Genomic DNA, 243,793 nt, shown 5'->3' with positions numbered 1-243,793 from the left:
AGCAGACACGATGCACAAAATGGTATATTTGTAGGTTGTGTAGTAACCCAACTTACAATATTGTTCCTTCGAGAAAATGTGTTCTTAGCACCAAAGAGACCTTTTGGGAAACAATACTCGAAATGATCCAAAATATATGGAGTGAATTTCATATATTTATCTTTCAAAGTATACTTAACATAATTCCATCTTTATTGGGCCCTTCAGGAAGTATTAGAATCCTCTAGTTTGAGAATCAGGCTGTGCCTGGTGGCTCACCTCTGTAATCCCAGCACTTAGGGAGACCGAGGTGGGCGGATCACTTGAGGTCGGGAGATGGGTTTGCAGTGAGCCAAGATAGTGCTACTGCACTCCAGCCTGGGCAGCAGAGCGAGAGCTTGTCTAATAATAGTAAAAAAAAAAATCAATCAAATGTGAACATAGACTGTCATTAAAATCAACCCAATAATCCCATAGACTGTTTATTATTTTTTAAATAAACTTAGAAATTATGTTTTCTAGTCTTAAGGTTGAAATTTACCTTTGTTTTATCTGAGTTCCTTCCTCAGGAAAGGACCCCCAGGGCCTCTCAAAAAGTATCAAAAAACTGAAACTCACCAGATCACCACATTCCAGACAATGAGATGCCAAGCCCCTCAGGCATCCCCATAGCTTCCTTCCCCCTTCTGAAAAGAGGAAAGTTCCTCCTTTCCCACACATTGTTGCATTGCTTCCCTGCAACTGTATAAACCCTTAATTTTAGTTGGTCAGGGCAATGGAGTGAGTCTGAGCTCCAATCTCCCTGCGTGCAGCACCCTGCTAAAACCTTCTTCCTTGGTAATAATGGTGTCTCAGTGATTGGTTTTCTGTGAGGGGGGCAGCAGGACCTAGACCAAAACCCTGTGCTCTGGTGACATTCTGTTGCAGATATTTAGAAGGATGGTTAACAGAGTTTACCTGTTAATTTGTCTGTTCTGCCATCCTCACAAAAGGTGGTATTGCCAGCTGCACATAAACATTTGATTCATCCACCGCCCCCCCTCGCCAGCCATGATGACACCGGAAAACTGAGGGCACAGGTGAGCCGCAGAGCGCATCTGGTCTCCACGTCCCGCGCTCATCCTGCTCCACAGCAGGAACCTCGTTTAACACACATGCACTGCGTGCCCATGTGGGTGCCAGGCTGCGGCTGTGTCCTGGGCAGGCAAAGGGACCTAGGGAAGATGCAGGTCCAGTGGGGTGGGAAAGGGGGGGTGGGGCAGAAAACCAGGATTCTCACGGCCCTGCAGTGTGGAGTAAGAGGGAGCTCATTACACATCTTGTCAAGGGAACAAAGGATCCCCGCCAGACCCCTCCTGTGCACCCCCCAGACGCCTTGAAGACCTGACCGGGCCCGTCGCCGGCCTCCAGCCACAGGCGTCGCTGTGCGCTCGCTCGGGCCCGGGAGCCACGTTCCGCGGGGAGCAGGCGCTGGCGCAGAGCAGGGGTTTCAGTTTCTGGCGCGAACTTCCGCCGTTCCGAAGTTGCACGGCGAATTGGCGCTATGTCTGGGGACAGCAGCGGCCGCGGGACCGAGGGCCGGGGTCGGGGCCGCGACCCGCACCGGGATCGGACCTGCTCCCGCTCCCGCTCGCGGTCCCCACTGTCGCCCAGGTCCCGCCGCGGCTCCGCGCCGGAGCGCAGGGAAGCCCCAGAGCGCCCGAGCCTGGAGGACACAGAGCCGTCGGATTCCGGGGACGAGATGATGGACCCGGCCAGCTTGGAGGCGGAGGCCGACCAAGGCCTGTGCCGCCAGATCCGCCATCAGTACCGGGCGCTCATCAACTCTGTCCAACGTAAGGCGGTGCCTCCGGGCGGCTCGGGCCGGGCCGTCGTCCCCGCCCTGCGCCGGGCGCGGTGGGGAGGGCACCGGAGGCAGGTGCCAGGCGCAGGCCCCGCGCGGCGCGAGTAGAGACGCGCCGGATGCCAGCCGTTCGCCGCGCGCAGCTCCTTAATTTATTGACAAAGTGCTTCCACAGCTGTTCTGTGGCTGGAGCCGTGCGACCTTGGCGGGGGGCGCGCGGGTACCCGAGTGGCGGGCTGGAAAAGCTGGAGGCCAGAGCCGTTCGCGGACTCTCCTGAGCCCAGCCAGCCAGTGGGGAGAGGCAAGACGCGGACTCCGCGTGCTTTGATTGCGCCCGGCGGTCCTCGGAGTGGGCTCCTGGCCCCGCAGCGGCAGCGGCACGCGAGAGCTGTCAAATGCACGTTCTCGGACCCCACCCGGACCCACGGAATCCGAATCTCTGGGTGGGCCCGCCCAACTATGGCGTGGCCCTCCAGGTGATGGTGTGTGTTGCTTGCAAAGTTTGAGAACCACTCGGTTATGGAGCACTCAGAGGATGCAGCCGGAGTCCAGCCCTTTGTGTTAAGGTTAGAGGGAGCCAGTGTTTCGTTTTAAAATTCATGCTGCATATAGGATAGGGTCGCCTTTTTCCTTTTCCGGGCCATTTTGGTTAAAAACATAAAGATGTTGGAAGTAATTACTCAGGGCGCAGGGGCCGGGCCTTGGCTTTGCTGTTGTAGGTGATAACCTTGTCAACTGCTTATTAGTGAATGCGTAACAAGTTTCCCAAAGTTTGTATTTTTTAAAATAGAAAACCGGGAGGACATACTGAATGCTGGTGACAAATTAACAGAGGTCCTTGAAGAGGCTAACACTCTGTTTAATGAAGGTAATTTGTTATTTTACGTTCTCTCGTGTTTTATGATACTTTTCATTAGTGTTATATAAGCGCCAAATTATTGACATCAGGTAATTCTCATATTTGTAATAGTGCTTTCCCAGTTTGGGAACCGTTTCATTATAGCAATAATGCCATTTTTATTATGCGCTTACTATATAATAAGGGCTTTACGTGAAAATTTGGGGGTAGGTCCCGCAGTCTGTATTAAGCCCCCAGTTGATTCTGTTGCCTTTTCAAGTTTGAGAACGTTGCATGTGTTATCTTTTTTCTTTTTCTGTATTTACTGCCGTAGCCCTAGTATACACTGGTTGAGTGGATGAATTACAGAACTGAGCTAGCCTCTGACATCCTGTTTCTTTTCCTGTCCCACCCTCAGTCTTGCCTTCCTCAGCTCCCTGCTATTGGTCCACCTGTAGCGCAGTGGAGGTGGCAAGGCCTGCAAGTGTACCTGCTGGTCTCCAGTCTGCGGTGTGTTGTGTGTGAGTGAGTGAGAGAGATCCCAGAGCACTGAACTCTAGGCCGTGGATGCTTTAAAAAATAACCTTAGTTTGAATTGAAAGCAGCGGCAGTGGTATTGATAGCAGCCGTCTGTCTGCTTGGTAACAGGGGTACTCCCTGATGTGGGTTCATGGTCATAGAGCCACAGGACTGCTACCCAGACCACTGTCCCCTCCAGCCCTCTCTGGCAGGTCTGTGGGAACCATAGGGGAGAATGCAGCCAAATTTTTTTTTTTGGAGATTTAAGATGGAGTCGTTTTTTTTTTTTTTTTTTTTGAGACGGAGTCTCGCTGTGTCGCCCAGGCTGGGGTGCAGTGGCGCGATCTCGGCTCACTGCAAGCTCCGCCTCCTGGGTTCACGCCATTCTCCTGCCTCAGCCTCCGAGTAGCTGGGACTACAGGCGCCCGCCACCACGCCCGGCTAGTTTTTTGTATTTTTAGTAGAGACGGGGTTTCACCATGTTAGCCAGGGATGGTCTCGATGTCCTGACCTCGTGATCCACCCTCCTCGGCCTCCCAAAGTGCTGGGATTACAGGCTTGAGCCACCGCGCCCGGCCTAAGATGGAGTCTTACTCTGTCTCCCAGGTAGAGTGCAGTAGCACAATCTCGGCTCTCTGTAACCTCTACCTCCCAGGTTCAAGCGATTCTCCTACCTCAGCCTCCTGAGTAGCTGGGATTACAGGTGTGCTCCATCACATCCAGCTAATTTTTGTATTTTTAGTAGAGAGGGGGTTTCGCCACGTTGGCCAGGCTGGTCTTGATCTCCTGACCTCAGGTAATCCACCTGCCTCCGCCTCCCACAGTGCTGGGATTACAGGCATGAGCCACCGCAGTCGGCCGGTTCCTCATATTATTATTATTATTTTTTTTTGAGATGGAGTCTTGCTCTGTCGCCCGAGCTGGAGTGCAGTGGCCGAATCTCAGCTCACTGCAAGCTCCACCTCCCAGGTTTACGCCATTCTCCTGCCTCAGCCTCCCGTGTAGCTAGGACTACAGGCGCCCGCCACCTCGCCCGGCTAGTTTTTCGCCACCTCGCCCAGCTAGTTTTTTGTATTTTTTAGTAGAGACGGGGTTTCACTGTGTTAGCCAGGATGGTCTCGATCTTCCGACCTCGTGATCCGCCCGTCTCGGCCTCCCAAAGTGCTGGGATTACAGGCGTGAGCCACCGTGCCTGGCCATGACTAGTTTTTTAAATGTCTCCTTTTTCACTTTATATATGCTCTCCAATTTCTGTTTCTTCTTTGACCAAAGCCTCCTTACCATTTCCCATCTTAGTCTACTGCATTTGCTAAACTTCATCAAAACCTTCAGGAACCGGGTCTTTCTCCTTCACCTGTTTAAATCCCTCCACTACCCTCTTAAGCTTGGTCTTCCCTTCATAGCCTGGACTCTCAGTCTCCTCGCTGTTAGTCTTGCTTGACTCAATCACTCCCTTGATATTTACTATGCATCTAGTCAGTTCTTTATCCCCACATCATTTCCTCCTCAGCTATTTCCAGTATTTAAAGCAACATTTTAGGGCAAAATTATTCAGTCAATGGAGCCTTAGTTTGCTCACCAAACAATAGACGCTTGGCATTCATGGATTTGATGGTCTCAGTTTGTAACATAAATAAATAAATGAAAGGAGAAGGGAATGGGGCAGGCAGGCACAGGATACTCAGGAGATGAAGGGTCAACAAAAGGCAACAGTGGGGCTGAGGGGTTGCTTAATCAGACCCTGCAGGCAACAGGGAGTATGAAAAGTAGTCTGGGAACACCTAAATCTGTCGCCCAGGCTGGAGTGCAGTGGCATGATTTTGGTTCACTGCAACCTCCGCCCCCCACGTTTAAGCGATTCTCCAGCTTCAGCAGCCGAGTAGCTGGGATTACAGGTGTGCACCACCATGCCCAGCTAATTTTTGATTCTTTAGAGACGGAGTTTCACCGCATTGCCCAGGCTGGTCTCAAACTTTGGAGCTCAAAGTGATCGCCTGCCTCGGCTTCCTAAAGTGCAGGGATTACAGGTGTGAGCCGCTGCGCCCGGCCTGTTTCTCCATTAATTTAAATCTTTTTTTCCATAGCTTTTGTTAAATCCCATGTACTCTGTCAAGCCTTTCTTGAGCATCCATCCTCAGGGGTCCCTACTTGCTGCCTGTAGACTGTTCATTTGGGTGGCTTTGCTGGGGTTGCCTGTGAAGCCATACAGAGGCATGAGCCTCCTGATGCCAGCCTAGCACATGCCATGATTTTGGTTAGCAACGTTAGCAACTTACCTATTGCTGTTCACAAACCACCATGCCAAGCACAGGGCCCTGCATGTAGTGGGAATTTGATTGTCCTTACATCGGCACACATGATCATCGTGATTAGGATGGGTTATTGAGTCAGAGGGAAAAGTGAGTATTAGACATGACAGGGGTTTTGCTCAACTGGGGTTATTTAAGAGATTGTGATTCAGCTAACAGGAGTAGGAGAACTAGAGAGAAAGCTGGCTTTTAGGAAGACTGGTCAGCTTTCATTAGAGATTGTGGTGAGTTGGGCAGGGGAGCAAGTTTTAGAAGGAGATGGGTCGGTTGCCTATTGAGATTTTCTTTTTTTTGTTTGTCTAGTGGGAAATCCTGGTAAGTAGTTGGAAATGTAGGGAAAATATCTATGGATAACGTGTATTTTGTAATGTGAATATTTTCTTTTCTTTTTTGCATAGTGTCCCGAGCAAGAGAAGCAGTCCTAGATGCCCACTTTCTTGTTTTGGCTTCCGATTTGGGCAAAGAGAAAGCAAAGCAGCTGCGCTCAGACCTGAGTTCCTTTGACATGTTAAGATATGTTGAAACTCTAGTAAGTTCAAAGCTACAGACTGAATAAGAAATGTTCTGTTATATGTTATATAATTATTTACTTTGCTTATATCCATATGCAGATGATTTCACTTCATTCTTTTTTGGTCTCAGATTCCTCTAGAGAGATCTTACCAAATTAAACAGATGAAAGGAGAGCTATGTGGTGGAATTTTGGATGGGGGCTTGGAGTGAAAATCTCATAGCGTTCTGTCTTAAGATGCTGGGTGCTGGGGTCATTTGCCAATAGCCGTTTTTCCTCTGTTCACTGGTGTTCTAGATCCTTCTCAGTGACCGGGGACCTTTTTCTTGGGCTGGACAGAAGCACACTCTGTGACGGCAGAGCTCAGCTGGAATTGAGTTAGGCCTGGCGAGAGGGCATGTTTTGGTCTATCTTTGAGAATATTTCAAAACCATATGAATATGATTGGGTTTTGCTTTTTTTTTTTTTTTTTTTTTCCTTTGAGACAGAGTCTCACTCTGTCGCCCAGGCTAGAGTGCAGTGGCGCGATCTCGGCTCACTGTTAAGCACTGCCTCCTGGGTTCACGCCATTCTCCTGCCTCAGCCTTCCGAGTAGCTGGGACTACAGGCGCCCGCCACCACGCCCAGCTAATTTTTTTGTATTTTTAGCAGAGACGGGGTTTCACCATGTTAGCCAGGATGGTCTGGATCTCCTGACCTTGTGATCTGCCCGGCTCGGCCTCCCAAAGTGCTGGGATTACAGGCATGAGCCATCCAGCCCAGCCAGGTTTAGGTTTTTTTGGTTTTATGTTTTATTCACCTTTCTTTGTCTCTTGACAAGTTTGAATAGTGGTTACCTGCAATTCTGAAACTGTTCCTTGATGAATTTACCAAAAAAAGAAAAAGCACACAGAGACTGACCTTGTAGCTCACTTTGTTGTCTTTTTAAAAAATTCTATTCTGGCCAGGCGCAGTGGCTCACGCCTGTAATCCCAGCACTTTGGGAGGCTGAGGCGGGTGGATCACCTGAGGTCAGGAGTTTGAGACCAGCCTGGCAAACATGGTGAAACCCCGTCTCTACTAAAAATACAAAAATTAGCTGGGTGTGGTGGCGGGCACCTGTAATCCCAGCTACTTGGGAGGCTAAGGCAGGAGAGGCAGAAGTTGCAGTGAGCTGAGATCACACCACTGCACTCTAGCCTGGGCTACAGAGTGAGACTCCGTCTCAAAATCAATTAATCAGTCAGTGTATCAATCTGAGCCAACCTCTGTCCTAGCACAGATAGCTGCACCTCAGTATGAACATTGTATTTCTAACTGGATGTTTATGTTAAATGGTTATTAAAATAATTTAGTACTATGAGATCTGACCAGATAAAGTACTTTTTTTGTAAAGGCATGAGGCACGAGATTATTTTCAGTTTGTTTTTCAAACCTTTTCCTTTTTTTTTTTTTTTTTAACTTTTTTTTATTGTGAAGCATAATACACTTAGGAAAATGCACTCTAATATACATCAATAAAGTAACCATATATTGGGTATTTCTTTAAAAATTACTTTATCAGGTTAAGCTCTGTACTTTACTTTTTTTGTTTTTTTATTTTTTGAGACGGAGTCTTGCTCTTGTTGCCCAGGCTGGAGTGCAATGGTGTGATCTCGGCTCACCACAACCTCCACCTCCTGGGTTCAAGTGATTCTCCTGCCTCAGCCTCCCAAGTAGCTGGGATTACAGGCATCTGCCACCATGCCTGGATAATTTTTGTATTTTTTGTAGAGATGAGGTTTTACCATGTTGGCCAGGCTGGCCTCGAACTCCTGACTTCGTGATCCACCTGCCTTGGCCACCCAAAGTGTTGGGATTACAGGCGTGAGCCACTGTGCCCGGCCAAGCTCCATATTTTAAATTCTAAATAAATAAATTTAGAATTTATTTATTCTAAAATAAATTCTAGAAGTCTTAAAGCATTAAATATAAAACCTTAAATTAATATTTGTCAAGTCTCTGGGCGGAGAAGACTTTCTTATGTATAACATCAAATATAGACACTGTAAGGGAAGATTGGTGGATCTCTCTGTCAGTTAAACAGACCAAAACTGCCACATCCACCTACAAGGGTGCCGTGGTAGGACAGGCGGCAAGGGAACAGAGAAGAGCAGGCTCTTGTAGTCGTTCTTTAAAGTCTGGTTGCCTTTAATAGGGTTAAGCTCCCCGAGGGTCTTGTGATTATTGTTTATATATGATATTGCCATTATAACTGCATAACTTCTAGGCATTTTACAGTGTAATGTAATAAAAATGGACTTTCATAAGAGTAAATTCAATATAACACATTTTCTGTAAGACAGTTTGAGATGAAAGAATTATTTGACTTCCGTCTACTCTTCCCAGGAAGGGAATTTTAAGATGAGCCATTCTCTCAGTAATGCCGGGCCACTGCTCTCTGGATATACTGCGATACAAGCTGAATAGAGATTTGTAGGACGTTTGCAAAAAATTAAAATCTGAACACCAGCCGAACTTGCTGGTGCTGTCGTGAAGCTTTTGATTTGGGATTTAATTTTATATTTGTATGCTAGTGCAGCTTTACTAATACATGAACTATTGGCGATACAGAAATTCCCAGGGGGCTGAGTTCCGGCGTACCTAAATCACTCTGCCTGCCAGTGGGCTAGAGTAGGGTTTCTCAGCACTGACACTATTGATTGACATTTGGAGCTGGGCATGTCTTTGTTTTGGGGGCCGGTACTGTGCATTGTATGATATTCAGCAGCTTCCGTGGCCTCTACCCAGTAGATGCCAGTAGCATATCAGTTGTGACACCCAAAAATATCTCCAGGTATTGCCAAAAGACCCCTGTGGGCAAGTATACCCAGGTTGAGAACCACTAGTCTAAATCATTTCACTTTCTCACCCAAAGGTTTTAAGTACATTGAGGAATATTTTCTGCCAAAAAGAAGGTAGCTTTGAAAAGAGGACTTTAACTGTAAAATTATCTTTACAATGAGAAATTTAGCCAGCATATTAAGACAGTGAAAGCAGGCTTTGCGTCTGGCCTCTTAAAGGTTGAGTGATGCAGATTATTGGATGTGGACAATGATTGCATGTGGCTTAACTGGGTTTTTTGTTTTCCTTCATTTTTGTAGCTCACACATATGGGTGTAAATCCGCTAGAAGCTGAAGAACTTATCCGTGATGAAGATAGTCCTGATTTTGAATTCATCGTCTATGACTCCTGGAAAATATCAGGCAAAACAGCAGAAAACACCTTTAATAAAACCCATACATTCCACTTTCTGTAAGATTATTTTAAAAATCCAACAGACCAGCTATTTGTGAACCTTAAATTGTTTTTTGTTGTAGGGACAAAGATTATTTGGTATTGTAGAGGTGACAGTCATGATGCCGTTGTTTGGAGACTTGAAACTTTGATATAAAAGTTCATAAACACTACTCCGGGCATGGTGGCTCACGCCTTTAATCCCGGCACTTTGGGAGGTGGATACAGGTAGATCATCTGAGCTCAGGAATTCAAGATCAGCCTGGGCAACATGGCGAGAACCCATCTCTACCAAAAATACAAAAAATTAGCCCGCTGTGGTGGCCCATGCCTGTGGTCCTGGCTACTTGGGAGGCTGAGGTGGGAGGATCACTTGAGCCTGGGAGGCAGAGATTGCAGTGAGCTGAGATGGTGCCACTGCACTCTGGCCTGGGTGACAGAGTGAGACCCTGTCTCAAAAAAAAGAAAAGTCCATAAACTCTAGATGTGGGTGGAACCTTAAAGGATCTCTCATTCTGCTTTAGCAGAAAAGGCCAGAACCTCTTTACCAGTGTTCTCTCCTGGCTCCTTTGCTTCTAGCTCATGAGGCTCTGGGTTTATCATCTTTAAAATCCTTACCATATAGGAGGATGATACCTCCTACTGAGGGTATCTTACAAGTCTCCTAATGTCTAAAATGACATGTATTATAATACCCTGTTGGATGACCACTGACTTGTATTTGAAGATTACTTGTCACTGCCACATAAACTGCCCTGTTCATTTTTTTTTTTTTTTTTTTTTTTTTTTTTTTTTTGAGACGGAGTCTCACGCTGTTGCCCAGGCTAGAGTGCAGTGGCGTGATCTCGGCTCACTGCAAGCTCCGCCTCCTGGGTTCACGCCATTCTCCTGCCTCAGCCTCCTGAGTAGCTGGGACTACAGGCGCCCGCCACCGCGCCCGGCTAATTTTTTGTATTTTTAGTAGAGACGGGGTTTCACTGTGGTTTCGATCTCCTGACCTTGTGATCCGCCCACCTCGGCCTCCCAAAGTGCTGGGATTACAGGCTTGAGCCACCGCGCCCGGCCTTTTTTTTTTTTTTTTTTTTGAGACGGAGTCTCGCTCTGTCGCCCAGGCTGGAGTGCAGTGGCCCGATCTCGGCTCACTGCAAGCTCCGCCTCCCGGGTTCACGCCATTCTCCTGCCTCAGCCTCCCGAGTAGCTGGGACTACAGGCGCCCACAACCGCGCCCGGCTAATTTTTTGTATTTTTAGTAGAGACGGGGTTTCACCGTGGTCTCGATCTCCTGACCTTGTGATCCGCCCGCCTCGGCCTCCCAAAGTGCTGGGATTACAGGCGTGAGCCACCGCGCCCGGCTGCCCTGTTCATTTTTTAGATAGAACTCTGATTTTAAAAAAAGATTTCTTCATATTCGAATGAAGTTGGCTTCTGTCTTAACTTCCTGGCATGGTCCTATGGAACAGCTCTTACTGGCTCTTCTCTAAGAGGACCTTCAAGTATATTGGTTTTGTTGCCCAGTAGATACTTTCTCTAGGGGTAGCCATCTGAGTTGTTCAGTCCTCCTTTAAGTGGTATAGCTCCTGGGCATTTGTCTTTTCTAATTTGTCTTTTTAAAAACCTTTGAGATTGGTAATGGCTCGGGTAGAAGGCCTTGGAGATGCCAAAGTAGTAGTGTGGTGTGGGATCTGGCATCTATTTTTAGTAAGACTTCAGGTAACTCAGGTGCCCAGAGCCATTTGTGTATGTTCTATTTAATAGGATACCGACGAAACTTCTTTATCTTAACGATAAAGTCTAAATCTTTGTTTTTTGCTATCGTACTAAACTCATAAATCCTAGGTTATAAAGATAAAGCCTTAAACTTTATCTCATCATCCAGCCCAATTTCCAGCCACAATGAAGTACTTAAAACTGTGTCTTTGTACTTGCTGTTCTCTTGGCCTCCAATTCCTTTTCATCTTTCCCATTCGGTAAAGTTTGTTTATCCAGCAGGCCCCATCTTGGAAGCCTCCAGCAACTTCTCCAGACAGAGATGTTAGCAGTGTAGGATCAGATTTCCCAACCACGTCACTCCCATGTCTGGGTAGATATTTCTGCCCAGGTGTTCTCACAGCACTTGAGCAGTACTCTCTAAGCACCCAGGATCTACCATGTTACTTTTTTAAAATTTGATTAATTTATTTTTTGATACTGCTCCTTGTGGAGCAGGAGTGTGCCCAGAGTAACCCACCATGTGATGCTGAAATGGATCTGTGTGTATAACATAGCTGTCCATCTACATCGTATACTTCCGTCTCCTCAAGTGTAGGGACCACATGAGCCTTATTCTTGGGGCTTTGATCTCTACATGATGCAGACTTACATCTATTACTGCAGCCCAAGTCTGCATGAGGGCAGAATCCAGAAGGAAAAGGAGTCCCATGGCTGTGACTTGCCCTGTTACTCTAAGACAGATGTGTTCGTAGTCCTGGGCTGGGAGCCTCTGCCTTGGCCTCCCCAGATCAAAGGCTTCTGACCCCACTGGAGCTTCCCCACATGCCTACTCATCCTTCCCCTGCTCTTTTAGAAGTTGGCTTTGCAAAACAGATAATAGGTTGGGTGGTGGGAAGAGGTCACAGGCACATTCACTGGCCTACTGTACAGGGCAGTATGAAGGTGTCTGAGGAGGTATCAGTGGTTGAGTAAAGCTCCTAGGAGTTATTTTAGAAATACAAAGAAGGCAGAAAGGCTGTCACAAACCTTACTAAGAGTCTTAGTCTGATGTCAGCTTGTATATCACTAATGTCTGGTCTGAATTTGACTATATCATGCAAACTACTTTTAGTAAAATTAGTTTGTTTAACAAACAACAGGCAAAAAAATACATGAAAGCATATTTTTCATCAGGTTGGGTTCCATATACGGAGAGTGCCCTGTGCCAAAGCCACGAGTCGACCGTCCAAGAAAAGTTCCTATGATACAAGAGGAGAGGGCAATGCCTGCCCAGGTTTGTTTTAAAATGTTGCTTTTTAAAAAACACCTAAAAGTTAAAATAGCCATTAAAATAATGTGCATGCAATTTGGCCATTTTTTCTAAGCGTGCAGGTCTGGAGCCAGGTTTTGTCACTTAAATAATCGTTTTATTTAAGCCTTTAAGCATTTTATCGGACTGACTGCTTGTCTTTAACTCATTTCTCTGGTTTTGATTGGCTCTCCTAAGCCAGGGTCAGCCTCACCACTGTCAACACTTAGGGCTGGATAATTTTTGGTTTGGGGAACTGTCCTGTGCATTGTAGGATGTTTAGCAGCATCCCTGGCCTCTACCTGCTATATGCTCATAGCCCACCTCAACCCCCGAGCTGTGACAACCAAAAATATCTACATATAACAACAAATGTCCCTTGGGGGTGTGGGGGGGAAGTCACACCCACTGGAGAACCACTGTTTCTAAACTGCCCTTTTGTATTTTGCTATTTTATGTTCAACCTGAAAATGGTTAATTTGGTAATGTTACTCTTCTATTAAGAAACTGATAGAAAAATGTTACTGAGGCCAGGCACAGTGGCTCACTCCTATAATCCCAGCACTTTGGAAGGCTGAGGCGGGCAGATCACAGGGTCAAGAGTTCGAGACCATCCTAGCCAATATGGTGAAACCCCATCTCTACTAAAAATACAGAAATTAACCAGGCGTGGTGGTGGGCGCCTGTAGTCCCAGCTACTTGGGAGGCTGAGGCAGGAGAATCACTTGAACCCAGGAGGCAGAAGTTGCAGTGAGCCGAGATCGCGCCACTGCACTCCAGCCTGGGCAACAGAGCGAGAGTCTGTCTCAAAACAAAAAACAAAACAAAACAAAAAAAAGGTTGGCCGGGTGCGGTGGCTCACCCCTGTAATCCCAACACTGGGAGGCCAAGTCGGGTGGATCACCTGAGGTCAGGAGTTCAAGACCAGCCTGGCCAACATGGTGAAACCCCGTTTCTACTAAAAAATACAAAAGATGAGCCGGATGTGGTGGCAGGTGCCTATAATCCCAGCTACTCGGGAGGCTAAGGCAGGAGAATCACTTGAACCTGGGAGGTGGAGGTTGCAGTGAGCCAAGATGGCGCCATTGCACACCAGCCTGGGCCACAGAGCAACACTCCATCTCAAAAAAAAAAGTTACTGAAACTAGAAAATCTGTATTTTTTTAAACCATATGTATGTTTTTTTTCTTTTTGAGACAGAGTCTTGCTCTGTCACCCAAGCTGGAGTGCAATGGCACAATCTCATCTCACTGCAACCTCTGCCTCCCGGGTTCCAGTGATTCTCCTGCCTCAGCCTCCCAAGTAGCTGGGATTACAGGCATGCACCACCATGCCTGGTTAATTTTTGTATTTTTTAGTAGAGATGGGGTTTCACCGTATTGGCCAGGCTGGTCTCGAACTCCTGACCTTGTGATCCATCCACCTCAGCCTCCCTCAGTGCTGAGATTACAGGTATGAGCCACTGTGCCCTGCCTAAACCATAAATTTTAAGATGGGGATATAAACTGCTAGTAATCCCCAACAGACGACATTTAGGCTGGGCACAGTGGCTCGTGCCTGTTACCTAGGTGCTTCGGGAGGCTGAGGCAGGAGGATCACTTGAGGTCATAAGTTTGAGACCACCCTGAGCAACATAGCAAGACCTCATATCTAAAAAAAATTTTTTTTAATTAGCACGGTGTCCTAGACAAGGTAGCATGAGTTAAAAAAAAAAAAAAAAAAGTAACCAGATGTGGTGGTGCACGCTTCTAGTCCCAGCTACTCAAGAAGCTGAGGTGGTAGGATCCCTTGAGCACAGGAGTCTGAGGTTACAGTGAGCCAAGATCATGCAACTGCACTCTAACCTGGGTGGCAAAGCAAGACCCTGTCTCAAAAAAAAAAAAAAGTTTGAGTATGCAAGAGTGAAGAAAAGGTTGTTAATAGGCCAGTAAGTAGGTCTGTCAGCTTGATAATGACTTTTTTCAGTTAAGAAGAATGGAAGAATCTCATCAAGAAGCAACAGAGAAAGAAGTAGAAAGAATTTTGGGATTGTTGCAGACATATTTTCAAGAAGATCGTAAGTGTAACACCATTCAAAGTGGAGCAATTTGTATTTATCTGTTCAGTGAGGTTACTTGTATTTTAAAGGCAGTTTCAGCTGTATGTAATGTTTGAATAAATGCATATTCATTTAATGAGGATTCTTCTCCCCTTTAGAAATTTCATGTGAAAAGTTTGAAGTTAACTTTTTCATTTTTATCTTTAAAAGATTTTTTTGTTACAAAATGAAATATGCATTCAAGTGAGAAATGTCAAAAGTACCCGTTCCACCTCCCCTCATTATAAAATGTAATGTGTATATTTTCAGATTATTTTATCAGTTTTATACACGCCTACCTAAATAGTTTGTTTTGGCCGGGCATGGTGGCTCATGCCTGTAATCCCAGCACTTCGGGAGGCTGAGGCAGGCGGATCACCTGAGGTCGGGAGTTCGATACCTGCCTGACCAACATGGAGAAACCCTGTCTCTCTAAAAAATACAAAATTAGCCCGGTGTGGTGGTGTGTGCCTGTAATCCTAGCTACTCGGGAGAGTGAGGCAGGAGAATCGCTTGAACCCGGGAGGTGGAGGTTGCATGAGCTGAGATCGTGCCATTGCACTCTAGCCTGGGCAACAAGAATGAAACTCTGTCTCAAAAAAAGTTTGTTTTTTTTCTTTTTTTCCAAGCTAATCATTATATGCACATTCTTCTGCTATGCGACTTTTCCAGTGGACATTCTTCCATATTATTTCATATAGATCTCCATTATTTTGTTGACCAATTCCCATTATATGGCTGTGCTGTAAATGTATTTAACAGACCCTCCATAATGGTTTTTGTTTTTTTTTAGAAGTCGTCTATCGCTCTGCCGCCCGGGCTGGAGTGCAGTAGCGCAATCTCAGCTCACTGCAACCTCTGCCTCCTGGGTTCATACCATTCTCCTGCCTCAGCCTCCCAAGTAGCTGGGACTACAGGGGCCCGCCACCACGCATGGCTAATTTTTTTGTATTTTTAGTAGAGCCTGGGTTTCACCGTGTTAGCCAGGATGGTCTCGATCTCCTGACCTTGTGATCCACCCGCCTTGGCCTCCCATAGTGCTGGGATTACAGGCGTGAGCCACTGTGCCTGGCCAAGTTCCCTTTTTTTTTTTTTTTTTGAGACAGAGTCTCACTCTGTCACCCAGGCTGGAGTGCAGTGGCACCATCTCAGCTCACTGCAACCTCCACCTCCCAGGTTCAAGCAATTCTCCTGCCTCAGCCTCCCGAGTAGCTGGGATTACAGGTGCGCGCCACGTCTGGCTAATTTTTTTCAGTATTTTTAGTTAGAGACAGGGTTTCGCCATGTTGGCTAAGCTGGTCTTGAACTCCTGACCTCAGGTGATCTGCCAGCATCAGCCTCCCAAAGCGCTGGGATTACAGGCGTGAGCGCCATGCCCAGCTGGATGAATAAGTTCTTTATAGCATTTTACTCTTGTATAAATTGCTGAAGTAAAAAATCTTAGCATGTAATTTTGTGTTCTTGCACTCATGTTGCTGTAGGACTGCTTCTTAGAGGTGGTTTCCAGGTCAGTGAGCATACATGTTTTTAGTAGAGATGCCAGATTGGCCTCCAGAAGGGTTGGATTGATTTGCACTCCTGCAGCAGGATGAGTGCACACCCTTTCTTTGTCTCTGGCTAATGCTAGAGTATACTGATATTAACGATAAACAAAAATCAAATCTTTTTTCTCTTTTTGTCTATAGCTGATACCCCAATGTCCTTCTTTGACTTTGTGGTTGATCCTCATTCTTTCCCCCGTACAGTGGAAAACATCTTTCATGTTTCCTTCATTATACGGGTAAGATTAAAGATTATTTTTCTAATTGCTTTTATATGCTTTTAAAAGGATACATAAGAAAAGCTGTAGAAGGGAGCTGGCAAAGGTATCTGTATACACTAGCCAGTATATGTTTCAGACGCATTGTAGCAAAACGTTAATTGGCATATTAGGTAGAAGAAGCTAGCTAAAATTTTATGTGCTTGCTTTTATGTTTTAGACATTATGTAGAGAAAGAATTGGAAAAATTTGAATATGGAACTGTAGATTAGGTAACAGTATGGTATAAATGTTAAATTTCCTGAATATGATAGTTGTCATGTTGTATAAGAGAATATCCTTGTTCTCAAGAAATACACACTGAAAGATTAGGGAAAAGCAGCAGGCCGCCTATCATTCTCACTTCATTCATAAATAATAGTATGTAGAGTGATAAAGTAAACGTGGTAACTAACACTTTAATGACTGATGAATATGGATAAAGGATATATGGCATGTATTTATAGTAGTTTTATAGCCCTTTAAGTCTGAAATTTTTTCAAAATCGGTTTTAAAACTCTACTCAGAAATGTACCATGGAAATTTACTTTAGACTGTCTTTAATCTTACTTCAGGTTACATTCCCACATGTAAGATGAATTTGATTTTAACCTTAGAGAAAAGCTTATGTCGACCAAAGTATTTTCTCAGAAATAATAAAAAAGGCATATTTTGCCAGTGGTTCCAGTGACAGAATTATGCAGAATAAAATGTGGAGTATTCCAAAATATATATAAATCAGTTAAAGAGACAAGATGAGTTTCACTTAAGAGATTCTCAGGGTGGAGGCTGTGTCTGGGTGAAAGAGCTGATTAGAAACCCAAAAGATACCCTGTGTAAACAAAAGATATTAGGGAAGTCTTATCTATATCATCACATTATTGCTATGGTATAATTTGATTTTCTGAGATACTGAATTTTCTGAGTAATTTTTTTCATCTAGTGGTTATAGGTTTGAGTCTTAAATGTTTGTCTTCTCCTAAAATCATGTTTTCGTTTTAGGATGGTTTTGCAAGAATAAGACTTGACCAAGACCGACTGCCAATAATAGGTAAATGATACTATGTTTGGAAAAATTAGTTTTAGAGAAAATATATTTGTTAGTAGAATTTAAGTATTTTACTAAATGTAAATGAATTTTCAATGTAGATTAACGTTACAATATTGTATCTTGCTCAACTACCTGAAGACACTGAAAACATGGCCAGCGTCTAAAATTTGATGGATTCATCTATATCATTGATTCAATATCTGCTGTAAATATTAACAAAGAAATGATATAATTTCCCTCAGATCTTAATTTAGAAACGACTGCAGTCATTTTTGTAGTATCCCTCTTTCTAATCACGTTTTGTCAGATGCCAGCACCTTCTTTTCTCCTTGAGGTTCTATGAATCTTTCATTCTTACCTGAGTAATTTCACTCTCCATTACTCATGTCCTCCTAAGGCATCCTGTGGAGAGAATATTTCCATCGCACTTACTTGCTACTTTCGATGTTCTCAGTGTCCTATTGGACTCACTAGGGCTTAGCTCTGTGGTTGACACATAGATATGCAGATTTTCAAATGTCTCGAATGTGTTACTCTACTACATGTTTTTTTAAATGGAAACAGATGGGATGACTGACTACTGTAATAATACTGCAGCAGCTCCATAATGCATGAAATCCTAAATAGTGTGTAATATTATAAGTATCTTTTCAATACAGGTTTCATTGCTATTATACATCAGTTTCCGTTTAGATTACCTGTTCCGATTTAATAACCTTTGATAAATTTGAAAAATTTGTCTTTCAAACAGAGCCTGTTAGTATTAATGAAGAAAATGAGGGATTTGAACATAACACACAAGTTAGGAATCAAGGAATTATAGCTTTGAGTTACCGTGACTGGGAGGTAAAGCTCTGCCTGTTGCCCCTGCATAGTTCTGACTCTGACTTCACTTTCTGTAAACCCAATGCCTAAATGTTCATTATTGTCTGCCAGGAGATTGTGAAGACCTTTGAGATTTCAGAGCCTGTGATTACTCCAAGTCAGAGGCAGCAGAAGCTAAGTGCTTGATGCTAGCTGAAGGTAATGTTTTCAATGGGATGGCTACACAGTTTTATTAAAAGTTTATTTGGCAATCCAAAGTATCCTTTTTCCCCATTCCAGTGAAATTTGGATTTTTGCCTCCCTGTAGTGCCCTATTCTTAGAACTGTGTAACAGGTGAGAAAGGCATAGTGGTTCTACGTTCCCTTCTCTGGATTGATTAAATTTGTGCTGTTAAGATTTGCAGCTGAGGCTGGGCACCGTGGCTCATGCCTGTAATCCCAGCACTTTGGGAGGCTGAGGCAGGCGGATCACGAGGTCAAGAGTTCGAGACCAGCCTGACCAACATGGTGAAACCCCATCTCTACTAAAAATACAAAAATTAGCTAGGCGTGGTGGTGCACGCCTGTAATCCCAGCTACTTGGGAGGCTGAGGCAGGAGAATCGCTTGAGCCTGGGAGGCGGAGGTTGCAGTGGCCGAGATCACGCCACTACACTCCGGTCTAGGAGACAGAGCAAGGCTCCATCTCAAAAAAAAAAAAAAAGATTTGCAGCTGAAAGAAACAGTGCAGGATTGTTCTTGGTTTGGTGGGTTTTGTTTTTGTTTTTAATAAAATATAGGGAAGGGGTCTCACTATGTTGCCCAGGCTGGTCTCAAACTCCTGGGCTCAAGGGATGCTCCCATCTCAGCCTCCCAAACTGCTGAGATTATAGGTATGAGCCACTGTACCCAGCTGCTTCTTTTCCCCCCAACAAACTGGTAAATTAGATAAGTGAAATATTGAATCCTTCCATCCATGTTGTTGTTCACTGTACCATTAGATTTGCTTATTTTATAAGTACAAAGCAGAAAAAGAGGATTAGGATACAATTACCTTAGAATAATGTTGGTAAATTGGCATTTCTAAAGTTTGTATTAGGCTATGAAAGAATTCTTCATTTTTATCAAGGGTAACATTTCTAGAAAGAAATCTTAATAATGATCTGGCATTTTGTAGTGCACACAGTTGTGGGTGGGAAGACCTAGATTCCATTGGCTATGCCCCTTACTTTATTTATTTTTGTCCCTTACTTTAAAACCTTGGGCAAATCATTTAATCTCACTCAACTTCATTTTTTTTTTTTTTTTGAGACAGAGTCTTGCTCTGTCACCCAGGCTGGAGTGCAGTGGCACGATCTCAGCTCACTGCAACCTCTGCCTCCCGGGTTCAAGCAATTCTCCTGCCTCAGCCTCCCGAGTAGCTAGGATATAGGCACCTGCCACCATGCCCAGCTAAATTTTGTATTTTTAGTACAGACGGGGTTTCACCATGTTGGTCAGGCTGGTCTCAAACTCCTGACCTCGTGATCTGCCCGCCTTGGTTTCCCAAAGTGCTGGGATTACAGATGTGAGCCACCATGCCTGGCTTCAACTTCATTTTTTTTTAATCTATAAATACATCTATAAAATGGGAAGATTTTCAAGCTAGATCATTGCTAAGGATTTTTTTTCCAGCTCAAATTTTGTGATTTTGAGCATTAAAATAAGCTTTTTCGTACTTAATGTAAACACTTAATATGTGCTTCAATTAATTGAAATACTTTTGTTCCAAGTTGTAAAAATATTTTAAATGAAAGAAGGGAATAGACCGGGCGTGGTGGCTCACGCCTGTAATCCCAGTACTTTGGGAGGCCAGGGCGGGCGGATCATGAGGTCAGGAGATTGAGACCATCCTGGCTAACACAGTGAAACCCAGGCTTTACTAAAAATACAAAAAAGTTAGCCTGGCGTGGTGGCGGGCGCCTGTAGTCCCAGCTACTCAGGAGGCTGAGGCAGGAGAATGGGGTGAACCCGGGAGGCGGAGCTTGCAGTGAGCTGAGATCACGCCACTGCACTCTAGCCTGGGCAACAGAGCAAGACTCCATCTCAAAAAAAAGAAAAAAAGAAGGGAATAAATATAAGATATATAATGTGGATTACCCTGGGCCCTACTCACTGAAGAGGGCTAATTGTTAGATTTCATTTATGTATATTATATGAACTTTTGGTTTATCATTTATAAACTGTTAACCAGCTATTCTTCCCCTTTTTAGGACTCAAATGGATAGCGAAGTCCAAAACGGAAAGCGGCATGTATTGTATATATTGTATGATTCAACATTTTTAAAGGCAGATTGTTTTTAGTAAAATGTAGCTTTTGATAGTTAATAAATTTGTCATGGTTGTCTTTGATTAAAGGAAACTCACCACCATATTCACAAATAATTGTAGTTGCTCTTTATTTTCTAATTATTGGAGAGTGTCTCCTTTGTCTAATCCTCTCCCAGTGAAAGTTTTACTTAGGTTATTAATGTCCTGTGGACCATTATGATTCTTTTTAGTTCTTTTTTGCCACAAAGCTAGCTAGTCAACAAATAGGTTGTATCATATGAAACTGTTGTTTTTATAGGTAAAATACAGTCAAATACAAGCAATTTCCTATGATTCAGCCTCTGATATACACACAAGAAACTATTAAATCCTCTGGCAAGCCAGGCTGGACTACTTTCCCCAGCAACACCAGCCCTGGTTCCATCTTACCAGCATGCTACTCCATGCTTCTCATCTCGGCTGTGCTTTGAAGTCTAGTCAGTTTCTTCTCCCAGTGCCCACTTTGCTATTTCATGTTTTCTCACTGCTTCCCTCTGGCATCAGGGGTAGAGGCGTCTTTTCTGTGGAAGACTCTGGGCTCCAGCGCTTCCTGCCTCCTAGGGGAGTCTGCTGTCTCAGTCATCCCCTTGACCTGTATCTGGAGTCTTCCCTTCACCTAAGCTCATCTCTCATTTAAAAAACATTACCATGACCCTCTTCAAGCTGCTATCCTATCACCTTTTTAATGAGAGTCACTTGTCTCCCCTCACGTCAGTCCGTAGCAGTGTGGCACCTCCTTCCCCGCTAATCAAGTCTGTTTTATGCTAGATTTCCTAATTCCTTTCCAAATTGTTAACTCCGGTGGATACATGTGTGTGCATTTGACACTTGGAGATCTATGCCTTGAAACTGTGTATCCTTGATGTCTGTTGCTTTCCCTGGTTCCCCTTTCATAGTCACTGTCATCATTTATGCTGACATTTACACCATGAATAGTCTGAAAACTTTGATGCCTAAACTTCTTGAAAATGTTACAGATACATGCAATCAATTGCTCACTGGACAGCATGTGGGTTATTTTAGATATGTACAAAACAGCCCTTCAAATCTTCTCCCTATGAGACCTATACTGGCGCTTTTACAACTATTTTCTCAGATGAAAGCTAAGATTGCCCCCACCCTCCAAGCCCTTACCTTAACCAGTCACTAATCCCCATCTGGTCTCTTCTCTCAGTTTGCCCAGGTTACTACCACAAACTCCAATCTGTTATCGCCTACTTCCTGTCCTTCAGGTCTCTTCTGCTTCTTCAGAACCGCTTGTCATATATTACTCGGATTTCCCACTGCCTTGAAGATTGAAAAAAATCTGAACTCTTTAGTGATATTCAAAACCTTGCATGCTCAGGTTCTTTGCCTACATTGCCAGGCGTGCTTCGTCAGGACTCAACTCTAGCATTTATTTTTTTGTTAAACAACTTTATTGAAATATAATTTGCACTGGGCGCGGTGGCTCACGCCTGTAATCTCAGCACCTTGGGAGGCCGAGGCAGGCGGATCACCTGAAGTTGGGAGTTCAAGACCAGTCCGTCTCTAAAAATACAAAATTAGCTGGGCGTGGTGGTGCATGCCTGTAATCCCAGTGACTTGGGAGGCTGAGGCAGGAGAATCGCTTGAACTGGGGAGGCGGGGGTTGTGGTGAACTGAGATTGTGCCATTGCGTTCCAGCCTGGGCAACAAGAGCGAAACTCTGTCTTAAAAAAAAAAAAAAGAAAAATTCATATGCCTACAATTTCTATGTAAACTGTATAAATCATTTTTATCTATTCATAGGGCTTAGCAACCATTACCACAATCTAATTTTTGAACATTTTTGTTCCCCTCACCCTGAACCCACTCTACCTCACCTCCTATCCTGACCTCTTACCCCTAAGCAGCCACTAACATACTCTCTGTAAATCTGCCTGTTCTAGACATTGCACATAAATGGAATGATTTCCAAGTTCTTGTCTAAAGTTGCCCCCTTCATCTTTCATTTTTCTGGTTTCTACTTGTTTCAAACTTTCCTAATTTGAGAAACTTAAAAGTGGTTACATTTTGTAAACTAAGGCTATGTTGCTTTTCATTTTGTACCTTTCTGTAACTATTGAATTTTCTTTTTTTTTTGGAGACAGAGACTCACTCTGTCGCCCAGGCTGGAGTGCAGTGGCCCAGTCTCGGCTCCTTGCAAGCTCTGTCTCCCGTGTTCACGCCATTCTCCTGCCTCAGCCTCCCAAGCGGCTGGGACTACAGGCACCCGCCACCACACCTGGCTAATTTTTTTGTATTGTTAGTAGAGACAGTGTTAGCCAGGATGGTCTTGATCTCCTGACCTTGTGATCCACCCGCCTCGGCCTCCCAAAGTGCTGGGGTTACAGGTGTGAGCCACTGCACCCGGCCAACTATTGAATTTTCTAAACTGTACTTTTTACTTTTTAAAGTTATCAACAGTGGCCAGCGCAATGGCTCACACCTGTAATCCAGCACTTTGGGAGGTTGAGGTGGGTGGATCACTTGAGGTCAGGGGTTCAAGACCAGCCTGGCCCACATGGTGAAATCCTTTCTCTATTAAAAAATACAAAATTAGCCGGGCATGGTGGCGGGCACCTGTAATCCCAGCTACTTAGGAGGCTGAGGCAGGAGAATTGCTTGAACCCAGGAGGTGGAGGTTGCACTGAGCCGAGATTGGGCCACTGCACACCAGCCTGGGCAACATAGACTCCATTTCAAAAAAATAAAATAATCAACAGTGGTTATTATGAGCTACTTTTTCTTTAAATTTCTGAACTGAAAAAAAAAAGTTATATTTTGTTTTTTGAGATAGAGTTTCGCTCTTGTCTCCTAGGCTGGAGTGCAATGGCGTGATCTTGGCTTACTGCAACCTCTGCCTCCCGGGTTCAAGGGGTTTTCCTGCCTTAGCCTCCTAAGTAGCTGGGATTACAGGCGCCTGCCACCACTCCTGGCTAATTTTTGTATTTTTAGTAGAGACAAGGTTTCACCATATTGGCCAGGCTGGTCTCAAACTCCTGACCTCAGGTGATCCACCTGCTTCGGCCTCCCAAAGTGCGGGGATTATAGGTGTGAGCCAACACACCCGGCCATGTTATCTTTTAAAAATAAAACTCAGCCGGGCGCGGTGGCTCAAGCCTGTAATCCCAGCACTTTGGGAGGCCGAGACGGGCGGATCACGAGGTCAGAAGATCAAGACCATCTGGCTAACACGGTGAAACCCCGTCTCTACTAAAAAATACAAAAAACTAGCCGGGCGTGGTGGCGGGGGCCTGTAGTCCCAGCTACTCGGGAGGCTGAGGCAGGAGAAGGGCGTAAACCCGGGAGGCGGAGCTTGCAGTGAGCTGAGATCGGGCCACTGCACTCCAGCCTGGGCGACACAGTGAGACTCCGTCTCAAAAAAAAAAAAAATAAAAAAATAAAAAATAAAACTCGGCCAGGCGCAGTGGTTTACGCCTGTGATCTCAGCACTTTGGGAGGCTGAGGCGGGCAGATAACGAAGTCAGGAGATAGAGACCATCCTGGCTAACATGGTGAAACCCCGTCCCTACTAAAAATACAAAAAATTAGCCTGGCGTGGTGGCGGGTGCCTGTAGTCCCAGCTACTCAGGAGGTTGAGGCAGGAGAATGGCGTGAACCCGGGAGGCGGACCTTGCAGTGAGCTGAGATTGGGCCACTGCACTCCAGCCTGGGTGACAGCCAGAATCCGTCTCAAAAAAAATAAATAAAACTCATCACCTTCCCAAAGCCTTTCTTTTCCTCCAGGGTTTTGTTAATAGCACCATGTTCTTACATCAGTTGTCCTGTCTGTGCTCATCTCATGTATTCACACATCTTTTCCATGGATGTCCCCAAGGGCTGGGGAGGAGCCTTATTTCTGTGCTGACAGTGGTAGAAATCAGGATGGAACTATGGCCATGCCTTCCTCCTGTCTATGCTGCCTAAGCAGTTATCATCCAAGGTCCATTCTCAGTTCCCCATAAATTGCTGCCCTACTCTAGTCCATATTTTCAATGAAACACTTTATACTGCATAACCAGACGTGCTATTTTTTTTCTTCAGTGTTTTCTTCCCCACATGAGTTGATGAGTTGTAAACCCCTTGAAGTACAGAGGGGCTACATGCTAGAGTCATTGCTCCCTGAAAGAGTTAGGGCTTAGGCTTAGGAATATGGCATTTTGTTAAATTTTAGGTGGATTGGAGAGCATAAGACACTGTTTCTGCATAATTCTAACAGGCTTGTACACCCTCTGCTATATTTACTCCTACAGAGAGGGAGCCATGCCTGTTTGGTCAAGATCAACTCAGAGGCTGTGAAATTGTAGGTTTCTGGATTTCTAGAAAAGTGTTGGGATTAGTAGTGTTAAAAGAATGATGACAAGCACAGCGAAGGATGAAGGTGTGTAAGATAAGACTTTTCAGAGTCGGCGGCGGAGATTTAAAAGTGGCTACCTTTTTTTTTTCTTTTTTTTTTTTTGTTAGAGCCTTGCTCTGTCCCCCAGGGTGAAGTGCAGTGGCCAGATCTCAGCTCACTGTAACCTCTGCCTCCTGTGTTCAACCGATTGTCCTGCCTTGGATTCCCGAGTAGCTGGGATTACAGGCGCAAGCCACCACACCCGTCTAATTTTTTTGTATTTTTAGTAGAGATGGGGTTTTACCTTGTTGGCCAGGCTGGTCTTGAACTCCTGACCTTAAGTGATAACGCTTGCCTCAGCCTCTCAAAGTGCTGGGATTATAGGTGCGCCCAGCCCAAAGTTTTTTGATAGGAGTCTGTTTTCCCTCTCCTTGGATTTAAGCTGGTCTTGGTGACTTATGTGACCAGTAGAATACAGAAGCGATGTTCTGGGACTTGGGAGGCTAAGTCATAAGAAGCCTTCTAGCTTCCAACAGGCCTCTTGGAATACACAGTCGTAGAGTCGTGAGTCACTGAATAATAAGTCCAACTACTGCGTGGCACTGAGACTACATGGAGAGCTGCAAATGAGAGAAGGGCCAGGGAGGCCCAGCTTTCTAGCCTTCCCTGATAAGGGCATGTAGAGAAGCCATCTTGGACCCTCCAGATGAGCCCAGTCATCACCTGAATATCCCCAGGCAGCTCTGGTGGTGCCTCATGGGACAGAGGCAGTTGAGCTCTGTCAGATTTCCTGACATAGAATTGTGAGATAAAGTGGTGGTTGCTTTAAGTCACTAAGTTTTAGAGTTGTTACACAGCCAGCTGAAACACTTGGAATTACTGTGCTTGTGGCTTTACTTTTTATTTTTGCCAGTTTGATGCACTTAAAGAAAACCAGGGAGTATATGATTTTATTGCATTAATGACTATAAAAGTATGCTAGTCTAAAAAATATAAAATAATTTAAACCTTATTTTTTTCTAGTTGACTTCTCAAAAATGGTGGCATACTCAAGAGCTCCCTTCAGAGTGGTTTCTGAATTTTACCCTCTTTTTTTGATTTCTCCATCAGAATCATCACTTTTCTAAGTGATTTCTGGTAAGGTTGCAAAATTGGATAAGCTGTGACGCATTCAAACTTTCACATTCTTTTTCCACTTGAGATTTTAGGAAAGATGGAATGGGGCTGGAGCACTTCTGAGCATATCTTTGCTCTGTGAGTTCTCCCTTAGATCATTCGGTCTTGATGTCCTTTCATCTGTTCCTTTGTCCATGTCACCTTGTGCTTATTGGTTTCAGTTTTATGTGTTTTCTGGATAGTTTCATGCTTTCCATCCTTTTCCAGTGTTAGTATTTTAGGGGAAAGTATTTCACTGGGAATTCTTTGAGGGAACAGTCAGTATTTGTGGTCCCTGAGGCCTCTGGCTCGTTCAGCCTGGTATGTGTGTTTCTTTATGTGACTCAGTTTCCTCTCAGGCACTAGAGAGTCCCATTTTTTTAGCATCTTCTGTTTTCTTACTTTGTGGTCTCTTTTCCTCTTCCTCTATTTTAGTTTCCCATTTTGGAACCATATTGTATTTCCATGCTTCTCCCATTGTCATTTCTTGATACTATTGATAGTAGTATGCCTCTGCTTTAGCAAACAGGAAGTCAAAAGACAAGGCCTTAAGTTTATGAAGTGTTTCATTCTCCTGCTGAAACTTGTGGACTAACAGTTTCCTCACTTCTGAAGAATGGACACCACCTAGACCGGGCGTGGTGGCTCACGCCTGTAATCCCAGCACTTTGGGATGCCGAGGCGGGTGGATCCTGAGGTCAGGAGTTTGAGACCAGCCTGGCCAATATGGTGAAACCCTGTCTCTACTAAAAATACAAAAATTAGCCGGGCATGGTGGTGCACACCTCTAGTCCCAGCTGCTTGGGAAGCTGAGGCAGGAGAATCGCTTGAACCTGAGAGGTGGAGGTTGCAGTGAGCCAAGATCACGCCACTGCACTCTGGCCTGGGTGACAGAGCAAGACTACGTCTCCAAAAAAAAAAAAAAAAAAAAAAAGAATGGACACCACCTAAACCCTTACAAAGGGGAAGTATTAGAACATTTTAAGTTGGATGTCCTTTATTCTATTTCCATGGTACAGATCTCAAACTCCTACACCATGTCCCAGTTAGGGACACGTTTTTTTCTTAGATGGAGTCTTGCAGTGGTATGATCTCGGCTCACTGCACCTTCGCCTCCTGGGTTCAAGCGATTCTCCTGCCTCAGCCTCCTGAGTAGCTGGGACTACAGATATGTGCTACCATGCCCAGCTAATTTTTGTAATTTTTAGTAGAGACAAGGTTTCACTATGTTGGCCAGGATGGTCTCGAACTCCTGACCTCAAGTGATCCACCCACCTCAGCCTCCCAAAGTGCTGGGATTGCAGGTGTGAGCCACCGCGCCCAGCCCAGTTAGGGATAGTTAACCTTGTTTCATGTCTTCCTCTTCATACCTTCTACCCTCTCCTCCCGCAGTGTTCCCTCCTACCTGAGGACTTTGCCTTAGCTTTCCCTGAGGAATCAGAAGCAGTTCCTCAGGAGTTCCTCCCTCCCTGCTGCCAGAACCACCACATTGCCTCTGTCCCAACTCTGCCTTCCTGCCTTTACAGAGGAAACACTGCCCCTACGCCTTTCCAATGCCAAGCCTTCCACCTGTGCTTGTTGAGCTTCGAGACTCAATTTTGCAATTATCAGATTCCCTTTCCTCAAAATCTCCCTGCTGCTGGATCACTCCCTTCCACAGAAAAAGAGGCTTCAGTATATGTAGAAACCTCCGGTTTTTACCCGCCTTTTTTACTCCTCTTCACAAGATAATTTGAGGAGTTACCTGTGATCCCTCTCCATTTTCTCACCTCACCTTTTCTCCTCCATCCACTTTTGCTGGGTTTTCATCCGCCACCCCTCTCCCCCGACTACGTCACTGACTGCTCTTGTCTAGGTCATCAGTGTTTTTGTTGTTGTTGTTTTGAGATAGAGTTTTGCTCTGTCACCAGGCTGGAGTGCAGTGGTGCGATCTCGGCTCACTGCAACCTCTGCCTCCCAGGTTCAAGCGATTCCCCTGCTTTAGCTTCCTGAGTAGCTGGAACTCCTAGGGTCTTATGTAGACCACTTTTCGATTTCAGCTTAAAAGTCACTCCCTCAGACCTTCCACAAACTCAGAGAAAACCTCATCCTCCCATGACATTTATGGCAATTAATGCTGTTTGTCTAATATCAATGCTCCTCACTAGACTAAGCACCCCTTTGAGGGTGCAGGGGGTGGCTATTCTCTGTTCAGTGCTGTCCAGCCAGCACCACTGGTGCTCACTGAACCAAATGCTGAACTAAACAGGCAGAGGGCACTTTCTCTCCAAACACTTGGGCCCTTTCTACCTCAGGGATAAGTTTTTTATGATGATGATGATGATGATTGGCTCCAAACTTCAAGGTAAATGTATTTCCTCACTTTAATCTTCTTTACTAGTGGGGAATAGGAACCTACTGCAATCTGAGGGCCTTGAGTATTTTTAGCCCAGGCCAATCTAGAAGATCAAAAAGATAAATTATACTAGGATTTGGAGAAAGGTTTCAGGAAACATGCTGTAGTATGAATTATATTAGGGAGTTGATTTGGGATACCATTTCCATATATAGCAGAAGGCATTTCTCTCTGCCAACAGGCAGGACTCTATGGTATGTTTAACTTCTGTCTTTGCCTGAAGGAAGGAAGGAATGCACTCTGATAAAAGAATAAACAAAGAGCCATATTTTGTTTGAGGTTGAAACTGTCAGAAGTACCTTTATTTTAACACTGGACAGGGAAGACCATATTGCTATTTCAAATATCACAAACTACTGTTTTTGTATATTATTGCTAGGACAAAGAACTTAGCTTTGATGAGAAAAGTTTTCAAAGTTGGTAAGTACAAGAAAACAAGCAAAAGTTGGTATGTACATTTTAAGTGCAGTTATGTGCAAAGTTATTAGTAAGCAATATAATTTATAAGCTGTCATTAATTTCCAACAACAGCTATCTAACATCTTTCATGATTCTTGTCAAAGGTTTACATTTTAAACTGGTAATAAAACTGGATGACAAAATTTTAAAAAATTTAATGCAGAAAAATATAGCTGAGAAATGTGTTACTTAGGATAGAGCACAGTCCTGTTTAAGCATCCTGGAGACCTCTTCTTAATCTGATTAGTTAGCAAATAGGTTCTATGTTTAACAACCTGGGTTATAAATATTTTGTTTTCTTTGGCTTCTCTTAGCAAAATAAGGGAAAGTTTTTTTTGTTTTTGTTTTTTTTTGAGACGGAGTCTCGCTCTGTCGCCCAGGCTGGAGTGCAGTGGCTGGATCTCAGCTCACTGCAAGCTCCGCCTCCCGGGTTTACGCCATTCTCCTGCCTCAGCCTCCCGAGTAGCTGGGACTACAGGCGCCCGCCACCTCGCCCGGCTAGTTTTTTGTATTTTTTTTAGTAGAGACGGGGTTTCACCGTCTTAGCCAGGATGGTCTCGATCTCCTGACCTCGTGATCCACCCGTCTCGGCCTCCCAAAGTGCTGGGATTACAGGCTTGAGCCACCGCGCCCGGCCAATAAGGGAAAGATTTTGTAAGATAGAACTAGAAAAAAAACAAAAGACTGTTTGTCTGGTAAGTATTAATAAAGCTAATTTCTTAAAAAGACAGACTCATAATACTGTTTTATATTTTTCTTTTCTAAGAGCTTCTTATATTGTTTCCATAGCAACATTTATTGAGTTTACTATACACTAGGCATTACACTATGAATGTAAATTGATTATTTTACTTAGCCTTCCAAACAATCTTGTGAGATAGGTCTTTATTATCCCCTAATCTTAGCAAAGGGACCGAGGCTATTAGAGGTTTCATGACTTGTCAAAGGCCCCAGGAGTAGTTTCAGAGTCAAGATATGTGCCTACATGACTCCAGAGCTCATCATTTTCATCCTTGGGCTACACTCATTCCCAGATAGCTGAATATTCTCTTGCCCAAAATAGCAGGAAAATAATACCTACTGTTCCTCTGCACTCAGCCTCAACCATTCTGAGTCTGTCACCAAAGACTCATATTCTGTTTGTTGATCTTTCGCTAGTCCCCTGTTCCACTTCCTCATAGCACCTTGAGTCACTGCCTCATGCTGCTCTGGCACCTTTGGCTTCCACCACTGCCCTATCAATTGCCAGCTTTACATACATCTTTGCTCCTCTCTCTCCAACTCTGTGTCTGCTCTCCCATGTTCTAATCACTCATTCTCTATTCTGCAAAGCACTGTTTTCCAGACATTAAAGTTTCTGACCCTTTCAGACTTTCAGTTACCTACTGTTGATCCTTCAGGATGCCTTGAGCTGATTTCTAAGGCAACCAGAAGCAGTCACAAGGTTTTCTGTGTGTCATCACTATCATAGACTGACACTACTGTGAGGCATTATGTGAAGACATAGTATGGTTGACAGGGAATGGGCTTTTCTCAGTGTAAGCTGGGCTGAATGGTCAGAGAGAGAAGCTAAAAGGGGCTGTGTTTCAACAGACACAGGCATCCCATCTCAGTGCAGAGAAAACAACGTAAAAGGCAATGAGAGCATCTGATTTGCTTTTCTTCGGCAAATATATTGAGTATTCTCCATGCAAATGGAATCAGTGTAAACCCTTGGAAAGGATCCTGTATGCATACTCACAGTAGTTGGAGAAGGCTGGGTGAGTGGGCAGTCGACTCAGTCATGTGGCCTCATCATCACTTAGCTGGGGTGTCACTCAGCTAAATACTAATGCTGTGGAGGTTTTAGCTTTAACACACTTTAATATATTTTTAGTCACATATTATTTATGTTCATAACTGGTCATTAAAGATAGGAAGCTGGCCGGGCATGGTGGCTCATGCCTGTAATCCCAGCACTTTGGGAGGCTGAGGCAGGTGGATCACGAGGTCAGGAGTTCGAGACCAGCCTGGGCAATATGGTGAAACCCCATCTCTACTAATAAATACAAAAATTAGCTGGGCATGGTGGTGCGTGGATATTAACAAGGCTGTATCCTGCTACCTTGCTCTAATTGGCCATTAGTTCCAGGAAGCTTTTTTTGTGTTTCTTTGGGATTTTCCATATAGACAATCATATAATCTGTAAACAAAGACAGTTTAGTTCCTTCCTAATCTATATACCTTTGTTTCCTTTTCTAGTCTTAGTACATTCGCTAGGACTTCTGCAAGACATTGAATAGAAATGGTGAGAGAGGACATCCTTGCCTTGTTCCTGATTCAGATCAGGAGATGTAAGATCATTTTTCAGGAGAAACCACCTAGTTTCTTACCATTAAGTATGATGTTAGCTGTTAAGACTTTAGTAGATATTCTTAAGTTGAGGCAGTTCTCCTGAATTTTAGTTTGCTGAATATTTATCATGAATGGGTATTGAATTTTGTCAAATGCTGTTTCCATATCTATTGATATGATCATATGACTTTCTTTCTGATTTGAGGTGATGGGCTGCATTAATTGCTTTTCTAATATCGAACCAGTCTTGCATACCTGGAGTAAATCCTACTTGGTGGTGGTGTCTAATTCTTCCTATACATTGTCAGATTTGGTTTTGGAATTAGAATAATGTTGGCCTCACAGAATGAGTCAGAAAGTATCCCCTTTGCTTCTACTTTCTGGAAGAGACTATAGAAAACTGGTATAATTTCTTCCACAAATGTTAAGTAGAATCTACTAGTGAACCCATCTGTGCTTGGTGATTCTGTTTTCAGTCATTAATTATTTATTAAATGTCTTTAATAGATATAGACCTATTCAGATGATCTTTTTCTTCTTTGGTGAGTTTTGGCAGATTCTTTTAAGGAATCCATCAATTTTCTCTAGGTGGTCATATTTGTGGGCACAGAGTTTTAATTATATCCCCCTTTATTACTCATGGATAATAGATAATAAAGGTCCATGGATCAGTAGTGATGGTCCCTCTTTCACTTCTGATACTGGTAACTAGTCTTTTCTCTTTCCTTAACCTTACTAGAGGTTTATCAATTTTATTTCACAGAACCAGCTTTTGGGTTCACTGATTTTCTGCACCGATTTCCCCTATTTAATTTCTTTGATTTCTACTCCAATTATCATTATTTTTTTCTGCTTATTTGGGATTTGGTCTTTTTCTAGTCTTCAAAGGTAGAATCTTGATTTTAGATCTCCTTTTTAAAGAATGCATTCACTGCTATAAATTTCCCTCTAAACGCTGCTTTTGCTAAATCCCACAAATTTTAAGTTGTGGTTTCATTTTCATTTAGTTCAATATATTTCTTTTTTTCTTTTTCTTTTTTCTTTTTTTGTGATGAAGTCTCGCTCTTGTACCCCAGGCTGGAGTACAATGGCGTGATCTCCGCTCACTGCAACCTCCGCCTCCCAGGTTCAAGAGATTCTTTTGCCTCAGCCTCCCAAGTAGCTGGGATTACAGGTGGCTGCCATCATGCCTGGCTAATTTTTGTATTTTTAGTAGAGACGGGGTTTCATCATGTTGGCCAGGCTGGTCTTGAACTCCTGACCTTAGGTCATCTGACCACCTCAGCCTCCCAAAATATGGGGATTATAGGCGTGAGCCCCCACGCCCAGCCTAGTTCAATGTATTTCAAAATCTCTCCTGAGACTTATTCTTTCACACAAGCATTATTTATAAGTGTGTTGTTTAATCTCCAAGTATGTTGGAATTTTCCAGCTGTCGTTTTTTTTTTTTTCTTTTTTGAGACAGGGTCTTGCTAAGTTGCCCAGGCTGGGCACAAGTGATTCTCTGCCTCACTCTTCCAAGTAGGTGGAATTATAGGCAAACACCACTGTGCACGGCTAATGTTATTAATTTCTAGTTCAATTCAATCATTGTGGTCTGAAAGCAGACACTGCAGGTTTTCTAGTCTTTAAAACGTGTTGAGCTGATTTTTTTATGGTCCAGAATGTGGTCTACTTTGGTGAACGTTGAGAGTTTGAGAAGAAACTTTCAGCAGAAGAATTCTACTGATGTCAACTAGATCTACTTGATTGATGATGTTATTTGATTCAACTATGTTTTTACTGATTTTCTTCCTGGTAGATGCATCAATTACTGACAGAGGGGTGTTGAAGTCTCCTACTATAATAGTGGATTCATCTATTTCTCCTTGTAGTTTTACGAGTTTTTGCCTGATGTAGTTTACCACTCTGTTGGATGGTGTACCCACATAAAGGATTGTTATGCCTTCTTAGAGAATAGACCTCTTTATCTTATATAATGCCCTTCTTTATTTCTAATTTTCTTTGCTGTGAAGTCTTTTTTTCTGAAATTAATATCGCTATTCTATGTTTCTTTTAATTAGTGCTAGCATGGTATAACCTTCCTCATTTATTTACTTATTTTGAAACAGGGTCTCTGTTGGCCACACTGGCCGTCAGAGGCGTGATCATGGCTCACAGCAAGCTAAACCTCCTGTGCTCAAGTGGTCCTCCCATGTCAGCCTCCCAAGTAGCTGGGACTACAGGCACATACCACCAGGCCCAGCTAAAAACATTCCTTTTTTTTGTAGAGACAGGGTCTTGCTATATTGCCAGGGTCTTGAACCCCTGGCCTCAAGCAATCCTCCTCCTTGGCCTCCCAAAGTGCTGAGATTATAGGCATAAGCCACCATGTCTGGCCCATCCTTCTACTTTTAATCGAAATGTGTCTTTAAATTTAAGGTGGTTTTCTTGTACACAACATATAGCTGGGTCTTATTTTGCTTATTCATGCTGACAGTCTGTTTTTTAAATGGTGTCTTGAGATCACTGACATTTAAAGTGATTATTGATATAGTTGGATTAATATTTGCCACGTTACTTTTTTTTTTATTTTTTGAGACACAGGCTCATTCTGTTGCCCAGGCTGGAGTGCAGTGGTGCAATCTCGGCTCACTGCAACCTCCGCCTCCTGGGTTCAAGCGATTCTCCTGCCTCAGCCTCCCAAGTAGCTGGGATTACAGGTGTGCACCACCATGCCCGGCTAATTTTTGTATTTTTAGTAGAGACGAGGTTTCACCATGTTAGCCAGGCTAGTCTTGAACTTCTGGCCTCAAGTGATCCACCCACTTTTGCAGATCAGAGTGGCGGGAGAAAGGTAGGGAAAGGAGCAGGTCTTCTTTAAGGCCAGAAGGCTCTGCATAGCTTCGGGGAGAAAGCTGAAGGCAGCTGTTCTCTAACCCTGAGGCAGAGGGCAAGGAGTATGTGCAAGGGAGAGAAGGGGAAGTTATCTTGATCAGGCTTGTGTGTTTGATGTTGTCCAGGAACTGACCTTTGAATATTGGCACAACGTTCCCAGAAAGGGGAACAATAAATGTTAATTACCCACAGATTGTGTTTGCTTCAGGATTTTGGCATTGTACCTGCACTGAATAAAAGCAAGCAGCTCCAGCTTCTCGGGGCTGCACTCTGGCCACTTGAGCCGGGCAGTCCACTAGCTGCTCTTACACTGCATGCCTGTGTCTGAGTACTCATTTCATCTGTTGGTCAGCCAGGGTCTGCGGGACAGACCTGGCATACATTAGTTTCCCAAAGTGTTGATATTACAGGCTTGAGCCACCGTGCCTGGCCCAGTTACTATTTTCTTTTTTCTGCTCTTGTTCTTGTTTTTTTTTTTTTTTCTTTTTTTCTGTTCTACTCTTTCCACTCTTTTTCAGCTTTTATTTTTTATTATTTTATTTAATTTTATTTTTTTGAGACAGAGTCTCACTCCGTTGCCCAGGCTGGAGTGCAGTGACATGATCTCGGTTCACTGAAACCTCTGTCTCCTGGGTTCAAGTGATTTCTCATGTCTCAGCCTCCCAAGTAGCTGGGATTACAGACGTGTGCTATCATGCCTGGCTAAATTTTTTCATTTTTAGAAGAGATGGGGTTTCACCATGTTGGCCAAGCTGGTCTTGAACTCCTGACCTAAGGTGATCCGCCTGCCTCGGCTTCCTAAAGTGCTAGGATTACAGATGTGAGCCACTGTGCCTGGCCTGCCTCTTCGGGTTTTAAGTTAAGCATTGAATATGATTTGAGTTTTTCTCCTCATTTAGTCTATCAAATGTTTTTGCTTTTTAATTTAAAATTTATTTTCATTTATTTTTTAACTTTTTATTTCCATAGTTTAAATGGTTGCCCTTGAGTTTGCAAAATAAATTTTTTTTTTTTTTTGAGACGGAGTCTTGCTCTGTCACCCAGGCTGGAGTGCAGTGGCGCGATCTCAGCTCACTGCAAGCTCCGCCTCCTGGGTTCACACCATTCTCCTGCCTCAGCCTCCCGAGCAGCTGGGATTACAGGCGCCCACCACACGCCCGGCTAAGTTTTTGCATTTTTAGTAGAGATGGGGTTTCACCACTCTGGCCAGGCTTGTCTCGAACTCCTGGCCTCAGGTGATCTGCCTGCCTCGGCCTCCCAAAGTGCTGGGATTACAGGTGTGAGCCACCATGCCTGGCCCATATACAAGTTGTTATTATTATTTGTGGTCAACTGCTGTTAGATCAATTAAGGTTAAAAACATTTTTACCTCCACTTATTCCTTCTCTAATGCTCTTCCTTTCTTTATGCAGATCTGAATTTCTGAGCCACATTATTTGCCATCTTTTTTTTGGGGACAGTCTCACTCTGTTGCCCAGGCTGGAGTGCAGTGGCACCATCTCTGTTCACTGCAACCTCTAACTCCCAGGTTCAAGTGATTCTTGCCTCAGCCTCCCAAGTAGCTGGGATTACAGGTGTGTGCTACCACCATGCCCCGCTAATTTTTTGCATTTTTAGTAGAGACAGGGTTTCATCATGTTGGCCAGGCTGGTCTCAAAGTCCTGAGCTCAGGTAATCCACCTGCCTCAGCCTCCCAAAGTGCTAGGATTACAGGCGTGAGCCACTGCGCCTGGCCTATTTGCCTTCTCTCTGAAGAATTTCTTCAACATTTCTTAGAAAGCAGGTCTACTGGCAACAAATTCCCTCCATTTTTGTCTGAGATAGTCTTCCCTTTCACTTTTTAAGGATAATTTCTCTGGATATAGAATTCTAGGCTGTTTTTTGTTCTTTCAATATTTTTTAAATACTTCACTCTCCTCTCTCCTGGCTTCCATGGTTTCTGAAGAGAGGTGTGATGTAATTCTTATTGTTGCTCCTCTATAGGAAAGGTCTTTTTTTTCCTCTGGTTTCTTTCAAGATTTTGTGTCTTTGATTTCTGCTGGCTTGTATATGATACACCTGTGTAGACTTTTTGGCATTTATGCCTGCTTGGTGTATTCTGTACTGTTGTAGTTTTAAAATTCAAATTAAGTAGGGCTTGGCGCGGTAGCTCACGCCTGTAATCCCAGCACTTTGGGAGGCGGAGGCAGGCAGATCACCTGAGGTCAGGAGTTTGAGACCAGCCTGACCAACATGGAGAAAGCCCATCTCTACCAAAAATACAAAATTAGCTGGGTGTGGTGGCACATGCCTGTAATCCCAGCTACTTGGGAAGCTGAGGCAGAAGAATCACTTGAACCCTGGAGCCCAGATTGCACTATTGCACTGCAGCCTGGGCAACAAGAGTGAAACTCTGTCTCAAAAAATAAATAAATAAATAAATAAAATTCAAATTTATTTAAATAAAACAAAAAAATTTAGTTCCCCAGTCACACTAGCTACATTTTAGGTGCTCAACAGCCACATGTGGCTAGTATCTATTACACTGGATGGCCAGGTCCAGACAGTTGAGGAAAGGAGATCAATCTAGGGCTCCTGACAGTGAGTGGCCTGCAGAGAAAAGCACCTCCTGGACTCTGCTGGCACCTGAGGCACCCTGCTGCTCCCGTTCACCTCCCTGCCTCTGCTCATACAACCCAATCCTGCTTCCTGAAGTGTCCCTCCTCTCTGTCCTCAGATTATCGTTATTTTACCCTTTTTTCTCTGCCTTAACTTAGGTCCCACCTACTTACAAACCTTTAGAAGGAAAGGAGAATGTGTTTTACTTTATTATGTTTAAGAAACATGATCTGAGCCTGTCCTCACCATGCAAAGATCCTTCACATCACCAGGGCCTAGTGCCGAGCCTCACACTTGTGCTTTGTAGACTCAATATTACATCTGAGAACATAAAAAATGTTAATGGGGGCCGGGCGCAGTGGCTCACGCCTGTAATCCCAACAGGACTGGGAGGCCGAGGTGGGGGTATCATGAGGTCAGGAGTTCGAGACCAGCCTGGCCAACACAGTGAAACCCTCTCTACTAAAAATACAAAAATCAGCTGGGCGTGGTGGGGCATGCGCCTGTAATCCAAGCTACCCAGGAGGCTGAGACAAGAGAATTGCTCAAATTTGGGAGGCGGAGGTTGCCACTGCACTCCACCCTGGGTGATGAGGGTGAAAGTCCATCTCAAAAAAAAAAAAAGTTAATGGAACTGAAAAATTTTTCCATCACCATTTTATTCTGTCAAGTAAGAATATGAAAAGCAGACAACTGTCTATTGCTAGCATCTCACGACATTCTAATGGTGTCCTCCGTTTTCCCCCAAAAGGGGGGAAACTACATGAAGCTAATTTTTTTTTTTTTCATGGAAGACAAAAAAGTTGCCTCTGACCTTCAGCAAAGCAGACATTTAGGAACTCACACAGCTCCAAATCTAGTATCTGTTTATCTCTTTTCCATTTCAATTTCTTTTATCTTTATTACCTTTTCTCACTCCAAATGTCCGTTACTAGTTGTTTAACCTTGGGTAAGTTAATTAGCCTCTCTGATCTACATTTCTTGTGAAATTACTACAAGGATTAAAGGAGTTAACACATATGCTGGCTGGGCACAGTGGCACGGTGGCTCACGCCTGTAATTCCAGCGCTTTTGACGGCCAAAGCAGGCTGAGCTCCCATGCTCAGGAGTTTGAGACTTGCCTGGGCAACATGATGAAACCCAGTCTCTATTAAAAATGCAAAAACTAGCCAGGCATGGTGGTGTGCACTTGTAATCTCAGCTACTCAGTAGGCTGAGGTGGGATGATCACTTGAGCCTAGGAGGTTGAGACTGAAGTAAGCTTTGCTTGTGGCACCACACTCTAGCCTGGGTGACAGTGAGACTGCCTCAAAAAGAAAAGACAAGCCAGGCGCGGTGGCTCATGACTGTAATCCCAGCACTTTGGAAGGGTGAGACGGGAGGATCACCTGAGGTCAGGAGTTTGAGACCAGCCTGGCCAACATGGTGAAACCCCATCTCTACTAAAAATAAAAAATTAACTGGGTGTGGTGGTTCACGCCTGTAATCCCGGTTGCTCGGGAGGCTGAGTCATGAGAACTGCTTGAACCCAAGAGGCAGAGGTTGCAGTGAGCCAAGCAAGATCATGCCACTGCACTCCGGCCTGGGCAAGAGTCAGACTCTGTCTCAAAAAAAAAAAAAGAAAAAAAAAAAAAGAAAGAAAAAGAAAAACAACAAATATGCCTAGGACTTTGGACATTCTCATTATTTTTCAAGGCTGGCATGTCTTGAAGTGCCCTGGCAGAGGTTAGTGTAGGACTTAGCATAAGGTTGAGGCTTTAAAGGGACGGAAGTGAAGTGGGACAGGAATATTAAGACCAAAAAGCCTCCCGGTCCACCTTCTGTCCAGAGCATATTCTGCTCTCTTTCTGATGCATTTCACAGGCTTTGCTTTTGTTCAAAATGAGAGCTGGTCTGGGAAAGGGCTGGGAATAGTCAAATCTGCCATAAAGAACAAAATGGATGAAGCTTGACTTAAGAACATGAATACTGAGACATAGCATGCAGCTTTCAAGTCTAAGAAGTTAGAGGAACCCCTGAGAAACTGCTGGATATTACATGGCCACTCCTTAGGTACCATCCGATTGAGGGAGGCACAAGTGATGCTTGGCAGTATTAACAAGTCACCAGGCCACCAAGAAACCTCCTCCAGCTAGGTACATATCCAACACAGGCCCTTCGGGTCAAGAATGTCGAAACTCACCTCAACAGTTTATTTCTATTTCTCTGGGTTTCATGATTTCACTTTTTAAAACATACCACTTTAAAAAAATATTGCATAATCAGCTTTATTGTTGACCGGGAAAACTATGAGGACAGACGGGCTTAAATTATCTGTGCACACAGAGGGAAAGATAAGGCATATTACCTTGCTGGAACTCATTTTTATATTTTGCCCTAGACTGTCATTCCTTAAGAAATATTCCTTAAAATAGTGGTTGCAAAATGCAGGCCCATGGGCTGGATTCAGCCTATAAAATTGTTTTGTTTGGCCTGTAGAGTAAAAAAAAAAAAAAATCTGTATTTCCAGCATCTCTTATCAAAAGTTTTATGTCGCACTGGACTTAGTGGCACCAGACAGCAACTAGCTTTGATAGTTGTTTCCTTTAAAAAGCCGTTAAGTGTTCTTTAATTTGGGAACCCTTGCCATTCACGGAATACCTGCTTGTGTTCTTGTATTCATGGGCACTGGAGTGCGTGCCAGCTGGTCTGGAAGCAGTTCCAGCAAGTCACCTACACGGTGGCCAGGGGCGGCCTGAGAGGGCAACTTTCAATCCGGACCCGCCGGAAATCACTTCGGGATAATCACAACCTCCGGTCCTCAGTTTCCTTATGGTGGCCAGGGGCGGCCTGAGAGGGTAACTTTCAATCCGGACCCGCTGGAAATGACTTTGGGATAATCACAACCTCCTGTCCTCAGTTTCCTTACCTGTGAAATGGGGCTGATAGCGCATAGCTGTGGGAAGCACTGGCCCAAACGCAGGGCTTGGGGGCACGACCACGATCCCAGCCCTCGAGTCCCCGCGCCAGGCCTCGCTCTCCACCCCTCCCGCCGCGGGCCCCCGCGCTTCGCGGAGGTCGGCCCCGGGCGCCGAGAGGCGTGGTCGGCCCAAGCGGACCCTCGCGGCGGCCATGGCGTCGGTGGTGGAATACAAGGGCCTCAGAGCCGGCTACCACTGCGGCTACTGCGACTCCAAGGAGGGCAAAGCGTCCTGCGGTGAGTGTTCTCGACGCCGGAGGTAGCGCTGCCGCTTCGCGCCCAACCCCTGGCGCGCCCAACCCCTGGCGCGCCCGCCGCGCCCGGACAGGCCCTCGGCGAGGGCAAGAGCGGACTCGCGCCCGGACTCCCGCTTCCCTTCCCCTCTCAACTCTCCCCATACTGTTTCCCTTCCCGCTCCGTCTCTCCGCCTCACCCGCACTGACGACGGCGGCCCCTTACGGAGAAGGAACGGAAATAATGGAAAGCTGCCCTCGGTCAAGATGGCGCGGCCGGCGTCAGCTCCAAGAGGCGCCGGGCCGACCGGGCCTGCGGGCGCCCGAGTGGCTTCGCGTGAGCCTCGGGGGCTCCCGGGCGGCGCGCTGCATTGTGGGGTGGCGGTGGCGGCGGCGGCTGCGACGCTGAGCCGGGCGCCTGAGCGTTCGCGGGGCCGAGGCCATGGCTTTCTGGGCTGGGGGTTCGCCCAGCATCGTGGACTATTTCCCCAGCGAGGACTTCTACCGCTGCGGCTACTGCAAGAACGAGTCGGGCAGCCGCTCCAATGGTGAGCGAGCCGGGCCGGCGGGCGTGGGAAGCCGGGCGCCCGGGTCTCGGGATCCCGGGGTCCCCCAGCGAGGACGCGAGGGGGCCGGAGCCCCTGGGCGGCCCCAGTGCCACGGCCGAGACGAAGGGGGGCACCCTCGGGAGGGCTGCGGCGCCAGCTTAACGGGGCAGCTTCGCGGTGCCTGTTCTGCAGGAAAGTCCCCACCAGTGCCCAGACCCTCGAAATCGTTGTGGTCTCCCCAGAGTCGGGAGACGGACACCCGTCTGGGGTAGATTGTGTGAGGTGAAGGACGGCGCGCAGTGCCAGGGAATGCCCCAGAGCCGTAGTTAATGGCCGGGGCGGATCGGTGGGTGCTGCAGTGGGAGCGTCCCGGGAGCGAGGAGGAGACGCGGTGCAGAAGGAGCTGTGGGTGTGCACACAGGTGCCGGTCTTGTGTGAATCAGACGTCCCTGGACGAATGTACAGGATGAGCCCCTTGCATCTCTGGGTTTAAAAAAAAAAAAGACAAGAAACTGGTGACCGCGGTCGCTACCGGTGAGAGATTGTCCTGATCTGTTTGAAATTTTTACCATTTGCTTATGTGCCGCGTGTTTCCTCCACCCACCCCGACGACAGCAAAGCCAGCCCACAAGTTTGTTTGGTTTTTCCATCGTGATTCAGATTTCTTGGGGGGAGATTCGTTGTTGGTAAACAAAACATCGTGTTTATTTCCTCTCTTGCCATGCATTGGCCAATATAGAATGTCCAATCTATTATTTTAGTAGAACAGTCTAGCTTTGTGGAAAACGAGATTTGCATGAAAACACACAGGCATTTTCCATGAAAAAGGTATAAGTGGGGAATAATTTGGTCGATAACGGTGTGTGCATTTACTCCTTCATTAAAAGTGTTTATTAAGTGCTTCTTGTGGGCAGCGGTCTTGTGTAGACAGTTATGCAATCATTAGAAGTGAGGATTATGAAGACTAAATGGAAAAATGCTTCCAGTTTGGAGTTAAACGGAGGAAATCAACAGGATGCAAATGACTTATGCGACATGATTACAGTTCTGAAAGGAAGAAGGCCCGGAAGCACACCAAATAGTGACAGTGGTAATACGGCCTTAGAGTAATATGGATTTCTACTTTCTTTTTTTCAGAATTTTTGTATTTTGGCTATAATATTTATAAAATCAATAAGTTACATTAAACGTGCCTAAAATTAATGTTTTAATAGGTCATTACTTATTTTTTCCCAGTAATCGTGGTAAAAGGAAATTGGCTAACATAAATGTCTTGTGTTTCACATTTTGTCGAAGAAACCTGCCTGCAGCCTTTCCATCAAGAGAAAATAATAATCGATTTCTAGTATCTCGATTTTAATTTTAATACTGTTTATTATGGGGCATCTACTTACTTGGTAGGTGAGTTTTATTTTTTTATTTACAGATGATGAAATTGAGGCTCATTGGGTAACTCCTTAGTGTCAGTGAGTGCCTGCCAGGTTTCCGGATATTTCTGTTGGACTCCAGTGTCATGCTTTTCCCACTATATCCTGCTCTATCAAGCCTGTCTCTATCTTTACATATCTCTGATGTGATTTACTGTTTACAAAAGGGAAAAATCCATTTATTTATTTATGTATTTATTTATTTTGAGACGGAGTTTCACTTTTGTTGCCCAGCCTGGAGTACAGTGGCGTGATCTAGGCTCACCGCGACCGCTGCCTCCCAGGTTAAAGGGATTCTCCTGCCTCAGCCTCCCGAGTAGCTGTGATTACAGGTGTCTGCCACCACGCCCAGCTACTTTTTTTGTATTTTTAGTGGAGACGGGTTTCACCATATTGGCCAGGCTTGGTCTTGATCTCCTGACCTCAGGTGATCCACCCACCTCGGCCTCCCAAAGTGCTGGGATTACAGACATGAGCCACCGTAAGCGGCCCATTTCTTTTTTAACTTTAGTTTTTTTTTTTTGTTTGTTTGTTTTTTAAAGAGACAGGGTTTCGCTCCTTCGCTCAGGCTGGAGTGCAGTGGTGCGTTCATGGCTTACTGCAGCCTCAAATCTCGAATTCCTGGCCTCAAGCCTTCTCCCACCTCAGCCTCCCAAGTAGCTGGGAGCATAGGCACAGGCCACAAAGCCTGATTAATTATTATCATTATTTATTTTTTGTGGAAAAGGAGACTTGCTGTGTTGCCCAGGCTGGTCTTGAACTCCTGACCTCAAGTGATCTTCCACGTTGGCCTTCCAAAGTGTTGGGATTATAGGCTTGAGCCACCATCTCATGAAGCCTTAACTTTAGTTCTGATATGCCTTTAAATGTTTCCTCATAGACTTCGTTTTTTTCCGTGGTTGTGTAATTATTCCATCATGTCGACAACATCATAGTCCCTGTAATCATCTTCCTGTTCCTTGGCATTTGAGCTACTTTTAGTTCTTACACTTAGGAGGAATATTGTTACATGCTTTTCTCCAATTTTTAATGTTCAAGACTATACCATAAATATATACCTATATATAAATCAGGAGAACTAATAAGTACAAAACATTCTGTTAAGTTTTCTGAAGAGACCAGTATGTTAAATCATTGGGGATATTATTAAACTTTGAAGGTCTGATGCAGTCGAATTGCAGTGAGGACCTAAATTTATGATGTCATAGAGACTATTGACTAATTCTCAAATAAATATAATGACTTTGATGTGTTTTATTGAATTAAAGTATATATAATGTCATTTTTTATTTGTGCTGTATGTATGCCAAACTAACAGATGTGAAGTATGTACAAACTTTTCATTTATCCAATATGACAATTTGAGTGTTTTGGAATTTTAACCTAAACACTCTTTTTCTTTTTTTTTTTTTTTTTTGTTTTTTTTTTTTTTGAGACGGAGTCTCGCTCTGTCGCCCAGGCTGGAGTGCAGTGGCCAGATCTCAGCTCACTGCAAGCTCCGCCTCCCGGGTTCACGCCATTCTCCTGCCTCAGCCTCCCAAGTAGCTGGGACTATAGGCACCCGCCACCTCGCCCGGCTAGTGTTTTGTACTTTTTAGTAGAGACGGGGTTTCACCGAATTAACCAGGATGGTCTCGATCTCCTGACCTCGTGATCCGCCTGTCTCGGCCTCCCAAAGTGCTGGGATTACAGGCTTGAGCCACCGTGCCCGGCCTTTCTTTTTTTTTTTTTGAGACGGAATCTTACTCCGTCGCCAGGGCTGGAGTGCAGTGGCGTGATCTCGGCTCACTGCAATCTCGGCTCACTGCAATCTCCACCTCCCAGGTTCATGTGATTCTCCTGCCTCAGCCTCCTGAGTAGCTGGGATTACAGGCACCTGCCACTATACCCAGCTAAATTTTTGTATTTTTAGTAGAGACGGGATTTCACCATGTTGGCCAGGCTGGTCTCGAACTCCTGACCTCGTGATTTGCCTGCCTCGGCCTCCCAAAGTGCTGGGATTACTGCCATGAGCCACCATGCCCAGCCAAACACTCCTATTTTTAAAAATCACACTTTGAATTTAAAAAAGAAAAATGTTACCGTGCCGTAATTAACACACTACTTATTTTTTCAGGCATGTGGGCACATTCCATGACAGTACAGGATTATCAGGATCTCATAGACCGAGGATGGCGAAGGTAAAGCTTCCAGATGCAAAGAGACTTCCTACGGTTACTCAGGTTCTTGAAAAATACAGCATGCCTTTAAATGCTTTCCTGTTGTTGGAAAGAGGTTTAAGAAAATTTTTATTATATTCTTTGTGTAGTGATTTTTTTTCTCTTTTAAAAAACTTTATTAGAAAAATGTCAAATATCTATAAAAGCAGAGAGTGCATTAGAATGCACCTCAGGTACCTATCACTAAGCTTCAGCAGTTATTAACATTCTGCCAATAATGTTTGATTCTCCTGCTCATCCTTTTAATAATTTAACAGCAAATTGCATCAGTAGGTTATTATGACATTTTTCCTATCAATAGATTGGCAATAAGTATGTGTCTCTAAGAGAGGTCTTTTTTTCTTTTTAACTTATCCACAATGCTATATCTCACCTTACAAAATTAATAAAAATTCTTCGATGTTACCTGTTACCTACTTTTTATTAAATTTTCTAGATTGTCTCAAAAATGTCTTCTTTAACAGTTAGTTTATTTGAATAAGGATTTCCTTAAAGTCCGCACATGGCCTGTTTTGAGTAGTTATTTTTATGTGGATGATTTTTAAGTAACTCTCAGGTAAAGTTCCTTGTGTAAATATAAGTAATAGTAAATACAATATGCTAATACTCGCCAAAGACGTGGGATTGGGAGCACCAGCTGAAACATCACAACTTTCCTTCAACTTAATAATGAGATTCAAAAGGTAGACTTAGGTCAGATTTTAAAGGGCTTTGTATGCCATGATAAGGAACTTTTCTTTTTTAGAGATGAGGTCTCACTCTGTTGCCCAGGCTAGAGTACAGTGGCATCATCATAGCTCACTGTAACCCCGAATTCCCACACTCAAGTGATCCTCTTACCTCAGCCTCTGCACTTTCTAGGACTACTGGTGTGCATCACAACACCTGGCTAATTTTTCAGTTTTTTGTAAGATCTTGCTTTGTTGTCCATGCTGGTCTCGACCACCTGGTTGCAAGTGTTCTTCCAGCTTAGCTTTTCAAAGTGTTGGGATTATAGGTATGAACGTATAATGCCTGGCCAGAACTTTTAAAAGGTAGAAGGCAGTCATAGAAGAATTTTATGGTAAGAGAAATGTGATGGAATTTGTTTTAGAAAAGATTGTTCAAATGGCTGAGAGGTATTTGAGGGGGTGGTCAGAGAGGCAGGAAGATGAGTTCAGAGGTTATTGCGCTATCTAGATGTGCGATGATGAGGACTGTCACCTTAGTGGCAATGGTGATAGAGAAGAGGGGACAATTAAAGATAGGGTTTAAAGTGGGGGAAAGCTTGCTGGCAGGATATAGAGGTGAATTCCAGGGAGGAGTCTAAAATGAGTCCCAGCTTTCTGACTTGAGAACAGAATGAACAGTTCCGTTACTACCATAGACCTGGAATGCATGGAAAGAACCGGCTTGGTTTTGGGTACTCTGTGCTGGTGCATGTGGAATACCCAAATGTGGTTGTTATAGGCAGCACATATATGAGTCCCACAGCATCGTGGGCATTTCTCTCATTCCCCTCGTGGTATTGAGGATTGGTGGCAGGTAAAGGCAGAGCAGGAGTGGCAGATGCTGGTGAGAGGGTAACTGAGATGATTGACCTTGGGGGACTCAAGTAAAGCTTTAGGAAATAAAAGGCAGAGTTCTAAAGTTTGGTACATGCACTTTGAAGATTATTTGGCTTATGAATAGTACTTAAACCTACATACATTTCTACAATATTGATTAGATTTTTTACACTTAATTTAATGCTCCTGTGCTAGGCTGTTTTGGTACAAGTGAAAAATATATGACATTAACAAACTATTTTTATAATTTTAGAAGTGGAAAATATGTGTACAAACCTGTCATGAATCAAACATGTTGTCCTCAGTACACAATAAGGTAAGAATTTTAATTAGCCGAAAGAGGATTTATAATGTGAAGATTGTGTATAATTTTTTAGTATTCTCTTGTGCTTTTTTAATGTTTATTTCCGCTCTAGGTAGATGTCCTTTAAAAGGAAGAGTAAATGAGTTATGTCTTCTCTTCATACTGATGCTGTATTTATGTGCTGATCAGTAGTTTTTAGTAATATTCTTTGATTGGTTCAGATGTAAATATGATGTGAAAAAAATACCCTCTTAATTTAGCAGTCTTGTCAATGAATGCCAGGAAATACTGGGAAAATGTTGGTAAATATTCACATTTCTTTTGGATGTTAAATATTATAGGACTTAGCTTAGGATTTTCTACATTCTGGTATATTGCTTGACACAGTGCTTGTGTTCAAGCAGTACTGCAGGCTCCTATGAATTACTTGGTAGGCTCATGTTCCCATGTTGTGGGATTCGGGAGGACGAGAGAGACCCGGGGTTAAAACAGGAGAATCTTTATTGAGTACACTCAGGCCCATCTGACTCAATGTCCAAAAGACTGGGCCCGGAACAAAGACTTTTATACACACTTCACAAAAAGGGGTGGGCTAGCTTGAAGCAAGCTTACAGTGGCGTGAAAGCAGGGATACAGAGGCAGGACAAACTCAGGATTACACATGACCATTGCCAAGCAACCCAGATGTCCGTGATCTAGGTTTGCCTGGCCTTATCCCATAATCTTCACTGTGGTGCCCAGGCAGCTGTAGTTCAGGCCTACTCAGGCTTCTCATGACATTTGTTGTACTTCTCAGATAAAACAGAATACTTGAAGTCACTGGTTACAGAGAACAGGAATTTATAAACTCATTCCATAAAACAAAGGAAAATTTGTTTTTTCTTCTTCCTATGTCGAGTGCTGGGAGAAGCTCCAGAGCACATTAGATAATATTATCAAGGCTTTTTCTGGGTCTGGGCTGTGCGTGTTGCTGCCTCTGGGACAAGTCAACCTAATACAGGAAAGCTTATTTATCTTTCTTTTTACTTTTATTTTTCTTTAATTTCCCGCCTCACTCACTTATAAGTGGGAGCTAAACCTTGGGTACTTGGACATAAAGATGGCAAAGGTAGAAGCTGGAGACTGCTAGAGGAGGAGGGAGGGCACGAGCTAAAGATTGAAAAACCAACTTGGGTATGACGATCAGTACCTGGGTGGTGGGATCATCCATATTGCAAACCTTAGCATCATGCAATATATGCAGGTTACCAACCTGTACCTATACCCCCTGAATCTAAAATAAAAGTTGAAAAAAAATTAATTGGAAGGGAGAGGGCTTAAATTTAATCTGCCACCTGCACTTAGAGTTCAGTTTTTTTTTTTTTTTTTTTTTTTTTTTTGTGAGATGGAGTCTTGCACTGTCGCCTGGGCTAGAGTGCAATGGCGTCATCTTGGCTCACTGCAACCTCTGCCTCCTGGGTTCAAGTGATTCTCCTGCCTCAGCCTCCCGAGTAGCTAGGATTACAGGTGCCTGCCGCCACGCCCGGCTAATGTTTCATATTTTTAGTAGAGATGGAGTTTCACTATGTTGGCCAGGCTGGTCTTGAACTCCTGACCTCATGATCCACCCGCCTCAGCCTCCCAAAGTGCTGGTATTACAGGCGTGAGCCACTGCTCCCAGCCCAGAGTCCAGTTTTCTTAAATGGGAAACTTAAACCAAAGTCTGTTTTCCTACAGAGTCTTTGTTGGATTTTTTCATAATCTTTTGGATTTTCCATGTATCTTCTTACCTCACCCTAACAATCTTCTCTCTTATTCTGTTTATAAGGTCATCATCACATTTTTCTTCTTTTTTCTTTTTTTTTGAGACAGGGTCTTGCTCAGGCTGGAATGCAGTAGCACAACGGTGGCTCACTGCAGCCTGCCTGCCAGGCTCAAGTGATCCTCCCACCTCAGCCTCCCAAGTAGCTAGGACTGTACATACCACCAGGCCTGGCAAATTAAATTTTTTTTTTCTTTTTTTTAGTAGAGAAGGGGTCTTGCCATGTTTCCTAGGCTGATCTCACCATGTTTCCTAGGCTGATCTCCAACTCCGAGGCTCAAAGGAGCCTTCTGCCTCAGCCTTGCAAAGTGCTGGGATTATAGGTGTGAGCTACTGCACCTGAACCTTTTTTTTGATAGAAAATGTGAAAAGTGCATTAACATTTTGAGGTATGTATTTGCCTCCAATTTCAATGTGTATATATACTCATAAAATTAAAAGACAGTTTTACTTTGAGAAATGAAAAATTAAAAAAGCAGTTTTTTATCCATTACTTTTTTGTTTGGTTCTCAAAGCTGTCTCCCTTGGTTGCTCTTGTTTTTGGGTTGCAAACCATTCTGAGAATTTGGTGAGAGCCAGCCTCCTGCCCAAAGGCATGTAGACAAAAATATGTAACATTTTGCATATCCTCCCCACCGAGACTGAGTCTTGCTCTGCCGCCCAGGCTGGAGTGCAGTGGTGTGATCTTAGCTCACTGCGGTGTCCACCTCCTGCAGCAATGCTCCTGCCTTAGCCACCCGAGTAGCTGGGACTACAGGTGCTCGCCACTAGGCCTGGTTAGTTTTTGTATTTTTAGTAGAGACGGGGTTTCACCATGTTGGCCAGGCTAGTCTCAAACTCGTGATCTACCCACCTCAAAGTGCTGGGATTACAGGCGTGAGCCACCACGCCCAGCACATTTTGCCTGTTAATTTTAGGATGATCGCAGACTCCCAAAGGTTCACTGATCCTTGATTAGGAGCCTTCTCTCTTTTTTTTTTTTTTGAGATGGAGTCTTGCTCTGTTGCCCAGGCTGGAGTGCAGTGGCTGGTGCTATCTCAGCTCGCTGCAACTTCTGCCTCCCAGGTTCAAGCGATTCTCCTGCCTCAGCCTTCAGATTAGCTGGGATTACAGGCGTGCACCACCACACCCGGCTAATTTTTTTGTTATTTTTAGTAGAGATGGGTTTCGCCATGTTGGCTAAGCTGGTCTCAAACTCCTGACCTCAGGTGATCTGCCTGCCTCAGCCCCCCAAAGTGCTGGTGTGTCCGGAGTTGCATCCTTCTGTTGGGTTCTTGGTCTTGCTGACTTCAAGAATGAAGCCACAGACCTTCGCAGTGAGTGTTACAACTCTTAAAGGTGGCGCAGACTCAAAAGAGTGAGCAGCAGCGAGATTTGTTGTGAAGCGCGAAAGAACAAAGCTTCCACAGCGTGGAAGGGGACCCGAATGGGTTTCTGCTGCTGGCTAGGGTGGCCAGCTTTTATTTCCTTATTTGTCCCTGCCCATGTCCTGCTGATTGGTCCATTTTACAGAGTGCTGATTGGTCCATTTTTCAAACCTCTAGCTAGGCCCAGAGCGCAGATTGGTGCGTTTTACAATCCTCTAGCTAGCTGCAGAGTGTCGATTGGGGCATTTTACAATCCTAGCTACAGTGGGCCGATTGGTGCATTTTACAATCCTCTTGTGAGACAGAAAAGTTCTTCAAGTCCCCACCCGACCCAGAAGTCCAGCTGGCTTCACATCTCACTGGGATTACAGGCATGAGCCACCACACTCGGCCAGGAGCCTTCTCTTTTACCTAACTGGCTGTTGGATTGGTAGAGGACGAGAAAAATGGGGTCTGGTTTGCTGACACCGTGTCATTACACAAAGAATAGAATGACAGAGTATCTTGTGCTGTCCTCTTTCAGCTTTCGTGGTTATAAAGAGAAGGTATCTTCTAAGGCAGAAGTCATTTGTCTTCAATTAGCAAATTATTGGATTATGGACAGGATTCTATTCATAAGTTTGAAGTTGATTGGCTTAATCTATGATCAGAAAAGGGTGATTTGGAATGGTTAGAGAAAAAAGAATCTAAATTGTGTTTGGTGCCTCTTACATGGAAAGCACTGTTCTAAGTATGTTGCCTTTATAAAAGGGGATTCAATTAGCATTGCGAAACAAAGTAGTTATGTGATTTTTGCAATTTACCTGGCATCAAATGTTTCCTGAATTGTTTCTCTTTGTAATTTCATTATACATCATCTTCTTTTTGTTTTTTGTTTTTTGAGACAGAATCTTGCTTAGTCGCCCAGGCTGGAGTGCAGTGGCATGATCTCTGCTCACTGCAACCTCTGCCTCCCAGGTTCAAGTGATTCTTCTGCCTCAGCCTCCCGAGTAGCTGGGACTACAGGCGCATGTCACCACGCCCGGCTAATTTTTGTATTTTTAGTGGAGACAGGGTTTCACCATATTGGCCAGGCTGGTCTGGAACTCCTGACCTCAGGATCCGCCTGCCTCAGCCTCCCAAAGTGCTGGGATTACCGGCGTGAGCCACCAGGCCCAGCCACATCATCTTATGGAGTCATTTTCCATATTTAGTCTTCTGGTTATTTTTACCTTGTATATAACAGTAGTTACAGTGAGAGCTTAGATAAAGGAGAGGGGCTTATAGCTAACAGCTTAGCTTCTTGTTAGTCAGAAGTTAGAGACTCTCTAGTATGTGTGTATAAATGAGGATGAACTTTTCTGGCTATGATTTTTTTTTTTAAGTTTTTTATTTTTATCAGAACTACACATGCTCATAAATTGTCAAGTTGCAATAAAGCTTGTTTTATAAAAAGCAGTCCCCCAGACCCCCCTTTCCTATTTCCTTTTCCCCCTTGGCAGTCATCTTGAAACATTTTAACATTCTTTTGGTTTTTCATCTCCCTGTCTTTAAGCAACATGCTTATATAATTGTAACACTTGCTTTTTTTTTCTTTTTCTGTTTGTTTTCTCCATTATTTCCAGGCCTCTCTCTGTGGAAGATAAGGATTTAGTTTTCTCTTATTCCTGTTTCCCTGCCACATTCAAACTCCTTTTTGTCCCCATCCCCAGCTTTCCATTTAGAAGTTGTGTAATTTTGGGCAGATGTATTCACATCCATTGTAACTGTAAATATGCTTCACAACTGAGTCATGGCGGGTACTACGATTACTTTTCCTGCACAAGTTTTTGTTCTCCTTGGAGTTACTAATTATCTTTTTGTTTGCATAGTCTATATAACTAGGACCAGATTATCTTGAAAATAAACCCCAGTTATGTAAGTTTCTTCTTAGTATGTTTAAACGCACCAAGTGCTATGATCACTTTTATCTACTTGAGAAAAGTCCCTTGTGGAGCCTTCTGACCTGCTTGATCTGAACAGGGTACCCCGACACCTGAAGCATCATGGTCAGCCTGGGCTTTTTTTTTTTTTTCTTTTTTTTGAGACCGAGTTTTGCTCTTGTCCAGGCTGGAGTGTACTGGCGCAATCTCAGTTCACTGCAATCTCTGCCTCCTGGGCTTAAGCGATTCTCCTGCCGCAGCCTCCTGAGTAGCTGGAATTACAGGTGCCCACCACTATGCCTGGCTAATTTTTGTATTTTTAGTAGAGATGGGGTTTCATCATGTTGACCAGGCTGGTCTAGAACTCCTGACCTCATGTGATCCACCCATCTCGGCCTCCCAAAGTGCAGGGATTATAGGTGTGAGCCACCATGCACAGCCTGGGCTATTCTTTTTACTGTCATCTTGGGGATTTTTTTTTTTTTTTTTTTTGAGATGGAGTCTCGCTCTGTGGCCCAGGCTGGAGTGCAGTGGTGCGATCTTGGCTCACTGCACCCTCCGCCTCCCAGATTCAAGTGATTCTCCTGCCTTAGCCTCCCTGGTAGCTGGGACTATAGGCGTATGCCACCATGCCTGGCTAATTTTTTGTATTTTTAGTAGAGACAGGGTTTCACCGTGTTGGCCAGGATGGTCTCAATCTCCTGACCTCGTGATCCACCCGCCTCAGCCTCCCCAAAGTGCTGGGATTACAAGCGTGAGCCACCGTGCCCGGCCTGGGGATTCTTTTTAGCACCTGAGTTGGAAACCCTTCTTTCTTGGATTATTCCCTTGTTTTAGTGAAGCACATCTTCTAATAGAGAAAGTGCATAAGGGGTACATTTTTGAATTCTTGTGTGTCTGCAAACTTTGATTCACTGCTCAAACTTAACTTTAGTTTGGGAGGATACCACTGCTGAGAAGTGCAGTGGTATTCTGATTCTCATACCTTTATCTGAGACGTATTCTTTCTCTTTGGAAGCATTCCTTTTTGTTGTTGTTGTTTGTTTTTTGTTTTTTGAGATGGAGTCTCGCTCTGTTGCCCAGGCTGGAGTGCAGTGGTATGATCTCTGCTCACTACAAGCTCCGCCTCTTGGGTTCACACCATTCTCCTGCCTCAGCCTCCCGAGTAGCTGGGACTACAGGCGCCCGCCACCACACCCAGCTAATTTTTTGTATTTTTAGTAGAGACGAGTTTCACCGTGTTAGCCAAGATGGTCTCTATCTCCTGACCTTGTGATCTGCCCACCTCAGCCTCCCAAAGTGCTGGGATTACAGGCGTGAGCCACTCTGCCCAGCTGAAGCTTTTCTTTTCTTTTCTTTTTCTTTTTTTCGAGACGGAGTCTCACTCTGTTGCTTAGCCTCTCTTTGGAAGCTTTTCTATCCTCTGTTCTTACATTTCATAGTCAGTTTGGCTGTGTGTCTGTTTTAATCCATCACAGATGAACTGGAGGGGCCCTTCTTATCTGGGGCTCGTCCCATCTTATCCTTTAGTTCAGGGAAATTTTCTTAAATTTTTTGTTCTATCTCTTTTTTTTTTTTTTTTTTTTTTTGAGACGGAGTCTTGCTCTGTCGCCCAAGCTGGAGTGCAGTGGCGCGATCCTGGCTCACTGCAAGCTCCGCCTCCCGGGTTCACGCCATTCTCCTGCCCCAGCCTCCCGAGTAGCTGGGACCACAGGCGCCCGCCACCTCGCCCGGCTCATTCTTTGTATTTTTAGTAGAGACAGGGTTTCACCGTGGTCTCGATCTCCTGACCTTGTGATTCGCCTGCCTCAGCCTCCCAAAGTGCTGGGATTACAGGCGTGAGCCACCGCGCCCGGCCTGTTCTATCTTTTCACCTCCATTTTCTCCTTTTTAAAATGCCTTTATTTAGCTTTTGGACCTTTTAAACTGGTCTCTGACTTTACCTTTTGTCTTCAGTTTTTCATCTTTTTTTGCAGAATCTTCTGGGAGGTTTCTTCAACTTTAAGTTTTCAGGTCTTCCACTTAATTTTTACATTTCTCCTGTCATATTTTTACTTCTGGAGGTCTTTTTGTTCTCTGACTCTTGTTTGTTTGTTTAATAACACCTTGTTATTTTATGGCTCTGGTGGCTTAATAAACGAGATCTTTCTAAGGATTTTTTTAAAAGGTTCTCTTCTTTCTGCCATGGTCTGTGTCCTCCAAATGACTCTCTCCAGTTTGTTTGGTACCTATCTTTTCAGTGGAGGCTCTCCTCGAGTGTCTGGTGATTAGGACTTTTTCAGGATTCCATTGGAAATTCCATGTCCCTGGTGGGTTTTGTTTATTGTGGGTCTTGGGTATTTCTCGGCCTTGTGTACTGTGGGTGATCTGGCGGGGCTGTTCTGTTGGGGAATCCCTGATGTTAGTATTTTTAGGTCTGATCACGTTCTGGAGAGAAAGTGTTACATAACCTGCTGCTGTTCTGGAGCTGGATTGGTGATCTCAACATGTACTGTGTACACTTTCATTTAAGCCGTTTTCAGTAGTACCCCTGCTTTCAGCTGTGGCTTGCATCCATCCTGTAAGAGGCTCTTTGTTACTCTTTCCTGAAAGTTTGCAGTTTTCTGCTGCGTTGAGTAGGGGTCGTCTAGTCATCTGCGGATGGGAGAGGGCATCTGGTGTCTATCCTAACTGCTTCGAAAACGAGACTTTGAAGGGATCTTTCTATTTTTAGACATACTTTCACTCATATTTCCAGAGCTATGAGGTGTCACCAATCCCTTATACTTTTAAGGGTAATATAGAGAAACTTGGCTTTTTGTTTTGTTTTTTTCCACTGTTGACCTAGGATTCAACTTTCTATGGTCTGTTAAAGCAGCATTGCTTTGTACATCTGTTTTCAAGCTTCTAACACTTCTCTCCTTCTCTTTTTTCTAGTGTTTTATGTCTTTCTCTTTTTTTGGGGGGAAAAAAAAAAACTCTTGCTGGGAGCCCAGGTGGCTCATGCATGTAATCCCAGCACTTTGGGAGGCCGAGGCAGATGGATCACGAGGTCAGGAGTTCAAGACCAGCCTGACCAACATGGCGAAACCGTGTCTCTACTAAAAATACAAAAATTAGCCAGGTGTGATGGCGCACGCCTGTCATCCCAGCTACTTAGGAGGCTGAGGCAGGAGAATCACTTGAACCTGGGAGGTGGAGGTTGCAGTGAGCCAAGATACCGCGACTGTACTCCAGTCTGGGCGACAGAGTGAGGCTCTACCTCAAAAGAAAAAAAAAATCTCTTAACTCTAGTCTTAGTGTGATGTGGGCTGGGATTAGAGGCTACATTAAGCCCCATCTTTAACCAGAAATCTCGGGCATGAGATGATCTCATTGTACTAGGTGATATCCAGAACTGATTTCATTTCTTCAAGGTTTGAGTTCACTTTTTAAATATTTATTTTGCTTTCCTAGGTGCCGACCTTTACAGTTTCAGCCTTCAAAATCTCACAAGAAGGTTTTGAAAAAAATGTTGAAATTTCTGGCTAAAGGGGAGGTTCCCAAAGGAAGTTGTGAGGGTAAGATGGGCTGGGTCTAAAAACGATTTACTGTCTGTCTTTGCAACAGTCCCACTTTCAGTCATCTTAGATAGAGGAAGGGTCATTAATACAGTCATGTACTACTATGATGACAGCAACTACTGTTAGCACTGCTATTACTGTTACCATCGGCCCCCAAGTCAAGGTACAGGGAATATACCAGAAGAGTTTAGCTTGGAAAGAGTATTGAGGATTATGTTAAAGATGTGATTTCTTGGAGTTCATCAACCAGAATGCTTTGATGACTCATCTTTCTTGATCCTAATACTATCCTTATCAAGTAAATAGAAAGTGCCATTGTCTCTCAAGAAGCAAGTGCTTACGTGTAGCTTGTACAAGATTCCCCTATTCCTTTTAATGCTGAATAAAGATCAGCTTTTCTGTTTGAATAAGGCTTTACTTCAGTAAATTATACTGTTTGAAATCCTCTTATCTGTGTGATCAGTTTTGAATTGTGAGTGACTTTGCTAAAAGATAATAGCATTTATTTAACTTTAGTTACACATGATTTGCTTTTTTTTCTTAGTCTTTTTACCAGTTTTGGTTTTATTTATTTAAATTTTCATAGTGGGTCCGGGCGTGGTGGCTCACGCCTGTAATCCCAGCACTTTGGGAGGCTGAGGCAGGCGGATCACGAGGTCAGGAGAGCGAGACCATCCTGGCTAAGATGGTGAAACCCTGTCTCTACTAAAAATACAACAAATTAGCCGGGCGTGGTGGCAGGTGCCTGTAGTCCCAGCTACTTGGGAGGCTGAGGCAGGAGAATCGCTAGAACTCAGGAGGCAGAGGTTGCAGTGAGCCAAGATTGCGCCACTGCACTCCAGCGTGGGCAACAGAGCGAGACTCCGTCTTAAAAAAAAAAAAAAAAATAGCCAAGCTTGGTGGTGCACTCTTGTAGTCCCAGCTACTCAGGAGGCTGAGGGACAAGAATCAGGGAGGTCAAGGCTGCAGTGAGCCAAGATTGTGCTCCAGCCTAGGTGACAGCAAGACTCTGTCTCCACCAAAAAAAAAAATGGGAATTAGGTTCTGAGTTGGAAAAATGAACATGAAGACATGGAGATGAGCACTGAAGATGCTGTCCATTTGTAAATTGGTGGTTGCCTTTTTTGTTTTTGGAGACGGGAGTCTTGCCCTGTCACCCAGGCTGGAGTGCAATGGCTCAATCTCGACTCACTGCAACACTCCACCTCCCGGGTTCAAGGCATTCTCCTGTCTCCGCCTCCCGAGTAGCTGGGACCACAGGCGTCTGCCACCACGTCTGGCTAATTTTTTTGTATTTTTAGTAGAGACGAGGTTTCACTGTGTTGGCCAGGCTGGTCTCAAACTCCTGACCTCATGAACTGCCTGCCTTGGCCTCACAAAGTGCTGGGATTACAGGCGTGAGCCACCACGTCTGGCCGCCTCTCTTTCTTATGTAGTGTTTATATTTGGTTCTTTATTTGACTTGTTATAGGCTTCTGAATTATCTGTGCCTGGAACTTATCTTAGGAGTGATGAGCTCATTTGGGTAAAGGAATAAACAACTTATGACAAAAATATACCAAAATGCGATAACTAAAAAAAAGATAAAAGTCTGTTTCTTTTGGAGCCAGGTGCGGTGGCTCATGCCTGTAGTCCCAGCACTTTGAGAGGCCAAGGCAGGCGGATCACGAGGTCAGGAGATTGAGACCATCCTGGCTTACACGGTGAAACCCTGTCTCTTCTAAAAATACAAAGAGTTAGCCGGGCTTGGCCGGGTGCGGTGGCTCAAGCCTGTAATCCCAGCACTTTGGGAGGCCGAGGTGGGTGGATCACAAGGTCAGGAGATCAAGACCATCCTGGCTAACACGGTGAAACCCCATCTGTACTAAAAATGCAAAAAATTAGCGGGGCGTCGTGGCGGGCGCCTGTGGTCCCAGCTGCTCGGGATGCTGATGTAGGAGAATGGCGTGAATCTTGGAGGTGGAGCTTGCAGTGAGCCGAGGTCGCGCCCCTGCACTCCAGCCTGGATGACAGAGGGAGACTCCGTCTCAAAAAAAGAAAAAATTAGCCAGGCATGATGGCGTGCGTCTGTAGTCCCAGCTACTGGGGAGGGTGATTCAGGAGAATGGCGTGAACCCGGGAGGCGGAGGATGAAACTGCACTCCATCCTGGGCGACAGAGCAAGATTCTGTCTCAAAAAACAAACAAAAAAAGTCTGTTTCTTTCCTCACATAACAGTTCAGTGTGGGTTTTCTAGGTTGGCATACAACTCTGCTCCCCACCAGCCATTCTGGGCTTTTCTTTAACATGTGATTTCCCAGCTTGCTCTGGTTTTTACTAATCCAGCCATTGGGGGAAGGGTAGAAGTTCAGGGTTACAAGTTTCCTTTAAAACTAGTGAGGCACAGTCGGATGTATCAGTTGTGTTATGTTCCATTGACAGGAGCTGGTCACCCCCACCATTGGCAGGGGAATGGCAGTACATTCCCCTGCTAGGGTGCCACAGTTTGTTTTTTTTCATTTATTGTAGAGATAGTGTCTCACTATGTTGCCCAGGCAGGTCTTAAAGTCCTGGCCTCAAGCAGTCCTCCTGTATTGGCCTCCCAAAGAGCTGGGATTACAGGTGTGAACCACCATGCCCAGCTGTGCTAGTCTTAAGTGCACCTCTCTTATTTTGGAGGATGAGAATGGATTTGGTGGACAGATAGTAATTCTGCTACAGTGGATAATAGGGACATTGTGTTTCTGTTTTTACCTTAACTGTGTCAACCCAACTGATGGATTTTTAATTTCTTCTTATTTGTAGATGAGCCCATGGACTCCACAATGGATGATGCTGTTGCGGGTGACTTTGCATTGATAAATAAATTGGATATACAGTGTGATCTTAAGACGCTCAGTGATGACGTCAAAGAGAGTTTACAGAGTGAAGGAAAAAATTCAAAGAAAGAAGAACCGCATGAATTACTTCAGTCACAAGATTCCGTAGGAGAGAAGTTGGGCTCTGGTGAACCATCACATTCAGTTAAAGTTCACACAGTTCCTAAGCCAGGTAGTAAAGATTTTTGATAACAAGTCCTATTCACTGCTTTGCTTTTTGCTGAGTCATTTTAAACCCTGGGTCTTTCCATCAGCCAAAAGGATGACTTAGTCATGCAATCTGTAAAACAGAAGCCTGCTTTATTTATTGTTGCCAGAATTAGAGGGACAAATCATGCCTTTTATAAACTGCTGTGCTTAAAAAGCCTGAAACAATAGCCTTATCCCTAAATACAGATAATTTCAAAGAGTTCCATTTCTTTTTACTACTTTAGGGCCTTACAGGGTTGAGAATCAAATTTTTCTCAGTGAAAAGGAGTGATAAACATTCTTATTTTGGGATTAAGTGAGACAACATTAATTATAGGTATTATGTCCAAAATACATTATAAAATTCTTCAGTTTATCATTAAATTTTTTAATGTAATTTTAGTATATTTTAGTTTTAAAAAGTCCACATTTTGATGTTTAACTTTGCCTTTAATCAGGTAAGATTTTTTTTTATGTTATTACTTATACAAGAATTAGGCTTCAAAAGTTTATCCAGTATTAAATGAGTGTAATATGTGTGTATGACTCTTCCAAAATTATTTCATAAAATGTGAAGTTGAATGGTTATTAGTTTATTAGATGGTGTCAGTTTTTGAATTAGTTCTTATATTTATGCAAAATGATCCAAGGGAAAGATTTTTAGTACTATTTTAGTTTTCCTTGTCTAAACTATGTTACACATGTTAAAGTAGAGAAAATTCTCCATTTGCAATTTTATTGAATAGTTTTTTACATAAGGTTTTCATGTTAAGTTGATTTTGGTCTGAGATTTCATCCTAATTAATACTAACAGTTCAATAAAATATTTATTTTTTAATTTGAGAGAGGGTCTTGCTCTGCCGCCTAGACTGGAGTGAAGTGGCGTCATCATAGCTCACTGCAGCCTTGAGCTCCTGGGGCCAAGTGATCCTCTTGCCTTAGGTTCCTGAGTAGGTAGGAATACAGGAGCTTGTCACCATGCCTAGCTATTTTAAAGTTTTTTGTAGAGACAGGGTCTCACTGTATTACCCAGGCTCGTCTCCAACCCTTCACCTCAAGTTATCCTCCAACCCTGGCCTCCCAAAGTGCTGAGATTACAGGCGTGAGCCACTGTGCCCAGCCTCCAGTGAAATATTTTGAATAATTTAGACAGTTTGTTTCAGCTATTTCTCTCGTGCGTGTAGGGTCAATTCTTTTATTATTTTTTAATAAAATTACTTACAGTTTGTCAAATTTTAAAAATCTTCATTATTCAAACATAGATGAGCATAGATTGAATAGTGTAATCGACTTCCATGTACTCTACCTATATTTGAAACAATTACTGACTCATGTCATAGCCACTCTTGTTTCGTCTAGTTCCCCCTTCCAAAATTATATGGAAGCAAATCCCAGACATTGTGCTATCCTGTATTTCAGAATACATTTCTAAAAGATAAGAACTTTAAAAAAACATATTCACAATACCATTATTATACTTGAATAAAATTTCTTAATGGCATTGAATAGTGTTCAAATTCCAAGTTTTAAACATTTATTTGTGCCAGGATCCAGATAATGTCCACGTATTGTGATTGTTGATATATTCAAAAAATCTCTTGGCGAGGCATGGTGGCCTACACCTGTAATCCCAGCACTGTGGGAGACCGACGCAGGTAGATTGCTTGAGCCCAGGAGTTCGAGACCAGCCTGGACAATATGGTGAAACCTGTCTGTGCTAGAAATACAAAATATTAGCCAGGTGTTACGGCGCATGCCTGTAGTCCCAGCTACTTGGGAGGCTGAGGTGGGAGGATCACCTGAGCTTGGAAAGTCGAGGCTGCGGTGAGCTGAGATTACGCCTCTGCACTCCAGTCTGGGTGATGAGAATGAGACCCTGTCTCAAAAAAACTACAGTAAAGATCTCTTTTGTTTTAGAGGTTCCGCTTCCATCATTCCTCAGCTGGGTTGTTTGTCTTGGGTTGTTTGTTCCACTTTCTGTATCTGACAGGTTACGTTTGCGGTTTAACATGTTCCTCTGCCTGCTTCTAAATTGATGGTTAGATATAGAGCCTTGATCGGATTCTGTGCTAAATTTTCTTTTATTTTTTTGCGGCGGGGCAGGGGGGCAAGTCTTAATCAGATTTGAGTTTGAGTTATTTGAGGATGGGTGAGATTACTTCATGGGTGTCAGAGTGGTCTTTCAGGAGACGTGTAATGTCTGGGTGCTTCTCTTTTCGGTAGTGCTAATAGTCATGGATGGTCCATGCTTAAATTCATTCATTTCTTCATTTCCAGGCTGGCTGGACTGCTTCCGTAAAGAGAGTCTTCCCCTCATCTGTTTGTTTCTCGTAAAAACCCATAGCAAAGGCAGGATACATTGTTTTTTTGAAAGAGTCTCACTCTGTTGCCTAGGCTGGAGTGCAGTGGTGCGGTTTTGGCTCACTGCAACCTCCGCCTCCCGGGTTCAAGCGATTCTCCTGCCTCAGCCTCCGGAGTAGCTAGGATTATAGGTGCGTGTCACCACACCCAGCTAATCTTTTGTATTTTTAGTAGAGACGGGGTTTAGCCATGTTGGCCAGGCTGGTCTTGAACTCCTGACCTCAGGTGATCCACCTGCCTTGCAAAGTACTGGGATTACAAGAGTGAGCCACTGCACCCGGCTGGCAGGATACATTCTTGATTCCTTCTTTTTATTTACCATTTTTCAAAATAACGTCTAACAGTGACCAGTTAGTTTTCTTTTTGGTATCATTGGGATCTCATGGATCTGAACATACTGCTGTTGCAATCTGTTGCTCCTCTGAGAGCTTCTTTAAGTTGACTTTTGAGTCCTTTCGACATAATCCTGGTAGTCTTTGACAGCTTCCTTGCTATTTGGCATGATATTATGCTCCTGGGTCATCTTGTACAGGCATTTCGAGAGGTTGTGGTTCCTTTTAGTGGGAAATGGTATTTGGAGATCACACACTAGATTAGGAGTGCACATTATTGCTGCTGGCTTGGTCATTGTTTTCTAGGTTTTGTTGGTAAACAGACCTATGAGGTTATGAGTTCATACTGATACTTCCAATTCAAATTCAGGACTATAGCATTCTAATCTTTTATGAGACGGAGTCTTGCTCTATTGCCCAGGCTGGAGTGCAGTAGCGCCATCTTCGCTCACCACAAGCTCCACCTCCTGGGTTCATGCCATTCTCCTGCCTCAGCCTCCCAAGTAGCTGGGACTACAGTGGTGCCTGCCACCACGCCCGGCTAATTTTTTGTATTTTTAGTAGAGACGGGGTTTCACTGTGTTAGCCAGGATAATCTCGACCTCCTGACCTCGTGATCCACCTGCCTTGGCCTCCCAAAGTGCTGGGATTACAGATGTGAGCCGCTGTGCCTGGCTGCATTTTAATCTTTTTCTTTATTTTTATTTTTTTGACACAGAGTCTCGCTCTGTTGCCCAGGCTGGAGTGCAATGGCGTGATCTCGGCTCACTGCAACCTCTGCCTCCCGGGTTTGAGTGATTCTCCTACCTCAGCCTCCTGAATAGCTGGGAGTACAGGTGTGTACCACCGCACCTGGCTAATTTTTGTACTTTTAGGTACTTTTAGTAGAGATGGAGTTTTGCCATGTTGGTCAGGCTGGTCTCGAATTCCTGGCCTCAAGTAATCCACCTGCCTCAGGTTCCCAAAGTGCTGGGATTATAGGCATGAGCCACCGTGCCTGGCCATACATTTTTATCTTTTTCTTTCTTTTTTTTTTTTTTTTTGATGTTTGTAATTTCTTCTACACTGAGAAACCTAGTTCTCGAGAACGCTGAGGATGGTAGAATTAGATTAGAATATCTCACATTAACCTTTTGCTTTTTCCCATATTACACAGTTTTTGAATAACAACCTTACTTCTAGCAGTATGGTTAGTGAAACATTAAAAACTGTTTTTGCAGGGTTTTTTTTTTCCTCCTTAAGATATCTTTCACTAAAAATCTGAGACTATTTTAAAATCCTTGGATTTTAGCCAGGCTCAGTGGCTCATACCTACAATCCCAGCACTTTGGGAGGCCGAGACAGGCGGATCACCTGAGGTCAGGAGTTTGAGACCAGCCTGGCCAGCATGGTGAAACCCCATCTCCACTAAAAATACAAAAATTAGCTGGGGGTGGAGGTGCATGTCTTCAATCCCAGCTCCTCAGGAGGCCGAGGCAGAATTGCTTGAAACCAGTGGGGCAGAGGTTGTAGTGAGCTGAGATCTCAACACTGCACTCCAGCCTGGGCGACAGAGTGAGGCTCCATCTCGAACAAACAAACAAATAAACAAACACAACACCCTGGATTGTTTTTTTTTTTGGAACCTGCAATAGCAAACCTGCATTTCCTTTTTAATTTTTTGCTGTTGTTGAGACAGGGTCTTTTTCTGTCTCCCAGGCTGGAGTGTGGTGACACGATCAGGATTCACTGTAGCCTTGACCTCCTGGGCTCAAGCAATTTTCTCACCTCAGCCACTGGAATACTTGGGACTACCAGTGCACGACGCTACACCTGGCTAATTTTTTGTACTTTTAGTAGAAATGAAGTTTTGCCATGTTCAGGCTGGTGTTGAACTCCTGGACTCAAGTGATCTGCCTGCATCAGCCTCCCAAAGTGTTGGGATTACGGGCGTGAGCCACCACACCTGGCCTAAAAAAGTTGATTTGTAGAGATGAGGTCTTGCTATGTTGCCCAGGCTGGTCTGGAACTCCTGTGCTTAAGGAGTCCTCTCACCTTGGCCTTCCAAAGTGCTGGAATTTACAGACATGAGCCATTGTGGCTAGCTTGCATTTCCATTTTAATTTAAAAAATATTACAAGTCTGTTCCCTTGGACTTAATTAGAAATTATATAGGTCTCCTAAACTCTATTCAAATCACCTGGGACTAATCTGGAATTCTTGAGTTGCTTTGAACCTCTGTGGGTGCAGGGTTGGTATAGTGTACCGATTTTACACTGATGATCTATTTCCATTCTGTTGAAGGAATTTAGTGACCTGGGGGATCTGTATCCCCTAATATGCTGAAATCCTACTTTTTTTTTTGGAGACAGAGTCTTGCTCTGTTGCCTAGGCTGGAGTGCAGTGGTGTGATCTCGGTTCACTGCAGCCTTCACCTCCTGGGTTTGAGCAATTCTCCTGCCTCAGGTTCCCAAGTAGCTGGGACTACAGGTGCACACCAACCCTCTCGGCTAATTTTTTGTATTTTTAGTAGAGACAGGGTTTCACCATGTTGGCCAGATTGGTCTCAAACCCCTGACCTCAGGTCATCCGCCTGTCTCGGCCTTCCAAATGCTGGGATTACAGGCGTGAGCCACTGAGCCCTGCCTGAAATCCTACTTTGCATTGCAGTAACATAGTATATAAATGTAGAGCAAAACAATCATGAGAAGGCTTACCTAGTCCAGTGACTTAGTGTAAAGATGATACAGGTAGTCCTTCATAAAAATACTGAAAATGTGTGTTTCTTAGATCATATTAGTTTTACATTTGCTTATAATTTTATAACTTCTGTAGGGAATATAATTTTCTTTTTTTTTTTTTTTTGAGACGGAGTCTCGCTCTGCCGCCCAGACTGGAGTGCAATGGCCGGATCTCAGCTCACTGCAAGCTCCGCCTCCCGGGTTCACGCCATTCTCCTGCCTCAGCCTCCCGAGTAGTTGGGACTACAGGCGCCCGCCACCGCGCCCGGCTAGTTTTTTGTATTTTTTAGTAGAGACGGGGTTTCACCGTGTTAGCCAGGATGGTCTCGATCTCCTGACCTCGTGATCTGCCCGTCTCGGCCTCCCAAAGTGCTGGGATTACAGGCTTGAGCCACCGCGCCCGGCCGGGAATATAATTTTCAGTATAGGAAATGGAAGGTTTTGAAAATTACTATCTATGGAATTTTATATAGGTAAAACATTATTCTAGATGTTGGTAATACAAATACTAGCTAATAATAGTTAGCCCTAAATGAATGGTAGTTGATTTTTTATGAGCTGCACAGGTATTAACTCATTTAATCCTCACAGGAATGCTGTAGGTAGGATTGGTTTTTGTTTTTCTTGTACAGACAGGGAAACTTGCTCAAGGTCATGTAGCGAAGTGACAGAGCCTGGTCCATGACCTCAGGCAGCTTGTGTCGGAGTGTGTGTGCTCAGAGCAAATTTGAGAAAAGACACAGGTTGTGGTCCAAGAAAAGTAATTCTGTTAGGCAGTAGAGTAATAGTTACAGAAATGTTCTTTTGTTACCTGGTTCAGACTTACATAACTTAGGCTTATTCAAAGTCGTTTTTTAAAAAAGTAAACTTTGTTTTTAGTTAGAAAACGTTAATGAAGTTGTGATATAGTCTGAACTGTTTGTGAACTCACTACTTTCTCATCAGATTGGTTTTCATTTGGTGAGCTTATGGTCTCAGGCAAATCCTTTAACTACTCTAGGTTTTGATTTTCTTCTCTCTAAAAACTGAATTTGTTGGTTTTATAAACCTTTTTGTTGACTTTCATATGGTTCGTGAATACCCTGTTTTGGGTTTTTTTTTTTCTTTTTGTTTTGAGACGGAGTCTTGCTCTGTCACCTAGGCTGGAGTGCTGTGGCGCAATCTGAGCTCACTGCAACCTCCGCCTGTTAGGTTCAAGCAATTCTCCTGCCTCAGCCTCCCAAGTGGCTGGGACTACAGGCGTGCGCCACCATGCCTGGCTAATTTTTTTTTTATGTTTAGTAGAGACGGGATTTCACTGTGTTAGCCAGGATGATCTCGATCTCCTGACCTTGTGATATGCCTGCCTCGGCCTTCCAAAGTGCTGGGATTACAGGTATGAGCCACCACGCCTGGCTGTTTTGGGATCTTAAACAGCTTATTTCTTTAATATCTTCTAAAAAATTACTAGCGTAATGTTCATTGTTGGAAAATTCAGCCAGGCGCAGTAGCTCACGCTTGTAATCCCAGCACTTTGGGAGGCCAAGGCAGGCAGATCACGAGGTCAGGAGTTCGAGACCAGCCTGACCAGCATGGTGAAATTCCGTCTCTACTAAAAATACAAAAAATTAACCAGGCATGGTGGCGCGCACATGTAGTCCCAGCTACTCAGGAGGCTGAGGCGGGAGAATTGCTTGAACCCGGTAGGTGGAGGTTGCAGTGAGCTGCAATCGTGCCACTGCACACCAGCCCGGGTGACAGAGTGAGACTCCGTCTCAAAAAAAACAACAACAAAATTTGGAGAAAAGCTAACACTACAAAAAAGGGACATTCTCTGTCTGTTTCTGAAACAAAGTAAAATGACTGTCACCATGGTGTCGTCTTTCCAGGTTTGTTTCTAAGTATTTTTATTTAGTTTATAATAGTAAAAAGTTTTTTATTTTAAAGGGTTGTCAGTTTGATATTTGGTCTTTTAATTAGAACAAAACTCTAATTGACTACAACTGAACTAATGAGACCCAAATACCTGCAGTGTTTGGATAAAGACACAGATACCTTTAGCTAAGCAAGGATTCCTTCTTTGTTTTTTGAGACAGAGTCTCACTCTGTCACCCAGGCTGGAGTGCAGTGGTGCCATTTCAGCTCAGCACAACCTCTGCCTCCCCGGTTCAAGCAATTCTAATGTCTCAGCCTCCTGAGTAGCTGGGATTACAGGTGTGTGCTACCACACCTGGCTAATTTTTGTATTTTTAGTAGAAATGGGGTTTCACCACGGTGACCAGGCTGGTCTTGAACTTCCAACCTCAGGTGATCTGCCTGCCTTAGCCTCCCAAAGTGCTAGAATTACAGGTATGTGAGGATTCTTTTAATTTATAAAAACCTGTCAGAGTTTGTGCTGGGATCAGTATTCCTTTACACCTGGTTCCTAAGTATTTATGTTACCAGTGCTTTCAGAGAAATGTCCCTCAGAAATGTTGGGCAGAGATATCAGTTTCCTTTTAATGCAGAAGGTACTTTGATTTGATTGGATAAATGTTTTTTTTTTTTTTTTTAAAGATTTTCAGGCTGGGCGTGGCGGCTCATGCCTGTAATCCCAGCACTTAGGGAGGCCAAGGCGGGTGGATCACAAGGTCAGGAGCTCGAGACCAGTCTGGCCAACATGGTGAAACCCCATCTCTTCTAAAAATACAAAAATTAGCCAGGCACAATGGCACACACCTGTAGTCCCAGCTACTCGGGAGGTTGAGGCAGGAGAATCGCTTGAACCAGGGAGGCGGAGGTTGCAGTGAGCCGAGATCACGCCATTGCACTCCAGCCTGAGTGACAGAGCAAGACTCTGTCTCAAAAAAAAGATAAAAAAGATTTTCAGCGGTAAGAGCCGCCTTGGAAAGTTTCTGTGCTATTTATTTTTTCTAGCAACTCTCACTTCTAAGGTAGAATTTTAGATCCACTTATAGCTCTGTATCGGGATCCTCTGAAACATCTACCCCAAAGCTAGCCTAACCATTGGAACTCTTTGGACTTACTCGGTAGAATCTTTGAGACATGTGAAAATACTTTTCTAGAACCAAATGTGATTGGTCTAATATTTTAAAATTCTTTTTAGGCAAAGGGGCTGATTTGAGTAAGCCTCCATGTCGAAAAGCAAAAGAAATCCGGAAAGAAAGGAAAAGGTTAAAACTCATGCAGCAGAACCCAGCTGGAGAACTTGAGGGTTTCCAGGCTCAAGGTCACCCACCATCTTTGTTTCCACCAAAGGCTAAATCCAACCAGCCCAAATCACTCGAAGATTTAATTTTTGAATCTTTACCAGAGAATGCATCACACAAGTTAGAGGTACTTTGAAGGACTTTTGTTGTTTGTTTTATTATGATTTTTTTTTTATTTGGGCATATCATTTATTTTTGTTTGAAGTTCTAACCAGTTGATGTTTTGCTAGGTAAAGAATGAGAATTTAAAAGAAATTAAAGAGAATTGGGAAGAAGTAACATTTGAATTTACTAAGTTAACTGTTATTTGAGAGAAACTCCCTTTTTTAAAAAAGACTTTTTGAGAATACTTCAGATAGTTGGCCGCTAAACTTGTGAAAACTGTCAATTTTAGCATGCTACCTTGATTGAAATTTAGTAGTTAAAATGAAAGAAATACTCTTTAAAATTGTGTTTTTAGCAGTTTTGGTTTAGATAGTGAAAGAAAATGGATTACACAAGGCAAATCACTATTTTCTCCATTATAATCCGATCTTGGTAAAGACAGCAAATGGTGTCATATACATAAGCTAGCAGTTAGGAATTATCTAAATAGGGCTCAAATGTACTGCTGAAATCCTCTCTCATTAGTACCCAAAGCAATTTGGGCATAATATGAATCCTTTTAGAGCCAGATTCCTCCTTTTTTTTCCAAATTTTTTTACATTTCTTGATCAGATCAAGATTTCTCAGTATTAGTTTCTCATATATAAAATTCAAAAACCAGGACTGGATGTGGTGGCTCACACCTGTAATTCTAGCACTTTGGTAGGCCGAGGTGGGGGGATCGCTTGAGGTCTGGTGTTTGAGATCAGCTTGGCCAACACAGTGAAACCCTGTCTCTTCTGAAATAGAAAAATTAGCCGGGCGTGGTGGTGTGTACCTGTAATCCCAGCTCCTAGGGAGGCTGAGACACGAGAATTGCTTGAACCCAGCAGCTGGAGGTTGTAGTGAACTGAGATCACGCCACTGTACTCCAGCCTGGGAGACAGAGCAAACGTTTGTCTCAAAAACATTAGCCATAACGATTTTTATCTTATTCTCATATGTGATTAGTAACTGGTCAGCCTTTGAATTTTATGGCTTACTGTCGTCTAAAAATACCACTAAAGTCCTGATAATAAAAATTAACTTTCATGCATTCTAAGCCTTAATTCAATATATGTATTATCAGACGTAGGATTTAGCCTTTTTTATTTGAGACAGAGTTTCACTCTTGTTGCCTAGGCTGGAGTGCAATGGCGCGATCTTGGCTCACTGCAACCTCCGCCTCCCGGATTCAAGCAGTTCTCCTGTCTCAGCCTTCTGAGTAGCTGGGATTACAGGTACCCACCACTACGCCCGGCTAATTTTTGGTATTTTTAGTAGAGACAGGGTTTCATCATGTCGGCCAGGCTGGTCACGATCTCCTGACTTCAGGTGATACGCCCACCTCTGCCTCCCAAAGTGCTGGGATTACAGGTGTGAGCTACCTTGCCCCGCCAGATTTTAGCTTTTATAACTCCTTGGCTACTCTGATTTGGATACAGATTTTTTTTCCTTCCAAAATTGTAAACAGAGTTGAATACACTACTTAAAATATTTTACAAGGTGTCTTTTATCTTTTGATCATAAATAGTAATGTATTCAGGGGGCCAAGCAGGCTTAACAACAGTTCTCCAGTGGTTACTTTTACTTTTTGAATGTAATGATACTCAGGATGTATAGAGATCTTTTACCACTGGGTGTCGCTGTTTCTTCACAGAATTACCCCTCACGGCACGCATGTCAAGTTTCCAGTTGTTTTCGTTGCATTGCATTTGACTGTTTTACTGTTCTGTTTTGCTAATACATTTTAAGTGGCTAGTAAATAATGTTAAAGTAAATGTTAACCATTACTGCATGCAATTACTGTTTTAAACTTATCCTTATTTTACAAGGTTACTTGAGCAATATGGTGACATTGTAAGATTTGAATGAAGGAAATGTGACTTCAGAGTCATGGTTGTTAACTGTGCTATGAAGTATGAAAGCTTTATGAGGCCTTTTAAGCTTAAACAGTAGAGTTTTAAGTTGAGGGTTAGCAATGATGAATGAGTGTCCAAAAAATGTATTCATATTTTTAGTCTTTCTTAGAGTTACTGGTAGTTGTGCACAACTAGAGGTTATTTATTTATGTGTGTGTTGTGTGTGTACGAGTGCTGGAAATACTCTGCCAGTTTACAATAGAGGCAGGCTTAATAATTCAGTCATGAAAGCTGAGGCTTAGAGTGTAGAGGGCATCCTCCTCTATCTTAATGAGTCTGTAAGTTACAAAAATAACTTTTTTCTTCATTTACTAACTGGTTGGTTTTTAATATTAAAATATTTAGTTGCCTTAATGATTGTTAAAACTTGGTTTCTTGGATGGGAGTTACTGTTAATGCATATTCCACTGAATGAATAAATGAATGAATTAGTGAACTTGTTTTTTTAACTGCTTCTGAAGGTGAGGGTGGTGAGATCATCTCCACCAAGTTCGCAGTTCAAAGCCACACTTCTGGAGTCTTACCAGGTCTATAAACGTTACCAGATGGTTATTCACAAGAACTCACCTGATACGCCAACCGAGAGCCAGGTCAGCAGGCCAAGTGTAATTTTCCTGTGCAAACAGAGCTTTCCTTCCACTTAATATCATTTAATGAAATCTTGGTTTATTTGTGCTACATTTTATTTGTGTTCAATTTGCAGCATATCTGCAAATACCTAAGGCTGAATTAATGGACATTCTGAAAGTGCAAATTTTACCTAGTGCCATGTTAAGTACCAGCCATGTGTAATTTCAGAGTGGAAAGTAATATGTAAAATTCTTTAAAATCACTATTTTAGATACATTTATCTAAAAGATAGTAATAGAGCTCTAAATTAAAATACCTATGAGGAAAATGCAGGAAACTTTATATTTTTATGGTAGATACATACTTTGCCTAAAATGATTTTAATTCTTTATTCGTATTTGAAAGACGTATGTAGAAAGAATTGATCCCAGCTAAATTATTATTTATTAATGTGCTACCCTTGCACAATTGAGTGGGACTAAAAAAGGCAGATAGTAGAACATTTTAATAGAAGAACTCATATGCTAATAATTTTGTAAGTTAAATGACCCAAGAAAAATCTGTAAAGGAAAAAAGCTTAAAACACTTAGTATAGAGATAGCAAAAGTAGTGATCATGACCACGATTAACAACAATATTGACTCTAGTTTATGCAGAAAACTACAATAAGTGGATAGAGAAAAAAAAAAAGAAGAACAAATTGTTGGCTCTTATGATTTTGAGATTTTCATAAGTTTTAGTACAGAGTTAGCACTTCAGTCTCTGCGCCAGTCCGCCCAGTCTAGGGTTTCTTTTCATGACAAATTCCAGTTGGAGCTTTGGTGTGGATTTGCGGAGATCTTACTCTAGCCTCACCTTCAGAAGCATATGATCAGTTAGAGATGTTTCAATAGCATTTGCTTGTATTTTCCTTGCTCTGAAGGTGAGGTTAGTACCTGCCTCCTTTGAGGACCCAGAGTTCAAGTCGTCTTTCAGCCAGTCCTTTTCTTTGTATGTCAAGTATCAAGTGGCCATACACCAGGATCTACCTGATGAATGTGGGAAGACTGAGGTATTGTTTGTTAACTGTTGTTTTCTGTGTTGATAAGGTTGTCTGGGAAGAAGTATAATATATGCTGTTTTCTTACTTGTCAGGTGGAGCTGATGACCCTTTCAGTGTGTATTACTGAACTTCCACGAACACTCACATGAGTCATACATGTGAGCATTTTAAATCCTTAGAAAAAAGGATTGCAAATGCAGGATGTGTTCTCAGTGTCTTCTCTAGGAACCTGAATGTAGTGGTTTATATGGTCAGTCATCCACCCTAGGTTAACAGTCATTTACTGAATACCCATTGTGTGCCAGACTGTGTGCCACAGAACAAAAGGAGGAGTCTCTGTCTTCAAGAAATTGATAATCAAATGGGAAAGACAGACCAATGAGCAAAAATATCTTAACAAGTGAATTAGAAAGAAATACCTACACCTAACCTACTGAACATCATAGCTTAGCCTCGCCTGCTTTAAACATGCTCAGAACACTTATAATGGCCTTTAGTTAAGCAGAATCATCTAACACAAAGCCTATTTTTAAATAAAATGTTGAATATCTCATGTGATTTATTAAATACTGTACTGAAAGTGAAAAACAGAATGGTTTTGCATCATTGTAAAGTTGAAAAAGCATAAGTCCGACCATTATAAGTTGGGGACCTTCTGTTAGATGTAATATGATTTAACAGGCATTTATTGAGGGCCTGTCTTTCCCAGGCTTGGGATATTGAAATGAATGAGATGGCATCATTGTCACAGTAGAACCATGATATGTTGGAAGACAGAGGCCGACAGATACAGAAGACTTAGAGTTTTGATTTTTTGACTGCTTTTGTTTTTTTAATGACATAATGTGTAAGCTAAAAAGAGAGGGTTAATAGGATGGGAGTTAATGCTGCATGTTCCCTGAGAAAGGGCTCACTTCCCAGATCCCCCAGAGTCTTCTGGTTAAAGTGTCATCTGCAGACCTGCAGCATCAGCAGCTCCTGGAACACAGACTCGCAGTCCTGTTCATTCAGCATCTACGGTGTTTTTTTTTTTTTTTTTTTTTTTTTGAGATGGAGACTTGCTGTGTCGCTAGGCTCAAGTGCAGTGGCGCGATCTCTGTTCACTGCAACCTCCACCACCCAGGTTCAAGCGATTCTCCTGCCTCAGCCTCCCGAGTAGCTGGGACTACAGGCGCGTGCCACCACGGCCGGCTAATTTTTATAGTTTTAGTAGAGATTGAGTTTCACCATATTGACTAGGTTGATCTCGATTTCTTGACTTTGTGATCTGCTGCCTTGGCCTCCCAGAGTGCTGGGATTACAGGCGTGAGCCACTGCGTCTGGCCAGAATCTACATCTTAAACTAAGTTTCCAAAGGATTTATATGCACATTTCAGTTTTGAGAAGCTGTGTCCTAGGTTCCCTATCGATCCATGTCACTGTAGGTGATAGCATTTGCGGATAGTAAGGATTCTATTCTGCTAGGCTTAAGAAGCTTCCTTTGGTATTCTCGGGGAGTCTTACTCCTTTCTGAACTTTCCTCCTTCCTACTGCTTTGGAGATGATGCCTTTGTACCTCTCTGCTTAGCAGGTAGGAATAGCTGGGATGAAATGTTTCTGTGGCCCAGTATGTTTATTCAAGACTTCCCTAGGGACTTCTCCTAGTAGGCTTCAGGCTTCTGGGAAGTCCCTTTATGTACACTTGGAGCAGCACTAAAGGCATTTACACTTAGAGCAGCACTAAAGGCATTCATAGTCTGAATTGGGGTGGTAGACAGGTATGTAATTCCAGTGCCTTTAGAATTAGCCACTGGATTAGTAGGGACAGCCAGCTTAGTGTGAGACTGGAAGTTACAGAGGTTTTTCTGAGGGAAGTGACGTCTGAGCCAAGTCTGGAAAGATGAGTAGGTGTTTGCCAGGACAAAAAGGGAGAAGCGTGTTCTGGGCACCAGGACTAACAAATGCAGAGGTGTGGATGGTGAAATTATACGCCATTTTGAGGAACTACTATTAATACTTAGTTTAGTGTGGCCAAAACATAGAGTACATGTTAGGAGGTAATAAGGGATGAGGCTTTTTTTTTTTTTTTTTGAGACATTCTTGCTCTGTCTCCCAGGCTGGAGTGCAGTGGCGTGATCTTGGCTCACTGCAGCCTCAGCTCACTGAAACTTCTGCCTCCCGGGTTCAAGCAGTTCTTCTGCCTCAGACCCCTGAGTCTTTGGGATTACAGGTGTGCGCCACTACACCTATCTAATTTTTATATTTTTTTGTTTTTGTTTTTTTTTTTTGAGACGGAGTCTGGCTCTGTCGCCCAGGCTGGAGTGCAGTGGCGCGATCTCGGCTCACTGCAAGCTCCGCCTCCCGGGTTCACGCCATTCTCCTGCCTCAGCCTCCCGAGTAGCTGGGACTACAGGCGCCCACAACCGCGCCCGGCTAATTTTTTGTATTTTTAGTAGAGACAGGGTTTCACCGTGGTCTCGATCTCCTGACCTTGTGATCCGCCCGCCTCGGCCTCCCAAAGTGCTGGGATTACAGGCGTGAGCCACCGCGCCCGGCAAATTTTTATATTTTTAGTAGAGACAGGGTTTCATCATGTTGGCCAGGCTGGTCTTGAACTCCTGACCTCAGGTGATCCACCGACCTTGGCCTCCCAAAGTGCTGGGATTACAGGTGTGAGCCACTGTACCTGACCAAGGGATGAGGCTTTGGGAGGTTTAGGTAGGAGCCAGATGTTTAAAAAAATAATATTTTAGAAATAGTTAAGCTGCCACATACCTACCATCAGTGTTCAGCTAGCCTTAACATGCTGCCATTCTTGTTTCATCTCTCTCTCCATACTTTTTTGTTGTTATTTTGCTGTGCTATTTTATACCAAATCTCAGACATATTGTTTTATATGTAAGTCCTTAAGTGTGTATCTTAACTGACTAAAAATGTAGGAGGAGCAGATAACGTGCCTCCTAATGTAATCTAGTAAGAAGTATAAACCACCACCTATGGAATGTTCTTGCTAAAGAAATTGAATCTGGATCTATCCAAGCTTCTAGATTCTACTGACGAGTTCACAGAAAATATGAGGGGTAAAGGAATATGTTAAAATGACACTTGGGCACTTGTATAAGATCAATTACCTAGTTTCTTTAAATAAATTAATAAAGAAAAAGGGAACTCTATTCTTAGATTAAAAGTTATTAATATAGACATTAAAAAATATATAACACAGTACCATTATTACACCCAGCAAAATGTATATTATTTAATGCTTTGTACATGTTTGATTTGTTTTTTTCTTTTTTTTGGGTGGGGGAGACAGTCTTGCTCTGTCGCCCAGGCAGGAGTGCATGGCGCCATATTGGCTTACTGCAACTTCGCCTTCCAGGTTCAAGTGATTCTCATACCTTAGCCACCGGAGTAGCTGGGACTACAGGCATGTGCCACCATGCCTGACTAATTTTTGTATTTTTAGTGGCAATGGGATTTCGCCACATTGGCCAGACTGGTCTCAAATCCTGTAATCCTAAGGTGCTGGGATTACAGATGTGAGCCACTGCTCCTGGCTGATATACTATATTTTGTTTTCCACTCATCCATTGATGGACATTTTGTTTTTTTTTTTTTTTTTTTTTTTGAGCCGGAGTTTCTCTTCTGTCAACCAGGCTGGAGTGCGATGGCGTGATCTTGGCTCACTGCCACCTCCGTGTCTCAAGTAGCTGGGATTACAGGCGCCCGCCATCATGCCCAGCTAATTTGTTTTTTTGTGTTTTTAGTAGAGATGGGGTTTCACCATGTTGGCCAGGCTGGTCTCAAACTCCTGACCTTAGGTGATCCGCCTCAGCCTCCCGAAGTGCCAGGATTACAGACGTAAGCCACTGTGCCCAGCCTTGGGTGGTTTTTATTGTTTGACTTTTTTTTTTTTTTTTTTTTTGATACGGAGTCTCGCTCTGTTGCCCAGGCTGGAGTGCAGTGGCCGGATCTCTGCTCACTGCAAGCTCCGCCTCCCAGGTTTACGCCATTCTCCTGCCTCAGCCTCCCGAGTAGCTGGGACTACAGGCGCCCGCCACCTCGCCCGGCTAGTTTTTTTGTATTTTTTAGTAGAGACGGGGTTTCACCGTGTTAGTCAGGATGGTATCGATCTCCTGACCTCGTGATCCGCCCGCCTCGGCCTCCCAAAGTGCTGGGATTACAGGCTTGAGCCACCGCGCCCGGCCTATTGTTTGACTTTTATAGAAAATTCTGTTATGAACATTTCATGTTCCTATTTTTATGTGGATGTGTATTTTCTTGGGTGTATACCTACACGAGGAATTACTGGGTCATGTGGTAACTGTGTTTTCCTTTTGAGGAACCGCCAGACTTGTTTTTCAGAGAGCGAAATCATTTACCATTCCCACCAGAAGTGGATAAAGGCTCCACTTTCTCCCTCCATGTGCTCACCAGCACTTGTGTCTATTTTTTCTTAAAATTGATTGTTACTCATAGTGCGTGTAACGTGGTGTCTCATTATGGTTTTGATTTGCATTTCCCTTCCTGTGCTTTTTGGCCTTTTGCATTTCTTCTTTGGAGAATTGCGTATTCTAACCCTTTGCTCATTTTTTAATTGGGTTGTCTTTGTTACTGAGTTGTAGGAGTTCATTATATGTATTCTGGGTACAAGTCTCTTATGTATGTGATTAGACTCTTGCATTCTGTGAATTATCTATATTCCTAGGAACATTTCCTGGTAAAAATCTATTTTGTCTGCTCTTAGTAGAGCCACTCCATGTTGCGATTCCTGTTTGCATGATACATGTTTTTCCTCCTACCTTCAGTCTGTTTGTGTCTTTGAATCTAAAGTGTGCCTCTTTTAGACACCATGTAATTGACCTGGGTTTTTGTTTTCGGTTTTTTAAAGTCCAGAGGGAGAACAGTCTCCCTTTTCATTGAAGTGTTCAGTCAGTTCACATTTAATGTTTTGATTGAACTAGTTGAATTTATACCTTCCATTTTACTTCCATTTCCATTTCCCTGATATGTCTGTTTTTTTTTTTTTCCCTCTGTTCCTTTTTTTTTTTGAGATGGAGTTTTGCTCTTGTTGCCCAGGCTGGGGTGCAATGGCGTGATCTCGGCTCACCACTACGTCCGCCTTCCGGGTTCAAGCGATTCTCCTGCCTCAGCCTCCCTAGTAACTTCTCCTGCCTCAGCCTCCCTAGTAACTGGGATTATAGGCATGTGCCACCACGTCCGGCTAATTTTGTATTTTTAGCAGAGACGAGTTTCTCCATATTAGTCAGGCTGGTCTCAAACTCAGGTGATCTGCCTGCCTTGGCCTCACAAAGTGCTGGAATTACAGGCATGAGCCACTGCGTCTGACCTTCCTCCGTTCTTTTACTGCTTTCTTTTGCATTAGATATTTTCTGGTGTACTAAATGAATATTTTCTAATGTAACATTTTTATTCCTTGAGTGATTTTTTTCACTATGTATTTTTAAAATATCAGTGGCTACTCTAGTATTTAAGATAGAGATCTTAATTTACACAATTGACTTCAGATTTATACGAACTTAATTCCAGAGAGATGTAAAAAATGCTAGTTCTGTATCGTTTTAGTCCCTCTTTCCCTTTTTTGTGCCATTATTGTTATACGTATTACATGTATCTGTTACAAATTCAATAATTATAGTTACAATTATTCCTTTATGTAATTGTGTCTTTTATAAGAAGAAAAGGAATAAAAACAAGTAGTTATTTATAATTTCTTACATTAACCAGTTTATTTACTATTTCTGGTTCTCATTTGTTCTATGGATTCAAATTACCTTCTAGTATAGTTGTGTTCCTGTCTACTTAATGAAGTTACTGTCAAATATATTACTTTTCTCTATGTTATTGTCCCAATAGTACAATTATCTACATATCGTTTTTACGATTTTTTTTTTTTTTTTGAGACGAAGTCTCGCTCTGTCTCTGAGGCTGGAGTGCAGTGGCGTGATCTTGGCTCACTGCCTCCTGGGTTTAAGTGATTCTCCTGCCTCAGCCTCCTGAGTAGCTGGGACTACACCTACCTGTGTGCCACCATGTCTGGCTAATTTTTTGTATTTTTAGTAGAGATGGGGTTACACTATGTTAGCCAGGATGGTCTTGATTTCCTGACATCGTGTTCTGTCCGCCTCGGCCTCCCAAAGTGCTGGGATTACAGGCATAAGCCACCACGCCCGGCCTACAATTGCTTTTTAAGTCAGTGAAGAGAAGAAAGGAGAGTATGCATTTATATATGAGAAGCCTCTGATGTCGCTCCCTAGAGGGCTCAGCCTGGGCCATATGCACAGTCATCCTGGATGTCAGTGGTCTTAGTAGTGTTCTTTTTGTCTCTCCCTGACCCTTTTAAAATGTTTACCACTGAGGCTGGGCCCGATGGCTCATGCCAGTAATCCCATCACTTTAGGAGGCCAAGGCAGTTGGATCACCTGAGGTCAGGAGCTTGAGACCAGCCTGGCCAACATGGCGAAACCCTCTGGAGGGTCCTACTACTAAAAATACAAAAATTAGCTGGGCATGGTGGAGGGCGCCTATAATCCAGCTACTCAGAAGGCTGAGGCAGGAGAATTACTCTAACCCAGGAGGCAGAGGTTGTAGTGAGCCGAAATGGCACCATTGCACTCCGGCCTGGGCGAGGGCGACAAGAGGGAGACTCTGTCAAAAAAAAAAAAAAAAAAGGTGTTTGTCACTGTTTGTGTGACACCCAGCTTTTAGTTTCCACTGATTGCTGACTGAGTGCTCTGTTGATTTCAGTGGTCTCCTGGGGCATGGTCTTCTAGGGCATGGTCTTCTAGGGCATAAATTGCTCCACAGTCTGCATTAATTAAATTTGGGCCCATTTGCTCCGGCAGTTTTTGAGTCCAGTTTTTGAGGTTTGTTCTGACCCCAAGAGGGCTCTTCTTAGTTGCATCTTTTCCTGGTTCCCTTTACTTGTTAAGCTTGTTGCTTAAATGGAACTACTGGCTGCCTCTGAATTGCTAACCACCAGAATCTGTTGTTTTCAGGTGTTCTTAGCTTTGAACTTCCCCGTATCTCTTTTCCAAATAAAGAGCTCTGAGGAACCCCCTTTCACCAACAACTCCTCCCTTCTCCCCCAAATCTTTCTGCCACTCTTGTGTTCTCTTTGAATGACACCTCTGGTCCAGGTAAGATAATTAAATTTGGGGCTCATTAACAGGGATTAACCTGCCAGCTGCCCTAGCGATAGTTCTATATAAGGAGATGGTCACTGCTGCAGATGAGGTTCTTCACCTGCCGTGTTTTCATCCCGCAAATTCTTCCTCCACTCGGCAAACCCTTGGCTTCCAGATAGAGAGTGCACTATCTGTGGGACTGACTGCTCTAATGCGGAAAGAGAAGTCAAAAAAGTTCTTTGAGAAGTTTGTGTTCTACTGACTTGCTTTAAGGGACTCTGTATAGTATCACACTGTGGTGTAGTTTGGTTAATATAAGAGGGGAAACTAATTATGTTCAAGAAAATACATGTTTTGCTTTTTTTGTTGGAAAACATTTAAAGTAAACAACAGTTAATATGCCTATTTGAAGATTTCAGGTAACCAACCACATCAGTGCATTAAGTCCATTTTGACTCTGTAAAATAATAATTTAAATACTTTGAAAAATAGGTTATTTTTTGAGAAATTTGATGAGAAGATAAATATAGATTGCCTGGCTATTCTAAGCAATTCTTTTTAGTAACATTAATACAGGCGCTATTAAAAAATAATTTTTAGGCAGCTAGAAAGGGTAAAAGTTCTCAGTGGAGTTTTCCTTTAATAAAAAGCAGCCGTAAACCATTTCTTCTCTAACAGAAAGCACTGAGGAGTCAGGCATAGATATGCAAACTAGGAGCTTTTATATGTAAATGCAGACAGCTGTACCTGGAAACCAGGTACATTCAGTATGGCCTCTCCTGCCCTCTTTTCCCTGTTGCCACCGTGTGCGGGCATCGTGATAACCTCCATGTAAAATCACATGTACGGGTATCATGGCCACCACCTGGTGGAGGCCACATTTGCATAATAAAAGACTAGGGTGGGAGGGTCAGTCTTCGAGGGCTATATAAATGGCATACCTGATCAACCCAATCCCCTGAGCCCCATGTAAATCAGTCACCACCTCCTCAAGCCTCGTTACAAAACCGATTGCATTCTGCCACAAACTGGAGACCCTTTTTGGGCGACCCACTTTCTCATCTTCAGGAAACCTTTTTTCTCTCTCTTTGTCTGCTAAACTTTCTGCTCCTAAACCCACTCCTCATGTGTGTCCGTGTCCTGAATTCTTTCTCGACCGTGACGGAGAACCAGGGTGTATACCTCAGACAATGGAGCCATTTCAACATCTTTAGAAAAGTAGTGTATAATTGCAAATAGTGAAATAATACAGGACTTTGTCAATCCAGTACGTGTGTTTCCATGACTCTTTTCAATCATTCAGGTAGATACCAGATTTTCAGAAAATAATGTAATATAAATTGGAGTAATATGTGACCTGTCTCGTTTATAATACAATATAAAACTAACTTTCAAGAATCTTTATTTTTCAGGATACCAGTAATTCTATGTGATAGAAACATGAGATTTTAGCTGAAATTTTATTGATGTTATTCTGTAGAAAATACTGTTGTCTAATATGTGCCATTGGTTTCCTAGAATAACTAGAGTTGACCTGTCATCTCTTCTTTACTGTCTCAAAAACAGGCTAGTCATAAACCCAGTAATCTCATCACACTTCTGCATTCACTGACTAATTGTTTTCCAAATTTTATTATCAACACTATCAAACATAAAGGAAAATTGAAAGAATGGTTTACTGATTAGTATAATCAGTATAATTAGTATAATCAGTATAATTAGTATAATGACCTGTACACCCCTCACCTAGTTTCAACAGTTGTTAGTTTTCCTTTGCTTTATCTTTTTTTGTGTGTGAGTCATTTTAAATCCATTATATATCATGACATTTTACTTCTAAATTCTTTAGCATGCATCTTCGATAAATGAGATGTGCTTCTACAAGACACAGTATAATTATAACGCCTGAGAAACTTAATGATAATTTGTAAATATCATCTAGTATTTAGTGCTTATTTTACATTTTCCCATTTTAAAAGATTTAGTGTTTAATCAAAGTTTATTACATTTTGTGATATCATCTTAGATTCCTTTATTCTAGGACAGCTTCTTAATTTTTTTCTATAATATTGACTTCTTTTCCTTAACTTTCTACTTTGAAACTTGGAGTTTTTGAACAGAAATTGAAAGAATATAATTAACACCCAGACTCCATTCACCAGTGTTCACAAGTTGTTAATAACTTTGTCAGGTTTGCTTTATCTTTCTCTCTTGAACCATTTGAAAGTAAGTTGTGCATGTTATGACATTTCGCCTGGATGTGCTCAGCATGCATCTCCTAAGAATAAGTATATTCTCTTATATAACCATAATATTTATTCTTTAAAACCTGTAGAAATTCTATAACATCACAGTCCACATTCAGATGCTCCAAGTGTACCAGAAATACCTTTAAATTTTTTTTTTTTTTTTTTTTAAGAAACAAGGTCTTGCTTGGTCACCCAGGCTGGAGTACAGTAGCACAGTCATAGTTCACTGCAGCCTTAAACTTTTGGGCTGAAGTGATCCTTCTGCCTCAGCCTCCCTTCTGAGTAGCTAGGACTACAGGAGTGGACCACCATGCCAGGCTAATTTTTAATTTTCTTTTTTTTTTTGTAGGGGTAGAGTCTTGCTGTATTGCTCAGGCTGGTCTCGAACTCCTGGCCTCAAGCAATTTTTCTGCCTCAGCTTCTCAAAGTGTTGGGATTACAGGCATAAGCTATTGTGCCTGGCCCCAAAATAGAATATAGCTTTTATAGATGAATGAAAATAGGATCCAGTCATGGTTCACACATTTTACATGAACTGTATTGTGTTTATGGTATGTTTATGAGTATTATGTTTCTGTAATCTTTTTTGATTTTTTCATTTAATGACTTTGACATTTAACCCAATTATCTTTAGAATGTTCTGTATTCACATTTCGCTTGTTATCTAGTAATCAGATTCTGTCGCCTAGGCTGGAGTGCAGTGGCGTGATCTCAGCTCACTGCAAGCTCCGCCTCCTGAGTTCATGCCATTCTCCTGCCACAGCCTCCCGAGTAGGTGGGACTACAGGCACCTGCCACCACGCCCGGCTAATTTTTTTGTATTTTTTTTAGTAGAGACGGGATTTCACCGTGTTAGCCAGGATGGTCTCGATCTCCTGATCTCGTGATCCACCCACCTCAGCCTCCCAAAGTACTGGGATTACAGGCGTGAGCCACCGTGCCCAGCCTAGTAATCAGATTCTTAAGGGTTTTTAAAAGCTTGCATGTTTTTAGGTGTAGGTGATGTGTACTTAAAAAAAAAAGCTTTTTATTGAAATGTAATGCATATACAGAAAAGTATGCATAGGTGTTCAGACAGATGAAATTTCACAGATTAAACTCATGTGTAACTACCTCTTAGATTAAGAAATTGCTACTCAGCAGGCTAAAGCGGGAGAATAGCTTGAACCTGAGACGCGGAGGTTGCCATGAGCTGAGATGATGCCACTAAACTCCAGACTGGGTGACAGAATGATACTCTGTCCTCCAAAAAAAAAAAAAAAAGAAAAGGAAATTGATTATTACTAACTCCTCAGAAGCCCCTGTTTGTTCTTTTCCATCATACCAGTATTCTCTTGACTTATAAAACTACAGATTAATTGTGCCCGTTTTATACTTAATGTAAGTAGAATCCCACTCTTTTGAGTGTGGTGGTGTTTGACCAACATTATGGTAGTGTGAGTCATCTGTATTATTTTACCTGTTGTAGTAGATTGTTCACTTTCATCGCTGTGTAGTGTTTTATGTATGACTAATCCAGAATTTATCCCTTTCTACTGTTGGTGGGAATTTTAGTAGTTCCTGGTGTGAGGCTACTGTGAAAAGTGCTGCATAAGTGTATTCTTAGACATATCTTTTAGTAAACGTATGGACACATTTCTATTTGATGTATGCCAAATAGAAATGCTGTGTCATAGAGTGTGCAGATGTTCAGCTTTTTCCCTATTGTCAGTTTCCTCTAGGGGTTGTGCCAGTCTTACTGTTTTACTGTATCATATCAAGCAGCATGTAATGTCGGTTGTCCTTCATTTGTGATGAGGGACATTTAAGTCTATTGTCACTTGGTTTGCTTAATCAGCTCTCTTTATTATTATTTTACTTATTTATTTATTTATTTTTTGAGACGGAGTCTTTGCTCTGTTACCCAGGCTGGAGTGCCGTGGCGCGATCTCGGCTCATTCCGAGATCAACAGTAACAAACTCTGCCTCCCAGGTTCACGCCATTCTCCTGTCTCAGCCTCCTGAGTAGCTGGGACTACAGGCGCCTGCCACCATGCCCGGCTAATTTTTTGTATTTTTAGCAGAGACGGGTTTCACTGTGTTAGCCAGGATGGTCTCGATCTCCTGACCTCATGATCCGCCCGCCTTGGCCTCCCAAAGTGCTGGGATTACAGGCGTGAGCCACGACGCCCAGCCTCTTTATTATTCTTATATTTTTCTCTTTGTAATTAGATCTTCTCATTTTAAGGGCATGTTGTACCCTTACTATGATAATATTTCTGAGGTAGGAGGAATAACCTCTTTCCCAATAACCTGTTATCCATTTGTTTTAGCATCCTTTGATGATCTTTGCCTGAGTAGTTATTATGGAGAGGTGGGAGAGGTAGCAAAATGGTGATTTGTCTAATTGTATTATTGGTTCTACACTTACTAGCTGAAATTTTGTTTCTCTGTAATGAAGAAATTTCTCTCTGTATTCACAGCTCCCTACCTCCCACCATCTTTTTTCCTTTGGATAGCATTGTAGGCTCATGGCCTTATATGAAGTGCTATAATCCATTGCCATCTATTTTATTTTCTTCTTCTTCTTTGTCTTCATCTTCGTCTTCTTCGTCGTCTTCTTTGTCTCCCCCATCTCCTCCTCCCCCTCCTCCCCCTCCTCCCCCTCCACCGCCTCCTCCTCCTCCTCCTCCTCCTCCTCCTCCTTTGCCCAGGCTGGAGTGCAGGTGGCATGATCATAACTCACTGTAACTTCAAACTCCTGGACTCAAGCAGTCTTCTCACCTCAACCTCCTAGGTAGCTAGGACTACAGGTGCACGTCACCACACCCAGCTAATTTTTAAATATTTTTGTAGAGGGGGGTCTTGCTGTGTTGTCCAGGCTGGTCTCCTGGCCTCACATGATCCTCCTGCCTCAACCTGCTAAAATACTGGGATTATAGGTGTGAGCCATTGTGCCCAGCCTATAATGCTTTTTAAATTAGTTGAGGGAACTTCCTATGAGAGATGGAAATAGGAGGCGATATCTATTTCTGAGGGATGCTTATTTTGAGGATCGTTATCTATATATTCAGATGTATGTATATTCACTTGTTTAGACGATGAGTGTGGAAAGGAAAGGTGGTGATGAGTCCATTCTGACCCCATGGAGACTTGAAAGGAGACTGTGGAACCTGTGCCACTGTCTCACTCTGCCACCAGGTGGTGGTGTAGATCGAGAACCCTTTGCTCTTTCCTCCTGGCTCAGCTCTCTGTGTACTTTGTGTGTTCACAGCCCAAGAAGTTTGAATAAAGGCTTCTTTTTCTGTCATTTATTGTAATTTTCATTGAGGCATTAAAAGGATAATTACAAGTGATTCTTTGCTTGTTAAAGGATTTAAATATTTTCTGGACTTTAATCTTGAGAAGTTTTCATCTTCATTTTTTTCCCTCTTAATGGTTTACATTTTTGTATACGAAAGTAATAACTTATATTTAGAAAATTTTTCAGTGTGTTAGAGAATTGACATTCTCCAATTATGCAAAGACCAGACAATCATATATAGGCATACACAGTAAGTTCTCACTTAATGTCATTAATACTTTTTGGAAACTGTGGTCATAGGTGAAATGACATACAAGGAGACCAATGTTACCCTAGACCAACTGATGTAAACAGGAGTTAAGTTCCTACAGCATATTTCTGGTCACAAAACATCACCAGACTTCTAAATAAAAACCAAAGCCTTTCTAATATTAAACATTGAAATAAATGTGAGCTATACATACATTTAAGAAAGGTTAATAAACATAAGTAAGATAATTACCCAATGATTTCAGTTCAGGTGGCAGGGAGCTGCAGCCTATTCTGGAAGCTCAGGGCGCAGATTGGACACTCACCCTGAATAGGAGTCTGTTCCACCACAGGGCATATTCAGGCACACACCCACACTAACACTGGGACCAGGTAGACATGCCAGTGAACCTAATGTGCACACCTGTGAGATGTGGGAGGAAACTGGAAGACCCAGACCTAACCCACGCAGACGTGGGGGGAATTGCAAGCTCCATACAGACTGTAGCCCTGGCCAGGAGGCGGGGTTTTTTTTTTTTTTTTTTTTTAAATCATCAATGTATTTTTGTTTCTTGTTTTTTATTTTTTGTAGAAGCAGGATCTTGCTATGTTGCCCGAGCTGGTCTCAAACTCGTTGAAGTTATAACGAAATGATGTTGAGCAAAGCAGTGCCACCTGAGAACCTGCTGGTGCTATAGGTTGAGTATAGCTTATGTGAAAATCTGAAATCCAAAAATGCTCCAAGATTGGATACTTGTTGAGTGCCAACATGACAGTCAAAGGAAATGCCCATTGGAGCTTTTAGATTTCAGATTTTTGGATTAGGGATACTGAACCTGTATTTTATAAATATTTAACTCTAGCATATAATTAACAGAATTAGAATGAGAGTAAGATCCGAACATTTTGAAACGTTTTAATATTTATTTAATATTTATTTATTTATTTAGAGGCAGTCTTTACCTCTGTTGCCGAGGCTGAAGTTCAGTGGTGCAATCTTGGTTTGCTGCGACAACCACCTCCCAGGTTCAAGGGAATCTCATGCCTCAGCCTCCCAAGTAGCTGGGTCTCCACGCGCGTGACTCCATGCCCGGCTAATTTTTGTATTTTTAGTAGGGACAGGGTTTCACCATGTCGGCCAGTCTGGTCAGGAACTCTGGCCTCAGGTGATCCATCTGCCTGCCTTGGCCTTCCAAAATGCTGGGATTCCAGGTGTGAGCCCCTGCACCCGGCCACATTTTGAAATGCTTTAGGCAATTTTTTTTTTTTTTTTTTGAGACAGAATCTCACTCTTGTCACCCAGGCTGGAGTTCAGTGGTGTGATCTTGGCTCACTGCAAGCTCTGCCTGCTGCGTTCATGCCATTTTCCTGTCTCAGCCTCCCGAGTAGCTGGGATTACAGGTGCCCACCACCATGCCGGGCTAATTTTTTGTATTTTTTTGTAGAGACAGGGTTTCACCATTCTTGATCTGACCTCGTGATCTGCCTGCCTCAGCCTCCCAAAGTGCTGGGAGTACAGGCGTGAGCCACCGCACCTGGCCTCTTTTTTTTTTTTTTTTGAGACAGAGTCTCACTCTGTTGCCCAGGCTGGAATGTTGTGGCGCCATGTGGGCTCATGACAACCTCTGCCTCCCAGGTTCAAGCAATTCTCGTGCCTCAGTCTCCCAAGTAACTGGGATTACAGGCGTGCGCCACCACACCTGGCTGATATTGTATTTTTAGTAGAGGCAGGGTTTCACCATGTTGGCCAGGCTAGTCTTAAACTCCGGATCTCAGGTGATCCACCTGCCTCGGCCTCCCAAAGTGCTGGGATTACAGGCATGAGCCACCGTGCCTGGCCTGAAGCTTATTTTTTAAAGCCAGGCTAACTTACTTGAATAAAGTAGAGAGCTTAGGCAATTATTTGTATAATTCGATCAAGGAAGCCAGTTTCTTTAAGCAGCTCCTAAGTCAGGGCACACTTGTGCATTGTAGTCTGTCCCAAAGTCTGTGACAAGACATTTGTTACTAATAGTAGTTAAATGACCAAAGCTTTTCAATCATTTACTATTGGAGAGAGACACTGTTACATCCCAAGCATGTTCCTTTTTGGGGAGATCCAAAGGGATGGAGTTAAAACTAGCACTGGAAATATTCATCTTTCTTTCCTTCTCTTTCTTCTCTCCCTTCCACTCCCCTCTTTTCCCTTCCTCCCTCCTTTTCATTGTTTGACACAGGCTCTTGCTCTGTCACCCAGGCTGGAGTGCGGTGTCATCATAGCTCACTGCAGCCTTCAACTCCAGGGTACAAGCAGTCTCTCCTGCCTTGGTCCCCTGAGTAGCTGGCACTACAGGCATATGCCACCACACCTGGCCCTTTTTTTTTGAGAGGAGGCCTTGCCTTGCTATGTTGCCCAGCCTGGTCTTGAACTCCTGGCCTCAAATGATCCTCCCAAAGTGCTGAGATTACATGTATGAGCTACTGTGCCAAGCCAACATTTAACTCAAAGTTCCTTTTGGTCAGTAACTTCCTAAAACTTGTCTCAGATCACAAAATCATACCATCATACAACATTGGAGATGAAAGGATTTTAGGATTATATAGATGAATGTCTCATATTTAAAGAATTAATTAATTTGCCTAAGGTAACATGAGTAGTTAGTGGCAGAGCAATGTCTGAAATTGCAATGCTTTGGGTTTTTTTGTTTGTTTGTTTGTTTTTGAGATGGGGTCTCACTCTGTCACTCAGACTGGAGTGCAGTGGTGCCCTGTTGGCTCACTGCAACCTTTGCCTCTCAGGCTCAAGCAATTCTTCTGCCTCAGACTCCCCAGTAGCTGGGATTACAGGTGTTTGCCACTACTGCTGGCTATTTTTTTTTTTTTTTGACACGGAGTCTCGCTCTGTCGCCCAGGCTGGAATGCAGTGGCGCAATCTGGGCTCACTGCAAGCTCTGCCTCCGGGTTTGTACCATTCTTCTGCCTCAGCCTCCTGAGTAGCTGGGACTACAGGCACCCGCCACCACACCCGGCTAATTTTTTATATTTTTAGTAGATATGAGGTTTCACCATTCACAGGATGGTCTTGATCTCCTGACCTTGTGATCCACCCGCCTTGGCCTCCCAAAGTGCTGGAATTACAGGCGTGAGCTACCTCACCTGGCCCCGCCCAGCTAATTTTTGTAGTTTTAGTAGAGATGGGGTTTCACCATGTTGGCCAGGCTGGTCTCCAACTCCTGACCTCAAGTGATCTACCCGCCTTGGCCTCCCAAAGTGCTGGGATTACAGTCGTGAACCACCGCGCCCCAGTCTACAGTGCTTTTTATACTAGACATGATGTTGCCATTGGAAAAAGTTAAAGTGGGCCTCAGTTAAAATATGGAGTGACTGACATCAGTGAGTGAATTGTTCATTGTAAGCAAATTTTCCAGGCATTGGAAGCGTTTTTATTGCTGAGATATTATGTACTCTAATCATTTAAAATGACAATGTTCCCAGAACGTATTGTGTTCTTCCTCACCTTCTCAAACAGAATGCTGAGCAGGACTTGCCTGTTGATAATGGCTCTCGTATTTTCCTAGGAATATTCTTCTGCTCTTGTTGTATTTCCGCGTGCCATGGGCCACTGCTTTTCTCTCTAAAGTTACTCTGTTGTCCCCTTTATCCTTTCTCTTTCTTGCTGACAATTCTTGTGTTAGTTTGTCTAGTATTAGCATTTCTTCCCTTTCTAATTTGTAATTTCTTAATATGTTCGTTAAAATATTGAGCACCTGCTATACGTCAAGTACTGTCGAGGCATTTGGTAACTCTTTAATCAGTGAGTAGATCAGATAAAGATCTCTTGCTCTCATGGAGCTTGCATTCTGGGGGTTTGGTTGGGGGAAAATGGTCAGAGATAGTTATTAAACAATAAGCATAATACATCAGTAAATTATATAGTAGGTTAGCAGGCGGTGTTATGGGAAAAATAGAGCAGGTATAAAGGAGGGTTGGAAGTATTGGTTATTGGCTTGGAAACTAGATCACCAAGTTTATTGTTAGTAAAGTTACAGTCAAGAGGAAAGTGGGAAGAGGAGCTTGTGGGACTCTTCTGTAAGTTGGGAATATAAACATTAGGAAGTGCCTTTTTTGAGTCCTCATTTTCACCTTTATTGTTTTTTTCTGGGTTTTGTCTTTGATTTGAATGTCCGAAGTTCTGGAGTAGCTTGATAATTGACCTCTGCTTAAGGTTTAGCTTTATATAACAATAATTATTACAATTAATTTGAACATACTTACAATGTTTTCTGAAATTTGAGGATTAAGCCCGTGAAATGGGACGTTAGCTGTCAAATGGAATGCTTGGCATGAAATGGATGCTGGTTCTTGATTAACCTTCTGCCTGAGAACAAATGTGCCCAGTGATAGACTGTTTGGATTGAACGGTGTGAAGGTGATATCAGTACTACCAAACAGTGCTTGCTATGTTCACAGTTCCATAATTTTGGGTCAGGATATTGTTGACATGAAGGCTGAGTAGCATCCAGGGTGAAAATGTGAACTCTAACTAGTCATTTCTGCCTTAACTCTTAACTCCTCTACTTACTACCTGTGTGGCTTTCAGCAAGTTCCCAATTGCTCAGCTCTCTTCACTTCAGGTTCCTCATTTGTAAACATGGGAAGGACCTACAACACAGTTTGTTGTGATAATTACATGAGGTTATACTTGTAAAGGTGTTTGGCCAAATGATCATCGACTGAACTTTGTTACTAGGTCTGGATGATGTTATTAGGAACTATCAGAGACACTGAGGTCAAGGGCAAGTAAGTGATCCTTCTGGTTACCCAGTCAGCATTTGCACATGAAATTATATTTTTCTTGGTTGTTTTTTCTTTTTAATTCAAATATTTGTCTGAATTAAAAGGACATATATTTTAAATTTTAATATTAAAATCAGTCTAGTCAAAGAAAAAAGTAATATTCAAAACCACTCAGTTTGATTTATCAACATATAATTTTAATCTTTGAGAATTTTTAATATTTTAATTTATCCTTTTATACCACATAAAACCTGTAGGCCAGGCGTGGTGGCTCACGCCTATAATCCTAGCTCTTTGGGAGGCCGAGGTGGGCAGATTGCCTGAGCTCAGGAGTTGGAGACCATCCTGGGCAACGTGGTGAAACCTCGTCTCTACTAAAATACAAAAGAAATTAGCTGGGCGTGGCGACATGTGCCTGTTGTCCCAGCTACTCAGGAGGCTGAGGCAGGAGAATTGCTTGAACCTAGGAGGTGGAGGTTGCAGTGAGCCGAGATCGCTCCATTGCACTCCAGCCTGGGCGACAGAGTGAGACTCCTTAAAAAACAAAACAAAACAAAAAAACCTGTAAAGAATTTTTAATATGTTGATTCATCTATTATACCACATAAAACCTGTAAAAGATATCATTTGGGAAAAGATTTATTTATGATTTTCTTTCCTTTTTTTTTTTTTTTTTTTTTTAAGAGACAGGATCTCACTATGTTGCCCAGGCTGAAGTGCAGTTGGTTATTTGTAAGTGTTATGATCACTGTGCACTATATCCTTGAATCCCTGGGCTCAAGTGATTCTCCTGCCTCAGCTTCCCGAGTAGCTAGGACTACAGTCACGCTATGGTGCCTAGTTTCTATTAATATATGTGTATTTCTTAATTGCTTTACCTAGAACTGGAGACAAAAGAACTATAGGTGTCCTGTTTTTTTATTCTAGTGGTAGAGCTTCTTGTTCATACAGGAGCAGATCTCTTGTTTTGATAAATTAGCTATATTGGGGTACTGTAATCCATAGCATTACTTTGTGCTTGTTACACTGACGTATAAAAATACTATATGCAAGAGTCTGAAGAAATACACAATGCCCAGCAGAGTGTCTGGAATGGAGTAGAAGCCCAGTGAACATGTTTTGAATGAATGAGCAGCTGAGTTGACTACTTTTAAAAAACAGCTGGAGAGAGAATTCAGTTGTTGCCAAATTGAAAGCTACTTGGGAAGAAAATAGTGTTCTTGAAACTTGTGACATGAAGCAAAAAGGAAAATTCAAATGATGTCATAAGCTTTTGACAGTTGTTCTACTATAATAAGTAAAAGCTGCTTTTAATTTCCTGAGTGAGAGTGTTGAGCAATTTACGTACAACGAGTTAAGCACATTTTAGTGAGTGCAAAGCTCATGTGATAGGAACAACTTTGCTGTGAGTGCTATTTGTCTTTCGCTTTTGTATTTTAGGTCTGTTTTTCCCATTAAAACTGAAGAGCATCAAGTTTTATGACCTTCTGGTAATCACTTGACAAGTGAACAATAGTACCTTTTGATGGCTAGTCTAAACAAGGAAAGTTTGTATTTTCACTGTGGTCATTCATTTTATATGCCAAATAATTTTAGGTAACTGCCTGTATCATTAAAAAGCAGTTGATTTTCATCTAGTCAGTAGTAGTTAATTATAAAAGTAAAACATGTATTACATATGGTTATTTATCCAGAGTATAATTCTGCCTTAAGAATATGTAAAAATAGGGAATATATTTGTATAGGTCTCTAAATATTTTTTTATATATATTATATGTATATATGTTTGTTGGCTTTTATGTGACTTTTTTTCCAGAAATAGCTCAAAAATTTATAATGGCTTTCATATTACTTTTTCCTGGAGTGTGGAAGAATGCGATTCTTCTATTCAAGCAGTCATATAATCATTTAATTTGGGGCATGTTCCATTCACTGTGCTAGATACTAGGGATGCATAGATGAATAAGACATGTTTAGTTCTTGCACATTTTAGCCAACAAATAAAATCTAAAATAATAAGTGTCTTGTCTTTTCTTTTTTTTGAGGCAGGGTCTCCCTGTATTGCCCAGGTTGGAGTGCAGTGGCGCGATCTTGGCTCACTGCAAACTCCGCCTCCTGGGTTCACGCGATTCTCTGCCTCAGCCTCCCCAGCAGCTGGGACTACAGGTGCCCGCCACAACGCCCAGCTAATTTTTTTGTATTTTTGGTAGAGACGGGGTTTCACCGTGTTAACCAGGATGGTCTCGATCTCCTGACCTTGTGATCCGCCCGCCTCGGCCTCCCAAAGTGCTGGGATTACAGGCGTGAGCCACCGCGCCCAGCCTATACGTGCCTTTTCATAGCATTGCATTGATGTTAAAATGTTAAAAATTATTAGAAATACATGTACCTGACAAGATGTGGGCATATTCAAACTTGCTTTAAATCAATTGGTCTGGTAGGTTATGCAAGCAGTACGTGTAACCATTATCAATATGTTTATGTTAATATAGTCATTCTTAATAATCAAATAGCTAATACCATATTCCATTTTTATTACTTTGACCAGATGGCATTAAAAACAAATATTGTCTTTATTGTGGTTTCCTGCTAATTTTGATTTCTTGGTTTTGTGGTATTTTCTGTTTATCCCTAATTTATGTTATTTGGATTTTTGGAAGACACCCAATTTTTGAAGGTTAAATTGAATGATTTTGCCTAGCTTAGTGTAGTTTCAGTGATACCTGGTTTTGTTCTCCATATTTCTTGGTATGTATTCCTTGCTCCTTACAAATGGTATGTGCTGGAAGTTTTTCTGCAGGAAGCTAGTGCTTGGAGGACATGGATGTTCCCAAGAAGGTCTAACAAGAAGGGGACAGGTTTTTACTTCAGCATTACTGGGTCTTCCTTATGGTGACTGCTTCTCTCTGTTTATAGAGTCTCTCCATGACCAGATGACTTAATTCTATAGCGTATCCAGAGGCTGTGAAGAGACATGGGAGAAAGAAACGATTATGAATATTCATTTACTCATTGATGAATTACTCCCATTCACAAATGAATGGATGCATTTATTCATTGAATTCACGAGTAATTGAATGCATGTAGACATTTAAGTAGCAAATATTTGAGTCTCTACTTTGTGCCAGGCATTGTTTTGGACTGAAGATGTAGCATAGGGAACAAGATAAAGTTCTTGCCCTCAGGGAGACTATGTGCTAGAGAGGAAGATAAATAATAAGTATGCAATATAGTGCCAGAGTAATGTGTGCTAGATATGTGAAGGGATAGAGTGAGGGACAGTGTGGTGGAAGATGAGAATAGATAAGGATATCAGGAAGAGGCTCAGGTAAGGGAAGCTCTTCGACAGACACCTCTATAGAGAGCATGCACTTTGTGCATGGCTGAGGGAAGTACATTTTAGGTAGATGGGAGAGTACCTGATGTTTTCAAAAAACATCTGGGACCCTGACGAGGCAGGAACACAAGTCATGGTGGCATCTGTCTTCTTGATGATTTCTGTTGCTTGTGAAAGTTTTTTTAAAAAAATCCCTACCTATGCTTTTTGCCGTTTGTTAGCTGAATTTTTCAGTATCGTAAAATTGTGTATTTTGTTGTAGACTTAATCTTTTCTTGTTACCTAAACAACTATTTGTCACCTTATTTTAGTGTTATTTTAGTTAAGCTGAGACTCTTCTTGTTGGTATCTCTGGATTTTATTGCTTTCTTGTTGAGTTCTGATTAATGGTATTGTTAAGTCCTTGGTATAATGAAGGGGAACCATAGATTGGAAAAGGTTTTGAGGTTCTGATGGTAATGTAACAGTTTTGGAGCTCAGTATGTAAAAGAGGTGGACTAGATAATTGCTAAGATACATCTTAGCTGTCAAATTGTGTGCTTTCACTGATTTTAGGAAAAATCCCCAGGTGGAACTATACAGTTTTTTCTTCTTTTTATATTCTTTTTTAAAATTAATTTTTAAGTTTATAGTGTAGTAAAGTGCATAAATCTTAGGTGTATAGCTTGTTGATTTTTTTTTTTTTTTTTTTTTTTTTTTTTGAGGCACAGTCTCGCTCTGTCGCCCAGGCTGGAGCACAGTGGCGCGATCTCAGCTCACTGCAACCTCTGCCTCCTGAGTTCAGGCAGTTCTCGTACTTAAGCCTCCCAGGAAGCTGGGATTCCAGGCGTGTACTACCATGCCCGGCTAATTTTTGTATTTTTAGTGGAGACAGGATTTTGCCGTGTTGACCAGGCTGGTCTCGAACTCCTGGCCTCAAGCAGTCTGCCTGCCTTGGCCTCCCAAAGTGCTGGGATTACAGGTATGAGCCAACGCGCCTGGCCAAATTTTACTTATGTATATGCTCTTATAGTCACTGCTCAGATTAAGAGAGAACATTTTCAGCATGCTGGAAGGCTCCCTCATGGCCCTTCCCAGCCAGTATTTTCCTACCCAGAGGTTAACTACCCTTCTATCACTGTAGATTAATTCTGCCTGTCCTTTAGCTTCATATAAATTTATCATACAGCATACACTATGCTGTCTTACTTAACATTCTGTGTGAAATCCATGTGGCATATAGCAGCAGTTTTATTTCAGTGCTATGTAGTATTGCATTGTGTGGATACAGCACTATTTATTAATCTATTATTGCTGGGCATATGTGTTGTTGACAGCTTTTGCCTGTTATGAATAAAGTTGCTGTGAACATTCTTGTACGTATCTTCTGATGGACATAACACTAATTTGTCTTAGATATATACCTGGGAGTTACACTGCTCAGCCATAGGGTAAACATCTTCAGCATTTATAGAAATGTGGCCAGTTTTCCAGAGTGCTTGTACCATATAAACATGCTCGTTGTCCCACATCCTCATCAGTATACGGCGTTGTCTAATGCTTTAGTTTTAGCCTTTCTGGTGGGTGGATGGTAGTGTTTGTATTGGGGTTTTAATTTGCTATTTGCTGATGTCTAAATAGGGAACTTTTTATGTATTTATTGGCCATTTGAATATGTTCCGTTTTGTTAAGTCTTTAAGAGTTTGCCCCCCTACCTTTTTAAAGTTAGGTTCTTGTGTTTTTTCCTTATTGACTGAGAGAGTTCTCTATATTCTCTGATATGAGTCTTTTGAGATCGATCGATCGATCTATCTATCTATCTATCTATCTATCTATCTATCTATCTATCTATCTATCTATTTTTTCTAAATATCTTTTCCCAACCTGGAAATAACTATACTCCATACCTAGGAAAATATTATTTTGGAAGAATCTAATATTGAAAACCTTTGAGTTTTGGTACATTTCTAAACACTCAGCTTGCAGATCAAGAATGTCAGCAAGTGATTTAAAGATTGCTCTTGTATAAAATTTCGGCCTCAGTGTTTACTTTCAAAAACCAGAAGGCGTTTTTTCTCTTAAACATACTTGTAAAATTATTTCCATACTTCTTATGAGATGTTTTAGTATTTGGTGCTGGTATTTATTTAATGCAATTAACACACAGGCCTTAGATCATTAGGGTCCTATGGCAAATTATCTTCCTGTTAGAGGAGCAAAGGATTCTGAAATCAGCACAGAATGCCACCAGCACCGGAGTCTTTCTTTGGTGGGTGTTCTGTTTGATGACTTTGCCAAGAACCTGTTCTTCTTTGTGTTTTTATATGAACTCTGTTATGGTGATTTTGTTTGCTGCTGATAATGTTGAAAAGCAACACAATTTTTAAAGATTCCGTTCTTTTTGACTATAGCTCTTTAAGATATAGAATTGTTATACTGTTATCTGGATTTTATAGATTCATATTGCAAACTTAACAGTTTAATTTTAGAAACAAACTAGGCTTGAAGGTAGTAAATAAATGATATTTTAACAAGTTTATATGGATATCATTGATGTTAATAAGTATAGAGCCACCATTTCTACTATTTATAAAATATATGATGATTATTATAGTGGATATAAGAGGTAGATATTAGTGAATAACCTAACTACAACCCAAATCCCTGTTGCTGTTAGAAATTAGGGAGAAAGCTGCAAAAAATAGTAAAAGGATATTTATTGAAGTAGCTCATTAATTAGGATGTGTTTTAGCAAACTTTGAAATCGACATTTAGAGCAAAACATTTATAACTAGCTCTGTATATTAGTGTTTTATGGGCTTTTATGATTCTGGGCAGATACTAGAATTTTCAAGAGGCATTTTATTATAGTACGTCTGTGGCATTGCTTTGAGCATTTGCCCATAATATCACCAGGAATATTATTGGGTAGGGACCAGAACTCTTAAACGGGGGAAAAAGAGGGTGAATAATTCATTGATAGTATTGGATTTTCTGCCATTTTTGAGAGCGCCACACTGAGTGTTTTCAGTGAGCAATTCTAGTAAGTACAGATTGAGGAAAACAAGTTAGAGCTGGTAGGGACCAGTGTTGCCTAAAATGAGCTTTGTGGAAAATGGATTCTGTGGAATGTTAATAGATATTATACGAAATTAAAAACAAAAATCTCTAGGCATGTAACTTTGGGAAGCACTTGACTGAGGCTGAAGTAGAAGAGTTTTTTGTTTTATAAATACAGGAAGGTGCAGAGCCTTTAATATATCAGTGTAGCCTCCAATTCACTAAAGTAAGGAGGAAGGGGAGGTGAGGCCGCTATATAGTAAGAGCATTTCCTAAACTTACGTGGCCATGGAATTGTTTTTTAGAGAGTGTCTTAGGAGCCTGCCATGCCACAGGATACCATCTGGGGAAGGTGGGTTGGCTGAAATCCTTTTACACATCAAAAACCAAGGCCCCATAATCCCAGCACTTTGGGAGGCTGAGGTGGGCGGATCACCTGAGGTCAGGAGTTCGTGATCAGCCTGGTCAACATGGTGAAACCCCGTCTCTACTAAAAATACAAAAATTAGCCGGGCATGGTGGCAGGCGCCTGTGATCCCATCTACGCAGGAGGCTGAGGCAGGAGAATCGCTTGAACCTGAGAGGTGGAGGTTGCAGCGAGCCGAGGTCATGCCATTGCACTCCAGCCCGGGGGACAAGAATGAGACTTCATCTCAAAAACAGTAACAACAAAAAACAAACCCCAACCCCAAGGCCTAAATAACTCAAGTGGGTAGACCTAGTAAGATTCTAATCCTCGGGCAAAAAGGGAGATGTAATGCTTCAGAAGACAAAGGTTTAACTATGTTAGAGTGTAAATAATATTTTTGTTGTCTTTTTTTTTTTGAGATGGAGTCTCGCTCTGTCACCCACGCTGGAGTGCAGTGGCTCGATCTTGACTCACTGCAAGCTCCACCTCCTGGGTTCACTCCATTCTCCTGCCTAGCCTCCCGAGTAGCTGGGACTACAGGCACCCACCACCACGCCTGGCTAATTTTGTGTATTTTTTAGTAGAGATGGGGTTTCACTGTTTTAGCCAAGGTGGTCTTCATCTCCTGACCTCATGCCGCCCGCCTTGGCCTCCCGAAGTGCTGAGATTACAGGCGTGAGCCACCGTGCCTGGCCTTGTCATCTTTTAAGATGTTTTGAAGCTTAATGTCTAAGGTGCCAAGTGTAATCAGAAGACGTAGCACAAACAGCCCTTTCAGGTACATTGCTTACAATTGGGACAGAGAATAGCTATAAAAAATGAATTTAGGGAATTACCTGAATCTGCCCTTTTTACTCCCCACTAATAGGTTAAATAAGATCTTCTCAAACCTTAGTTTCTACTCCTTGTTAAATACAGATTTAATTCTCATTTTTTCGATGACTTTTTAAATAGGCGCTAGCTGTGTCTTTTGGCTGCTTTGAAGGTTTTATTTGTCTGCAATGAAATGTGAAACAAAACTTTTTTCTTTTGTGTAGTCAAATTAATTTCTTAGCGTTGTAGATTTATCAGAGACATTCTTGATATAAAACCTAGTTTTCACTGCCTTAGAACTACCGGTTATTTATAGTGTAAATATGTGCCAGAAATTGAACAGGGATGGGAAGGGAGTCTAAAATGTTATTTACGTTGACATAATTTAGAGTCATAACTGAGTTAAGGCTTCCAAATTCCTGATAGAAGAATTTGGTATTTTACATTGAGGTGTAATTTAGATTGATAATTGCAAACTTTTTAAATAAAGGTTTTATTAGATTATAACTTAAAATAATCAGCCCTGTCCCCTGATAAATTATAGGACAGTAGGTGCAAGTAGAGTACAATAACTGAAAGGCCCAGGAAATACAACCGGAAGTGTATATTGTTAGTGTGAGGAAATTTTGGATAATTGATATGACTAGTTACAAGATTTGGAATTTTACTTTGGCAAATAGAGACACACCTCACTGATGTTCCTTGGGTTAGGAAAAAAAATGTGATTTATCTTTGTAAAATTTGCCTTTTGGCGTTGAGTGTCTCCTTTTTCTTTAAAAGATAGGAATTTAACCATGGTTACTTATTAAACAGATAAGGCATTTCAGGAACAAAGTGTCTTGAATTATCTGTTGAATAGTTTATATTACAAAGAGAAAATAATTACTATTTTTCTGGGACCTTTTTTTTTTTTTTTTAACTCACCAAAAAGGAAGTCATTACATCCAAATTGCTAGGATCTTTTGACAAAATTAGCAATGTGTTTTCTTTGGTCCTTATTCCCACCACCCCTGTACTTAGAAAAAGAACTTACTGATTGTAACTAATAGGAGGTCTAACTACAATTTTGTGCACTTGGAAAATGGTTTAGAAAATTTCGGTAAGCATTAAGTGCTTCTTTGGAGGGAATGAGAAAGGATTATGTTATGAGTCAGGCTGCAGATGATGACTAGAACAATGGTACCAGGCTTGGTAAGTGAGAATACTTCAAGAAAAGCAAGGTCAGTAAGAAGCTGTGGAGTGTGAGCGCTGTCTGTGTGTATCCTTTTTCTTTTTAGAGGCCTAAAGGATTTCAAAAATGGTACTGATGCCTTTTATGCCTGGATTCTAAATATAGACCATAATTCTTACATTTTTTTAAAAATTCAAGACCTGACAGAATAATTGGCATTTAGAATTTTTATAAATTTTATCAAGTGAATCAAATTGATAGTGTTACTAATATTGTTACAAACAGGAATCTTAGCTGTTAAGTTTAAAAAGCCAAATATGCAAGTTATTCCTTTATTCAGCTATGTTAAATCAAGAGACTTCCTAAAAGTAATCTTTAAAAGTGGGTACATAGGGAGATAAAGAATATGGCTATGTTAACCTCTGATTGTTACTAGAATGATAAAATTGTATGCCCATCTGCAGAATCAGATATTTTGTACAACATATTATATTTTTTATTTATTACGCCCAAGTATTTTGAAAAGGATCTTTCTCTTAACTACTAACTTTACCCATTATTTATTATTAAGTAGTCCTATTAATATAGTCATATCAGACAAATGATATTAATGTGTGCTACCATCTGTGTGCGGCCATAGTCTTTTTTTTTTTTTTAATAGACTTTACTTTTTAGTAGTTTTAGGTTCATAGCAAAATTGAGCCACAGTCCTTTTTAATACTGATCAGACATCATGGTAGTGATCGTTAAGGAATCTATTTCTGCTTTCAATTGCAGTGTATATAGAAAATGTATTTTGCAGTCTCATTTTTTATAATTGTTTTTTCAAAGTATTACCATTTCTACTGAATATAATATGTACAGTTTCATTATGAAAGAATTGACTAAGTAACTGAAGTGAAAAAACAATGGGTTTTACTGATGCACTAATAAAGAGATGGCATTTTTTGAAATCTTTTTCATGTTGTGGGAATAGGAGTGTCAATGTGTGTCTTGTGATTTGTTATTCTGTTTTTACTGCTTTAGGATTGAAAACTTTTACTTATGTATTTCACATTTTGGCGGCTTCAAGCAGGGTGAGAATTTTTTAGGTCTGTTTTGAAAAAGCTGTGACACAAATGTTGGACATATACACATACCAAAAATGTGTATAAACTGTTGAAACTTCAAGGAGACATTAGTTTTTATAGACAGCATTTATATTCTTGTCTTCATTGTTATTTAAAGTAACTTCCATCCTAATTAATGCATCAATTACTACTGAACATGACTTGCTTATAAATTCAAAAGTATGTGTATAATATTAACATTCACTTTTGGGGAAAAGTGTAGAACCCTTCAGTATCAAATTTCTGATTTTAAAATCAAAATTTACCATGCCTCATTTTTCTCCACTGTTAAAACTGGCTAGGCTTTGAACTGGCACCTTTTATTCTTGGGAGGAAGGGTAGAGATTGTCTCAGGTTGGGCTACAATGAAAGAATCCAAGGCCACAAAACTTGCATTTTAAATTTCAATAAAATTATTTGCTTCATGTCAGCATTAAGAAATCTTAAAATTTTGGTATACTTTGCACTTTCAGAAAGTTATCTTAAGAGTTAATATAATCAAACTGCATATTGATATATAAATTAAGAAAAAATTCTTACTGTTTGCATTTTTTTCCTTTTCTTTCCTTTTTTTTTTTTTTTTTGCTTCCTACTGAAGTGTTTACATTTTGATATACTGTCAACTAGGGCCTAAGTGATACTATTTAATTGAATGGCTTTGGTATGCATTAGTGATATTCTAAGAATATATTTAGTGTTTTTGGTGGGAGTATGTGATATCTTTTTAAAACTTATTATAGAAAACCTTAAACATTTACAAAGTAGATAGAATCAGGTGATGAACCCTAATCTCTTGTCCTCACTCATTTAATATCATGTCTAGTCTGTTTTATTTGTTTTTTATTTTTGGGACAGAGTCTTGCCCTTGTTGCCCAGGCTGGAGTTCAGTGGTGCGATCTTGGCTCACTGCAACCTCCACCTACCAGGTTCCAGCAATTCTCCTGCCTCAGCCTCCCAAGTAGCTGGAATTATAGGCACCTGCTACTACACACAGCTAATTTTTGTATTTTTAGCAGAGACAGAGTTTCACCATGTTGGCCAGGCTCGTGTCGAACTCCTGACCTCTCTCGGGTGATCCACCCACCTTGGCTTCCCAAAGTGCTGGGATTACAGGCATGGGCCACCCCACCCAGCTAGTCTTTTTATTTTATACTACTACATTTTACTTTTCTCCCTACTTCTCCAATGATCATGAAGGGAATCCCAGATATCTTATAATTTCATTGATAAATATTTCAATGTGTAACTCTGAAAGAGAATACAAGTTATTTGTATTCCCTGTGAGTACTAGCTTTGTTGTGGAGAGGAAGTTCATGAGTGCTTGGAAACAGGCCTGTCATTGTGTTTTATTGTAATTAATTTGCTTTTAGAAAGATCAAGAGTGTGTATTATTTGGGTGTTATTATAGTAAATCTCAAAGGATTTGAAATGTTGAATCTGTAAATAACATCTCTGAAAACATTATGAATTACCATCATGTGTATGCATGAAGTTATGTGACAGTCCTCATTTCAGAGGTATCCTACAATTTGCTTTGTCATTTGTTTCTGTCCCCCTCTATAATCTGTTTATTTAAATGCTGATCATATAGCATTTAGTTTCAGGTGATATTCTATATTCCTCTATGTGTGTCATAAAAAGAAAGAGAAAGGTGAGAGAGAAGGGAGAAAGGGAGAGAGGAGGAAGGAAGGAAGGAAGGAAGGAAGGAAGGAAGGAAGGAGGAAGGAGGAAGGAGGGAGGGAAGGAAGGAAGGAAGGAAGGAAGGAAGGAAGGGGATATGGGACTGAGAAAAGAGAAAGATCAGAACAGGGAGGGAGGGAGGGAGGGAGGGAGGGAAGGAGGGAAGGGAGGAAGGGAGGAAGGGAGGAAGGGAGGAAGGGAGGAAGGGAGGGGATATGGGACTGAGAAAAGAGAAAGATCAGAACAGGGTAAAGACCACAGATGAGATGCCATATTGTGGAGCTAAAACCTCACCTTCTCATTCTCACTCACCTGACCTCTCTCTTTGTCTTTCCTCTCCTCTTTTCTTGGTCTCCTCATTGGTTTGTATCTTCTTCTCTTGGCATTTACTGAACTTTGCCTGTCAAATTTAGGGTCAGGAAGATTGCTGATTTTTTTCCTTAAAAGGTGTTTTTATTATGTAGGAGTTGTGAGATAAAATTTAAGCAAACTATTTTAGGACTGATTTGTTGTGCTTTATGTGCTTTTATACAGAGTTTTAAGAATGTTTATTGAAAGGAATTCAAGTAGTTAGGTGCCTTCTATGGACTAGGTTGAACCTTTCTATTCTCTGGATGAATTTTATGGACGCATGAATTTTCTATAATCTTTGGGTTCACTTTAAGTGGATTTACTGGAAAATTGTATAATAATTTTTTCTTTTTCTCTGTGTTTGTTTTTGCTGTTTATTTACTGGATGAAACGGATTCTGTTCAAATTTGACTCTGCAGTTCACAAGATTCCTTTGCAGTTCACCCTTGGAGGTAAGAGTTACTCACTGACCTTAATATTAGAATTGGTAATTGAACACCATTATTGACATCTTTCATTAGGCATTTATTTGATAATTTAGGAGTGCTCATTTTGGTGTGACACATATATTCTTCAATAACAGTAATGGAGTGAGTTACTGCCCGCCTTTTTTTTTTTTTTGGATAAAAGTTTCTAGAAGTTATATCAGTAGCAATTCACCTTCATGACAGGTTATTGCCTCTTTTTAAGTATATTTTCTTTCTCAATAAGTAGAGAGAAATCAGTCCTTTATTTTAAAGAGCCTTGTTGTATCGTCATTACTCCTGTTTGTTTAACAGCAGCCTTATGTTCTATAAATTGCCATGGTATTAAAAGAAAGCTGGAAAAATCAGAGGCAAAGGCTGTCTTCAAGGAAGTTTCAGTTAGAGAGAGCACTTTAAAATCCGTGAATTGACAAGAGAAGAGCAAAGTTATTGAGCTGCTATTATAACAAGGCAATATTCTGGGTTCTTCATTCACTTTTTCATTTAATCCTCATCATGGTTTTCAATGTAAAACTGAGAATCCAGTGATAAAATTGTGAGATAAAGAAAAACTATTAGATATTTAGAGAACTAGATATCGTTATGAGCTGCAGTTGCAGAAGAACTTGTAGATGATCATTGAGACTTGGAAAAGAAAGTAGAGAAAGGGTGGAAGCAGAGTTATGTGAAGAGGTAGTGGGACTTAGAACCAAAACCGGGTAAGACCTTGCCTTCACTTACTAACCATATGACATTGGGTAAATCACAACTGCCCTGGGCCTCATTTTTCTTATCTTTTAAATGCAAATAATAATTCCTACCTCTCAGATGAGGTGATGGAAATGGGAGCAGTTATAAACTATGCTAGTTACATCATGGCACTATTTTGTGTTCTCCTCTTAGGCTTCAGCTCCACGCGATGAGACTCTGTTCCTTGCCTTGCACTTGTCCTTCCCTTTGTGCCTATTGTTTATTTCATTTTATGCTTTTCCCATTCCCAACTTGTTCAAATCACATTCCTCTTCAGGGTTGAGCCTCAATACCGTGTCCTTTCTGAGACCATTTCCGCTTTTATAACATTTTATTTGATTATTGAGACTATTACTGCTGATAATGTGGTGTGGCCCACAGTGGCACATTGAAAACGTGTGGTAGCCAGCTGAGTGGTCACCAGGAGAAATGGACCAGACCAGTGGGGGTAGTCCCATCCAGACTTGGTCACATTGTCTAAGTATCCAGGATCAACAGGGAAGCAGAATGGTATAGTGGAAAGAGCGTAGGCTTTGAAATGAGAGAGGCCTGAGTAGCCCACGGGCAAGTCATTGACTCCTGAGCCCTTTTTCCTGATCTAAGAACGGAGATAATAATACTTACAGGGACATTAAAATTAAATGAGATGATCTGTGGCAAACACTGAGCACAGTGTCTGGCAGATAGAATTTTAATTAAGAGTTAGGTGTAAAGTGAAAACCAAACCATAAAAAGTTGAAAACAATATAAGTTTTATAGCCTGCTCTATAGTTATGGAAGCACTTTCTCACCTCAAAAGCAATGGAAAGTATCAAAAAACAGAGTGAAAAAATTAATTTGATTATGTAAAGACTCATAATTTTGTACATGAAAACAAATGTAGCTAAAAGGTAACTTGGGTAAAGTATGATGAAAGGGTTATACTTAATGTAATGATCTTCTAGAAGCAATATGAATTTCTTTTTTCATAAAATTTGGTTGGATTTTTATCAGGTAATTGATAAGATAAAATACAAATGGTAATAAATGTGTGTTAAATGTTTAATCCTATTAATAATAAAAGAAATGCAGTTTAAAATGACAGTGATCTACAATTTTATTTTAATCTATCAAGATATCTTATTTTTTAAGTGAATGCTTGACAAGATATAATGAGATGGGATGTTTATGAACTTCATCCTTTCTAGGAAGCAGTTTGGTCACATACACTAAAAGCTTTATATACATCCATACCTGTGGTTGAGTAATTGTATTCCAAGAATCACTGTCAGAGAGTTCATCAAAGATGGGGACAAAACTTGCATTAAAATGTTTATGACAGCATTATTTATAACTGTAAACAATCTAAATGTACAACAGGAACAGGTCAAATAAATTATGACACAGCCATATGATAGACCACCCTACAGCCATTAAAATGGAGATTGTGAATATGTGTTCATGAGTATATATTGATGAATAACACATACAAAATACATTTGATATATTGAGAGGTAAAAGCATGATGCAAAATTATACATGCAGATCTCAGTTTAAAACAATTTAAGTGCACAGAAAAGTAGAAAGGAGATGCACAAAATGTTAACAACTACAAAGTGCTATTTTATCCTTTACTTTTCCAGTAAAGGGCCCACAGTAGGTAGAGGTGCATTGGTAGCTTTTTGGTAATGCTTCTTGTAATCAGTGCTTGATGATGTACATCAGGGGAGTCTCTTTGATTTGATGTGGAAACAGCGTCTAACCTTGGAAAAAAGGGGCTGGCAGGAGCTTAGATGAGATAATGTTGATAATGTGTAATGCTGTGCTCTCATTTTAGCAAAAGCTTAGAGGAATGAACAGGAATAAGGGTTTTTAGCAGAAGGCAATTAGGCTGGGTTGGCTTTCCTATACAGGGACCAATAAGGAGGCTTGAGCTTGATGTCCACTTTACTGGGGCAAGTAGCAATTTAAGGCTGTTACTCACCAATGGCAAAGATACTTCTCAGTAAATCTTAACAGTTGACATCTCTCAAATGTAAGCTCATTGAGAGAGGACCCTGTTTTTCTTGTTTTCTTGTTTTCATTCTTAGTATAAGTAGAACATAGTAGGCACTGAGTCAATAAATATTTGTTGAATGAGTGAATGAACAAATGAATGAATGAATTTTGTGGGGCTGAGACTGAGAGTAGCAGTCTTTCATCCATAATTTGGCAAGACTCAGCTAAAAGTAGACAAGTTTCAGTATTTACATTTTAGTATGGTTAACAGTCTGTCTTCCCAGTTAGATTGTAGCTACTTAAGATTGAGAGCTTTGTCCTTTGTAATCTTTGGATGCTCTCAGTTATAGATAGGTCTTGGAGTGTACCTAGAGTACACTAGCTGCAACTAGAGTATATAGAGTATACACACACACACATATATATATATATATTTTTGACACAGAGTCTCGCTCTGTCACCCAGGCCGGAGTGCAATGGCAGAGTCTCAGCATATTGCAGTCTCTGCCTTCCATTTGAAGCAATTCTTCTGCCTGAGCCCCCCAAGTAGCTGGGATTACAGGCGCCTGCCACCATGCCTGGCTAGTTTTTGTATTTTTAGTAGAGACGGGTTTCACCATATTGGCCAGGCTGGTCTTGAACTCCTGACCTCAAGTGATCCACCTGCCTCGTCCTCCCAAAGTACTAGGATTACAGGTGTGAGCCACTGTGCCTGGCCACAAAGATATACTTTTAAATTACATATTACTACTCTTGTTAAGTATTGGGAATATATGTGTGGAAGCTTCAATCTTTGGTGAAAAGTAGAAGGGAAAGTATCCAGAGTTTAATGATAGTTTCTGTCTGCTTTCATCACTTAATGATCTGGAGTGATATTTACCTTGGTTAATTATCTTTTTTATTACTGGGTTTATGACATTGGAGAGGAAGAAAAATCAAAATTAAAGATGACCAATATAAGTCTCCTTTCTTGATGGGAAATATTTTGCAGGCTTTCTGTTGGTATTTTTCTAGTTTGCAGTTCCACAGGGGCCACTTGAGGGCTTAAGTTCGTGGCAGCTACCCTTAAGTCTTCACTAGCAGCACTAAGCCGGGGGCTGCTGTTCCTTTGCCACCACATAGCGCCTGAGAGCCAAAGCAAAGGCCAGGCAGGAGAGTGTTGGGAGTCTCTGAATGTTTAATTTTGCCATTAAGCTTATGACTTAGCTGGAGAAGGAAAATTACAAATATGGTCTATACCCAGCACCTTCTTTAATTTTGAATAGAAGTCAAATTATTCTGGCAGAGATGGTAAAATACATGAGAGTTGCAGTTGAAAACAAAGCTGACTTTAAACTTCACTTTCTCCACAACGACTACTGTGAGTGAACCATGTCCCTTTGTTGTAAGTCCTAAACAGTTAACTGCCACATGAATCTAATGAAATTGTCAGGTTATAGTAATTACATCAGTAATTTGATATGTTGTCATTTGAGTGGACCATATGTGGAAAGTCAGTTACTTCCCTCTGTGGGGCTGACCCTTTTACATTCCTGTAAGCTGAAGACTAATAGAGCTCATTAAGCTTTATGGGAAAAGAGCTTTTATCACCTCGTCAAGTCAGGCAACATATTTCCATTAGATCCCTAATTTTGGGTGGCTCTGTAGCTGCTGATATGTACTCCCCTGCTAGGCTTACACCGGACCCTGGCCTTAACAGACATTTTTATTGACATTTCTAAGTCTGAATTACATTTTGTGTGGCACCACTTACAGATGTCTTCAATTAAATGTAGGTAAATAAAAGGGATTATATATCAGAGCTCGAAAGATTCTTGAATTTCTCTTCTGAGTCAAACTTTGCCAGCCAGTCCAGTAGGGCGCAGTCTCATTGTCACTTTTGTAGGTAGAGAGCTATAGGAGAGGCATTTATAACAAAAGTTAAACCAGGTGTGAATGTAGGTCACCGAGGTTTCTCTTCAGGTGTGTCCTTCTGTTCCTTCATTTCAAAATTTTCTGTATTAATAGGATAATAGCTTACTGTTAAGTTAGCACCTCTATTGTAGGTACTGTGCTTTCCACTCTCCTTATTTTAATTCTTACAGAATGTCAATGAGGTCGATATTCCCAATTTTCTTATGAAGAAAACTGAACCCAGAGAGGTGGACTAGGTAGGTGCTCAATATCACAGCTACTAGTATGTGACAGTAATCACAAGATAGGAAGTAGAATGTGGTTCAGATTGTAACATTACATGAAGTGATATGATAGTATTTGAAAGAAGACAGTGATTAGTTAGGGAGTATTTAGTAAGCCCCAGAGCAGGGTTTCTCAACCTTGGTACTATCAGCATCTTGGGCTGGATAATTCTTTGCTGTGAGGAGCTGTCCTGCACATTATGGGAAGCTTACCATCTCTGGCTTCTGCTCACTAGATGCCGGTAGGACCCACCCCCCTGAGTTGCAACAAAATGTCTCCAGACTTTGCTAAATGTCCCGAGGGGAACAAAATAGCTCCCTGTTGAAAACCATATCCCTAGAAAAGCCTTAAAAAAAAAAGTACCAAGAGGTATTGTTAATAAGCCAATTTAATGATAAAATGTTTTCAGTCTAACAAAAGACAAGAAAAAGTGAACAAAAAACATGTGGGACAGATAGAACAAATAGCAAGAAGGCCCAATTAAATTCAACCCTACTGATTATGATGGTACTAAATACAAATGGTCTAAGTGAAAACTGCTTCATGGTAATTTCTGTTTCTGAATGTCTGCATGTTCAACACCAGCCAATGGTCATACATCGGGGTCCCCAGTTCCCAGACTGAGACCGGTAATGGTCTGTGGCCTGTTAGGAACTGCGACACTCAGCAGGTGAGCAGCGAGTGAGCGAGCGTTGCTGCCTGAGCTCCACTTCCTGTCAGATCTGGGGTGGTATTAGATTCTCATAGGAGTGTGAACCCCTTTGTGAACTGCCCATGTGGGGGAGCTAGATTGTGTGCTGCTTATGAGAATCTAATGCCTGATGATCTGACTTGGAACAGTTTCATCCCTACACCTTCCCCTTCTCCCCTCTGACCCTTGTCTATAGAAAAATTGTCTTCCACAAAACCAGTCCCTGGTGCCAAAAAGGTTGGGAACTACTGTCATACATTAACTAATGAGCTTTTTGGGAACTAAATTTTAAATTTTTAAAATTTGAGTTAACTTAAGGCTAAGTGACCACATGTGGCCAGTGACTATACTATTAGGGCAGATTGAAACATTCCAATTACAAGTCAGAGATTGTCAGGCTAGATAAAAGGAAAAAATCAACATCCATCTTAAACACGAAGACGTGGATGGGTTAAAAGTAAAAGACTAGAGTAAAACACTACTATACAAATACTTATCCTAGGAAAGCTGGCTCATGCCTGGTCCTAGCAACTCAGGAGGCTGAGGCAGGAGGATCACTTGAACCCAGAAGTTTGAAACCAGCCAGGGCGACATAATGAGAACCCCCATCTCTAAAAGAAAAACAAAAATATTAGCTGGGCGTAGTGGCGTGTGCCTATAGTCCCCGCTGTGAGAGAGACTGAGGCTGTGAGAGAGACTGAGGCTGTGAGAGAGACGGAGGCTGTGAGAGAGACGGAGGCTGCGAGAGAGACGGAGGCTGCGAGAGAGACGGAGGCTGCGAGAGAGACGGAGGCTGCGAGAGAGACGGAGGCTGTGAGAGAGACGGAGGCTGTGAGAGAGACAGAGGCGGGAAGATCATTTCAGCCTTGAAGTTTGAGGCTGCAGTGAGCTGTGATTGCACCACTGCAGTTCAGCCAGGGCAACAGAGTGATACCACATCTCTAAAACTAAAAATGAAAAAAATTTAAAAATTAAGAATTTTAAGTCAGAGTGACTGTATTCTTATCAAAGTAGACTTCAGGGCGGCCGGGCGTGGTGGCTCATGCCTGCAATCCCAGCACTTTGGGAGGTTGAGGCAGGTGGATCACAAGGTCAGGAGTTCAAGACCAGCCTGGCCAATATGGTGAAACCCTGTCTCGACTAAAAATACAAAAATTAGCCGGGCGTGGTGGCGAGTGCCTGTAATCCCAGCTACTCGGGAGGCTGAGGCAGGAGAATCGCTTGAACCCGGGAGGTGAAGGTTGCAGTGAGCCAAGATCGTGCCACTGCGCTCCAGCCTAGGTGACAGAAAGAGACTCTGTGTCAAAACAACAACAACAACAGCAGCAAAACAAAGTAAATTTCAGGGCAAAGATGGAAGAAAGAGTGACATTTCATGGCAGTAAAAAGGTCAGTTCATCAAATGAATATGCAGTAATTTGAAATGTGATCCACTTAACAGAGCCTCAAGATAACAAGAAGTAGACACTAATAGAACTGAAGGGAGAAGTATAGTAGTTGGGGACTTCAGGACAACCTTCTCAGTAATTGATAGAACATTTAGATAGGAAATTAGAGTAAAATAGGAGGCATGAACTACACTACAACACAGTACGCTCAAGAGTAGCAGTGCGTGGGGTGTTGGCTAGCCATATGTATACCCCCCTTTACTTGCATGCAAATTAAGGAGTGCATTATTCAGAAATCTCTGGAAAGGGGGTAGTAACTTGCGAGTGTCGCCATGGTCTTTGTAAACTGTCATGGCACTGGTGGGAGTGTCTTATGCCAATGAACAGCAAGGGCAACGAGAGGACACTTTTGATGCCATCTGCTGGTTCGTGTTGGTTTTTTCATTTCGTTCTGTCGGGACCGGCAAATAAGTCCTACAGGTTTTCTACCTCAGTACTATTTGTTTGGCTGTTAGGAAGGAAAGAGGCCTGGCGTGTTAGCTCATGCTTGTAATCTCAGCACTTCGGGTGGCTGAGACAGGTAGATCACTTGAGCTCAGGAGTTTGAGACCAGCCTGGGCAACATGACAAAACTACGTCTCTACAAAAAAAAAAAAAAAAAAGAAAATTAAAAAAATTAGTCAGTTGTGGTAGTGTGTGCCTGTAGTCCCAGCAATTCTGGAGGCTGAGGTAGGAGGATCACTTGAGCCCAGGAGTTCAAGCCTTGATCACACCACTGCACTCCAAAGAAAGAAAAGAAAGAACCATAGGAACCTAACCATCTCTTGAGTCTGTCAGTGTATGAAGTATCATTGCTTGGAGTAGCTGTAGATATCAAGGTCTCTCCAATGGCTAGAATTCAGAAGGAATGGCTGTTACTCAAAACTGGGTCCTGTACGTAGCTTGCAGAGGCAGCAATAAAGGGACGAGGTGGACGAAAGGTTGAGTTGTTAAGCTGAGGAAGGGAGTTAATTTTACTGAATGAGGAGAACACCGAAAATAAAATATCCAGATAGCTGGCCCAAATTCAAGAGTAGTGGAGATAAGGCTAGGAAGAGGGCTGAGCTGGTGAATTGGGGAAAGCTTTTACCTGCTTTCTGGTCTAAGGCCTGGGAGAATAATTGGCACTCTGCTCTTGGTACTGAATTGAATCAGAAGGGGAAAGCTAGGCTGTGGCTTGATCCATTGGGCAAAAACAGAAAATAGGAGTACATTGTTGTTACTCTAGTCATGAGGGCTTACGGTACTTCAGTTAGTTTTTGGATGTGACCTTATAATTGAGTCAGTGTAAGTTGCAGCCATATATCACATGATATCAACTGGAAGTCTTTTCCTAGAAACCAATCCCATATGATAAATGTACCAAAGTTGATTCTGAGAATAAAAGAAAGTACACTTAGAGTAGAAAACTAAACATTAAATTAAAAAATGCCAGGAGTTTCCTGGCTGAAGATTTTCCTGCTTGGGGCTTGGATTAGTATAGGCATCTTAAAATCCAAGGCATTCAAGACATCTTTTGGCTGGGTCAGTCTTCCTTTAGCAAGTAGTGGTGTTGCTGCAAGCACCTTTCAGTTGTGTTGAAAATTAGGGTCATCTGCCTTGACAATTTTCATTGCCCATTAGATGTGCATGAATGCTTCAGAAAATGTTTGAATAGTAAATCCTGGGGTGGATTAGTTTCCATGGGGACGTCAGTCTTGTTTGATGTTGGCAGTCATTGAGTTCTCAGCCGGGGTTGTCACTCTGGGATGTATTTTTCCCTCATAAGAAATATTGTAAAAGCAGGAGTCTCAAATTGAACTGACGTTAAGTAAGGGCTCACATAAGGACAGTTACTCTGGGTTCTCAGGTGCTTACTAGAGTGCTTAATAAACATTGACTTGTAGAATTGAGAAGTTTGGGATTCTGTTACTTAGCCTTTTTGACAGTGCCTCACTACAAGTCTTTTTGTTGGAGAATTAGGATTTAAAATAAAAGGAAATGTCAAAGTAAAGAAAATAAATAATAGCATCCTGATATTTATCTATTTGTTCTGCAGTAAAAATGCAGAAGTAAATTTCTTATTTCTGTCCAATTTATTAAAAACATTTACTGTACTTCCTTTCTCAATTACATAAGCTTGGCAAAGTTTCTTTAAAATTTTTATTTCATTGCTTCTAGTATTAAGTTGTGAATGTCGGGGTAAACCTTTTTGCTTTCATGGAGACATTTAAATTCAAAGAACGACGTCATTGAGAAATACATTTCTTTGTTCATTCTTTGGTTTAGTAAGTGGCTAAAATCTCTTACCTCTTATGTTGACTAGAGCACGTTGATACACTGTGATTGTGTGTTGGCATGGTGGACTGCAGAAGCAGTGTCCAGCGAGGCAGACACTGAACTGAGAGGTGGGAATTTCAGGCTTTGGTCTTTCCTAGCATTCCCCTAAATTGGCTTTGTGGCCTTGGGCAAGCCCCTTAGTCACCCTGACCCTTCCTTTTCTCACTTACAGAGTAAGAGTATTCCAGATAAAGAGGTCCCTCAAAACTAAGTGAACTTAGCCAACATGTCAACACGTATTATACCGTTTTCTTATTCTTAGATATTATGACCAAACCCCATAAAATTCACTTCCCCAACCTACTATACTTTCTCAAGTTTTGTCTCCACTATGCTGTTTTGTTCTGTAATAAGCTGCCACTTTGGAATAATCCTACTCACATTTTCCTTAAAAAGCAAGTCTTTTTTTAAAAAATTATTTTTTATTTTTTGAGATGGAGTCTCACTCTGTCGCCCACCCAGGCTGGAGTGCAGTGGCACGATCTTGCTCGCTGCAACCTCCGCCTCCCAGGTTCATGCAATTCTCCTGCCTCAGCCTTCCGAATAGCTGGGATTACAGGCACCTGCCACCATGCCCTGCTAATTTTTGTATTTTTAGTAGAGACAGGGTTTCACCACCACGTTGGTCTTGAACTCCCGACCTCAAGTGATCCACCCACCTTGGCCTCCCATAGTGTTGTGATTACAGGCATGAGCCACCACGCCTGGCCTAAAAATCAAGTCTTACACCATTACTCTGCTTACACAAATGTATGTCTCTTATTTTTGCCCTTAATATGGCCTGAACCATCCATATTAATTACATCTCTTAAGAAAATAATACATTTTCTTTCATAGGGAGAACTGGGAGGTAGCTCATTGAGAAGTAACTTTTATATGAGCATTATAACAGACTGAGAAAGTTTGTAAATGTCACAAATTTCACAACTTTCTTACATACCCTTTTTTTCTTTCTTTTTTTTTGGAGACGGAGTTTTGCTCTTGTTGCCCAGGCTGGAGGAGTGCAATGGCGCGATCTCAGCTCACTGCATCCCCCACCTCCCAGGTTCAAGCTATTCTCCAGCCTCAGCCTCCCGAGTAGCTGGGATTACAGGCATGCACCACCACGCCTGACTAATTTTGTAATTTTAGTAGAGACGGAGTTTCTCCATGTTGGTCAGACTGGTCTCGAACTCCCAACCTCAGGTGATCTGCCCGCCTTGGCCTCCCAAAGTGCTGGGATTACAGGCATGAGCTACCACACCAGGCCCTTACATATCCCTTTTATACATTCTTATGTACATTTTAAAGTGACAACGATGAGCGTGTTTATTGACAGACCCCAAAGATGTAGCTATTCTGTAGTATATAAAGGAAAAGTAGGTAAACTTCTAATTATAGTCATTATTTTAGTGTTTGTTCCTACTTAGAAACTATTCAGGTATCCAAAGATTATTTAAGTTGTTGATTTACGTTAATTTACGTTTTAAAATTACCTAAGGATCTTCAAAATTATGGTAAGACAACCCAAACCAAAATATATAAAAATGTTTGTCATTTGTTCAGCATCACGAGGCGAAACACAAAGCAAAACCAAAATGAGATACTACTTCATACCTATTAGGTGGACTATCATCAAAAAAATGGAAAATGGTAAGTGTTGGCATGGTTGTAGAGAAATTGGAGCTCTTGTGCATTGCTGGTGGGAACATGAAATGGTACAGCTGCAGTGGAAAAATGTATAACAATTCCTCAAAATATTAAAAGTAGAATTACCACGTCATCCAGCAATTCCACTTGTGCATATATACACACACAAAAAAATAGGGACTTGAACAATATAGCAGTGTTCAGAGCAGCATCATCCACAGTAGCCAAAGGTAGAAGCAACCCAAGTATTCATCAGTGGATGAATGGATAAGCAAAATGGTATATAGAGATGATGGAATATTATTCAGCCTTAAAAAAAGAGGGAAATTCTCAATCACACATGCTGGATGAACCTTGACAACATTATGCTAAGTGCAGTAAGCCAGTAACAAAAGGACAAATATTATATGATCTACTTACATGAGGTACATAGAGTAGTCAAGTGGCTAGAGATAGAAAGTGGAATGATAGTTGCCAGGGGCTACGGAGAGGAGAGAATGGAGAGTTAAGTATTTGATGGGTACATAGTTTCTGTCTGGGATGATCAAAAAAATGATGGATTGCATGGATAGTTACATGATAATGTGAATGTACTTGATGACACTAAACTGTACACTTACAAATTGTTAAAATGGGTACCTAGGTTGATTCTGTTTCTTTGCCGTTGTGAATAGAGCTATGATGAATGTATGAGTGCCTGTGTCTTTTTGGCAGAACGATTTATTTTCCTTTTGGTATATGCCCAGTAATGGGATTGCTGGGTCAAATACTAGTTTTAGTTCTTTGAGAAATCTCTACACTGCTTTCCACAGTGGCTGAACTAGCCCATCAAAGGTGGAGTGGATAAAGAAATTATAGTACCTATACACTATGGAATACTATGCAGCCATAACAAAGAACAAAATGATGTCCCTTGCAGCAACATGGATGCAGCCAGAGACCATTATCCTAAGCACACCAACACAGAATCAGAAATCCACATGTTCTTGCTTTTAAGTGGGAGCTAAACCTTGGGTACACATGGACTTAAGGATGGGAACAGTAGATGCTGGAGGCTGTGATATAAAGAAAGGAAGTGGGGCAAGGGTTGAAAAACTAACTGTTGGGTACTATGCTTACTACCTGGGTGTTGGGACCGTTTGTATCCCAAACCTTAGTGTCATGCAATATACCCATGTAACAAACCTGCCTCTGTACTCTCTGAATCTAAAATAAAAGTTGAAATTTAAAAAACCCCAAAGTGAAGTAAACAATGAAAATAAAAAAGTGGTTCAAATAAATTTTATGGATATTTTACTATAAATAAAAAATGTTTAAACAATGTTTATCAGAATTATAATTATTTAGTTGAACACAAACTTACATTTTTCAAAATCTTCAGCATTACAGAGGTATGATGTTAGCTTTTTTGATTAGTAAACCAATGAGTAGTTTTGGAAGTTCAGTTGAACTATTCTCATTAGAAACCAACCCCTATATAGGCATCCTTCATTTTGTTACGCTTCATTGCATTTCTCAGATACGCCGTTTTTTACAAATAGAAGGTTTGTGGCAATCCTATGTTGAACAAGTCTGTTGGTGTCATTTTTCCAACACCATTTTTTGGCACTGAAATATTTTTAAATCAACATATATATATTATATTTAGATGTGCTATTGCACACATAATAGACTATAGCATAGTGTAAACAGTGTTCATTGGAAAACCAAAAAATTTATGTGATTTGCCTTATTGTGATATTTACTTTATTGCAGTGGTCTGGAACAAAACCCACAGTACCTGCAACGTATGTCTGTATTATTACTATTATCTTTTTGAGACAGAGTCTGGCTCTGTCACCCAGGCTGGAGTGCTGTAGCGTGATCTCGGCTCACTGCAGCCTCCTCCTCCTGGGTAAAAGTGATTCTCCTGCCTCAGCCTCCTGAGTAGCTGGTATTACAGGCACCCACCACCACACTCGGCTAATTTTTGTATTTTTAGTAGAGATGGGGTTTCTTCATGTTGGCCAGGCTGTTCTCCAACTCTTGCCCTCAAGTGATCTGATTCCCTTGGCCTCCCAAAGTGCTGGGATTACAGGCATAAGCCACTGCGCCCGGCCAGGTATGCCTGTATTATTTTAAAAATCCATTCATGTATTATACTTAATACTAAGAATTCTGAGAAAAGAGATAACTATTTTTCCCCTCAGACCAAACATTTTAAGCTAGCTTTATTTATCCAAAGATTTACCTTAGTTATGTATACTTGGATTCTTTTTCTTTTTTTTAAATTTGAGATGTAGTTTTACTCATGTTGCCCAGGTTGGAATGCAATGGTGTGATCTCAGCTCACTGCAGTCTCCGCCTCCTGGGTTCAAGCGATTCTCCTGCCTCAGCCTTCCAAGTAGCTGGTATTACAGGCGTCCACCACCACGCCTGGCTAATTTTTGTATTTTCAGTAGAGACCAGGGTTTCACCATATTGGCCAGGCTGGTCTCGAACTCCCAACCTTAGGTGATCCGCCTACCTCAGCCTCTCAAAGTGCTGGGATTATGGGTGTGAGCTACCACGTCTGACCTATACTTGGATTCTTAAAAATGTTTCTGAACTAGCAGTTTCTGTTAAGAGTTCCTTAGTTTCTGTGAATTTGGAGAATAATTTATATACATGCTTACTTATCTCTGTAAATCAATTTTACAGAGCTCTTCTGTTTAAGAACTGTAACATGTAATTTATTAATACCCTCTGGAGGTAGGAAAATACTTCACACACAATGAGAAATAATGGCTTTTTCATATTATAGATGCACAAACATGTAGAAGGCTTTTCGCTTCAGTTCTACAACTTTAGCCACAGATCACAAGTAAACACAGAAACTAATCGTTTCAAATCTCGCAGGAGCTGTTCTCCTTAATTAATTAACTCACAAATATACAAATAGACAGACAAAAGGACTAACAAACCAGATTCTCTGTCATCTGTCATCCAGCAGAGAATAGGTTTCTGTCATCCATCCAACAGAGACCATAAATGAAATCCACCTATTACTGTTGCAGTCTTGCCAGTGTACCACGTTTAAGTCTTGTCATCTGAGGTAGTACCTGGAGTTCTTTGTCTCATGACCAAGAAAATTAAGGAGCATGGACACAGAGTGAGATAGGAGTGAAAGTTTAATAAGTGAAAGAAAAAAGCTGTCCACAGCAGAGAGGGGTCTGGGAGAGGGTTGCCATTTTTATAGTTGAATACGAAAGCTTTTATAAGAATCACCCCTCATCTCTGTAGCTGTTTGTGTAACTTCCCTTACCTGTGAAGCTGTCTGTGTAACTCCCCTTAATCTGTGCAGCTGTGGGCATGTCTTTAGGAAAGCACAAAGTATCGCTTCTCTTGGTTGTGCAACTGTGGGTATGTTTTGGGTAAGGTCCACCCCTCCCTGTGCAAGTTCCCATGGAACCCACCGTGTACGTTCCTGAAAAGGGGAGGAAACTTTTTCCTGGGAGCCCATGGATTACATCAAGAACAAAGGCTTCTACGTTGGGCCTTGCTTTCTTACCTGTGCAGCTGCAGCCTGAGTTTTCCCCAGGTTGCTCTATTTGTGCCTGTAGCTTGATTTTTCAGGGTGTTTCTGTGTTTGAAGGAGTTTTACCAAAGATGGATCCTAACTGTCTGCCTGACCGTTTTTTTTTTCCTTTCTCATTACTACCATCATTGGGGATAATGTATTGGTCGTGAGTGAACCACAAACACAAAGGCACAAACTTAGTGGAGAAGGAGAAAAATACATGGAGAAACATCAAAGTTAGAGCTTTATGGCTGCATGGGCATCTCTTTGGGAGCCAAAGAAAAGTTGTGTTAGGGGTGTGTTTCTCATTTACTTAGCTCCATCACGCCTACTTGAGCTTCTCGGTGGATGACCTCCAGAACTGCTGACGATAATTTTTAAAAAGGTAAAATTGTGACCTTCATGCAAATAGAGAGGATGAACACACGCCACATATTGACTCAATTAGTGCAAAACCAGTAAGGCATTAAAACTGGTACAAAGAGCATTTAAGAGTATGTACAGATACTAAGATATATGCATGTGATTTAATAGGAGATTGAGATGAGATTGCTAGATTAGATAAAAACAACTGGTTATTGTCTTTCATGGTAGTAAACCATAACCGTTGGGCTTATTTGTTCCCGCCGCCCCCCACCCCCGCCCCACACACAGAAATCTACAAGTTAACCTCTGCACCTGCAGAGTTGTAAAATAACCCAGTCAATAGAAAATCAAGCCTAGAGCTTCACTGAAAGAATACCCAGTGCTATAGTCTGAATGTCGGTATTCCCCCAAAATGCGTATGTTAGAACCTAATGCTTGGTGTCATAGTATTCTAAGAGGTGAGGCCTTTTGGAGAGTGATTACGTTATATGTGCTCTGCCCTAAATAATGGGATTATGTGCCCTTATAAAAGTGGTTGAAGGGAGCTACCTTCCCCTACCATCACGTGGGGAGACAGAAGGCACCATTTATGAGTAACAAACCCTCACCAGAGATCGAATCTGTTGGTGCCTTGAACTTGCACTTCCCAGCCTCGAGAACTGTGCACAATATATTTCTATTGTTTATGAACTGCCCAGCGTAAGGTATCTTGTTATAGCAGCCTGGATAGACTAAGGCACCCAGTAATTACTCTTTTCAGATAATCTTTCTACCACCTATTTTTTAACAATAAGTTGAGTATTCCTTATCTGTTCTGTTTAATAATTACACATTAAGTATTCCATATCTGAAATGCCTGGAAGCAAAGTGTTTCAGATTTTGGATTTTTTCAGATTTTGGAATATTTTCATTATACTTACTGGTTGAGCATCCCAAGCCTGAAAATCTAAATTCTGAAATGCTCCAGTGAGCATTTCCTTTGAACATTATGTCAGTGCTCAAAAAGTTTCTGATTATGGAGCATTTTGGATCTTGGATTTTTGGGTTTGGGATGCCTGACCTGAGCTAGTAATTCTTCAATTTAGTGTTTTAAAACTCTTTTGATTATAACATTAATGCATGTTTATCTAAAAATTCGGAAAATAGAGAAAAGAATTTAAAAATTACTCATAATCGCTTTATTGATAATATTAAATTTATTTCCCCCTGTCTTTAGTGTTTAATGGTCAGCCAGAAAATTAGGAATCTGTTACACTTGATTTTTAAGTCACATATATAAAACTATGTGATACTTTAACAGCATTACCAGTTGTATTTTCCAAATTAATTTTATTTTTTTTTTCATTTCTTAACTGTAGACTGTTATTTCAAAATTTTATTTAGTTTTGGTGTTTTAAATCATAGATTTTGAAGCCACAGTGGCTTAGCACATCTTTGTATTTCTATTATTTATTTATTTTTTTGAGACAGAGTCTCACCGTGTCTCTCAGGCTGGAGTGCAGTAGTGCGATCTGAGCTCACTGCAACCTCCGCCTTCCAGGTTCACGCCATTCTCCTGCCTCAGCCTCCTGAGTAGCTGGGACTACAGGCGCCCGCCATCACACCCGGCTAATTTTTTGTATTTTTAGTAGAGACGGGTTTCACCGTGTTAGGATGGTCTCGATCTCCTGACCTCGTGATCTGCCCGCCTTGGCCTCCCAAAGTTCTGGGATTACAGGTGTGAGCCACCACACCCGGCAGGTTCTGCTCTCTTAAAGTCCCTGAAGACTTTCAGTCTTTGAACTTCCTAGTAAATCCCCTCAAATACTGGCCTGATGCCTAGCGTATGACTCTCCAGTCTCCTGTTTTTTTGAGCCTTTACAGTGTTTTGGGCATAACTGAGGTACAGGGAAGCAGGTGGGTAAAGAGACAGGTACGCTTTATCAGAGTAAATATGCATCCATTCTGGGAGCAGTTTGGCTGGAAGCCAGAATTAGCCTATTAATATTGATGTCATTTCTACACAGTGCCTTTGGTATTATACCACATAGGTCATTAATCACGGAAGTCATTCCTTTTCTCCCCAACATGTAAGGTGGTTTTTCTTTTGTATAGGTAGAAGTGAGCTTTATTATTTTTTTTCTTGTTATCAGCTAAATCCTTGAAATTGAGGAACTTCTGAAAAATTACATTAATTCTTCCACATATCTGAAATATGCAAAACTGCAGACTGGTAAAGATAAACTAAATATTGCTAATCACATGACAGATTTATGTATGAGGAAATTAAAGATAATTGCTGTTTAAGTAACTTTGCTATTAAGTTAGCTACTGATGGAATTTTGTAGATACGATCTTAGGATGTACTATTCAGACCCCTGAAAACCAAAAATAAAAACTGACCTGGCCAGGCGAGGTGGCTCATGCCTGTAATCCCAGCACTTTGGGAGGCCGAGGTGGGCGGATCGTGAGGTCAGGAGATTGAGACCATCCTGGCTAACATGGTGAAACCCGTATCTACTAAAAATACAAAAAATTAGCCGGGCGTGGTGGTGGGCGGCTGTAGTCCCAGCTACTCGGGAGGCTGAGGCAGGAGAATGGCGTGAACTCGGGAGGTGGAGCTTGCGGTGAGCTGAGATCCGGCCACTGCACTCCAGCCTGGGCGACAGAGTGAGACTCTGTCTCAAAAAAAAACCCAGAAAAACAAACAAAAAACACGGACCTAAACTTTTTATAGTCTGCAAAGTGCTTTTATTTGTATATTGTTGTTTCTCACAGCTAATGACAGTTGAGACTGACCAGTAGTATGATTCTTGTTTTAACAATGCAGACATTGAGGCCAGGCGTGGTGGCTCACGCGACAGAGCGAGACTCCTTCTCAAAAAAAAAAAAAGACATTGAAACTTTTATTTTTTAATTTTCTGAAACAGGGTTTTGCTCTGTTGCCTAGGCTGGAGTGCAGTGGCACAATCTCGCCTCACTGTATCCTCTGCCTCCTAGGCTCAAGCAATCCTCCCACCTCAGCATCCAGAGTAGCTGGGAGTACAGGCATGTGCCACCACACCCGGCTACTATTTTGTATCTTTAGTAGAGACGGGGTTTCATCGTGTTGCCAGGCTGGTCTCAAACTCCTGGACTCAAATGATCTGCCCACCTCAGCCTCCCAAAGTGCTGAGATTACAGCTGTGAGCCACCATACCCTTACCTAGACACTGAAACTCTTAAAAGAAGTTAAATTACTGTCTTAGTTAGTTCAAATAGCCAGAAAAGTATACAGTGGAGTTAGGGCTCAAATCCAGATCTTTTGACCTTGAATTCTATAACCTGATCACTTTCTATTTGCCACTTATGGTTGGCAGGCTCTTCTTCTACCTGTATTTCCAAAATGGATGGATATCAGTGATTCTCAAGAGTGTGGCCTGGTAATGCCTGAGGCCCTTTCAGAGGGTCCACAAGGTCAAAATTATTTCATGATACCAAGACATGATTACCTTTTTGACTAAGGTTTGAGGAAATACAGCAATCCCATATATCGAAGTAGAATTCTCAAGGCAGTAAATAGAGAATGGTAAGTGAGTTAAGGAGGCTTCTCTAGGAATGGATGTCTGAGCCTCCTGGAAAACTATGTTAAGGGACTGTTGTAAGACGTAGCTCTTTGGGACCTAGTTGGGGTGGGGTGGTAGAGGAGAGTATAGAGAGCTGGAGGATACCCCTCCGGTGGGCTAAATAATTTGTATGTGTGTATTGTTTAATGTTGATTCTTTTTTAAAAACAGGTTCATTCTTGGTGTTTTTTAGCCTCTTTGTGTTAGGACATGTAATGAAATGCTTATGTTGTTAATTGCTGCATGGAATACTCAATGCAACAGTATGGATAGGTGGAGGTAATTCACCAATTCATTATTTGGTAGTGAGTTTCCAGTTTTTCTCTATAACGAACAATACTACCTGACCACTCTTATAGATAAATCTTTGTATTGATTCTTCAGTAAGGGTAAACTCCTAGCTGCAAGATGACTAGATGGGTGTGTGTGTTCATAGGCGAACATCAGACATGTTTGTTAAATCAGTTTATGGTATTGGAGGGTTGGCACTGATTTTTATTTTTATTTTTCCTGAATTTCTTAGCTAGGTGTGAGTGATCTGGGGGTTCTGGCTGCTCCAGCTGCAAGGAACACAAAGAGAATCAGTATCTCAGGCTCACCTCCAACTCATTCTCCACAGCTGCCATGTACCTGTTGAAAAAAATTGTACTGATTGGCTTACTAGTGAAATTGAGAAGCGCAGATAATTATTAACCAAGAGTGCTGAGTTGACCAGTTATACTTTTAAGAAAATGGCCTCTGACCTGCCTTCCTTGGATCGTCTGTGAAGTGATGGGAGGCGGAGTAGATAGGTATATAGCTTGTGGAGAACAAACCTGTGAAGTAACTGAAACAGGTTTTCAGATGGGAGGTCCGGGGATGAGAAACATAGTGAGTGAGAATCAGAAACTGAGAAAGTAAACTGCAGGTTGAACAAGTATTTCAAGCTGGTACAATAAGTAAGACTGATTTATATTTAGGGTTAACAGAGTGCATTGGTTATTTAATAATGTGCTTATTGAGATTATACTTATGTTCTTTTTTTTGATAGCTGCAAAATAGCTTGCTGAGATTTTGATTGTGATTGCATTAAATGTATATATCAACTTAGGAAAAACTGAGGTCATGACAATATTGTCTTCTAATCCATGCACACATAATGTTTTTCTGGTTTTTTAGATCTTTGATTTCTTTTGTCAGAGTTTTGTAGTTTTCTGTATATATTTTGTTTGATTTATAACTAAGCGGTTCATTTTTTGTTGTATTGTAAATGGTACTGTATTCTTAATTTCAGATTCCAGTCATTGTTGGTATATAGAAAAGCAACTGCTTTTTGTATATTACCCTTGTATTCTGGGATCTTGCTATAATTGCTTATTTCGGTTTTTTATTGTTACTGATCTTTGTTTGTTTATTTTAACCTACCTCAGTCACGTTATCTATAAAGAAAGATAGGCTTTTCCTCCTTCCCAGTCTATACACCTTTTATTTCCTTTTCTTATTGCACAAGCTAAGCTTTCCAATATGATGTCAACTAGGAGTGATGAGAGAGGATATCCTTACCTTTTTCTTTCTTACTAGTAAGTTTGCTGTTAGCTGTGGGTTTTGGGATATATATTATTTAACCAATTGAAAACACTTTCTTCTGTTCCTAGTTTGTTAAGAGTGCTTAGTCATGAACAGGTGTTGGGTTTTGCCAGTAATGTTTGTTGCATCAATTGATATGATCATATGATACTTCTTCTTTTGGCCTATTGATGTGATGAATTACATTAATTGTTCATTAATTGCTTTTTAAAAAACTGCTTTTCTAACGTCAAGCCAGCCTTGCATACCTCGAATAAATTTCTCTTTTGTTCATGGTATAATTCTTTCTACGTATTGTTGCATTTGATTTGCTAATATTTTGTTGGGGATTTTTGCATCTGTGTTCATGGGAGATTGATTTGTAGATTTATTTTCTTGATTTTTTTGCTTGGTTTTGGTGTTATTCAACCTGTTCTCATTTTTCTTTATTCTCTTCTAGCTTTTATTCCTATACATTCTCTGATTTTAGCTGTGTGAAAATGATGCACAAGTAGTAGTGTATTTGTTCACTTGAATTAGTAATGTCTAACATCCACTCAGTCTCCAGGAAAGCCTGTTTTATGCTACTTGATACTGTTCTTTACATGGTTTTCATTTAAGACCAGTTATATTTAAAATGTTGAATTTTAAAATGAGACATGTCATTTAACTAGCTATATTTACAGGAAGATGGTTATACTCTGAAATCTCTAGATTTTTCCTGTGAAGTTATAGTTGAATTAAGATAACAATGAAGAATAACTTTTTTTTTCCTTTGACTAATAAGGAGAAGTATCATAGTCCCTTTTACTTACCCAAGAACTCTCACCTAGAAGATATAATGGAATTGTGTACCTTCTCAGAGCTGGAGCACTCACAGAACAGGCTTGACTGGCAGTATCTCACCCCACCCTTTTCTTTTATGTTCCTCATATTTTTCTCATGCATTTCTTTCCTAACTTTTGTATGAAATAGAAGAACATAGTTTTTATGTTTTTATTTTATTTATTTTATTTCAGTAGGTTTCTGGGGAACAGGTGGTGTTTGGATAAGTTCTTTAGTGGTGATTTCTGAGACTTGAGTGCACCCATCACCCAAGCAGTATACCCTGTGCCCAATATGTAGTCTTTTGTCCCTCACCCCCCTCCTGCCCTTCCCTCTTAAGTCCCCAAAGTCCATTGTGTCGTTCTTACATTTTTGTGTCCTCATAAGTTAGCTCCCTCTTGTAAGTGAGAACATACAAGTAACCCATTCCTGGGTTACTTCACTTAGAATAATGGTCCTCAACTCTATCCAGGTTGCTGCGAATGCCATTATTGTGTTCCTTTTTATGGCTGAGTAGTATAGAAATGGAAGAACATAGTTTATTTCCTACTGTCAAGTATTAAAACAAGTAAATTGAAGAAAACATAAATTGATTTCTCTTTTTGAATTTTGTATTTCCTCAGTATTTCTATGATAAAAGTTTTGCATCTTAATATAGGGTGTGACTAGGGATGATGAAGGAAACAGAGGAAAGTTTAGGACTTATTAACCTGAGGAAAATGAAAGTATATTATATATTAATTATAAGATTATTTTGATATTTTAAAAATGGCAAACTGTTTGCGTTTATGCCTCTGCTTTTTCTTAGGCAGAGACTCCCCCTAATGGGCCAGATTGTGGCTATGGCTCCTTTCACCAGCAGTACTGGCTTGATGGAAAGATCATTGCTGTGGGGGTGATTGACATTCTCCCAAACTGTGTGTCATCTGTGTATTTGTACTACGATCCTGATTATTCGTTTTTGTCTTTGGGTGTCTACTCTGCACTACGGTAAGATTGGTTTTTGCCATTATTGTAGTGGGTTATATAGAACTTCAAATAATTACTCATTTGATTATATTTAATTATGTAACAGTAGAAGTCCTATTTGACAATGTATTATAATGATTTGTTGCTAGTCTCTTATATAGAATACATACTACTATGTAATAGGCATTCTATATAAGAGTTAAATACTACTATATAATATATAGTTATATATAATTTGTAATTTTCATTTAAGAACAACATTTAAAATCACATTGAATTTTAAAATAAATGTCATTTAGTTGTATTTATAGGAAATATACGTATTATATAACTATAAGTATATAATTATGTAATATATAAGTAAATATTATGTATAACTAGTATCTATAATCTCTGGTGGTTTTGTATTGTATTTGGAAGATACTACCTTTAGAACTGATGCCAGTGTCTGATGGTAATTCTCTAGCTTTTTAAGGTATCCATCTAGTTAAGAAGTCATTGTATTTGTGGGTAGCTTTTGTTGTTTATACATTTATTTAAGCCCCCCTGTCGGAACTACTTATATTCCTTAAATGTTATATGACTTATATTCTTGTCATCACTATCTTCTACTTCTTTTTTCCTTTTCAAATGAGATGGGGTCTTGCTTTGTTGCCTGGGTTGCTCTCGAACTCCTGGGCTCAAATGATCCTCCTTCCTCAGCCTTTCAGGTACCTGGAATTACAGGCTTGTACTACTGCATTCAGCTTTATATTTTTTTACTGTTAATTAAAAGTTAAGTTAATATGGTGTAAATGAATCAAAGTAATATGAGTCTACTGGAAGAAATATACATGTATACAGAACAGGCCTGGGGAATCCCTGGCTGACTGGTTGAATTTATGACCCTCATCAAAAGATAATTTCCCTTTTGTGTCCATGGCTGCAAACATGTATATACAGCACAAAACATTTTTAATGGTGAGAAGACTGGAGTCTTCCTCCAGTTTTCTCTATTTATTTCTGTTTGTCTATGTGTATATGTGGTGGAGGAGGGAAGGAGGGTTGGGAACTATTTTTCTTTTGTTTATCTGGGAGCTTGAGTCTCTCTCTTTCTCACTTTTTACTGTTGTGTCATACTTTTCTCATCTCTCAGTCTTCATGTCTGATGGTCACATTTTTCACGTCATAGTAAAATGTACTGCCAGATTATTTTTTGTGTATGTACTTTTTTATGAATTATAAAAGAGTTGAAATTTTTCATTAAATCAGCAATTTAATGTTTTTAAAAATCTGGTCCATAAGTGATTTTTTTGTGTCTGTTTCAGTGGCCCACAATATAAAGTTCTTCATCTTAGCATTTTCAACTTGACTTTTTTCTTAATGCCAATTTTTAACAAATCCACAATTACATAATATTTACAATGGATCTCTGTAACAGTCTTTTATTCTTATGTATTTAATCACATTTTTGTATAAAGTAGTTTAAAAATATTTATGGCTGTTGGTGCTCTCACTGAAATTGAAATTGATAATTTAAAATATTCGTGTTTTATAACTATAGATTTTACAATTATTATATAACTTCAGAGGTTTTATTTCAGAAAAGATATATTTTCTTTATACCCAAATCAGTCAGTACTTTCAAATAATTGCTGGTTTTTTGTTTTGTTTGGTTTTATTTTTGTATTATCACTTTACAATGTGTTATAGATTTTTCTAGGCTTCTCAGATGAATTTTTAAGGGTGAGATTTATTTCTACATAATAAGCTCTGGCCTATTTCTGGAATATTTCGTGGCTCAATAAACTGAGAGATGGTTTAGATATTGAGATGGTAAATAATTAATTCCCAGCAAAATTAGCAAGAGTTCTATTGACTGCCTAGTATATCCCTGCAAATACTAGAGCTGGAGAGCTGGGAGGGAGCAGGAGAGGAGCCTGAGGTCATGAAAGGTTTGCCAGTTGAGGGCTGGATGGCTGCGGCTGCTCTGCAGTCTTGTCACTTCCTTTTGGTGCTCTCGAGAATATGAGTTGCAGAGTTTATAGAAACGGGAAGGCAGCCGGGAGATTGACCTCTTGAAGCAAAATTGGAGAAAGTAGGTTATCAGTTGCTAATCCCATTATTGATTTTAATGTATTTTGGTGAAATCTGTTCCCCTCAATTTCTTAAGTTTCTTAAGCAATCGAACAATCAATATAGTTTTATGTTTATAGATTTATGTAATGTAGCCTGTAGATTTTTATTTTTTTATTTATTTAATTTATTTTTGTAATCAGCGTCTGCTTATCCACAGCCTGTAGATACAAGAATTGTTTGAATTGGGGATCATGAGCATGGCATCTGTTTTTGTGTTTTTAGAAAGATACATTTTAAAAATGTAATTACATTCATAGACATGAATAAGACAGGTTTCTAGTTTGTCCAAACAGACCATAAATAATAAAACAGACAACTTAATTTCAGATACTCCCTAGCACTGTGACAAAAATAAAATTAGCGGTGGTGGGCATGAAGCCTGTTTTATATAGATTAGTCTTTCCTCATAGAGAACAGGTGACATTTCAGGGGCAAAGGAAGAAGAAAAGGAACCAGTCATGTAAAAATCTGAGGATAGGAAGAAGCTCAGGTGAAGGGTAGCAAATCTAAGTGCCCCGAGGTGGCCAGGAAAAACAAAAAAGTCTTTTGGGCTTGGGTATAGGGAAGGACGTAGAGAGCCTTATGCAAGGGGCAGAGAGGCAGGTGGAGTTGGTGAGAAGGATTCAGCTGGAGTAGCGCTTGTAGGACAGGGTGGGGAGGTTGGGTTTTATTTATATGTGGTGCCAACCCGCTGCTGGGGTGGGAGATTGGGAGATCTGATTAATATTGTAAAAGATTACTTGACCTGTTCTGTGGAGATTATGGAGGGGCAAGAGTGGAAACAGGAGCCAGCTGGGAGGCTGCTGCAGTCATCCAGGGGCACCATGATGTTGCTTGAACCAGAATATCTGAGGCGGAGGTGGTAAGAAGTGGTCAGATTCAAGACATATTTTAGAGGGAAAGCCCAAAAGACCTGCTGATGGATTGGACACGGGGATGAGAAGAAAAGGATTAAGGATGACTCCAAGGTTTGGGGCCTGAACAAATCTGGGGAGACGTGATGAAATGAACTAAGGTGGGCAGGACCAAGTGGATTGGTACCATGACTGGGTGGGCCTTCTCGGAATTGGTGGTCTTACACTTGCTTGTGTCAGTGCATTCTTTCCTCAGTTTGAACCTTGAGAGTGGATTAATTCTGGAAATAGGATTTATTCTGTTATAGGCTAATAATGTTTAGTCTGGTTGGATTTAGAAATACTTTTAATTTAAAAATGAATTCTTAAGGTAATAATTCTTCAAGGATTTAAATTTGAAGTAGAAAAATGCACAGAATATTGCATTACAAATACATTTCTTTAGAATGTCAAGCATCAATTGCTACTAATAAAGAAAAGAATACCTTAAGAAACAAACATAAAAACAAAACTACTTTCCTCATACTTTAGAAATATACTGAAGTTTTACTAAGCACTTACAAACCAGTTGTTTAGCTGGGCAAGTAGAATGAAATTCTGTGCCAAGATTTATCAGGATACACATGAAAACCACTTCATGCATAGGTGTTACAGTGGAGAGACTGACAACTTCTTATGTTCGAGTTACTTGGCTTATTCCAGCAAATACAGAAAATGTGGTGAGATAACATGGTATTTCCTGCTCTCTAGTTTTAGGGGAAATAAATATTAAAGTTGTACCTAGATAAAGGAATGAGTTAGGTGTCATGTGCAGCTGAAAATGTTTGCATGTAAGGTCATAATAATAGTTATTCTTCCTGAAATTTATTGGCTTTTGCGTTTTCTAAAATTTGCTCTACTGTTTTTAACCTGTTAAGCCCAGATTCTTTGAGAGCCGTAGGGCATGATGAACAATAACAGATCACTGTAGGTCTCTTTAATTTTATGCTATTTGAATTTTAGATCAGGTACTTTGTCCAATAAAGTGTAAAACGTGAACTTAGATGCATTTGCCTAAAATTATGTAGAGGGGTTTATTATTTCTTTAGTAAAAATTACTGTATAGTGTATGTTTTAAAAGTTTTTCTTTAAATATTTGTAATTTTTTGATAGCTTAATATCAGATTTTATCAAATGTTTACCATCAAATTACATAGATATTTGAACATCGGAACCAGAATTAACTGCCTTCAGCTTTCTTCTTTTTCTTTTGGCAGAGAAATTGCTTTTACTAGGCAGCTTCATGAGAAAACTTCTCAACTCAGCTATTATTATATGGGTTTCTACATTCATTCGTGTCCCAAGATGAAATATAAGGTAAAGTTGATTTTCACATATGTGTGTTTTTATTATAGAAAAATGAATCTCTAATAAAATTTTTATCTCAGGGCACTGGATTTGAAGCTTTGAAGGAAGGATGAATGGGTTAATAAGGAAATCTCTTTGCTGCCTCAGAAATTAAGCTTTCTGTAATGAGAACCACAGCCTCTCCTGCTCTCGTAATCCATCGCATTATTGTGAGATTTAAGTATATTTCAGAATTTCCCTTTTAAAAAACGTTTTATGACTCTGGTTAATGAAACTCTTTGATGTCTCCTAAATATGAGTGGCCCACTGTAAAAACTGCAGAGTGAAGACCAATGCAGAGGAGCAGACCCACCGCGACTGCAGTAACTAAACACGTCTGCTTTACTTAGAGTGAGGCTTTCAGCTCTGAAGATACATGGATCTTCTACTTAAAACTTGTGAGCTAGGGGAAGATTAGGGGCATTTTACTTAAAACCAGGGCATACAGTGGTCTGGTCAGTGGCCTAGGAGGACATGGTTTTTTACTACACAAGATGTGGAAGAGGAAAGGAAGGAGTAGCTCAAGAAAAGTAGGTAGGATGGAGAAGCACATTTCAAGGAGAAGAAGCAGTAAAAGAAAGGATTCAGAAGGGCAAGTGCTATGATGTATTTGTAGAGGAAAGGGTAATGAAGGACTGTGCAGGACCCTGAAGGCCGGGCTAAGGTACTTAGGCACCTGGGAGTCATCAACAGTTGCAGAGCAGAGCAGCGTAAATCAGAAAATGTACATATGTCCACACATAGAAATATGACTTAATGGGGGTTTTAAAACAAGCCAAATTAAATAAAAAAGCATAATTGAACCCCTGTGTACCCATTACCCAGCTTTAGTAATTTTCATGCATTTGTTTCATCTGTTCCTTCACTCCATTCCCACCTCCACCCTCTCTTGAATTATTTTGGAGCAAATCAAAAGTATCAATCTGCCAATATTGTAGTCTGTATTTCTAAAAGATAAGGGCATTTTGAAAATGTAATCACGATCTCATATACCTAGAAAGTATTAACAGCGTTTCCAAATATCACCTGATCAGCATTCATATTTCCTGTTTACTTTATTGTTTCATAATCTTTTTTACAGTCAATTTGTTTGACTTAGGACTCAGTAAGGTTCATATATTATATTTGTGATGTGTCTTTTAAATCTCTTTAAATCAATAAATATTCCCTCCCCCCACCTACCTTTTTTCTTTCTTACAAAGGAATAATTCACAGGACTTGGTGATTAACTAAATTTGGGGATGATTATAATTCTAAATCTTTGAGGTTAAGTACTGAGTGGGGAGATGGTTCCATTATCAGAAATTATGGATTCTGAAAGTAGGACTGGCTTTGAGAGACAGGTGAAAATGCAGGGCCTTGCTGGTTTTACATTGGCAGTCCAGGTAAGCTGATCAAGGTGTCCTGGCATTTGGAGGTTTTCTTTTGAGCTTATATTTAAGTGTACATTGTAGGGAGATAACCCCTGAATTTGGTTATCCTCAAAAACTTCTTTTATGCCTGAATTACTAATTCACTTGATGGGCCTTAACATATGTTCTGTACAGAAGGAAAAGTATGAGCATATTTCCGTTTTGCCTAAAAATAATGATTTGCTTATGTTTTTACTAGTGTTTTATCCTTCTGGCTCATTTTCATCTGGTACTAGATCTAAATTAGTTCAGAGCAGAAAACTCTAGTACTCAAGATATTTTAATGCATTTATAAGACTGAAAGAAAACTCTGGCTGTCCTTATATTAATCTTCCTTTATGTAGTACATGACCCATTCAAATGAAGTATTTTCATACTAGACTTAGGGACTGGCACAGATTTCACTTTTATGTCTCGTCTTTGATGACCGTTCTAGTCTCACAGCATTTCTCTTGAAAGTTTTTAATTATGCCTAAGCTAAATTCTAATTGGCCCTATATTTTAACCTAGGTCTTTTTTTTCTTTTTTCTTTTTGTTTGTGGAAATGCTGAATATAGTTTCACCATCCTTTTCCTCTTCATGAAGACGTTTTGCTCACACCTTTGTTGACTCTAGTTCAGACTAAATATTTTAGATTCTTTAGTCTCCTTCCTAGGTAGAGCTCTGCTTGGAAATTCAGGCCAGCCTGTGTATAGTTTTAAGTTAAAGATTTAAGGCCGGGCGCGGTGGCTCAAGCCTGTAATCGCAGCACTTTGGGAGGCCGAGACGGGTGGATCACGAGGTCAGGAGATCGAGACCATCCTGGCTAACATGGTGAAACCCCGTCTCTACTAAAAAATACAAAAAACTAGCCGGGCGAGGTGGCGGGTGCCTGTAGTCCCGGTTACTCGGGAGGCTGAGGCGGGAGAATGGCGTGAACCCGGGAGGCGGAGCTTGCTGTGAGCTGAGATCCGGCCACTGCACTCCAGCCTGGTCGACAGAGCGAGACTCCGTCTCAAAAAAAAAAAAAAAAAAAAAGATTTAAAAAATGCCGTATGTGCTTTTCAGTCTACCTTAATTATATCCAGTCAAAATCCATAAGAATTATAGCTTCAAAATATTATTTGCTTAAATCCATTTATATGTGAGGTACCCCCATGCCTGCTTGCCTTCTGGTTTGTTTTCTTCCTTCATCCAGGAAATACTTATTCAGATCCTACTGGAAATAACAGCCGTGAACAATACAGGCAAGATCCCTGGTCTCTTGGAACTTCCATTCTAGTGGAGAAGCTAACAGTAATCAGGAAGACAGATGTCAGGGATGAGTGCTGTGTAGACATTAATTAACTGAGTGTGGCTACTTAGGGTCCTCTCTGAGGACGAATGTTTAGGCTAAGATTTGAATGTCACAGAGTCAGCCAATGGGAAGTTTTAGGGTCATTGCAGAAAGGCACTGAGGAAACAGCTAGTGTAGCACTGCCTAGCCTTTTAGTTGCTCCAGTCGTCAGTTTTGACTGGAGTTGAGGACCTGGAGAACATTTTCGTAAGACCTGTGCTTAGGCCATATATTCAGAGATTTTAAGTAATTTGTTCTGGGATCAACCATGGGCATCAGACTTGTTTAATGCTCAGAAGATTCTGATATGAAGTCAGACTAGAGAATCACTGTACCAGATTATTTTTTCACAGCTGAGAGCCTCATGAGGAACTGGAAAGACAGTTATTCCCCATTTTAAAGTTTACTGTTTTCTGTTTATTGAATTCGGAATTACTCCTATTGAAGAAGCTCATTTCTTTGCCCTGTCATCTGTGGCCTAGAACATAGAACACTGACCAACCATAGAATTCCCACTTTTTTCACCCTACTTGAGACCTTTATCCGTACTGTACTCTCGTTTTTTACCCTTCCCTTTGCCCCTCCCCCAAGCTTGCAAATTCCCCATCTATCATTTTTCAACTCCAGTAATCGCTACTGGACTCTTAAGACTAGATTTCATCATTCACCCATCTACCCCATAGCAGTTTACATTTCTTCCCAGAACTAGTCCATCTCCTGTGCATACATTCCATGAGAGTCTAATTGACATTTAACTTCTTGTGTCCCAGGTTGCGAGCAGTGTGCCTGCTACATAGTAGATATTTAATGCTTAATATACATTTGTTGAACTAATGAATGAAAATACTAATGCAGAGAGCTGAGAAGTGTGTAGGCTAGTGAGAAATACCTTTTCATTTTTTTTTAACAAAAATGTGTTGCGCATGAATAGGTTATAACTTAGTAACAGATTCACAGTTCTAACAGAATGTGATAGGTATTGTGACTGATTGTCTTTGAGTATTGATAAATACTCTGATAGTAAAGGGAGGTGGTGACACAGGAATGTGTAACAGTTTGGAGAAGTTGCTTAACTATATCTGGTCTCAGTTTTTGCAACTGTAAATGGGAATGATGTAGAAATGAGACAGGTTGTTATCTGCATTTGAGTGTAGACTCTACCTAGTTGGGTAGCATTCATAAAATCATTCCTGAGCTTCTTTTGGGGCCTGTCGCAGCTCTCTCTGTTTGTATACTGATAATTGACATCCAGATTTCTAAATGCCTGCTCCTGTTATTAATCAGACTTCTTAGATTAGTTTAGATGCTGGGGAAAGGGAGAGGCATATATTACTGAATACCAATACTGCCTCTCTCTGAAAGTTCCCAGAATTGCGGACACTTGTCTTTTGCTTAGAGGCCAGTGGCATAGTATTAGTTTGTTTTCATGCTGTTGATAAAGACATACCCAAGACTGGGAAGAAAAAGAGGTTTAATTGGACTTACAGCTCCACTTGGCTGGAGAGGCCTCAGAATCATAGTGGGAGGTAAAAGGCACTTCTTATGTGGGGTGGCAAGAGAAAATGAGGAAGATGCAGAAGCAGAAACACCTAATAAAACCATCAGATCTCGTGAGACTTATTCACTACCACGAGAACATTATGGGGGGAGCCACCCCCATGATTCAAATGATCTCCCACTAGGTCCCTCCCATAGCACATGCAAATTATGGGAGTAGAATTCACGATGAGATCTGGGTGGGGTCACAGAGCATACCCATATCAGACACTGAGCTCTGTTAGGGGATAGTGCTACAGTGTAGAGAACCTTTAAGTCTTATATTGTGCCATAGGATGTCTGTCAGCTTTGGCTTTATCTGTTTAGGACAAAATAAGTCTCTTCGAGCTCAGGTATTTATTCTGAATAAAATGGTTAGTTTGCTCCATTGGAGTGAGGAGAAATTGGTACATTTGTGCTAGGACTCCAACCTGTATGTTGTAATTGATGGCAATCTAATACTCAGTTCTAGGCCATGTAGATCAGAAAAGAGTATCCTTTCTATGCTAACACCATTGTAATATTCCTGCTTATCCCACAAACCGAGCTACTGAATTTGAGGAGGACTAGTCAGTGTGTGGCAGAATATCATGTCACTCCTTTAGTCCCTCTTCCAAATACTGCATCAGAAGCTAAGACTGTAATTTCTGTTTACTTAGGGATAAAGCTGGGCAATTCAGAATAATTTATGGTCACTATAGATTATTGCCACTTCATTCCTGTTTTTAAAATAGCAAGTTACTGTGTCTGTAGAAGATCTTTAGAGCAACAAGTATCATTATAAAAGATGACTGATTATATACATTTACTGGAATTAGTAGCTGGTCTGGGTTGGTAGAAATTACTTCAAAAGCACATTGGTCTTTTTTAAAATAAAGTAATGCTGACATGAAAACTAATGTTGCCATGTGGGAATTTCTTTCTGCCATCTTTTGGTAAATTTATGTTTTTTTTGCAATCTTGAGTCTTGACAAAAATCAATTGACAAATCAGGAAATTGAGAGAAAGTGATAGAATTCTCCTTCAAGAATTAAAACTGAACAGTCAGCATAGAAATGTTACTAGGTTGAAGGAATCCAATGGATGTCAAGTCAAAAGAAAGGACAGGAGGAAACCCTGACTTGCGGAGCTGACAGTTAAAGTTGACATTCGCAGGAAGCAGGACAGGAATGCACAGGAGGGAGCAGTCATTGTCTGATCAGTCAGTCTTGCTTGTAGCTGTGTTATGGAATGTGTGTGTGTGTTGTCAGTTTGCTGATAATGATGTGAATAACTGTAAATACAAATATTAATAAGTTTATATACAAAATGCATGAGGTTGTGTTCCAAGAAATAACAATTTTTGGAAGCAAAATAAGTTTATAAATTTATGTGTGTAGTGCTGCTTATTTGCCAAGAAATCCAAACGTTAGATTATTCGAAATAGTATCTAACAATGTTCACTGGAGCTTTCCACTTTTTTAGTATTCACTATAGGCTAAAGATATTTGTAAGACTACTGACCTTAATATTTCTTATTAAGTAATTTTTAAGATATCCATTATAATGAGTAAGGAGTCTGAAGAATATTGGAAGTATTAAGAATAACTTGTGATTTCAGGAATTATAGTGTTTCATTCCCAAGTCCCCAAAATTAATGTGTTTAGAATTTGGAAACATGATCAAAACTTAGGAAACTGAGTTACAGTCCAAAGTAGAGAAAGACAATCTGGGACTCAATGTTCCCATTTAAACAAAAATTTAAATTTTTTCCAATATATTATGTTCATATTATTTCTTCTTGGGAGGGAGAATTCCAAAAATCTGAAGTAAACTTAGTGATTTTGTAAGTATTTGTGAGATAATGATAGAATTTTTGAATATTAAATTAACTTCATAAGGTCAGCATTTTCCCGGTATCATATTTTGGGAAATCTTTTGGGTCCTCAACAATACGTTGATTTTAATACTTTATATTTTAAGAAAATAGTTTCTGTTGCCTTATGATTGAAAATGAATAATTTTAGGTAACTGAGGGATTAAAGTTATTTTCATTTCAGTTAAGGATATTGTCTTTGTTCTTTTTGTGTTTATATAACAGGATACCTGAGGTTTGAGAATTTATAAAGAAAAGAGTTTTACTTAGCTCGTGATTTTGGTGACGGAAAAGTCCAAGGGCATGGCACTTGCATCTGCCCAGCTTCTGGTGAGGGCCCTGTGCTGTGTCACAGTGGGGTGGAGAAACAGAAGCGGGACTGGAGCACAGAGACATGCAGGAGAGCCTGGGTTTATTTATAGTAACCTGCTTTCAGGAACACATCCATTCCCATGAGAGTGAGAACCTATCACTCTCACTAGACAGCTTTAATCTATTCCCGAGGGCAGTTCTCCCATGATCCAAACACTTCCCACTAGGCCCCATCTCCCAACACTGCCACACCAGGAATCAGATTCCGACATGAGCTTTGTCAGGGGTAAACCAGGTCAAACCATAGCAGATACCATGTTATACTTTGAGCACACGAGAACCCTCAGTTACAAAGGAATAGCACATCTGCTTATTAAAATTGATCTTTTCAGTCAGAAAATGTGCTGTTCAAAATTGTAAGGTAGGTGTTGGTCCAAGCAAGAATATTCCTCATTGCAAATTGAAGGTCTAGAGCTAGAGACCAGCAAAAAATAACTCACAGAAAATGAATTGCACACTATTGTAAAATCTCTCATTTTTGTGATTGAATGGGGGTAAATTGAGCATATGGCTACAAAAATAGTTAAAATTGTCTTTTTTTCTTAGCCTGTAAGTATGTAAAGCACTAGTAATAGCATATTTTTGCCACATTGTAAAATATACATGGAAAAATCTACAAACATGTTTTCTATCTGCTATTAAAGAAAAAAAGGAATTTATTTCTTAAACAGGAGCGACTTTTTTCTTTTTTTCTTTTCTTTTTTCTTTTTTTCTTTTTTTTGAGATGGAGTCTTGCTCTGTGGCCCAGGCCGGAGTGCAGTGGTGTGATCTCGGCTCACTGCAACCTCAGCCCTTCCAGGTTTAAGCAATTCTCTGCCTCAGCCTCCGGAGTAGCTGGGATTACAGGCACGTACCACCACACCTGGCTAATTTTTTGTATTTTTAGTAGAGACGGGGTTTCACCATCTTGGCCAGGCTGGTCTTAAACTCCTGACCTGGTGATCCACCCGCCTCAGCCTGGCCAGGAACGATTTTTTTTTTCCTTTTCTTTTTCTCTTTTTTTTTTTTTTTTTTTTTTTTTTGAGATGAAGTCTCGCTCTGTTGCCAGGCTGGAGTGCAGTGGCACGATCTTGGCTCACTGCAACCTCTGCCTCCTGGGTTCAAGCAGTTCTTCTGCCTCAGCCTCCTGAGTAGCTGGGACTACAGGCGCACACCACCACGCCCAGCTAATTTTTGTATTTTTAGTAAAGATGGGGTTTCACTATGTTGGCCAGGATGGTCTCAATCTCCTGACCTTGCAGTCCGCCTGCCTCAGCCTCCCAAAGTGCTGGGATTACAGGTGTAAGCCACCGTGCCCGGCCAGGAGCAATATTTTAACAACCAAGAAGGAGCAGCCTGTTAGGTACCTAGTACATGCTAGACACTGGGAATACATTTGTAAGCAGTGTAGATAAGGGCTCTGCCCTAGTGAAGGTTACAACTTAGGAGGACATAGATAATTACAATGTAGTGCATAAAATGGTAATATGTGACAACTGAAACTAGATTGTTTCATTTGGATTTTCTTACATAGATTTGTACATATACGTTACAGTCTTCACCATATATTTATTGTATGCTGTAAAGCAAGTTGGAGTATTGAACAGCAGGTCTGAAACAACACAAAAGAGCTCATTTACCCGATCTTTTGTATTGAGTAATGAGCTATCACAATGGCGTGCTGAAATGATGTGTCTGTCTTTATGTGTAGTGAGCCCCATGTTTTGGTAGACGCTTTTCAAAACTGTCCAGCATCAGGGCTTCTCATCCCTATCTGTGCAGCCTGCTCCACTTATAAGCAGTCTAGGCTGTTTTCCTAATCCTAGATTGGACTCACCTGGCGACTTGCACTGACTGATGGGTAGCCTGGAAGGAACTGCCTGGGACTTCTGGGCTCAGGCCTTGTCTGGCAGCTTTCACTTTCTCTGTCTTTGGAGCTAGCCATCATAGTCCCCTGCTGAAGGGAGAGGCCTGAAGCCATCTTGGATGTTTCAGCTCCACTGAAGCTGAATGCACCTGCGTGACTGAGCTTGAGAGAGACCAGAAGAAAACCCACCTAGCTGAGTTCTAGCTAACTCACAGAATCATGAGGAATAATAAGTTACTGTTTAAGGCCACTAAGTTTTTGGGTGGCTTGCTACTCAGCAGTGGATGACTGAAACACATGGTGTTGGTATGGAAGTGACCTCTTCATTCTCTGTTTTGCTGTGCAGACTCGTGTCTTGAATTGAGCTGAACGGACTTGAGAAGTTTCTGATGGCCTAATGTAAGAGTTTTGGCAAAGTCACTTAATTTCCATATGCAGTCATACCTAGAGATGTGCTCATTGGGCTTATGAGAATTAGTCTTTATAAGACATTTTATTTAATATCCTGACATGAGCCTACGAAGTATCTTAACATGCTGACAAATTTTGATTTTGCTTGCCTGGCTAATGGTGAGCACTACAGGAGGAAAACCAGTATGTGGTCTCATCATAGTATATAGACAGGATGCATTACAGTAAATTCTCCTCCCTAAGGAAGTTTGCTAATAAGTAGCAGTTACATTCTTGTGCATCATAGTCTCTAAAATGCTTTTGTTGAATTTTTTGATTTTACTGTTCATTGTGTATGGGTTTTGAATAAAAACTGATCTACATTGCATATATTATGTAGTCATTACATTACATTACATAGTCAGATATTTTTTGTCTGTGACCATAGTCTTACATGTAAGGCACAAGATAGTCACAAAATAATGTAAAGAGGGGTGGTGAATAGAGTCGTTGATGAAAGGAAATTGTCTCCATATGTTCTGCTGTCATTGGTCACATGAGCTATTGTAATAATTGTGGCCATTTTAATGGGACTTGGTACTGTTTTAGTGTAGCTTAGTATCAGTCTGGGGACTCAGGCACTGGTTGAAATTAGTGGAAATTGCATTTTTCAACTGAGAAGAGTTTCTCCTGGGAGGAGCTCATCCTTCTGAAGCGGGAGGGGTACTGTGCTTCTCTGGCTGCTGTCCTCGGTGGTGCTGGTCCTCTTGGTCAGCTCCTCTTACAGTTCCAAGGTGGTGGTAATTGCAGGCCATCAGCAGTGACTAGAATCAGAAAAGAGTTTTCTGTACTCTGTCTCCTCTTTTTAAAAAAAATTGCTGGGCGTGGTGGCTCATGCCTGTAATCCCAGCACTTTGGGAGGCTGAGGCGGATGGATCATGAGGTCAAGAGATTGAGACTATCCTGGCAAACATGTTGAAACCCTGTCTCTACAAAAAAATACAAAAATTAGCTGGCCGTGGTGGCACACACCTGTAGACCCAGCTGCTCAGGAGGCCAAGGCAGGAGAATTGCTTGAACCCAGGAGGCAGAGGCTGCAGTGAGCCGGGATCACGCCACTGCACTCCAGCCTGGCGACAGAGAGAGACTCCATCTCAAAAAAAAAAAAAATTATTGCCCATGAACAGTAAAGAAAATGTGATACAGATATACTATGGAATACTACACAGTCATCAAAAGTAACGAAATTATGTACTTTGCAGCCACAAGGATGCAGCTGGAGGCCATTCTCCTAAGTGAACTAACATAGAAAACCAGATACCACATGTTCTCACTTATAAACGGGAGCTAAACATTAGATACACATGAATTATAAAGACAGGAACAATAGACACTGGGAACTACTAGAGTGGGGAGAGAGGGAAGGTGGCAAGGGCTGAAAAACTACCTGTTGGGTGTTATGCTCACTACCTGGGTGACGGGTTGATTTGTACGCCAAACTTCAACATCACATAATACACCTTTGTAACAGACCTTCGTAGGTACCCTCTGATTCTAAAATAAAAGTTGGAAAAAAATTTTCGTTGTCTGGTGGTGTGGATCACGAGGTCAAGAGTTGAGACCGTCCTGGCCAACATGGTGAAACCCTGTCTCTACTAAAAATACAAAAATTAGCTGGGTGTGGTGATGCGTGCCTGTAATTCCAGCTACTTGGGAGGCTGAGGCAGGAGAATCACTTGAACCCGGGAGGCAGAGGTTGCAGTGAGCCGAGATTGCGCCACTGCAATCCAGCCTGGCAACAGAGTGAGACGCTGTCTCAAAAAAAAAAAAAAAAAAAAAAAAATTATTGGTTGTGGTAAAATACCCATAATGTTTACCCTCTTAAATCCCCCCCCGTTTTTTTTTTTTTTGAGATGGAGTTTCGTGCTTGTTGCCCAAGCTGGAGTGCAATGGTGTGATTTTGGCTGACTGCAACCTCCGCCTCCCAGGTTCAAGCGATTCTCCTGCCTTAGCCTCCCGAGTAGCTGGGATTATAGGCATGCGCCACCACGCCTGGCTAATTTTGTATTTTTAGTAGAGATGGGGTTTCTCCATGTTGGTCAGGCTGGTTTCGAACTCCTGACCTCAGGTGATCCACCCTCCTCGGCCTCCCAAGTGCTGGGATTACAGGCATGAGCCACCACACCCGGCCAAAAAGTGCTCAGTTCGGTGGTATTAAGTACATTCACACTGCTGTGCACCATCACCACTTTCCATGTTGTTTCTTCATCTTACACAGTCAGTACTCTGTACCTAACAGACAATAGCTCCCCTTCCCCACCCCTAAGAATTTGACTACTTTAGGTACCTCATATAAGTGGAATCATAGCATTTGTCTTTCTGTAACTATCTTAATTTACTTAGCATAATACCCTCAGGGTTCATTCATGTTGTCACATGTGTCAATTTCTGTCCTCTTTAAGGCTGAATAAGATTTCCTTGTATGTATATACCACATTTTGTTTATTTATTTATCCATTGGCATCTGGGCTGCCCTAATCCCTGGGCTGTTATGAATAATGCTGCTATGGACACAGGGTACAAATATCTTTTTGAGACTCACTTTCCCTTCTTTGTGTATACCCATAAGTGGAATTGCTGAATCAACGGTAATTCTATTTTTAATTTTTTGAGGAACTGCCACCCTGTGTTCCACAAGGCCACACCATTTCACATTCCTGCCAGCTATGCACAAGGGTTCCAGTTTCTCCACATCCTCACCAGCACTTGTTATTTTCTGGGCTTCGGTTTGTTTTTCCTTTTAATGCTAGCTATTGTAATGGGTGTGAGGTGGTTTGTGTCTGTTCCTAAGATTGAGGAAGCCCTTACTGAGAAGCCTTCTAGCAGACTTCACATGTTTTATTTGTCAGAGTTGTGCCTCTTATTTGTATGTGAGCTAATGACTGGCAAGGAGTTAGACTTACGGCAAGTATGGTTGGTAACGGGAGAAACTGCTTCCTTGAGCACAGAGTACTGCAGAGGGTGAATGTCTGAAAAATTTTTTTAAATTTCTGCCTAAGCCAGTATTTTCTTTAAACTGAGATATGAAATATATTTTTAACTGAGCTGTTGGTTTAGACATTTCTGTCTGTATGCCATATTTGTAACCTGTATTGTTGGTAAGAAATCTTCATTAAAAATGAGTCCGTTCAACCTTCATTCAGATTTTAATTGTGTGCCTAATGATAATCATCATATTAACCTCACTTTATTTCCCATAATTCCATCTTGGGAATTCGTGGAAATTATATTATTTAATACTTATTATATAACTTAATATTTAAATTATATTAAAGTGGAAGGTGCTTGGTGGAAATTATAATTTCTTTTAAAATTAATCCATTCTTAAAATTACTGTATTTCACATCTCAAAATTTTATATATAGGCTTTTTTCCTTTTTTTCTTTACCTTGTCTCCTTTTTGGTTTATGCTTGAAAATAGCTGTTCACTTTTTTTTTACTTTAAACATGCTATATTTCCTGTGCTTTTCAAATACTTATTATTTGCATGTAAACCTTAGTTCTCTCTTTTTAACCCTTTCTCATTTCAAAATGATTACATTTGAAAATGAAAATTAGGCCGGGCACAGTGGTTCATACCTGTAATCCCAGCACTTTGGGAGGCCGAGGCGGGCGGATCACGAGGTCAGGAGATCGAGACCATCCTGGCTAACACGGTGAAACCCCGTCTCTACTAAAAAATACAAAAAGAAATTAGCTGGGTGTGGTGGCGGGTGCCTGTAGTCCCAGCTACTTGGGAGACTGAGGCAGGAGAATGGCGTGAACCTGGGAGGCGGAGCTTGCAGTGAACCTAGATGGTGCCACTGCACTCCAGCCTGGGCGACAGAGCGAGACTCCATCTCAAAAAAAAAAAAAAAAAAAGAAAGAAAATGAAAATTAAAGTATATAGAAATGTTTTTAGACATAATTAAAAATTTTTCCCCCATGTTATCTCTCAGAGTGCTGTGTAAGGCCATTCTGTGATCTGAAGAAGGTATTTTGACTGAATTTTTAATCCAGACATGTATGCAGTCCAAAGTAGACAAAGTGATTTCAGGTGATCTGTTTGGTATCATGACATGGCCAGACATCAGATCGTTGAAACATCAGAAAGAGTTCTGAAATGTCAGAAAAGAAACAAAAGGCTAAATCCATTTGTGATTAATCATGCTTATGTGAATGTCTCAGCTCAACTGTGAGAATTGGAATTCTGCAGGGCTTTGCCTAAAAGTAGGTACTTGGCCTTACTATTATAATAGTAAGCACCTACAAAAAATGGAGTTAACAGAGCTGCGTCTGCAAAATCATGCACTACTGAAACCCCCAAGCTTTTCAAAGTTTCCTGACCAAACACATTAGTAAATGTTATTTCACTACAGCCTTGCAGCCCAGGGTGGTGCATGTGGATACATGTGGTAGGTGACTTTGCTACTACTGGGCTGAAAGGAATACAAATGATCTCATCAGTTAACCCACAGTACAGGACAAAATACTGGATTCTTTTGATTCAGCATGTTTTCTTGATGTCAAATGCCCAATGAATTAGACGTAGTCAGTGAGAAAAATTACCACAGGATAATTTAGTAAGGGATTTTTGATGCCCCCTAGAGGTAGTGGGAGGTAAAAGAATTTTCATGGTCATCACAAATTCTTAGTTATAACACTGTCACATGTGTGGAATTGTGCCACACCACAGTCAAAGCAGTTCTTTACTACTCTAAGCTTCTCATTACAGATGAGAAAATTGAAGCTCAAGATGGTTAGCTTGCCCAGGGTTTGCCTTAACTCACATTTTCATTTTACCCACATGAGGAGAGTTTGAACTTAAGAATTGAAATTCTTGCAAATGGCATTGCTTATCAGATTTATGATAAGGTGTATAAAACTCTCAATTTTGGAGTATCCTAAAACGCTTGCCATGTTAATTAAAGGTAAGTATTTGGCCGGGCGCGGTGGCTCAAGCCTGTAATCCCAGCACTTTGGGAGGCCGAGACGGGCGGATCATGAGGTCAGGAGATCGAGACCATCCTGGCTATCATGGTGAAACCCCGTCTCTACTAAAAATACAAAAAAACTAGCCGGGCGTGGTGGTGGACACCTGTAGTCCCAGCTACTTGGGAGGCTGAGGCAGGAGAGTGGTGTGAACCCTGGAGGCGGATCTTGCAGCGAGCTGAGATCCGGCCACTGCACTCCAACCTGGGCAACAGAGCGAGACTCCGTCTCAAAAAAAAAAAAAAGTTTTAAGGGGAATAAAAGTACATTTAATCATGTGTCAAATTTTTCTGATCCTTTGACTAATCTCTCTCTTTACAGTGAATTAGAAAGCTTGATGTAGTGCCTGACTCCCAGCCTTGGAAAAGAATCAGTCATCTGTGGAACTTTCTAGAAAATGCTAATGTCTGAGCTCTATCCTGATCTACTGCAGAAGGAAATGTGCTTCCTTCTCTTGCATAGCCCATGCTCTGGCTGCAGGGCACTATCTGTGTGCGCGGAAACTTTCCTGCCTCCGAGCTCTGTGTGTTCTCTTGCACTGAGATGTTTTTCACTTGTCCCTGTGTTTAGAAGTAGGAGCTGCTTTTCCAGACCAAGTTCATGTACAAGTTTTCCCAGGAAGTCATTCTCTGTGTTTTTGCCACTTCACCTTCACCTTCACCTTGTCTACTCCCTATGTTCTAAAGCTGGAGGTAATCTCTTCACTTCTGTGACCTCTTCTCATTTTTAAGCGCTTTATCTATAGTTCTCCTTGGACTCTGGTTGTTTTTAGGTGTATATGATGAGTCAGTGTTTGTGGAGGGCCTCTTCTGTAAAACATGAGAGTTGCCCAGGCAAAAGGAGGATTAGACATGGTCACTGCTGCTTGTCCATTTGTGAGCAGACTGTGTCTTACCTGTCACTGTCAGCAGTGCCCAGCAAATTAATTGGCAAATAAGGTACTCAGTGGAATTTTTTAAAAAATTTTTTGGGGCATGCATTGCATGTGAAAGGCAGACTCTGCATGGATAAAACTGAAAAAATGAAGGAAAGTTATGAGTACTGTGCGCAAAACATGTGGTTCAAATCAAAACTGTGGACTTAGGAAAAATTTCAAAAGTTCCCTTTCAGTAGCACAGTTTTTGTTTTCTGTGAATTCATGTCTCTTACCTACCTTTAGTTTCTTTTTAAGTAAACTTATTGAGGTGTGATACGTATACTGAAAGGCGTGCCAATCTTACGTGTACAGCCTGATGAATTTTCACAAAGTGAGCACACTTGTGCAACCACCCAAAACAAGAAACAGAACATGCCCAGCACCCCACAAGCCCATCACTACCCTCCTTGGTTACTGTCCCACCCCCAAGGTAACCACTGTTCTCACTTTTAACACTACAGACTAGTTTTGTCTGTTTCTGTACTTTACAAAAATGGGAGCATTCAATGTACTTTGTTTTTTGATGGGTTTCACTCAACATAAACTTTGTGAGATTTATCCACGTGGTTGTATTAGCAATAGGTCGTTTGTTATTGCTGGGTATGGTATACTATTTAATGAATATGCCACACTTTTTACACCCATTCTACTGTAGATGGATTGTTTTGAGGTTTTGGCTAATATAAGTGCAGCTGTGAACATTCTATCACGTGTCTTTGGTGAACATATGTATGAATTCCTGATGAATAGAGATGTGGGTGTGAATTGCCAGATTGTAGGGTATGTGTATGTTCAGGTTTAGTTGATATTGCCCATAATTTTTTAAAAAGTGGTTGTACTAATTTGTGATTCCGCTGGCAGTGTATGACAGCTGCATTTGCTTCACTTCCTGATGGTGTGTAGGGAGTGGTGGTACCTTGTGTTTTTTGTTTGTCGCCTAGGCTGGAGTGCAGTGGCACAATCTCGGCTCACTGCAACCTCTGCCTCCCAGGTTCAAGCATTCTCCTGCCTCGGCCTCCTGAATAGCTGGGATTACAGGTGTGCACCACCACGCCCAGCTAATTTTTGTGTTTTTAGTAGAGATGGGGTTTCCGCATATTGGCCAGGCTGGCCTTGAACTCCTGACCTCAAGTGATCCACCTGCCTCAGCCTCCTAAAGTGCTGGGATTACAGGCGTGAGCCACTGGGCTGGCCTGCATTGTGGTTTTAATTTGCATTTTGCAGATGATTGTCAAAGTTGAGCACCTTGCCATTTATAAAGTGTCTTTCAGGTCTTTTGCCCATTTATCTATTGGGTTGTCTGTCTGAGTTATCTGTAATTCTTTCTAGATAAGAATCCTTTGTTGGATAAGTGTTTTACAGATACTTCTTCCACTCATTGCTTGCCTTTTCATTCTCTTCATGGTATCTTTTGATGAGCAGAAATTTCTAATTTTAATGTGTCCACCTTATCAATTTGATTCTTTATGGTAATGCTTTTGTGTCTTCGTCAAGAAATATTTGCCTACTCTGTGGCTGTGGAAATGTTTTCCTATATATTTTAGGAATTTTATAGTTTTACCTTTTACAATTTAATACAATATAAGAAACTGGTTTTAGTATATGGTGTGAGACAGGGTGCAGGACTGATTATTTTTCCTAGATGGATAATTATTTGAAGCTTCGTAAGGGGACTGCCGTGCATGTATCAATTTAATAACGTATTTCAGTTAAATTATTTGTATTATGACAAAATGTCTCAGCTTTCCGTAGCATTGATTCCATTAAATGGGCAAAACACTAGTTTAACTGTTGATCTCTCCCTGTAGAATTTTATTAGCCAGTCTTCTACAGCAAATGCATGATTTAAGCACTGTGCAATTAAGTCATTTTTGCTCTTGTAGATTTCTTCCAAATAACTGAAAAAACAAATCCAAACCATGAGAACCTCTTTAATTGAAACAGGATTATATGTTTGTGGAAATTCATTTAAGAGAATGATTAAAACACAATGAAGAACTCTTAATAGTTGTGCTATCAAACATATTTGCCAGTCACGTCCCATTTTTGTCAGTTTTTTATTATTAATGGTGTATATGTTTATTTAATTATACAGAAATTTACAATTTTTATGTAATACAATCTATTAATGCTTTTCCTTTATGGTTTCTAGCATGCTTCAAAAAGACCTTCTGTACCCCACATGTTGAAATGATGGTATCTAAATTCATTGATTAGGACATTTTCATCATATTGTTAGGTGACATAATATGCTGTTGCACAGTTTTTTTTCCCCTTGTGAATTGTGCATGGTATTTATTTATTTTTATTTATTTATTTTTTGAGACAGAGTCTCACTCTCTCACCCAGGCTGGAGTACAGTGGGATGATCTTGGCTTATTGCAGCCTCCGCCTCCCAGGTTCAAGTGATTCTGCCTCAGCCTCCCTAGTAGCTGGGATTACAGGTGCATGCCACCATGCCTGACCAATTTTTCTATTTTTAGTAGAGACAGCGTTTCACCATGTTGGCCAGGCTGGTGTTGAACTCCTGACCTCAAGTAATCTGCCCACCTTGGCCTCCCAAAGTGCTGGGATTACAGGCATGAGCCATCGCACCTGGCCTGTTTACTTTTTATTTTAATAGGTTTTTTTGGGGGGCAACAGGTGGCATTTGGTTACATGAATAAGTCCTTCAGTGGTGATTTCTGAGATTCTGGTGTACCCATCACCCAAGCAGTGTACACTGTACCCAATGTGTGTAGTCTTTTTTTTTTTTTTTTTTGAGATGGAGTCTTGCTCTGTTGCCCAGAGCTGTAGTGCAGTGGCACCATCTCAGCCAGTGCAAGCTCCGCCTCCCGGGTTAACGCCATTCTTCTGCCTCAGCCTCCCAAGTAGCTGGGACTACAGTCACCCACCAGCATGCCTGGCTAATTTTTTTTTGTATTTTTAGAAGAGACGAAGTTTCACTGTATTAGCCAGGATGGTCTCAGTCTTCTTATCTTGTCATCCACCTCGGCCTCCCAAAGTGCGGGGATTACAGGAGTGAACCACTGTGCCAGGCCCAATGTGTAGTCTTCTGTCCCTCATAGTTTGTTTTTATGAGCCCATGTATATAAAACAGCATGTATTGTGAGTATGCATGGAAGCATATGCACTGAAATGTTAACAGTGCTGCTTTCAGATGAGTATGCATTATCTTTATAGCTTTTTCTTAAAGCTGTTTTCATTTGGAGTAAAAGGATCAGAAACCCACAGGGAGTGCATTCCATTCCAAGAGAATGATATTGGTTGATTTATCATCACATTTTTATCCTTAAATACTTCATTCAACTTTTAAGTGATTGTGTGATTTTCAAGTTAATGAAAATGAATTGATAATGCAATAGTGAATTATTTTCTTTTATCAGCACATTTACCCCATTGTTTAGACTGGAAATTGAAGTTTAATCTATCATAGAAACATTAATTTAATGCTAGTTTGAGTAATTACAATGTCATTGTGGTTGGTGGTGTTGTGATTGCCAAGTCAAGTTCGGTTTCTTGATTTAAAAAAAAAGGTATCAGTATCACTTTAAAAAACAATTCCACTTACCTCCAACTTATCTAGTTCTTGTTCACTGTCGTTTAAAATGGTTTAACCTTTGTGATTTGAAACAAGTTTTGTGGTTGTGTCTGTCGTGTATATATAATTAATGTGGTTCAAGTGAAGAAAAATGAACTAGCCTGTTTATATTCAGGCGTCTTCTCTTGTTAAACAAGTTTTTAAACAAATTCTTTAGGTAGATCTTAAAGCTCCCTGCCTCCCATTTACTAGCAGTGTCTTCCTCCCAAGATGATAATCCGGTGGGGTGTATTTAGAATAAAATAGACCTTTGGGTAAAATATATATGTTCATTTAAAAATAAAGGATTTTTTTCTTGACAAACAACTATGGACTTGCTCTGAGGTTGGTAAGGTGTATGCGGCCTGCTCTTGGTGCCATCGTTTTGTGTGTTTGAGTACCTGCCTCTGCCATGGCTACTCATTACTCTAAATTGCTTTTTTGGGGGTGAATATTTTAAAATTTGCTATAAAAAATTACTGAAATCATAGAAACATAGCTTTTATATTCACACGCTGATGTTTTTGCCAGAACTTTACATCTTGGACTAACTCACTTTTCTCTAAATGGTGTGATAATTGAATAGCTAATAACTCAGTAATGAAATTTAGCAATTAACTATCTTTTTTTTTTTTTTTGAGACAGAGTCTGGCTCTGTTGCCCAGGCTAGAGTGCAGTGGCGTGATCTCAGTTCACTGCAAGCTCTGCCTTTCAGGCTCAAGTCATCCTCCTACCTCAGCCTCCTGAGTAGCTGGGACCACAAGCACACACCACCATTCCCGGCTAATTTTTGTATTTTTTCTAGAGATGGGATCTTGCTTTGTTGCCCAGGCTGGTCTTCAGCTTCTGAGCTCAAGTGCTGGGATTACAGGCATGAGCCACTGTGCCCAGCCTTAACTATCCTTATTGTTAACTTACATCAAGAGTGAAATTTTTTTTAAAGGGAAATTCAAATTTTAGTTGTAAAATTTAAAGATCTAGGGTTTTATGTGAGATAATCTTATTTTTAATCCCTTCTTTACTTTGTGTTAGTGCCCCAGGATTGGAGCCATCCTTGTTGATGACAGAATCTTGCTATAGGCTTTGACTGTGACCTCTTCTGCTTTTGTGTAACATGTTCTCACCCCTTAACGGGTGGCTTGGCTCTTCTTATCTTCCCGTTACTCCTTTTCATCTTACAAGATTCAACTCAGGTTGCCTGACTCTCCTTGATACAAAGATACTGTTTCCATTGCAGCTTAGAGGCTGATGTCAATGTTTATGGGATTGCATTATAGCTACTTCTTTTCACATCTGCCTGTCTCATTAGACTTTAAGCTTTTGCAGAGACGGGATTTGGGCTCATTTTTTTCAAGCAGCAATCTCTGATTTATGGTAAATGTTCAATAAGTCTTCGGATGCATGGATGTAGATATGAGGATAGTGAATCATTTGCTTACTGGTTGGGGGCAAATGCGTATCTACATCAAATAAAGTGGCTTTGTTTGGCACTTCTACAGGATAGGTCTTTTTATAATTTTGGCAATATTAATGAAAGATAAGTTTATTAAAAAGAGTATTTCTTTTTAATGACAAAACTGTTGTGTTTGAATTGTCAGATAAATGAACAGTAGAAATACCCTTGAATTTGCACTTTCTTCAGATTCTTTTCAGGTATTGCAAATAATTAATTTAGAACATTTGTAGTTCTGAAAAGACAGTCCTGTATAATATTCTAAATGGCTTATATTTGGTTTATGTTTGAATGAAAGGCTTCTTCTTAGATGAAATCAGTCATGTTCAGGGTCATACAGCTATAGACAAATAGTGTGGTTTACAAATATTTGTATCAGTCCATTTGTGCTGCTGTAACAAAATACCTGAGACTGGGTAACTTATAAACAACAGAATTTTATTTCTCACAATCTGAAGACTGGGCAGTTTAAGATCAAGGTGCCAGTGGTTTCTGTGTCTGGTGAGGGCTGCTGTCTCTGCTTTCAAGATGGCCTTGAATGCTGTGTCCTCATGTGGTGGAAGGGACAGGAAAACAAAAAGGGGACAAATAGTATCCTCACAGGGAAGAAGGGCAAAAAGGGGACAAACACAGTGCCCTTACCTGGTGGAAAAGTGGAAGGGGCCTAAGCTAGTTCCCTCCAGCTCTTTCCTAAGGCACTAGTCCATTGATGAGGGTGGAGCCCTCATGACGTAATCACTTTCCAAAAGGCCACACCTCTTAATACTGCTACAATGGGGATTACGTTTCACCATGAATTTTGGAGAAGACGTATTGAAACCATAGTAGTATCTAATTAAAATCTATTGCATGTAACACCCTTGAAACAACTAATAGAATATAGTATAAAATAATTTTTCTAGGGATGATAATAAATTTTGTATAATTGAATAATATAAACTTACAGTCTAAACACTATTTTAAGAAAATACCATCAATTTGTTCCGTTCTCTAACATATTAGCTGTAGTAGGGCAATGAAGTGAAATGAGTAGGCACCTACTCTGAGTCCCTATTTCTATTTGCCCTAAAATAGTAGTTCTCTATAGGATCAATTTTGTATCCCTCTTTTCCTGTTATCTGGAGACATTTTGGTTGTTGTGACTGGGATGATGGGGGATGGGTATGTGTGCTACGGGCATCTGATGGCAAGAGGTCAGGATGCTGCTAAACATCCTGCAATAGGACATACCCCAACAGCAAGGGGAATTATCCAGCCCAGAATGTCAATAGCGCTGAAGTTGAGAAACCCTGTTTAAATGGTTAGTGACTTGTTGAAGTCTGTAGGGCATTATGGTTGCAGAGCTACTGTGGGTAGTTTTGACTCTTGCTGTCAAATAAGAACCTACAGAAAGATTAATTTTGAGTTCACCATAACAAGCTTGAAATAAACTGTCCTGTGTGACACACCAGAGAGAAGTTTCTCATGTCTAATTCATGACCCTGTGCAGCCATAAACTCACTGATGACCCCAGAACTACCTTAAATTTTCTTTGAGGGTGCTTCTGTGTGACCTTTATGTCAATTTAAAGATAATTAATGTTTCTGTAAAATGAGATACGTCTAGCAAATATTGAGGTCCTTCAGAAGCAGCAGTAGCAAGAACAAAGAAGATAAAAATTTCCGGCCGGGCACCATGGTTTATGCCTGTAATCCCAGCACTTTGGGAGGCTGAGGCAGGCGAATCACGAGGTCAGGAGATCGAGACCATCCTGGCTAACACGGTGAAACCCCATCTCTACTAAAAATACAGAAAAATTAGCCAGATGTTGTGGTGGGCACCTGTAGTCCCAACTACTTGGGAGGCTGAGGCAGGAGAATGGCGTGAACCTGGGAGGTGGAGTTCGCAGTGAGCCGAGATTGCGCCACTGCACTCCAGCCTGGGCGACAGAGCGAGACTCCATCTCAAAAAAAAGTAAAAATTCCCAAGATGTGATGCTTGCTTTTTCCAGTTCTGGTGTGTATGGTAGGCTCTTATTTTAGTATTTGTAAATCATTGTTTTCCTGGCCATTGTAGAAATAAAAAGATTTGGAGCATCATAGTAACCAAATGAGTTGAATAACTTTCACTCTAGCAGCTAAATACAGTTTATCTTTTTTAGTAAGAAGAGCACCCTGTTGGCACATGTATTTGAGGATGGGAGGTTCTAGTATTATAATTTTCCATTTTAACGGGGGCAGAGATGTTTGGTATGTCCTGTGCTTATGTGCTTCAGTCTCCCGTGGTTAGAACCAAGCTGATTTACCCAAGTGCACTTGCATATATATGTGTTTAGAAATGGTTGCCTAGTATCCTATTTTGCTGGTGATGTTAGAATGAAAGCCAGTTTTTCCACCCTTCCTCATCCCGCCAGGATGCTCCATCACAGCTTCGGTCTTCTTTCCTTCTTATATCTCTATGTTCTATTTGTTCTTAAATCTTTATCTTCATTCTATAAAATAGGATAACTGTAGAATTTTTTCATACTTCACACTTTCAGATGCCATATTGTCCAAGTTTGTGGCAATAGCTAATGGGAAGTGATCTTAAGTAACACAGCCATGTGTATCTTGGATATGCGGCAGTAAGTTGGAAATGACAGTGCTGAGAAGTCATCATCACCAGCTTCCTCCATCCTGCCATCCAATCCTATGTCCAGCCTCAGCCATATTACTGCTCAAAGATGGTTTACGTTGTGTGCGAATCATTTTGTTAGAAAATCTGTGGTGTTTATATAGCTCTCTTAAATCCAGATTCCTTTGCTTGATCTTTGAGGGTTCCCTTTTCTTCCTGATCCTTTCCTGTCTGCCTTTAGACACACCATTGCCCAGTACAGGCATCTTCCTTTCTTTCTTTTCACCAGTTCATTTCTCTTCTCTTTTATGATAAAGTGTGAGTCCAGTATTCCATCTTATCCCATTTTTACCATCCTTCTTTTCTTTGGCATTCCTTCAGTCATTATTTAGTCAATTGAGAGGTGTGCATGTGTGTATATAGTGTATGATTTACGATTGATCTGTGAGCTCTGTAGTGATTTGCAGTAATCCTCCCATTTTTTTCTGTTGTGTTTGCCTTGTGCAGGGAAGTCCATTTCACTCAGATGCCTGCCATGCTCACACCCCTTTTCTGAGGGACACTGCTATTCCCATAGACTCTGCTGAAGAGATTAGAGCTTCATAAACATGGATCTGAGAAGTTTTAAATTGTAGGCAGACTTTTGTACACAGGCACGTTTATCTCAAGGATTGAGTCCATGGGTTATTTTCTTCTGGTTTTCAGAGGGGTCTGTGAATCAAAAGGTATCCAGATGAGAGAGCAGGGAGCTAGGAAGGAGAACTAGTGAATAGCAGATGAAAATACAGGTTGGGGCCTCCTGCTGCTGAGGGAACATAAATAACCTCTTTTTCCACCTGCTTGCCAGTTCTTGAATTATGATCTCTTATCCATGAGGCCTTCATCTAGCCTGGGTTTCCTCCTCTTCCTAGATAGCCTGGGATTCTCTGGAGGCCTGACCCTACCTGACTAATATTTCTGTCCTCATTTCCTTATGGGCCTCCCTATAGTGTATGTTTCCCTCTAACATGAGTATGAGCTGCTTACTAGAAGCACATGAGTGAATTTCTTTGTTTCTTCACCCAAAGAGCCACAGTAACAACTTTTTCTGTATGCATTAGGGAGGGTAACAGCTGTGCCACATGACTCTGTGTCCCTTTCCCTGCATGCTCAGTTTTGTGGTCAGTAGTTGACCACAAATAAATGAACCTCTTAACCAAGGTTGAGATGGAGAATGAGGAGGGATAAAGAGCTGGCGAAATACTGTGTAGAAACGGGAATTGATGAGATCCCATATCATGAATAGATTTTAATCTTTCACAGACAGTAAAACATTTCATCTTCTGTTTCTAAGGTGGTGTCCTTAGGGTTGTGATGCAGAATTCAGAAGAGTGTTTGATGGACCATGTTTGTTTTGGGCTTGATTTCATATTTAGTGAGATAAATGGCTACATAAAAACATTGACTTAAAACTGACGTGAGCAGATGGTAGAGAATATTCTATTATCTAAAATTTTAAAATACTGAAACAGATTAATAAGATCTAGGTTTTCTTCCCTGAGAATTTGAAAAAACAAGTATCAGTGACAAACAGAATGTTAGTTGTCATGAAAGAGGTATGCGACTGTCCTATCTAAGAAACAGAGAGAGGACTATCTCCACTCTTTTGGCCTAAATGAAAACTGAGATCAAGGTGGTGATAATGAGTTGATAGTTGTTTTGTTGGATAGCTAGTGGTTACTTTTGTAACCTGGAGCTATCCAAGTTTAACTTAATTTGAGCCATAATTTTTCTAGGGACTTGTTGCTGCTTGTGTGTTTAGCTACACAGAGTTTTGAACTTGATTTACAAATGAAATTATAGTGAAGGAGGGAAGAGAAGGGAAAGGCCATTGTCATAAAAAATCAGAAAATGTCTGTGTTCTTGTTTTGCAAATTCTTCAATAACATTTTTATTAAATTTTTTAGGGACCTTAATAATAAGCAAAACAATATCAGAAATGTAGAACTTATTTAAACTAACCAGCTGCACTTCTGTGAATTTTGAGGGAGGAAGAGTTTTTAAGTGCTCCCTGACTACCTTGATAGGCCAGGAATTGGAAAGACTTAAAGAGGGTCTTGGGAGAATAAGGACCTCCTCCTCCTTCTCCCCACCCACCATTTCTCCCTTTGTTGCCATTTATTGATTTTTTTAAATTGTAAATTTTCTTCCCATCTGTTTTGGGTAAACAGGAAAGATGACAGAAGACACCCCTGTGTGGTATTTGTGTGCCTCTGATGTTACGGAGTCAATATACTGTGGCTGCATATTTTAGTTAAGAATTTGGGGCCGGACATGGTGGCTCAAGCCTGTAATCCCAGCACTTTGGGAGGCCGAGACCATCCTGGCTAACATGGTGAAACCCCGTCTCTACTAAAAAAATACAAAAAACTAGCTGGGCGAGGTGGCGGGCGCCTGTAGTCCCAGCTACTCGGGAGGCTGAGGCGGGAGAATGGCGTAAACCCGGGAGGCGGAGCTTGCAGTGAGCTGAGATCCGGCCACTGCACTCCAGACTGGGCGACAGAGCGAGACTCCGTCTCAAAAAAAAAAAGAATTTGGGCTGGGTGCAGTGGCCCAAGCCTGTAATCTCAACACTTTGGGAGGCCAAAGCAGGCGGATTGCCTGAGCTTATGAGTTCCAGACCAGCTGGGCAACATGGCAAAACATGATCTCTACAAAAAATACAAACATTAGTCAGGCATGGTGGCTCATGCCTGTAGTTCCAGCTACTTGGGAGACTAAGGCAGGAGGATCACTTGAGCCCTGGAGGCAAAGGTTGTAGTGGGCTGAGATAGTGCCACTGCACTCCAGTCTGGGCAACAGAGGGAGACCCTGTCTCCAAAAAAAAAAAAAGAAGAGAATTTGGAATAAGGTTCATAGAAGGGAAATTTCTGTTCTTTCCGTATTCAAGGTCTTATATTCCAGTATAGCACCACATAGTTACATTGCCCCTAGCTCTCAAGGAGAACACTATGAGAGTGATAATAGTTTTTCGTATTTTTTTGATACAGGATTCTAGAAAGAAAAATGTAGAGACATAGTTAAGTAGTTTTATTGTCTTAATTTAGATTAACTCAGATAAATTCATTCCCAGGGGCTTTGTTGAATTCTTTTTTAGGGTCAGTTTAGTAGGCTTGGTGAGTCTTGCATGAGGATCTGGTAAGCAGTTTTACTTGTTTTCTGAGCCTGGGGAAAGGTATGGTTTTGTTAATCCAGGTCTGCTTTGGAAACCTCACATTCCCAGACATAGCCCAAGGCCTTCAGTTAGTATTCCAAGTAAGATAATAAAACCAGACAGCTTAGTTTCATACTGTGTTACAATTAATAGTCAAATATTCAAAAAGCCTTCCTTTTTATTGAACTATTTATTTGTAAATATTTTCAAACTTTCAGAGAAGTTGGAAGGATAAAAATAGTACAAAGAATACCGGTACAGTATACCCTTTTGTCAGATTTACCTATTGGTAATATTTTACCCCATTTGCTATATCTATTGTCATTTTTTTCTCCCTTTTTTCTCTCCCTCTCTCTCCCTGTTTATATACAGATATGTGAATGTATGTTTATATACTTACACTCACATGTACGCATGCATATTACTTTTTTGAACCAGTGGAAAGTAAGTTGATTATATTGTAGTCCTTTACTCCAGAATACTTTAATTTGTATTTGCCAAGAATGGAGAAATTATCTTATAAATCACATTACAGTTATCAATTTCAGTAAATATAACATCAATACTTTATATACTGTCTGTTTTCCAGTTTTGTCATTTGATCCATAATGTCCTTTATAACATCAAATGGTAGACTTTATTTTTTAAAAATTTTTTGGCTGGGCACGGTGGCTTATGCCTGTAATCTTACCACTTTGGGAGGCCGGGATGTGTGGATCTTGAGGTCAGGAGTTCGAGACCAGCTTGGCTAATATGGTGAAACCCCGTCTCTACTAAAAATGCAAAAATTAGCTGGGCGTGGTGGCACGCACCTGTAGTCTTAGCTGCTCAGGAGGCTGAGACAAGAGAATTGCTTGAACCCCGGAGGTGGAGGTCGTAGTGAGCAGAGATTGCACCACTGCACTCCAGCCTGGGCAACAGAGTGAGACTCTGTCTCAACATAAACAAAAACAAAAAATTTGTTTAAATTAGAGTTGTATACTAAATGGAGATATTTTGATTTGGATAGGAAGAAGGTATTGATGTTTCAGTCCTACTAGTCATACATAATATTTCCGAAGAACTTTACTCTTAAAAATACATATTTAGAAGTTACTTTGAAAGGCTGAAGAACTTTGAATAGGATTTTTATATCACATGACAGAAAACCAAAAAATTTACACATGCTTATTAAGCAAAGGAATAGATATTTAAAGAAAGTATAAAAATTGTTCTGCAATAAACCTAGTTTTAGCCAAAATACTGGCCATACATTCGTAGCAGAGTTGTTCTTTTCAGAATGTCCAGAGGTCTTTTGTGGTTCTTACTGATTAATTGGACATCACTGGTTCAGCCTTAAGTAAACCTTCCTCACCTAGGTACAGTGGAGATGTTCAGTGTTGATCTTTCTTGGCTTTTCACTGTTGACCATTAACCTCTGGGTACATTTTTTTTTGTGTGACTGTCCTAATTGCACACACTCCTGGTTTCCCTCACGATTCTCTGACTGCACTTTTTCATCTTCACCAGCCCTTCTTCTGTTTGCCCCTTGAATGTTGAATGTCCCAGTCTCTTCCACTTCATCGCATAACTTTTTTTCTTGATCTGTAAGTCCCCAAGTGCCTTTTGGATGTCCAGGACCTCAAAACTGTCTTTTTAATAATACTGTGTTACTTGCCCTTTTCCCTGTTGACATTTGCATTAATTACACAAAAGCAACTGTGATGGAAAACTGCTAGTGCCTTAGCACGAATCAAGGCGTGGAAACATACCAGTAGCTGTGGTGCACTCGCGATAAAAATAATGCCAGTTTTACTTAAGAATGTTCTTGATGAAACAATAAAAATTATTTAATTATAAGTACATGTGTTTTTTTCCCCATATTCAGTGTGATGAAATGGGTAGTATATATAAAGTGCTTGTGCTATATCCCAAAGTACAAAAGCTGTGTCAGGAAAAGCACTTATGTAGTTGAGTTGTATGCTAAACTGTAAACTAGCTGCTCTTGTCATTGGATGCTTTTTTTTTTTTTTACTTGAAAAAACAACTGACAGACTTGGTTATTCAGACCTGGCTATTTGAGAGACATTTTCTCAAAATGAATGTAGCAAACTTGCCACTTCAAGGAAAACAGCTGACAGTGTTTGTTGCCAGTGATAAAATTCAAGCTGTCAAAAAAAAAAAAAAAATGACAGTTTTGGAAAACTTGTGTTCATCACTGTGGACCTAATCTTTTCCAGTACTTAAAGAATTCTCTGATGAGATCAGTGGTGATGCTAGAAAACATGATTGATAATTGACCATTGAAATACCCCACAAACACCACATGTCAACATTTGGAAGATCTGCCTAACTCGGTGAATCAATACTTTCGAAATAACTGATGTATTATGTTACAGATCATAAATGGGTGACAAATCAAAGTGCAGGATACATCAAAAGATTTTATAACCTTTAAGAAATTACTTGTGGAAACTGCTAGTGCGATTTTGGTGTAGTATCAAAGATTACTCACAGTTACATGAAAAGGCTGCTAAGTACTCCTTCCTTTCCCAACTGTGTTACATATTTGTGTGAATTTTCCCACACACATACTGATATGGGCATTTTTTGTTAATTCACCACTGTTAGCCCTGTTCACTTTAAATAAGGGGGCTTTTGCTATAAATTATTCTATAATATGTATAGTTGAAGGTATCAAGCAAGTTGTGATTAATAGGTGTAACAAATGGATATTGCCAGATAGTTTGCAACCTTCAATCTTTGCATATGAGTAGAGTTTGAGAATGTGTGCTCAGATGCTTCCATGGTTGCCACTGAAGTGTTAAATCACGAGCTATATTAATTTGCCTCACTCTTCAGTCCTCCTCGATCCTGGGATCTTGCTGTTGAACCCCATCCTCTGTTGGTGTTCCTGTTGCTTGAGCTATAACCTGCTGTTGCTGTCTACTTGCCTGGACTGCTTTTCGTTGTTTCCTGGAACCGTCTCTAAATCTTGCCCAGGTTGATATGTGTAGTTTCCATATCTGGTCATCCAGAGTCTGGATTCTTTGTCACAGATCAAACCCTGATTCTGACAGTGGGTTTAAAAACATGGCTGTTTTACATATTTAATTTGAAAAACATTCGCACATCTACAAATTCACAGTAATAGAGGAGTTTTAAACAAATCTTTATTGAAATATATTATACATGTAGAAAAGTTTACAAATGTGTAGATCCCCACAAATACCACAAGATAAACAGACCCATGAGCCCCCAGTTGTCTCTTGGAAATTGGCATTTCTCTGTCTCTCTGGCAGTTACATTTTTTTTACAGTAAGAGTTCGCAAACTTTTTCTACAGGGGGCCACATAGTAAATACTTCAGACTCTTCAGCCACAGGCAGTGTGTGAACAAATGGGCATAGCTGTGTTCCAGTGGAACTTTCTTTATGGACATTGAAATTTTAATGTAATATAATTTTCACATCACAAAGTGTTCTTTTGATATGTTTTCAACCACTGAAAAATGTAAAAGCCATTTTTCGTTTGTGGACCATACATAAACAAGCAGCAGACCAAAGCTATATGGGCCATAGCTTGCTGACTGCCACCTTACAGTATGCCACTCACCCATTCTTTGCTTACTCTCCTGCTCGTTCAGCCTAAGTTAACATCTAAATTAATTTATTGAATATCTAAATTAATTAATAAGTAGTCTAAGTCAGTGTCATCATGTGCATCATGTAGTACGTTATAGCCATTCTCCTCCAATCACAAAGATCAACTATAAGGACAGTTTGCTATGTGAAGTTAAATAATAAAGTTGCCCTGGTATCTCTAGAACATGTATTACCAAACCGGGATACAAATGTTAAAATGGACTCCTACTTACATAAATTAAACTTAAGTTTATACTCTATGAAGTAGTAAACCGTGAGTTCTTCCATATGATTTACAAACTAAACATAGTGGCGATTGTTTCATTACCTTTGGTAATCTTCCTTTCTTTTTGAATTTAACCTCCCAGATTCTTAGCCAATCTTAAATCATTCTAAATTTAAAGGATTATATAGTGTAGTTTTTCAGTCAGGAAATAACTCTGTTGTGAGTACTTTAAAGTATTGCTAAAAGTCATTTATTGTCACCTGCGTGATATCTTGGGAAAAGCAAATATTTAGCTAGCTTTTACTCAGGCCTTCTCTGTATGAGGTACTTTGAGGACCTGCCTTAAGCCACTCTTTTGGTGCTGATGACTTAGATATAGGCCCTGTCTTCAGGGAGCTCTTGGAGAGGATCAACATTAGAAAAATATCTTGCACGGTCAAATTGGTAAGTTCTAGAAAAAAGTAACAAAATTCTGTGGGAGCACAAATGCATGCTGGTGGGAGGGAGGAGAGGAGTATGTATTGAATCTGACTTTTTCTCCTAAATTTTAAAAATGTCAGACCTGCAGAAAAGTTGAAAGAACAGCACAGTGAACACCCATGTACCTTCACCTGAAGTCACCAGTTAACAACATCTGGCACATTGCTTTATCTTTGTATGTGTTACATACATGAGTGTATGTATGTGTGTATTTTTTCTGCTAAATCATTTAAAGTAGGTTTCAAGCATCAAGACGTTTCACCCCCAAGTACATCAACATGGATCTGAGAACAAGGATATTCTCATACCTAACTGCAACATCGTTGTCATTCTCAACAGATTCTAATATTCTTACATTAATATCATCAAATAGGTAGTTCATATTGAAATTTTCCAGTTGTCCCGATAGTGTCTTTTATTCTTCCCCCCCCCTCAATCCTGGGTTTAATCAAGGATTATGCATGTCATTTGTTACGGGTTTTTTGGGGGTGAGGGAGTCAGGGTCTCACTCGGTCACCCAGACTAAAGTACAGTGGTGTGAATACAGCTAAGTGCAGCGTCAACTTCCCAGGCTCAAGCGATCTTCCCACTTCAGCCCCTCAAGTAGCTGGGAGTACAGGCATGCTCCGTCACATCTAGTTAATTTTTGTATTTTTTGGTGGAGACAAGGTTTCACCATGTTGGCCAGGTTGTTCTCAAACTCTTAAGCTTAAGCCATCCACCCACCCTGGCCTCCCAAGGTGCTAGGATTTATAGGCATAAGTCACTGCGTCCAACCTGTTACGGTTTTTTGAAGTATCATTTGAGTTTCTTTTTTATAGTTTCACAGCATCAACATTTTTGAAGAGTTTAGTTTCCTGTAATTTGAATTTGGTTGTGTCTTTATAATTTTATTAAGTTTCCTCACTTTTGCAGGAGTACTGCCTCAGTGGTGCTGTGTCAGTCTCAGGAGTCCCTTACTGTCATTTTGTCCAAGTATTGGTGATAGTAAGTTTGGTCACTTGGTTAAGGTGACATCTACCAGACTCCCCACTGTAAAGCTGCTGTTTTCCTTTGACTGACTAGTTGTATAATTGTATAATATAAATAGTTATACAGTGATCTGTGGGGCTAGACTTTGAGACTGAATACCTTGTTGCCCACAATCTTTTGCCCAGTGGTAGGTTCTTCTTGTTTTTCACAGTTTCTCGTAAATGTTAAGGATTTCAGAAACATTCCATAATTCCAATTGTTTTTAAATATTAAAATATAAATATGTATGCATTCTTTTAAGGAAAGCTGGTGACAGTTGAACTGTAAATACATTTCTTTATACAATTTAAACATTTTAAATTATTAGTACCATTTTAGCAGAGTTAAGTTCTCATTCTCAGACGCATAAGAGCTGAGTTCTTGGTTTTATGCTTTATTGTATGTATATACAGGCATTATAAGACTCAATCTCTTTATCTGTAAAATAGGGATAATAACCACCACTCCTTATGGGATAGTTGTGAAGATTTACGAGGTAGCTCATGTAAAGAAAGCAGGTAGGATAGTGCTCAGCTTATAGTAACTACTCAATAAATACTAGCTTATTGTTGTTTTAATTAATACCAAAATTGTCTTAATTATAAATATAATCTTTACTAAAAATTAGTAACTTCAAGTTGTAGAAAGAAAAAGTTAAACATTTGTTTGTTTATTATTTTATTCAAATTTCGTGCTCCCAGTACATTTGGTTTATTCTAGATTTTTATATGCCCTACAATTACAGCTAGATATTTTTGCTAAAAGTGCTTTGGAAGGGTTACTTTTAATTGTCTGGTGTGATTCTTTGCATTCGTAGTGTAAGTGCTTCCTGCTGTTACTGCGGAAAGAGAAGACTCAGATGCTTGTAAATCATACTCTTCCCAAAGACTAAAGTTAAAATAATCGGTACAGGCTTTACATATTTATTTAGCAATAGATTTTCAGATCCGTTGCTCACAAACACAAAGTAAAGTCTGCAGATAGTTAAAACTCCCTTAATAAACAGTCTCTGTGAAGATAAAAAGAAGTTAGCAAGCATGGAGGCTATAATAAACTGCTATGGTTGTGTTGGAAGCACTCAGGAGATGACTGAGCTCCCACTGGCCAAACTGTGGACAGTTTGAGCTTGAAAATGATAACTGTAGTAGATTCAAACACGTTAAATATCTTCAGACTTATGAGCTCATAGTGCAAAAAAAAAAAATGTTAGAATGTATGCTGCGTACCACATTGTATTACTCAGACACTCATCACCAGAAGCTGATAGCTCAACAGCTGATGGATCACCAGCCTGTGCTCAACAGCTTCCAAACATACTCAATGCTCCAAACGTTTAAGCTCAAGACTATAATCATCTCTATGACTAATACCATAATTTCAGGCTCTCCATAATAGTAACTTGTAAAAATTATACTTTTCCCACATCTGGAAGTTGTAGATTTCAGCTTCAATTTTATTTATACTATTTCCAGAGAGTTCTGATGTGGTAAACTGATAATTATGCTATTTCGGTATCTCTAAATTGTAATTGTTTGGTGGTGATTGGCTCCTTAAAATTTTAGGGAAATACATTTTAGGTGTAAAGTCTAAGATAGGTTCCACTGTAGAAGAACTTTATTTTTTTTTATTTTTGTTTTTTTTTTTGAGATGGAGTCTCGCTCTGTCACCCAGGCTGGAGTGCAGTGGCCAGATCTCAGCTCGCTGCAAGCTCCGCCTCCCGGGTTTACACCATTCTCCTGCCTCAGCCTCCCGAGTAGCTGGGACTACAGACGCCCGCCACCTCGCCCGGCTAGTTTTTTGTATTTTTTAGTAGAGACGGGGTTTCACCGTGTTAGCCAGGATGGTCTCGATCTCCTGACCTCGTGATCCGCCCGTCTCAGCCTCCTAAAGTGCTGGGATTACAGGCTTGAGCCACCGCGCCCGGCTGAAGAACTTTATTTTAATGGTGTAGTCATTGAATGAAGAACTAAGGGTTCCCAAGTTATCATCCAAAATTCCCTGGTGTTTGTCACATAATGCATTCTCCACAGTAATTTAAAATTCTGTGAAATTGACTTGACTTTCTCCCCTGTAAATAACTATGTGTAAGTTAAAAGTGGTCATGTTTATCATGGTTGCGTGACTGATCGTTTTTAGAAAGGGAGGAAATAATCTTGAACTTGCTACTAAAATGTAGGCACTACACAAAAGCTGTTACATTAACTTTCTACCAAGGCCTTCCCTGCAGAAACACAGAAGACTGATGGCATCCAAGGCGACAGGATGTAAGTTCTACCAGAACCCCTACTGCTGCACAGTGGAGGGAGCAAAGGTTATCCTTAAACTCAAAGCATTTAAGTCATTTGTGATGAATTTTCCATCAGGCAGAAAAAAAGGAGTGATTACCAAAGATTACACCCCTGGGATAAATATGAGGTTAAAGCTAACTTCTTACTCCCCTCAGGGGTGTAATTAAACAGACCTTTATGATTAAGGCTTTCAGGCATTGAAAAATGTTTGCTGTTTTCATATTCTGGAAAAAATCATAACTCCAGATAGAGATATGATTAGTTAGAGAGAGCGCACTGACTTTATTAAAGCCGTGTATTTGTAGGAAACTGTTTTTTAGCATTGTTTGATTCAGGGCATATACATTTTAAAAAGAATGTTGAAAAGTGAAACCAGTTTGTTTCTGAGGAGACAGATCCCAAATGATTCTAATTAGGCAGATCTTTATAAACAGGAACATAGAACATTGATGACACAATTTAGGTGTTCATACTTATTTCTGATTTTAGGTTGGGAATTTTAACAGAAAAAGAATATTAAGATTGTGGTTCTAATCTTGATTTTGCCAGTAATTAGCCTTGATCGAGTCACTTGGCTTTTCTATATCCCTCCCTCCTCCTTTTTAAACATATTTAAGTGCAACTAGGGAAGCCTGAGGTCCTAATTTTAAGATTCTCTGGTTCTCTCTTTTTAAGAAATACAATTTAACAGAAATTAGCTTAACTGAAAAAGTATTTATTGAGAATTTGGTCCAAACAAGGAAATCTGCATATGCATAGGGAATGCAAAGAAATGGATGTACTCCCAGCTCTTAGGAAACTCCAAGTTTGAATTTTAGGTCAGGGAGTGGAAGGGGAGGGGTGATGTAAAAATAAGAGAAACACAGCGTATAAGCAGACAACTCCAATAGATTGTATTAAGTTCTAGAATAGGCCTCTGTGGAAATCTAGATATCTCCTAAAGACGTCAACCCTGACCCTTCCAATCTAAATTAGATTTCCCCATTGTATTGGTGTGCTTTTCCTTCATAGCATTTACCATACTTTGTAATAACATTTCTGTATGATTATTTCCTTAAAGTTTGTCTACCCTTTTGGACTAAAAAGTCCCAGAGAACTGAACCTGGCAGTGCTGTTGTCCACCATGGCATGCTGAGGACCTTGCTAAGGACCATGCTTAAGTCCTTAGCATAGAATGTGGAAGATGGTAGGCTTTTAATAATGAGTCATTGAATGCAGGAGTGGCAGCACAGGGCATGGTTTAGCCTGGGGATGGGAGCAGTGGGTGGTGAGGTGAAGCAGAGTCCAAGGAAAGCTTAGTAAAGTAAGAAGGCAGTATTTAGGTTGGGTCTCAAAAACAATAGGGGCCAGGTGCGGTGGCTCACACCTGCAATCCCAGCACTTTGGGAGACTGAGGCCGACGGATCACCTCAGGTTGTGAGTTCGAGAGCAGCCTGGTCAACATGGTGAAACCCTGTCTCTATTAAAAATACAAAAATTAGTCAGACGTGGTGGTGGGCGCCTGTAATCCCAGCTACTCGGGAGGCTGAGACATGAGAATCACTTGAACCTGGGAGGTGGAGGTTGCAGTGAGTCAAGATGGTGCCACTGCACTCCAACCTGGGCAACAGTGCAAGACTGTCTTAAAAAAAAATGTGGAATAGACATTGAGACCAAATGGGTAGCCTTGCCAGGTGGAGGATAGCCTGTGAGTGCCCCGGAGTAAGTGAGTTAAAGGTAAGAAAGTAGACTGAAAGCAAATCTTGTGCCATGGACAGGTATCTCTCAACTGGAGAGCTTTGGCAAAAGGGCTATGAATCCCTGTGCACACTGTGGATATAGACTAAGGACACACACTTGTGAGTATAGTACTATTACTGTTTTACAAACACAGATTCTGTTGGAATTCGTAATATCCACACTCATTTAAGAGCATTCATGAATTTTTAGTGATTTATCTCATTGTGATTTCTCATCATCTGTAACTAAAATTCCAAAAGGCCCATGGTTTTTTCTTTTTTTTAACTTTAAAAAGGTATGTTTCTACTTTTCTTATAGATACTGGAGAGCCAGTAAGAGGTTTTAAGTAGAGAACTTATATGATCAGTTCTGTCTAGCAGGAGTGGGAGGATGGATGGATTCAAGGGAGAGAACTTGGAGTCAGCCCCTCACTCTTGTCAAGGTGAGGGTGGCCTCAGCTAGGGTAGTGGCAGAACCAGTGATTCTAAGTGCTGTTTTCCAAGCAAGAGCCTAAAAAAAGCAAATAAACACCTAAATTGGTTCTTCTTACAAACATGGTGAATGCCAAATTTATGTATAGACACATATATGAATATTCATATGCATATTTAATCTTTAACAGAAACTAAAGAGGCTTAGAATTTTTCTTTCTCTCTTTATATTATCTTCTTTGTCTTCATCTTTCATTCTATGTCTTATTTTAAAAATCCTTTTCAACTTATGAACCTTCAGTTTGAAATTAAATTTGGGCTGTAAGTTGACTCCTTGAATCTTTGCTTCACAAGGTTTCTTTGTCTTTTTTAGAAGAAAAAAGATTAACTCAGGGTTTCCAAAATAAAAGCAAAGATTGTGATTAAAACTGAATTAGAATCTTGATTCTCTTGTTATTTGCTAATAGTAAAATAAATAGCTCAGTCTTAAAGAAGCTTTAAAGTAAGTCCTGGAGCCTTTGAGAACCCTTGGATTTTAATTAAAGAAATACAGAATACCATCACTTTCTGTTTGTCAGTGGAAAAAATATGTATTTTTAAATTTTCAGAGCTTAGCCTAGCAGCACATGGAGTACATCTGTTGGCTTTCAGAATTTGGGGAACACAAATGGATTCAGATGTTTAGGTCCTTTGTCTTTACTGGTCTCGGCTCACCTCGCCAACTGAGCATGGCACAATCCAAACACAGTTTTTGAAAACAGAGCAGCTAGAGTTACTTCTAAAGCACTCTCTTGGGGACTGATAAAGTCAATCTCTGTTTATGTAATGAAATCAGGGAGCAAGGGGTCTGCTGTAGTACTTTGTGGATGGGATTCCATTGGTGTTGTCTTTCAGGGGAAAGACTGGGTTTAATAAGCCTTTATTCTTACTCATTTTCTCTGGGGGTACAGCCCACTCTAATGAATTATTTTGAACTACTTTTGTTTATGTACTGTTAGAGCATCTCTTTAATCTGTCGGTTTTAGTACAATCAATAGATTTATTGTAGAAAACTGGGATACCAGTGTCGACTTTGCATGATAAAAGACTTAAACATCTAGTTAATCTTCTGTTGTTGTTGTTCAGTGCTACCAATGTTCAGTGTGTGTCTGTCTGTGTGTGTGTGTGTGTGTGTGTGTGTGTGTGTATTTAAATAATACTGTCTTTTTGGTGTACTTATATTTTAATTTAACTTGAACTTTCAAAACAAACTGCTGGTTTAGCCTCTTTTCAAATATAAAATCCTTCCTATTCTTCAAAATATTTATAAAGTATTCTTGAGAGTGAAATCTCATAAAGATCTTTGGTGCAGGACCAGAGTTCAAAGGAAAGTTCGTTTGGTTTTGATTTGAAAACTGTAAAAACAAAATGCCATCAAAATGGCGGGGTGTGAATTGGTAACTTCAATTTTATTGCAATCTGCCAAGCCCATCCCCAGATGTTTCCAATTAAAAGCCAAGAATGCTAACTTGGTTGAATATCATATGAAAGTATTTCTTTTCTGATTTTTTTGTCTGAGAAAAATAACAAAGTCTCAAATACTTTAACTCTAATTAAAGAAATAATTTCTCATTTGCATGTTGTTTAAACTTAAAAAATAATGTAATATTTAAAGGGAATTCTTATATGTCACATTTGTAAACATATATAGTTCTGAATACATAGGGCTTCACATCCATCTTATAAAGGCCAAAGGAAAAAGAAAGATTTAAAAAAAGATGTTAAAGCCCTTTAAAATTAAAATCACGTATTTCTGGATTTACGATTATAATCAAAGAGTGGACCTTTTCACACAGGATTTGTTTAAAAAGGGTTTGTTAGTAATTTCAGTGCATTTTTCAGTATTACAGGGAATTTTCCATTATAATGTAAATAGTAGGTTTTTCTTTTATTTCTGATCAATTGTATTTTCAATTGTAAGAAGTACTTCTATGGAAATTTAGGAAGGTAGGAAGATGTAATAAGATAAAAGAAACCATAATGTAATTTAAAAACCATGAGTTTTATAATATTTTTCCAGATAATACCAGGATACTTACTCGCAGTAAATTTGAATTTATGGAAATTGGCATTTGTTCAGAGAGAAGATGAAGTTACTCTTTATAACTAATCTAACGTTAACATTTTGGATATAAATTTAAAGATAAATTTATGTTTGAAGCTTCCTGAAACTGTAGACACAGGACCACATACTAGCTGCAAAGATGAAACAGTTGTTTCTCATTTCATCTCCTGTTTGGTGAAATTTTGATGGACAGGTATTTGAGAGCTCAGGAGGGAGACATCTGTATAGGTCTTGGATCTGTGTTTGCTATTGGTGAGTGCCTGTGTTTTTTTTTTTTTTCTAAACATGGTGCTGCTTGGCCTGTAAGACACATTGCAGGAGGGACCTGTTGTAAGGAAGCTCCAGCTGCTGCTTCAGAGAAAGCTGATTCTTTCACCTCTGTGTTCCACCACAGCTTATTGACAGACCTTGTTGCTGTCCTCAGCATTGCTGGCTGCTCTAGCTCCTTCGTGCTTCTATAGCAGCCTGTGCCCACCGCCCATTATCGATCATGGCTGTGAACGTCATTGGGGCCAACTGCCTCTTCTTCCCCTAGCAGAGAGTGGGCACCTCACAAGGCTCTTTTCATCTTTTCCTCCTTGATGTCAAGCGGAGTCCCTGTGTGTATTGAACTGAGTTGTGATTTTTAAGGTTTTTGGAAGTTATTTTGAAAATACATTTAAAAATTGTGCTTTTTTTTTTAAGATTTAGGCAGGAAATGAGAATAGGAACAGAGTCTAGCTCTGAGTCATCACTACTATTTTATCATCTTATTGTTTTATCTATACAATAGAAATAATGTCTGTCTTCATTACCTTTTTTGTTTTTTTTTTGAGACAGAATCTCACTCTGTCATGCAGGCTGGAGTGCAGTGGCACAATCTTGGCTCACTGCAAACTCCACCTCCTGGGTTCAGGCGATTCTCCTGCCTTAGCCTCCCGAGTAGCTGGGACCACAGGCGTGCATCACCACGCCCAACTAATTTTTGTATTTTTAGTAGAGACGGGGTTTCACCATGCTGGCCAGGCTAATCTTGAATTCCTGACCTCAAGTGATCCACCCGTCTCTGCCTCCCAAAGTGCTGGGATTACAGGCATGAGCCACTGCACCCGGCCTGTCTTCATTACTTTTAAAGTTACGAGATTTAACTCAGACAGTGTGCAGAATTATTATGAGGACTATGTTCTTAACAAATACAGAGAGAAGTAATTATTATTGTCATTGTCATTACCTACCAAAGTGGCATTGTTCAACTCTCCTAACAGATAAAGAGGCCCTTTCAGAAGTTGCCTTTCCTTCTCCTTTTTTAGAGTGAAAATTAATATGAAAAGCTATGCATCTCTTTTGAAATAAATTTATTTCATTGGCATATACTTTCTATTCAAAAAAACCTTAAATTGACATGAGCCAGTAGTTTTTAATTTTTCTGAGTATGAAAACCCCCTTTTTAATTTCAGTAACTCTTATAACCCCTGTCTTGATTATGTTCTTGCAATTCTAGCGTTTGGTGATAATTCACTGAATTCCCAAAGGTTGAGAACTATTCTTATACAATAAGAACATGCAGGAGCCACATCATAAATACAAATTCAGCAAATACTGCTTCATGCATGCCATGTTAATGAGCAAGGCAGAAGGTGTTAAAGTAATGTCCACTGTGTTTAGAAAGTGGAAGTAGAAATGGTATAGGTGAAGTGTACTAGATTCATTGTTCATTCACCCAGTAGTTATTTACTGGGCAGGTTTTGGAACACATTAGTGATCAAGTTAGACTAAAATCCCTGACTCTACATTCTAACAAGGAGTTTTCTATAGATATAAATAAGTAAGGGAATTAACAAGACGGTTAGACAGTGAAAAACCCCATGAAAGTAAAATGGTAGGGAGGATAGGTGGGCTTCGTTGAGAATGTGACATTGAGCAAAAACTTAAAGTAACTGTGGCCAGAAAAGAGAACAGTCAGTGAGAATCTCTGAGGTGGGAGCAGGCCTAGCATGTGCCAGGGACCGCAAGGAAGCCAGTGTGGCCAAGGTGGCATGATAGAGGAGGATAAAGCGGTAGACGACCAGTCTGAAGGGTAACGTGGGCCGCACCACTCGGGGCCTTATAGGCTGTGCCACGTCTTTGGTTTTTTTTTTACTCCCACTCAAATAGGAAGTGTGGCATGTGAGGAAATATTCTATTTTTGTTTTTTTTGTTTTTTTTTTTGTTTTTTTTTTGAGACGGAGTCTCGCTGTGTCTCCCAGGCTGGAGTGCAGTGGCGTGATCTCGGCTCATTGCAAGCTCCGCCTCCCGGGTTCACGCCATTCTCCCACCTCAGCCTCCCAAGTAGCTGAGACTACAGGCGCCCGCCACCATGCCCGGCTAGTTTTTTGTATTTTTAGTAGAGACAGGGTTTCACCATGTTAGCCAGGATAGTCTCGATCTCCTGACCTCGTGATCCACCCGCCTCGGCCTCCCAAAGTGCTGGGATTACAGGCTTGAGCCACCGCGCCCGGCCGGAAATATTCTATTTTTAAATGGATTGTCAGTACAATAGCAATTGCCAGGAGCTGGGGGGCAAGGGGATGTGGAGTGACTGCTAATGGGTCCTGGGTTTCTTTGGGGATGATGAAAATGTTTTGGAATCTGACAGTGGTGATGCTTGTACAACCTTATGAAAATAAAAAATGCTTTGGTACCAGTACCATGCTGTTTTGGTTACTGTAGCTTTGTAGTATAGTTTGAAGTCAGGTAGCGTGATGCCTCCAGCTTTGTTCTTTTGACTTAGGATTGTCTTGGAGATGCAGTCTCTTTTTTGGTTCCATATGAACTTTAAAGCAGTTTTTTCCAATTCTGTGAAGAAAGTCATTGGTAGCTTGATGGGGATGTCATTGAATCTATAAATTTTTTATTGCGTCTATTTGATTCTTCTCTCTTTTCTTCTTTATTAGTCTTGCTAGCGGTCTATCAATTTTGTTGATCTTTTCAAAAAACCAACTCCTGGATTCATTGATTTTTTGGAGGGTTTTTTTGTGTCTCTATCTCCTTCAGTTCTGCTCTGATCTTAGTTATTTCTTGCCTTCTGCTAGCTTTTGAATGTGTTTGCTCTTGCTTCTATATAGACCAATGGAACAGAACAGAGTCCTCAGAAATAATACCACACATCTACAGCCATCTGATCTTTGATAAACCTGAGAAAAACAAGAAATGGGAAAGGATTCCCTATTTAATAAATGGTGCTGGGAAAATTGGTTAGCCATAAGTAGAAAGCTGAAACTAGATCCTTTCCTTACTCCTTATACGAAAATTAATCCAAGATGGATTAGAGACTTAAATGTTAGACCTAATACCATAAAAACCCTAGAAGAAAACCTAGGTAATACCATTCAGGACATAGGCATGGGCAAGGACTTCATGTCTAAAACACCAAAAGCAATGGCAACAAAAGCCAAAATTGACAAATGGGATCTAATTAAACTAAAGAGCTTCTGCACAGCAAAAGAAACTACCATCAGAGTGAACAGGCAACCTACAGAATGGGAGAAAATTTTTGCAATCTACTCATCAGACAAAGGGCTAATATCCAGAACCTACAAAGAACCCAAACAAATTTACAAGAAAAAAACAAACAACCCCATCAAAAAGTGGGCAAAGGATATGAACAGACATTTCTCAAAAGAAGACATTCATACAGCCAACAGACACATGAAAAAATGCTCATCATCACTGGCCATCAGAGAAATGCAAATCAAAACCACAATGAGATACCATCTCACACCAGTTAGAATGGCAATCATTAAGAAGTCAGGAAACAACAGGTGCTGGAGAGGATGTGGAGAAATAGGAACACTTTTACACTGTTGGTGGGATTGTAAACTAGTTCAACCATTATGGAAAACAGTATGGCGATTCCTCAAGGATCTAGAACTAGAAGTAACATATGACTCAGCCATCCCATTACTGGGTATATACCCAAAAGATTATAAATCATGCTGCTATAAAGACACATGCACACGTATGTTTATTGCGGCACTATTCACAATAGCAAAGACTTGGAATCAACCCAAATGTCCATCAGTGACAGACTGGATTAAGAAAATGTGGCACATATACACCATGGAATACTATGCAGCCATAGAAAAGGATGAGTTCATGTCCTTTGTAGGGACATGGATGCAGCTGGAAACCATCATTCTCAGCAAACTATCACAAGAACAGAAAACCAAGCACCGCATGTTCTCACTCGTAGGTGCGAACTGAACAATGAGATCACTTGGACTTGGAAAGGGGAACATCACACACCGGGGCCTATCATGGGGACGGGGGAGGGGGGAGGGATTGCATTGGGAGTTATATCTGATGTAAATGACGAGTTGATGGGTGCTGACGAGTTGATGGGTGCAGCACACCAACATGGCACAAGTATACATATGTAACAAACCTGCACGTTATGCACATGTACCCTAGAACTTAAAGTATAATTAAAAAAAAAAAAAGAAAATGCACATTCTGATTTAGGAGGTTGGGGTGGGGGCCTGAGATTCTGCATTTCTAACAAGCTCCCAGGTGATGCTGATTCTGCTGGTCTAAGACAAACCTTGTGAATAGCGAGAGCTTAAAAAGAGCTTTAAAAGATGGAGTTTTCTGGCTCTCATATAACAAGAAATCTGAAAGTTGTTCTACACTTGATTCAGAAGATCAACAATGTCAGTGCTCTGGGATTGGCAGATCTGGGAGTGGCAAACTATGCCCCACAGGCCAAATCTAGTCCAATGATTGCTTTTGTAAATAAAGTTTTATTGAAACACACACACAAAAAAAGAAAAAAAATGCTGAATTGTACAATTTAAAAGGCTGAATTTGATGGTATAGAATGAATTACGTCAATGAAAACATTGCAAAAAAAGGGATCACCAGGGCTTGCTGGAAACATTTTTTGCTCCTCCTCTGTATCAGTTTATAACTTTTGCCTTTGAAAATTCAGATTTCTAACTAGTTACAGCTTAACTGAGAGAAGGTCTCTTAGTGTTGTTTGCTGTGTTTTAATTAGAAGTAAAAGATGTTCATCTACTTTAAAGTATCTCTGCCGAAATGATTACTAACTGTGAAATCCGACGTTTCCACATACATATATCCTTTTATACTTGTGTTCACTGTTATCCATATAAGATATGGATAGTGAGATAACTTTTAACCTCTGGCTATCAAAATGATTGTAATTTTTAGGCCGAATTCTATTATATTTTGCTAAACTAAGATATTTTCCGTATAATTTATTTTGTGATTCTTTTATAGGGTAAGAAATTGGATCAATATGATAATGCTCTTCAAATTATAGGCTAAAGCGTGCAAATGAGAAGAATGCCTTTGTTCATTCCATTAGCCAAAAACAAGAAGTATATAATCTCCTCTTCCAGAAGACACAGTCGCTTTTAATAGAAATAGAGCAGGAAGTGCATTTAGCTAGGGTGTTTTTCTTTCTCTTTTCAATGTTTTAGATTTAACTTTGGCATTTCCTAGATTTTCATTCTGTATTAATTGAAATATTATGAGGCCATATTTAATTTTATTTGGTGGGGGGAGGTATAGTATGATTTGAGTCTTACAAATAGTCTAAGTGGTTTTCATTAAAGAAAAAACCATTGAATATTACAGCTCTACTTTGTGTAAAACATTACCTCTTCTATGGTAACTCAAAATATAGACGCACATAGGTAGTTTGTTTTATTTTGTTTTTAAGTTTTGTTTTCCAGTTCTAAAACAGTTTGTAAATAGTTGCAGAAGTTAAAACAGTTTGGTGAAGTCAGGAATCATAAGATTTGCTGAACTTACTTTCCCTTTGAGGGCTTTGAATTGAGTGATGATCCCTCACCAAAAAATATTTAATTAATAATAAAAAGTAAGCATCCCTTCTCTATTTTTAGTATTTTTAAACGTTTTATTTTAAAACTTTTTCAGGCATCTTATCTTGAACTATGTTATCCTCTGTGGTAGCCTTCCCTCTTGAAATAGGTATCCTTGCTTGGTAAGACTTCCTTTTGTTCTTGTTGGACGGCTGAATTTCTGAGGACTTGCAAAGGGTGTCTAGCGGTCATCTTCTAAAATTGTGGATTGAAAGAACTCTCAAAAAAATTGTGAGATAAGCCCTGTCAGACCAATTACATTTTCAAAATTTTGAGTACTTAAAAAATCTATAGTAACTCATTTCTTCTTATTTACAAAAAGTCAGCACCCTAGGAAAGAATTAATCTGCTTTTACCTCTTTGTTCTAATCTGAATGAATGTACTTAGAGGTTGATTAAATATTTTTTCTTCTGACCATGGGAAACTATGTCCAAATCCTTAAGTAATTACATTCTTCATACAGACATTTCTCATTTTCTTATACTAGCTGAAGAGGCAGGGTAGCTTTCAACCCCCTGTGTTTTCATTTGTGTAATGGTGACTTTAAATTGAGCTTTAAGCACTTTGGTCATTTAACTCTTGATCGGCTTAGTTTAGAAAGCATAACATTTCAAAGTGGTTTATTTCAGAAATCTCCGTACTTTGATGACTTGTGAGAATATCTGAAACACTGAAATAAGCCTGTACTTACAAGAAAAATAATGTTTTAACCTAGTCTAAAAATGTGATTTCAAATGATGAGCAGAAGTTAAAATGTATACATTTATGGTCTTTGAGTGAGATAAACTGAGTATATAAAGAGTTAAAAAAGGAAATATCATTGTATAAGCAGGTATTACCTTCTTAGAGCACTGTGAAAATTTAGAAACTTGGGATAGTTGTATACTGTCATATTTATTATGTTTTATGCATACTTCATCTTAATCCAGCTTTGTCATTCCCAGTAGGTTGTAAATTATCTAGAGGCATGCATTTGTTCATCTTTTTGTTCCAGCCTTTAGTGCCTGTTACGTAGTGAGGATTTATATAATGTTCATTGACTAAATATCCTTTTTTTTTTTTTAAATTTATTTTTATTTTTTTGAGACAGAGACTCACTCCATTTCCCAGGCTGGAGTGCAGTGGTGCGATCTTGGCTCACTGTAACCTCTGCTTCCCGGGCTCAAGCGATTGTTGTGCCTCAGCATCCAGAGTAGCTGGGATTATAGACACGTATCACCACGCCTGGCTAACTTTTATATTTTTAGTAGAGATGGGGTTTCACCATGTTAGCCAGGCTGGTCTCAAACTCCTGGCCTCAAGTGATCTGCCTGCCTCAGCCTCCCACAGTACTGGGATTACAGACATGAGCTACGGTGCCCAGCCGACTAAATGTTCTTGATGGTCAGCATCGTTGTTAAATCTAGGCACTGGGTTCAGGTGACTGTTGATGAATCTGCATATCTGCAAGGTTTATGTTATTAAGGAAAACAGGCTCTATTTTCTCCTTAAGGACTCAAAAGTTGATGTCTGATCACCCCCATCTCCACCCTCAATATTTGTCCTGTGCTTTTTTGCCAGTGAACGAGCATTCAGTTCCACCTTATATTAGAAGATGGGGCCATTAGTATGTTTAAGATCTTACGTTGTTTTTTGAGATGATACATATGTTCTTTTTTTTTACCAGACATTCTTGGTATTCTCTTCTCCTTTTTTTTTTGGAGACAGAGTCTTTGTCACCTGATCTGGAGTGCAGTGACACAATCACTACTGACTATTGCCTCTACCCTCCTGGGCTCAAGTGATATTCCCACCTCAGCCTCCCAATTAGCTGGGACTATAGGTATGCACTACCATGTCTAGCTAATTAAAAAAAATTTTTTTTAGAGATCGGGGTCTCACTGTGTTGCCCAGCCTGGGTATTCTCTTCTTTTATGTTCTGTTGTCACAATGATCAAGATATGCCATTCCATTTTTATTAGTGTTTCCTTACTCATGTTACTAATATTTTTGTACCAAATTCAGAATCCTCAAACAATTAAGTAAAATAAGCCAGAAAATTCTACAAATGAAGAGTGATGAGGGGGAATTAAATCTGTAAGATATTAAAATATAATATAAAGCTTTAATAGTTAAAACTATGTGGCACTGGTACATGATAAGACAGACAGGTCAGTATAACAGAATCAATAGAAAGTCCATAAAGAGATTTCCCTATATATGGGAATTCAGTAAGTTACCAAATTAGCAGGGGAAATGAAGATTGTTTTAATAATGATGCTGAGGCCATTGCATAAACATTTGAAAGAAATTAAGTTGGATTCTTTTTGTATACCTTATACCACAATACATTCCAGATGGAGCATAAATGTAAATGTAATATTGTAAAACCATGAAAGTACTAGAAAAAATATGAAGATATGTTTTCATAATCTTGAAAGTGAGGGTGGCCTTCTTAATTATTGTGTAAACCCAGAGGCCATTTTTAAAAATGATCGATTTGACCACACATCAAATTTTCATATGGCATAAGAGTATGGCATACAAAGTCAGAAGATACATAAAATTGGAAAATATTTATGACATATTTTACAAACCAATGGCTTAATATATAAAGAGTTCTTAATATATAAAGAATTGTTTAATAAGAAAAGGCCAGCAATTTAACAATAAAATGGGCCAACTTTATGAAAAAGAAAAATGCAAATTCCTCTATACGAAGATACATAATGCTAATTAAAACCACATGAAGTGTCTTTTTTCAGAACAGCAAAGATTGAAAGTTTTGATAATATACTATCTTGATAAGGATGTGAGGGAAATCAACTTGGGAGCATAACGTTGGTGATGAGAATATAAAATGGCACAACCTTTGTGGAAAGTCATTTGACACTATAAAAGTTACAGCCCTTTTACCCAACATTCCCAGTTGAAGGAATTTATCCTAGGCATATTCACAAATGATATATGTACAAGAATATTTATATTTTTACCGAGTGCTTCACCATTTTAAACCAACAATATGTAAGTTCTAGTTAGTCCAAATCCTTACCAAAACTTGTTTCTTCCATCTTTCTAAAATTTAGCCATTCTAGTGGACATGCAGTGATAATTTGTTATGGTTTTAATTTTGCATTTCTGGTAACTGACGATGTTGAACATCTCTTCACATGCTTATTAGGCATTCATATGTCTTTGGTGAAGTGCTTAAGTGACTTGCCTTTTTTAAAAAAAATGGATTGTATTCTTATTATTGAGTTGTTACAATTGTTTATATATCCCGGATACAAGTCTGTTTTTTAATATATGTTTTGTTGAAAATTTCTCCCAGTTTTTGGCTTTCCTATTTTCCTACTAGTTTTTTTGAAGATAATTTTGAGGAAGTATAGTTCATCAGTTTTCTTCCTCTATGGTTGGTGCATTTTGTTTTCAAAAGAAAACTTTTTTTTTTTTTTTTTGAGACGGAGTCTTGCTCTGTGCCCCAGGCTGGAGTGCAGTGGCGGGATCTCAGCTCACTGCAAGCTCCGCCCCGCCGGGTTCACGCCATTCTCCTGCCTCAGCCTCCCGAGTAGCTGGGACTACAGGCGCCCGCCACCTCGCCCGGCTAATTTTCTTGTATTTTTCGTAGAGACGGGGTTTCACCGTGTTAGCCAGGATGGTCTCGATCTCCTGACCTCGTGATCCGCCCGCCTCGGCCTCCCAAAGTGCTGGGATTACAGGCTTGAGCCACCGCTTATACTCCAAGGTCAAGAAAATTTAGTCCTTTTCCCCCCCAGAAGTTTTATATCTTTAGCTTTTATATTTAGCCTTTTTTCCCATCAGATTTGCAAAGTGATCTGTAACCAAGAAGGAAAAAATGGATTTAGAACCACAGCTTTAGAATGCTGTCTAGTTTTCAGATTCATGTCCTTTCCCCTAGTAAAACAGTTTCTGATTTAATGGAGATAATGCCATTGTTTTTGATAAGATAGATAGCAGTGAAGTATCTGGCTTTAGTACACTTCCTAAGTAAATCCTCAATTCACTCCTAATTCTGTGTTTGAATATTAATGTTAGATGCGTCTGTAGACCACCTGGTGCTGCCGCTTGTAGAAGGCCTTCTACTGCTGTAGGGCAGTGAGGCAGCAACAGTGCAGTGAGCACTCCGGGAAAACTGAGTCAGAGACCTGACTTCTGGTCTTCACCCTGTTATCTGCTCCTATTGGAATAGAACAAAACTCTCCCTCTTATCCAGCAAGCCTCCCATTTCATCTAGAAGAAAATTCCAAACATGTGACTGTTGCCCAGAATGTCTCCCAGAATCTGATTCCAACCCCGCTGTTCCATCCCTGTGGTGCCATTTCCTGTTCCTTAGAGTTTTCTGCTTGGCCCAACTATGTGTCTTTGTTTGTGCTGTTCCCTTTATCTAGATTGTTCTCATTCTTTTCATCCTACCCTAGGCTTAATTCAGTCAGTCTTTTAAGTCCTCAGTAAAACCCCATATCCTCCTTGAACCCTCTCCCATCCACTCAAACAGGAAAGAATGTTCCCTCACATTTTGTCGATGTATAGCCTCCCTCGTTGACTTCCAGACTTCTGAATGCTTTGTGGGCTGCTAGGGCGTGGTGTTCATTTTATATCTATGTTTCGTATGGTGACTCACACAGCACCTGGTATAGAGCCTTTCTGTTGTAAAGCATCACTGTTGTAAAGCATCACTGTATTCTTTGTAATGAGTTTTGCACTGGTGTTTTTCAAACTCTGTGGTGTGACCCATTTGTTGCTTGTAAAAGCAGTTTTGGTGGTTCATGAGCAGCATTTTTAGAAAAATGAAATAAAGTAGACTAGAACATAACATGGGTAAGCATTGTATACTAAAAGGTTTGTTTCTGGTTTTATGTTTGCAAATATGTTTACTAGGCTGTGATATAGAATGTATTTTGTACTATGGGTTGTAGTAAAAGAAAAATTGAAAAACACTATACTAGATTTTAACCTCTATGATGAATTTTAAAATTTAGAGGAGAGACACTTGGAATTTTAAATAAGCCCAAAGAATACAAAACCTTGATAGTTATGAAAATTTTCACAAAATGCTTTCACATAATTTATATCATCTTCATTATCCCCATTAAGTGAATGATTTTTTTTCTTCAGCATGTATTGTATAGTCTTTGTGTTAGATTTGAGGTGTATAATTGGATTATAAAAATATAAATCGGCCAGGCACAGTGGCTCATGCCTGTAATCCCAGCACTTTGGGAGACTGAGGTGGGCGGATCACCTGAGGTCAGGAGTTCGAGACCAGCCTGGCCAACATGGTGAAACCCCCCTCTCTACCAAAAATACAAAAATTAGCCTGGCGTGGTGGCATACACCTGTAATCCCAGCTACTCGGGAGGCTGAGACAGGAGAATTCCTTGAAACTAGGAGGCAGAGGTTGCATGAGCCAAGATTGCACCACTGCACTTCAGCCTAGGTAACAGAGCAAGACTCTGTCTCCAAAAAAAAAAAAAAAAAAAAAAAGAGATATATATAAAATTTTTAAATGGGATTTTTGAAGAAAGTTTAGTGGATTATCAGATGTTTGCCTGAAACTTCTGTTTCTTAAGCTTCTCTATATTATATATTATCAATTTAGATTGCTTATAGTAGAAGTATAGTGATAAGACAGTACTTTCTACATTAGAACAGAATGAATATTGTCAACTGAGTCTACAAATCAAAAATTAAAAAATTTGTCATTAAGGATACTGAAATTCCATGTTGAAAAATAAGTTCACTTTATATAGTACTCTAATACATGAAAAGAAATTTCTTTGTTAATTAACTAGTATTTAAAAGACAACTTAATTTTGAAACTGATTATTCTCAGTCAGCTCAGCAAGAATCACATTAAATATTTCTTTTAAAAGGGAGTAAAACCTCAAATTTTCCAAATCAACACAGGCATCCTAAGTGTGGTGGTTAACTTTCAGAGAGCCTTGAGTCAGACGTGCTTTCCTGAGATAGGAAAGCTATCAGCTACAGGGTTGCTTAGTATTTACAGTAAAACAGTTTCTGATTGACTTTTAAGTTTTTGCTTTAAACCTTTCCTAGATCCCTGGTCCCTTTATCTCTGGCGTTGCTGTGTTAATAATGCCTGTGCCTTTTTCCTTCACCTTTCTTCAGGGTCAGTATAGACCTTCTGATTTGCTGTGCCCCGAGACATATGTTTGGGTCCCCATTGAGCAATGCCTGCCCTCACTTGAAAACTCCAAGTACTGCCGTTTCAACCAGGACCCAGAAGCAGGTAAGTTTGGAGCTGAGCTCAGCTGGAAATCATTGGCTTTGTTTTTATGATCCATGTGTGTGTGACTGTGGCTGTGGCTGTTAACAAGATCCAGGTAGCTTTGTATATATTATAGAGCATGCTGTGCATGAGTGTGTGTGTGTGTGTGTGTGTGTATAAGATAGAGGAAGACTTTGCACATGCACACAAACTCACACTCACAGTTTGGCACAAAATTAAGAAACCTCATGTGCTCGTGCCACTTACTGACCTGGCTTCTCCCATTAGGTTAGTTTTTATATGCTTTGAGGGGCTGATATCAATATCCATATCTTTTCCAACTATCACGGTGCCTAAAAATTGACTTCTAGTTGGATTATTTAGTCAGTGTAGAGGAGATAGATATATTGACCAACTGGACAGAATAAAGTTGTAGAATGGTTTCATGGAGGCAAACAGACTGTAATGGATTTTGTGACAATACTTTTTTGACCTTCTTCTTATCTCTGGTGTACCCCTCCAGTATAGTCCCAGCCGTATTTTGTTCCCCATTGTTCCATTTTCGGTGTTCTGTGTTCTAAGAGTATATACAGACATTGAAAGTATATCCCTGGCTGGGTGCAGTGGCTCACGCCTATAATCCCAGCACTGTGGGAGGCCGAGGCAGGCAGATCACCTGAGGTCAGGAGTTCGAGACCAGCCCGGCCAACATGGTGAAACCCCTTCTCTACTAAAAATACAAAAATTGGCCAGGCTTGATGGTCGGTGCCTGTTATCTCAGCTAGTCAGGAGATTGAGGCAGGAGAATCGCTTGAACCCGGGAGGTGAAGGTTGCAGTGGGCCAAGATTGTGCCATTACACTTCAGCTTGGGCAACAGTCTAAGACTCTGTCTCAAAAAAAAAAAAAAAAAGTATAGCCCTGGAGTTAGGCTTCCTGGATTCAAATCCCGGCTTCATGATCAGCTGGTAAACTGTATGCCCTTAGGCAATTTAATAATCTCCCTGGTCTCAGATTTCTCACTTTTAAAATGGAGATAATAATAGGATCTACCTTATTGAGCTGTAATGAGGATTAAAATGAGATAAACATGCTAAGAACAGCCCCCATTACTGTTTTTTGGTGGTCACTTGCCAAATTAGAACGCTGCATCCCATATCTGCCACAGGCTTTTGTCTGCATTTACTTTTATTTACTGTGATCTCTCTCTCTGCAAAATCGTGCAGTTTTGTTTACCTCCCTGTAGTCTAAGTACCACTCACAGTTCAAAGCAGCACTCCTCCACACAGCCCTCGTAGTCCTCCCGGCTTTCAGCCATGGCTTTGTAAGACAGGCACGGGTGCTGATGCTCTTGGGATGGGTTGCATTAAGTTGACAGGCTTGTCTTCCCCTTAAAGTTCCTTGATATTCTCAATTGTGCTTAATTGAACTTTGAGGCCTCATAGAACCCCACCACAGAGGAGATGCCTGATCCTTATTTCATAAGAGTATGAACATTTTTCCAGCTACCACCCGTTGTCTAAGTTTGGGAAAAAAGAAGGAAAGATCAATGGAAAGCCTGGAGGAGGAGAGAGGAGTAGATGGGGCAAAACCAAATGAAAGATAAGGGGGCAGGGAAAGGGATGCAGTAACTTCTTCAGTTCTAAGATGTGCATTTGTTTCACAAATCAGGTTTTTCGTGTAAAAAAAAGGCTCATGTAATATATTTTGTTATCTCCTTGAAAAGCTGTTATGAAATCAAGAGTGACTCCTCCTTACACATGATGATACCTTAGAATCTGATGACGAGTGACCATAGGGACACAGATGACTCATATGCCAGGTACCCTGGCATTAGCCCCAGTTTTTCTGGATGTTTAGGTTTCTTAGAATAACCAGAGCTTTATAGTTCCCACACCTGAAATTATTAGTAAACGTCTGATCATTTCCTTCTGAGTAAAGTTACACCTCATTGATCAGATATGTTGCTTAAAAACAAATATTAAATTTGTCAATCAGTTTTGGAGTCAGGCCGAAAGCCAAAGGCAATAGGATTATAAGAGAAAGCATACACTTACCTACTCTCCTCTCTTCCCTCAAAAAAAATTTCTCCTCTAGCTTTCTTAAGGTCAGGTCAGTCCAGTCCCTATGATGAAAACTGCTGAACATCTTACTAAAAGATTTCATGTTCACATATAAAACTTTTTCTGTTTAAGTTGCATTCCAATAATATTATGATCCTAAATTTCTTACTCCCCAACTTATGATAGCTTCGCCTTCTTTTTTTCCTTATTGATCAGTTTTAAAGGTTGCATTTCTTCTTACATAATACTTGGAGACTAAACACAAATTCTCCTTTTATAAAGTTGAAAAGATGACTGAATAATTTCTATCCATTGAATAGACATTCAAATAAACATTCATGTTAATATATTTAAAAATTATTTTCCAGAATACATACTAATGAACATGGCAAAAAATATTTGAAGTCTCATAATGACCATTTTTTGTCACGAACATACTATATCCTTGTGAGCGATGAATATATTGTGTGTTCTTTTCCTATAACTAGTAGGTTACATTTCTTATGGCAGTAGCTTTAGCTCTTAATCTTCATTGTTTAGAATTCATTTACAAAACTCGAGAGTAAATTTCTTTGAGAATAAGTGCTTGGAAGAAATCGAAGATCTTTTTTTCATATGCTGAATCTGTGGAACTTTCAAGAGAATATCACACACAGTTTTATCAGTATTGAATGTCACAGTCCAGACACTATTTGAAATCAGACTTATATCCTGTGGTTTTAGGAAATTAAAATGCAGTTACATGCTGGAATGTATTGAGCCTGCTGTGAAACATGGTCATTTGAGGTTTAAATGGCAATCTGTGAGAAACGGTTCTCTTCTCTGGGGCCAGTTTTACTTTTACATGACCCAAACTTTGACTCAGAAAATAGAGCTTAATATGGGCAATATTGTTGTTCATCAGCATGGTGCTTTTTTCACTAAATCTTGTTTCTCTTTCCAGCTGTTGAGTAGTTAAATTATTCTGCAAAGGCCAGTTGATCACCATAGGCTTTGGTTAAACCAAGTATGGCTTCAAGGTGTGTCAGTGGCCAGCGTTAAGGAAAATCACCTTTTCCCCCATCCTTTTGTGTACACTACTTTGTGGTACTGTGGGGGGAGGGATTGACAAGCTGCAACAACTTGGAAAATTCTGAAGAAATCCTTTTGTTCTTAGATAAGTCCTTTGTTTTTCAATGCAGGACTTCTGCCTACTTCAAAGAAAGGGGTTCAAAAGTTTCTCAAACGATTTTTAAGTAAAAGTCTGTTAGATTTTTTAAATTAATAACTGAATATGTATAGGTTTCAAAAGTTCTGTACACATTTATGTATACACATATTTATGTGTATTTTTTAAAAAACTAAAGAATATTCTGCATCCTTACGTTATCATTTTTACTTAATACTTTGTGTTAACTTCTTACTTTTGATAAGGTAGAAACTTGCTTTCAGTAAAAAACAATTTGACCATTAATTTGGTCATAAGAAAACAAACGCTGCTACTGTGTGATACACAGTGTCTAATACAGATTTTTTTTTTTTGAGGCCAGGCTGGTGTGGTCTTGGCTCACTACAGCCTCTGCCTCCAGGGCTCAAACGATCCTCCTGCCTCAGCCTCTTGAGTAGCTGGGACTACAGGTACACATCACCATGCCTGGCTAATTTTGGTATTTTTTGTAGAGGTGGAGTTTTGCCACGTTGCATAGGCTTGTCTTGAACTCCTGGACTCAAGCGATTCACTCACCTTGGCCTCTGAAAGTGCAGGATTATAGGCGTGAACCACCGTGCCCAGCCAATACACATATCTTACAGAAAAGCGTTGTTATTTTTTGTAATATTTTGTAATTAGTTTAGAACCATAATAGATAAAACTATGATTTGATTTGACTCTTAATGTTGTGCAAACATCATATTATCATTGGTAATAAAATCCTTGGTTCCAGATTTACAAAAAAAAAACTTTCTTGAGCATATGCTGTTTCCCAGGCACTATACTATGATTTCCCTGTTACTCATTTTATCCTGAAAACATAGTTGAACATTTCGTATTGACCTCTCAAATATTTTTTGTCACAAAAGTAACAGGTAGCATTTGTTTTAATCAGGATAAAAAATAATTTAAATTCAAATACTGCTCTATACTTTTTGTAAGACTTATTTTTAGTATTCATTTTAAGGGGGCTAATAAGAATAATTTTTATTTCTATATGTAATTATAGTAGGATATATATTTTACCAGAGTAGTTTACATTTCATTCTGTTCTATACATTGAAATACTTGCAAAAATCTTACAGTTTATTTTTAATGTAGCTAAATCATTCATTATTAATAAGGATGTCAAATTTAAATTTGCTGCAAAGAACTAGTCCCTAAACATGATTTAGTGCTTTATCCATTTACCCAGGATAGTGAATTTCTAACACACCTCAATTCTTCCCAGCTGTTGCTGAAAATCTAAACTAATGTAAAGAAGCTTGTACCTGGTGTGATCCCGAAACTCTGAGCTTCTCGTCTGTATTGTGGTTTTGCTGTTAAAAGGCCTCTTTCTTTTCTCCTCTCTCTACTCTATCATTCTTGCTGGCATGATACCCTGGCCAGCAAGGTTTTATACTTTCAGCATTTTGTTTTATACTTTCATAGTTTCTCTATCATATGCCCACAGAGAAAGTAAGTCCCACTCTGACCTTGACTGTCTGTGGAAGAACCAGGTTCAGGAAGCACGCCGTCCTGCATTCATTCGCCTGTTTCTCCAAGCCTGGCACCACTTCCCGAGTGCTATATTGATGGACCCTCAAAAGGGTATACCTAAGCCAAGCTGTCATTTTCATCACTGGGAAACAGTGCCTAGTGAGAAAGCAACTTCCTCGGGCGCCTTACAAAGGTGCTGCAGTAATAACTCATGACTAAGGAGACAGTGTCTTTCCTAATTATTTTAGATGCAGAATTCAGCTTTTTTTTTTTTTTAATACTTCTGAAGGTAAAATTGTTTTCATATCTGCATTTGAGGTGGAACTACCTACTTCAAGTTGCAAAATGAATGATGTTGCTTGCTAAATACTTAATAAACATATATTCTTTGTTTCCAGTAAAGATGGTGGTGCTTGGATGTAGCCAGCTGGAAGTAGAATCACTTGTACACTATTATGTGCTATAAAGGATACCATTGAAACAAGAAAATGTCTTGGAAATTTGACTCCCAAGTTTGGTGAATCTGGAGAATATATTTTAATATGGAAAATACGAATGTTACAGGCTTCCAATTTTTCAGTTTACTTTCTCTCCTCTTAAAAATATCACTCTATTGTATTATTACTATTTTTTTTTCTTTTTTTGCGATGGAGTCTTGCTCTGTCACCCAGGGTGGAGTGCAGTGGCATGATACCAGCTCACTGCAGCCTCTACCTCCTGGGTTCCAGCGATACTCCTGCCTCAGCCTCCTGGGTATCTGGGATTACAGGCGCACGCCACCACATCCGGCTAATTTTTGTATTTTTAGTAGAGATGGGGTTTCACCATGTTGGCCAGACTAGTCTCGAACTCCTGACCTCAGGTGATCCACCCGCCTCTGCCTCCCAAAGTGCTGGGATTACAGTCGTGAGCCGCCGCACCTGGCCTGTATTATTACTATTTTTTTTTTTTTTTTAGCCTCTTAGTCTCAAAGATACATTATGCACAATTTAGTATGGTGCCAACATGACTGTTGGTTTAAAAAGATACTAGGCTTTCCTAGTTTGCATGATCTTTTAGTGAAAACACTAAGAAAAAATACAGGTTTTTGCTACGATATTTGGTGTGCATGACTGAAGTACAATATTTTACTTGTTTGCATTTTCTGCTTGGAAATGTGAAAACTAAGATGTCTTAAGATAAACTTCAACAGTTGTTCTCATTTTAAAAGATTGCTTTAAAGCCAGTCTTGCAGAGAAATTTTAAAACATACTAGTTTATAAATTTTTACCAGCCAGTATTTGCTCAATAAGCCATGCATGAGCAGTGAGCCAATGGCTGAAACTTGTTAGAGTGCTGGCCAGACAGGTTTGAAAAGCAGACTTAAGATTTCCATTTAGCAACTAAATAATATTTCTCTAATCCCTTCCTTTTTTCTCGTAGAATAGGTTTTAAAATTTCAAAATATGTGCCAGGCAATGTGGCTCACACCTGTAATCCCAGCACTTCAGGAGGCCGGGGTGGGAGAATTGCTTGAGCCCAGGAGTTTGAGGTTACGGTGAGCTGTGATTTCACTCCTGCACCCCAGCCTGGCCAGGAGAGCAAGACCTTGTCTCAAAACCAGAAAAAAAATTTTCCTCAAACAAGCAGTTCCTTTTATAGTTACTCATTTATTTTATTTAATTCTGTAGTAAATAGTAGAAATCATTTTAGTAACTTAAAAAATATCGTGATGCTTTAGAGCATGTCTATAAATGTTAGTTACACCTGCTTCGTGGCATCTTAGAGTTCTACTTCATTTGTTTGTATAGAAAAGTGACATTTTTTAGTATTTTAAGGGAGTTGTCCAAAATGCCAATTAAAAAATAAAAATAAAGCCCATACCAGCTATTTAAGTGCTGGTTGAACTACAGTGTTTTATTGAAAATAAGAAATCAGTTTTCAGTTTTTTTTATTTTATGTACCACTAAAAAAAACTGTGCTGCCAGGTAAACTGTGATTCCATTGGTTGGAAGATGCATGTGGGTTTTTGAGCTGTCGAAGTGTATAAAAGTGAGAATCTTAATATAGCAGAACCATGGTTCAGCCTGTACACTATAATACCTGGCAAACCTGTGGAGTGTTTAGGTTACTTGGTTTTTCTATTTCAGGAGCTTTATAACATCTTAATTCTAAGCATTAAACATAATATAGATGGAGTGTGCTTTTATGTTTCAGAGTTTGAGGGTATTGAGTTCAGATACTTTTATCTAAAAATAAGATTACCACTATTGATTAATGATAATAGAGTTCTTATAATATGCTGATCTAAAAACAGATACTGTACTTCTAAAATTTCGAGAAAGCATGTAACTACCTCTCAAGGATATTTTATTTTGATGAAAGTAAAAAACATAGGTATGAGCTGAGAGGAGTGTAAAAAGAAAGAAAAAATTGTAATAAACTTTTTACTGCTGTATTAGGGTTCCCTAGAGGGACAGAACTAATGGAATATATATATATATATATAGGGGAGTTGATTAAGTATTAGCTCACACTGTCACAGGGTCCCACAGTAGGCCGTCTGCAGGCTGAGGAGCAAGGAGAGCCAGTCCGAGTTCCGAAACTGAAGAACTGAGAGTCCGATGTTCGAGAGCAGGAAGCGTCCAGTATGGGAGAAAGATGTAGAATGGGAGGCTAGGCCAGTCTCTCTTGTCACATTTTCTGCCTGCTTATATTCTAGCCGCACTGGCAGCTGGTTAGATTGTGCCCACGCAGATGAAGTGGGTCTGCCTTTCCCGGCCCACTGACTCAAATGTTCATCTCTCTTGGCAACACCCTCACAGACACACCCAGGATCAGTACTTTGCATCCTTCAATCCAATCAAGTTGACACTCAGTATTAACCATCACAGCTACTGAAAAAGCATTAAAATTCTGTAAACATTAATGATCTTCCTGCATCCTGTTTATAAGCAAATTTGAAATTTAAAAAATTTGTGTGATGTTAGAAGGCAGCAATAAATGTAGAAAATTAAAAACTTTGCTTAGCCGGTAAATTCAGTCATCTCTGACAGTTAATGAATGATTATACATTAAATAAGTATAGAAGGGGGCAAAAGATGGGTATCCTAGGGTATCATCAAGCTGTTCATCAGCTTTAAAATTTCCACATTTGATTGAACATTTTCCTGCCTTGTGAATTATCTGTAAATATTTTTTAACTGTGGCTTTATAGAAACACAACGTTGAATCATTAGCTTAACTGAGAAAAATTCTTAAAGGATACTTGATGCTATATTTTAGAAACCACATTATTTGACATTCAATACAATGTCTACTAGTAATGGGAACAGCTGACTCGCAGACAGACATAACAGTCGAAGAATTAAATCATTCACACCCAACTTCATAGAAGAATGGGGTCTCTGCATTTTTTTTTCCTGCAAGGTATTTTTAAACTATTTAGATTCTTTTTTGTGGATGTTAATACTTGGTCTCTTTGCAGAAAAATAAGCTATAACCTGAAGGTATGTGAAGTTCTGTTTATTTTATAGTGTTCTTTTATGTCATGCTAGCAAAATGTTTTTAATATAAATATGGAAACTGGGATAAGATTCTTCTTCTTGTAAGAAACGTATTTTCCTAACTGGCATTCGTTTGAAATAGATATCATTCAAAGGAAACGGCTTGTTCATGCTTCTGTGCATCATTCACTGGTAATATGAAATCTGTCTGAAAATAAGAAGGGCATGTTGACAATAGGGAAAGAATTAAAGTTTCTGCTTTACTAACCCCTGTCAAAAAAGGAAAACCAGAGTAAAGTTCTGAGCTCTTCTCGTGTTAAGGAGACTGTCTTAGCTTAGTTTCTGTCCAAAAGCAGATCCTGCAACATGGTCTTCCATTCAAGTTATTTATTTGGGAAATGGTCCCTTGGAACAGGAGTAGGGTCTAGGGAGAATAAACTGGGAAGGAGGAAAAGTCAGTAGAAGGATGTGTTATTGTGTGATCCATCACCCTAAGGACTGGAGCTCAGTCCTTTTGAGACACCTGGTGTACATCTGAGGGGCCAAAGGAAGAAGGACTTATCTGCTGGCTTCCATTTTCCACTGGTTGATGGTATCCCATTGAGTGTTAATGCCTCTGCACTTGAGTGTGTGCGTGACAAATACAGAGCAGGCTCCTACATGTATACCAGCCTGCTGCATCAGAAAGGCAGGAAGCAAGAGAGACAGACCTTGCCTACGTGCCTACCTGCCTTTACAGGACGTCTCCATAGTTGTGGCATGAGTCAGAAGTGAGGCTAAGGGGATGAAAGGCAATGCCCAAGAGGTATCTAATACAGAAAAAAAAAGTGCAGACTGATGTAACATGTTGCCTCATGTCAGTTGATCATGTCAGTTGCATGGGGCCAAGAAGAGCAAGGAACCAAAACATGGGAAGGTATTAGACTCTAAAAAAAAAACAAATGAAAAGCTAGCTTAATTTGAAAAAGAGGAGCCAACCAAAAATAGAAACATTAATTTAAAGAATTCATAAATGCATTCACTCAGCATGTATTTACTGAGCCAGGTATTAAGCTAATGGGAGGTGCCAGCCCTCAGGGAACCTAGTGGAGATGACAGACAGTCAAGCACACTCAGTCAAGTGTGATAAGCAGCATGTGGGAGAAAGAAGAGGCAGTGAGTCCCCATAGGAGGGTCCTCATTCCAGAATTTGACGGGGTGTAGGAGGTCAGGGAAATCTGCTCAGATGAAGTGGCCTAAGTGAAGATTTCAACAGGGGTTGGAACACAAGCACTAAGTGCTCTAGGTAGAGAAGAACATATTCAGAAGGCCTGGTGGCAAAGAGTGCAGCTGGACTTTAGAGCAGACCAGATGCAGCTGGCTAGTAAAGGGTTTTGTAAATCATGATAAGGAGTTGAGATTTTTATCCTGAAGGTAATGGAAGGCCATGAAGAGATCTTAAGCACTAGTGGGCATTGGCAGATGTGTTCTTTGGCTCCACGTTGTGGAGAAAGGATAGGAATTGGTTAAGAGCCTAATTAAGAAGGATTTGCATGCAGTAATCTGAGCAAAAGATGATGATGGTCTGACGGACCAAGGTGATGGCAGTGAGTAATGGAGAGGAAATGGATGGATGCAAAAGATAGTCAAGAGGTAGAACCCATAGAATTGGGTGATTCGTTGTGTTTGGTGATGGGGAGGGAGAGAGTTTGTGAAGAGAGTTATGTAGGTTCTGACAGAAACTGAGTTAATGCTGACTTCTTTTCTGAAATGAGAAACAGGAGGTGGAGCAGGTTTTGCAGAGAAGAATGGTGAGTTCAGTTCTGGACGTGTGGAAATAATGGTGTTGTGAGACATCTGGTAGAGATGTCAAGGAGACAGTTGGACATGTAGGTCTGAAACTCTGATGAAATCTGGGAAGGAGCCACTAATTTGGGAGACGTGGTCCATGAGTGGCAGCCCTAAGAGTGAGTGAGATTGCCTTCTGGAGTGAAGAGCAGAGGACAGCCCTAAGGGCCCAGCATATAATGACTGAGCAGATGAAGAATTCCACTGGAGGCCAGAGAGGGAAGAGGAAGCCCAGAACGTGGAATCAAGAAAACCACAGAAAGCATTTTCCAGAAGCAGGAGGCAGTGACAGTATCAGATTCTGCTGAGAGGACCTGAGAAACATCCTTTGACAATCTTGGTGAAGATCTGTTTTAGTTTTAGTGGGACTAGAATCGTGGCTTAAAACTAGAGTGAAAGTTAAGAAAGCTGCCATAATGAAACTTGATTTTGAAGACACTGGCTAGAGCGGTAAGTCTAATGGAGGAAGAGATTGAGAGGTTTGAGCATTTTCAGAAACTGATGGAGGTCAGGGAAAGGAAACAGTAAAGATGTAGAAGAAAGATGAAAACACATCAGGGTCTCTGAGAAGGAATGTAGCATGAGAAAGATCAAGAACACAGATAGGAAGATTAGCTTTAGAGAGAAAGACCCTTCCTGTCTTAGGAGAGGATGAGGAAATGCTCAGTGGGAGTGAAGAGAAATACGTTGGTGTGAGCACTTTCTCGCTTGTTGCCTTTTCTCTCTCCATTGAAGCAGGCGCTGGTGAGGAGAGAGGTAAGGGATTTGAACAGGTGTGTTACGTAGCTGCTGAGAAGAATGAGAGATGGAGCTGATGGCCAGGCCTGGTTAAGACTGGTGGGAATGAGATCGATGTAGATGTGACGCTTCTTCAGCAGCCTGGCTTTTCCAGGGTTGGGAACTTACCAGACCATTGCAGGGAAAGAGCAAATATTGAAGACTTAGGACAGAAATCGTTCTGAATTCAGTTAGGAAGGAACTAAAGAGAGGATAAATGTGCCAAGATAACATAGAAAGGTCAAAGAATTGGAGAACTAGAGTAGTGGGGTATGTGAACAAGCTGGAAGGATAGGAAATGGTGTTGAGAGCTAGTGTCTGGTTTTACTATTTCAGAGGTATGACAAGATGTGGCCATGGTATTGGGAAGCTAACGTAGGATTAAAGTGAAAGTCATTGAAGAAGACTGAGATAGCCAAGACAACATCCACGTTACTTAGCAAAAGCTGGTCGTTACTTGGCGCAGTGGCTCATGGGAACTTGTAATCCAAGCACCTTGGGAGACAGAGGCAGGCGGATCACCTGCGGTCAGGAGTTCAAGACCAGCCTGCCCAACATAATGCAACCCTGTCTCTACTGAAAAATACAAAAATTAGCCAGGCGTGGTGGTGTGCACCTGTAATCCCAGCTACTTGGGAGGCTGAGGCAGGAGAGTCGCTTGAACCCAGGAGGTGGAGGCTGCAGTGAGCTGATGTCACTCCACTGCAGAGGAAGCCTAGAGCGTGGGATCAACTCCAGCCTGGGTGACAGAGCAGGGCAGGACAATGTCTCAAAAAAAAGAAAAAGCTTGACGCATCTGGAGGTTTTTGTTTCTTGGCGCCATTTAGGTGTAAGAATGGTCATGTCCAGAATGATGGTCCTTTTCATTTACCACACGGTTCTGATGCTGCCAACCCCCAGTGAACATAAAGAAGCATGAAGTGCCTCGTTTGTATCAATATCTTATGGAGAATAAGTAGAATACAGGTTTTTAGAGAAAGATACTTTTTGATTCATGTGATCCTTAGGGCGTTAAATACGATGCAGTTCATTATTTTTTGTTATTCTATTTAAAAGAAAATGACAGTAAGATGATTTCATACCCCACTAAAAGATCACAGCCTACAATGGAAAGACACTGGTTGTCTCAACTTTTAAAGCTGTGTGTTAGGTTTCCCAATTTGTGGGTGTATGGTTATTAACTGTTAAACGTGAGGTTTTCAGTGCCCATGAACATGATTTTCCTTTGCAGGAAAGATGATTCAAGGTTTCCTTTAATTTTAGAAATTAGTATTCAGCTCATTAAAGTAACAATCTATTAGAGTAACATCTGTTTCTTCTTTAAAGGTTTAAATGCAAATTACAGTTCTTATTTTCAATGTATAAGTCTTGCAAATTTTAGCAATTATTTTTAAGGAGATTTTGAATAATGTTTGCGTTTATGAAATCCCGATTAAATTTCTTTAAACATTTTAAGCTTCTTTTACAAACTTAATGTGTTCAGTTTCCCTCTTAATTCAATTATCTGACAAAGTATTCTTAAAAACATGATGAATTACATTTATAGACACAATAAACCTAAATTTCTACTTAGTTTGAAATCACAAGTCTAAATCAGTTATTTACATAGCATTTCCTGTGGAATCACAAATTATTGTTTACATAGAAAATCTTCAAGAGTGCACTATCCAACTAGTGGAACTAATAAGTGAATTTTAGCAAGGTTTCAGGACATGAAAGTTAATATACAAAAACCCAGTTGTATTTGTGCATGACCACATGCACAAATCTGCATCACTATTTGTCTGCTCCATGAAGTTGGCATCTCTTAAAGCCAGGAGGTTTCTATGATGACTGCTTGTGTATTTCCTTAGCTCTTGAGGCCTGTCATTGATTCCTTTTTAACTCTAAAGAGATTTGAACTTGATGGAACATTTTGTCATGTTCTTAGAGTCACTCAAATCTCAGGGATATTGGAGTTACAGCCAGTTGAATTTTAGGTATCACTCATGACATTTTCTGATTATTCATTTACAGCTTCCAAAATTGTTCTATTCACATTAACATTATTTATACCTAATGCTTGACCATTGCTATATAATACCAGGTAACTGGAGCATGAACACTGAGTATTTTAGTGTTTAGAAATCTAAAGACAAATTTTCTAGTCCTGCCAGTCATTAGCTTTGTGACTAGGCAGAACACAACTTCTCAGCCTCAGTTTCACTGTATGTGAAGTGGGAAATTCAGACTACGTAAGTTAAGATTCTAGTATGTTTTATGACCTCTGAATCTTTAAGATTCCTTTGTGAGAATCAAACTACTTAAAAGCTAGAATGCATTACACAAATGTAAGATGTATAATTCCAGAGCACCCAAGTTAGTGCGTACCTAACTGTTTTCCGTAACTGTGCTGAATTTCGCCACACTGCCCTTTCATCCACCTTCTCTCTTCCTCACTGTTGTGATCAGAAGATGGAAGTTGCAGTTTTAGGTGAGGTCATGCCTAGAATAGTGTTTTCCAAACTCTCAACTGTAGTCCCCTGTAAGACATGCATTTTACGTTGACATATAATACTCGCTTTCATGTGTCTATGCACACACGCGCATGCGTTCACACGCACACAGCTGAAACAAAAATGTGCTAAACAGTACTCACCCTCACTCATGTGGTATACTGTGGTATTTTTTAATCTGTTCTAGTTTTTAATTTTTAAAAGAAATGCTGGTCACAGCCCATTACATGAATTTCATGCCTAGGACCACTCACAATTTGACAAACACGAGCCTGGGAGAACTTGTGGGAAGGATTCTCACTCCAGTTCTGCCATGAATTCTATTTTAGTGATATGGTAGTGGTGGCAGTGATTAATATGTATTGATCGAAGCATTTTGCTAAAGGGTTATCATGTATCATCTTATTTCATCTTCACGATGACCCTGTTGCTTTTCTGTCTAAATAAATATTCATGAGACCAATGACTGATTTAGAAATAGGAGGGATTTGGGCAGGGTGAGGGGGAGGGAGGATGAAGAAGGATGGATATAAAAATACAGCTAGATAAAAGGAATAAGATCTAGTATTTGGTAGCACAATAGGGCAACTATAGTTAACAGTAATTTATTGTACATTTCAGATTAACTGGAAGAGTGGAATTGGAATGTTCCTAACACAAAGAAATAAGTGTTTGAGGTGCTGGTGTCCCAATTACCCTGACTGTCATTACACATTGTATGTGTGTATCAGAATATGACATGTACCCCTTTATGGGTATGTACAACTATTGTTAGGCATCTGCAACTAATATATGCACATTACAACTATGATGTGTGCATAAACAACTTTTTAATTTTTAAATGAGAAAAAATGAAATAGAAGGGATTTGGGATGGGGAAGGCGTATTAGAGTGTTCTTGCCACTGGAAGGACCTGTGTAAATGACTAACTAGACATTTCATAGCATTGGCTGGAGACAGTTCTTTGCCAAATGACAGATAGGTGCATCCAGGCTGTGGACCTGAAAGGTGAGGTCAAACTACAGAAGGTGTTGACTCAGCCAAGTTACTGTCCTGTGTGGCCATATTTGAGTGACCAGTTACTACCCTAGATACCGTCAGTGGAGGGACCTGCTTTCTTAATGCTGGTGATACTAATAAATAAAATACCAACTTTGCACATAGCTTGCAATTTGTGTTGTATTCTTATTATGTATACACACATATTAGTTGTGGGTAAGAAACATCACTTATAAATTGGTGAGATGACAGATTGGCTGTTTTCCTCCTCTCCTCTTCTACAGTAGATTTAAACTTAGAGCTGTAGCACAGATCTTTTTGTTCTTTTTTTTTTTTTCTTTTTTAACTTTAAATTCTAGGATGCGCAGATGTGCAGATTGGTTACTTAGGTATACACGTGCCGTGATGGTTTGCTGCACCTATCAGCCCTTCAACTAGGTTTTAAGCCCCTCATGTATTAGGTATTTGTCCTAATGCTCTCCCTCCCCTTGCCCCCCACCCCCGACAGGCTTTATGTTCTTATAAAGGGCTTACTCTCTGTATTAGTTAAGATTTTAATATTTTGTATATTTTATTGGGGTCAAATTTTGTAGTTTTATTGGTCAACCACATCCAAAGATTATGTCCTCAACTAGATATGTAACTGAAAACTATCCAAAACAAAACAAAATTCTGTTCTGTAGTATTATACAATATCGTTTATCTATTTTAGGAAACTACACAACTGTGTACAGTATTTTAAAAATAACTCTTTGCTTTTGTTTCCTCTACAATGTAACTGTCTTTGTCTGCCAAGTGTCTGGTTTCTCCATGTGTGTCTGCCTTTTGAGAAAGGTGTGACCTTAGAGACTTGCATTTGGGCACATTCTAGCCTGAAATACTATGCTTTTTTATTTTGTAATATAGTCAAAGATGCATTTGAGTGTGTCAGGGAAATTTCAAATTCATTTTTTTTTTTTAACCTTCGTTTTTTGGGGGGGGTCATTTAATTGTAAGTTGCACAGATAATTTCATCAGCACAGATATTTCCTGGATGAGCCAACAGCAGATAAGTTTAAATACAGGAATCTGAGCCTTGATGTCAAGAACTTTGAGTTCTGATTTTACATATAGATCTAAGTTCCCTCAGTAAAGAACACAGTTTCTATCTCTTCCAGAGTAAGTTGTGAAGTGTGATGATTGCTGAAGAAAGAATGTAATGAACGTGCTCTGTAAAGCTCTGTAACAATACTAGAGCTGTTTGAACTTCCTCGTTGGCATTTTTCTCACCTGCCATCTGTACTGACCTTGTAAATCCAGAGCAAATGATTGCTCGTATGAGAGCTTTGATCTTCATTTTAAAGTAATGACATAGAATTCCTCAAACCTCAAATTAAACCAAAATTTTTTTTTCTAGGTTAATGACATTGCTTAATTTTCTGACCTTGACCTGTGCAAACTTTGAAGTTAAGAGAGTATTGGGGAGGAAGGGGGGATTAGATACCATGGTATATTAACTGAATGTAAATAAGTATATTTGAAGTAGCTTACCAAATTGGCATAATCATTTAAAATAATGTGTTTTTAAAAGTTGCAGGCAGTCCAGTGATTATAAATTGAACTGTATTTTAATGTCTCTTTTTAAAAAAATCCTGTTCAAGAATCCATTATTGCGTATCCGTTGATAAACAAAGGCTCTTTTGCAACGAAGCTGATCAACCACTGTGTTATATTGTCATTTTTAAAATTAGGGTTTTGGAATATGTTTTCTTAAAACATTTAAACTGCATTCAAGATGACAAGAAAAAGTAGAAGTACCATTTAGTTCATGTTCACGTTTTGAATTTGCTGGTGTTTCTAGAGTTTGCTTTTGGAGCATAGTCCTGACTTTGTAGAAACTACAGCCATTTCATAACTACATACTTGAAAGTATTTTTGGAAACAAATAATGCCTTAAAATTGTGATTTTTTCAAGAAGAAGGGAGTATGCAGAATGGAAAAAGCCGTGCTTTATGGTACTGTTTTGTTTCTAGTCACAATGCTATGTTTTTCAAAATACACTCAAGGAATAGTTGATATTTTAAAAAATATTTAACAGAAATGTTTGAATTAAAAGGACTGTGCAGTACTGCTATATATAGGACCTTCTGAATCTGTAGTTTTTTATTACTGTTATATAATAGATTCAAGACTCTAAAAAAAAGTCCCTGGATGTAAGAAGAGTTCGTAAAGATTTGTTTTAAATGCCCCAAAGCTGGAATTTACTTAAAGTCTCAACTTTTAGGGACTTGTGAATAAATCATGTAAGCTGAGCATTGTGAAGACAGGGACTCAGTTTCTGTGTCAAACTCTGTTAGAACTGATAGGAGACCCAGGAGAGAGTCCCAAGATTGGCCTGGAACAAAGCAATTGTTTTTACTGCTGTTACTGTCCAGAGTTTCACTGTATTGAGGATACAATTTTGCCCTACTGACTTGGTTGCCCGTTACCTTGCTTATTGAATGACAAGAAGGATGTTTGAATATTTTTATGATAGTGTTCCCTACACCTTTTCATTGTTTAAACATTGCTTCAAAGTACACATGAAAAGCATAGAGTAATGAAATGAAAATGAAAACCAAGAGCATTAGGTCATTTGGGGAGATTTAAATCAGCAGGTAACGAATGGATTCCATTATAAGCAAATGTAAACTAACAAAAGCAGAAAGCATGGCAGAAGCTCTGAAGTGCATGGTACATTCCATTGGACTGGTAGCACAAAAAAGAGAGTGGGACGGTCCAATAAAGATAAAAGCAAAACACCAAAACCTGAGTAGCTCTAAGAGTTGAAAGAAAACATTCCTTCCTCTGAGCAGGAACATAGCAAAAAGCTTGTTCTCTTGAGAACTTTTTGTGTAACACCTTAGAGAGAGAATCCTTCCTCTGAGCAGGAACATAGCAAAGCTTATTCTCTTGAGAACTTTTTGTGTAACCCCTTAGAGAGAGAAGTTTGCTTTGTAGAAGTGGATTGCATGTTCCAACCTAGTAGTCAAAGAGAATGGAATCAAAAATCTTAGTTGATTATGCACATTGAATTTGGACTATTAACCAACAAGTTTTTAAAATAGCAGCAAAGCAGTTTGTAGTTCATGGCTATCTCAAAAGTATCTGTAAATTCTGCTTAAGTGGTTGACTTTGGCCGTGACTTATTATCGGGCTTGAGCCCAAATTCCACTCACCATACAAATCATCAGTTGAGCTTTAGCAGTTACTGAAAGATCTGGAGCTTGGGTATGGAGCATGAAGTGTCTGTTTCTGGAATCCTAGCCTCTCTGGAGAAGCCAACACAGACTACTTCAGCTGCGAGGCGTGAGACAGGGCCTTTCATTCCAAAAAGTCTCGGGCATTTTTGATGGGTCCCTTGCATTAGCATCACTTTCTTACATTTTATTGTGGTTAATTAACAAGAGTTTCGTGAAGATTCGAGATAATACCATTCTTGTTCTAAATAAAAGTGGATCAAAACAGCACAGTTTAAAGTGATCATGACTTGATTAATTTCAACATTTATAACACATTCAGAAATGTAGAAAAATAATCCAAGAATGTTTTAATTTGAGAATTCAGACATTGAGTAATAAACATGTGGTACTAATTAACAAGAAAGTTGATAAAAGCGGGTTGTTGGCCCTGCAGATGTCTTCTGTAGCTTGTCTCCGAAGAACATGAAATGAAGATCGTCACCACAAACCACAGACATTTATTGGATGCCTGCTTGGCGCTGTATTCTTGTGTTTGTATCCCTGATGTCTGGGGAATGTGGTGTCTGGGCAGTGGGGGTATACAAAGTATAAAATTCTGTTCCAGCCCTCAAGGAGTTTACTGTCATGTTGGGAAGGCTGTCCACTTATAAAATGATAAAGAACCACGAGAATATTGTTCTCACAAATGACAGGGATTTTCTGAATTTAAAAGCACCACTTTTAAATGGTTATAGTAAAGAAGAAACTAAATTCACAGTAATAGTTTACAGAAATAAAGTTGCTGAGATACGAAACTGCATTTTTCTAAGTGTGTTGACCAAAGCGTAAAATGAATGTCACGTGCATTTTCTTTGCTGTTAATTTTTTTCAAGTATTGAGCTGTTTTGCTTATTCCATTTTAGTCTCCAAATTCTGAGACCAGATAGAAATGAATGGAAATGTAAAGTCTTTGCATTTTTTAAAAAGGACCTAAGAGTTACATTTCCTCTAATTTGTTTGCATAAAAGAACTTGAAAACATTTACCATAACCATTAGCTCTGTTCACTGGCTTTTGCTCTCCTACCATTGTTTGGGATTAAAAATAAAACTAAAGTGTGTTTCATGTCTGGAGTGTGAACAAGCTTTAGGACCTTAAGATAAACTGGATAATGGCTGGAGATTCTGGGGTTAGAAGGTGAGTTTCCTTGTAGCCTTTCTTCCTAGATAAGTACTACCTATGTTCATTATTAGGCATGGTTCAGTAATTTAAACAAACTGATTATCATTATTTTGGCATTCAGAAAATCACTATTTAAAGTAGAGAGAGGCCGGGCGTAGTGGCTCACACCTGTAATCCCAGCACTTTGGGAGGCCAAAGCAGGTGGATCACGAGGTCAGGAGTTCAAGACCAGCCTGGCCAAGATGGTGAAACCCCGTCTCTACTAAAAATACAAAAATTAGCCAGGCATGGTGGCAAGCGCCTATATATAATCCCAGCTACTCGGGAGGCTAAGGTAGAGAATTGTTTGAAGCTGGGAGGTGGAGGTTGCAGTGAGCAGAGATTGCGTCACTGCACTCCAATCTGGGCAACAAAGCGAGACTGCATCTCAAGATAAATAAATAAAGTAGAGAGAGATGGTTGTGTGTAACTTCACTTACCTCAGCTTTTTCTGACATTTTTTGAGGGATCTAATTTGGTGTTTTGTTTGTTTCTCCCCCCTGCCACCCTCCAGGCCTTGGTTTCATTCGCTCATGTGAAATGTTTCCTCTTTTAGGATTTTTTTCTGCAAGCTTTTACTGGTTAAGTACTGTTCTTGTTATAAGGCTTCAGTGTTTATATGCAAGATGTTTTAGGCATTCATTCATTCATTTAAGGTTCTTTTAAAGAATGAATGTATGAAGTATCATTTTGAAATTGTGAACAATGAAAGGTTCTAATAAGATTTTTTTTTTCCAGTTAAGGAAGTATCTTATAAATCCCCCACTTATCTTGAACAATAAGTAAGAATCAACCACAGTGAGTTATTGTTTTATTAAGTCGGGTCAGACTTATTAAAGTGTGTCTTTATTGGTCAAAGAATTAGGTTCATAGCATTGTTTGAATTTTAAACCACAAAGAAGTAATTGGTCTTTAGGCTGAAAAGCAGATAGTATTGAAGAACATGGGACATAATGAAACCTGAAAATATTTTAAATTTGTACATAAAATGCTATAATTTTGCTTTTGTTTATAAAAATCAGCACGATCCTGAAATACTACCTTTGCTAATCTCAGATTATTAGGGACTTTTATGTTAAAATGACTAAACTGCAAAGATATAGCCTAGTAAAAATATCCTAAATATTTTTCTGTATTTCCTTGGTGAGTTCTCTGTTTTTCTGCATGTCTCTCAGTGTGTATACAGGGTGTGTGTGTGTGTGTGTGTGTGTGTGTGTGTGTGTTTCTCTCTTGTCTGTCTTATTCTTAGTGTATCAGTAGTTCATGCCTTCTTATTGCTAAGTAGTATTCCATGGCATGGATGTTAGATGTGTTATACTTTGTTTAACCATTCACCTGTTGAAGGACGTCTCAGTTGTTTTTTAGTTTAGGACTCTTACCAAAATAACTACTACAAACATTTGTCTTCAGGTTTTTACATAAACTTGAGTTCTGATAAATGCCAGCAGTACAGTTACTGGGTTGTGTGGCAAGTATATGTTTAATATTTTAAGAAACTGGCAAACTATTTTCCATCATGGCTGCCATTTTACATTCCCAACAGCAATGGTTGAAAGATAACACTTCTTTCATATGTTTGCCAGCATTTGGTTTTTGTTACTCCTTTTATTTTAGCTGTTCTAATGTATATAGCGATACCTCACGATAGTCTTAATTTGGGCCTCCCAAATGGCTGATGTTGAATGTCTTTACATCTGCTTGTTTGCTGTCCACTAATCCCCATCAGTGAAATGTCTCCTCATGTTCTTTGTACATTTTCTTTTTTTTTTTTTTTTTTTTGAGACGGAGTCTCACTCTGTCGCCCAGGCTGGAGTGCAGTGGCCGGATCTCAGCTCACTGCAAGCTCCGCCTCCCGGGTTTACGCCATTCTCCTGCCTCAGCCTCCCAGTAGCTGGGACTACAGGCGCCCGCCACCTCGCCCAGCCAGTTTTTTGTATTTTTAGTAGAGACGGGGTTTCACCATGTTAGCCAGGATGGTCTCGATCTCCTGACCTTGTGATCCGCCCGTCTCAGCCTCCCAAAGTGCTGGGATTACAGGCTTGAGCCACCGCGCCCGGCTCTTTGTACATTTTCTAAATGGATTTGTTTTTATGTTGCTGAGTTATGAGAGTTGTTATATATTCCAGATATGTGTCCTTTGGTAGCTTGTCTTTTCATCATTTTGCCCAGGTTTTTCACAGAGCCAATTTCAAATTTTAATGAAGTCCAGTTATCAATTTAAAAATTTTTTTATGCATCATGCATTTGGTATTATGTCTAAGAACTCTTCACTAAACCCTAGTTCTCAAATATATTTCTCCTGTATTTTCTTCTAAAAAGTCTCATAATTTTACATTTTATGTTTAAATCTTTGATCCATCCATTTGGGGTTAAGTTTTGTGTAAGATGGGAAATTTAGCTATAAGTTTACTTTTTTGCTGGTTGCTACCCAGTTGCTCCAACACTAGTTGTTGGAGAAGCTCTTCTTCCTTCATGAATTACTTGTGCAACTTTGTCAAAAATTAGTTGGCCATACTTGTGTGGGGCTATTATGGGTTCTTTGTTTTCTTTCATAGATTTATATGTCTGTCCTCCACCAATACTGCACAGTCCTGATTTCTGTATCTATACTTTTAAAAGTCTTGAAATTAGGGAAAAATTAGTCTCCCATTAGTCTTTGTCAGAATTATTTTAGTTACTGTAGCTCTTTTGCCTTTCCATATAAATTTTAGAATACTCTTGCTTCTCTTTGTAAAAATTCTTACAGAGACTTTTGATAGGAATTATGTTAAATCTATATATAAATTGGAGAGAATTGACATCTTTACTATGAGCCTTTGGATCCATGAACATGGATTGTTTCTCCATTTATTTAGAGCTTTGATTTTTTTCATCAACAGTTTGTAGTTTTCAGCATGTAAGTTGACAAAGTCAAAATAAAATAAATCTCTAAATTAGCGTTTATTTAGGAATCACAGAATTGCAATTTGGGGCATACATACAGACCACGGTGGTCTTCTGTATGTCCCAGGAACAAAGAGAAGGTTGGGCATTTTATTAGAAAGAGAAATGTTATGTAATGTTTTGAAGAAAAGTTCATTGACACTAGAAAAGCTTTTGGAAGCTGGCAATCTTTGATTGGTGAGCAAAAGTGGCAGGTAAAACTGGTCTTAGAGTCACAGCAGGTCATTTCAGCAGCTATTGGTAAAACTGGTCTTAGGGCTACAGCAGGCCGTTTCAGCAGCTGGGCTTCTGGAAAATTCAATTATTGGAGCTGGTGCTATGTGCCCTGAGTGATTTTTTTCCCCCCGGCCCCTCCACTCTGACCTACTTAGGTATGACAAGAATGGCAGAATTTGTATAATCAACTTTCAGAGTCCTATACGTATTCTTTTAGATTTACACCTAAGTTTTTTTAAAAAACTATAAATGGTATATTTTCATTTTCAGTTTCTATGTGTTTATTGTTAGTATATTGGAATACTGTTGACCTTTTAAGTACATTCACACTGTTTTGCATCTACAAAATTTTTACCATCTTGCAAAACAAACTCTGTGACTTATTAGACAATAAACCTCCATTCTTCCCACCTCCAACCCCTGGCAACCACCATTCCGCTTTCTGTCTCTATAAATTTGACTTCTTTAAGTACCGAAAATGAGCGATATCATACAGTCTTTTTTGTGACTGGTTTATTTCACTTAGCATAATTTCTGTAAGATTCGTCCATGTTATAGCATATGTTAGAATTTTACCTCTTTTAAAGGTTGTGTGTATATATCACATTTTGTTTATCCGTTTATCCATTGGGTTGCTTCACCTTTTGGCTATTGTGAGTGATGCTGCTATGAACGTGGGTGTACAAGTAATTATTCGTGTTCTTGCTTTGATTTCTTTTGTGTATATACCTAGAAATGAGAAAGGTGGGTCATATGGTAATGCTATTTTTAATTTCCCAAAGAACATAGCAATTGCACCATTTTACATTCCCACCAGTAGTGCACAAGCGTTCCAATTTCTCCATGTCCTCACCAACACTTACAGTAACCATCCTAATGAGTAAGAGTCGTGGGTTTGATTTACATTTCCCTAAATGATTAATGTTGATCACCTTTTCATGTGCTTATTGGCCATTTGTATATCTTCTTTGGCGAAGAAACTTCTCTAAATATTATGGACATTAATTTTATCAGGTGTGATTACAATGCAGCTAGTTTTTATGTGGTGATCTTGTATACTTTCACTGAACTTGTGTAGTTCTTGGAGGGTTGTTGAGGTTTTCTACATTATCATGTCATCTGCAGATAGAAACAGTTTTATTTCTTCCTTTAAAGTCTGTCTGCCTTTTAGTTTTTTTTCTTGCCTTATTGCACTGGCCAAAACTTCTAGTATTTTGAATAAAAATGATGAGAGGAGACACCCTTGCTTTTTTTCTGATCTTAGGGGAAAGCATTCGGTCTCTCACCTTTAAGATATTAGCTGGAGGGCTTTTGTAGATGTTTTTTATCAAGTTGAAGATGTTCCCCTCCACTCCTCGTTTTCTGAGTTTTTATCATGAGTCGTTGTTGAATTGTGTCAGGTGATTTGTCTTCTTTAAACTGTTAATATGGTGGATAGCATTGATTTGGTCTTTAATACTGAACCAGCCTCGAATTCTTGAAATAAGCCCTGCTGGTCATGGTGTATAATTCTTCTGTATGTTGCTGAGGTCAGTTTTCTAGTATTTTGTTAAGGACTTCTACATCTGTGTTCATAAGGGGATACTGGTTTTTGGTTTTCTCTTTTACTGTCTTTGTCTAGTTTGGATTTCCTCCTCTTTTATTCTCTGAAAGGGATTGTGTGGAACAGGTTTTAATTCTTTAAATGTTTGTTAGAGTTCTCCAGGCCCTTCTGGAGCATGAACAAGTGGTGGAAGCCTCATTCTCTCTATGCCATCTGGGGCTGGAGATTTTCAGATTTTTAATTATAAATTTAATTTCTTCACTCTTTATAGGGCACTTATCCATTTCATACTGGCTGAATATGGCAGTTTGTGTTTTCTGAGATTATTGTCTGGGAGGTTTTTTGTTTTTGTTTTTGTTTTGCTTTTTGTGTAGGCCGCCCCTTTCCTAGTACTTTGGCTAGAGGGAGCCACTGTTTTGGGGAGTTTTTGGTCTGTGTGTGTTGGCTTTTCAGAGTTGCCAACTTTTTCAGTGTTTTGCTTAGAATAGATGAGGCAAAAAGAAAACCCAGGGAGTTTATCACTCTGTCACTCCTCGAGTTTCAGAATCCTCAGTTGGACTACCGTCTTCTCTCACTTTTCAGTCTTTGTAGGGTTGTTTGATATATAACGTCCTGAGTTTCCAGTTGTACTTAGTGGGGAGGATAGGGAAAAGTAGGTCTCCCTCATCTTCCTGGAGCAGAAGGCCCCCTGCTTATAGTTGCCTACTAGTTAGGAATGCATAAACTATTACCCTTATTTTAGCTGTGCACATCTGACCCCACCGTGAAGAATATTAAACATGTCGCAGATAGTTAATATTTGAGAACTAATTGAGAAAATCTAAAATAATTTACTGCCTGGTAAAACTTGAACCTTATAAAATCTGATCCAAGTTTTACAAAAGGCTTATTTCTATCATTCTACTACTGCTTACTATAATAACTTCCAGAAAGATTATAGCAGGCAGGTTTAGGTTTAAAAATTCAGAAAAGAAAACCAAGTTTTACCAGAGTAAAGCTGTCATCATAATAGAGACAATTATAATATATCACCATGGCAGTCTCCTACTCCTGATGTTCTGAAATTGATGTTTAAGGGACCATCAATATCTGTCTTCCTCCTTCTCCCTTTTTAACCTATGGTTAATCTATTGGTTTTTTTAGTCCCCCACAGATTCACTTTATCAAATTGCAAATAAAATTAAATGGAAGTCTGCTAACTTCTAATACCAAAATAGTGAATCAGAATATTGCACTAAGATATAAAGTGACGACTGAGGTTATTTTCTATGTTCTCATTTGCACCTGAGTGTCATTCTGTCTATTCTGAAGCCTTAGTGGGAGCAGAAATGAAAAATCCCCACGTGAATGTGGCAGTATGGGAGTTTTCTTGCCACACTCCTGGTGTGTTAGTAATTTTCTGTCCTGGAGCATTATTTTTAAAGCCAAGTGGCAATAAATTGTTAATACACTCTTAGATTTGTGCACTGATATTTTTTAAGGCTTTGTATATGTCTGAATATGCGATGTGGATTTTTTTGACATCATTATCTGTCTGTAGGCCCCCCACTCACACATAGTCTGATGGTTCTGCAGTATATCCTGAGCGTCAGCATATTTTAAACCTCCCTGCGATTTGAATATGCAGCCAGGGCTGAGAATCACTGCACTGGAATTGAGCTTACTGTGTTTCTTACGTATTTTCTTTGAGAGTCTGGCAGAGCTTTGTTTCTGCTGCCTCCTTGACCATACATTTGTACTGAAGGGTGGATGAACCCTCAGAGGTGACTTCTCATTGAGGGCTAGGTCCCGGCCTGTGGCCAGCACTACCTGGGGGGACTCTGCACCTTCAGAAGCTCCTTCCTCTGTTTCCAGCAGGAAGTGAGCCAGAGAGAACACAGTAAGCAGTGCCCTGCCAGCCACCTCTCTGTTCTCTCTACCCAGCTTTGGCCCACAGTGGCAAATGGTAAAGGCAGCAGTAAGCACTGTCTTTAAATAAAGTCTCATTGACAAAAGTGTGAGTTCTTGGTTGTTCTAAAAAAAGTAGCACTACTTGGAGATCAACAGTAATGATAGCCCTGCTATCCTTCTTTAGCACCCACCTTATGCCAGACACTTCATATTTATTCTCCAGCACTTTACCTCTCTAGACAGCTTTTTACCTGTTTTACTAGAAGCAGCAACACATGAGTGATTATATGCTTGTTATTAGTAATGATTTAATGTGGAAAGTCACAGTTCTACAGCACATTCCAGTAAATGTGCAGGTAGCATACACGTCTCCACCCCTCACTCTGCACAGGTAAGCACGCTTGAGGTTCGGTAGGGAGGCTTTGGGCTCTTTTTTTGTGTAACTGATTTTAAATTTTTTAATTATATCAGTTATTTAGACATACAATTTAAGTAGTTACAATTAAGTCATACCAAAAATATTCTGTGGCTTGTTTTTTACGTTAAAATTAGGATATCTTGAAAATCATTCCCCATTGTTACATAAAGAACTTCCTCAATCTTTTTATTTATTTTTTTTCTTTTTTGCAGTAACCGGTACAGATAAGGTCTTGCTATGTTGCCCGGGCTGGTCTGAAATTCCTGGCCTCAAGCAATTCTCTTGTCTTGGCGTCCCAAAGTGTTGGGATTACATATGTGAGCCACTGTGCCCAGCCTTTGTAAAAGTAAACCATATCATAGTTGTAGATTTATAGAAAAATGGCAAAGGTATAGTGTAGAACATTCTCGTTATTCCACACCCAGCTTCCCCTGTTGTTAATGGCTTACTTTTTTTAAATTAGTACACTTTTTTTTTTTTTTAACAGCTTTAGGTTCACAGAATAATTGAGCAGAAAGCACAGAGTTCCCTGTGCCCTCCAACGCCCCTCCCTGAGCCCCCTATCATCAACATCTCACATTGGTGTGCTACATTTGTTACAGTCGATAAGCCAGTATTGATCCATTATTGTTAACTAAGGTCCATAGTTTGCATTAAGATATGGTCTTTTTATTTTATTTTTTCAAGACAGGGTCTTACTGTGTCGCTCAGGCTGGAGTGCAGTGGCGCAATCCTGGCTCGATGCAAACTCTGCCTCCTGGGTTCAAGCAATTCTTGTGCCTCAGTCTCCCAAGTAGCTGGGACTAAAGATGCGCGCCACAGTGCTCAGCTAATTTTTGTATTTTTAGTAGAGCGGAGGTTTTGACATGTTGGCCAGAATGGTCTCAAACTCCTGGCCTCAAGTGATCTGCCCACCTCAGCCTCCCAAAGTGCTGGAATTACAGGTGTGAGCCACTGCGCCCAGCTGGGTACGTTCTTTGTGTTGTCCATTCTCTGGGTTTTGACAAGTGTCTAATGACATGTATGACGTGTATCCTACAGAGGAGTTTCACTGGCCTAGAAATCTCCTGTGCTGCATCTGTTCATCCCTCCCTTCTGCATCTCCATCCTCTGGCAGCCACTGATTCTTTTACTGTCTACATAGTTTTACCTTTTCCAGAATGTCTTCAAATTGGAAACAAACAGTAATATAGCCTCTTCAGATTGGCTTTCTTCATTAAATGCATTTAAGGTTCCCCTATATCTTTATGTGGCTTGATAATTCATTTCTTTTTATTGCTGCATGATATTCTGTCAGGTATAGTACTAGAGTTGATCTGAAGGACGTGTTGCTTGTTTCCACTTGTTGGCAATTATGACTAAAGCTGCTGTAAACATTTTTTGTGTATTTTTGTATAGACATAAGTTTTCAATTCATTTAGATCAATACCAAGAAGTGCAATTACTAGATCATGTTGCATGGTTATTGCATACTACATTAGTGATAATAAGTCTCCACTTTGCTATACTTTTAGGTTTTCAATTTTGCTATTTTAAACCATACCCTTAAATATACATTCTTTTGCATATATACTAAAGTTTCTGTAGGACAGATTCCTAAAAATGGGATTGCTCTGATAAAAACAATGTGAATTTGCCTCTAAAAGGCAAATTGTACACTGTAGTGTCCTACCCTCACATCATACACAGTAAGTCTTCAGTTAACATCATCAATAGGTTCTTGGAAACAGTGACTTTAAGTGAACTAATGTAAAATGAAATCAGTGTTATCATAGGTTTAATTTACATAAACAGGAGTTAAGTTCCTACAGAATATTTCTGGTCACGAAAATATGACCAAATTTCTAAAATCTAAATAACGTTTCTAATATTAAACATTGAAATAAATGTGAAATATATGTACGTTTAGGATTCGTAAAAGCAAGATAATTATTTACCTGTGATTCCAGTTCCAAGTGTCAAGGGACTAGAGCCTATCCCTGTGGCTCAGAGCACAAAGTGGAACCAGTCCTCGACATGACGCCATCCCCTCACAGGGCACACGCACACTAACCACGCTCACTCACACTGGGACCATTTAGACCCACCAATTCACCAAATGTGCACGTCTTTGGGATGTGGCAGAAAACTGGAGTACCCTGAGAAAATCCACACAGATGTTGGGGAGTGGGCAGATGCCACAGAGTGGCCCTGACCGGAGATACCTTTGTTCGTCAATGTTTAAATCAATGTTGAAATCAATGTTTTCGACTAGTGAAGCGACCAGTGAAATAACATTGTTTGAGAACCTGCTGTAGTCATATCAAGTCTTCTGAGGATTTGGAGGCCAGACTTAAACGTGGTCATTGAATCTACACATGGTAGTTGAATCCACAGCGTGGGTGCAATTTTCTAGGGAGAAAGTATAGAGCAATGAGAGGAGGACCTAGAAAATGAGAGGAGGACCTAGACACTGTGTAACTTCCAACATTTTATAGGTAAAGAAGGGAGAAGTCAGTCAATGAAAAAGGATGGCCCTGGGGTGAGAGAAAACCTAGGATAAATAGTGTCAGGAAAGCTGAAGGCAGAGTGGGTTTCAAGGAGGATGACATGGTTTTCTGGTATGCTTTGCTGAAGGTGACGAAGACAGAAACATATCCATTTTGTTCGAGAACAAGGGGACCACTTTGACTTCAGTGAACAGAGTGAAGGTGACTGGGCCAAGATACACTTTGAAATAGATTATAGAGTGAGTGGGAGGTGAGGGAACAGCTGTTAAGTAAATACTTTTTAGAGAAGGAAAGAAAAATAGAATTAAGGTAACTGGAGGATGAGAAGGGGATCACAGAGAGTTTTTTTGTTGAGATGGTAGTCTTAAGCTTTTGTAAGAGTTAGTGAAAAGGAACTAATATAGAGAAAAAATTGATTATAGGAGATACTGTAATTTACAGAGATTATATACAGATTGGGCTGAGACTAGGAATGGGGAAAAGGATGGATTTCTAGATTGGGACTTGTGGCAATGTAAAGAAAGGAGTTTGGGAGGCAGGGCTAGGGAAGTCGGAAAGGGGATCCTCTTCAGAGATTAGAGCACCCTAAATTTCCCAGAAAATTGGGGTTATACGACAGGCATGCCTTAGAAATAATGTGTTCAGCTCTAGACCACTGCTAGAAAAGAAGTCACACAAATTATTTGGTTTCCCAATGCATATAAAAGTCATGTTTACAATGTGCTGTAGTCTGTTAAGTGCACAATAGCATTACGGTGGGAAAAAAAAAAAAAAACTATCTTACATAGCTTAATTTAAAAATATTCTATTACTAAAAAATGCTAATGATCATCTGAGCCTTCAGCAAATCATAATGTTTTTGCTGATAAAGAGTTTTGCCTTGATGTTGACAGCTGCTGACTAATCACAGGGTAGTGCTTGCTGAAGGTTGATATGTATCTTTGTTTGTTTGGTGTTGCTGTAAAGCACATCTGAGGCTGAGTAGTTTATAAGGAGGAGGTTTATTTGGCTCAGGGTTCTGCAGGCTGTGCGTGAAGCTTGGCACTGGCACCTGCTTGGCTTCTGATGCGGGCCTCAAGCTGCTCCCACCCGTGGTGGAAGTCAGAGCAGAGCCATGGCATGTGCCGGGATCACATGGCCAGAGAGGAAGAAAGAGACAGGAGAGGAAGGTGGCAGGCTGTTCTTAACAACCAGCTCTTGTGGGAACTAATAGAATGAGAACTCGCCTCCCCTGCTCCAGATCATTAATCTGTTAACGAGGTATCTGCCTCCATGACCCAGACACCTCCCACTGGGCTCCACCTCCAACATTGGACATCAAATTTCAACATCATGTTTGGGAGGACAAACATGAACTACAACAGGGTGGCTGTGGCAATTTCTTAAAATAAGACAACAAAGAACTGTGCTGCATCAGTTAACTCTTCCATTCACGAGAGTTCTCTGTAGCATGCAGTGCTGTTTGATAGCAGTTGAGTTTCTTTCAGACTTGGAGTCAGTCTTCTCCAGTCTCGCTGCTGATTTATCAACTAAGTTTATCTAATATTCTTTAGGTTTTTTGTTGTCATTTCAACCATATTCACAGCATCTTCACCAGAAGTAGATTTTGTCTCAAGCAGTCACTTTCTTTGCTCTTCCGTAAGAAGCAACTCCACCTCCATGCAAATTTTATCGTGAGATTGCAGCATTTTGTCACATCTTCAGACTCCACTTCTATTTTGAATTATTGTACTGTTTTGACCACAGCTGCAGTAACTTCCTCCGCTGCAGTCTCAAACCCCTCCAAGTCATCCATGAGATTTGGAATCAACTTTGTCCAAATGTCTGTTAATGATATTTTGACTTCCTCCCATGAACCATAAATGTTCTGAATGGCATTTAGAATGGTAGATCCTTTCCAGCAGATTTTCAATTTACTTTGCCCAGATCTATCAGAGGAATCACTTCTATGGTAGTTATAGCCTTATGAAATATATTTCTTAACTAATGAGACTTGAAAATTGAAACTACTACTTGATCCATGGGCTTCAGAATGGTTATTGTGTTAGCAGGCATAAAAACAACACTGATCTTGTTTCATCAGAACTCTTGGGTAACCTGGCACATTGGCACATTGTCAGTGAGCAGTATTTGGTAAGGAATCAGAAAAACTGAGCAGTAGGTCTCGACAGTGGGCTTAAAATATTCAGTAAAATATGCTGCAAAGAAAACTATTCTGTAAACAGATATGCCGTCATCTAGGTTTTGTTCTTCTATTTATAAAGCACAAAATTTACTGTAATTCTTAAGGACCCTTGCATTTTCAGTATGGTAAATGAGCATTGGCTTCAACTTAAAGTCACCTACTGTGAAAGTCCTAGATGGCAGCTTCTACCAGTAGAAGATTGTTTCATCTGCATTGAAAATCTCTTGTTTAGTGTAGCCACCTTCCTGATGATCTTGGCAAGATCTTCAGGGTAACTTGCTGTAGCTTCTACATTAGCACTTGCTGCTTCACCTTGTACTTTTTTTTTTTTTTTTTTGAGATGGAGTCTCGCTCTGTTGCCCAGGCTGGAGTGCAGTGGCGCAATCTCGGCTCACTGCAAGCTCTGCCTCCCGGGTTCACGCCATTCTCCTGCCTCAGCCTCCCAAGTAGCTGGGACTACAGGTGCCTGTCACCACGCCTGACTAATTTTTTTGTATTTTTAGTAGAGATGGGGTTTCACCGTGTTAGCCAGGATGGTCTTGATTTCCTGACCTTGTGATCCACCTGCCTCAGCCTCCCAAAGTGCTGGGATTACAGGCGTGAGCCACCTGCCCGGCTGGCTTCACCTTGTACTTTCATGTTACGGAGATGACTTCTTTCCTTAAACCTCATGAATCAACCTCTCCTAGCTTCCGCCTTTTCTTCTGCAGTGTCCTTACCTCTCAGTCTTTAGAGAATTGAAGAGAGTTAGGGTCTTGCTCTGAATTAGGCATTTGGTTAAGAGAATGTTATGCCTGGTTTGATCTTCTATCCAGATCACTGAGACTTTCTCCATATCAGCAATAAGGGTGTTTCACTTATCATTTGTGTGTTCACTGGAGTAACACTTTTTATTTCCGTGAAGAACTTTTCTTTTGTATTTGCAACTTGGTGGTTTGGCACAAGAGCCATCAGTCTGTCTCAGCTTTCAGTGTGCCTTCATCACCATGTTTAATCATTTCTAGCCTTTAATTTAAAGTCAGAGACTTTCGACACCTAAAGGCCTTTTAGGGTTTTTAATTGGCCTAATTCCAATATTGTTGTGTTTCAGGAAATAGGGAAGCCCAAGGAGAGGGAGAAAGACAGCAGAAGGGCAGGTCTATGGGGCAGTCAGAACATGTACAGCATTTATCAGTTAAGTTTGTCATCTTACATGGGCATAGTTTGTGATCCCCAAAACACTTACAGTAGTTAACATCAGTGATGACTGATCATAGATCACCATAACAGATATAACAGTGAGAAAATTTGAAATATTGGGAAAATTACCAAAATATGACATGATAAACCTAGTAAACACATACTGTTGGAAAAATGGCACCTATTATCAATGCAGGGTTGCCACAAATCTTTATTTTGTAAAAACAAACAAAAAACCCTCAATATCTGTGAAGAACAGTAAAGTGCCACAAGATGAGGAATGGTTATGTTTCCTCCAGTAGAGCCTGTCTCCATAGGGAAACCAATACTGTTGTAAGGAAAGTGAATTTGTATTTGCCCCTAAGATTAATACTGTAATTTCTAATTTAATTTTACACTCCAGGAAATTTTCAGAGGTATTGCTACCTAAAGGTACTTTTGGAAGTCTCTAGCTTAATTCTCTTGGAAAGAATCAAAAATCAACCCAGTGCCAGATTCATTCTTTGGAAATTAGTAGTATGACTCCTTTTCATTGTAAATGGGAATTTGGCTTTGTGACCTAAAGAGGTTGCCTGTCCATTTACCATCATGGTAATAGCTTTTGTGACCTGTGAAATATGGTAGAATTTAAAGCTATTGATTTAAAACAAAAATCTTACAGGCAAACCGAACATAATAGATCCTAAGATGAACCAATTCGATGTATTTGATAATTTTTAAAAAAAGTATTAGCTACACATACATTTACGTATATTAAGTATAGTACCTTCTTTGTCCTTTTCTCAGGACCCTATCCTATTTAACATCTTTATTTTTATTTTGATAGCCACATTTCTGTTACTGTTCAACTGGTAAGGATCTCTTAACGTGTCAGAAGAAAAGAAACAGAATGTGAAAATACTTCAGTAGGCTGGAGTGACGGGAATATGTCAGAACAAAATTTAACAAAAGAGTACAAATGCCATGCTTGGGTTCCAGAATACACACAAATATGAGGGAATATGATGGGAAGGTGAAGAACACAGTTTAGCACTAGCACTTTGATATAGTTTAGCTCTGTGTCCCCACCCAAGTGTCATCTTGTAGCTCCCATAATTCCCACATGTTGTGGGAGGGACCCAGTGGGAGATGATTGAATTATGGAGGCAGGTCTTTCCTGTACTGTTTCTGTGATAGTGAATGGGTCTCGCAAAATCTGATGGTTTTAAAAATGGGAGTTGCCCTGCACAAGCTGTCTTTGCTGCCACCATCCATGTAAGATGTGACTTACTCCTCCTTGCCTTCCATCATGATTGTGTGGCTTCCCTACAATATATTTTTTATTTTATATTTTATAAATTGCCCAGTCTCAGGTATGTCTTTATCAACAGCCTGAAAACAGATTAATACAGTAAATTGGTACCAGGAGTGGGGTGCTGCTGAAAAGATACCCTAAAATGTGGAAGCACCTTTGGAACTGGTCAACAGGCAGAGGTTGGAACAGTTTGGAGGGCTAAGAAGACAGGAAAATATGGGAAAGTTTGGAACTTCCTAGAGATTTGTTGGATGGCTTTGACCAAAAGCCTGAAAGCCATGTGGACAATAAGGTCCAGGCTGAGGTGGTCTCAAATGGAGATGAGGAACTTGTTGAGAACTGGAGCAAAGGTGACTCTTACTATGTTTTAGCAAAGAGATTGGCGGAATTTTGCCCCTGCCCTAGAGATTTGTGGAACTTTGAACTTGAGGGAGGTGATTTAAGGTATCTGGCGGAAGAAATTTCTAAGCACCCAAGCATTCAAGAGGTGACCTGGGTCCTGTTAAAGGCATTCAGTTTTATAAGGGAAGCAGAGCATAAAAGTTTGGAAAATTTGCAGCCTGACAATACAATAGAAAAGAAAATCCCATTTTCTGAGGAGAATTCAAGCTGCCTGCAGAAATTTGCATAAGTGACAAGGAGCAGAATGTTAATCTCCGAGATGGTGGGGGAGGATATCTCCAGGGTATGCCAGAGGTCTTCACGGTTTCATGGGCTGGGCCCAGGGTCCCTGTGCTGTGTATAGCCTAGGGACTTGGTGTCCTGCATCTCAGCCACTCCAGCCGTGACTAAAAGTGGCCAAGGTACAGCTCAGGCTGTTGCTTCAGTGGGTAGAAGCCTGAAGCCTTGGCAGCTTCCACGCGGTGTTGAGCCTGTGGGTGCACAGAAGTCAAGAATTGGGGTTTGGGAACCTCCGCCCAGATTTCAGAAGAGGTATGGAAATGCCTGGATGCCCAGGCAAAAGTTTGCTGCAGGGGTGGGGCCCTCATGGAGAACCTCTGCTAGGGCAGTGCAGAAGGGAAAGGTGGCAGTGGAGCCCCCACACAGAGTCCTTACTGGGGCACTGCTGAGTGGAGCTGTGAGAAGAGGGCCATTGTCCTCCAGACCCCAGAATGGCAGATCCACCAACAGCCTGCACCGTGCACCTGGAAAAGCTGTAGACACTCAATGCCAGCCCGTGAAGGCAGCACGGAGGGAGGCTGTACCCTGAAAAGCCGCAGAAACAGGGCTGCCCAAGACCATGGGAACCCACCTCTTGAATCAGAGTGACCTGGATGCGAGGCATGGAGTCAAAGGAGATCATTTTAGAACTTTAGGATTTGACTGCTCTGCTGGATTTTGGACTTGGCATGGGACCTGTAGCCCTTTTGTATGGGCCAATTTCTCCCATTTGGAATGGCTATATTTACCTAATGCCTGTACCCGCTTTGTATCTAGGACGTAACTAACTTGCTTTTGATTCTACAGGCTCATAGGTGGAAGGGACTTGCCTTGTCTCAGATGAGACTTTGAACTTGGACTTTGGGGTTAATGCTGAAATGAGTTGAGACATTGGGGGACTGTTGGGAAGGCATTATTGGTTTGAAAATGTGAAGATAGGAGATTTGGGAGAAGCCAGGGATGGAATGATATGGTTTGGCTCTGTGTCCCCACCCAAATCTCATCTTGTAGCTCCCATAATTCCCACATGTTGTGGGAGGGTCCCAGTGGTTAATTATGGGGGTGTGTCTTTCCCATGCTGTTCTCATGATAGTGAATGGGTCTTATGAGATCTGGTGGTTTTAAAAATGGGAGTTGCCCTGCTCTAGCTCTCTTTGCCTGCCACCATCCATGTAAGATGTGACTTTGCTCCTCCTTGCCTTCTGCCATGATTGTGAGACTTCCCAGCCACGTGGAACTGTGAGCCCAATTAAACCTCTTTCTTTTGTAAATTGCCCAGTCTTTGGTATGTCTTTATCAGCAGTGTAAAAATAGACTAATACACAACATTTTTTATTTTTAAATTTCAAATTTACAGGAAAATGACAATAATACAAAGAACATATGCATACCCTTCACTCAGACTCCCCAGTTAACATGTTATCACATTTGCCTTTTCACTTCTTCTGTTTTATTCTGTATTTTTTTCTAAACCATTTGAGAATAAGTTTCTGATATATTGCACCATTGTCCTTCAGTATCCCAGTGTATATTAGCTGAAAACAAGGACACTTTTTACATTACAGGACATGGCCATCAAAACTAGGAAAGTAACATTGAGATATTAGTACCATGTAATCCACACACCCTGTACAAGTGTTACAGATTTTCTCCGTAATGTCCTTTATAACACAAAAACACATACACACATACACGAGCCCACTTTCCTTTTCTCTCTTTTTTTTAGACCCAAGGTTCAAGTGAGGATCCTGTGTTATATTTATTGTTGTGTCTTTTTAGGCCCCTTGTCTAGAACAATACCATAGTATATCCTTGTCTTTTGTTACTTCAATATTTTTGAAGAGTCTAGTCACTTTGTAGAATAGTTTTTAATTTGTGTTCATCAAATATTTCTTTATAATTAGATTCAAGTCATGTAGTTTTGGCAAGAACACCCTAGAAGTGATACTGGGTTTGTATTGCATCGTATCAGGAGGTGTGCAGAGTTAATTCATCTCTCTGCTGTGACTTGAATTTTTATCACGAATGTACCAGGTTTCTCCACTGTAAAGTTGATAAGTATTTTGTACATGTTAATTGGTAATTGGTAAATATTTTGTAGAAAGCTGTCTCGAGACGGTGTAACTATCCTATTGTGTCAAACGTATATCTACTAGTTTTTACATCCATTGATGGTTCTTGCCTCAATCAGTTATTACTGAGATGGCTGCCAAATGATGATTTTCTAATTCTATCACTACTTCTACTTTTATTAGTTGGCATTCTACCATAAGGAAAAGCAGCCCTCTTTCCCTGTCTGTCTGTTGTTTATATTGGCGTGGACTCATGGCATCTCGTTTTAATCAATGTGTTACAAATATTGTTACTTTCATTATTTCTTTTGAATGCTCAAATTGTCTCAGATTTGGTCAGTAGGAGCCTTTTCAGGGTGACTCATGTTTTCTTTTGACGAGTCCCCATCATTCTTTGAGCACTTCCTTTCTGGCACAAAATATTTCAGACTCATCTTATGCTTTCTCTGACTCAGTTCTGTAATTAGGCACTTCTCCAAGGAGCCCTAGTTCTTTTTCGTGGAGAGTAATATTTGGAATACAAGATGTGACTAATAAGTATGGTCATTGCTGCTGGGGTTTCATTGTTTCTAAGCCCTCTCAGCAGACAGATCTAGGCAATATATGTGAGTTTACACACATACATTTATATCTACCTATGTATCTGTTTGTCTATATCAGTGTATAAGAGTCATGAGTTTTCACCAGTATCTGGAATTTTAATCCACTCAACAGTTCTAGTCTTCACCTTTTCCATACCTGTAGCTCCATTCTCTGACTGAGAAATCTGGCCTCCCATTTTCTCAGTATATTTATTTATATGCTCAGTTCCCTTGTATGTGACTAATTTCTTGACCACATGGGCCAGAATTGGCCAAGTCCTGCCAGCCTGAACTCGCAGATGTCTCTTTGGCCCAAGCCCCCGCACATAAACCAACTTCCCTCTCATCTTTGAGAAATTCTGTAATAGCATGTTTTAATTTACATTTCTTTCATTGTATTCTATGAGTTTTTAAGCCTTGCCTTTAGTAGGATAAAGATAAACAGTGGAATAGGAAGTGTCTAAGATGAGTACTTAGGAGTCAAAACATGGAATAGAAATTTGAGAGTCCTTATTTCATCATCATAAGAGAGATTTTGTTAGCATTTTACTTGGCCAGTATTTACAGGTCCTGCCAGCAGTGTGTGTGCTGAGGTGATAAAGTTGATGTGATTTTTTTGCATGCAATTGCCTGATTTTTGCATTATCTTTCTGCTTTTCTCTGGTGACCTTTTATGGGACTTTGATATCAAATGAGCATAATATCAAAATTAACCTGGAGTTATTTCTGGCTAGAATCATCTTGATAAATTAAATGTTTTATATTTTGTTATGTGACTTTTGGGAGCCAATGTTATTTTTAATCAACATCATATCGTGAGTTTAAATTACATAAATTATTTTTTCCTTTGAAAAATTATATTTTAGCCATGCCAGTTCAGCAAGAAAATGAAATAAAAGGCATTCAGATTGGAAAGGGAGAAGTAACACTGTCTCTATTCTCAGATGACATGACCTTGCACATAGAAAATCCTAAAGAATGTAAAGAACTATCAAATATAATAAATGAGTTCAGCATACACAGAAATCAATTTTATCCTACACACTTAAACAATGAGCAATTTAAAAAGGAAATTGTCAATGATTGCATTTACAATAGCATTAAAATAGAATTGTTAGGAATAAACTTAACAGAGCAATGCAAAAATTATATTCTGAAAAATACAAAACATTGTTAAAAGGAATTACAGAAGACCTAAATAAGTGAAGAAAACATCCCATGTCCATGGATCAGGAGACTTGATATTGTTAAGATGGTAGTACTCCTCAAATTCGTTTGCAGATTCAGAGCAGTTATCTATTAAAATCCCAGCTGGCTTCCCTGCAGAAACTGACCATCATAAAATGCACATGGAAATTAAAGGAACCCAGGATAGCCAAAACAATCTTTAAAAAGAATAATAAAGTTAACACTATGTGGTCGTGGCATGCAGGTAGGCATACAGATCTGGACTAGAGTTGAGAGTCCAGAAGTAAACCCTCATGTTTATGGTCAGTTAGTTTTCAAAAAGGATGCCAAGATAATTCAGTGAAAAGGATACAGTCTTTCGACAAATGGTTCTGGGTCTTTCAAAAAAATGAAATTGGCCCTCTACTTCACACCATGTACAAAAATTAACTCAAAATGGGTTGGACCTAAGTGTAAGAGCTAAAACTATAAGTTCTTAGAAATGTCGGGCACAGTGGCTCACGCCTGTAATCCCAGCACTTTGGGAGTCCGAGGCGGGCGGATCATGAGGTCAGGAGACGGAGACCATCCTGGCTAACACGGTGAAACCCCGTCTCTACTAAAAATACAAAAAATTAGCCAGGCTTGGTGGCGGACACCTGTAGTCGCACCTACTCGGGAGTCTGAGGTAGGAGAATGACATGAACCTGGGAGGTGGAGCTTGCTGTGAGCCGAGATTGCGCTACTGCACTCCAGCCTGGGCGACAGAGGGAGACTCCATCTCAAAAAAAAAAAAAAAAAAAAAAAAAAGTCTTAGAAATGCACATTGGAGTAAATCTTAATAACCTTGGACTGGGCGGTTTTTTCTTAGATATGATACAAAAAGCACAGGTAACAAAAGAAAAAAATAGATAAATTGGACTTTATCGAAATTTAAAACTTTTGTCCTTTCAGAGATCCAGTCAAGAAGGTGTAAAGATAATTCACAGAATGAGAGTGTGTATTTCCAAATGATGCATTCAATAAGGATCTAGTAACCAGAATATGTAAAGAACTCTGACAACTCAATAAAAAGACAACCCAATTAACAATGGGCAAATGATTTAAATAGACATTTCTAAGAAGACATATGAACGGGCAGTAAGCACATGAAAAGATGCTCAGCATCATTAGCTATTGGAGAAATGCAAATCGAAATCACAAAAAGATACTGCTATGCACCCACTAAGAAGGCTGCAACCTAGAAAGCAGCTAATAACAGTGCTCATGAAGATATGGAGGAATTGGAACCTTTGTATACTGCTGGTGGGAATGTAAAATGATGCAGCCACTTTGGAGAACAGTCTGGCAGTTCTTCAGTATGTTGACTGTTAATAGATGTTATGGTTGCACAACTCTGTGAATACACTAGAAATCCTTGGTTTGTATAATTTAAATGGGTGAATTACATGGTATGTAAATTATATCACAAGCTGTTATTAAATGACATTTTACAAGCTTAGATATTTCTTAGTTTTCATTTTGACGAAAAATATTTTGAGTGAAATTACTAACAACGGTATTACTTTATAGAATATGAACATGCGTAATTCTCTCAGCTGGAGTCCCAAAATAATTTCTGAGCCTCCCACCAAATGGGCTTAAAGAATGGGCTGGGGAGCCTTGTTATCTCTATCACAACTACTCTGCATTTCTTGGCCTATTCTTTTGCCATTTTATACTGAAAAACTTCCTTTCTTCTCACCTTTCCTGTCCCCTCCCGAGTAAAGATTAAAACATTTGTTAATATCTCCTGTCACTTTAAAATATTCTAAATCATACTTGACTTTGAACTTCCAGAGTTGCGTTTTTGTAGAATATGTCTCCCGCTGTCATACATTTGTTGAAAATTTTAAATTATTTCATTAAATCAGTTTTGTCCAGCTATCTCTGGCCATCTGCCATTTATATGAGTATCTTCCTTGGAGTGTGTAACTTGTTTTATTTAAGTGGTAATGCTGTATGTAGCAGTAAATAATGAAGGTAAGAAAATAGACTTTCATTATTTTTTGAAAAGCCTAGAAATTATAAAGTCTCTTTAAGAATAACAAATGAGTTAAATCCCCATAAGAAGGAGAAGTAAAGCTTTGATCTCTAGATTCTTGTCCTTTGAAAGCACCTGTGATGTGCAGTTCATCTCCTGTGAATAAAAAGTTGGGGAAAAAAATCAAGTAGTTGTTGCCCACCAGTTTTCCTTGAAGATTAAAATTTCATGGAGTTGACAACATATTTGTATCCCTAGTGATCAAATGCTCATCTCAGAAGAGAGTTTGCAGAATTGCCTTTGGTTTTTATTTTATGAAATTAGATTGTGATACATCAGAGAGGAAAAGTGGCAGAAGTTCTAGTCGGAACAGGTTTCTAAGACATCTCAGTAAGCTGGGAGTTTTTCTTAGATTAAATGGTACGTGGTCCTTAATCTCCAGATGGCTGATTTTTCTGTTATCTTCACGGTCACCTAAGAAAAGGCCTGTTGTGCTGTGTGGGTTCAGCTATAGAAATTTTTGTCTACAAGCACTGATGACATTTATTAGGCAGGCAACAAAAGATGATTATAAACGGGTTTTGTAAGGATTTGGGGTACATTTTTTCCTTTAGTATATAAATCATAATTTATTGTTAACAGCTTAAGTATCTTTTGCTTAGGTTTTAGTGTTAATTATGTAGAATATGCTAAGAATAAGAATCTGCCTTTCTTAGGAATGTAACTAAATGAGTGTAAGACCACAGAACGTTAAGCCCAGAAGACAGAAGTATGTTTTGCCTGTAACGATAATCAGTAGTTTCTCAAGTTAATATATTATACCCACTGAAGGGGTAATTTGATGTTTCTTCCTTCAATTAAGGTATGGCTAGAATGTGATCCAAAACCATGTTTGAATATTTAAATGCATTTTATGAAATTGTTAAAACACTGGTAACTTGGATGGGGATTTGGTGAGGGTAGGAGGAAACTGTAGAAGGGAGGGTTCTGCATGGGGGCTGACATCCCGCTCTACTTTGTTTATTTCTATGTTACTTGAATTTTACAGCAGGCATTACTTTGATGACTAAAAATTATGTAAAATTAAAAATCAATGTTGTTATTGAATATTGATTAATTGATAACTAATTCCAAGACAGTTTGTTGAGTTCAGTCAGTTTGATAGATTGAGTTTTTAAAAATGTATAGTGTATCTTTCCTTTGTTTCTATTACCGTATGTCTTGTTGATCTGTGTTCCCTTTTTCTAAAGTACTGCATTTGTAGCTTGATTTCTTTGGGTACGCAGAATTCTAAATTTGAGTTACAATTAAAGGGTTTTTTAGGTGAGAGAAGATAGGCTTTAGTATTAGTTTTTAAAGGGAAACTAAATGTTTTTATTTACTTGTATGTTAATATCTGAGTATACCTTCCTGGTTGAATAAATTGTTCCTGACACAATGTACAAATTAAGTTTGAATTAACATAACTACAGAATTAGATATAATCTTACCTAAGTACTGAGGATTTTGTGAAATGTTAGAACCTGGTGTATTGGGCATTATGAACATTAACCCAGGGAAGCAGTTAGGTTTGAAGGATGGTATGGGCAGGAGCTTGACAGATGGTGGCAACACATATTATTAGATGTTTCTGTGCCATTTTTATAGCCAAAGTGTGTTCACGGGAAAACTAAAGAATTTGGGGCAACTGACAAAATTAAGTTGTATTTTAGTAAATTAATTTAAAAGTTTCCATCAAGTTCCAGCATAGTCTGTGAGTTGGTGATAGAATTAGCACCACATTACTTGCAATATTAAACAACAATCCTACAAACTTCTGAAGGATTTGAACACTAAGACTAAATATAGTTGGATTTCCAAGTGACTTGGATACATTAACATTGAAGAGAATGAGAGGATTTTAAAATTCATTAGTATCACTTTTTATAATTATGTATGACATTAAAAAGTGAATAGCTTCTTAACATCTACTTTATAAGATACTTTATTATGGATTTGACAACTTTGATCCAGAGCAATTCTAGGCCTCAAAACTGTTTGGAGTTAAAAAAAAAAAAAAAAAACTATTGAATTTGATTAATTTCTGTGCCATAACTCTATAAAAATGCTGTAAATTAATTTAGAAGTTTAGGAGACTTAATTAGATATGTTTGTTAACAGATAGATCTCAGTGGCATCATAAGCCAAGCTGGAATTCAGTGGTTGAAACATAGGTATTGTAGTTTTCCCAAAAATATGACAGTGTGTCATTTTAGAGCTTTTTCATGTGATCTCAATAAATAGAATGGAAGTGTATATTTTGACAAAATTTCTGCTCTCTAAGGGAATACACTTTAAAATAATTGATGTAAATTATACATAATGGTAGATTTTTCATAATCTTGTATGTTTATTTGTATGTGTCATACTGGAAAGAAGTAAAAATTAGAAGATGACATTTTATTTTAGATAAAATGACATATCAGATCTCACACCCTAGCAAATAAGAACGTTTCATTTATTGGGACCTTAAAGTATATCTGTCCCCAAATATTTTAGGATAAAGGTTTAAACTGTAAAGCATCATTCTGTATAAATATAGACATACTTTAAAATTCCAATTTAAAAAATTCAAGGTTTTAGATTTAGAAAATTTTGTTTTGCCATTGTTCTTGCTGTTTTTTCACTTGCTAATCTCACCGATCTTCACTTTTTTATTTGTATTAGACTCTAAACATGCTTGCATCTGCCGTTTTCCTGCTAGACACATTTAGATGGTAGAGATTGTTATTCATGTTGCAATATGCACACATTAAAGTATCCAAAATGGACAGCAGGAACCAAGGTGCTGCCTCTTCCTTTGTTTGTCATTTACTCTGGTAAGGGATGTGGTAACCTAGTACATGTTAAACGTATAATTGTTTCAAAGTATGTGAACTTTCCCCTTTGGTTGGATAAAGTAATTTGTAAGAAACATATTTTGAAATTCGTATGTGTATCAGGATCTAACCAGGAACACCAAAACCACTTCAAGTATTTACAACAGAGAAAATGTAATGCAGGGAATTGGTGATAACAGGCAGTAGTGTTGCTGGGAGCCAAGCAAGGCACAGAAAGGTGACCCAGAGATTAGCAATTAGGAGGAAGATACTGCTACCCTACGCTGAAGAGGAAAGGGGGTCCAGGGGTCAGGGCTACCCAGAACCCTGATAACTTCAAGAACAGCTAGAGCAGCTTCCAAAAAGCAGAGCCATGGAAGAGAGAGGAGAGGTTTGAGGGGGAAATGCCCTTGCTTCTCTCTCCCCCAGCTCCAGTCCCTTGTTACTGGCTGAACCCAGTTGGAGACCATCTGAGCCTGCAGGAGCCAGCCTCCTGCAATACAGAGCAGAACAGGTGGAAGGTGAGGAACAGAGCTGAGGGCAAGCAGGCGCAGGATGAAACAGCGATATTGAAGAAGTTCCTTCTCGTGACAGATTATGTCCATCTTCATCTTGATCTCCTTTGAATATGTCCCTGGACAAATTGAAAACAGAAAGTGACAGGCCAGGCACGGTGGCTCACGCCTGTAATCCCAGCACTTTGGGAGGCTGAGGCGGGCGGATCACGAGGTCTGGAGATCAAGACCATCCTGGCTAACACGGTGAAATCCCGTCTCTACTAAAAATACAAAAAATTAGCCAGGCGAGGCGGCAGGCACCTGTAGTCCCAGCTTCTTGGGAGACTGAAGCAGAATGTCGTGAACCCAGGAGGCAGAGCTTGCAGTGAGTGGAGATAATGCCACTGCACTCCAGCCTGGGCAACAGAGCGAGACTCCATCTCAAAAAAAAAAAGAAATAGAAAATGACAATGGCACTCAGTTCTGTGGATGTGAAGATCCTCTGACTGGCAGCGTTGGTGTTCCTTTCTCCTCATCCCTCCATGCCATCCCAAGCTGGTTCTCAATCAAAGACTGTGGTCTTCTCTGCCAGTGTAGAACTTCTTTTTGGCTGACAGCACATAATCAGCTTGCATCTCCTGCTACAAACCTCTAAACAGGCATAGAATGTAGTCATTTGGGGGAATGCCCTAACTGACATTCTCTAAGATGATTGAGATCAGTTAAGCCTCTGAAATAAATTCATATAGTGGGAACACTCTTATTTAGATGTCGGAAGGAGTGTTATGCCTGTCACTTCTGAAATTGAGCTTGGATGATTTCTCCTGATTAATTAATTAATATCCCTTTAGAGAAAGCAGTGACTGTTGAGGAAGAATAAACTTTTTTTTTTTTTTTTTTTGCTATGATTACAAAATAAGGGATGTAATCTAATTTAAGTATTTAGAGCACAGAGCCTGGTATGAAGTGGACATGCAGTAAAATGTTCAAATTTGTAGTGGATCTACTGTGAAAAGTTGATCATTGGCTTTGGGCTTTGAGAACTAGATATAGGAGTTTATCGCTGGAAGACTAAGAAATCTCCTAAAACAGTCTGGTTGATTTATAGAAAAGGAGGCTGGCATTTCTATTTTTATTTTCAGGAGATTTAAATTTTCAAAACTAAAATGCTTAAATCAACCTTAGAAAACAACTATTTTTTAGATGACAAAAGTCTTACAGAATATAAAAAAATGATGAGTGTGTGTGTGTGTCCCAGTGTGAAAGTCTATAATTAACTCTCCCAGAGATTGATGCAGCAAATATTTGCGGTACCTCTACTGTGTGCTAGGTAGTGTTCTAGGCACTGGGGAAATATTAGCAGACGAAACCGTTGAAATATTTCTTCTTACAGAACTTTATTCCTAATGGAAAGGGAAATAGGCAGTAAATATATGTGTCAGGTGGCGGTAAGTGCTATGATGAAAGATAAAGGAGAACTAGAGTGGGTTTCCTATTTTATATGGGTCCAGGGAAGCCCTCTGACAGTTCTCCGGGGAGTACGAGGGTGAGCTGTTTGATGCTCTGGAGAAGTGGGTAATTCTGGGCAATGGGAAGGGTTAGCAATAAGTTCTATTAACAGGCTGACATATATGTCTCCAGATTTTTAAACATTGGACTTTTAAATAAAATAACTTGTTTATACTGTGCCTACTTTTGCCTTTCACTTAATAGTCTGTCTTCCTTTGTCTTTTTAATAGTTGTGTATAACGTTTCATTCTGTAGCTATACCTTAACTCTTTACCCAGTTCTGTATCAATGGCCATTCAGGCTGTTTAGTTTCTAATGTTAGAGAGGGTGTTGCCATAAACAGCCTCATACATGCATGGAAATGCTTGTGTGGCTGTTTCTCTAAGACAGTTGTTCTTAACCCACTTTAAAAGGCTTAAGAAAATGCTGAAGCTCAGGTCCCATTCAGACTAGTTTTTATATTAGGGTCTCTGGGGAGGGGATCCAGGCTTTGGTATTTTTCAAAATCTCAGGTGGTTACAATATATAGTCAGGCTTGAGAACCACTGTTGTAGGATTGTTCTTAGAAATAGACTTACTGAGTCAGTGATATGAAACATTGTACATTTTAGTAGATACTGTAACATTATTCTCTATATTCTTTAGGATTAGGAGTGACTGCCAGTAATAGAAACCTAAGATAATGTTGGGTTAAACAAAATAGTTTATTTGTAATGTAAATATCTAGACATAGGCAACCCGGAGCTGGTATGGCAGTTTTGTTCCATGAAGTCCTCAGTTGCCCAGCTGCCTTCTAGCTTTTGTTTTGGCTGAACTGAAAGTAAGCTCTTAGCCCGAAACTCCAAGGTGGAGGGTAGGGATCCTGCCATCACATCCACGTTCCAGGCAGCAGAACGAAGGGAAAGGTTGAAAATCGGCAAAAGGTACAGGTCAGCGATCCTTTGGAAAAGATGAAACTTCCACTGAACACTTCCACTTGTATCCCGTTGGCCAGAACTTGGTCATGAGCCCACACCCAGCCGCAGGAAGGCTGGGAAATAGGCTTTTGCCTGGGTAACCTGCGTGCCCTGAAGAAGACCGGGGCTGGTTTTATATGAAAGAAGAGAAGGACAGATAGTGGCAGCCACCAACAGTCTCTTCTGCGTCTTCCATGAAAGCTATAAGAATCTGCCCTCCTACCTAAGACCGTAAGGGCACCTTGTCCAGACCTGGTCAGTCACAACTGCAGAGTCAGCCGGAAGTTTCAGTGCAGAGATGAAAACTTCAGATAATATGTGGCTACAGGGAGAGGCGAAACAGACTTAAATCAGATGCAGGAATGATGCTGGAGAGTTGTAAACTTTATCATGTGCCAGAAAATAAAGGTGCGGGAGGCCAGTGTTTTAATTGGACACACTTCTTTGTCTCTGCTTGATGTTTCAGCTGTCATCCTGGCGGGTCTTTATCACCTTCAGCATGGCGATTGTTACTTAATTACTAACATACTCAAGTTTGTGTTAATATTAATGCTGCCCACCCTCACTTGAACATACTCGTCAAAGACATCTTAATACATATTTCTTATGTTTTAAATTAAAAATTTTTTAATTAAGAAATGAAGGCTGGGTACAGTGGCTCAAGCCTGTAATCCCAGCAGTTTGGGAGGCTGAGGCGGGTGGATTACTTGAGGTCAGGAGTTCGAGACCAGCCTGGCCAACATGGTGAAACCCCATCTCTACTAAAAATACAAAAATTAGCCTGGTGTGGTGGCGCACACCTGTAATCCCAGCTACTTGGGAGGCTGAGGCAGGAGACTCGCTTTAACCTGACAGGCGGAGGTTGCAGTGAGGTGAGGTGGCGCCACTGTACTCCAGCCTGGGCGACAGAGCAAGACTCTGTCTCAAAAAAGAAAAAAAGGAAATGAAAAGTTTGATATGTGACATTTTACAAATCAGTATTTGTTGTCATTGCAGTGGATGAAGATCGCAGCACGGAACCTGACCGATTGCAGGTGTTTCACAAGAGAGCCATCATGCCTTACGGTGTTTATAAGAAACAGCAGAAAGACCCGAGTGAGGAGGCCGCTGTTCTGCAGTACGCCAGCCTGGTGGGGCAGAAGTGCTCCGAGCGGATGCTGCTGTTCAGAAACTGACCTGTTCGCCTCTGCCGGGGCTTCCCGTGTTGTGCTGATGGTTTGTGTCAGGGTACTTACTCAGTACCTGTGGGGAAGTAACTGTCACCACCCACAAATTAAGACAGTTTTTATTTTGACTATCTATGGCTTTTAAAATATATTTTGTGGCAATGTATCTGTGAGAATCTCATGGTTAATATAAAGATTTTAAAACTGTGTTGTGACCTAGCCCCCATAATTGGGGTTTATCATTTTGGAGGTTTCTTTCTAGAGCAAGATATGCTCAGATTCTCCTATTTAAATTTTGTAAAATGAAGAAGTGAATCTAAGTAACTTAATCACAGTTGTGCATTTTTTTTTGGTTCTGTTAAAGAAATTAAAAGACTGTTTCCTCAGGCCCATTTTAAACATGAACTTATGTTAGGAAACCTTAAGTATGGGGAAGGTAGAAAGTTTGTTTCATCACTTAGAAAATGTGTCTTCTCAAGAACAAAACTGTGTGCTGTTACTCAGTGTTCAATATTAAATTGCTGCCAAATGTTATGTAGTTTAATAGAGAACTTGAAAAAATAAAACATTAAAAAGGATCTTGTGTTAGCATCAGGTATCCATTTGTTCAGGACAGTCCTGTTCATGTCTGTTGTCTTGGCATAGTTTTTTCCCCTAGAACATAGTATTCCCTTTTACTCTAAAAAATATCCCAGTTTGGACAATAAAATACATAATTACTCTAGTTATATTATTTGCTTTATTTCTAAAAATGTAAGAAACTAAATTTTTAAAAGAAAAACATTGGTTCCTGCCTTGATCTAAGCCTCATCCAAAGGAAATAGTCCCTAGTTTTTTATCTTACAACTCAGGACATTTGTCTTTGGTTGTTAGTGGAAATTAGTTAGTATGTGATCACTTTCATAGTTCTGCCCAAATCACATGTAAGAAGGAATCATTCTGACCTCTGTTCCAGGACAAGAGCTAGAACAATCCATTTCTTGCCCTTTGATGTGAGAGTCAGAGTCAGGGTGGCTTCTGCCCCCCTGAGTAACTCAGAGCAGATCAGAGTGGAGGCCAGCCCCCTCCTTCCCTCTCACTCAGAGTGGAGGCCAGCCCCCTCCTTCCCTCTCACTCAGAGTGGAGGCCAGCCCCCTCCTTCCCTCTCACTCAGAGCGGAGGCCAGCCCCCTCCTTCCCTCTCAGAGGCCAGCCGCCTCCTTCCCTATCACTTTCTTTTGCTGAGTCCTTTGCCCGCCTGTCAAGGTGGCAGGCACTGTGCTGGGTACAGGAGGAGGAGAGTCAGGCATGTCCCTTAGCTATAGTCAAGCTGTCTGGGAAACAGGATGAAGAACAGAGGAGGGTTATTTTCTTGTTCCCTCTTTGTCAGCTGATCTCCTTTTCTGCTACCAGCTGTTTGGCCAGCAAGCCCTTTTTAGTCCTCACTTTGCCCATTTTTCTGTTTTGGTTCATCCTTTTTTAACAGCCATATTATAAAACATGGTAGTTTGAATCCTGTTGCTGATATTAAACTTTTCTCTAAAATGTACTGAATTTCGACAAAAATTTGAAAATATCCTTAGCTAACTAGAATAAAAAGGATCATAAAAGAATGATTTTAAAAATGAAATCTGTGGAAACTCAAAATCCAAGTCAGCCGTATTTCTTCATTCAGAGCATGTGTGTCACCTGCCAGGTGCCGAGTGCTCTCCTAACCATGCTAGAGTAGTGAGCAAAGCCATTTTCTCTGATCACAAGATTTTATATTTTTCTGGGATTTTGACCTGCAAAATAGTCTCATAAGAGCATTTGAGAAGCTTATTTGGAACTGCCTTCAGAATCTATAGAGCTTTTTTTCTCTTTTTCCTCTAAAATGAAAAGAGCTTCATTTTATAACAAAAGTGATACTGTAAGCAGAACAGTAAGAAGTTATAAAAGTAAAAATCATCTAAAACCCTACCATACTCAAGAACTGTCATGTATGTATACACACACCTATGTAATTTTAATACAGTTAGAATTATGTTCTACATGCTGTTTCATTTCCTCAACAGTAAATTATGAACATGTCTGAAATTTGAAATAAATTTCAAAATAAAGCTTCAGAAAGTGTAGTAAGTAATCTCTGCACTATTAAAAATAAGCAGGGTAGGGCTGGTACGTGGCTTCCTTAGCGTTTGGATGTCCAACTTGATGTTATCACTGCATCTTTCCTCCTTTTGTCTTTGTGATTAGCATGTAAAATGGTATTCATAAAGATCACAACCCTTGAATATCAAATGAAGAGAAAACTTGATTTCAACATCTTACCACAACTCTGGTTTCTTCCTGCAGAATTCATTTTCAGAGGAAAATGATGAATCATCCCTGTCTGTGAACCACTGTGCTATCCCTGAGGGTGGCATTGTAGGTTGACTCCGGCAAAGCCTCAGAGTGACTTGAGCATGGAGATCCTTCTGCTTGGCTGCTGTGTTCATGCATTATGTTTATTTGTTTGATATATTGATCCGAGTAGTCAAAGTGTCTTAAAAGGACACCTATGTGTCCTTTTGAGCCCCAGCTGAGTGAATATTGATAGTGAGCTAGAAAAGCATAGTCAAGGAAAGTGACCCAACCTTATTACTTGACCAGCGGTCTAGCTGAGAGATGTGATTTTGTGTTCGTGGCTTTCTATAAAGACACAAGGACTTTTCAAAGACAGTTTCTATCTTTCCAAGGCAGGAAACTTTGCATTTGCAATCTCAGTATTGTGTCCCCTTCTGATTTCAAATACATCACACCTGCCTTCCTGTTTTGGGAGCAAAGATGTAATTTTGATTCCCTGTGCTACCATCCTTATTTAAATTATTTCCATTCTAAGAGATTTTTGTTATTTTTTTTAAATGTAATCTGAGCACTTTTTTTGTATTCTAAAAGATAGATGCTATCAGATAAATATATTGTTCATTTGATTAAAATTATTTAGATAAATATTACTATGTTGACTTTTAAATAGCTTTATCCTATTCATTCATTTTGCAACTATTTGTTGTGTGTAGTTTCTTAACATGTCAGAGTCTATTATGTAAAAGAACCTTTTCAGATTTCTGAACAGTATATGCTTTGATTTTATAGGCTTTATATTATTTCAGTATGAATAAAGATAAGGAATATGATGGACAGTTAACTAAAATGTATCTGTCGTTGCTAACTTGAAAGAAATGAAGTAGAAACAATTGGAAAATGAATTAGAAATTATTCAAGTGCACATCTTTTCTAAAAACCAATGACTATAAGGCAAACAAGTTTGATTGCATGTGGTATTTTTTGCTCTCGTATATGCTTTTTGAACAAGTTATTTGATAAAGCCTGAATGGAAAAAATAAAGCTGTTTCTATCTGCAGTGGCTCTTGGTGGTCATTACTTAAAAGACATATGTTTTCATCTTTTAAATTCTTGAACACATTTCACCTGCTGTGTGAATATGTCGAAAACAGAGGTAAGACACTGGCTATATGAATCATAAAATTTAATTTTCACTAAATGGAGTTCCAGACTGTGTGGTTATCTAAATCAAAGTATGGTGGATTCCTTTCTCAGAAAGAGAGTAAAATCCCATTTTAAGCCAAAAGTCTGGATTTTCACAAGATAAATTAAGGAATAGACTTTTATAACCCAAAGGGATTCAAAATAGGACTTTAAATATCAATTCAAATATAATTTATCTTAGAAAGTTTGCAGGGAAATTTTCAAAAATATGAAGTATGCTTTAATTGTTCATAATAGTCTGTGGTATATTTATGCAATACATTTACTAGTGTTTTATCTCTTTACAGTAAAGAGGGTCCTGGTAGGTTGGTGATAAAATTAATCCTATTTCCAAGTGATTTAAATATTAGTTACAATTCCCACTGACATTTTTTTCCTCCAGAATAGACTTAGCCTTTTCTTACTTGAAGTGGACAGTGTTCATCAGGAAATATTTAGACAATATGGAAAAGAATACTGAAGAAAAAGTAAAAACACTTTTAATCCCATCAGCAACAACCCCTGATTACCTTTCACATTTTGGTGTAGGGCCTTTGACACTTTTTCCTACCTTACATATATGTATATGTCTTGTTTTATTTTAAAAGAAATACGGAATCCTGTGTATATTGTTTCATAACTTTTTAATATGTTGTGAACATCTTAATACATTTGAGCATAAATGAGGAAGAATATAATTTTTTTTTTTTTTTTTTTGAGATGGAGTCTCGCTGTGTCACCCAGGCTAGCGTGCGGTGGTGCGATCTCGGCTTACTGCAGGCTCTGCCTCCTGGGTTCAAGTGATTCTTGTGCCTCAGCCTCCCTAGTAGCTGGGATTACAGGCGCGCTCTACCACGCCCAGCTAATGTTTGTGTTTTTAGTAGAAACGGGGTTTTGCCACGTTGGCCAGGCTGGTCTCGAACTGATCTCAAGTGATCCACCCACCTCGGCCTCCCAAAGTGCTGGTATGACTAGCCACTGTGTCTGGGCAGAATATAATCTTTTTAATACCTGCATAATATTCCACTGTGTCTAGAATCTTTTGGGAATGAGGCCTTAAGACTTTGGCCCCTCCTTTTGGGTAGTGGGAGTTGTAATTGACCAGCACTAACATTTTCATAGGAGTTCTTTAAAACACTTGGTGCTATAGACACGGTTTGGTTCCTCCCAAAGTTTATATATTGAAATCTATATCCTCACTGTGATGGTGTTAGGAGGCAGGGTTTTGGGGAGGGCATTAGGTCTTGAGGGCAGAGCACTCATGAATGGCATTAGAGCGCTCCTAAAAGAGACCCGTCCCAGCGTGTGAGGACGCAAGAGAAGGCACCGTCTGTGAACCAGAAAGTGGCACTCAACAGATAACAAATCTACCGGCACCTCAACTTGGAGTTCTCAGCTCCAGAATTGTAAGAAATCCATTTCTCGGCCAGGCGCGGTGGCTCAAGCCTGTAATCCCAGCACTTTGGGAGGCCGAGGCGGGCGGATCACGAGGTCAGGAGATCGAGACCATCCTGGCTGACACGGTGAAACCCCGTCTCTACTAAAAAATACAAAAAAAACTAGCCGGGCGAGGTGGCGGGCGCCTGTAGTCCCAGCTACTGGGGAGGCTGAGGCAGGAGAATTGCGTGAACCCGGGAGGCGGAGCCTGCAGTGAGCTGAGATCCGGCCACTGCACTCCAGCCTGGGCGGCAGAGCGAGACTCCGTCTCAAAAAAAAAAAAAAAAAAAAAAAAAAGAAATCCATTTTTCTTGTTTTCGGGCCGCCCAGTTGATGGTATTCTGTTAAGCAGCCGGAATGGACTAGAACGCTCATTGACATTATTCTTATTCCTGATTTCCCAGTTCCTTTTCCCTTTCACTGGACAGTAGGAATTTTTTCCTTACCTGCAGCTTCAGGAAATATGTAGCTTTGAAAACTTAGTGCCTTTCCTCTCCTTGTTCCTCCCACTAGATATTTTCCGGGTGATGCGGAGACTACTGTTTTCACAGGATGCACACCTCTAAAATTTCCAACTAGAATTGCCTTACTTGAAAGCTTAAAGGTATTTAAAACAAATTAAGGTTTTAATTTATTTGATTCTTTATAAAACAGAAGTCTTTAAAATGGGTTTGCTAGACAAGATGGGTAACCATATTTCTATTATTAATCTTGCTAAGTTTTATATTGGCTGTTTATTTGGGGATTTTGGTAAAATTACATTTTACTATTCAGGTGGTTGTCCCCATTGGGCTCTTGAGTCCTATCTAGAAAATATTGTCTCATTAACTTTTTGTTTTTGTTTTCATTTTGGTTTCTTTTTTTTTTTTGAGACGGAGTCTTGCTCTTTCGCCCAGGCTGGAGTGCAGTGATGCCATCTTGACTCACTGCAACCTCCACCTCCCAGGCTCAAGTGATTCTCCTGCCTCAGCCTCCTGAGTAGCTGAGACTACTGGCGTGTGCGACCATGCCCGGCTAATTTTTATATTTCTGTAGAGATGGTATTTCACCATGTTGGCCAGGCTGGTCTCGAACTCCTGACCTCAAGTGATCTGCCTGCCTCAGCCTCCCAAAGTGCTGGGATTATAGGCGTGAACCACCACACCCAGTCCCATTAACTATTTTGATTAGACTAAGAATTAAAGTTGAAGACATTTTGTTTCCCAAATTTTTATTAGAGTTTCAAAATAGCTTACATGCATATAGAGAGTGTGGTTTCCTCATCACAGCTCTTCATCTGCAATATGAAGAAGCAATTCTAAATTAAAAGTGCTGTTTTTAAAACAGTATAGCAGATCTTACTATTACACGGCATTTGTAATACCACTCGAAATGAAGCATTTCAGCCATCTTAGAGGCATCGTTGCTTGTCTGGCACGTATAAAGCAGACTGTTATTGACTAGCACAAGTATTTTTGTTTCTCTGATCATTAGAGTTTGGTTAAATGCAATATTTAAAAAGTGGTTTTAAAGATTTATTTATTTTAATGTTACAGGCTAGAGTCATTATAAGAAAAAGGTCCTTTGGGAGGCCAAGGCAGGAGGATTGCTTGAGGCCCAGAGTTCCAGACAAGCCTGGGCGGCATAGTGAGACCCCATCTCTACAAAAACAAAATCAGTTAGTCAGGCGTGTTGTGTGCCTGTCGTCCTAGCTACCTGGGAGGCCAAAACAGAAAGATCGCTTGAGTTCAGTGAGCTATGATCACACCACTGCTATACAGCCTGGGTGACAGAGCGAGTCCCTGCCTCTCAAAAATTGTGTGTGTATGTGTGTACACGTGTATGTATTTATATATATAAATGTTGTACTCCCAACATATTATTCACCTGTGATTTTGAATGGAATTTTCCTCTGAACCTTAATTTTCCATGCTTGTCAGTCTGCGCCAGGGTCTTAAAATTATTTAACATCAGGTTTTTAAAATTTTAATTAATGTTAAACGAAAACTCATGAATACTTCATGATATCCAATTCATCGCACTTTGTTAATTCAGTATTCAGTGAATTTGAATAGCATCTCTCAACTATTGGAGCTTTCTGATCATGAAACAAGAAAAACAGCATTTTAGGTTTGTGAATTCAGAGCTTAAGGCTTTTAGCGCAGTTGTATGTGAACAGTTCTATGTATTTGTCCAGCATATTTTAAAATATCGAGAGGTGGCCAGACTGTACTTTGGAAGTTAACTGTTGCTGATGTGAGTTATTTTACTGACCTTTAAGGCAAATATTATCCACACATACATATGTACAGCAAGAGAGCGTATATGTAGTGAAAGCTCCGTAGTAACTGTAGGATGTAGTCTCAGTTTTGATTCACAGAATCAACTTGATAAAGGGTTTGGATTTTTGACTATGGTAGAATGACACAAACTGCTAAGGCTGCCCTGTACAATAAGGTAGCTTTAGCCGCATGTGTCTAATTCAATTAAAATTTACAATTTAAATTCAGGCCGGATACAATGGCTCACGCCTGTAATCCCAGCACTTTGTGAGGCCGAGGTGGGCGAATCACGAGGTCAGGAGTTCAAGACCATCCTGGCCAACATGGAGCAACACCGTCTCTACTAAAAATACAAAAACAATTAGCTGGGCCTGGTGGTGGGCGCCTGAAATCCCAGCTACTCGGGAGGCTGAGGCAGGAGAATCGCTTGAACCCAGGAGGTGGAGGTTGCAGTGAGCTGAGATCACGCCACTGCACTCCAGCCTGGGTGACAGTGTGAGACTCCGTTTAAAAAAAAAAAAAAATTAAAATGTGTCAAGCTTTGATACTTTCTTAGGTTTCTGTGTGGTAAAACTGTGGAACTATGACAGTGGAACATTTGTTTGGGGGCAACTTTCTTTGACACTTTGCAATTTATCATCATATGTAATTTCCATTGAGCAATCTAGTTCCACCTTTGATTGAAGTACAGCTATGCATATGTGCAGTTGTAGCATCTCATTACTGTGTCCGTTTCCTAAGATAACTGTCCCATTTAGATTTACAGTTAAGCTATGTACAGAGATGCTGCTTCCTTAAAGAACAATTTGAATGACTGAAAGATTAATTCAGAAATACTTACACAGGGTTCCTGTTCTTTTATCTCCATTTTCAAATATTGCATCTTAAATTTCCTTCCAGGTTTCTAGTTTTCTTTTTTTTTTTTTTTTTTGAGACGGAGTCTCGCTCTGTCGCCCGGGCTGGAGTGCGGTGGCCGGATCTCAGCTCACTGCAAGCTCCGCCTTCTGGGTTCCCGCCATTCTCCTGCCTCAGCCTCCCGAGTAGCTGGGACTACAGGCGCCCGCCACCTCACCCGGCTAGTTTTTTGTAGTTTTTAGTAGAGACGGGGTTTCACCGTGTTAGCCAGGATGGTCTCGATCTCCTGACCTTGTGATCCGCCCGTCTCGGCCTCCCAAAGTGCTGGGATTACAGGCTTGAGCCACCGCGCCCGGCCTCCAGGTTTCTAGTTTTCTAGTTGCATATTTATTTTACCCAAATAAAAAACTTTATCAAGAACAATCTCTGAATCTATAGCAATAAAAGGATGTTCATGCATCTTACAAAACAAGTCTACTCAAAAATCTTCAGTGACCTAACTCTGCAAAAGAAAGGTGAGAAAAAAATAAATACTCATCATAGCATCTCCCTTATACTGTTTAACATAGAGCTGGTGGGTAACACACATGATTAAATCAACCCAGAAGAAAGATTGGAAAGATTTATGGCTCTGCCTTTTGGAGATGTTTTATTCCCTTATTGCATTTTTTTAGGGCAATTTTGATTACTAGGGTTTTTTCCAGCCTACTTCTAACCCAAGTGCATGTCAATGTCTCAATCCTTAGATCATATGGAATTTCAGTGGAGGCATTTTATTTAGATATGGGGAGGTTAGTCTGGACTTGCTTCACCAAAAATTGGTTGCAGACCCCCTTGGGCAGAGCTTGTGGGGGTGGGAGATTGGAAGGGGCCCCTGCTAACGGGCAGTGGCCATGAGAGTTTTGTGCAAGCATGAAGGGCAGCGCCTGCAGAAAGTAAAAATGACTACTTCCAGTCTTCCTGGTTTCTGCCTGTTCTTGAGCCACGTTGCAATTCCATTTGTTATTTTATGAAGAAAGCCAGGAAAATAATCAGTGTGTGGCCAGCCGTATGCAATTAAGGCTTCTGCATCTACAGCAGCTGGTGGTTATGCTTGAAGTATTTAATATTTCTGATAAAGTCACTAATGATTCTGTTGGGAAAGTTTGGAACTAAAGGAACGAAGTTTAAAAGGAAAATCTGGAGACTAGTTTGGCCTTATTCTAACGAGTGTTATTTGTTTCTCTTACCCATTTATTGCCTTTGTAAAGATATGGAAACTGTTAGATGTCAGCATTATCGGTGTGTGATGAATTGTAGACCTCACTTATCAGTAGGCTGCTTATCTGGCCACTTCACCATCTGGCACATAGAAAAGGAAGGCAGAAAGGAAGGAAATACAATCGCCGCTTAGCAGCTAGAATGGGCTGGAATTCATGCACCAAAGCTTCTGCCTGACTCCTGGGAGCGCCATTAGAGTTACTGGTGCAGGGGAAAGAGCATGGGGCTCTGTGGAGACGTTTCTCTGAAGAAATTTTTATACCAAAGGAAAAGGAAAAAGTGAACTGGAAACGACGTGCTAATGGAAGGCTGCACATCGTACCCTGATCGGCTCTCCCTGTGCATGGCCCACGCATTCCACCCATGCCCTGTGGACAACGCTGGGTGGGGAGCGCTGACATCAGACCAGGAGCAAGGGCAACCTTCTGACCACATTCCCCCAGCAAGCCCCCACATCCTTTTATTCACCTACTTGGTAAGTTAAAAAGAAAACATGTTTTGGAGAACCTGGACTTGGAAGGCAAACCAGACTAAGTTCACATCCTAGAAGCACTACTAAGTGTGTGAGGTTAGTGCCAGAAGGAAGCTCAGCGAACTTCAGCTTCCTCATCGGGAGTGATGAACCGGACAACCTGCTGCCCAGCTGATAGGAGTTGATGAGATTTGCAGGTGTAGACAGCTCAGAACGCAGCCTTGCTGCTGTTCTTCAGCCCACTATATCTTGATCAAAGCAGGTATCAACCAAAAAAGAAAGGTCATAAGATTCAAGTGTTAACAAACATTACAGAGAAAAGGTGGAGTGAACGCCTCTTATCTAAGGTTTGAAACCCTAAACAACGGGGTAGCTTCAGGCCAATCGGAGAGTTGACTTTGGTAATGACAATGTTGAACTGTCCAGCAAATGGCTAAAATACATTTCCTATACTCTGTTATAAGCAAATGTATAATGCAATGGAAATATTTCATAGTTAAAGCAATCAAAAGGTTCTGTTACAGGATAAATTACAGTTATCTGCAAAATTCACGATATTGGAACAGGCCTTCAAGACCGTGGAATTAGAATCCATTTTAAATACCTGCTCACAAAGAAGACCCTAACGTCAGAAGGCTAAAAACATGCTAATGGCTGCTGCTGTCTAATCGAAGGTTGATAAACAATTGTTCATAGGAACCCATTATTCATATTCATGGAACAATTAATCATATTCACGGGAGCCTCACTCCAGTGGGGCCACCATTCAAGTTTTCCTTGGTATAATGGAGAAATAAAACGGGCTTGAGGCCTAGGTATCATTATGCACATTTCTGTTTTGTTTGAGACAAAACTAAACGGGCTATCTGGAAAACCAGCAACATTTCACGGGCTCTGCTGATTGTCTCGCTCAGCACGCTGCCGCATGCAGTTACAGTTTAACTGATAACGACTAGACTGTTTTCATCTTGCCCCCAACTGCTCCGGCTTTTCTGCCTCCTTCTGCATCCTTCTTCTGCACGCAGACGAATTCTGGAGGAGGCATCACATCTTAAAATTGGCTTTTCACAGAGCCGCACAGGTTAGCGGAAAGGCAGCATCAAACCAGGACATCGAAAGCACATCTTTTGGACTAGAAAAGTGGTGACGTTGGGTCCTGTGGGATGCTGCCTCAGTGGGAGGGAGAGTGGGCTGGAAGACAATATTTGGAAATAGATCTGCAGCATTTACCAAAAACAGGTGTTTCTATAGTTAAACGTTGTTTTCTGCAGCCTTGCTAAAAGTGGATTCTGTGTGTCTGTGGCTGTGTATCCAGCCCCTGGGTCCTCAAGCTTGGACACGGGGAAGCCAGGGGGATGTTTTCCTGACACTGTCAGAATTGCTCTGCTTCCCAACCCGTTCTAACAGCTGCTCTGAGAGCCCTGATGGAAGCAGTTAGAACCTCAGCGGCAACTCTGCTGTCCACCCGGGCAGAGCCACTGGCTCGGATCCAGCGGAGGAGACACTGGCTGTGGCCCAACCTTGGCCGAGAGAGAGCTGGCGCGGGAGGGGAGCGAGCCCTCTGGACTTCTCCCTTATTGTCAAGGGTGCTGCGTGCTCAGTTGACCCTTGGGTACAAAGTGGAGAGAAAGCGGTCCCCTCTGCTCTGCCTTTTCAGTGACGTTTCCCCAAAGGCCACCAGGGGGCAGAAGAAGCCTCTTTGCCTTTTTTTTTTTTTTCAGCCTCTTACATTGGTCCATTGGGCCAATGTTTTGATATAAAACATTTTGACATAATTATATTTATATCAAATAAATGTATGAATTCTATTTCCCATTTCCCGCATCTTTGATTTTTTCCCCCAGATTTGGGCTGTCTGTGAATGAATTCTTCTGTAGCTAAGGCAATTGTGAGGGGAGGTCTTCACTTAAGCAGGAATTTCTGCCAATGCATGATCTAGTTACAGGATCCCGTGTCTGATGCATCCCAGTCTCCCACCTTATTCTCTGTCTTTCCAGCCTCACTGGGCTGGGGCAGCCCTGGGTGTGTTTTATTTGGATTATTGCAGCACTCTTTCAACCAGTGGCCACCCCAGCCCTGTTATGCAGACACCACCGGTTTCACCTGCCCAGTGCAGCAGCCAGCAGCTCTGTCTCTCCTCTGGCCTAACCTTAGCCAGCTCCTCAGCCTGCCCATTGAAAGCTAAACTGGCCCACCTGGCATGCCCAGACTTTCCTGCCAACCTTTCCCCTATATCCTCCTTCTACACGCTGCTATCTCAGGTCTTTCTTTCCTATTTCTTGATCTTCACCGGGTCTGTTTCCTCCCCAGTCATGCTCCCTCCCCTTCAAGCACAACAGGTTCCAATCTTCTGGGTCCCTATCAGATGTCACCTTCTAATCAGCACCTTGTGTATGATATCAGGATCCCTGCCAGGCGCGGTGGCTCACACCTGTAATCCCAGCACTTTGGGGGGCCAAGGTGGGCAGATCACCTGAGGTCAGGAGTTTGAGACCAGCCTGACTAACATGGGGAAACCCTGTCTCTACTAAAACTACAAAATTAGCCGGACGTGGTGGCAGGTGCCTGTAATCCCAGCTACTCAGAAGGCTGAGGCAGGAGAAACACTTGAACTCAGGAGGTGGAGGTTGCAGTGAGCCGAGATTGCGCCATTGCACTCCAGCCTAGGCAACAAGAGTGATATATATATATATGTATATATTTACATATCAGCACCCCTTCCTACTGTTGCATTTCTTTCATAAGTGTCTAGAAAACCAACCACGCAACTGGGGTCACAGGAATGGTGCATGTTGGTCTCAGTGAAGGGAGCTAAAGAAAGGCTGGACTCATTGGAGAAACCTGCTCGAGAAAACACCCATGTGTTGTGTGGAGGCTGAATCCCAGCATCCAGGACCCCAGGCATGGCCTGCTCCTGGAGCTGCTCGGGACTCCCTGGAAATATCTAGGAAGCTTTCCCAAGGAGTGAGTCCAAACTGGACCATGGTGAGCTTTGCAGTCTCTGAACACATTAAGAACAACAGAAACACTCATGCAGAAGAGTGGTAAACGTGAGGCATAGAAGTGAGTTTCGCTTTGTAACCCTAGGAAAGTACCAGTCTGTCTGCTTTTGAATGTGCAGCTACTAAAGATAATCTCTAAGAAATGCACCCTTTGTTCTGCCTGCTCTTTTGTTTCCTTGAAACAGACAGGTGGAAGTGAGAGGAATAGGTGTTTGGGGAGTGTTCCCAGAGGTGAAAGCGGTGCTTGCGTGGATGTCTGTGCCTAGGCAGGCACCTTCGTGGTCACCTGCTGCCAAATGAGCAGCAAGAGACAGCAGCAAATAAAGGATCTCATGTACAGCGGGGGGTTGACGTGCCTCCCAGCAGGAGAAGCACATATGAGGGAAATTGTCTTGGGACACTTGGCTGTTGGTAGAACAGCTGCTTTGCATAATGAATTCCTGGCCTAATGGGTACGTAGATCCCAGCACTTGGGGCAGGACTGTTTTTGGTTTAGTGCTCACACACCAGAAAATAGAATGCGCCAATATGAATTGAAAATTCTTAAAAGGGATCAGTGTAATCCCTATTTAATTTGGACTTTTCCTCGTAAATTCATTTCTCAAATGGTAAGACATTCTAGTAACGGACACAAAGGCATTTTTATACATGCTGAACACACTTCGCCCTGGGAATAGTCCACTTGCCCCTAATTGAGATCCTAAAGAAGGGGAAAAGCCTTGCAAATAAACCTCTGCAAGTGCAGAAAAGAGCTCTCAATGCCATCCAAGTGGCATGTGTAATAAAAGTTCACCTTCCCTTCAGGGTTTCACACGGCCACAGATCCTTGAGAATGTTCAGGAGGGTGAAGTGGGGCTGCACATCATTAGGAAGATATCACTGCTGTTTTGCTTTCCTCACTCTTAATTTCTGTTAACGCTTCCTAAATTTTATAAGACTGATGCTTTTCCTTGAAGCTCATAAGGCATTTAAGCACAGGCCCAAATGTGTGAGACGTGCTGCTCCTCTCATTTGAATTGGGACCTGCATATGGAGATGAGCACACAGTGATGTTTGCAGAGAATTACCACATTACCTGATGGCAGAACATGCCCATTCCAATGGGCAGGCAAGCATGGTGGTGCCAGGGTAGGTTGTGTGCACACAGACCTAATACTAACCCCATACATCTCAGGCCACAGACTAACCACTCTCACAGAGGCCTGGGGCTCTCAACCTGCTTGCTGTTTGAAAGCTCTGTGCAAAACCGAAGTCACACCTATATGCTCCAGGCATTTATTCCTTAACTGATACCTTCATCCACAACTATCTGAGCACCTACTCTATGCTAAGCATTATACTTGCCACTGAGATTGGTACGGTTTGGCTCTGTGTCCCCACCCAAATCTCATGTTGAATTGTAATCCCCACATGTCAGGAGAGGGACGTGCTGGGAGGTGATTGGATCATGGGGACAGTTTTCCTCTTGCTGTTCTCATGAAACTGAGTGAATTCTCATGAGATCTGATGGTTTAAAGTATGGCACCTCCCCCTTCAAGTGCCCTCTCTCCTGCTCCGCTGGGGTAAGATGCGCTTGCTTCCCCTTCTGCCATGACTGTAAGTTTCCTGAGGCCTCCCAGCCATGCTTCCTGTTAAGACTGCAGAACTGTGAGTCACTTAAACCTCTTTTCTTCATAAATTATTCAATCTCAGGTAGTTCTTTATAGCAGTGTAAGAACAGACTAATACAGAGGTGAACAAGACAGATTGGAATTGCATTCTAGGGAGAGAGGGAATTTACAAGTAAAAGAATAAATAAAAAAAGGATGTTTGATTGTGTGCAGTGGTACAAAAGCCCGCTTCGGACAGGGTGGTCAGGAAAGGGCTTTTTGAAGCAGTGTCAGTAAATGTGTGTTGATGGAATGAAACCATGAATACAGGAACATGTAGCACTACTGGGATTCAGAGGTGGAGTGTCATGCTCTTTTCTCTTTAGGAGTTCAGAGTCTCAGAGGATAGACTCGAAACCATGAGCTGGAATGAGAAGGGATCTAAGAGTTCAGATGAATCCTATGGATGTTCTTAGGAAGAAGGGCTTGTCTCTAATTGAAGGCAAAGAGGTCTCCTGAGACAGCTGATCTTTGACCTCAAGTCAATTTTAGGAAAGAAAGAGGGCCAAAGTGTTCCCGGCAGAGGAATGCAGCCCTGTGCAGGGATAAAAAGACAGGGCATGTGTCAGCAACAGTATGAGGTTTAATTTGGCTGAAATACAGAGAACTTGAAAGAAGGTCATGGGTGCTGCGGCTGAACTGGCCAAATGGCGTATCTCGTGGAGGGTCTGCTTGTGTGACTGGCATGCCATTGTCTGCAAATGGCTTTCTGTCTGGCAACCCCAAACATAACTTTAAATACTGGTGGCAAGTTACCATGGCTGGAAGGATGGATGGTCTGAGGAGTCTCCACCATTTCCCTGCCACAGGGGAGAGGAAGCCACATACTCACCTCTCAGGATAGATGTGAAGCCAGCTGGAAATACAGTCGACCAGCCCGGATGGTTTTTCAAGACCAGCGATGTTGGTCTGCTGCTTTCCCCAGAGGTCTAGGGTGGAATGTGCACAAATCCTAAGCCTTTCCCGTAGGGAGAATCCAGTCTGAGGGGGAGGCCCAGCAGAAATGCAGAGGCTTCTACCAGAACAAGTCTCAGGGCAGATGCCCTGAAGACAGCTCCGTGGACTCTGAGGGGTCAGATGAGGGCCTACATGGAGACCAGTGTGGACCAAGAAATCATGGTTAAAAACAATCAGTGAGGAAAGCACTTAAAACATGTTGCTGGTCGAGTATGGTGGCTCACGCCTGTAATCCCAGCACTTTGGGAGGCTGAGGCAGGAGGATCACTTGAGCTCAAGAGTTTGAGACCAGCCTGGGTTAACAGCGAGACCTCGTCTCTACTACAGATAAAACCAATTTTTGAAAAATCAGCTGGGTGTGGTAATGCCTGCACCTGTTGTCCCACTACTCAGGAGGCTGAGGCAGGAGGATTGCTTGAGCTTGGGAGATGGAGACTATAGGGAGCTATGATTGCCTCACTGCACTCAACCTGCATGACAGAGCAAGACCTTTCTCAAAATACACACACACACACACACACACACACTCACACACTCATTGCAATCCCTATTTCCCTGGGTTTCCTAGAGGTCCACGGTTGTGTGGGTTTCACAAGCTGGCCCTCCAAGCCCTCTGAACAAGCTGCCTCTTTGTGTGATATGAATTTAACTGAGGGCATCACTGGATTCTTCATACACCAGCATTTTCCTTTCTGGAATGCTGCCTCCTGGATTGTAAGTAAAAACACACAAAGTGAATGTGATGCAAATGCAGGAAAGAATTGTCTTTTTAACAAATCCTCACAGGAGACGTGCTAAAAGAAAAAGAGCAGAATACTGAAGTCCCCAGAGTGACCGAAGGGGGTGCGACAAGCACCCTTACTTTCTAGCGGATCCAGGTAGTGGCTGTCAAGACCCTTTGTGCTCCAGGATTTCTGCAACAATGAAGCCTCTCCTCAAAAGTCAGTTTGGTTCTCACAACCTCGTGCAATGAGGACAGGGCCAGGCATCACCTGCTCTTAGTCCTGGTTCTGAGCCATTCACTGGCTTTGTGCCCTTAAAAAAGTTCCTACTCCGGCCAGGTGCAGTGGCTCGTGTCTGTAATCCCAGCACTATGGGAGGCCGAGGCGGGCGGATCATGAGGTCAAGAGATCGAGACCATCCTGGCCAACATGGTGAAACCCCATCTCAATTAAAAATACAAAAATTAGCTGGGTGTGGAGGCGCGTGCCTGTAGTCCCAGCTATTCAGGAGGCTGACACAGGAGAATTGCTTGAACCTGGGAGGTGGAGGTTGCAGTGAGCCAAGATCGTACCACTGCACTCCAGCCTGGTGACAGAGTGAGACTCCAACTCAAAAAAAAAAAAAAAAAAAATCCCTGCTCCTCCTCAATGCCCCAGTCCCTAAAGAGGATGCTAGAACATCCACCTTCCCACTTCTCTAGGATTCTACAGGCTGATGAGTGTGTAGACATGGCACTGGAAATAACCGCATATACCAAGGTTGAGTCACACCAGGTGAAAGCCAGATGGACTCAGCATCACACAACAACACAGTGACCAGCTTGGTTAAGAAGGAGGCAGTGTGCTGGAGTTTCCCCCCACCCCCCCACAACCACCTTGGAATTTTGTTCTTACTCCTAAGTTTCCAGAGAGGAACATTTGGGGAAAATCTTTGATTTTACCCACCTTTTAAAAAGTAAACTTAAAAAATAGATAACATGCATGCAGAAAAATGCACACTTATGTTTGCAAGTATATGAGCTCAATGAATTTCTACAAAGTGAACGTACCCAATCCCACCCCCAGGCCAAGGTAAAGAACACGGCCAGCATCCCGCTCACTGCCCTCCACAAAGGGCATCTCCGTTGAGGCTCTAGCCCCATGGTGAATCTGTCTGTCTTTGAACTCAGTATAAATGGAACACACGGCAGGCTGTCTTTCCCATCAGGATCCCTTTACTCAACATTCCATTTGCAAGACTCCCTGTACCTTTGCTCATGTAGGATTTCATTCATTCTCATTGCTGTCTAGTATTCCATTGTGTAACTGCCACAATTTAGCCATTCTACTAGTGATGGACATTTGGGTTATTTCCAGAATGTTAGCTATTACAAATAGGTTTTTCTTTTTTCTTTTTTCTTTTTTTTTTGAGACAGTCTCACTCTATCACCCAGGCTGGAGTGCAGTGGTGCGATCTCAGCTCACTGCAAACTCCGCCTCCAGGGTTCACGCCATTCTCCTGCCTCAGCCTCCCGAGTAGCTGGGACTACAGGCGCCCGCCACCGTGACCAGCTACTTTTTTGTATTTTCAGTAGAGACGGGGTTTCATCGTGTTAGCTAGGATGGTCTTGATCTCCTGACCTCGTGATCCGCCCACCTCGGCCTCCCAAAGAGCTGAGATTATAGGCGTGAGCCGCCGCGCCCGGCCTACAAATAGGTTTTAAGCATTCTTTTATACATATTTGGAGCATATATGCTTGCATTTCTGTAGGATGTATACCTAGAAGTGCCTACCACTTTTTTCTTTTTACAAAACTTTATTCAAAGCTATAGCACATTCTTGATATACATCCATGTATTTTTTTCTTTTCATAAATGACAGATAAAATTGTATGTATTTGTCATGTACAACATGATGTTTTGAAGTATACATTGTTGCCTACTTATTTTTTAAGAGACTTATTTTTTATTGCTGTGTTGCCTAGGCTGGACTTGAATAGCTGGGCCCTAAGGATCCTCAGGCTTCAGCTTCCCAAGTAGCTAGGATTACAGGCATGAACCACCATGCCTGGCCCCACCACTTTTAAAAACCTGTGATCTCCAGAACAAAGATGCCCAGACACCTCACTGGTGCACAGCAGGACTTACTAGAAATTCTCTTAGAGTAATTTGTATCTGGAAAAATTATATTCACTAATTTTTGTTATAAAGATTAGCATTGACACCCACAGGCTGCAGGATAACAGACCATCAAGTGTACAACGTAGTGTAAGATATCTGAGGCTCCCTCATCCCCAGGTTAAGTAGATTTACACTTTTAACCAGATAGACCCTCACAACATGACAAGTGGCTTTTAAAAAAGTTGTGCTGGGTGCAGTGGCTCACGCCTGTAATCCTAGTACTTTGGGAGACTGAGGCAGGCGGATTGCCTGAGCTTAGGAGTTCAAGACCAGCCTGGGCAACATGTTGAAACCTCGTCTCTACTAAAATACCAAAAATTAGCTGGGCACAGCAGCAGGTGTCTGTAGTCCCAACTACTCAGGAGGCTGATGCAGGAGAATTGCTTGAACCCGGGGGGTGGAGGTTCCAGTGAGCTGAGATAGCACCACTTCACTCCAGCCTGGGTGACAGAGCAGGACTCCGTCTCCAAAAAAAAAAAAAAAAAAAGAGTTGTATACACATATGCACACATACACGTTCAGAGACTGAAAATAATTCTAATGATGCAAGCACAAGCAGGCAAGGAAATGACTGTGACCACTTCTGCTCCTGGTTCTTCAAACAACTGACGACTTACTTGGCAAGAAGACCCACTGATTAGAAAATAATCAGTGCACCTTAACAACTGACCTCAGCCTAAGCGTATACTGAGCTTCGATATTTATCGCCTGGTGGGAGTCCTACATGTATTTAACATGTAAATAAACAACCGTACAGGCACTGGCCCGGAAGCATGCTCGTGCTTGTCTTAAGTCAGATTTCCTAGATGCAGAACCAGACCTGGATTCTCGGACAAGCCATACATGGAGGGCGTTCTCTCAGGAAAAGAGGAGTGTGGGAACGGGACCAGAGCAGGGGAAGGAACAAAGCGAGGCTGTGGCCTCAGCCCGACCCTGCAGGGAGGTCGGAAGCAGACATCGCACCCCAGAGGAATGGCGGAGGTCTCTGGAAGAAGTGGACCGACCTCTTGTACTCCCCTAATCATACAATGGCTGTGAGCTGCTCCCAAGGTGGTGGGGGCGGGGTGCTCAGGTGTGCCTTGTAACCGCACAGGTGAGCCTAGGGCAGTGCTCCAGCAAAAGGGGCAGCTGCCGGCGGCCAACATTCGCAGCAGCTGGGTTCTGGGCAGGGCATAGCCGTGTCTACTCCCAGGCTCACCATTTACCAATGGGGATCGTTTCCATAAAGTTCAAAGGCCACTGATAGTCCAATGTCAGACTCAGGGATGAGAGCGAGGGGTGTGCTTCCTGTGGATGAGACATAGAAAACCCGGAAGCATTTGGCGTGCGGCAGAGCAGCCCTACATTCCCACAGCCCCCTGAGCACCTGGCATGGGTCCCCCAGCCCTCATCTTCCAGGGTCAGCAGCATCATCCACACTGTGGCCATACCCTTGGACTGTGATTTGTCTGTTCTTACATGGAGCCTCCACAAGAGTTGCGTTTGATTGTAAGAGCCGGAAGGACATGCTGACGCAGGTAGGATGGTGATCTGGAAAAATTTAAAGGATGGCTTGAAGGAAGCTGTGGGGCATTAAGCTAAGAACGAAGTCAAGGGTAAGAGAATTGACTTGGGGTAAAAAGAACACACACACACAGACACACAGACACACACACACAGAAAGGATGGGCTAGCCACCTGGAGCCAATGTAGAGAGCAGGGAAGAGGAGAACTAGTTCTCATCCTGGCTGTCACCAAAGAGCCGTGTGGACAAGCATCCTACCCTCTCCAGACCCAGGCCCCAGAAGAGCTTGATGCTCAACCCCTGGATGGGGCCTGAGCTGCCCATCCTCCCCAGGGCACCCCTGTCCTGCCCCGCCATCCATCCTTCCTGGGTGTTGCTCCTTTCCCTGGCCCTGCCGGCATCTCCTCAGAGAGGCTTCTATCTGCCGGTCTAAAGGAGCCACTGACCATCCTCTTTCAACACAGCAATTAGAACACTTTGAATTCTCCGCATGGCCTTGCTCTCTGCGGGCCACTGTTCTTGTCTCTTTAGTCGCCAGTCTGTGGAAAAGGGATCCCCCTGGTTGTCCACTGCTCTGCTGCCAGAGCCTAAACAGCACCTCACTGTGGTAGGCTCTCAGCAAATACTTTCTGGAGGCTGCAACAGGCTTTGCCAGAGGAAAAAGGAAGATAAAAAGAAGAAAAGACTAGGGAAAATTTTAAATTATACATATACCTAGCACTAATAATATAGGCATTCCCAGCTAAGTCCACTCTGCATTTTTCTTTGAAAATATATACAGATATCCATTTTAGATCTTTTATTTTTTTCCTGTAGAAGTGCGGAAACGTGATAGTCAAGACAATCAATTCATGTCTCAAACGATTTAAAAACACACACACAAATATTGGTTTCCTTTAAGTTGCGCCTTTGGTCTCCCCTCCCCTGCCTTGTAAGATGAAAACTGGAAAGTCCCCGCCTGTGCCTGTCTTACGTGTAAGGTGACTTCTATCTACTGCCTGGGCCTCCGAACCTGTTTGGGTGGGGATGATACTGTGGAGTTACGAGGCCTTTCTGCTCAGGGCCCATCCCTCCAATCCGCTAGGACAGCAGTCCCTGCACGCACAGCGAACAGCCTATTCCGGATGCTCTCCCCAGCCTGCTCTCCAGCTCTTGGAATGTGTGCTGTGGTCTGAACGTGTCCCCCAAAATTCATGTGTTGGAAACTCCGTCCCCAGTGCAACAGTGCTGGAAGATGGGGGCTTCCGGGAGGTGCTTAGGTTGTGGGGATTCCACCGTCACGAATAGATTATTGTAAAACAGCTTGATGGTAGGGGGTTGTGCCCACCCCCCCTTTTTTTTGTCCTTCTGCCTTGTGCCATGTGAGGACACAGTGTTCAAGGCGCCTTGATTTTGGACTTTCCAGCCTCCAGAACTGTAAGAAATAAGTTTCCGTTCCTGTAAATTACCCAGTCACAGCAACACAAACGCTCTAAGACGATGTGCTAATATCTTAAATGCATCATTGATAGGCAAGGCCTTATTGGGCCAATGGATAATCTAGTAAGTCACCAATATCAGGACTCCCAGGACCTGGTGGAGAATAAGACACCTTGTTAATGTTGTTTCCAGCACCCAAATTCCTCAGGGAGTTTTGGGGCCATGAGTTCCTACCTACACAGATCCCATTGACATTAATAAGAGACATGTGACTGAAGCCACATGCTGTGTTTGGAAATGTATGAGCAGACTTACATATTATCTCCTGGGAAAGGTGATCTTTTACTGCTCTTGGAGGAGGTCAAAGAGAATCAAAACCAAATGTGTCTGCACTGCATGCAAGCTCATGTAGATATGTTTTTTAAACCCACAACTTTGCAAATGTGAATTATGTGTGATAGGTCAGAGGTAGTTAGTATAATTGAAATATAAACTTGTTGATGGCTCTATTAAAGGTAGAATGTCAGGACTTGAATAATTTTTGTACATCATGTTCTTTCCTCTCTGCTATGGCTGAGAAACACTGACTTTGTTATCAAATTATATTCTGCAGGACAACTGGTTCCATATTCAGTTGGCAAGATGTTGTATGCACCTAAGATGACATGCATTTTCAACTTTGAAAATACGCTTCAAAATCTCTTTACAGTCAGGGAATGTGCACGGCCTTTTTTTTTTTTTTTTTTTTTTTTTTTTTCACAGTAAGGAGGGATAGCTCGCTGACCTGCTAGCAGTAGGAGACTCGATTGATTTTCTAAGAAGTTCTTCTGCTTGAAGACCCCTGCAACAAACGAATCTCATCTTGCAAAATGATGAGCTGAGAGTCCCCTGCCAGCTATGGCCAGGGAGTAAA

General features: G+C 40.7%; 2 protein-coding genes and 1 long non-coding RNA gene across 40 annotated transcripts; 2 read left to right on the top strand and 1 right to left on the bottom strand.

Moving 5' to 3' along the window:
* The first annotated feature begins 1,493 nt into the window (after nt 1-1,493).
* NSMCE4A (NSE4 homolog A, SMC5-SMC6 complex component) lies at nt 1,494-20,403 on the top strand. 7 transcript variants are annotated; one of them, XM_005566610.4, is made up of 11 exons: nt 1,494-1,814; nt 2,613-2,690; nt 5,887-6,017; nt 9,122-9,273; nt 12,139-12,238; nt 14,219-14,309; nt 16,076-16,110; nt 17,131-17,179; nt 17,931-18,025; nt 18,116-18,202; nt 20,235-20,403. In XM_005566610.4, the coding sequence occupies exons 1-10, from the start codon at nt 1,523-1,525 to the stop codon at nt 18,188-18,190; spliced, it is 1,098 nt and encodes a 365-aa protein (XP_005566667.1). In that variant the 5' UTR covers nt 1,494-1,522; the 3' UTR covers nt 18,191-18,202; nt 20,235-20,403. The 7 variants fall into 7 exon arrangements, 5 of the variants coding, with proteins under 5 accessions (XP_005566667.1, XP_005566665.1, XP_073859024.1 ...); XM_005566608.4 differs by having other exon boundaries at nt 16,016-16,110; XM_074002923.1 differs by having other exon boundaries at nt 1,494-2,388; nt 16,016-16,110.
* Nucleotides 20,404-21,726: 1,323 nt separating this feature from the next.
* Nucleotides 21,727-39,887, bottom strand: LOC135965201 (uncharacterized). Its single transcript, XR_010578111.1, has 2 exons — nt 39,397-39,887; nt 21,727-22,022 (listed from the first exon to the last, which is right to left on the bottom strand). It is a non-coding gene; the product is annotated as an uncharacterized lncRNA (long non-coding RNA).
* Nucleotides 39,568-225,057, top strand: ATE1 (arginyltransferase 1). Of its 32 annotated transcripts, none has more exons than XM_074002906.1 (13): nt 39,568-39,684; nt 43,772-43,835; nt 45,675-45,737; nt 54,230-54,333; nt 57,121-57,366; nt 65,882-66,111; nt 69,522-69,650; nt 99,654-99,686; nt 121,335-121,516; nt 125,724-125,823; nt 175,220-175,340; nt 221,528-221,746; nt 224,010-225,057. In XM_074002906.1, the coding sequence occupies exons 1-12, from the start codon at nt 39,600-39,602 to the stop codon at nt 221,704-221,706; spliced, it is 1,536 nt and encodes a 511-aa protein (XP_073859007.1). In that variant the 5' UTR covers nt 39,568-39,599; the 3' UTR covers nt 221,707-221,746; nt 224,010-225,057. The 32 variants fall into 32 exon arrangements, with proteins under 32 accessions (XP_073859007.1, XP_073859009.1, XP_045217600.1 ...); XM_074002908.1 differs by lacking the exon at nt 69,522-69,650 and adding an exon at nt 68,491-68,619; XM_074002903.1 differs by lacking the exon at nt 39,568-39,684 and adding an exon at nt 40,041-40,228.
* The last annotated feature ends 18,736 nt before the right edge of the window (nt 225,058-243,793 follow it).

Source organism: Macaca fascicularis, chromosome 9 (assembly GCF_037993035.2).
Source record: "Macaca fascicularis isolate 582-1 chromosome 9, T2T-MFA8v1.1".
Lineage (NCBI taxonomy): Eukaryota > Metazoa > Chordata > Mammalia > Primates > Cercopithecidae > Macaca > Macaca fascicularis.
This window is presented reverse-complemented; position numbering and strand designations above follow the sequence as displayed.

What these genes read in the sequence shown, in the direction of transcription:
- ATE1 (XM_074002902.1), top strand. Translation starts at nt 41,162, where the DNA reads ATGCAATCATTAGAAGTGAGGATTATGAAGACTAAATGGAAAAATGCT. An exon ending in CACACCAAATAGTGACAGTG is followed by an intron (nt 41,319 to 43,771) that starts GTAATACGGCCT and finishes TTATTTTTTCAG; the next exon opens with GCATGTGGGCACATTCCATG. An exon ending in GTCCCAAGATGAAATATAAG is followed by an intron (nt 125,824 to 175,219) that starts GTAAAGTTGATT and finishes ACCTTTCTTCAG; the next exon opens with GGTCAGTATAGACCTTCTGA.
- NSMCE4A (XM_005566608.4), top strand. Translation starts at nt 1,523, where the DNA reads ATGTCTGGGGACAGCAGCGGCCGCGGGACCGAGGGCCGGGGTCGGGGC. An exon ending in ACCCATACATTCCACTTTCT is followed by an intron (nt 9,274 to 12,138) that starts GTAAGATTATTT and finishes ATTTTTCATCAG; the next exon opens with GTTGGGTTCCATATACGGAG. An exon ending in AGACCGACTGCCAATAATAG is followed by an intron (nt 17,180 to 17,930) that starts GTAAATGATACT and finishes TCTTTCAAACAG; the next exon opens with AGCCTGTTAGTATTAATGAA.